Consider the following 250,413-nt stretch of genomic DNA (forward strand, 5'->3'; position numbering starts at 1 on the left):
CCCCTTTCTCAGGGGATGGATTCTTCTTGATATTCTTTTTTTTATTTTTATTTTTATTTTTTATTTATTTATTTTTTTTTTTGAGACGGAGTCTCGCTCTGCCACCCAGGCTGGAGTGCAGTGGCCGGATCTCAGCTCACTGCAAGCTCCGCCTCCCGGGTTCACGCCATTCTCCTGCCTCAGCCTCCCGAGTAGCTGGGATTACAGGCGCCCGCCACCTCGCCCGGCTAGTTTTTTGTATTTTTTAGTAGAGACGGGGTTTCACCGTGTCAGCCAGGATGGTCTCGATCTCCTGACCTTGTGATCCGCCCGTCTCGGCCTCCCAAAGTGCTGGGATTACAGGCTTGAGCCACCGCGCCTGGCCTGGATTCTTGATATTCAGTATGTGGGGTGTGGCTGACCTACATTCAGATGAGCCTGATTGGCCCTCCCTTCCCCATCCTGTTGTGCTTCCCCAAGCCCTCATCCCTCCGGGCCATTCCGCGGTGGGCCAGGGCAAGGATGAGGATATAGGATCCCTCCCTGCCATCTCGGCATCTCTATCTCAGCGCCCCGGCAGGTCCGCAGCCACTGAGCCTAAGGAAGCGGCCCTAGCAATCTGGTCTGTGGGGAGCAGCGCCCTCGTGTGGCCTCCAGGAGAAGCGCGGCTCTTTTCTCAGCTCCGCCCTTTGTACGCTCTCTGATTGAATAAATATTTATTGAGAGCCACTACGTGCCAGGCGCCGCTCTAGGCTCCGCAGCCAAGACAGATACCTGCTCCACGGACTGTGCATTCCAGCGTGCGTGTGCGTGGACAGTCAGGCAATAAATGATAAACAAATACATAAATGAGGCAGTTACTAGTAGTGGTAACTGCTAGGAGCAAAATAAAACAGAGAAATGTGATGGAGAGTGACCCAAGAGAGAAACTTAGGATAGGATGGAAAAGGAAGGTTTCCGCGAGTAGCTAACGTCTGAGATGAGACCTAGGTCACAGACTGTCATGTGAGGATATGGGGGAAAGGCTTTCCTTACAGAGAAAATAGATCCTGCAAAGACCCTCAGGCAGGAACAGGTTTTGCAGAACAGACTAAGGCCAGTGTGGTTAGAAAGGAGTGAGCGAGGGGAGGCTGGTGTGAGATGCCGTCAGAGAGGTGGGCTGGGGCCAGGGTGTGAATCTTGCAGGCCATGACAAGGAGCTGCTGCTTCTGCTTCTGCTTCTGCTTCTGCTTCTGCTTCTTCTTCTGCTTCTTCTTCTTCTTCTTCTTCTTCTTCTTCTTCTTCTTCTTCTTCTTCTTCTTCTTCTTCTTCTTCTTCTTCGTCGTCGTCGTCGTCGTCGTCGTCTTCGTCTTCTTCGTCGTCGTCGTCTTCTTCTTCTTCTTCGTCTTCTTCTTCGTCTTCTTCTTCGTCTTCTTCTTCGTCGTCGTTGTCTTCGTCTTCTCCCTCTCCCTCTCCTTCCTCTTCTTCTTCCTTCTTTTTTCCTCTTCCTCTTCCTCCTCATCCTCTTCCTCCCCCTCTTCCTCTTCTTTTCTCCTCTTCTCCTCCTCTTCCTCTTTATCCTCCTCCTCCTCCTTCTCCTCCTTCTCCTTCTTCTTCTTCTTTCTTCTTCTTCTTCCTCCTCCTCTTCCTCTTCTTCTTCTTCACCTTCTTCTTCTTCTTCTTCATCTTCTTTTTCACCTTCTTCTTCCCCTTCCCCTTCCCCTTCCCCCCCCCTTCCTCTTCTTCTTCTTCTTGGAGTAATGGGAATGTGTTGGGTGAGTACTGAACTGAAGAGTAATGTGGCTCAACTGCCTTTTGAAAGGACATGTATGGTGTGGAGGATGGACTTTGGGCAAGGGAGGAAGAGTGGAAGCAGGGGGGTTATTGCAAGAGATTAGAAAGCTACTGAAATAATTCAGGTGAGAAATGATGGTTGTTTGGATCAGGGTAGCAGTGCTGGAGGTGGGGAGATGTGGTTGGATTATGGGTATATTTTGAAGATAGAGTCAACAGGATTTGCTAATAATGGACCACATTTTCCTTTGCTCATTTAGCTCGGGGAACTCCTTCACTCACACCCCCTAGTGGGCTTCTCTCCATCCTCACTGGAAGGCTGAGTTACAAGGGCAGATCCCAGGGACACAGCTAAATTGGGGAATTTCAAGGTGTTGTTGGACAAAAGAATTTAAGACTCATTAGCTGGGCAGCCAGGCACAGTGGCTTACACTTGTAATCCCAGCACTTTGGGAGGCCAAGGCGGGTGCATCACCTGAGGTCAGGAGTGTTTGAGACCAGCCTGGCCAACATGGTGAAACCCTGTCTCTACTAAAAATATAAAAATCAGCCAGGTGTGGTTGCACATGTCTGTAATCCCAGCTACTTGGGAAGCTGAGGCAGGAGAATCACTTGAACCCGAGAGGTGAAGGTTGCAGTGAGCTGAGATCACACCACTGCACTCCAGGCCAGGCGACATAGGGAGACGCCATCTCAAAAATAAAATAAAAGACTTATTAGCTGGGTGTGGTGGCGTGCACCTGTAGCCCCAACTACCTTGGAGGCTGAGGTGGGAGCATCACTTGAGCCTAGGAGGTCAAAGGTGCAGTGAGCTGTGATTGTGCCACTACACTCCAGACTGGGTGAGAGAGAGAGACCCTGTCTCAAAAAAAAAAAAAAAAAAAAAAAAAAAAAAAAAAAAAAGAAAAAAGAAAAGGAAAAAGAAAAAGAAAAGAATTTAAGACTCAGGCACTAGGTCTTCCATTATTATCCCATTTAATGGGCAGGGCCTCTGCCTGCTATCTCCCTTACCCTGTCTGGCTTCCATAGACTCAATTATTTATTAGGTCCCTGTTTGTCCAAATGGGTGTATCTGTGGCCCCAGGGGTGTGTTGGTGACACCCAAAACAGTCCTGGGTGTTTGGTGTTTATATTTGATACAAGTGAGGGGGCAGCAAAATCTGGAGGTACCAAGTCCTCAGGCCCAGGCCAATCATTTACTCCTGTTTCTTTACATAAAACACAGTGGGATCAGACCTGATAACTCAGGAAATGCACATACACATTTTGGCCCCAGGTTGGGCATTTCTGGAGAGTCTGGGAAAGGCCAGGCTGGTCTTACAAATACTCTTATGCCAGCAGGGGGTGGGGGAAGCAAGTAGGAGAGTAGATGACCGGTAGGCTCTAGAGTCAGCAGGCCTTGTTCTGTTTGTGTTGTGTGTGCTGCAGTGGGGGATGCATTATAAATGCAGCCAGTCAGAGGGCCCCTGGCTTCAGAACCTCAGACGGTACTGGTTCCGAGATTCTGTGCAAGCCTCATGGAAATGAAGCTGCCAGGCCAGGAGGAGTTTGAAGCCTCCAGTGCTCCTAGAAATATTCCTTCAGGGGAGCTGGACAGCAACCCTGGCCCTGGCACCAGCCCCAGCCCTGATGGCCCCTCAGACACAGAGAGCAAGGAACTGGGAGTACGCAAAGACCCTCTGCTCTTCATTCAGCTGAATGAGCTGCTGGGCTGGCCCCAGGCACTGGAGTGGAGAGAGACAGGCAGGTAAGTTGGATGCAGGCCAGTTCTGTGGGATCCTTCCCCTTCCCCAGCTGGAGCCTCCTATATGCCCCCCAGTGCTTCCTGTGGGGCTGCCCCAAATTAGGATTTTCCCAGCTGTGTTCCCTTATTTCAGGGTCTTACCTTCCATGATGCCCAGCCTCTTCTGCAGTCTAGTTTTGAGATCCCCAAGACCCAAGATGAAGGGTGACTGCCAGGGGTGGGGGGAACACTTCACACCACTGGGCCCAGGACACCCTCATTGCCTTGCCTTCCCTAGCTCCTCTGCATCTCTGCTCCTGGACATGGGAGAAATGCCCCCAATAACACTGTCTACCTCTACCCACCTTCATCACAGGTGGGTACTGTTTGAGGAGAAGTTGGAGGTGGCTGCAGGCCGGTGGAGTGCCCCTCATGTGCCCACCCTGGCACTGCCCAGCCTCCAGAAGCTCCGCAGCCTGCTGGCCGAGGGCCTTGTACTGCTGGACTGCCCAGCTCAGAGCCTCCTGGAGCTTGTGGGTAGGCTGGGAGCCTTTGCAGGAAGGGCCTGGGTAGCCATGCCTTTTCCCCAGGATTTCCCCTCCAAAGTCTTGGAATCTTCCAGAGCCCACCTCTACCCCTCCTAGGATTGCCTACCCTTGTCACAGGTGGACATGGAAAAGCAGGGTGGAGGAGCAAGTTCATTGGCCCTGGCATTCTGAGACTCCCAGAAGGGAAAGGGGTCTGGGCAGAGGGAGAAGGGGAAGAGTGTGGGGCAGGGAACTCTCAGGAAGGAGATAACCCCCAATCCGTTCTCCAGAGCAGGTGACCAGGGTGGAGTCGCTGAGCCCAGAGCTGAGAGGGCAGCTGCAGGCCTTGCTGCTGCAGAGACCCCAGCATTACAACCAGACCACAGGCACCAGGCCCTGCTGGGGTGAGAGCCCCTCCCTGGGCCCAGGACCAAGACCCTGGTGTGGCAGGGTCTCAGATCTCCCCTGCACCTTCCAGGGCTAGAAGTAGCCCAGGCTTAGTTCAGGCTCCAAGCCAGGACTCATGATCAAGAGGAAACTTGTGGTAATGTTGTGGGGAGAAGATTCAGGGGGCTAGAATCGTAAGAGAGCTCTGTGAAGAGATGTACTTGGCAGGCACTATGCCAAGAGCTTTACACGCAGTATTTCATTTGATCTTCACAACCACCCTGTAAATAGTACCACAATTATCCCCATTTTAGTGATGAAAAAACTGAGGCTCAGAGTGGAGAAGGGTGTACTCTAATTCTTACAGCTTGTCAGTGGCAAAAGTAATTAGGGAATCCTGGTGGATCCACCCCAAAGCCTGTGGTCTTAATCACTGCATAATCCTGTTTTGTAGGCTCTACTCATCCAAGAAAGGCTTCTGACAATGAGGAAGCCCCCCTGAGGGAACAGGTTTGTGGCCCTTCCTTGGGGTCCCTTTCCAGTGGCTGGGAGAGGGGTTAGAAATTAACAAAAGTCTACTCTCCACTGGATTTCTCATCAGTTGAGATCTTATCCTCCCCAAATAACCTTTCATACTCTGTGTCTCCTTGAACCCCCATCCAGTATCAGAACCCCCTGAGACAGAAGCTGCCTCCAGGAGCCGAGGCAGGGACTGTGCTGGCAGGGGAGCTGGGCTTCCTGGCACAGCCACTGGGAGCCTTTGTTCGACTGCGGGATCCTGTGGTACTGGGGTCCCTTACTGAGGTGTCCCTCCCAAGCAGGTAAGGCTACTTGGGAGTGAGTGGGAGTCTGGGATCCCAGAGCCCAGAAGGGTCTTTACTGGGGAGGGGAAGGAGGGTCTCAGTCTGATTCTCTAAGGCTGTGGGGAGGATGGTGCTCAGGGGTCTGGGGAGAGAGTAGGGGTCAGAACTGCATGGTAGGTGTGCAAATGAGTGTGTTTATGGGAGCTGATAGGTCAGAGCTGAGCATCAGAGGCCAGGGCTGCCCTGTGGGAAAGCAGCCTGTGAATCTCTGGGGCCTGGTTCCTTCCTCAGGTTTTTCTGCCTTCTCCTGGGCCCCCCTATGCTGGGAAAGGGCTACCATGAGATGGGACGGGCAGCAGCTGTCCTCCTCAGTGACCCGGTAAGCTAAGCAGGTGTGTGTGTGTGCGCGCGCACGTGCGCACGCACTCACGCGCACATGCCTGTGTGTATGTGCACACATGCATGCATGCATGGGTTTGTGTGAGTATGTGGACTCGGTATGTGTGCCTAAGTACAGCAATGAGGCAGAGTGAGCAATGAGACTGAAGTTTCCTTGTCTCCTAGTGCAGCCCCATTACTGGCTGAGTGCTGGCACACTATAGGCATTCAATAGATACCCACTGAATGAATGAATTAATGCATGCATAAAGGAATGTGTGAATGACTTGTCTGCCTCTGTGACTTGTGTCTAGTTTTGACACTATGAAAATGCATGTAAGAGACCAGATTTGCACTTACCACCCATTCTGTGTCCCCATCCTCAGCAATTCCAGTGGTCAGTTCGTCGGGCCAGCAACCTTCATGACCTTCTGGCAGCCCTGGATGCGTTCCTAGAGGAGGTGACAGTGCTTCCCCGGGGTCGGTGGGACCCAACAGCCCGGATTCCCCCGCCCAAATGTCTGCCATCTCAGCACAAAAGGTACCTGGGAGCTATCATCCCATACAGATTCCTGCCCATAGGCCCTGGGTCTGATTCCATTGTTGACGGGGGTGAGGTCCCAGGAAAGAGATAGGGACCTATCTTTGGTTTTGGAGTCAGGCAGACCTAACTCGGAGTTCTGCTGGACTTCTCTCGCTAAGAGACCTGAACAAAACCTTCCCTGCCCCAGCCTGGCTTTCTACAGGTCGCAATATGACCTGGACCTTCTTGAGGCCCCTGTGTCGCCATGGTCCCCTCGCCAGCAGAGACAAGAGCAGCCGCCAGGGGGCAGGGCGCCACCAGCTCTGGGCCGAGTCCGGACCGGTTGGAGATCCTTAGCCAACCTCGGGTTCCCCTCCTCCTCAGGCTTCCCTCGCAACAGCGGGAGATCAGAGGTCCCTCCGGCCCGCGCCTGACCTCGGCTGAGGACAGGCACCGCCATGGGCTGCACGCACCCAGCCAGGAGTTGCAGCGGACTGGCAGGTGAGGCGAGCTGGGAGGAAGCAAGGGTAGGTGACCTGGGGAGGGGAGGAGTCACAGGGAAACTGAGGTGTGTGCTCACTGTGGGAGGGGCTCACCCGGCCACAGGGAAAGTAGCGGGGATGTGGGTGTGGAGTGTGAAAACCTGGATCACTGACGACCCTCGGACGGGAGGCTGTTTGGGGGCCTTATCCAGGACGTGCGCAGGAAGGCCCCATGGTACCCCAGCGATTTCTTGGACGCGCTGCATCTCCAATGCTTCTCGGCGGTACTCTACATTTACCTGGCCACTGTCACTAACGCCATCACTTTCGGGGGTCTGCTGGGAGATGCCACTGATGGTGCCCAGGTGGGTAGGGCCCAGGGGGCAGGCACAAGCCTTGGTGTCTCCTAGTCCTTCCCTTCCCCTGGGACTATGGGTAAGTTAAGGAGGCTCTCCCAAAGCTTGGGCTCCTGTCCTGAGGACTTCAGGGTCCTCTGCTGAGCCCCTGTTGGCTTTCAGGGAGTGCTGGAAAGTTTCCTGGGCACAGCAGTGGCAGGAGCTGCCTTCTGCCTGATGGCAGGCCAGCCCCTCACCATCCTGAGCAGCACTGGGCCGGTGCTGGTCTTTGAGCGCCTGCTCTTCTCTTTCAGCAGGTAGGAGAGCTACTCCCATCACCAGATCCTCACTAGTGCCATGGTCAGTCTGCTCCTGGCTGGGTGAATAGGAGAGGGTGGGAGCTATCTGTTTGGGTTGAGGGATACCTGACCTGGGTTTAGTGGGAAGCAGACAGCCCTGCTAAGCCTTCCTGTCTCTCATCCCCACAGAGATTACAGCCTGGACTACCTGCCCTTCCGCCTATGGGTGGGCATCTGGGTGGCTACCTTTTGCCTGGTGCTGGTGGCCACAGAGGCCAGTGTTCTGGTGCGCTACTTCACCCGCTTCACTGAGGAAGGTTTCTGTGCCCTCATCAGCCTCATCTTCATCTACGATGCTGTGGGCAAAATGCTGAACTTGACCCATACCTATCCTATCCAGAAGCCTGGGTCCTCTACCTACGGGTGCCTCTGCCAATACCCAGGCCCAGGAGGTGGGTAAGGGAAACAGAGACCTTGGTCAGGTGAAGAAGGATGTAGGGAAGGGGAGGGGTTGCACCCTTACTATCCCCCCTGGTTAAGTTCAGCAAAATGCTGCATACTTCCCAATAACTGGCAGTACTATTTCCACTCTGGTTCTGAATCAATTGAGAAGTAAGACAACAGAAGGCCCAATATCGTCTTCCTTTCTAACAACACTGATAGAGGAACATGGGTTATATCTATGGGTGAATGGGCTTCCTAATAATGAAGCCAAAATTGAATAGACTTACCCACCAGTCATGGAAGCACTGGTTTGAGACTATCTTGCCCCAGGGAAGCAGAGCTAAACACATACATCAAACAGGCAGCTTATACTCGAGTGAGGGGAGAGAAAGGGGCAGGGCCAGGTATGCCCAGCTTCATTTCCTGAAATCACCAATCAAATACATCACTGCTCTTCTGGGTGAGAGTGGCCGGCCAGGTGGAGAGAGGCTTAGAGTATTACACTTGCATATATCCCTCCACATGGAAGGCAACACCAGGACTGGGAAGAAATGGCCTCTCTACATGTTCTTCTATCAGTGCTAGGCATGAACAAGACCAGTTCTAGCCCTGGTGGAAACACACAGATTTGTATACTTCTTTATTCTGTCAACATTTGCCGAGCATTTGCTGTGGCCAGGTCCAGTGCTTGGTACACGGGATGCAGATGGGTAGAGAATTTGAGAGGATGAGGGCATGAGACAATGTCCTGAGCAGTACACACTTGGTAGTGATAGAGTCAGCAGACAGATGAGTCACAATTAAGAACTCTGGTTCAGCTGGACCCATCAGATTAGAATTTTATGGGGCTGGAGAAGGCTCCCAGGGGAGGGAACATACATCTGAATTATTCTCTGCTTCCCAGGAAATGACTCTCAATGGATAAGGACAAGGCCAAAAGACAGAGACGACATCGTAAGCATGGTGAGGGACTGCTCCTGGGAGGTTCTAGGAAGGAAAGGGTGGAGACCAAGGCAGTCGGTGGTTCCTAGCTCTTCCTACCCATAGGTTAAGGAAACCTTCATAGGTGAGTGTGGCTTAGCCATTTCCTACAGCTGGGAACTTCCCATCCTGGGCCTTTGGTATCTCTGTGGGTCCCTCCTCCTTTAAAGTGGGTCTGGGAGAGCAGGACATTTACTCCATTGCCTGTAACCCCACCTCGACCCTCCTGTGTACAGGACCTAGGCCTGATCAATGCATCCTTGCTGCCGCCACCTGAGTGTACCCAGCAGGGAGGCCAGCCTCGTGGCCCTGGCTGTCATACAGTCCCAGACATTGCCTTCTTCTCCCTTCTCCTCTTCCTTACTTCTTTCTTCTTTGCTATGGCCCTCAAGTGTGTAAAGACCAGCCGCTTCTTCCCCTCTGTGGTGAGTGTCACCTTTCTTTTTGTGGGAGAGGCCTGACTCTAAGCTTTGGGTCCTATCTGTAAGTGGGAAGTGGTATGGAAAAAGAGGGATGGCAGGTCTGGACCTGACTGAGTGTCCACTGTGTGCCAGGTGCGCAAAGGGCTCAGCGACTTCTCCTCAGTCCTGGCCATCCTGCTGGGCTGTGGCCTTGATGCTTTCCTGGGCCTAGCCACACCAAAGCTCATGGTGCCCAGAGAGTTCAAGGTGAGAGCCAGAGAATAGGGTTGGGGGGCCATAGGGGAAAGCAGGGCCAGCAGACCATGGGAAAGGAAAATGCATAATTCCCACACTTCTCTTCTCTAAGCTTCTTTCTTCACTCATAAACTAGAGATAGTAATAATAATGGCCTCACAGTGTTGTCGTGAGGATTCAGTGAAGTACTGCAGCAGACACGTGAGTACAGAGAATACACGGTAGCTATTATTATAGGGTATGGGTTAAGAGAATGGGTTCTGATCAGCCAGCCCTGGGTTTGAGTTCCAGTTCTTCCACTTCCCAGCTATGCATCAGGCAAGTTAATGCACATTTCTAAGCCTCAATTTCTTCATCTATAAAATGGAAATAATAAAATGACAATAGTTCCTATTCCGTAGATTGTTTTGAGTTTACAGAAGATCACAATGGAAAGCACTTACCACATGCCTGGCACACACCAAGTCCTCAATAAATGTTAGCTATTATTGTTATGGGATTGCCCCACCCTTGGCATGGCCCTGCCCACCCCACTACTCCTCACTCTCTTCTTTGCACCCCTTATTGCCTACTCTGATCCAGGAAAGCTGGAACTCCCTTTCCAGGGCATGACAGTGTGTAGACAAGGCTTAGCACTGATTTCTAGACTTTGCCTGTGCATTTGGAGACCTCCTCTCCGAATTCCTCCAAGACAGGAGAGCAGGGAGGACTCCAACTGGGGCAGCAACTGGGGCCCCCTCCCCTACACATATGCTTGTAATCAGAGCTGACGCAGACACACCCAGCTCTGTCCCTGCCTCAGATCAAGGCAGGTCTGAGCCTGAGTTGCCCCACCCAGGATAGGGGAAGAGGGATCTCTAGGGAGCAGGGCTCTGTACATCAAGAAGTATGTGCAGGCCACATCTGCCACCTCCTTCTCTTCCAGGGAGGGAGGGACCCTGAACCAAAGTCCAGAGCCCCTGGTTCCAGCCTGACCTCAGGGCTGGTCTCCTTCCATCTGCTGTCTTTTAAGGCACTGGGATGCTTTGAACCAGCTGTGCACACACACCCCACTAGCATCTAGTGTCTTGGGGTGGGAGCAGGTTGTGGAAGAATGCCAAGGTTGAGGTGTGCAGGTGAGATGCTCTTGGGAGACCCTCTCCAACCTGTCCATGAAATGCCCTCCCCCAGCCCACACTCCCTGGGCGTGGCTGGCTGGTGTCACCTTTTGGAACCAACCCGTGGTGGTGGAGTGTGGCAGCTGCCCTGCCTGCCCTGCTGCTGTCTATCCTCATCTTCATGGACCAACAGATCACAGCGGTCATCCTCAACCGCGTGGAATACAGACTGCAGGTAAGGACTGCTGGGCAAGGCCCTAGACCAAGGGACAGAAGCTCCAGGGTAGTCTACGCTCCCCCATCCTACCTCAGAGGACAGAGGGCCAGGGCCTGGGCTAGCTTCATCCTCATTGCCCCCACCACTACCTGCAGAAGGGAGCTGGCTTCCACCTGGACCTCTTCTGTGTGGCTGTGCTGATGCTACTCACATCAGTGCTTGGACTGCCTTGGTATGTCTCAGCCACTGTCATCTCCCTGGCTCACATGGACAGTCTTCGGAGAGAGAGCAGAGCCTGTGCCCCTGGGGAGCTCCCCAACTTCCTGGGTATCAGGTAAGGGCAGTATTTAGGAAGCGGAGTAAGAGGTGGGCTGCAAGGTAGGGCAATGGGGAACATGGCAGAGTTATTTGGGCAGCTTTAATTCTAAACTGGTGTCCTACAAGCACTACAGTGGCACAATGAGTGAGTTCTGGGGTCTGAGATGGGTAAGTCAGATCTTCCCCTCTCTTCTCTCAGCCATGGGGACTGGGAGGGCCCTCAAGAGGAGCATCATCAATGCAAAGGTAGAGGCAGCCAGGGCTGAAGTGGAGGGTCAGGTGCCACCTAATAATCCTCACTCAATGTAGAAGTTACAAAGGAATCCATCATAAAAACAATTTTGGAACCGTTGGAAACACAGTCTAAGTATCTAAAGTATATGAAATCAACTTTATAAATTGTGAAATGTAAGTCTTTTTTTTTTTTTTTTTTTTTTTTGAGACGGAGTCTGGCTCTGTTGCCCAGGCTGGTGTGCAGTGGCCGGATCTCAGCTCACTGCAAGCCCCGCCTCCCGGGTTCACGCCATTCTCCTGCCTCAGCCTCCCGAGTAGCTGGGAGTACAGGCGCCCGCCACCTCGCCCGGCTAATATTTTTTGTATTTTAGTAGAGACGGGGTTTCACCGTGTTAGACAGGATGGTCTTGATCTCCTGAACTCGTGATCCGCCCGTCTCGGCCTCCCAAAGTGCTGGGATTACAGGCTTGAGCCACCATGCCCGGCCTGAAATGTAAGTCTTTATGGCAGTGTAAACATTGCTAATTTTCCATCAAAATAAAAATGAAGAGCAACTGTGAACTTGAATTGATGGAGAGGTCTGGGACTCTTACCTTGAAGTGCTCTGCCCCTTCCTCTCCACCAATTTTTCACATCAAGCTAAGGGCTCATCCCTCCAGGTGACCTACTGGGGTATTCCTCTAGTTTCCTCTTGCTGCTAGGGTCTGTACTGGTGTTCAGCCAGGATCTCCAGTCTGGGTACCCCAGGGACTCTCCCAGACCTCACCTAACTCTTCCCTCTCCCCACAGGGAGCAGAGGCTGACAGGCCTGGTGGTGTTCATCCTTACAGGAGCCTCCATCTTCCTGGCACCTGTGCTCAAGGTACCTTTGTTATACAAGCCAGGATCAGGGTCAGTGCAGTAATAATAGGAGCACAGCAAGAACTGACACTAGTTGAACACTTACAGTGCGCCAGGTGCTCTGTTAAGTATTCTCCATACATGGTCTCATTTAATCCTCACATTAACCCTGAAAGGAATATGTACCTTACAAATGAGGCAGCCGAAGGTTAAAGAGGCAAAGTAACTTGCAAGAGCCCATCAAAAGAGCCAGTTTTTCAGATCTGTCTGAGAACCCAAACTCTTATCCAATGGGCTTTTTACCCAGTGGAGCAAGGTGTGGGTGTGCCACCACCATCCCCTAGGGTCTAAGTGCTACCCTTGCTGTAGCCTCCCAACAAACCTGAGACTAAGAGTATGATCAGGTAAGATCATACAAATATCAACAAACCTGAGACTAAGAGTATGATCAGGTAAGACTAAGAGTAAGATCAGACTAAGAGTATGATCAGGCCAGGTGCGGTGGCTCATGCCTGTAATTCCAGCACTTTGGGAGGCTGAGGTGGGAGGATCACTTGAGTGCAGAAGTTTGACACCTACTTGGGCAACATAAGGAGACCCTGTCTCTACAAAAAATAAAAAAGGTAGCTGGGCATGGTGGTGTGTGCCTGAGGTGGAAGGATCACTTGAGCCCAGGCATTTGAGAGTGCAGTGAGTGGTGATCACTGGATGACAAGAGCAAGACTGTCTCAAAAAAAAAAAAAAAAAAAAAGGGACCCCAGAAAAACTCTGAGGCAAAAAGCCTTCACTTCTCCTTCACCAGAGATATATAGAATATTTGCCATATGCGAGACTGCTAGGCATGTGGGAGAAGTAGGGGTCGGGGGAATATTGAAAAGAAATATGGAACTAAGCCCCTACCAGCAACACACACACGAGCAAAAATTAAGTAACAAGTAATAGCAGAAAGGCTTAACAAGCCAAGACAGCAAAGCAGTCAAGGAGGGTGTGGAGAATGTCAGACAAGAGTCACTGGCAGGATGACAAGAGGTTAGGGAAGGGAAAGGTCATGGAAGCTGGGTGAGAGTAGAGTACGGAAAGAGCCAGATGGACTGGATCAGCCACTTACTAACTGGGTGACTCTCATTCACAGACATTTACAGAGCATAAACCATATGCTAGGCTGGGTGTGGTGGCTCACACCTGTAATCCCAGTACTTTGGGAGGCCGAGGTGGGCGGATTGCTTGAGCTCAGGAGTTTGAGACCAGCCTGTGCAACATGGCGAAATCCCATCTCTACAAAAAACACAAAAGTTAGCTGGGCGTGGTGGTGTGCACCTGTAGTCCCAGCTACTTGGGAGGCTAAGGTGGGAGCATCACTGAGCCCAGGAGGTCTAGACTGCAATGAGCCAGGTTTGTGACACTGTACTCCAGCCTGGGCAGAGTGAGATCTTGTCTCAAAAAACAAAAGAAAACAAACAAACAAAAAAACCCAAAAAACAGAAAACCCGAAACAAAAAACAAACAAAAACCCATATACCAAGCACTGTTCTAGGTACTGGGGATATAATGGTAGTCAAAAGAAATCATTTTTCCAACCTTGCAATCTGGTGAAAGGAGAAAGGTTTGTTTTTTTTTTTGAGACGGAGTCTCGCTCTGTCGCCCAGGCTGGAGTGCAGTGGCACGATCTCGGCTCACTGCAAGCTCCGCCGCCTCCCAGGTTCACGCCATTCTCCTGCCTCAGCCTCCCTAGAAGCTGGGACTACAGGCGCCCACCACCACACCCGGCTAATTTTTTTGTATTTTTAGTAGAGATGGGGTTTCACCGTGTTCGCCAGGATGGTTTTGATCTCCTGACCTCGTGATCCGCCCACCTCGGCCTCCCAAAGTACTGGGATTACAGGCGTGAGCCACCGCACCCGGCCAGAGAAAGATTTTTAAAAGTTAAAACAGGAGGCCAGGCATGGTGGCTCACGCCTATAATCCCAGCACTTTGGGAGGCCGAGGCGGGTGGATCACCTGAGGTCAGGAGTTCGAGACTAGCCTGGCCAACATGGCAAAACCCTGTCTCTACTAAAAATATAAAAGTTAACCGGGCGTGGTGGCAGGTGCCTATAATCCCAGCTACGTGGGAGGCTGAGGTATGAGAATCACTTGAGCCTGGTGGGTAGAGGTTGCAGTGAGCTGAGATCAAGCCACTTCACTTCAGCCTGGGTGAAAGAGCAAAACTCCATCTCAAAAAAAAAAAAAAAGAAAGAAAGAAAAAAAATTAAAACAAGAAAATAGGATAACTTTAGATAGTGATAACTTCTATGAAAAATAGAAGAAGATAAGATGATTAAGAGTGCCAGGGGCTACTTTAGATTGGGCCTGAAGTTAAAAAGTCAATGAAGACCTTTCAGGGTGTCATGAGATGAGGCATGAGTAATAAGAATAAACTGGTCATGAGAAAGTCTGGAGGAAGAGCATTTTAGGTGGAGGGAATAGCAAAGTAAAAGGCTTTGCAAGGGGTAGGCACAAACTTGGGCATGTTGAGGGAAGGAAAAGCAGTTAGTATAGTGGGTGCATAAAGAACAGAGGGAAATGTGATAGATAAGATTGGAGTGGTAGGTCAAGTAATGGACAAAGTTACTTAGTTCCTCTGAAATTCAATTTCCCAATCTGTAAAATGAGGCAATAATAACATTTACTTCATCTGATTGATTTGAGGATTCAATCAGATCAGGCATGAAAAGTGTGAAAGGGGCCGGGCGCGGTGGCTCAAGCCTGTAATCCCAGCAATTTGGGAGGCCGAGACGGGTGGATCACAAGGTCAGGAGATCGAGACCATCCTGGCTAATACGGTGAAACCCCGTCTCTACTAAAAAATACAAAAAACTAGCTGGGCGAGGTGGTGGGCGCCTATAGTCCCAGCCACTCGGGAGGCTGAGGCAGGAGAATGGCGTAAACCCTGGAGGCGGAGTTTGCAGTGAGCTGAGATCCCGCCACTGCACTCCAGCCTGGGCGACAGAGGGAGACTCCGTCTCAAAAAAAAAAAAAAAAGAAAAGTGTGAAAGGAAAGGCAAGGCCTGGGCAGACCTAGATGCTAGATGCTAGAGGGATCTAGGACATCTAGGCATCCTGGGGCATCTGGGAGGTCGGCAGAGGTAAGCTTTGCTAACTCTCTGCTTCTTTCTACCAGTTCATCCCAATGCCTGTGCTCTATGGCATCTTCCTGTATATGGGGGTGGCAGCACTTAGCAGCATTCAGGTGAGCCCATTAAAATCACCTAACAAAAGAAAAAAAAAGAATAAAAAGAGAAACAAAAAAGAACAAAATTACCTAGCAACCCCACTCCTTTTTTCTTTTCTGCTGGCATCTCCTGTCTACACTTGAGAATTCCCCTCTTACTCTCTTTTTTCTGTCTCTCCTGGGCTCAGGGACTCAGCTGCCATGCTTCCCGCCTGCTCCCAGTGCTGGGCTACGATAGCTATCAGTAACACCCTCCTGTCAGGCTACCTGAGTGCCCTGCTTTTCTCTTCCTCTCGTTCCCCTAGTTCACTAAGAGAGTGAAGCTGTTGTTGATGCCAGCAAAACACCAGCCAGACCTGCTACTCTTGAGGCATGTGCCTCTGACCAGGGTCCATCTCTTCACAGCCATCCAGCTTGTCTGTCTGGGGCTACTTTGGATAATCAAGTCTACCCCTGCAGCCATCATCTTCCCCCTCATGGTAACCTGAGGCAGGGTTGGGCTGTGTCCTGGAGGGTCTTGGGAGACTCTGAGCCTGGAAGGGTGGCCAAGGCCTCCACGAGAGGAAGAATCTCCCCTCTCACTCGCTGTGGCTCTCCCTGGTTGGGAATCCTAAGACAAAGAAAAAGATGGCAGAGTGATACCTATGTATGGGCTAGTCCTGGGATACCTGATTCACCTCTTTTCCCAACCTCTTTGGAGTGATCAGCCACAGGTAAGAACATAAAACCCAGAAGAAATCTAAGGTCTTGGTAGAGGAAATGGTGACACTTTTATTACTCAGTGAGGTGATAACATAGGTGGCTTCTGGCCTTGTTCTTATTGAGGAAGTTAAGAGTCATAGGCTTTGCAGTAGAACCAATCTGCTTACTATATCCCAGATGTGTGACCTCTGGGAAGTAACTAATCACTCGGGGTCTCAGTTTCCTTCTCTGTACGATGGGAATAATTATTCTACCTCATAGGAATGTGCTAGCATTCAGTGAAACTGATATACAATGCCTAGCACATAGGAAGTGCTCAAGAAGTGTTATTATTAATGTTCCTACTGATGTTGCTGACAGGCCTGGGCCATGTTTCTGTTCCTGCAGTTGTTGGGCCTTGTGGGGGTCCGAAAGGCCCTGGAGAGGGTCTTCTCACCACAGGAACTCCTCTGGCTGGATGAGCTGATGCCAGAGGAGGAGAGAAGCATCCCTGAGAAGGGGCTGGAGCCAGAACACTCGTTCAGTGGAAGTGACAGTGAAGATGTGAGCTCCAGGCTGGGTCCTCTCAGGAGAATGTGTCGGGGTTTGGGAGAGCGTTCTTGTCCAGGAGCTGTCCCTAAATAATATCTCCATTAAGCCTGCAGATCTGATCAACAGTCATTTCCCTTAGCTGTGTATGGACACATAGGCAGACCGAAGGGGTGAAGGAAATCTTTCTTCACAGGACAGGGGCCCTTGATGTGGGTGGAAAGGGCTGAGGCTTCAGCTCAAGTGGGCTGTCTTTCTCAACTCTGATCTTTGTTTTGTCTCACTGTGGGTTTATATCCGGTCAGTGGGTCCCTTCCTCTATGTTGTCTCTCACTATCTGTCTTTCTATCTATTCTCAATCCATCTTGGGATCTGTCTTCCACAGTCAGAGCTGATGTATCAGCCAAAGGCTCCAGAAATCAACATTTCTGTGAATTAGCTGGAGTAGGAGTCTGGGAGTGGAGACCCCAGGAAACAGCATGAGGTGAGGATGTGAGGGAAGTGCTCCTGATGTTGAGGATGGGAGGTGTGGGCTTAGAACTTGGAACTCTCCAGTGTGTTGACCAGCCCTGTTTTCTCCTTACTCCAGTCCCTTACGAATCCTAGACTGGGGGTGCTGGGGTATAGAAGGGTCTCTTCCTAGCGAAGAATAACTGGCAAGGGTGCCTAGGCTTGGCTCCCTGTGGTTCTGAAGTTTGGTCAGTAGAGAGAGTTCAATCTCACACCAAATGAGAAGTGGAGATGGATGTTGTGAGGGGCGGTGCCCTGGCAAAAGAATGGGAAGGAGTGGGAAGGAGAGGAAGGGAGGAGAAAGCCTAGTGTTCCTTTCCCTTGCTTGGAAGGCTCCTCTCTTAGGCTGCTGAGACCCACACTCTAGACTTGTGGAGGAAATCTCTATCACTTGTCCTCTCTGCCATTCCTTTATTTTATTCATCCATATATCAAGCATTTTCTGAGTACCTGTCATGTAGTATCTTGGTGGTAGAAATAGTAAGACAGTCATGGTCCCTGACCTCAGGAAACTTAAATCCCAGTGGGAAAGTAGACAAATAAACAGACAACTGTTAGAGTGGGATAGTGCTGATAAGGGAAGAACAGGGCATGGCATGGGAGCAGGGCTTCTAACCTCTTCTTAGAGAACAGTAAGGTGGAGTGGTGAGAGTTGGTGAAGGTGGGGTGGTGGTGGTTGGGTGGTGGGTGTTCCATTTCTACGAGGAAATGGTCCATAATTTGAAATCCAAATAATGAATAGAAGCTAGCCAGGCAGCTAGGCACAGCAGCACACAATTGTAGTCCCAGCTACTAGGGAGGCTGAGTCAAGAGTCCAGGACTTTAAGCTGTAGTGTGCAATAATCACGACTGTGAATAGCCACTGCACTCCAGCCTGGGCAACATAGTGAGATCCTGTCTCTAAAAAAAAAACGTTTTAAAGGAGCAAGCCAGGACTAGATGGAAGGAAAATATTCTAAGCAAGGCCACAGCATGTACAAAAGCCTGGAACTGGTTACCCTTAAAAAGCTGAACTCTCTTTTGGGGCCGAGTACAGTGGTTCACGCCTGTAATCCCAGCACTTTGGGAGGCAGAGGTGGGTAGATCACCTGAGTTCAGGAGTTTGAGACCAGCCTGGCCAACATAGTGAAACTCCGTCTTTACTAAAAATACTAAAATTAGCTGGGTGTGGTGGTGCATGCCCGTAAGAGGCTGAGGCAGGAGAATCACTTGAACCCGGGAGGTGGAGTTTCAGAGGTTGCAGTGAGCCAAGATTGTGCCACTGCACTCCAGCCTGGGCGACAGAGTGAGACTCCGTCTCAAAAAAAAAAAAAAAAAAAAAAAAAAAATCAAAACCAAAAATCTCTCTTTTGGGCCATAGAACACCCTCATCTTCATGCTTCTCCAAGCCCAAGAGCCTAAGAGCCAGGCCGGATGCGGTGGCTCACGCCTGTAATTCTGGCACTTTGGGAGGCCGAGGCAGATGAATCAGTTGAGGTCAGGAGTTCGAGATCAGCCTGGCCAACATGGTGAAACCCTGTCTCTACTAAAAATACAAAAATTAGGCGGGCGTGGTGGCGGACACCTGTAATCTCAGCTACTGGAGACGAGGATTGCCTGAACCCGGGAGGCAGAGGTTGCAGTGAGCCGAGATTGCACCATTGCACTCAGGCCTGGGCAACATGAGCGAAACTCCATCTCAAACAAAAAGAAGCACCTAAGAGCCTCTGACACTTGCAATGGGAAATTTGGGGGACTGGAGAGAGAAAGGGGAATTCACTGGCTGGCCCTGAACAAGATCTCCTGGGCGCTCCTTATCTCTTATCATTCTTTTTGCTCTGTTCTTTGCAGTAGTATGTCCCCTGAGCACTTGCTTTGGCCTCACCATGTCTTCTCTTAGTTCACAGGTGCTTATTCAGGAAGTCAGGACACTTTTGGCCTTTGGCTTAACTTCCAGATGCTCAGTCGGCTTGGGGAAGGACTGAAGGGCAGCTGCCAATACCTCAGTTACCTCCTGACCTGAGGGTGGAAAGTGGCAGGAAGCAAGCATGTTTGCTGTGCATTTAGGAAAGGCTGGTGAGCCAGAGGGACGGATCAGGCCCCATTCACTCTCTACTCATTAAAAGGTCCTGAGCCATGAAGTGCTTCACATTTTGAACTTTCTGTCCTCCCAGATTCTCTTTTACAGAATCTAAGGGCCATCAGGGAACTCTTTTCAGCTTGCAAAAAGAAAAAAACCAGTCTTTCCAGAATAAATATTTGTCAGTTTGAAATAGCTTTTTACACATATAAAAATAATTTTTGGCTGGGTGTGGTGGCACATGCCTGTAGTCCTAGCACTTTGGGAGGCTGAGGTGGGAGGATTGCTTGAGCCCAGGAGTTCCAGAGCAGCTTGAACAACAGAGTGAAACCTTGTTTCCACACACACACAAAACAAAAAAAATTAGCTAGGTGTGGTGGTGCATGCCTGTGGTCCCAGCTACTCAGGAGGTTGAGGCAGGAGGATCGATCACTTGAGCCTGGAGGATCACTTGAGCCCAGGAGGTCGAGGCTGCAGTGAGCCATGATCATGCCACTGCACTCCAGACTTGGGAACAGAGCAAGAACCTGTCTCAAATTAAAAAAAAAAAAAAGAAAAAAAAAAGAAACAAGAAAAGCCGGGCGCAGTGGCTCACTCCTGGATCACGAGATCAGGAGTTCAAGACCAGCCTGACCAACACAGTAACACCCCATCTCTACTAAAAATACAAAAATTAACTAGGTGTGGTGGCGCGCACCTGTAATCTCAGCTACTGAGGAAGCTGAGGCAGAAGAATCACTTGAACCGGGGAGGCATAGGTTGCAGTGAGCCAAGATTGCACCACTGCATTCCAGCCTGGGCAACATAGTGAGACTCTATCTCAAAAAAAAAGCAAGAAAAAAAAAAATCTTGGGCTGGGCATGGTGGCTCACACCTGTAATCCCAGCACTTTGGGAGGCCGAGGTGGGTGGATCACTTGAGGTCAGGAGTTTCAGACCAGCCTGGCCAACATGGCAAAACCTCGTCTCTACTAAAAATATAAAAATTAGCCTGGCATGGTGGCACATGTCTGTGATCCCAGCTACTTGGGAGGCTGAGGCAGGAGAATAGCTTGAACCGGGAGACAGAGGTTGCAGTGAGCCAAGATCACGCCACTGCACACTCTAGCCTGGGCAACAGAACAAGACTGTCTCAAAAACAAACAAACAAACAAACAAACAAAAATCATGTTGATGCATGTAGCTGTAGTTTGTTTTCATTGCTAGGTAGCACTCCAGTGTATAACTCTACCACAATTCAATTATCCAGTTTTCTATTGACTCAAAGAATTCACTGGTGAAGCCATTGGGGCCTAGAGGTTGCTTTGTGGAAAGTTTAAGTTGATTAAAATTTTTAAATTTTCAGGCTCTTTATTTCTTCTTCAGCCATCTTTGGTGAATTGTATTTTTCTGGGAATCTATTGATTTTATCTAATTTTTCATATTTATTGACATAAAGTTATTATAACTCTTACCTGCTTAATATCTGTAGCATATTTAGTTATGGTTTTCTTATTTCTCTCTGTTTTTGATTCTTGGTTACTCTTGCAAGTTAGGCTATTTTATTTTTAAAATTTTTATTATTTATTATTTATTTATTTATTTATTTTTGAGACGGAGTCTCACTCTGTCGCTCAGGCTGGAGTGCAGTGATGCTATCACGGCTCACTGCAAGCTCTGTCTCCCCGGTTCACACCATTCTCCTCCCTCAGCCTCCCAAGTAGCTGGGACTACAGGCGCCCACCACTACGCTTGGCTAATTTTTGTATTTTTTAGTAGAGACAGGGTTTCACTATGTTGGCCAGGCTGGTCTTGAACTCCTGACCTCATGATCCACCCGCCTCGGCCTCCCAAAGTGCTGGGATTACGGGCGTGAGCCACTGCGCCCGGCAAGGCTATTTTATTAGTCTTTTTAAATAACTAACTTTTGGCTTTGTTGATCTTCTCTACTGAATGTTTCTCTACTTCATTAATTTCTGCTCTTTATTTTCTTCCTTCTGTTTTCTTTATGTTTATTGCTGTTTTTCTAATCTCTTTTTTTTTTTTTTTTTTGAGATGGAGTCTTGCTCAGTCGCCCAGGCTGGAGTGCAGTGGCACAATCTCGGCTCACTGCAAGCTTCGCCTCCCGGGTTCATGCCATTCTCCTCCCTCAGCCTCCCAAGTAGCTGGGACTACAGGCGCCCGCCACTACGCCCGGCTATGTTTTTTTTTTTTTTTTTGTATTTTTAGTAGAGACGGGGTTTCACCTTGTTAGCCAGAATGGTCTTGATCTCCTGACCTCGTGATCCGCCCATCTCGGCCTCCCAAAGTGCTGGGATTACAGGCGTGAGCCACCGCGCCCGGCCTGTTTTTCTAATTTCTTATTTCCTTATTTTCAGCCTTATTTGTTTCCTAATGTAAACACTACTGTTACGAATTTCCTCCTAAGTACTACTTGTATCTTACAGGTTTTGATATATAATATTCTCATTACCATTTATTTATTCTAAGAATTTTCTAATTTCTACTGATTTCTCCTCTGATTCACAAGTTGTTGAAAAGTGCATTTAAAAATTTTCCAAACTTTTTTTTCCTTTATCTTTTTGTAACTGATTTCTAACTTAATTTCATTTAGATATGAGGAGGCCGGGCACGGTGGCTCACGCCTGTAATCCCAGCACTTTGAGAGGCCAAGGCAGGCAGATCACGAGGTCAGGAGATCAAGACTATCCTGGCTACTAAAAATACAAAAAATTAGCTGGGCGTGGTAATGGGCGCCTGTAGTCCTAGCTACTCGGAAGGCTGAGGCAGGAGAATGGTGTGAACCCGGGAGGCAGAGCTTGCAGTGAGCAGAGATCACGCCACTGCACTCCAGCCTGGGGGACAGAGCAAGAGTCCGTCTCAAAAACAAAAAAAAAACAAAACAAAAAAAAACAAAAACAAAAAAACTATCGGTTAGATACTTATGAGGCTAACTTTATGGCCTGGAATGTTATTAATTTTTGTAAATGTTCCATGTATACTTGAAAATAATGCTTATTCTCCAATTTTCTCTTTTCTTTTGAGATGAAGTCTCACTCTTGTCCCCTAGGCTGGAGTGCAATGGAGCGATCTCGGCTCACTGCAACCTCCACCTCCTGGGTTCAAGCGATTCTCCTGCCTCAGCCTCTGGAGTAGCTGAGATTACAGGTGCCTGCCATCATGCCTGGCTAATTTTTGTATTTTTACTACAGACAGGATTTCACCGTGTTGGCCAGGCTGCTCTTGAACTCCTGACCTCAGGTCATCTGCCTGCCTTGGCCTCCCAAAGTGCTGGAATTATAGGTGTGAGCCACCGTGCCCGGCCCTCCAATTTTCTATTTCTATTAGGCCAGCCTACCAATTGTGCTGTTCAAGATGTTCTATATATGGCATGGCTTTCTTTGGCCTGTTTGAACTAGTAAGTACTGGGGAAGGTATTTTAATAAACCTATTATGATAATGAATTTGTCACTATCTCTTTGAAGAATTGTCAATTTTTGTTTTTATGTATTTTTAAATGCTGTGTTTTGAGTGCTTTCTAGTTTAGAATTGTTATATCTTCCTGGTTAATTGATCCTTTTATTATTTTGTAAAGATTTTATTTTGTAGTGATTAGTAATTCTTTCTGCTTAAAAATTATTTTGTCTGCTAGAAATATAGTTAAATTAGCTTTCCTGTGATTAGAATTTTCCTATATTATGTATTCACATTCTTTGAATTTTAGTCTTTCTGTGTTCTTATATTTTACTTGTATCTTTTGTAATCATGATGTGGTCAGATTTAGTTTTTTTTGTATTTATTTTTATTTTATATAAAAATTTCTTTAGAGGCAAGGTCTCTCTGTCACCCAGGCTGGAGCACAGTGGCACAATCTTGGGCTCACTGCAGCCTCAACCTCCTGAGCTGAAGAGATCCCCCTGCCTCAGCCTCCTGAGTAGCTTGGACTACAAGCACACACCTCCATGCCCTGCTTATTTATTTATTTATTTATTTATTTATTTATTTATTTGAGACAGAGTCTCACTCTGTCACCCAAGCTGGCGTGGAGTGCAGTGGTGCATTCTTGGCTCACTGCAATCTCCAACTCCTGGGTTCAAGCGATTCTCCCGCCTCAGCCTCCTGAGTAGCTGGGATTACAGGTGCGCACCACCATGCCCATCTAATTTTTTTGCATTTTAGTAGAGATGGGGTTTCACCATGTTGCCCAGGGTGGTTTCAAACTCCTGAGCTCAGGTAATCCGGCCGCCTCGGCCTCCCACAGTGCTGAGATTACAGGCGTAAGCTATCGTGCCTGGCCACTCTGCTTATTTATTTTTTCTTTTTTTTTTTTTTTTTTTTTTTTTTTTTTTTTTTTTTTTTTTTTTGAGACGGAGTCTCGCTCTGCCACCCAGGCTGGAGTGCAGTGGCCAGATCTCGGCTCACTGCAAGCTCTGCCTCCCGGGTTCACGCCATTCTCCTGCCTCAGCCTCCTGAGTAGCTGGGACTACAGGCGCCCGCCACCTCGCCCGGCTAGTTTTTTTTGTATTTTTTAGTAGAGATGGGGTTTCACCGTGTCAGCCAGGATGGTCTCGATCTCCTGACCTCGTGATCCGCCCGTCTCGGCCTCCCAAAGTGCTGGGATTACAGGCTTGAGCCACCGCGCCCGGCCTATTTATTTTTTCTTAATTTTTGTAGAGACAGGGTCTCACTATGTTGAGACCAGTTTGAGTCTGGTCTCAAACTCCTGACCTCAAGTGATCCTCCTGCCTTGGCCTCCCAAAGTGCTGAGATTATAGGTGTGAACCACTGCAATGGCCCATGATTTTTTTTAATTAATCAATTAATTTGAGACAAAGTTTTGCTCTTGTTGTCCAGGCTGGAGTGCAATGGCGCAATCTCAGCTCACTGTAACCTCCGCCTCCTGGGTTCAAGTGATTCTCAAGTGATTCTCCTGCTTCAGCCTCCCAAGTAGCTGGTATTACAGGCATGCACCACCATGCCAAGCTAATTTTTTTTTTTTTTTTTTTTTTTGAGATAGGATCTCACCTGTCACACAGCCTGAAGTGCAGTAGCACAAATATGGCTCACTGCAGCCTCAAACTCCTCAGCTCAAGTGATCCTCCCACCTCAGCCTCCTGAGTAACTGGGAGCACAGGTGCATGCCACCATGCTTGACTACTTTTTAAAAATTTTTGTAGAGATGGGGTCTCACTATGTTGCCCAGGTTGGTCACAAACTCCTGGGCTCAAGCAATCCTCCTGCCTTGGCCTATAAAAGTGCTGGGATTACAGGCACCAGCCACCATGCCTGGCCAGGTTTTTTGTTTTTAAATCCAATTTGACAATCCATCTTTTAGCTAGAAAATTTAGTAAATTTACATTTAGAGTAATTACTAATATATTTGATTTTGTTTTATTTGCTTTTTTATTTCCTATTTTTCTGTTCCTCTTTTCTCCTTTTCTTACCTTATTTTAGATGGATCGAGCTATTTTTGTCCTTTTTCTTTTTCTTTTCCACTTTCCTCCCTTTACTTGATTGGGATATAAGAAAAAGGGAGGTTAAAGATGACTCCAGTGTTTTGGGTCTCAGCAACAGGAAGAATGGAATTGCCATTGACTTGAGTTTATATTTGGGCATTATGATGCCATTTATTTATTTATTTAGTAGAGACAGGGCTTCACCATGTTGGCCAGGCTGGTCTCGAACTCCTGACCTCAAAGAGATCCACTCATCTCAGCCTCCCAAAGTGTTGGGATTACAGGCATGAGCCACTGTGCCTGGCCGTATGATGCCTTTTAGACAATCAAGTAAAGATGTCAAATAGGCAGCTGGACATGCAAATCTGAAGTACACAAGGAAATCTGAGTCAGAGATAAAATTTATAATTTAATTAGAGTACAAATTATATTGAAAACACAGACTATATAAGATTGCCAAGGAAGTACAATCAGAGAAGAGATCCAAGGACCAAGCCTTAGAACTCTTCACTGTTAAAAGGTTAAGAGGTAGAGGAGCAACCAGGAAAGGAGAAGACTGAGGAGTGGCCAGTGATATGGAATCAAAACCAGGACTTAAGAAAATGTTTCAAGGAGAATTGTTTTTGGTTAGTTTGTCTTGGGGTCATTCTAACTTTCTGTGTCATCTCATTATGAATTTTAAAGTTAAAAATTGGCCGGGCGCGGTGGCTCAAGCCTGTAATCCCAGCACTTTGGGAGGCCGAGACGGGCGGATCACGAGGTCAGGAGATCGAGACCATCCTGGCTAACACGGTGAAACCCCGTCTCTACTAAAAAAATACAAAAAACTAGCCGGGCGAGGTGGCGGGCGCCTGTAGTCCCAGCTACTCGGGAGGCTGAGGCAGGAGAATGGCGTGAACCCGGGAGGTGGAGCTTGCAGTGAGCTGAGATCCGGCCACTGCACTCCAGCCTGGGCGACAGAGCGAGACTCCGTCTCAAAAAAAAAAAAAATAAATAAAGTTAAAAATTATATTTAACCTATCATTTTAGTTGTTTTTTTGGGGAAGATTGTTCAGAAATTATAATCCATACGATGTCAGAAATGGAAATTGTGCCAACCCTTTTTTCAATATTATAAAGAAAAACCCTGGCTGGACACAGTGCCTCATGTGTATAATCCCAGCATTTTGGGTAGCTGAGTGGGGAGGATCACTTGAGCCCTCAGGAGTTCAAGACCAGCCTGAGCAATATAGTGAGACCCTGTCACTAAAAAAAAAAAACATAAAAAATTAGCTGGATGTGGTGGCACATACTGTAGTCCCAGCTACTTGGGGCGGGGGTGGGGATGGGGGAAGGGGTGCTCTAAGGTGGGAGGATCACTTGAGCCCAGGAGTTTGAAGCTATAGTGAGCTATGATTGCACCACTGCACTCCAGCCTGAGTGACATAGATCCTGTCTCAAAATAGTCTAAATTTAAATTATACTTTTAAAAAAATTACTGGAGTTTCACTCTTGCTGCCCAGGCTGGAGTGCAGTGGCATGATCTCGGCTAACTGCAGCCTCCACCTCTGGGGTTCAAGTGATTATCCTGCCTCAGCCTCCCGAGTAGCTGGGACTATAGGCACCCATCATCATGCCCATCTAATTTGTTTTGTAGTTTTAGTAGAGACGGGGTTTCACCATGTTAGCCAGGCTGGTCTCCAACTCCTGACCTCGGGTGATCCACCCGCCTCGGCTTCCCAAAGTGCTGGGATTACAGGCGTGAGCCACCATGCCCAGCCAAGACTTTTTTTTTAAGAGAGAACTTCTTGCTATGTTGCCCAGACTGGTCTCAAGCTCCTGGGCTCAAGCAATCCCCCTGCCTCGGCCTCCTAAAGTGCTGGGATTATGGCATGAGCTACTGCACCCAGCCAAGTGATACTTTAGGCATGTATTTCTCTCAATCAATAGATACTTAGACTATCACATCAGGGTTTTTCTTTTTATTTATTTATTTAATTTATTTTTGAGACAGGGTCTTGCTCTGTTGCCCAGACTGGAGTGCAGTGGTGCAATCATAGCTCACTACAGCCTTGATCTCATAGGCTCTAGCAATCCTCTTGCTTCAGCCTGCCAAGGCTGAGAGGCTACAGGACTACAGGGACTGAGGGGCTACAGTGCAGCTGAACTACAAGTGCATACCACCATACCTGGTTAATTTTTTAAATTATTTGTAGAGATGGGGTCTCGCTATATTGCCCAGGCTGGTCTCGAACTCCTGAACTCAAGCAATCCTCCCGCGTTGGCCTTTCAAACTGCTGGGATTACAGGCATGAGCCATTGCGCCCAGCCTAAATTTAGACTTTAAAAATAAATGTATATTTTACTCATTTCAACAGCATCTACATATTGTTGAAAACATCTTCATTTAGACTTGCTTATTTAAGCATTCAACAAACACTTGTTGAACATCAACAATGTGCTGTCAGATAGGTTTCTCATTTCATGGAGTTTACCTTATAGTGAAGGAGGGGCAAAGAAAGGGTAAGATAATCTCAGATAATGACAAGTACTCTGAAGAAATTAAAATAGGATATGATAGAAAACATTACTTAAGATGGGTGTTCAGGGAAGACCTCTCTGAGGGGATTGCCTTTAAGCTGAGATTTGAGCGACAAGGAGTAAGTGAAAGTATCATCTGCCTAAAGTCAAGGAGTGACACATATACACATAAATTTAAGTGCACTACAGTCCCCAGATTAAGAACCACTGTCAGCCAGGAGCAGTGACTCATGCCTGCAGTCTCAGCACCTTGGGAAGCTAAGGTGGGAGGACTGCTTGAACCCAAGAGTTTGAGACCAGCCTGCATAAGATGGTGAGACTCTATCTCTACAAAAATAATAAAAAATAAGCTAGGTGTGGTGATGCATACCTGTCGTCTCTTTAGCTTGTTCAGTTCAGGTCACGTGAGCCAAGATATTCCTTTCTTGGCTCTAAACCGTAGGTTTGAGTTTTTGTCAGTAAAATAGGGTCAAGAGCCTGGATTTTCAGTCTAGGGTGCTGGAAAGGTTAATTGATGCCTGTAACATTCTTTAAGATCTTTAGTGAAAGACTTGGGGCTGTATATAGGATTACCAAGGGATTGGAAACTCTTCCCTTCCAAGCTCCAGGGAAAATCCCTTCATATCAGTAACCCAGGCCTTTCCTCTCCAGTCTGTAGCTATGGGACAATGGTTCTCAAACTTTTGCAGGCATTAGAATCAAAGGTTGTGATGTGAATTCCCAAGCTCTCTGCCTGAGATTCTGATTCTCCCTGAGGTTCTGAATTCTTACCTTCTTAGTTCTGTATTCTTCTATACCCTTGTCTGGTGTCTCATGCTTCCCAATACTCTAGATTTTTATCTCTGCAAATGAATCTGAGGGTGTACTTGTCCATATACACTATTGTCAGAGACATCTTTGGCTTTTTTTTCCCTGAAGGCAATCCAGAGCAGAGATTGGGGAAGGCAGGAATGTGTCTGTATCTACTTCTCAAAGGTACATAGATATTCATTAGGAGGAGAGTTTGGGGTAATTATTTGAATGAAAGGAGGGAGGAATTGCTGACTGGCACAAAATGAGAGGTGAGTACAAGGAAAGCAACCCTGGTTTGAGGGCCAAGTTCATTGCCTCCTTCCTCTTTTCCTGATGCTAATCCTACTAAAGGGCTGTCCAGGGATTGACTGGTCTTTCATTCATTCATCCATTAAACAAATGCATATTACATAACTATTATATGCCAGGCAGTAGGAATTCATTGTTAACTAAGACATTATCTTTCCTCTCCTGTATTTTTCTGTCTCCCCTACTAGAACGGAGACATTCTAGTAGAAAAATACATATAAGCTGGGTGTAGTGGTACCTGCCTGTAGTCCCAGCTATGAGGGAGGGTGAGATGGAAGCATTGCTCAAGCCCAGGAATTTGAGGCTGCATAGAGCCATGATTAGACTGCTGTACTTTCCTCCAGCCTGGGCAACAGAAAGTCAGTCTTGATAAAAGGAAGGAGGAAGTGGAGGGTGGAGGGAAACATTCTTAGCAAAGGGAACAGGGGTTCAAAGGCCATCAGGCAGGAAAGACTTTGGAATGTTTGAGAAACTGAAAGAAGGACTATCTCGCTAGAGTGGAGTGAGAGAGAGAATATTGCAGGATGAGGTTGGAGAGGATGAGGATTAGGGTTTATAGGTCACCATAATTAATGCCTTGGAAAAAGTAGTGTGGGCAAGGGAGTCTTGCCACTTGGGGTAAGAATAGTAGGGGCCAACCTAGAATAACCAAAACAATCTTGAAAATGAAGAACCAAGTTGGAGGACTCACATTTTCTGATTTCAGAACTTACTACAAAGCTATAATAATCAAGACAGTGTGTGGTACTGTCATAAGGATAGACATACAGATAAGTAGAATTGATAGTCCAGGAAAAACCCCTCACATTTATGGTCAATTAATTTTTGATAAGGTTGCCAAGACAATTCAATGGTGAAACAATAGTCTTTTTTCTTTTTCTTTTTTTTCTTTTTCTTTCTTTCTTTTTTTTTGAGATGTAGTCTCACTCTGTTGCCCAGGCTGGAGTGCAGTGGCATGATCTTGGCTCACTGCAGCCTCCCAGGTTCAAGCAATCCTCCCATCTCAGCCTCCCAAGTAGCTGGGACTACAGGTGTGCACCACCACACCAGCTAATTTTTATATTTTTAGTAGAGTCAGGTTTCACCATGTTGGCCAGGCTAGTCTCGAACTCCTCACCTCAGGTGATCCACCCGCCTCAGCCTCCCAAAGTGCTGGGATTACAGGCATGAGCCACTGTGCCTGACTGAAAGGATCATCTTTTTGATACATGGTGCTGAGAAAATTAGATATCCATATGCAAAAGAATGAAGATGAACACCTACTTCACATCATATGTAAAAATTAACTCAAAATGGATCAATAACCTAAACATGAGAGCTAAAATACTTCTTAGAAGAAAACATAGGTATAAATCTTTATGACCTTGGATTTGGCAATGGTTTCTTAGATATGATACCAAAAGCACAAGGAACAAAAGAAAAAAAAATTGGACATCATCAAAATAAAAAACTTCTGTGCACCAAATGACACTGCCTAGAAAGTGAAAAGACAACCCACAGAATGGGATAAAATATTTGCAAATATAAAACTGATAAGGGACCCAAGAGAATTTAAAACTTATATCCACATAAAGATATACATGAATGTTCATAGCAGCATTATTTATGATAGCCAAAAAGTAGAAATAACCCAAATGAGTCACCAACCCAAAATGATGAATGGATAAGTAAAATGTGTTATATCCATACAGTGAAATATTATTTGGCCATAAAATGGAATGAAGCACCCATACATGCTACAGCAAGAATAAACCTTGAAAACATCATTCTAAGTGAATGAAGCCAGTTACAAGGGATCACATATTATATTATTCCATTTATATGAAATATCCGTAATAGGCAAATCTATAAAGTCATAAGGTAAACTAGTGGTTGCCTAGGGCTGGGGGCCTAGGGATAATGGCTATGGGGTGCAGGAATTCTTTTTAGGAGTGATGAAAATGTTCTAAAATAGATGTGATAAGCACAGCATGGTGGCACACACCTGTAGTTCCTGCTACTCAGGAGGCTAAGGCTAGGAGTTAGAGGCCACAGTGTGCTATGATCTTGTATGTGAATAGCCACTGTACTCCAGCCTGGGCAACATAGCAAGATGCCATCTCTAAAAGTTAAAAAAAAACAAAAAACAAAAAAACAGATGTGATGGTTCCACAGCTCTGCATATAATAAAAGTTATTGACTTGAACATTTTGAGTGAATTGTGTGATATGTGAATGATATTTTAAGAAAGCTGTTAAGGTGGGGGTGCAGTAGCTCATGCCTGTGATCCCAGCACTTTGGGAGGCCAAGGTAAGAGGACTGCTTGAGTCCAGGAGTTTCAGGCTGCAGTGAGCTATGGTTGCACCACTGTACTCCATCCTGGGCAACAGAGCAAGACTCTGTCTCTAAAAAAATAGATAATAAAAAATAAAGCTGTTAAAAAATAAAAAGAATGGTAGGGGCCAGAACCTAACAGGAAGGTCAAAATGGGGAGGTTGAAAACCTCTAGGGCCTCTAAGACCAAAGGAATTAGCACTTCTGGACAAGAACTGGGGAATTTTCCAGTACCAATTCCAGGAACCTACTAGCTAAGTGAACCCAAGGGAAGAATCATGGCCTTGGGAGGTTTCTCCAGGTTGTTTTCAGACATGTTTGTTCACCTTCCATTAATATATCCACTTACAAAGGGGATTATAATGTGCAGTGATGCAAACTAGACCATGTTCCTTCACTAGATCCTCTGCTATTTTCTCTATTTATTTTTGAGACAGAGTCTTGCTGTGTCACCCAGTCTGGAGTGCAGTGGTGGGATCTCAGCTCACTGCAACCTCTGCTTCCTGGGTTTAAGCGATCCTCCCACTTTAGCCTCCCAAGTAGCTGGGACTACAGGCGCCTGCCACCATGCTTGTTCAATTTTTGTATCTTTTGTAGAGATGGAGTTTCACCATGTTGGCCAAGCTGGTCTCAAACTCCTGAGCTCAAGTAATCTGCTTGCCTCAGCCTCCCAAAGTGCTGGGGTTACAGGTGTGAGCCACTGTGCCTGGCTTCCTCTGCTATTTTCTTTTCTTTTCTTTTCTTTTCTTTTGAGACAGGGTTCTGCTCTTGTTGCCTAGGCTGGACTGCAATGACATGATCTCAGCTCACCGCAACCTCCACCTCCCAGATTCAAGCGATTCTCCAGCCTCAGCCTGCCGAGTAGCTGGTATTATAGGAATGTGCCACCACGCCCGGCTAATTTTTGTATTTTTAGCAGAGATGGGGTTTCTCTGTGTTGGTCAGGCTGGTCTCGAACTCTTGACCTCAGGTGATCAGCCTGTCTCGGCCTCCCAAAGTACTTGGATTACAGACGTGAGCCACCACGCCCCGCCTCCTCTGGTATTTTCTTTTCTTTCTCTTTTTTTTAATTGAGACGGAGTCTCGCTCTGTCGCCCAGACTGGAGTACAGTGGTGTGATCTTGGCTCACTGCAAGCTCCACCTCCTGGGTTCACGCCATTCTCCAGCCTTAGCCTCCCAAGTAGCTGGGACTACAGGTGCCCGCCACCACGCCTGGCTAAGTTTTTGTATTTTTAATAGAGATGGCGTTTCACCGTGTTAGCCAGGATGGTCTCGATCTCCTGACCTCGTGATCTGCCTGCCTTGGCCTCCCAAAGTGCTGGGATTACAGGTGTGAGCCACCGCGCCCGGCCTCCTCTGGTATTTTCAATGACACTACATTTATTTCTGAGACCTTAGTTCCAACCTAGACTTATCTCCTGTTTATTGATAACCATAGGATCACAGAGCTGAAAGGTAATCTCATTTTAAAAATACAGAAACTGAAAAAAAAATTTTTTTAAATACAAAAACTGTGCCCAGGCGCGGTGACTCATGCCTGTAACCCAGCACTTTGGGATGCCGAGGTGGGAGGATCACCTAAGGTTTGGAGTTTGAGACCAGCCTGATCAACATGGAGAAACCCCATCTCTACTAAAAAAATACAGAATTAGCCGGGCGTGGTAGCATGCAACTAATTGGGAGGCTGAGGCAGGAGAATCACTTGTACCCAGGAGGCGGACGTTGTGGTGAGCTGAGGTCATACCACTGCACTCCCGCCTGGGCAACAAGGGCGAAACTCCTTCTCAAAAACAAAACAAAACAAAACAACAACAACAACAAAAAACATAAACTGAGGGTCTAGAGGAGAGAGGGGAGTTGCTTGCTAAAGATCATACTAGATCATCATAGCCAGAGGGTATGATGGCATAGAGGAGACTCAAATCATGGTGAAAAATGGCATAGAGGGGACGCAAATCGTGGTGAAATGCCTTACTCCTAAATTCTCTATCCAAATGACAACATTCTCAATCAATCAGTAATAGCCTATGGAAAGATAGGGCTCAGGCCACGGAGAAGGGATGGATGGTAAGAGGGAAAGGAATAGGTGGATGTGGAGGTGGAAGAAGAGGTAAATGGTAAAGTAGAGGCTGTTACTATGTGTTTACATTTTTTTTTTCTTTAAGCTTGATTTCTTTCCATGTTGGCTTATTCTAATGAACCATGTTGCACTGTGGCCTAGAAGAATTGGTTGGTTTTTTTAAGGTCACTGAAGGGTTTTGGTCATTTCCCTGGCCCACCCCAGTTCCTGAGCCAGAGTGGACAGGCTTTGCTTCTAATAGCTTGTCCTAACCATCTAACTTCAGTTTCTGAATAAAATCCTTATGGCTGGGAAGGTCCTTCACTCCCACTTGCCCTATCCTAGTTTCTCTCTCTTTGCCCTGTGCATCCCCAAATCCTACCTGGATATATAGAGAGGGAGGAAGAAGAAAAGAAGTAAATTTTCCCTTTCATAGATTCACATCAGAAACATCCAGAGCACAGTACAAAGCTCTAGCTCCTAAGCTTTGACTGCTGGGCTAAAAGATGAGAGTTGACTAAGTGGAAAAAGACAGCAAACCCAGCAGAGTCTCCATACCTCACCTCCTCCATTCTTCTGCCTCCAATGCAACTGCTATATAGTGCTGCAGCAGCTCTGAAGCCTTTTTGTCTCAGAACTCCTTTATACCCTTAAAAATTATTAAACACCCAAAGAGCTCTTGTTTATGTATGTGGGTTATATGTATCAATATTTACTGTGTCAGAAGTTAAAACTGGGAATTAAAAAATATCTTCTGCCTGCTGAGGTGGCTCATGCCTGTAATCCCAGCACTTTGGGAGGCTAGGGTGGGCAGATCACCTGAGCTCAGGAGTTCAAGAACAGCCTAGCCAACATGGTGAAACCCTGTCTCTACTAAAAATATAAAAATAAGCCAGGTGTGATGGTGCACACCTGTAGTCCCAGCTATTGGAGGAGGCTAAGGCACGAGAATCGATTCAACCTGTAAGGTGGAGGTTGTAGTGAGCCAAGACTGCACCACTGCACTCCAGCCTAGGTGACGAAGTGACACTGTGTCACCAAAAAATAAAAATAAAAATAAAAAAGAAAAGAAAATCTTACTTTGACACAGTAGGCACATGAAAAAAAATCTTCCAATGAAGGATTTAAAAAATATATATATTCATTTAATAAATGTGAACATAACTTTTTTATAAATATGTATACGTGTGTGTGTGTGTATATATATATATATATATATATATGCACACATAAAAAAAATTTTTTTTTTTTGAGATGGAGTCTCGCTCAGTCACCCAGCCTAGAGTGCAGTGGCGCGATCTCGGCTCACTGCAAGCTCCGCCTCCCGGGTTCACGCCATTCTCCTGCCTCAGCCTCCCAAGTAGCTGGGACTACAGGCGCCCGCTGCCACGCCTGGCTAATTTTTTGCATTTTTAGTAGAGACGGGGTTTCACCATGTTAGCCAGGATGGTCTCGATCTCCTGACCTCGTGATCCGCCCGCCTCAGTCTCCCAAAGTGCTGGGATTACAGGCGTGAGCCACTGCGCCCGGCTTTTTTTTTTTAGACAGAGTCTTGTTCTGTCACCCAGGCTGGAGTACACTGATGCCATCTTGGCTCACTGCAACTTCGGCTGCTGGGGTTCAAGCAATTCTTCTGCCTCAGCCTTCCAAGTAGTTGGGATTACAGGTGCATGCCACCACGCCAGGCTAATTTTTGTTTTTTTAGTAGAGACGGGGTTTCACCATGTTGACCAGGCTGGTCTTGAACTCCTGACCTCAGGTGAATCTGCCTGCCTTGGCCTCCTAAAGTGCTGGGATTACAGGCATGAGCCACCACTCCTGGCTAAATAAATATTTTTCAAAACAAAAATATTTAATGAGAAAAGTGGCATCTTCAATGTCTGGCTTTATAAAAGCTGGATTCTCATATCTGCTTCTGTATTCAGTCAAATGCAAGAGTGTTTTGGTTGAAGAATATGAAGAAAATCTGGCTCAACACAGCTATGTAGTTGGAAAAGGAAGAAATACTTCAATAGATTTTTCAGATAACTGGATATTCCCTTCAATACACCAAAATCCAACAACTGTTAGTTTCTTAAAGGTTGAGACCATAACTACAAAATGTCCATACTCTGTTATATTAAAATCCATTGGTCTATCACACACTTTCATTTTGTGGTGTTGTTTTGAGACAGGGTCTTGCTCAGTTACCCGGGGTGGAGTGCAGTGTCTGCAATCACTGCTCATTTCAGCCTTGACTTCCCAGGCTCAGGTGATCCTCCCCCCTCAGACTATAGGCATGCGCCACCACACCCAGCTAATTTTTTTGCATTTTTAGTAGAGACAGGGTTTTGCCATGTTGCCTAGGCTGATCTTGAGCTTCTGGACTCAAGTGATCCTCCAGCTTTGGCCTCCCAAAGTGCTGGGATTATAGGCATGAGCCACGGTGCCCAGCCCTAATTTAAAAAAATTATGTGTAGAGACAGGGTCTCCCTATGTTGCCCAGGCTGGTCTGGAACTCATGGGCTCAAGCGATCCTCCTGCCTCAGCCTCCCAAAGTGCTGGGATTACAGGTGTGGGCTACCACACCCGGCCTATTATTACTTACTTTTTTTTTTTTTTCCAGATGGACTCTCGCTCTGTTGCCCAGGCTGGAGTGTAGTGGTGCCATCTCGGCTCACTGCAACCTCTGCCTCCCGGGTTCAAACAATTCTCATGCCTCAGCCTCCTGAGTAGCTGGGACTACAGGTGCTCACCACCATGCCCAGCTAATTTTTGTATTGTTAATAGAGATGGGGTTTCACCATGTTGGCCAGTCTGGTCTCGAACTCCTGACCTCAAGTGATCCACTTGCCTTGGCCTCCCAAAGTGTTGGGATTACAGGTGTGAGCCACCACGCCTGGCCTAATATACTTTCAATGGATCTTTTACACATGTATGATTTTGTAACATCATGATTGGTCATTTGGAAAACATTGGTTCACTGAACTGTGCAGATCTTTCAAACATTGACACATTTTTATTATATAATATAAAAAATATTTATTAATACCATGATTTATCTCATCAAAAAAGTCTTTAAAACTTTTAGAAAACTGTCAACCAGTAATATGTACAATTTTCCAAAATTCTCATTTTTGCTCAAAGATTTGAATTTTATCATTGGAAATAAATATTGTCAGGTGTTTTCCTTCAAGTGACAGGCTCCAGAGAATGTCTGCCAAATATCCACATCTGAATTACCAACATTTGCCTGTCAGTGCTATTTTCAAGTAAAAATGGTGTTCTATGAAAAAAAAAAAGGCCAATGCAGCTTGCAACCAAATAGCTATGCTCCTTGAGATAACCAATGTACTTTGATAAATAGCAGAAGTGCTCTGTGTATCCTTCTCATTTCCTAACATAGAATATTAAAAACACTTGTACTCAAGAGTCAAGTTTTAATAAAATTAATTTTTACTGCTTCATCAAGGATTCTTAATAAAATTGGCCTTTTCCTGCTTTGAGTGCCCAATGGGGAAGAATATATTTACTGCTAGTACAGTTTGATGCCATTGCCTAATACTGTGCTGAAGTACCAGCGATCTTTGTTTTTTAGAAACAGGAGCTCACTCTGTTGCCCAGGCTGGATTGTAGTGGTGAGATCATAGCTCACTGTAGCCTTAAACTCCTGGGCTCAAGCAATCCTCCTGCCTCGGCCTCTTGAGTAGCAGGGACTACAGGCATGCATCATCATACCCAGCAGTACCAGCAAATTTTTACCCCCCATTGCTTTTGTACCATCACTACGAAAGTCAATATAGTGAAAAATAATACATTAGAATTATAATGAAAATAGTTTTGACTTCATGGATTCCCCTGAAAAGGTCTTGAGGGCTGCAGGAATCTATAGACCATACTCTGAGAATTGTGGGAATATGGCCGGGCGCGGTGGCTCCTGTCTGTAATCTCAGCACTTTGGGAGGCAAAGGCGGGTGGATCATCTGAGGTCAGGAGCTCAAGACCAATCTGGCCAACATGGTGAAACCCCATCTCTACTAAAAATACAAAATGAGTCGTGCGTGGTGGCGGGCGCCTGTAGTCCCAGCTACTTGGGAGGTTGAGGCAGAAGAATTGCTTGAACCTGGGAGGTGAATGTTGCAGTAAGCCGAGATCAAGCCACTGCACTCCAGGCTGGGTGAGAGAGCGAGACTCCGTCATAAAATAAAATAGGATAGAATAGAATAGAGTAGAGTAGAGTAGAACGGAGTAGAGTAGAGTAGAATAGAGTGGAGGAGAGTAGAATAGAATAGAATAGAGTAGAGTAGAACAGAGTAGAATAGGGTAGAATAGCATAGAGTAGGGTAGAATAGAGTAGAATAGAATAGAGTAGAGTAGAATACAGTAGAGTAGAATAGAATAGAATAGAATAGAATAGAATAGAGTAGAGTAGAGTAGAGTAGAGTAGAATAGAATAGAATAGAATAGAATAGAATAGAATAGAATAGAATAGAATAGAATAAAGTAAAAGTAAAGTAAAATAAAATAAAATATTAGCTGGGTGTGGTAGTGCATGCCTATAATCCCAGCTACTTGAGAAGCTGAGGCACAAGAATCACTTGAACCTGGGAGGCGGAGGTTGCAGTGAGCTGAGACCGCTGCACTGTACTCCAGCCTGGGTGATAAAGTGAGACTCCGTCTAGCTGGGTGGGGCTAAGAATTGGCTGGGTGTGGTGGCTCACACCTGTAATCCTAGCACTTTGGGAAACCAAGGCAGGTGGATTACTTGAGGTTGGGAGTTTGAGACCAGCCTGGCCAATATGGCAAAACCCCATCTCTACTAAAAATATATATTAAAAAAAAAAAAAAAAAAAAAGGCCAGGTGTGGTGGTGCATGCCTGTAATCCCAGCTACTCTTGAGGCTGAGGCAGGAGAATTGCTTGAACCCAGGAATTGGAGGTTGCAGTCAGCCGAGATTGCTCCATTGCATTCCAGCCTGGGTGTCACAGCAAGACTTTGTCTCAAAAACAACAACAAAATTGTGGTAATATACCCGTGTATGTGTGTGTATATCAAAGTATAAGTGAAATATTTCTTCCCTAACTTCACATTTCTCTGAGTTAAATGCAGCTCCCTAGATTTTGCACAAAAAAGTGCATTCTAAATTTTTAAAATTTTATTTTTCTTCTTAATTTGTTAAACACAATAATAACAATAAAGATTTTTAAAAACAAAAAATCTACCAACTATCTAAAGTTTGGTTTTAAGGTAATAACTGGGGTGGTTTTGGAAAATAGTTGTTTGTTACAAAGGCATTACATACTCATTGTAAACAAATTCAAACAATATATGCAGAAATAAAATGATATATTTCTAGTAAAAAACTGAAATAATTTCATTTTTCCCCCACTTGGCAGTGTACCATGCACAATCAGCCTTCTGATTTTCTTCGTTCTTTTATTTATTTACTTACTTATGTATTTATTTATTTAGTTTTTGAGATGGAGTCTTGCTCTATCGCCAGGCTGGAGTACAGTGGCATGATTTTGGCTCACTGCATCCTCCGCCTCCTGGGTTCAAGCTATTCCCCCCTGCCTGAGCCTCCCGAGTAGTTGGGACTACAGGCGTGAGCCACCACAGCCAACTAAATTTTTGTATTTTAGTAGAGACGAGGTTTCACCATGTTGGTCGGGATGGTCTCAATCTCCTGACCTCATGATCTGCCTGCCTCAGCCTCTCAAAGTGCTGGGATTACAGGCATGAGCCACTCTGCCTGGCCTCTTCATTCTTTTTAACAAGTATATTGTAGGTCATGTTATAACTGTATCGCAGCTAACTTAACCACTTACTTATTGATGGACAAGTAAGGTTTGCTGGCTTGTTTGTATTGAGACGGAGTCCCACTCTTTTGTCCATGCTGGAGTGCAGTGGCATGATCTTGCGCACTGCAACCTCCATTTCCCACCTTCAAGTGATTCTCATGCCTCAGTCTCCCTAGTAGCTGGGACTACAGGTGTGCACCACCACCCCTGGCTAATTTTTTTTTTTTTTTTTTTGAGACAGAGTCTCGCTTTGTCACCGAGGTTAGAGTGCAGTGGTGTGATCTCGGCTCACTGCAACCTTTGCTCCAAGGTTCAAGTGATTCTCCTGCCTCAGCCTCCCAAGTAGCTGGGATTACAGGCATCTGCCACCATGCCTGGCTAATTTTTGTATGTTTTAGTATAGATGAAGTTTTGCCACGTTGGTCAGGCTGGTCTCAAACTCCTGACCTCAAGTGATCCACCCGCCTTGGCCTCCCAAAGTGCTAGGATTACAGGTATGAGCCACCCTGTCCTTTTTTTTTTTTTTAGAGATGGGGTTTCACCATGTTGGCCAGGCTGGTCTTGAACTCCTGACCTCAAGTGATCCATCCACCTCAGTCTCCCAAAGTGCTGGGATTATAGGAGTGAGCCACCGTGCCTGGCCCTGACAAGTAAGGTTTTAATGAATGTCCTTGTACACAATTTTTTTTTTTTTTGGGTTAATGTGTGAGGGTTTCTGTGCCACATTTTCCCCAGAGTTGGAAATGGATTTGCTAAATCAAAGGGTAGGTGCACTAAAAAAAAAAAAAAGAAGAAGAAGAAGAAGGACTGGGCACAGTGGTTCATGCCTATAATCCCAGCACTTTGGGAGGCCAAGGTGGATGGATCACTTGAGGTCAGAAGTTCCAGGCCAGACTGGCAAACATGGTGAAACCCGGTCTCTACTAAAAATACAAAAATTAGCCAAGCGTGGTGGCATATTTCTGTAATCCCAGCTACTTGGGAGGCCGAGGCAGGAGAATTGCTTGAACCCAGGAGATGGAGGTTGCAGTGAGTTGAGATCACGCCACTGTACTCCAGCCTGGGCGACAGAGACTCTGTTTCAAAAAAATAAAATGAAGGCACCTCCAAACTTATTTCCCTAAAGATTGTATCAATTACACTACTGCTAATGGTATACAGGGAGTGCAACAGGGAACTTGTGAGAGTAACTGTTGGGCATGAGGATTACCAGGCTCTGAATAGTGGTCAACCAGTGCTTTGAAGGGTTTTTAAGTATTTCTGAGCCCTTCAGTCACTCTCCAGGAATTCTAATATTCATTTGAAATCCCTGGTATACAGAAAAGTATTGCTGTTTTCTTTGGACTCTCTAGTATGGCTCAATCTTGATTTAAAATGTTGCCAGCTTATGGGTGGAGCCATTGGGACAGTTTAGGGCTTTAACCAAACTCCAGAGGCCACAGACAGGCCTGCCCGTATGTCCTACATAACTCTGTAACAGTGATGCAATTCTTTTCAACTGATGAACCTTTTGTGTTGACTAAATCTCTGCTGGAGAAGTCCAATTTTGGCTGTTTTTCTTTTCTTTTTTTTCCCTTGACACCAGAGGTGTAAATGCCAGGGTCTAAGAAGGGCTTCTAGGTGAAAAGTTTAAGAGTAGAGTCCTGACCAGTATATATCTTAATAGCTTCTGTGAGCTTATATCAGACTCATGTCTGGCCTAGACTTTCTACAAGTGTCCTTTTGGGGCCATAGCCACTTCCTTGGGAAAGAACACCTGGTAGGTGGCACTGTTACCTGCCCTGCAGGTGAACACCATGCTGTATCTCCTGATTTAGGGTGTGGCAAACTGAGTTGAGTTCAAACACTCCACAAGAGTCTCCAAGACTGAACTGACTGGGTCACTTCAGAGTGACCCAGTCCTCACTTATAAGCCCAAATTGCTCTTTGAGTTGGAGTCCTGGATCTGCTCCTTTCTCATTGTGGTAAGCAAGGATGTACTTCAGGTTCTCACAGGAAAAATCAGAGGGTAATGATTGGGTCATGTAAAATCACTTCAGAGATTTTATTGGGAGATACTGATTCTAATATTCACTCCTCAAGTTACTCCTCTATTTTAAAAAAATTGTAAGGCCAGGTGTGGTGGCTCACACCTGTAATCCCAGCACTTTGGGAGGCCGAGGTGGGTGGATCACCCTGGGTCAGGAGTTCGAGACCAGCCTGGCCAACATGGTGAAACCCCATCTCTACTAAAAATACAAAATTAGCTGGGCATGGTGACACACGCCTATAATCCCAGCTACTTGGGAGGCTGAGGCAGGAGAATCGCTTGAACTTGGGAGGTGGAGGTTGCAGTGAGTCGAGATCATGCCATTGGACTCCAGCCTGGGCAAGAAGAGTGAAACTCCGTCTAAAAAAAAAAAAAAATGGTGGGGGGGGATTGTGAAAAACTAAAACAACCCTCAAGGGTTCTTCTGACTCGAAAGTGCTGATTCACTAAATGCCAGGCCACCATAACTTGTAAAATAAGAGGATTCTTGCTGCTAGGGTTGCTATCTAGCTGTTCTCTCATCAGAAAAAGTGCTCAGACCATAAGATTCAAAATTTTCACCAATTCTGGGATCTTCTAAAGTCTGTGGCAGAAAGACATGGTACCAGCCAAGGAGAGCTTCTACAAAAGGTAGGTGTGGCTGCCTAAGTTGCAGTGGTAAGAGGACATGTGAAAAAGGATATTTGGGGTCACTAGCTTCAGGTTTACCAAGTGTGGGATAGAAGAGGCAGGGGATTCACTGTAATGCATAAGGTAGGGTTCTGGATTTCTCCAAGTAACCTATTGATTGTCAGTTCTTTTTTTTTTTTTTTTTTTTTTTTTTTTTTTTGAGACGGAGTCTCGCTCTGTCGCCCAGGCTGGAGTGCAGTGGCCGGATCTCAGCTCACTGCAAGCTTTGCCTCCTGGGTTCATGCCATTCTCCTGCCTCAGCCTCCCGAGTAGCTGGGACTACAGGCACCCGCCACCTCGCCTGGCTAGTTTTTTGTATTTTTTAGTAGAGATGGGGTTTCACCGTGTTAGCCAGGATGGTCTCAATCTCCTGACCTCGTGATCCGCCCACCTCGGCCTCCCAAAGTGCTGGGATTACAGGCTTGAGCCACCGCGCCCGGCCTTGATTGTCAGTTCTTAGAACCCTATTCTTGTCAAAGAGCTTGTACAACTGTAGACCAGAACATCTGGGCTGAACTACACACTTAATGGTATTTATTTCTCAAAGTGACTCTTGGTTTTTCCTTTTTTTTTTAGATGGAGTCTCACTCCATCACCCAGGCTGGAATGCACTGGCGCAATCTCGGCTCACTGCAACCTCTGCCTCCCGGGTTCAAGCGAGTCTCCTGCCTCCCAGGTTCAAGCGATTCTCCTGCCTCAGCCTCCCAAGTAGCTGGAACTATGGGCACCCATCACCATGCCTGGCTAATTTTTGTATTTTTAGTAGAGACGGGTCTTCACCATATTGGCCAGGGTGGTCTAGAACTCCTGACCTTGTGATACGCCCACCTCGGCCTCCCAAAGTGTTGGGATTATAGGTGTAAGCCACTGTGCTGGGGGGCTTTTCCTTTTAATTAGTACTGAAGTGAGAAAGCTCATAGAATTACTGCTAGCACTCATATTTTCAGTACAATCCTTCCAATGGAAGCAATACACAAAAGTACTCACCAAGGACTCACCTGGGGGAAGAGTGGATTAATCTTCATTGTCATCCAATATGACCTTTCTGCAGAGAGATGTTTAACTTTTGCAAAAAGCAAAGCTACAACTTGATGTCTTTTAAAAATGTGGGCCAGGTGTGGTGGCTCACACCTATAATCCCAGCACTTTGGGAGACTGAGGCAGGTGGATCGCTTGAGCCCAGGATTTTGAGAGCAGCCTGGGTAACATGGCAAAAACCCTGTCTCTACAAAAAATACAAAAAAAAAAAACCAAAAAAACCACAACACAACAAAACAAAACTAGCTTGGCATGGTGGTGTGCACCCGTAGTTCCAGCTACTTGGGAGGTTGAGGTGGGAGGATGGCTTGAGCCTGGGAGGTTGAGGCTGTAGTGAGACTGCACCACTGCACTACTCACTAACAGAGCAAGACCCTGTCAAAAAAAAAAAAAGTTTTCAGTTACAGAGTTACAGTAAATCTGTGTTTCTGTCCAGTTGAAAGTTTGGGGGTTTCTGGCTGACTCAGCAATTAATGTTCTACCTTGGCTAAGTTCTTCTCATTGCTCTCTGAAACCAAACACATAAGGTAAATCCATCATGTTTAACTTTGTTGTTGTTTGGATTTTTTTTTTTTTTTTTTTTGAGATGGAGTCTCACTCTGTCACCCAGGCTGCAGTGCAGTGGTGTGATCTCGGGTCTCGGCTCACTGCAATCTCTTGCCTCCCAGGTTCAAGCGATTCTCCTGCCTTAGCCTCCCAAGTAGCTGGGATTATAGCACCCACCACCATGCCTGGCTAAATTTTGTATTATTAGTAGTAGTAGTAGTAGCAGTAGAGGCAGGGTTTCACCATGTTGGCCAGGCTGGTTTTGAACTTCTGACCTCAAGTGATCCACCTGCCTCAGCCTCGCAAAGTGCTGGGATTACAGGTGTGAGCCACTGCGCCTGGCCTAAGACACGTTTAGCTTGGAAGAAACTTTCAAACTCTCTCCCAAAGTGGCTGTACTGTTTTGCATTCTCACCAGAATGAGAATTCTTGCTGCTCTGCCTTCTTGCCAGTAATTGGTATTGCCACTTATTTGAACTTTAGCCATTCTAATAGGTGGAAATAAAAATTTAAAGAAAGGATCATGATGCATAATGCCACATTTATTTTCAGAAAGTTTGTATAGCTCTGGAGTAACTTTTGTTTCTATACTCTTTTGTTTCCCACATTTCATCAGGTGCAAAGGTTATACTGATTTTGTTGTTGTTGTTGTTGAGACAAGGTCTCACTCTGTCACCCAGGCTGGTGAATAGTGGTGTGATCATAGCTCACTGTAGCCTTGATCTCCTGGGCTCAAGCAATCCTCCCACCTCAGTCTCCCAAGTAGTTGGGACTACAGGTACATATCTCCACACTTGGCTACCTTTTATTATTATTATTATTATTATTATTATTTTGTAGTGATAGGGAGTCTTGCTTTGTTGCCCAGGCTGATCTCAAACTCCTGGGCTCAAGTGATCTTCTTGCCTTGGCCTCCCAAAGTGCTGGGATTACAGGCATGAGCAACTGTGCCTGACCTTCATGCTGATTACACTTATTGACAGTTTTTCTCCATTCTGATAGCCACTTCCCTAATCCAGGTGTTCATTATGTCATACCTGGGCAAAAAGCTGCAGCCAGATTGCTTGTTTCCTACACTCCAGTATCTCCTTGTTCTAACCCAATTTACTCAATTCAGCTAAAATGAAAAAATTTTGTACTCTTCCTTTAACAATTTTTATTGTTTATCGAAAACTATGGTGGGTGGCTTATTGAACCAAAGTTATGTATTTATTTTTAGTTTTATAGAGATGGGGGTCTTGTTATTTTGCCCAGGCTGGTCTCAAACTCCTGGGCTCAAGCAATAATCCTATGTTGGCGTCCCAATATGCTGGGATTACAAGTGTGAGCCACTGCTCCTGGCCTGAGAAGGATATCTAAAAACCTAATAACATGGTTTGTGTACGAGAGGAGGTCTAGGTATTTAGTGGGGAAAGTAAAAAGACTCTTTTCCTCATTTTATATTCATTTTATTCTTTTTTCCACATGCCTGTTGTGTCAAATTGTTTTGTTCTTTTTGAAATTTGAACCATGTGAATGTATTAACTATTAGATTTTTTTTTTTTTTTTTTTTTTTGAGACAGAGTCTCACTCTGTTGCCCAGGCTGGAGTGCAGTGGCATGATCTTGGCTAACTGCAATCTCCACCTCCTGGGCTCAAGCAATTCTCCTGCCTCAGCCTCCTGAGTAGCTGGGATTACAGGGGCCCACCACCACACCTGGCTAATTTGTGTAAACTATTAGATTTTTTTAGTGTGAAATTACATGGTCTAAGAAACTAACAATATAGTTGGAGAAACCAGAAGACAAGTTTTAAATGTTTCTGTTATAAGGGAGGAAGATATATTTGATGGTAGTCAGGGATAACTTCACCTAGGGTGCTGATTAGCAGATTTATAAGAAGGATAAAATGGTTGAAGCATGTTTACCTGACTGATGAATTTCCTCTGCTTTTGAGGTTGCCATGGAATTGATGTGATATAGTGGGAAGAGCATGGGTTTTGGGACCAAGCAGAAATAAATTCAAATCCCGGCTTTTCTATACACTGGCCTTATAACCTTGGGCAAGTTATTTAACAATTTTGAAGTTTCAACTTCCTCATCTACAAAATGGGTAAAATCTGAATAGGATCATTATAAAGGTTAAATGACCTCCAAGTGCAACAAATATGTTGGTTTACTTCTTATACAGATGGGCTGAACTGAGATGGATTGGCATATAGGAATTAAATGTCTAGAGAAAATGCAGGATGCATGTGAAAGAACTTCATGTAGCTAAAGTCCCTGTATCTATAATTTAGTTTGTCAATCTCATATTATGGGATTTGAAACCTCTTATTGTCTCAGAAGTTTTAGAAACCCTTGGGCTAGCTGGGCACAGTGGCTCACACCTATAATCTCAGCACTTTGGGAGGCTGAGGCGGGAGGACTGCTTGAGCCCAGAGGTTAGAGGCCAGCAGCCTGAGTAACATAGGGAGACCCCCGTCTCCACAAATAATAATAATAAAAAAAAAAGCCAGGCATGGTGGTCCAATCCTGTGGTCCCAGCTATTTGGGAAGCTAAGGTGGGAGAATCGCTTGAGCCTGAGAGGTCGAGGCTGCAGTGAGCAGGTGATTGTACCACTGCACTTCAGCCCCAGTGACAGGGTGAGACCCTGTCTCAAAAAACAAAATAACAAAATAAAACTCCTTTGGCTATACAGTTTTTATAAGGGTTTTTTTTTTTTTTTTTGTGATAGAGTCTTGCTCTGTTGTCCAGGCTGGAGTGCAGTGTCACAATCTTGGCTCACTGCAAGCTCCACCTCCCAGGTTCACGCCATTCTCCTGCCTCAGCCTCCCGAATAGCTGGGACTACAGGCGCCTGCCACCACGCCCGGCTAATTTTTTTTGTATTTTTAGTAGAGACGGGGTTTCACCATGTTAGCCAGGATGGCCTCGATCTCCTGACCTCACGATCTGCCCACCTCGGCCTCCCAAAGTGCTGGGATTACAGGCTTGAGCCACCGCGCCCGGCCATGTGTTTTTTATCCTTCTTGATCTGGAAGATGGTCAAAACAGAGTGCTTTGAAACACATTATAAGCAGACTCTAAATATTCCCACTGTCTTTTTTTTTCTTTTCTTCTTTATTCCATAGAGACTCAAAATTGCCAGTGCTGACTATATTTCAAGTCATCATGGCAGGGTATTGGGAAAAGTTTTCAATTAGCAATAATCATTCCTTTGGCTATGATACTACCACTAAGCAAATCTCCACTCCATTTTTTTTCCTGAGACAGAGTCTCGCTCTGTCACCCATGCTGGAGTGTAATGGCGTGATCTCAGCTCACTGCAACCTCCACCTCCCGGATTCAAGTGATTCTCCTGCTTCAGCCTTCTGAGTAGCTGGGATTATGGGTGCGCACCACCACGCCCAGCTAATTTTTGTAGTTTTAGTAGAAACGGGGTTTCACCGTGTTGGTCAGGCTGGTCTTGAACTCCTGACCTTATGATCCACCCGCCTTGGCCTCCCAAGTGCTGGAATTACAGGTGTGAGCTATATCGCACCCGGCCTAATTTTTGTATTTTTAGTAGAGACAGGGTTTCACCATGTTGGCCAGGCTGGTCTTGAACTCCTGACCTCAGGTGATCCACCCACCTCAGCCTCCCAAAGTGCTGGGATTACAGGCATGAGCCACCATACCTGGCCTGAATGTGATTTTATTTATTTATCAAATGTATCACTTGATATTGTGATGATTTATCAATGAGTTTTCAAATTTTAAATCCATAGGAATGTAGTATATATGGAACTATTGAATCACATTTTCTTTTTGAGACAAAGTTTCACCCTTGTTGCTCAGGCTGAAGTGCCGTGGTGTGATCTTGGCTAACTGCAACCTCTGCCTCCCAGGTGCAAGCAATTGTCCTGCCTCAGCCTCCTGAGTAGCTGGGATTATAGGTGCCCACCACCACGCCTGGCTAATTTTTTGTATTTTTAGTAGAGACAGGGTTTCATCATGTTGGCCAGGCTGCTCTTGAACTCCTGACCTCAGGTGATCCACCCGCCTTGGCCTCCCAAAGTGCTGGGATTATAGGCATGAGCCACCATGCCCAGCCGTTAAATCACATTTAATAGAGACTCTATAGAGCAGTCACCAAAATATAGGAGACTGGGAGTTCCTAATTCCCATACTGACTGTCAAACTACTGACAGGTATCTCAAGTAAAGGTCCTGGTGAAACAAAGATTATTGCTGAATCACATTTCTTTAGCTATACTCGGGGTTAGTCGGTAGGCACTGAGTAAAGAGAGTGTTTTCTTCTCTCTCAGATAAATTGAGAAAAATGTATATATATCCATATTTCCTTTCCCTGTGTCCTTGAGAGTCACTGCATTTGTTTAAAGAATTTAATGAGTTTGTTCAGGGAGTTGCCTCAGAAATTATTTTTGTATCAGTAGTAAGCATGACAAGTAGTTCCTTTGTAATGCTGTACCAGTCAATACCTGTTTTTGCCTAAGGATGTATCCATACCAATTCTGGATAATCCAGCTTTGAAGTGGGTTGGGCAGTGCTAGGTTTCTTTTGTTGGTGTTATTAGTTTGGGTTGTGACTTAGTCACACATGCCTTGAAAACTTAACAGCACTGAGGGTATAGGCTAATTAAATTCCACAAATGCTAACTAAAGCCAGTGTACATAGCATTTACATTAAAATAGTTCTGTAGAATAGGTACAAGACTTTTTATTTATTTTCTACAACTTATTATCTAGAAAGAACATTTAACTAACATGTTCTGCTCATAGAAAACACTATCCTTTACATGTGAAATGTCAAAATGAGCAATTACCAAGCCAAAGAAATGTTTATAATCTTCAAAATGTTTTTTAAATAAATGTTTGGCAGAATCAACTTTTAAAGTCATAAAAAAATCATTATATTCTTATAAAAATTTCAGATCCCAGTTTAAGGATGATGAAACATTAAATCTTGCACAGTTGAGATATATAAAGGCCTTTGTTAAAGTTGTAAGAGAGGAGAAAATGACTTTTTTTTTTTTTTTTTTGGAGACTGAGTCTTGCTCTGTGGCCAGGCTGGAGTGCAGTGGTGCGATCTCGGCTCACTGCAACCTCCGCCTCCGGGGTTCAAGCGATTGTCGTGCCTCAGACACCGGAGTAGCTGGGATTACAGGCACGCACCACCACACTTAGCTAATTTTTGTATTTGTAGTAGAGACGGGGTTTCACCATGTTGGCCACGATGATCTCCATCTCCTGACCTCGTGATCCGCTCACCTCTGCCTCCCAAAGTGCTAGGATTACAGGCATGAGCCAATGCGCCCGGCCATTTTTTTTTCAGCCAAATTCTGTTATCCTATGGACATTCTCGGGATCAAAGGATATTTTCCATACAAACCACCAGACTCCTTTTTTGGTGATCTCTGATTAAAGGATTAGATAGAAACAGATTTTTTTTTTTTTTTTTTTTTTTTTTTGGAGACAGGGCACCACTCTATCGCTCAGGCTGGAGTTCAGTGGCAGGATCTCGGCTCACTGCAACCTCCATCTTCCAGGCTCAGGGGATTCCCTCCCGCCTCAGCCTCCTGAGTAGTTAGGATTACAGGCGTGCACCACCATGCTGGTCTAATTATTATTATTATTATTGGTCTAATTATTATTATTATTTATTTATTTTTTTAGACGATGTCTTGCTCTGTCGCCCAACCTGGAGTGCAGTGGCACGATCTTGGCTCACTGCAACCTTCGCCTCCTGGGTTCAAGCGATTCTCCTGCCTCAGCCTCCCCGGTAGCTGGGATTGCAGGCACACACCACCACATCCGGCTAATTTTTGTATTTTTAGTATAGACGGGGTTTCACCATGTTGGTCAGGCTGGTCTCAAACTCCTGACCTCAAATGATCCGCCCACCTAGGCCCCCCAAAGTGCTGGGATTACAGGCGTGAGTCACCGCGCCCAGCCTAATTTTTGTATTTTTTGTAGAGACGGGGTTTCACCATGTTGCCTAGGCAGGTCTCGAACTCCTGGGCTCAAATGATCTGCCCGCCTCAGCATCCCATAGTGTTGGGATTACAGGCGTAAGCCACGGCGCCCGCTATAGAATCTGAGCATTTTTAAACCCCCCTCTTTATTGACAAGATAAAGACAGAGATAGAGAGATGGATACAGGGAGGAAGAGACATCCTTAGAGGAGGGAAGACCAGCACAGCTAGCCTTGTTTTGCACCACACAGATCTGATTATAACTGGAATTAGTTGCGCTGGTAGGACCCAGGGGCGAGCAGAGAGTTCCTGAAGGAAGAGGAGATAATAACTAGCAAAAATGAGTATTTCCTGTAAGTTTGGGACTTTGCTAAGCGCTACGTTATCACCTAATTTATTCGTAACAACCACCCAATGAGGAAGGTACTAATATTACTCCCATTTCACAGAGGAGCGAGTTGAAAGTCACAAAAATGAAACAGCAAAAGCGCCGAAGTCAGGCAGCAAGTAAGTGGCAGCACCAGAACTCGAAACTGCCCCGGAGCACGCACTCTTCACCACCCCGTTCCACCGTGAGGTCGGATTCCGCGCGCGGGTCGCGGCATTCCCACCTTCCTACGTGGGACAGTTCCCGGTACTGAGGCATGGCGCTGTCCAGCCCTCAGGCCCGCCGCCGTCCGCAAACAGGAGAACGCGGCCCCGCTGGGCGATCCCGCCCGAAGGCTGTAGAACTGCGGCGCGCGGCCAGGTCCTGGCACGCGGGCGGGTCGAGTCTCCTCTAGGCGGCCATCCCAAGGAGCTACCCGGGTGTCCCTCAGACCCGCGCGCTGGGCTCAACTCGGAAAGGCGGGAGGCGCGAAGCAGGATCGGCCTTGCCCCTCGACTGTCCCCTCACCGTTCCCTGTCCCCTATTCCCTCCCAAATAGCCCGCGGCAAATAAGTTACGCATCTTCACCTGTCCCAGAGGTGGTGACCGCTCTTAGTGACTGACGCTGCGCTCCTCCAACCAGGCAATGGCAAGAAGGTGGAGCCTCCCTAAGACTGATGGCTTCCTTTCTCCAATCCCAATGCAGCTGTTCTCCGGCCGTAGTCTCGGCGCCCAGCAGAGAGCGACAGGTGGGAGCTGCGTTACTTCGGCGCCTCTTGCATCCTTGACGTACAAGTTTCACCAAGTGCAGGGTGAAGTCTACTCCAGATTTGGCCAATTCTTGCGGGTCATCACTTCAGCAGTCATTTTATTCAGAAGTGGAAATTTCCCGGCCCTTTCCCGTCACCTCAGATGAGGGCGGGATGAATGGTACTCTCACAGGCCAATTGTACCACGCGACGTCCCGCGACAAAGTGACCGACACTTTATGGCGCCAATGAGTTCTCCCATTGTTTGGGGTCACTATGACTGACCACAAGGCCAACTAATCCACTTTAAGGTCGTGATGCGATAGTCAGACGGGTTGGCCAATAGACATAGAAAGAGACCGGAAGTCAGCTCGTGAAGGGTGGGAGGCGGGTGTTCGCAACCGCCCAGGCCTGCGCGGGTCAACGCAGCTTGGCGGCTGCGAGCCAGCAAGCGGCGCGTGACGAAGAGCCTGAGCGACGGGTCACTTTGGCCAATGATCTGCAGCCGCCAGGGTATTGCAGCCAGTGGCGAGTCTCGGGGGCGGGAGGCAGCAGGTTAGGCAGTGAGAAGTTAGTGGCGCTGCTGGGACGGGGGAAAGGAGACGCTTCTTCCTCTTGCTGCTCCTCTCGTTCCCGGGATCAGCGGCGGCGGTGGCCGCAAGTGGGTCGGCACTGTCTCCGGCTCCGCGTGCGAACAATGCTGACTGATGGCGGAGGCGGCGGCACCTCCTTTGAGGAGGACCTGGACTCTGTGGCTCCGCGATCCGCCCCAGCTGGGGCCTCGGAGCCGCCTCCGCCGGGAGGGGTCGGTCTGGGGATCCGCACCGTGAGGCTCTTTGGGGAGGCCGGGCCAGCGCCGGGAGTCGGCGGCGGCGGCGCCAGCGGTGCCGGCGGAGGGGACGCTGCGCTGGATTTCAAATTGGCGGCTGCCGTGCTGAGGACCGGGGGTGGAGGTGGTGCCTCTGGCAGTGACGAGGACGAAGTGTCCGAGGTAAGGCTCCGGGACCCTCGCCTCCCACACAGTGTGAGGCGTGAATTCTCTTTGGGTCGGCTCTGGGCCGGCGCCATCCTCCCGCTTCCCTGACGGAGTCCTGTGACAGCGGTCAGCTCCATGGCGGCGGTGGCTGCGGTGAGGGCCTAGTGAGCCCTCAGTTTACTCTTCAGCTCGAGCGGGACAGGTTCCCGTCACCATCCGTAGACCCACAATAGGGAGTCCTTTGGTCTCTGAGCTTCGCGCGGGAAGAGGGACTCCTCAGGCTGCCTCCCGCCCACCCTGCTTTGGAGTTGGGGGGGGCGGGGTCTTGCCAGAGTCCCTGCCCTTGGTACTGAGAGAGACAAACAGAGACAGAGACAGAGCTGGTGCAAAGATCGTTTCTCTTCTTTGCCTCTCCTCAGTTGAGGGATACGTTTATTTGCCTTCTGCCTTGTGTGTGTCTTACCTGTGTGCTTAAAGAGGGTTCTTATTTTCCCTCTTCAGTTTGAGACAGATTTGAGTGTTAGGGATCTCTCGGCTTTTACCCTGAAAAATCACGTGACTCCTCCTTCTGGGACCTTTTGTGAAGTTAGACAGGAAAAGGAAGTTCCAAGGCATCCCTGAGCTTCGGAATAGCTGGGTAGCTGAACTCGGAGGTTTTAGGCTTGGAGAAGGTGAGGCAACCTATGGAAACCTCTTCTTTTTTTTTGAGATGGAGTTTCGCTCTTGTTGTCCACGCTGGAGTACAATGGCGCGATCTCAGCTCACTGCATCCTCCGCCTCCCCGGTTCAAGCGATTCTCCTGCCTCAGCCTCTCGAGTAGCTGGGATTACAGGCGTGCGCCACCATGCCCATTTAATTTTGTATTTTTAGTAGAGACAGGATTTCACCATGTTGGTCAGGCTGGTCTGGAACTCCTGACCTCAGGTGATCCGCCCGCCTCGGCCTCCCAAAGTGCTGAGATTACAGGCATGAGCCACCGTGCCCGGCTGGACATCTCTGCCTTTGCAGTGAAGTCCTTCATTTCTTTAGCTCTTCTGTGTGTACTCTTATGTGTACACATTTTTAGGTCTGAGCAACCTGGGGTGATAGGCATTAACTTCTTTTGGGCTCTGGGGAAAAAGGGGCGGTTTTTGTTGTTGTTGTTGTTTTATTTTGTTTTGTTTTGAGATGGAGTTTCGCTCTGTCGCCAGGCTGGAGTGCAGTGGCGCGATCTGGGCTCACTGCAACCTCCGCCTCCCGGGTTCAAGCGATTCCCCTGCCTTAGCCTCCCTAGTAGCTGGGACTACAGGCGCGTGCCACCACTCCCGGCCAATATTTTTTTTAGTAGAGACGGGGTTTCACCATGTTGTCCAGGATGGTCTCGATTTCCTGACCTTGTGATCCCAAGGGGCGGTATTTTATGTGTATACTTATTTCTGTTGACTGTGGCTTGCGTAGAGTACTGTACCGTGATTGTTTTAAGTGCTCAGAGTATTTCTTCTATTTTGGTTCTGAGGTGCCTGATTTGTCACCTGTGACCAGGTATTTTTAACCTCTGGTCTTGGCGTTAAAGTACAGAAATTTCTGTGTGTGTACTAACAATCCTGGCTCTTGGATTTGAGAGGAATAAGGAGAAATTATTTGTGGGTTACAGACTGCAGTTAGTATACTGTCTTATTCTAGGTCTGAACAGGATTTTATTTAATATTTAAAACCTTAATACATTCTGACCCTAACATTTTGCTTTGGAAAAAAAAGTGTATATGGGTTATAAGGCGAGTAGTCCCTTGAATGTCCATATCTTTGAATTTCACTGTAAGGGAAATAACTTCTAAGCCAAGGTGAGAGAAATGTTTTATTTGAGTAGGCAGTTATGGGGAGAGACTCTGGAGCATCCCTACTCTTGGTCTTGTGGAAGGCTTTATTTCATCCTTTCAGTGAATTGAGAGATTAAGCTAGCACACAGAACTTTTTAGCTAGGAAATGAAGTGTGGGGGATATCCTTAGACTAAAGTTAGAGCTTTTATTTCTTTGAAACTTGTAAATGAGAATCTGAAAGAGATCGCTTTGGTCTAAATGTTATCACATTTAGCCCTTGATTTTCTTGACCATTTGTATGTAATTGTCCTGAGTGAGATGAAAGGTCACTCATTTGCCTTTTTTAATTTTAATTTTTTTTTTTTTTTGAGACTATGTCTTGCTCTTGTCGCCCAGGCTGGACTGCAGTGGCTTGATCTCGGCTCACTGCAGCCTCCGCCTCCCTGGTTCAAGTGATTCTCCTGCCTCAGCCTCCCTAGTAACTGGGATTCCAGGAACCTGCTACTACGACCGGCTAATTTTTTTTTATTTTTAGTAGAGACGAGGTTTTACCATGTTGGCCAGGTTGGTCTCAAACTCCTGACCTCAGGTGATCGCCCTCCCAGAGTGCTGGGATTACAAGCAGGAGCCACCACGCCTGGCCTTAATTTTTTTTTTTTTTTTTTTTTGAGACAGAGTTTGCTATATTGTCCAGGCTAGCCTCAAACTCCTGGGCTCAAGTGGTCTTCCTGCCTCAGCCTTCGAAGTAGCTGGGACTATAGGCACACGCCACTGTGCCTGGCAACCATTTGCTTTTTTATAAGTAATAGTCTTAAATTTCTAAACAGGTAGAGCACTAGTGTGCCCCCAAAGTCATAAGTTTCTCTGTCTCTCTCTTTCTGTGTGTGTGTGTATAATTGTCTTTGGAGTCCCCATACCATGTGATTAAAGCTATTGGCAGAATCCATGCCTTTTGTGTTTTTGAATCTTATTGTACAAGTCATGTGTTGGTGATTCCTACACCCATTCAGTGGTGGCTAATGTTAGAAGAACCCCATATTCTCCTGTTTACTTATGTTTTCTGTGCCTAAAAGGTTTTGGGGTTAAGAGTACATATAGACCTCATTTTTGGAATGGAAGTTTCTAGGAAACCCACTTTAGCCTAATCTAAGATGATGCTTCGTGAATGTATAGATGTTTTCTTAATCTGTGTAGACAGGAAATTTTTTGGAGTCCTGTTTCTCCCACATCACAAAGAGGAAATTCTTGGAGTATCTAGTCTCTGTAGTATGTGTGGTAGAGTATAGTATATGCCTTTGTGAACAAAATGACCTGTTTTGGCCAAGCAAAAATTTTCCCTTTTTCTGTCTTAACAAGATGAGCTGTCTTCTTTTATTATTATTGCCTTTGAATTTTCAGTGTGAAAAGGTAACAATGTTCTTCAAAAAATACTCATGTAATTGGCATTTGATGAATAATACTAAAATACTCAGTCTCATCTTTCCTAAATATTTTGTTTATTATTTTTATTTTTTGAGACAGGGTCTCACTCTGTCACCCAGGCTGGAGTGCAGTGGCACGATCTTGGCTTACTGCAACCTCCGCCTCCTGGGTTCAAGCGATTCTTCTGCCTCACCCTCCTGAGTAGCTGGGATTACAGGCATCCACCACCACACCCAGGTAATTTTTATATTTTTGGTAGAGATGGCGTTTTGTCACGTTGGCCAGGCTGGTTTCAAATTCCTGGCCTCAAGTGATTCTCCCACCTTGGGCTCCCAAAGTATTGGGATTACAGGCGTGAGCCACCGTGCCCGGCCTTCATTTTTCCTAGATATTTTAAAACCACCAGGCATGGTGGCTCACGCCTGTATTCACAGCACTTTGGGAGGCCGAAGCGGGTGGATCACCTGAGGTCAGGAGTTGGAGACCAGCCTGGCCAACATGGCAAAATTCTGTCTCTATTAAAACAAAAAATTAACCGGGCTTGGTGGAGGGCACCTGTAATCTGAGTTACTCGAGAGGCTGAAGGAGGAGAATCGCTTGAACCCAGGAGACAGAGGTTGCAGTGAGCCGAGATCATGCCACTGCACTCCAGCCAGGGTGACAGAGACTCTGTCTCAAAAAAAAAAAATAAAAATAAAAATAAATAAATATTTTAGAACCAAGTACCTAGACATCCAGAAAGATGATGAATTGGTGTGTAGTTTGGGAGTGGAATTTGTCTGGTTCCTCAAATGGGGCAGGATTAGGTGAGAAATAAGAAATGTGGAGACGTAGTATTTTTGCTCTAGAATTAGTTGGTCTTCTACATTTTGTGTGCAGAGGAGTAGACACTCTAAGGACCTCTTTATATTTAATATCAGAGCCAAGAGCTGAGAAAAAACAAGCTGCTCTTTCTTGCTGCACAAGCAGAAGACCTTTTGGTTAAAGGAATGGACTCACATCTTTCAGTTCTTTTTTTTTTTCTTTTTTTTGAGATGGAGTCTTGTGGCCCAGGCTGGCACCATCTCAGCTCACTGCAACCTCTGCTTCCTAGGTTCAAGTGATTCTCCTGCCTCAGCCTCTGGAGTAGTGAGATTACGGGTGTGTGCCACTATGCCTGGCCAATTTTTCTATTTTTAGTAGAGACAGAGGTTTCACCATATTGGCCAGGCTGGTCTTGAACTCCTGACCTCAGGTGATCTGCTCCCCTAGCTCTCCCAAAGTGCTGGGACTACAGGCGTGAGCCACCTGCCAGGCCCTTTTGTTATTTTAAACATTGGGGTAAATACCTGTTTTGTATTTCTTCAGGCATTCTTAGCATGTTTCTTAGCTCTCTAAGGCCTTGATTAGAAGAGTTAGCACTGCATTGAATCCTATTGAGAAATGTACCCATGTTCAGAATAGAGATCAGGTTAAAAATTTCTTAAAAATCACTTTAGGCCTGGTGCAGTGCCTAACACCTGTAATCCCAGCACTTTGGGAGGCTGAGGTCGAGACCAGCCTGACCAACATGGTGAAACCCCGTTTCTACTAAAAAACAAAAATTAGGTGGGTATGGTGGCGCACTCCTGCAATCTCAGCCTACTCAGGAGGCTGAGGCAGGAGAATTGCTTGAACCTGGGAGGCAGAAGTTGCAGTGAGCTGAGATCGTGCCACTGCACTCCAGCCGGGACGACAGAGTGAGACTCCATCTCAAAAAAAAAAAAAAAAAAAAAAAAACACTTTAAAAAATGGCTTTTATTTTAAATATTTATTTATTTATTTTTTTTTTGAGATTAGGACTACAGGTGTGAGCCACTACACCCAGCCTATTTTTATTTATTTATTTATTTTTAGAGATGGGCTTTTGCTCTGTCACCCAGGCTGGAATGCAGTGGCACGATCATAGCTGACTGCAACCTCGAATTACTGGGCTCAAGCAATCCTGCTGCCTCAGCCTCCCACAAAGCTAGGTCTAACTAGAGGTGTACTCCACCACTCCAGCTACTTAAAAAAAAAAAAAGTGTTGCCCAGGCTAGTCTTGAACTACTGGCCTCAAGGGATCCTTCTGCCTTGGCCTCCAAAAATGCAGAGATTACTTTGTAAGCCGCGGTGCCTGACCAAAAAACCAATTTTTAAATGTTAATTTTAGAATTGTGGTCTTTTAATTTTTTTAGCAAATCGAAAGAAAAATACAATTTCTAAAGAAAAGATTGTGTGAGACATGGTTTTTAATTTTTGTCATAAGAATGAATGTGTGTGTATGCATGTGTGTTTGTGACAGCCTCCTTTAAAATTTATTTACAAAAGTGGCCGGGCGCGGTGGCTCATGCCTATAATCCCACCACTTTGGGAGGCCAAGGCAGATGGATCATCCGATGTCAGGAGTTTGAGAACAGCTTGGCCAACATGGTGAAAGCCTGTCTCTACTAAAAATACAAAAATTAGCCAGACGTGGTGGCAGGCGCCTGTAATACCAGCCACTTGGGAGGCTGAGGCAGGAGAATCGCTTGAACCCAGGAGACGGAGGCTGCAGTCAGCCAAGATCACACCACTGCATTCCAGTCTGGGGGACAGAGCAAGACTCCATCTCAAAAAATTAGAAAATAATAAAATTATTACAAGATAGTCACTTGTTGAAAAACTCAACAATATGGATAGTAGATATAAGGTAAAAAGTAAAAGTGCTTCTTCCCACCCCCATTAATTCTTCAAATTCTACCCTTAAAGGTAACCAATATTAAAATTTTTCGTTCAGTAAATTTTCTAGGCTTATATTTCTATGAATGTGTGTATATATGTTCATACACACATACTTTAAAGGCATATCAAATTTAAAAGTGTAGCTTTATATCACACTGAGGTTTTTTTCTTGAGGAAGGCGTATATAATTTTACAATTATATAAAAGCACACAGATTGTATTTAGCTCTGAAAATACAGCACAAGCTTTGTAGGGATTCCTTTTTCCCTGAAAATTACTTTTTTTTTTTTTTTTTTTTTTTTTTTTGAGACGGAGTCTCGCTCTATCGCCCAGGCTGGAGTGCGGTGGCCAGATCTCAGCTCACTGCAAGCTCCGCCTCCCGGGTTTACGCCATTCTCCTGCCTCAGCCTCCCGGGTAGCTGGGACTACAGGCGCCCGCCACCTCGCCCGGCTAGTTTTTTGTATTTTTTAGTAGAGGCGGGATTTCACCGTGTTAGCCAGGATGGTTTCGATTTCCTGACCTCGTGATCCGCCCTTCTCGGCCTCCCAAAGTGCTGGGATTACAGGCTTGAGCCACCGCGCCCGGCCGAAAATTACTTTTTTTTTTTTTTTTTTTTTAAAACGGAGTCTCGCTCTGTCACCCAGGCTGGAGTGCAGTGGCACGATCCTGGCTCACTGCAAGCTCCGCTCCTGGGTTCACGCCATTCTCCTGCCTCAACCTCCCGAGTAGCTGGGACTACAGGTGCCCGCCATTACGCCCGGCTACATTTTTAGTAGAGACGGGGTTTCACCATGTTGGCCAGGATGGTCTCGATCTTCTGACCTTGGGATCCACCCGCCCCGGCCTCCCAAATTGCTGGGATTACAGGCGTGAGCCACTGCGCCCGGCCTAAAATTTCTTTTAACGTCAAAAGCAAAAACCATACAGAAATCCCATCCTGATTTTCTCCAGTAGGTAAGGAGTTGGGTCATATCCTTTAAGATTGCTTATGATCTATATATAACCTATTTTAAATTTTTAATTAATTTTTTTTTTTTTTTTTTTTACTATTATGTTTTTTGAGAGATGGGAGTCTCACTTTTTTGCCCAGGCTGGCTGTTGCCCTGGCTACACAGTGCAGTGGCATGGTCATAACTCTCTGTGGTCTCCAACCCCTGGGCTCAAGCAATCCTTCTGCTTCAGCCTCCCAAGTAGTCAGGACTACAGGACTACAGGGGACTATAGGTGTGCACCACCATACTTGGCTAATATGATCTATAATCTAGAGCAGGGTTTCTCAAGAGCAACATATAGATATTCTGGGACAGAGAATTCTTTGTTGTGAGGGGCTCTCCTGTGCATTAGAAGCATCCCTGGCCTCTACCCATTAGATGCCAGTAGTAGAACCCGATTATAACCGATTATGATAGCCAAAAATAGTTCAGATGTTGCCAGATGTCTCCTGGGGACAAAATCACTGCTGGTTGAGAGCCACTGGTCTAGAGGCCACTCTTGTCAGGAATGGTAGTTTTGTTATAAATACTCTGTATTCAAACTTAAGGTAAACAAGGTGAGTCACTGCTTTTAATAGCATCTCAGGGCTTACACTTATAACCTGAACAAGGAGAAATAGAAGGTACTGAAAGGTTTAATATAAAACTAGTGTGCACTGCTGTAATTTTCTATGGTAAATGTATCATTTTGGGGAACTTTCACTTAAAATATGTTATTTTTCAAAAAGTTCAGTTGTCCATGAAAATGAATTTTTAAAAAACTTTTATGGGGACTTCCAGTTTGTTCAAGGTAGAAATGCTTTATTCCATAAATTATCATTTGTAGTGATAACATAGGAAATATAACTTTGTATTCTAGTGGGCTAATTTTGGAGACTTTGGAAATGTTTATTGAATAAAAAGTTATATGTTATTACTGTAACTTTTTTTTTTTTTTTTGAGTCGGAGGAGCCTTGCTCTGTCACCTAGGCTGGAGTGCAGTGTGGCATGATCTCAGCTCACTGCAACCTCCACCTCCCAGGTTCAAGCAGTTTTCCTGCCTCAGCCTCCTGAGCAGCTGGGACTACAGGCGCATGCCACCACGCTTGGCTAATTTTTTGTATTTTTAGTAGACACGGTATTTCACTGTGTTAGCCAGGATCGTCTTGATCTCCTGGCCTTGTCATCTGCCCGCCTCGGCCTCCCAAAGTGCTGGGATTACAGGCGTGAGCCACCGTGCCCGGCCACAATTTTTTTGTATATTGCACAAATATCAAGCTTTCACAAGCTTCATTATGTAAAGTCTTAAGACTTTACATATAAAATGATACATTGATAAGTATATTTATGTGAATGGTGGAGTTGATACAGAGTTGAATAGTATGGGTGGAGGAAAACTTTTTGGAAAACTTTTAAGTATGAGAGGTTTATGTTGTTATTATTTAGTATATTTTCAATAGATAATGACATTCATATAGTTCATAAGTCAAAGTGATATAAGGGCAGATACAGTGAAGTCTCCATCTCACCCCTGCTCCCACATATCTTGCTCTTTATACTTTTAATAAAAGTATTATATAGCCTTTCAGAATTTCTTTATGAAAATACAAGTATGTGTATTTTCCCTATTTTTACACAGATGGTAAGATGCTACTCCTGTGAAATTTTTAAATGGTAAATTTGAGAGGGATTTAGAATTTTTTAAAAAATTAAAGTGATAAATTGCGTTATGAGTGAAGGATGGAGGTGAGTTTAAGCACATTCCTTTCTGAGTCTATTTGTTAGTAGAGTGCTGATTGACTAGATGAACTCAAAATCATTTCTGGCCTTCTGATTCGATGATCACTAATACAAATAAAATATGTTACTTTAAAGAAAAGCAAATCAGTTTTAAACAATTTTAGCCTTGAATTGGCAAGTAAGCAAAATAAATGACAAGTTTACCAAAATTTTTTTTGGCTAAATATACTTTCTCAGAACCAAAGTCGTAATGAATAAAATCAATTCTTTTTTTAAACCCACTATAAAGGAACTGTTTCAATGTATCTGTCTTCACAGACCTTATTGATCACATTTCCCTCTCCTATTGCTTGTCTGTAGAGTCATAGAATCTTGGTGATAATCCTATCTCATCTCATTTTTAGGTAACTGCTACCATTTATTGAATGCTTATTATATGCCAGTACCGTACTAGATACTTTCGTTATTTTATTTAATCGTTTCATCACCCCTTTGAGGTAGGTATTATCTACATTTTTATAGATGAATAAGTGTAGGTTCAGAGAGTTTTTAGAGTAATGAATCTAAAAAACAAAAAAAATGGTTAAAATTTTATATGGCTAGTGACTGGTAAAGGTGGGATTTGAATGTGATACTGAGTTCAGAGCCCATACTGTGTTATTTTGCTTCAAATTAGGAAATATGCAGTTTTTGGTTACTAAATGCTGTTTTTTAAATAAATCATTGTTTAGTTCCTATTGAAATTTTCACAGATGTAAAGTAAAATGGAGAAAATAAGCAGGATGTAGTGAATTTCTAATGAAGCTATTTTTTTCCACTTTTTCCTACTTTGACAAATACTCTTCCTACGTTTACAAAATGAAGTTTTAAAAATATCTGTACTTGACACAATATCAACTGGAAAGTTCAGTCGGGACCCTGGATAAAAGCCTTAGAAGTCTAGGAACTGCTGAGCTAAATGACTTGCCCAGGATCACACAGTTAATGTGTAGCAGTCAAGACTAAAAAATAGGCCATCTGATTCCCATTCTAGTTTTCTTATCTTCTAGATTCTCCTTTCTTCTGATGCGTTATATCAATGAGTTTAATTAGTTGCTTAGAAATGCCTCTTTCAAACTAGTATGGTTTATAATCCATAGTTGATCATGTTGGAAAAGTTTTTTTTTTTTTGGCTGTTCTTTTTGGTTTGTTTGAGATGGAGTCTTGCTCTGTTGCCCAGACTGGAGTGCAATGGTGTAATCTCTGCTCACTGCAACCTCCGCCTCCCAGGTTCAAACAATTCTTCTGCCTCAGCCTCCTGAGTAGCTGGGATTATAGGCGCCCGCCACCATACCAGGCTAATTTTTTTTTGTATTTTTAGTAGAGACGGGGTTTCACCATGTTGGCCAGGCTGGTCTCGAACTGACCTCAGACTATCTGCCCACCTTGGCCTCCCAAAGTGCTGGCATTATAGGCTTGAGCCACCGTGCCCCTTTTTTTTAATTTTTATTTTTTTGAGACAGGGTCTCCTTCTGTCACCCAAAGTGGAGTGCAGTGGCGCAGGAGTGCAGTGGCACACGATCACATGGTACAATCACAGCTCAGGCAGCCTTGACCTTCTGGGCTCAAACGATCCTTCCCCTTTGGCCTCCCAAGTGTCTGAGACCACAGGCACACACCACTGTACCCTGCTAATTTTTAAATTAAATTAAGTTAATTAATTTTTTCCCGACACACAGCCTTAGTCGCCCAGGCTGGAGTGAAGTGGCAGATCTCGGCTCACTGCAACCTCCGCCTCCCAGGTTCAGGCAATTCTCCTGCCTTAGCCTCCCAAGTAGCTGGGATTACAGGTGTGTGCCACCATGCCCCACTAATTTCTTGTATTTTTGGTAGAGATGGGGTTTCACCATGTTGACACGGCTGGTCTCAAACTCCTGACCTTGTGATCTGCCCACCTCCCAAAGTGCTACAATTATAGCCGTGAGCCACTGTGCCTCCTCCCAAAGTGCTGTGATTACAGGTGTGAGCCGTGGTGCCCGGCTATTTTTTTTGTGGTGCCCGGCTATTTTTTTTGTAGTTACGAGGTCTCATTATGTTGTCCAGGCTGGTCTTAAACTCCTGGACTCAAGGGATCCTCCTGCAGTGGCCTCCCAAAGGGCCAAGATAACAGGCATGAACTACCACACCCGGCCAGAAAAGTTTTATATTTTTTAATGAAATTACTGTCATGTAGATCAGCATAAGAGAGTATAGGAGGAGCACGATTCTAAAGAAATTTTGTAATGAACTTAATTGGAAAGTTCAGGTCTTTCATTATTCATTTAAAAAGGATTAAGAAATAATTAAAACACTGAAATAGAAAGGCATATGCCTAACTTTGCACCTTTGCCAATATGGGAAACATTTGTTTTACAATATTGTTATATTCTAATTATTTTGTAAAAATTGTAATCTACTTTTCTATTGATAGTTACAGACAGTGCATGGTTCCTGTGAGTAAAGGTCAGTTGACTTATGATGATTGACTAGTTTACCTTTCTTCCTGCCAAGTTTACCTAAACTAGGAAGAAAGTAAGGTTGTGTATAAAAAAATCTGTTGGACTGAAATTTAGCAACTATTTGTGAAAGAGCACATTTTGCTCTTCCTCTGCTGCATAGATTTCTGTTCTCACAAAGTTTTCCCCTTACTGAATAGGTACTGTTTTCAGTAGTAGAAAGGATTTTTTTAAAATGTAGATATCCCACTGTATCCTAGTGATTGATTCACCTGTATTAGTATGCAATTTTGAAAAGAGAAAGTCAAGTATACCCCTAGAAATCACCGCTAAGAACCAACTAAGAACCAAAGAGTTAAACAAGAGAACAGTTTATTAAGTTGCCAAGGTAAGTCTGATGTGTTTAAAAGTTTGCAATGAGGACAATTAGACTGAGAACGAGTTTGTTTTTTAGACTTTGGTAAAATATTCATAACATAAAATCTATCATTTTAACCATTTTTTTGTTTTTGTTTTAAAATTGTGGTAGAATATGTATATATAACATAAATATATAAATGATTTACCATTTTAATCATTTATACTTTAACCACTGTACATGTGTATTAAATGTACAGTTTAGTGGCATTAAGTGTATTTACATTGTTGTGCAACCTTCACCATCAACCATCTCCAGAACTTTTTCATCTTCCAAACTGAAATTCTGTACATGTTAAACAATAATTCTCCCATTCTCCCTTCCCCCAACCCCTAGCAACTACCATTCTGTTTTCTGTCTATGAATTTTACTACTCATATAATTGGAATCATGCAGTATTTGTCCTTCTGTGACTGGCTTTGTTCACTTAGCATAATGTCTTCAGGGTTAATCCAGTTGTTGCTTGTGTCAAAATTTTATTATTTTAAAGTTAAATAAATTCAATTGTGTGTGTATATGTATATGTGGGTGTGTATATATGTACACACACACACTCCCCATATTTTATTTATCTGTTCATTTGGGTTTTTTTGTTTGTTTTGTTTTTTTTTGGAGATGGAGTCTTGCTCTGTCACCCAGGCTGGAGTGCAGTGGCATGATCTCGGCTTACTGCAACCTCCACCTCCCAGGTTCAAGTGATTCTCCTGCCTCAGCCTCCCGAGTAGCTGAGACTATAGGAGTGCGCCACCATGCCTGGCTAATTTTTGTATTTTTAGTAGAGATGGGGTTTTGCTATGTAGGCCAGGCTTGTCTCAAACTCCTGACCTCATGTGATCCACCTGCCTCGACCTCCCAAAGTGCTGGGATTACAGATGTGAGCCACTGTGCACGGTCTCTCTGTTCATCTGTTGATGGACACTTGGATTGCTTCCACCATTGGGCTATTATGAATAACACTGTTATGAACATAGATATGCAAATATCTCTTTGAAGCCTACATTCAATTCTTTTAGGTATATACCCAGAAATGGAATACTGGATCATATGGTAATTCTATTTTTAATTTTTTGAGGAACTGCCATACTGTGTTCTATAGCAGCTATATCATTTGACATTCCTAGCAGCAAAGCACAAGGAAGGGTTTTAATTTCTCCATATTCTAGCCAACAGTTATTTATGTTTGTTTTCTGATAATAGCCATTCTAATGGGTATGAAGTGGTATTTCATTGTGGTTTTGATTTGTATTTCCCTAATTAGTAGTGTTAAGCATCTTTTCGTATGCTTATTGGCCATTTGTGTATCTTTGGTGAAATGTCTATTCAAATCCGTTATACATTTTAAAAAAAATTGTATTGCTGATTAGGCACAGTGGCTCACACCTGTAATCCCAGCACTTTGGGAGGCTGAGGCAGGAGGATCACCTGAGCCCAGGAGTTCAAAACCAGCCTGGGCAATATAGGGAACCCCGTCTCTACAAAAAGTAAAAAAAAATAGCCAGGCGGGGTGGCACATGCCTGTAGTCCTAGCTGCTCAATAAGCTGAGGTGGGAGGATTGCTTGGGCCTGGGTGGTTGAGGCTGCAATGAGCTGTGACTGCCACTGCCATTGCACTCCAGCCTGGGTGACAAGAGTGAGACCCTGTCTCAAAAAAAAAAAATTATATTGCTTGTTTTTTATTGTTTAGTTGTAGGAATTCTTTATATATTCTGGATATTAATCCCTTATCAGATACGTAATTAACAAATATTTGCCATCATTCTGTGGCTTGTCATTTCATTCTGTTGCTGTAGTGTCCTTTCATGAACAAAAGTTTCTAATTTTGATGAACCTAATTTATCTATTTTTAGTTTTGTTGTATGCTTATGGTGTCATGAAATTATTGCCATATCAATGTCATGAAGATTTTAAGGTGTGGTGGCTAATGCCTGTAATTCCAGCACTTTGGGAGGCTGAGGCAGGTGGATCACAAGGTCAGGAGTTTGAGACCAACCTGACCAACATGGTAAAACCCCGTCTCTACTAAAAAATAACAAAAATTAGCCGGGCATGGTGACGCCTACCTGTAATCCCAGCTACTCAGGAGGCTGAGGCAGGAGAATTGCTTGAACCTGGGAGGCACAGGTTGCAGTGAACTGAGATCTCACCACTGCACTCCAGCCTGGGTGACAGAGCAAGACTTCGTCTCAAGAGAAAATAAGAGTTTTATAGTCTAAGCTTTTACATGTACGCCTTTGATACCTTTTTTGTTTGTTTGTTTGTTTGTTTTGAGATGGAGTCTTGCTCTGTCGCCTAGGCTAGAGTGCAGTGGCACAATCTCGGCTCACTGTAACTTCCACCTCCCGAGTTCAAGCGATTCTCCTGCCTCACCTCCCAAGTAACTAGGATTACAGGTGCGCACCACCACGCCCAGCTAATTTTTGTATTTTTAGTAGATGGGGGTTTACCATGTTGGCCAGGCTGGTCTCGAACTCCTGACCTCAAGTGATCTGCCTGCCACTGTGCCCAGCTGCCTTTGATACATTTTAATTTTTTTTAATTTATTTTTATTTATTTTATTATACTTTAAGTTCTAGGGTACATGTGCACAACATGCAGGTTTGTTACATATGTATACATGTGCCATGTTGGTGTGCTGCACCCATTAACTTGTCATTTAGGTATATCTCCTAATGCTATCCCTCGCCCCTCCCCCCACCCCACGACAGGCCCCGGTGTGTGATGTTCCCCACCCTGTGTCCAAGTGTTCTCATTGTTCAGTTCCCACCTGTGAGTGAGAACATGTGGTGTTTCATTTTCTGTTCTTGCAATAGTTTGCTCAGAATGATGGTTTCCAGCTTCATCCATGTCCCTACAAAGGACATGAACTCATCCTTTCTTATGGCTGCGTAGTATTCCATGGCGTACATGTGATACATTTTCTTAATCCAGTCTATCGTTGATGGACATTTGGGTTGGTTCCAAGTCTTTGCTATTGTGAGTAGTGTCACAGTAAACATACAGGTGCATGTGTCTTCATAGCAGCATAATTTATAATCCTTTGGGTATATACCCAGTAATGGGATGGCTGGGTCAAATGGTTTTTCTAGTTCTAGATCCTTGAGGAATCGCCAAGTTAATTTTTTTTATGGTATAAAGTAGAGGTCCAATTTCATGCTTTTGCTTGTGGATATCCAGGTTTTTTAGCACCATTTGTTAAAGACCATTATTTTCCCATTGAATGGTCTTGGCATCCTCGTCAAAAATCAGTTGACCATATATAGGTGGGTTTACTTTCTTGACTCTCTGATCTATTCCATTGGTCTATATGTCTGTCTCTTTGCCACTATCCTCTTTTGATTACTGTAGCTTTGTAATAAGTTGGAATTAGGAAGCATTAGTCTTTCAAATTCGTTCGTTCTCTTAATTTTTACTTTTTGTTGAGATGAGGTCTTACTATGTTGTCCAGGCGGATCTCAAACTCCTGGCCTCAAGTGATCCTCCCATCTTGGCCTCCTGAAATGCTGGGATTACAAGTGTGAGGCACCATGCCTAACCTGCTCTTCTTTTTTAAGATTATTTTGACTATTCTGGGTCTCTTGAGATCCCATATTAATTTTAGGATGTTTTTTTTTTAATTTCTGCAAAAAGTGCCATTGAGATTCAATAGGGATTGCATTGAATCTGTAGATTGCTTTGGATGAGAAAAACTTTTAGTACAAATTTTATGTAATTGTTTTATTATAATAATTATTAGCAAATCAAAGGACTTGATCTTGACAAAATATTAAAAAGCATCTATGATGGAGAGCCTGCCAGAGCAGTCAACTGATGTTCTCCCTGAAGCCATTGAACCCAAAATAACATGGGATGTTTACTTTGAGTATATGTTTTTGAAATATAATCCTTATTTTTTCCTGATTTGTCCTCATATTGACTAATTTGTGAGTATTCAGGATATGTCGTATATTGATTAAATGCTAGAAAGAATATTCTTTATCCTTTATATGATTAGATATGGGCTCAGTCTTGGAAAAATTATCTCAGTATGGTATTAAATTTAGATAAATGAACCTGTAGTTATCATAGTTATAAAGGAGCAAATCCCAAAAGGGACAGTAGTGGATACATTCTCTTTTTTTAAATTATTATTTAATTTAAAATTTTTTTAATTACTAATTTTTAAATTTTTACATTAAATTTTTTTTAATTAAAAATTTAATTTTTTTTTTTTTTAGGTTTGCATGTTTGTTTATTTTGTTTGAATCAACACCCAAATAAGGTCAATATATTGCAGTTGATTTCTGTGTCCCTCAAGTTTCTTTTAACTTGTAGCTTCTTGCCTTCCTTCCTCTCTCTCCTTCCCTTGCAATGTGTATGTTGAGGAAACCATGTCATTTGTCCCATCAGGATTTTGCTGATGGCGTGCCCCTGTGTTGTTATTTAAAATAGTCCTCCATACCCTCTATTTCTTTTTGTTGTTGTTGTTCTCTTCCATGAACCTTTTTCCCTCTTTTTTTTTAATTAAAATTTTTTAAATTAAAAACACTTTTTAATCAAAAATTTAATTTTTAAGTATAGCTGGGACTATAGGTGCATGCCACCATGTCTGGCTAGTTTTTGTATTTTTTGTAGAGATAGGCTTTGCTGTGTTGCCCAGGCTGGTCCTGAACCTCCTGAGCTCAAGCAATCTGCCTGCATCAGCCTCCCAAAATGCTGGGATTACAGGCATGCACCACTGCACCCAACCCAGTTACTTTTTATTTTGATATAATTTCAAACTTACTGGAAAGTTGCAAGAACAGTACAAGGAACTTTTCCCATATATTGTTTTTTTTGGGGGGGACGGAGTCTCGCTCTGTCGTTCAGGCTGGAGTAGAGTGGCGCAATCTTGGCTCACTGCAACCTCTGCCTTCTGGGTTCGAGCAATTCTCCTGCCTTAGCCCCGCGAGCAGCTGGGATTACAGGCGCCTGCCACCATGCCTGGTTAGTTTTTTGTATTTTTAGTAGAGATGGAGTTTCACCATGTTGGCCAGGCCGGTCTCAAACTCGCAACCTCAGGCGATCTGCCCTCCTCAGCCTCCCAAAGTGCTGGGATTACAGGCGTGAGCCACCAGGTCCGGCCTTACTTTATTTTATTTTTTTTTTTGAGATAGGATCTCACTGTCACCTAACCTGGAGTTAAGTGGCACAATCACGGTTCACTGTAGCCTCAAGCTCCCCAGGCTCAGGTGATCCACTTCAGCCTCCTCAGTAGCTGGGACTACAGATATGCACCACTACACTGGCTAATTTGTTTTTTGTATTTTTTGTAGAGTCAGGGTTTTGCCATGTTGCCCAGGCTGGTCTCAAATTGCTGAGCTCAAGCAATCCTCTTGTCTTGGCCTCCCAAAGTGTTGGGATTACTGGTGTGAGCCACTACGCCTGGCCCATTGGTTTTTAATATATTCACAAAGTTGTGCGACCATCAACTAACTATTCTAAAACACTTTAATCACTCCCAAAAGAAGTCCTGTACTTCTTAGCAGTCTTTTCCCCTTCTCACCTTCTCCTAGCTCCTCATAATCACTAATCCACTTTCTGTCTGTATTTGCCTAATGTGGGCATTTCGTATAAACAGAATCATATGATATGTGGTTATTTGTGCCTGATTTCTTTCACTTAATGTATTGTTTTCAAGATTTCTACAATATTGTAGCATGTATCAATACTTTTGTTTTGTTTTTGAGACCCAGTCTTGCTCTGTCACTCAGGCTGCAGTGCAGTGGGGCAATCATATCTCACTGCAGCCTCCAGTTCCTGGGCTCAAGTGATTCTTGTGCCTCAGCCTCGCAAATAGCTGGTATTACAGGAGTGTGCTAATACTCCTGGCTAATTTTTGTATTTTTAGTAGAGGCAGAGTTTCACCATGTTGCCCAGGCTGGTCTCAAACTCCTAGCCTCTAGTGATCCACCTGCCTTGGCCTCCCAAAGTGCTGGAGTTATAGGCATGAGCCATCATACCCGTCCTACTGCCAATTCTCTGGATACTATTTAACATTCCTACCATCAATGTACAAGAGTTCCATTCTTCTCATCTTCACTAACGTTTGTTATTTTTCTTTTTTCTTTTTTTTATTATAGCTATTCTAGTGAGTGTGAGGTGATATCTAATTGTGGTTTTGATTTGCATTTCCCTAATGATTAATGATGTTGAGCATCTTTTCATGTGTTTGTTGGTCATGTGTATATCTTTGAAGAAATATCTATTCAAATGTTTTTCCTATTGATTGGGGATTTTTTTTTTTCCCCATAGCTGTGTGTTTGTTTTTTCTTTTCTCTTTTCTTTTCTTTTTTTTTTTTGTTGTTGTTTTGTTTTGTTTTAGGGAAAAAAATTCTGAATGCTAGTTCCTTAACAGACCTATGATTTGGAAATATTCTTTCTCATTCTGTGAGTTGTCTTCATTTTCTTTGTTTCTTTTTTTTTTTCTTTTTGAAACAGTCTCACTCTGTCACCCAGGCTGGAATGTAGTTGCCCATTCATAGCTCACTGAAGCCTCAAACTCCTGGGCTCAAGTGATCCTCTGACCTCAGCTTCTGGAATAGTTGGGACTATCAGCATGTGCCACTGTGCCTGGCTGATTTTTAATTTTTTGTAGAGATGGAGTATCAGTGTATTGCCCAGACTGGTCTTGAGGTCTTGAACTCCTAATTTCAAGTGATTCTCTTTTCTTTTTCTCTCTCTCTCTCTCTTTCTTTCTTTCTCTCTCTCTCTCTTTCTTTCTTTCTTTCTTTCTTTCTTTCTTTCTTTCTTTCTTTCTTTCTTTCTTTCTTTCTCTTTCTCTCTCTGTCTCTCTCTCTTTTTCTTTCTCTCTCTCTCTCCTCTCTTGTCTTTTTTTTTTTTGACAGCATCTACCTCTGTTGCCCAGGCTGGAATGTAGTTGCTCCATCATGGCTCACTGCAGCCTCAGCCTCTCAGCCTCAAACAGTTCTCCCCTCAGCCTCCCAAGTAGCTGGATTACAGGTGCACACCACCATGCCCAGCTGATTTTTTACTGTTTGTACAGACAATCTCACCATTTTGCCCAGGCTGGTCTCAAACTCCTGGCCTCAGGCAGTCCTTCCGCCTTGGCCTCTCAAAGTGCTGGGATTACAGGCATGAGCCACCAAACCTAGTCTTGTCTTCACTTTCTTGATTGTGTCACGTGAAGTTTAAAATTTTTGATGACACCCAATTTATATATTTGTCTTTTTGCTTGTGCTCTTGTTGTCATGTCTAAGAAAACCGTTATGTAATCCAAGATGACAAAGATTTATGATTTATGCCTGTTTTCTTCTGAGATTTGTATAGTTTTAGCTCTTACATTTAGGTCTTTGATCCAATTTGAGTTAATTTTTATATATAAGGTGTGAGGTAGAGGTCTAACTTGATTCTTTTGAATGTGCATACCCAGTTTTTTCAGCATAATTTTTTGAAAAGACTATTTTTATCCCCCTTGAATTGTCTTGGCACCCTTTTCAAAAATCCGTTGACTACATGTGAGGGTTTATTTCTGGACTGTCTATTCTATTCATTGATCTATATGTCTCCCTATGCCAGTTCCACACTGTCTTGATTACTATAGCTTTTTGCAGTACGATTTGAAATGAGAAAGTGTAAGTCGTACGTCTTCTGACTTTGTTATTTTTCTTTTCTTTTCTTTTCTTTTTTTTTTTTTTTTGAGACGGAGTCTTGCTCTGTCACCCAGGCTGGAGTGCAGTGGCCAGATCTCAGCTCACTGCAAGCTCCGCCTCCTGGGTTCACGCCATTCTCCTGCCTCAGCTTCCCGAGTAGCTGGGACTACAGGCGCCCGCCACCTCGCCCGGCTAGTTTTTTGTATTTTTTAGTAGAGACGGGGTTTCACCGTGTTAGCCAGGATGGTCTTGATCTCCTGACCTCGTGATCCACCCGTCTCGGCCTCCAAAAGTGCTGGGATTACAGGCCTGAGCCACTGCGCCCGGCCGACTTTGTTATTTTTTATGGTTGTTTTGTTTATTCTGGGTTACTGGTTATATTCTTTTTCTCTTGATGTGGTCTTTAGGAGAGGTAGTAGGAGGTGTTTAATATGATGCAGAATTTGTGGTAATAAACAAATGATTCAACCCCCTCCTCCCCGCTTCCATAACATTCTATCTCTTGAAATTTCTGTACCTCTCTATATGCTATAGGTGGGGAGAAATTAATGTAATTTAAACCTGTGTTTTGCCAGACTGCTAGGAGAGCAAGTTATAGTGTTTGTTTTTCTTTTTTTACCCCGTGCATCCCCTCTTTCACAAAGCCTGAGAATACGTTTGAGAAGAAATAAGACCAAAGAGGAAGGAGATGGTTGGTTTGGGTAGTTGTCTTCTGAGTAGACTAGTCTCCAAGAAGAATATGGACAGAATTTCTTTTTCTAGGGCAATAAACAAATGGATAATTGGAATAAACTATAAAACATGGTAATTAGAGTTTTTACTTTTTTTTTTTTTTTTTTTGAGACAGAGTATCGCTCTTTTTGCCCAGGCTGGAGTGCAGTGGCGTGGTCTTGGCTCACTGCAACCTCTGCCTCCTGGGTTCAAGCGATTATCCTGCCTTAGCCTCCTGCGTAGCTGGGATTATAGGGGCCGGCCACCATGCCCAGCTAATTTTTGTATTTTTAGTAGAGATGAGGTTTCACCATGTTAGCTAGACTGGTCTCAAGCTCCTGACCTCAAGTGATCCACCCACCTTGGCCTCCCAAAGTGTTGGAATTACAGGCGTGAGCCATCGTTCCCGGCCGAGTTTTTGCATCTTGTAACACCTTCTTAAGGAGGTATACATTCAATGTTTAAGTAACATACAATTTGACTCCCAAGCCAGTATTGTCACAGTCTTATCGCTTTCTCTAATGCTTCTAGTTTTGTTAGGTTACTAATTATTTCAACTCAATGAACAATAAGAGTCTGTACTATATTTTGGTACCTATTTTACTTGGCACTTGACTGACAGGTTAACAATGAAAAGTTTATTTTCTTTTAGTTTGAAGAGACCATTATTTGAGGCTATACTTAAAATCATGGATTTGACCTATTACCAACCCCTCAACAGAATTTAGAATTATATGATGATATAGTATCATAAGTACTATTTTATATTATCTCCTTGTTGCTGATCTGTTGAAATTATTCACTCATTCTCTACAGAAGAAAATCTTGGTTAATTTGAGGTAGGACTTCTTCATGAACTCACATTTTGCATAACAGAATTATGTCCTTTAAAGGTTAGAGTCCTTAGTAGTTTAAGAATTCTGGTTGGTATTTTAGAGTGGATCGATTGATTGATTGAGATAGAGTTTCACTCTTGTCGCCCAGGCTGGAGTGCAGTGGCACGATCTTGGCTCATTGCAACCTCCGCCTCCTGGGTTCGAGTAATTCTCCTACCTCACCCTCTTGAGTAGCTGGGATTACGGGTGCCCACCACCATGCCTGGCTAATTTTTTGTATTTTTTTTAGCAGAGATGGGGTTTCACCATGTTGGGCAGGCTGGTCTCGAACTCCTGACCTGAGGTGATCTGCCGCCTCTGCCTCCCAAGGTGCTGGGATTACAGGCGTCAGTCACTGCTCCCTGCCTAGAGTGGATTTATTTATTCTCGATTATTTATTTAGAGCCTACTATTTGTTAAGCTTTGTGCTAGGCTTTGGACTATAAAGATGAAAAAATGTGTTCCCAGCCCTTGAAGACATCAGTCTTCTAGCACTTTGGGGGGCCGAGGTACTTTATGTTCTGGGCGGATCATGAGGTCAGGAGTTTGAGACCAGCCTGACCAACATGGTGAAACCCCGTCTCTACTAAAAAAAATTAGCCAGGCATGGTGGTGCGCACCTGTAATCCCAGCTACTCAGGAGGCTGAGGCAGGAGAATCACTTGAACCTGGGAGGTAGAGGTTGCAGTGAGCCAAGATTGCGCCATTGCACTCCAGCCTGAGTGATGGAGCGAGACTCCGTCTTGAGGGGGAAAAAAAAGACATTAGTCTTTTCAGAAATATTAATATTCCTGATAATGAAAAAAGAAGATAAATTATTGTTTATTTTTTGAGACAGGGTCTCACTCTTTCACCCAGGCTGGAGTGCAGTGGTGCGATCATGGCTCACTGCAAACTCTACCTCCTGGGTTCAAGCAATTCTCCCAGCTCAAACCTCCCCTTCCATACCCTATCCCTGCAGCTGGGACTGCAGGCATCCGCTGCCACACTCAGCTAATTTTAAAATATTTTTTTTTTTGTAGAGGTGAGGTCTTGATATCTAGGATGGTTTGGAACTCCTGGCCTTAAGTGGTTCTCCTACCTTGGCCTTCCAAACTGCTGGGATTAGAGGCATGAGCCACCATGCCTAGCCTATTTATTCAAATTATATTTGTCCTTCTAAACTCCTTTTAGATATTAATAAATTGTATTTGAGTGTTCTAGGCATTGTGCACTTTAATTGCATCACCTCATTTAATTTTCTCATGGTTCTGTGACAGTCCAAGATACCAAATTCAATGTGTGGATCATTGCCCTGTGTTAGTTGGATGATCACTCTAAAGACTGATATTTGAGTGTCTTGCTTCAGGAGATTGATAGGCTCTAAGTGGCAGGTTTAAAGGGGCAGTAATTTAAAATGGAAGGATGCATAGTCCATCAGCATAAGATTGTCTTGTGCAATTTTTTGAGCAAAACCACAACTGCTCCTTATTATGTTCTGTAAACTCACCAAGCCTGTCATGCTTCAGGGCCTTTGGCACTTCTAGTTCTCTCTGTCAGGTGCATTCTCCTCTTAGATATCCATGTTCTCTCTGTCAGGTGCATTCTCCTCTTAGATATCCATGTGGCTTCCCTTTCACTTCTATTATGTTTCATTTAAGAGACCTTCCAACTATTAATACCTACTGTATGTATATTGCATAAACATCTCAGGCTCATTAATTCTAAAACTGAACTCTGAACTCATAATTTCCCCTTGCAGTCCACTATGATGAATGTGTCCCCCAAAGTTCATGTGTTAGAAACTTGGTTCCTAGTGCAACAGTGTTAGGAGGGTGGGCCTAATAAGAGGTGACTGAGTCATCAGGGTTTCTCACGGGAACTGGTTAACTGGTTAACTATCCTGAGTGGCTTTATTATAAAACACATTTGGCCGCCTCTTTCATTAGCTCTCTCTCCCTTGCTGTCTTGTCATTCTGTCACTCTTTTGGCCAAAAACCTTCCCATTTTTTAGATAAAGGATCCAAATTCCTTGGTATGGCAGACATAGTTATTTAGGATTTGGCATTGTCTATCTTTCCAACTATATCCTTATACTCTATTTGCTTTTTCTATTTTAGCCATACCAAATTGCTGTAATTCTTTGAACATATCAAGCTCTTACATACCCTGGTATACATACTTCCACTGCTTTGGCATCAAGAATAATAATAATAGCTACTATATTTATATATATATGTAATATATATATAGAGAGAGATGTATCACACACACCTCTATATATACACACACACTCATCTAGACAAGACAAGATCTTGTTCTGTCATCCAGGCTGGAATGCAGAGTCTTGATTGTGGTTCACTGTAGCCTTGAACTCCTGGGTTCAAGTCATCTTCCCGCCCCAGCCCCCCAAGTAGCTCTGACTACCACTGGTGCATGCTAGTATGTCTGGCTATTTTTAATTTTATTTTTTGTAGAGATTATATGTTCAAAGAACTACAGCAATTTGGTATGACTAAAATATAAAAAGCAAATAGTATACAACAAAGATATAGTTGGAAAGATAGTCAAAGCCAAATCCTAAATAACTATATATGCCATACAAAGAAATTTGGATCCTTTACCTTAGAAATGGGAAGGATTTTGGCCAAAGGAGTGACATGATTGAACTGGCATTAGAGTTAGTGGGCTTGATAATCTGTTACATTTAATTTAAATTCCAAAGTTATTTTCTGACAATATGATTGTTAGGACAGCTGTAGATTTTCTGTTCACTACACTGGTTAGTATTTGTTTTAGTTATACTCTGTTGTTTAGAAGATTCACTTCATCCACTTTGGTGTAGTGAAAAGGGTGGAAGCTTTGTTGTCTGAAACACATAGCTTCAGATCCTCACATGGTTATGTGATCTTGGGCAAGTCACTTAACATTAAGTAGTTAAATTGGTTGAATAAAATAATATATGGAAAAGGCTTATACATATGAGACATTTTATTAATAGTAGCCTATTACGTTTTTAAAGGCACTTAATAGTAGATTTTATTTATTTATTTATTTATTTTGAGACGGAGTCTCGCTCTGTCGCCCGGCCAATAGTAGATTTTAAAAAAGAGTTTTCCTTCTCCTGTTTTCAGTTAGAGATTTCAAAAGATGCCGTGCGCGGTGGCTCACGCCTGTAATCCCAGCACTTTGGGAGGCCGAGGCGGGTGGATCACAAGCTCAGGAGATCGACACCATCCTGGCTAACATGGTGAAACCCTGTCTCTACTAAAAATACAAAAAATATTAGCCGGGCATGATGGCGGGCGCCTGTAGTCCCAGCTACTCTGGAGGCTGAGGGAGGAGAATGGCATGAACCCGGGAGGCGGAGCCTGCAGTGAGCTGAGATCAGGCCACTGCACTCCAGCCTGGGTGACAGAGCGAGACTCCCTCTCAAAAAAAAAAAAAAAAAAAGATTTCAAAAGATAATAGATTCTGTGTTAAAGCTATAGTTTAAAAATGAAGTTTTTGTGTTCGAGCAAAGTGGGGATAATTTTCTTCAGCTTTAACTTATATTTAGGAAAAGCATGATGGTTCTTTCCTGTGCTACGTGAAGCTAACCAATTTTGGAAAACCCAAGATATGATTTCTGTTTTTTATTATTTTTTATTAAGACAGGGTCTTGCACTTTTGTCCAGGCTGGAGTGCAGTGGTGTGATCATGGTTCATGCAGTCTCCACCTTCTCCAGCTCAAATGATCTTGCCGCCTCAGCCTCCGAAGTAGCTGGGATTGTAGGTATGCACCACCATGCCCAGCTAATTTTTGTTTCTTTTGTATAGACAGCGTTTCACCCTGTTGCCCAGGCTGGTTTCTGACTCCTGGGCTCAAGCAGTTTGCCCACCTTAGCCTCATTAAGTGCTGGGGTTACAGGCATGAGCCACCGCCCCAGGCCTCTTTTTGTTTTTTGAGAAGGGGAGATTGTGAGTCTGAGATTGGGTGGAAATAAAGTTTTCATTGTAGAAAGAATCTTGAGAAGCTTTTATGTTAATGAATATAGCCTTTTTATTCCAGTATTTCAAGATATTGTTGCTGAGCATATTAGGCCTTTTTATAACAACAAATCTCACTCCTAAGTTTGTCATTATTTGGTGCTAAATTACAACAGTATTACTTTCTTCCTTTGAGTGAATCTTGGGATGGTTATGGTGGTTGCTACTGCTGGAATTTTGGAGTACTCTGTGTTTTGCAAAAAGGAATTGTTATGTCCTTCAGTAAATTACCCTTTGGAACAATGGCCCATCCTTTTTGCTGTTCTGAGTAGAGATCAACAATAGCATTCCAAAATGGTGCTAATCCTGACTTAAAGTGGAGGGCTCACATTGGGTCGGGGAAGGATAAGACATGTTGGCCTATTCAGATATACATGAGAAAAAGAGGACTAGCGAGTACATGTTTTAAAAATGTATATTTTGGATGTTTAAAATACCTTCCCATTTTAAATGATCAAATCTGAATTTCTTAAGGGAGCTTCTTTTTTTGAGACAGAGTCTCTCTCTGACGCCCAGGCTGGAGTGCGGTGGCATGATCTTGGCTCACTGCAACTTCTGCCTCCTAGGCTCAAGCGATCCTCTTGCCTCAGGCCCCCAAGTAGCTGGGACTACAGGCGCACACCACCACCCCTGGCTAATTTTTGTATTTTTGGTAGAGACAGGATTTTGCCATGTTGTCCAGGCTGCTCTCGAACTCCTAACCTCAGGTGATCTGCCCACCTCAGCCTCCCAAAGAGCTGGAGTTATAAGGTATGAACCACTGTGCCCAGCTGGGAGCTTCATTTTTGAAGGTGAGGAGAGATAAAGGTTTAGTCTTTCCTTGAACTTTTTCATAGCTCCAGTTGAAATTCATGAGAGTGATGATGACTACTCTTTGTTTCGTTTTTTTTTTTAATTAACCAGACTAGAATATTCTTTTTATTTTTATTTTTATTGAGACGGAGTCTTGCTCTGTTGCCCAGGTTGGAGTGCAGTGTCGCGATCTTGGCTCACGGCAACCTCCGCTGCCTGGGTTCAAGCGATTCTCGCACGTCAGCCTCCCGAGTAGCTGTTACTACTGGCATGCACCACGACGTCTGGCAAATTTTTTGTATTTTTAGTAGAGACATGCTTTCGCCATGTTGGCCAGGCTGGTCTCGAACTCCTGACCTCAGGTGATCCACTAGCCTCAGCCTCCCAAAGTGCTGGGATTACAGGCATGAGCTGCCATGCCCGGCCTAGAATTTTTTTTTTTTTTTTTTTGAGACAGAGTCTTGCTCTGTTGCCCAGGCTGAAGTGCGGTGGCACGATCTCGGCTCGCTGTAACCTCCACCTCCCGAGTTCAAGCAATTCTCCTGCCTCAGCCTCGCGAGTAGCGGGGACTACAGGTGTCCGCCACCACACCCGGCTAATTTTTGTATTTTTAGTAGAGACGGGGTTTCACTACATTGGCCAGGCTGGTCTCGATTTCCTGACCTTGTGATCTGCCCGCCTTGGCCTCCCAAAGGGCTGGGATTACAGGCGTGAGCCACTGCGCCCGGCCTGGCCTAGAATATTCTTAAAGGATACCAGAAATGAAATTGTGGCTACTAATATTTGACTCTCTAACTCAAAATATAAATTTTTTTAACATGTTAAAAGTAAAAATTTCATAATCCAATTCCAAAGGCTCTGTGGAAAACAATGTATTTTTCATTTATATTTAAGAGCTTGGCTGGTGTTCTTTTTTTGTTCCCTGCATTGTATGACCACAGGACTGGAGAATACATAAACAAATATATGTAATGTACATGTTTTATGATAGAATATTATTTTTTACTATTAATAACTTATTTTCTCTGTTAGCTAGCAATTACTATTTCTAGAAATACAGTCTGAGAGAAGTTAACAGTTATTGACCAGTGTAATATGAGATTTTATTATTTTATTATTATAGTATAAGACTTAAAGCATATTACTATTATTGGAAGTTTTAATTATAGTGCTACATAGAAATTGTTTTAAAGTGGAAGTAAGTTTTGGTTAAATCGTAGCTGGATTAATAAATGATTTTTCAAACTAGACTTTGGCCGGAGTGACTGACTGTTCTTTTAGGTGATAATAGCGGAGTCTGTGGTAATCTCCCTTAGTAACTGTTGCATCCGGGGGTTCATTTCTGAAATGTCAAAATGGAATAAAAATGGGACACAATGCTTCTTCCCCTTCTCCCTACCGATCCCTTTTGTTTGTTTTAGTTGAAGCTAAAAACCACACTCCCACACTCCTTGTTATATTTTATTTTATTTTAAGGCAAGAAGGAAAAATAACCTTTTGAGAAGGAAGACAAAGGTTTTTGCCTTTAGTATTTCAGGAGATATAAGGGAAAAACAGGTAGTTTTTGATGGACCATATTCCTTTACCACTCTTTTTCCTCCACCCTTTATTCTTGTATCTAGTCACAGAGGTAGGAAAAAAGATTCTTCAGTGTTTAGAACTTGCCTTTGGCAAAAAATAATACTGCTATAAGTGGATGTATTTCTTTGCTGCTGAATGTAGCTACTGATTAGAGATGAGCTATGTAACAGTATCATTAGGCAATAGAAACATTGCTGTGATGTTTTAGCTATATGTAAGAAATTATAAGGCTTTTATATTCATTTGCTTGATGAAGACTAATTTCATTAGACATACTATTATTTTGGGCTTATCTGTTATATATAGACATGGTTTCTGTACTCTATCACCAAGCCTTTTGTATTAAGTATACAGAATGTATACAGAATTTGTCATATTTAATATATCTCCATGTAGCTATAAATGGTTTCCTTTTTTTTTTTTTTTTTTTGACAGAGTCTCACTCTGTCGCCCAGGGCCCAGGTTGAAGTGGAATGGCATGATCATGGCATATAGCAGCCTCAACCTCCTGGGCTCAGGCGATCCTCCCACCTCAGTTTCCTGAGTAGCTGGAACCACAGGCACACGGCCACCATGCCTGGCTAATTTTTAAAAATTATTTTTCATAGAGACAAAGGCTCGCTGTGTCGCCCAGGCTGGTCTTGAACTCCTGGGCTCAAGCAGTCCTCCTCCCTCCGTCTCCCAAAGTGTTGGGATTACAGGCATGGGCCACGTGCACCCAGCCAGCTATATTTTGAAGTAATGCGAATACAATCTGAATTGTAAGAGTATGTTTCAGCAGATTTATTAGGTAAGATATTTGTGAACTGCCAAAAGTAATCTGTCAGATATTTCCAAAATAATAAGCATAATGGGATATTTTGTCCTTTTATTGATTCCATATTGAGACAGACATTTTTAAAGTTATAAAGAGGGTGAGACAAAGGAAACAGTAGTGCTTTTTGGGAAATCTGATTGACACAAATGTATTCATATCATTTATCTATATGATTTTGTATTAACTATAACTCATTCTGGGTTTTTTCCCACAAGTATTGTGGCTATTTAAAATTTTATCATATGGGTCAGATCTTAGATGTAAAATGCCTAAAACCACACTCAGAAGTTCAAGTTAGGGTGCTGATAAAATGCATCATATTAGATTCTCAGTATGATTCTTCCACTTTGAAAAGGTAGAGAAAATAGACACTGTGGTGAGGGACAGGACAAAAGAATTGTAATTACACAGAATCATGTTCTAAAAATTATATTTGTATGGTGGTTTATTGTTTCAAAATGCTTTTACTTTCATTACCTCATTTCAGGATTTCAATAGCACTGTAAGGTAGGTGGGACAGATAGCATCTTTGTTTATTGAGGAAGAAATAGAATGTCAGAAAAGTTGAGTATTATGTCTGAATTTACACACAATGCCTGATAGAACTGGCACTTGAACCTAATTCTCTTGATCTCCAGTGTAATGTTCTCTCTGTCTTATTGCCTAATTGAAACTTGAGTTTACATCCACTGTAAGACATAGAATTAACTTAGTAAATTGTCTTATGCATTATATTTTCAGAGAAGTTATAAGCCTCTGAAGCAAGGGACACATCACCATTTTGTGTTTTTCTTCTGAAATTGATTCTTCCCAAGCACTTAGGAATGTGCCATCTTATTTATGTGATACTAACATTATTGTCACCCAAGAAGTCATTGCTACTGGTTCTTTCTCTCTCTGATGGTGGTAATCAGGCAGGCAATGAACAATCTGTCACCTTTTATATGGTCTACTCAAATCTATTCCCAGTTTTTCTTTCTAGCCTAATGCCATAGTTGTATTCTAGGTACCTTATATCTTTTAAAAATTGAGATATAATTCATATGCCATAAGCTACAGCATTTTAAAGTCTACATTTCAGTGATTTTTTAGTATATTTACAAGGTTGTGTAGCAATCACTACTATCTAATGCCAGAACAATTTTCATCAATCCAAAAAGAAACTTCAGACTCATTTACGGTCGCTCCTATTCTTCCCTTCTCCTCTCCCCAGGCAACCTATTATTGTCTTTCTCTATGGATTTGCCTATGCTGGACATTTATATAAAGGGGATCATATACTGGGACCTTTTGTGTCTCCTTTCTTTCACTAAACATAATGTTTTCAAGGTTCATCTATATCATGTACTTGTTCTTTCTGATGGCTGCGTAATATTCAATTGCATGGATATGTATCAGATTTTGTTCATCTACTGATGGATATTTGGGTTGTTTCTACTTTTTGGCTGTTATAAAGAACGCAACTATGAACATTTGTGTTTGAGTTTTTGTATGAACATGTATATTTTTAATTCTCCTAGGTGTATACCTAAGAAGTAGAATTATTGGGTCATATGGTAATTCTATGTTTAACTTTTGAAGAACTATCAAACTGTTTCCACAGTGGCTGCACCACTGTTTCCACCAGCAATGCAGAAAGACCTTATATTAATTTCTTTTTTTTTTTTTTTTTTTTTTTTTTAGAGACAGTGTCTTGCTCTATCATCCATGGGGAATGCAGTGGTACAATCATAGCTCAGTGTAACTTTGAACTTCTGGGCTCAAGTGATCCCCCTCAGCCTCATGAGTAGCTGGGACTACAGTTTTCTGCCACGATGCTAGGTTAATTTAAAATTTTTTGTAGAGACAAGGTCTCACTAGGTTCCCAAGCTGGTCTTAAACTCCTGGCCTCAAATGATCCCACCACCCTGGCTTCCCAAAGTGCTGGGTTTATAGACATGAGCCACTGCTGGGCTCGTACCTTACATTTTTTTAGTGGACCATTCATCTCCAAGCCCCACCCCCTCCTCCCCCCAAAAATACGAGTGCAGTGCCACAATCTCAGCTCACTGCAACCTCTGCCTCCTGGGTTCAAGCGATTCTTGTGCCTTAGCCTCCCATATAGCTGATTACAATCATGTGCCACCACACCCAGCTAATTTTGTACTTTTAGTACAGACAGGGTTTCGCCATGTTGGCCAGGCTAGTCTCAAACTCCTGGCCTCAAGTGATCTGTCCGCCTTGGCTTTCCAAAGTGTGGAATTACAGGTGTGAGCCACCACACCCGGCCTCCAAGCCTATTTTTTATTTCATTTTCTGCCTCTATCTGATAATATACTTCCTCTTCTGCCCACCTCTACCCCTATTAACTACCTATTGAAATTCTGTGCATCCTTCAAAGCCTAATTCAAATGCTGCTTCTTGTGCAAAGCCTTCACAGGTTACTAGGGCTGGAAGTGATTTCTCCCTCATTAATGCATATAGTTGTATCATTTCTTTCTCTTTGAGGCCTTTTGTAATAGTTGTTAGAGTCTTTCTTATTTCTTCTACCACATTTTTGTATTATCATAGTGAGAGAGATATACATATCTAAAATGGGCCTTTAGTAAATATTGGATAAATGAATGAGAGACTACTGGAAATCCTTAACTTGGCTTTTTAAAATGTTACAGGAGACATATAATATTTATAAAATTGGAATATTAATATCTGAATACCATTTTAAATAATTTTATAATTTTTCCACTGGAATGATGTTTTTACCTGTCCTCCCAACTGGCAGGTATGTATATCTACAAATATCTCCTAATTTCTTGGCCTTGCATTAAACTGTTGTATGAGCAGTTGCCTTTCAAGGTCATTTGACAACTGGTTGCCTGCATTTATCTATTGGATCTGGCATCTTTGTCTGTAGTTACATGTTAAAGAAGCTGTGTTACAGTACAGCTCAATGTTTTTAGGTCTGAAGTTAAAGATTCATTTTGTAAAATTATAGTACATCATTAGATAATAAAATAAATCTAAAGTATTTTAACTTTACTGTCTTTATTAGGCTATATTTATTTGGTGTCCATTGTGAAAATTGATGACCAACTAGCCAGATATGCCAAATAATGTAGTCCAGATACTGTGATCCTTTGTTTATAAATGTGTGATATCCTAGTGGTTAAAAGCATGGACTCTGTAGGTATGTGGCCTGAGTTTGAAACCTTACTTTTTTTATTTGTTAGCTGTGTGACTTTGAAGAAGTACTTAATCTTTCTGTTCCTGATGTTTTTCTCTATCTACAAATATGTTAACTTTCCCTGGCTATACATATTTACATATTATAGTAATATATATGTAGTGTATATATTATACAAATTATATATGCCATACATGTTATATGTTTATATGTATATTATATATATTACATATAATATGTAAATAATATACATATTACATATTATTCATGAGTACTCATGTTCATATTTACATATATACACATATATACATTTAGCAAAATAAGAATCATACTATTTTGAATCTTGTGCATTTTACTTAATTTTATTAATACTCTCATATGCCATTAAATATGCTTCAAAAACATTTTTTTTTAATTTTTTATTTCTTTTCACAGCTGAACCAGTGGTCACAAAAACATTGTTTTTAATGACTGCATAGTAGTCCATCATGTAAATGTATAACATGTATTTACCAAATTCTATATTATAGTTTTTCCTCATTTTTGGAATTTCAGTTAATGCTGCAGTGAACATCCTTGCACATTAATTTTTGTCTGGCTTTCAGATAATTTTTTAGTGAGTTTTTAAAGGTATTTGATACACATTTCCAAATTGCTTCCCAGAAGGATTGTATATTAATTTTATTTAAGAAAATTCATTTTGAATTAATTTTATTTGAAATTGGAGCGTTACATGTTTATTTTTGTAAGTTGATTTTTGCTCATACATTCATTCATTTCGACAAATATGTATTAAATTCATACTATGTGCCAGGTATTCATAGGCCCAAAGTATAGCACTGTAAACAAAGTACAGTTTTTAATCTCATGGAGTGTTCCTGTCTAAAGGACTCCAGGTATCAGTGGGTTAGTTTTTGTTTTCCCATATTTCAGAGTCAGAATTGAATAAATTATTTAGAAAAGAGGAAAACTTTTCTCTTAATGACCTATCTATGCTATCAAGTTTTTTTTTGTTGTTGTTTTTTGTTGTTGTTGTTGTTGTTTATATTCTATCTAGTCTATATAGATTTTCTCAGGATTACGTTCGTGTACTTGTTTCAATAAAAAGTAAATGCTTTTATTTTTATTTTTTGAGATGAAGTTTTTGCTCTATTGCCCAGTCTGGAGTGCAATGGCATGATCTCGGCTCACAGCAACCTGCATCTTCTCCTGGGTTCAAGCAATTCTTCTGCCTCAGCCTCCTGAGTAGCTGGGATTACAGGCATCCCCCACCACGCCTGGCTAATTTTTGTATTTTTAGTAGAGATGAGGTTTCACCATGTTGGCCAGGATGGTCTCAAACTCTTGACCTCATTACAGGTGTAAGCCACCGTGCCCAGCCCCTGCTGTTTTTTGGTATTATTATTATTATTGTTATTTTTTAATAGATACGGGGTTTCACCTTGTTGCCCAGGCTGGTCTCAAACTCATGAGCTCAAGCGATCTGCCCATCTGGCCCTCCCAAAGTGCTAGGATCACAGGCGTGGGCCACTGTGACTGGCCTTAATATTGCTTTTCATGCTCTGTATTAGTCACAGAAGATACAATGCTCTTGAGGAAACTTTAGTGTATGTGTGTTATACCTGTAGTCATGTCTGAAGGTAAACAGTCACAATGTCCTTTGAAGTCCATTCCCATACTCCCTTGTTTCTATAATAATTTTTCTGCTTATATTTAAGTTCTAATTAAGTCATATTACCTTAAATTGTAGTTATTCTAATCATATTGATATCAGTTTCATGGATATTGCATCTTTATTTCATTAATAGGTTGAATCATTTATTTTGGACCAAGAAGATCTGGATAACCCAGTGCTTAAAACAACATCAGAGATATTCTTATCAAGTACTGCAGAAGGAGCAGACTTACGCACTGTGGATCCAGAGACACAGGCACGACTAGAAGCATTGCTAGAGGCAGCAGGTACTTTATTTTTTGTTTTATCTTTTTCATCTCTTTAAAAGTCTAGATCTCTTTACAGAGTTACGTGAGATTACCCCAAAATTCTATGACATTATACAAAATTTAAAATCTCTAAAATTTATTTTTCTTTTTATCTCCCGAAGAAAATGTTCACATTTTGTATTTCTGGGCTCAACTCTTATATTTTTAAGGTATTAAGATAATCAGCATCCTGGCGCAGTGGCTCATGCCTGTAATCCCAGCACTTTGGGAGGCCGAGGCAGGCGGATTGCCTGAGCCTCAGGAGTTTGAGACCAACCTGGGGAACGTGGTGAAACCCTGTCTCTACTAAAATAGAAAAAAATTAGCCGAGTGTGTTGGTGTGCGCCTGTAGTCCCAGCTACTCGGGCGACTGAAGCAGGAGAATTGCTTGAACCCTGGAGGTGGAGGTTGCAGTGAGCTGAGATCACTCCATTGCACTCCATCCTGGGCAACAGAGCGAGACTCTGTTTGGAAAAAAAAAAAGAAAAAAAAGATAATCGACTAGTTATCAAAGAAAACTTACCTATTAGCCATTATAAAATAAAAATGTGGGAGATAAATTTAGTTAATCATTTATGATTTCTTTATCTGTACTGATTTAGGGAGCTGCATATTGATTACTTGTGTATTCGCTTTATGTTTAACTTGATTTTAAATAGCTAATTTTTTATATGTAATACACATTATAAAACAGCTAAAGTGATATGAAATATATTAAGTAGATAAAAAAACCTTCCCATTTTCTGTCAAGGTTTACATCTACTTCTAGACTTTTCTCCTTGTGGTGATATAAATACATGTATATGTTTGAATATATATGATTGTTAAAAACGAAGTAGGATCATAATACACAAAATACAACTTTTTTTCCCCATATGATTTATTGTGGGCATCCTTCCATGACAGTTTATATTGATCTTTCTCTTTTTATTGAAGGGTACCATAATATTCTGTTGCTTGGATGAATCATAATTAATTTTACCAATTTTAGCTTATATCCAGTTTTTTAATATCACAAATAATGCTATAGTTTATAGCCTTATATATCGGTAACGTTTCTTATTTGTGCAAGTATCTCTTTAGGACAGAATTTTAGAAAGTGTTATCAATGGGTAAGAATATATTTGCATTTAAAATTTTGGCAGCTGACTGGGCGCCATGGCTCATGCCTGTAATCCCAGCACTTTGGGAGGCTGAGGCAGGCGGGTCACTTGAGGTCAGGAGTTTGAGACCAGCCTGGCCAACATGGTAAAACCTCGTCTTTACTTAAAAAACACAAAAATTAACTGGCTGTGGGGGCACACACCTGTAATCCCAGCTACTGGAGAGACCGAGGCAGGAGAATCGCTTGAACCCAGGAGGCGGAGGTTGCAGTGAGCCGGGATCGTGTCACTGCACTTCAGTCTGGGTGACAGAGCAAGACTCCGTCTCAAAAAATAAATAAGTAAAATAAAAATTTGACAACCATTATTAAATTAGTCCCTCAGGTTTGTGCCTGTATTTATTTCTTTATTCACTGAAAAATCAACAGTTTTTGAGAGGGCCTCACACCTCAGACATTGTTTTGTCAGTTTCATAAATGAAAAATACATCACCATTTTAGTTTGCATTTATTTTATATTATTAGTAAATTGTGTGGTAGCTCTTTATAAATGGTGATATAAATTCATTGAGTGTTGTGTATATAATTTTTTAATTTTAATTTTATTTGTAAGAATGAATTTAATTTAAAATGTGGCCCCGGAAGATGGTTGTGACCAAACGAAGAAACAATTGAATTGTTTGTTATAATATTAGAGACTATCCCCCCTCTGAAGATACTACTGAAAATAGTACAATCAGATATTCTGTACTAGAGATCTTATGGTGTGACTATGTATTTTGAGAGAAATCTCATTTATTTGATACAGTTAGCATCATGTGAAGTTACATATGGATTAGGTAGAGGACAAATTAATATGTGCATTGTAAAGGTAGAAAGACTAAAACATAGGTGGTTATGCCATGGCCTTTTGACATTAGTGGCAGAATTGAAATGATGAACCTTATCTTCTGTCACCCTAACCTATGGATTCTATACCATTTCTTTTTCCTAGATAATAGTGTTTAGAAATGTAATTACAATTTGCACTTTTATACTTTTTTTTTTTTTTCCTGCACTACCTGATTGATTGATGCACACTGAAGGAATTGGAAAATTGTCAACTGCTGATGGTAAAGCTTTTGCAGATCCTGAAGTACTCCGGAGACTGACATCCTCAGTTAGTTGTGCACTGGATGAAGCTGCTGCTGCACTGACACGGATGAAAGCAGAAAACAGCCACAATGCAGGACAAGTGGACACGTATGTGTTTAATGACTTTTGGGAATTAGACATTTTCTTGAGTAGATTTTGGGAAAGTAGCGAATTTTGGTTGAATATATCTTTTGGTGGAACTTATAAACTTTATTTAGCTGGATGGATATTACATTTTAAGTGGATATATAAATGTATATGTATTATGTAGCTATAAAAATGGATATTTTTGTTTCTTCATTCAGCTCTTATTCATTGAGCATTCTTGTGGAATGTATTACACTAGAATCTATGAGAAATCCAAACTGAATAAGATCTGTTTTCCAGTTATAAGGAAGTTACTTATTCTAAAAGTTATTATAGTAAACTCTAAACTGATTGCTTGAGTACTAATACATGAAATGAGTTACTAATGCAGTAGTCTAGTTGCTGCTTGCTACTCAAATATGGTCCATGGGCTAGCAGTATCAGCATCACCTCAGAGCTTGTGAGAAATGCAGAATCCCAGACCCTACTCCATGTCTACTGAATCAGAATCCGCATTTTAACAAGAAATAGGAGTAACTCGTACACATTAAAGTTTGAGACTCAGTGGTCTAGTTAGTCATTCTGTGGTAAAATAGTTTTCTTAGGTGTTCGCCTTCACTGTTACTAAGTAAAAATTTCAGCCATAGGATTATATCCCAAAATATCTTTGGGAATCGTTATATAAGTAGAGTTTAAAAACTTGTGCATCTAATACAGGGGTGTCCAAATTTTGGGTTCCCTGGGCTACATTGGAAGAAGAAGAATTGTCTTGGGCCACACATAAAATACAACTACTAGAGGCTGGGCTTGGTGGCTCATGTCTGTAACCAGGCACTTTGGGAGGCTAAGGTGGGTGGATCACTTGAAGCCAGGAGTTCAAAACCAGCCTGGACAACATGGTGAAAACTCATCTCTCCTAAAAATACAAAAATTAGCCAGGTATGGTGGCACACATCTGTAATCCCAGCTACTTGAGAGGCTAAGACACAAGAATCACTTGAACCTGGGAGGTGGAGGTTGCAGTGAGCCAAGATTGTGCCACTGCATTCTATCCTGGTCAACAGAGTGAGACTCTGTCTCAAAAACAAAACAAAACAAAATGCAAACACTAATGATAGCTGATGAGCGAAAAGAAAAAAAAAATTGCAAAAAATTTTCATAATGTTTAAAGAAAGTTTACAATTTTGTGTTGGGTTGCTTTCAAAGCTGTCCTGGGCCATGGGTTGGACATGCTTGGTCTAATGCTTTAAAAAACTTTATTTAAAATTTGTTATAATATGTTAGGAGATTTTAAAAGATAAAAATGACAGCTGATTTCAAATTCACTCACTGGCTTTCTGGCTTGGTTGATAAACATGAATAATTGAAGTTCCAAACAAGATGCTCAGCAAGTAATATGTTCATATAATTTTTTTCTCTTACTGTATTAACATTTTTCTTTGTGTGATTATTTATATTTAATATAATTTATCATAGGACCCCTGAGTCTTTTTGTTTCAGTTAATTGTTGAATGGTTTTGTTTCCAGTCGCAGTCTAGCAGAAGCTTGTTCAGATGGGGATGTTAATGCTGTTCGTAAATTGCTAGATGAAGGCAGAAGTGTAAATGAACATACAGAAGAAGGAGAAAGCCTGCTGTGTTTGGCTTGTTCAGCAGGGTATTATGAATTAGCACAAGTAAGCAGAAATAATATTTAGTGATTAAAATTGTGGAAGGGTTTTGATGTTTTATTTATTTTTGTCACTTATAAGATAGATTATAATTAGAGGCCAGAGTCTTCTCTTCCCCCATCCCTCTTCCCTTTTTGGTAATAGGTAAAGTAGAAACAGATACACAGTTTATTTTGTTGCCTGTACATGCAACTGAGAATGGTCCATTTTTCTGCCACTTACTCAAAGCTAATCCTAATGATTAAGAAACAAATAGATATAATAATAATTTTAAATTTGTCCTTTGAAATAATATACAACTGTAATGGAAAGTAGTCATTATTTTCATCACATTCAGGTTACCCCAATTCTTTTAATTTTTTTTCCTTCTATGTTAGAACAGTACTGGGAATTAACCATGTTTTTACCAGTTTCTGTCTTGTGAGTATAGTTGAGTATAGTGTTCTTTAGCTAGATAACCTCAAGCATAACATTCTTTGACAAGAACCATCACATTTTATAATAGGATGGCTAATATGATTGTGTACTTTATTTAAATATTAATATGTAATGATGTTGTAAAATACAGCATGTAACCTGGCATGTTGAGCAGTGAAAATTGGCATAATTTTTTCAAAAGGTCATATTGATTTTTCCTCACCCCTATTCTAGAAGAATATCTTCAGAGATTCAGTATATTCTCTAGAAATACTATTGAATAGTAAGAATTAACAATTTCTCTGTGTGTATATGTGTTTTAAAGGTATTGCTTGCTATGCATGCTAATGTTGAAGATCGAGGGAATAAAGGAGACATAACTCCCCTGATGGCAGCTTCCAGTGGAGGTTACTTAGATATTGTGAAATTATTACTTCTTCATGATGCTGATGTCAACTCCCAGTCTGCAACAGGTATGTAGAAAATGATGTCTTAATTGGGAGAAAAAATCGACATAATTGTTACCTGAGAGAGAGAAAAATTAGATTTCTGAGGAAAACCAGTATAAACCTACAGAAAAATCTTAGCCCTTATGTAGAATCTTTGAGTAAAATACAAAGTAATTTGATATCCTCAAAAGTCTTTAAAAACACACTTAGATTCCCCTTTAGTCAAGATTGGGTTTTTGTGGTATGAACATAATGGAATATTATTCAGACTTTAAAAAAGGAGGAGATCCTGCCATTTGCCACAGCATGGATGGACTTGAAGGACATTATGCTAAGTGAAATAAGCCAGACACAGAAAGAAAAGTATTGCATGATCTCACTTTTTTTTCCCCACATTCTTATGGACATATGTATGCATGATCTCATTTACATGTGGAATATTGAAAATTTACGAAAAGAGTTAAATATATAGAGATAAGACATTGTTTACCAAGTCAGGGGTGGGGAGAAGAAAGGGGAGAAGAAATGGGAGAAGTAGGTAAAAGGATACAAAGTAGCAAATATGTGGAATGAACAAGTCAAAAAGTCTGTACAACATGAGGACTATAATTAATAATAGTGTATTATATTCAGGATTTTTTGCTAAATGAGTAGATTATGTTGCTCTTGCCACAGGGGGCAAAATTGGGTAACTATGTGAGAAAAATGTTAATTTGTTCTTTTTTTTTTTTTTTTTTTTTTGAGACGGTGTCTCGCTCTGTCGCCCAGGCTGGAGTGCAGTAGCCGGATCTCAGCTCACTGCAAGCTCCGCCTCCTGGGTTTAGGCCATTCTCCTGCCTCAGCCTCCCGAGTAGCTGGGACTACAGGCGCCCGCCAACTCACCCGGCTAGTTTTTTGTATTTTTTTTAGTAGAGACAGGGTTTTACCATGTTAGCCAGGATGGTCTCGATCTCCTGACCTCGTGATCCACCCGTCTTGGCCTCCCAAAGTGCTGGGATTACAGGCTTGAGCCACTGCGCCCGGCCAATTTGTTCTATAGTAACCATTTTATTATGTATGTGTCTTACAACAACATGTCACGTACCTTATGTATGTAATATATATGGAGGCAAAACTTATAAACTGTATTTCTTATAATTCTTTATCTTCAATACAAAACCCTTTAGATTATAGATAAACCTGAGTGTTTACCCTATAGGGTTTTACATGTTGAGTTTGTGGAATACATTTACTAATAAGATTTTAGAATTTATTTATTTATTTATTTATTTATTTTTGAGTCTCACTCTGTCACCCAGGCTGGAGTGCAGTAGCACGATCTCGGCTAACTGCAACCTCCGCCTCCCGGGTTCAAGAGATTCTCCCACCTTAGCTTCCCAGGTAGCTGGGATTGCAGGCACGTACCTCTACTCCTGGCTAATTTTTTGTACTTTTTTAGTAGAGACGGGGTTTCACCATGTTGGCCAGGCTGGTCTTAAATTCCTGATCTCATGTGATCTGCCCACCTCGGCCTCCCAAAGTGCTGGGATTACAGACGTGAGCCACCAAGCCTGGCTGAGATATTCTTGTATAGCAAGAGTCCCCAACCTTTTTGACACCAGAGACAATTGGAAGACAATTTTTCCACGCATGGGGGAAGGAGAGGGGGATGTTTTCGGGATGAAACTGTTTCACCTTAGATAGTCAATTGTCTCATAGGAGTGTGCCACCTAAATCCCTCGCCCATCATTCATTTGAACTGAGCAGCTTTGTGCATACTATAGTTGGAACCTTTGAAAGTGGCTCCCTGTATTAATTAAATACAGAAAATATCTCTTACATTTACATAAAAGAAAACAGTTAATTTTAGAGCATGTTGGTGAACCACCAGATTGATTTACTTAATTTTTTATCTGATTATGAAAATAATATATGCTAACTATAAGAACATTTGAGAAATGCAGAGAAGTAGGAAGAATAAAAGATAACGCTCCCATAAACTCTGTGGCACAGAAGTCACTGCTATTACTATATTAGTTTAGTTCCTTCCAGTATTTTTGATGTATAAAATTATGTAGTTGAAATTATACCCTATGTGCAATTTTGTTTGACTTCACTTATTTTCTATTTTATTAACTTTTTTTTTTTTTTTGGAGTCTTGCACTGTTGCCCAGGCTGGAGTGCAGTGGCGCAATCTCGGCTCACTGCAAGCTCCGCCTCCCGGGTTCATGCCATTCTCCTGCCTCAGCCTCCCTAGTAGCTGGGACTACAGGCGCCCGCCACTACACCTGGCTAATTTTTTTGTATTTTTAGTAGAGACGGGGTTTCACCATGTTAGCCAGGATGGTCTCGATCTCCCGATCTCGTGATCCGCCTACCTCGGCCTCCCAAAGTGCTGGAATTACAGGCATGAGCCACTGTGCCAAGCCTATTTTATTAACTTTTTAACAAACTTTTTTAAAGGTTACATAATATTTCCTTAAATTGATATACCACCAATTTTAGGGGCAGAGGGCATTAACTGGTTGTGAACAACAGCAAAATATGTTAAATTAAGATGATAAAATAAATTGCTTTGTTCTGGTTAACAGTATTATGCTATATACACACTCCTTTGAAAAATACTCTAAAAAGAGGATGCCGCCATCAAGGAAGTTTTAAATTTCTCCTTGAGGATTCTTGGTGATCATCAAATTCAGTTGTTTTTAAGGTTGTTTTCTGTCAAATAACGCTAACTTCAAGCCAAACAGTTTATGGAAGCACAGATATAATATTACACAGATAAAAGAGGAGTTGATCTAAAGTAGAGATAGTTGGGGGCTTTAATTTCTGGAACCTAGGTCTCCCCATCTTCTGTGCTGAGGAACTTTTTGGAAGCGGGGATTTCTAAAGTTCTTTGGAAGACATTTTGAAAACCACCATATTGTTATCAGTACCTTTATTTTTAAAAAGTAGGTGAACATTTTGAGAGAGAAAAGGGCTTGACTGAGATGAAGTCCCCCTGTCTTTTTTTTTTTTTTTCCTTAGGTGAAATAGATACACTATGTAGAAGGAAGGGATTATTATATACAATGCAGTAAGCACATGTTCTTTGATGGGCTGCTCTGTACACTCTCCATGTGGCCATTTAAGACGTTCTTCTCAAATCCCACACATACCCCTCCTCACTTCCACTGATTGCCTTAACTCATACTTCATACTTCATTGGGAAAATAGAAATTTCCGGAAGGAAATTGCATCATCTTCTCACCAATAATTTCTAGTCAATGAACATATTTTAATTAGTTCATTCATTTTGTTCAGTAGGTTGCACCTACTGCCTGCATGTCAGAATCGCTTAAGAGAGCTGGTTAAAAATACAGGTTCTCAGGAGTCTTCCTTCTGTACTGCAAAGCAGTCAGTCTCAGGAGAGACCAGGGGTGATAAACCATAGCTCTGTATTGCAGCTCTCTGAGGGGATGTGGTCACTATTCTAGTCACCTGCTTTTACTTAATGCATTTTGTTTGATGTCAGATGTCCTTTCTGCCTTTAGGAATCCTACTTAACTTTTGAGGTCCAGTCCAAATGTAGCTGCTGATGCTTTTTTAAAAAACAAACAAAAAATTCCAGTTTTTTGAGATATAATTCATATAGCATAAAATTCACTTGATTTAAGTATACAATAATGATTTTTAGTAAATTTATAGTTGTACAATCATCAGTACAATCTAATTGTAGAATATTCCCATCACCACAGAAAGATCTCTATGCCCATTTGGAGTCACCTCAATTATTCAGACAACTATTAATCTACTTTCTGTCTCTACAGATTTACTTTTCTGGATATTTTATATTGTCCAGATCTTTATAATATATAGTCTTTTGTACTGGGCTTTCCGGAAAGTCTTTGTATTGGGCTCAAGTGATCCTCCCACCACCTGCCTCTAGAGTAGCAGGGACTACAGGGGTATGCCACCATGCCTGGCTCAGTTTTTTTTAGTATAGATACTGTGTTGCTCAGGCTGGTCTCAGACTCCCTGGGTTCAAGCAATCCTTCCACCTTGGCCTCCCAAAGTGCTGGGATTACAGGTGTGAGCCATCGTACCTGGCCAGAAAATCATTTAATTAGTAAGAAAATTGGCCGGGCACAGTGTAATTGGCATAATTGGCAGATTATGCCTGTAATCCCAGCACTTTGGGAGGCTGAGGCAGGTGGATTGCCTGATGTCAGGAATTTGAGACCAGCCTGCCAACATGGTGAAACCCTATCTCTACTAAAAATATAAAAATTAGTGGGGCATGGTGGTGGGCACCTGTAATCCCAGCTACTTGGGAGGCTGAGGCAGGAGAATCACTTGAAGCTGGGAAGCGGAGGTTGCAGAGAGCCAAGATCGTGCCATTGCACTCCAGCCTGGGCAACAGAACGAGACACTATCTCAAAAAAAAAAAAAAAAAAAATTAAAGTGATGCTTCTAACCAATGATAATGAAAAAAAGTTGAGATAGTAGTTGTAGTGATTTGTGTAAGGGAATTGAAGAGGTATACGTAGAGTATTAGCATAATCATAATTGTATCTGTTCTGTCATAATTTTATATTTCTTTTTATTATGTTTTTTAAAATCTTTTATTTATTTTTATTTTTTAAATATGTATTCTGCTCATGTATTATATTTCTTTTTCTTCTTTTTAGGAAACACCGCACTAACTTATGCCTGTGCTGGAGGATTTGTTGACATTGTTAAAGTGCTCCTTAATGAAGGTGCAAATATAGAAGATCATAATGAAAATGGACATACTCCCTTAATGGAAGCAGCCAGTGCAGGTCATGTGGAAGTTGCAAGAGTTCTTTTAGATCATGGTGCAGGCATCAACACTCATTCTAATGAATTCAAAGAAAGTGCTCTTACACTTGCATGCTACAAAGGTACTTAATATATGTATGAATATTTATAATGTTTTTCATAACCACTTTGATTATTTGAGTATTGAGTATTTGAGTTACTTTATGTTGCTTATGTTTTCCCTGTGCTATAAAATTATCTAGTTTATAAGAAATTATATAGAAGATCTATTTTAGTCTGTATCGCCTATAATATAGTTTTCTAGTGTATGTTTATTATTTTAATTCATATTACTACTTAGCTTAGATTTAGAGGGTTTCCATTATTTGCTAAGTTTTATTTTATATGATTTTTCCATGTTTATTTAAAAAATAGTACATGCCGGCCGGGCGCGGTGGCTCAAGCCTGTAATCCCTGCACTTTGGGAGGCCAAGATGGGCAGATCACGAGGTCAGAAGATCGAGACTCTCCTGGCTAACATGGTGAAACCCTGTCTCTACTAAAAAATACGAAAAACTAGCCGGGCGCGGTGGTGGGTGCCTGTAGTCCTGGCTACTCAGGAGGCTGAGGCAGGAGAATGGTGTAAACCTGGGAGGCGGAGCTTGCAGTGAGCTGAGATCTGGCCACTGCACTCCAGCCTGGGCGACAGAGCGAGACTCCGTCTCAAAAAAAAAAAAAAAAAAAAAAGTACATGCCAAAGTAATAATACACACAATACTGAAAACCTGAAAAACACAGAGTAACACAAAGAAAAGAAATTTTTTTTTTTTTGAGACAGAATGTCGCTCTGTTACCCAAGCTGGAGTGCAGTGGCGCGATCTCAGCCCACTGCAACCTCTGCCTCCCGGACTCAAGTGATTCTCGTGCCTCGGCCTCCCAAGTAGCTGGGACTACAGGCATGCACCACCATACCTGGCTAATTTTTGTATTTTTAGTAGAGACAGAGTTTCACTATGTTGGCCAGGCTGGTCTTGAACAGTAATCCTCCTGCCTTAGCCTCCCAAAGTGCTGGGATTACAGCCGTGAGCCACCACACCCAGCTAAAGAAAATAAATTTTAAAATGACATGTGATGCTACCATCTAAAGATAAAAAAGCATGTAAACAATACTTTAGTGTATACATTTCCAATTTGTTTTTAAGTATGTTTATAAACAAACATATATATATATTTTAAACAAAACAGTTATACGCTAACAGTTTTATAATCTACTTATTTTATTTAGCACTACATCATGGACATTTTTCATCTCAATAAATATTCTTTATTTTTTATTTTTCATTTATTATTATTTTTTTTTTGAGACGGAGTTTGACTCTTGTTGCCCAGGCTGGAGTGCAATGGTGCGATCTTGGCTCACTGCAACTTCCACCTCCTGGGTTCAAGTGATTCTTCTATCTCAGCCTCCCGAGTAGCTGGTATTACAGGTGCATGCCACCATGTCTGGCTAATTTTTGTATTTTTAGTAGAGACAGGGTTTCATCATATTGGTCAGTCTGGTCTCCTGGCCTCAAATGATCCACCTGCCTTGGCCTCCTAAAGTGCCAGGGTTATAGGCGTGAACCACCATGCCTGGCTTATTTTTTATTATTTATAGAGACAGAGTTTTCCTCTGTCACACAGGATGGAGTGCAGTGTCACTGTCATAACTCACTGCAGCCTCAAACTCCTGGGTTCTAGCTATCCTCCTGCCTCAGCCTCCTGAATAGCTAGGATTACAGACTCACACCACCATACCCAGCTAATTTTATTTTTATTTTTTTGTAGAGATGGAAGTCTCACTATGTTGCCCAGGCTGGTCTCAACCTCCAGGCCTCAAGTGATCTTCCTACCTCAGACTCCCAAAATGTTAGGATTACAGGTGTAAGCCACCATGCCTGGGCTCAATAGATATTCTTACAATGTAACTTTTGATGGTTATATACTATTTCACTATTTCATTTAGGATTAAAATTGGTTGCATATGTCACAAAATCTAAATTAATGATTTGAGCGAAAGAGAAATCCAAGGGTAAGCCATTTAGGGCTAGTATGGCAGTTCTATTGTCATCAAGAGCTCATAATTCTATTTTTCTGCTCTACTATCCTAGTATGTGGTTTGTATCCTCATGGTTACAATAAACCTATAAACCAAGATGATAGCTAGGACCCCAGCAGTTCACATTCTAGGAAAGACGTTAAGGGCAAAATAAGGAGTGCCTCTCAATTTAGTAACTCCCTTTAAAGAGTATTCCTAGGTGTGCAGCCTTGTAACTACCACTTACATCTCATTGGCTACACATAGCTGCAAGAGGGGCGGAGAAATATAGTCTTCTAGTCAGGTATGTTGCTCCCCAGATGAAATTGGAGTTCTGTTACTAAAAAAGAATAAGAGAACGCTGGGTGCAGTAGCTCACACCTATAATCCCAGCACTTTGGGAGACTGAGGCAGGAGGATCTCTTGAGGCCTAGATCAGTCCTAGCTACTCGTGTAGCTGAGGTGGACGGATCCCTTAAGCTTTGGAGTTCAAGGCTGCAGTGAGCTATGATCATGCCACTGCACTATAGCCTGGGCAACAGAGACCTCATTTCTAAAAGTGAGAAAGAATAAGAGAATGGAGATTACATAGGGAACTAGCAGTCTGCCAAATACATCAAATAGATGTACCATAATTGCCTATTTTTGGACACTTAAATTGTTCCCAGGTTTTCACTATTATTAAAAATACTGATAACATCCTTGTACAGACATTTTTGTGTAATCTCTGATTATTTCCTTAGGATAAATTCCTGGAAGTGGAATTTCTGGGTCAAAGGGTATGGATATTTTTAAGGGTTTTGCTACATATTGCCAAATTGCCTTCTAGAAAGGTTCAAGCAATTTATACTCCCTCTGACAATGTTTGAGTGTGCCCTGGTCGGGCGCGGTGGCTCACGCCTGTAATCCCAGCACTTTGGGAGGCTGAGGTGGGCGGATCACAAGGTCAGGAGATCGAGACCATGGTGAAACCCCGTCTCTACTAAAAATAGAAAAAATTAGCAGGGCGCAGTGGCAGGCGCCTGTAGTCCCAGCTACTCGGGAGGCTGAGGCAGGAGAATGGCGTGAACCCGGGAGGCGGAGCTTGCAGTGAGCCGAGATTGCGCCACTGCACTCCAGCCTGGGCGACAGAGTGAGACTCCGTCTCAAAAAAAAAAAAAAAGAGAGTGCCTTTTGCCCCACCCTACACCCTCACCAACACTGGGTATTATCATTCTTTTTAATATTTGCCATTTTGATAGTAAAAAAATGGTGTCTTGTTTTAATTTGCATTTCTTTAATAGGAAGGTTTAATATTGTTTTCATCGGTTTAATATTCACCTGCATTTCTTTGCTGAATTATCATTTCATATCCATCACCCATTCTTCTGGAGTGTTTGTCATTTTCTTATTGACTATCAAGGCTTTTTATATATTCACTGTATCAAGAGGATTGGAATTATTTTAAATGGAGTTTTCTGTGCCTGCTTATTGCTACAGTGGGTTTATGGTTATTTTAAAGCTGTTTTTCTGGAATATATGATCCAAAGATACTTTACTTGGCTTTCTATTTGATCTCAATGTTTTGATTAGATAAATAATTTATGTATATTCAACCAAGGTAAAAGCATTATTGCTTTACTTAACTTGAATTATGTGCCTTGGACTAATTCAGTCTTTAAAGCCTAGATAATAAGACCATGAAAAAAGCCTATATATTGCTTTGAATGGGCTTTGTAAAACTGTTACTGATTTATTTATTGAATGCAAAATAAGTTCTCAAATTCCTGTATAGACATCTGAAGAAAAAGATTCCATACATTAATATTTAAATATTAAACTGATAGTTCTTTTAAAATTTTTGTTCCGTTTTTCAAGGCCATTTGGATATGGTTCGCTTTCTGCTTGAAGCTGGTGCAGATCAAGAGCACAAAACAGATGAGATGCACACTGCCTTGATGGAGGCCTGCATGGTAATTTTAAATTATAGTCACTTGAGATTTTATGGGAAGAAAAGGTCGTGTTTAAGCCTTTAAGAGTTATTAATTGGGCCGGGCGCGGTGGCTCAAGCCTGTAATCCCAGCACTTTGGGAGGCCGAGACGGGCGGATCACAAGGTCAGGAGACCATCCTGGCTAACACGGTGAAACCCCGTCTCTACTAAAAAATACAAAAAACTAGCCGGGCGAGGTGGTGGGCGCCTGTAGTCCCAGCTACTCGGGAGGCTGAGGTAGGAGAATTGCGTGAACCCGGGAGGCGGAGCTTGCAGTGAGCTGAGATCCGGCCACTGCACCACACCAGCCTGGGCGACAGAGTGAGACTCCGTCTCAAAAAAAAAAAAAAAAAAAAAAAAGAAGAGTTACTAATTGCCGAGTGCGGTGGCTCACGCCTGTAATCGCAGCACTTTGGGAGGCCGAGTCAGGCAGATCACATGGTCAGGAGTTCGAGACCAGTCTGGCCAATATGGTGAAACCCCATCTCTACTAAAACTACAAAAATTAGCCAGGCATGGGGCAGGCGCCTGTAGTCCTGACTACTCGGGAGGCTGAGGCAGGAGTATTGCTTGAACCCGAGAGATGAAGGTTGTAGTGAGCAGAGATTGTGCCGCTGCACTCCAGCCTGGGCGGCAGAGTGAGACTCCGTCTCAAAAAAAAAAAAAAAAGTTATTAATTGGTGTTGGGTTTATATAATTTCTTGATGCTAAATTAAACACACTTAATGCTTGAATGGCTCTGCTTTTGGAATGCTTTTGGAATATAACAAAGTATTTGACCTTAGGGATATTATTGATAAAACTCTAATTCTGGAGATAGTAGACATAGTTCTAGTGTTTTTACAGTTTCATATTAAAATCTTAAATAGCAAATTGACCTCAAAATATATTGACTCAAACTGTATGGATAGCCTATAAAACATTTAACTGTGTTTTTTAAAGGATAATCGAGAATCATATTTTTAATACACAATTCTCTGTGTCACAGAGAATAATCACCTTTAATGCTGTCAATCCAGAAATCCTTTTTCTACTTCTGTAAGCACATACATATATCATGCATATATGCATATCTAAAAGAGAATGCAAATACAAAGAAACTCAAAGCATTCTGATAAGTATTTAAGACAGATTTAATGGCAAGAAAATTACCTGGAAGTACAAATGCGTTTTTCAGATGTGATTAAATAAGCTCATCATTACACATGTTAATTTCTATTTTGTTGACTATTGCTGTTTAACAAATCACTTAAAACACAATGGCTTAATGCAGCAGCCACATATTACCTCTATCTTTTTTTTTTTTTTTTTTTGAGACAGAGTCTTGCTCTGTTGCTCAGGTTGGAGTGCAATGGTGTAATCTTAGCTCACTGCAACCTGCCTCCCAGGTTCAAGTGATTCTCGTGCCTCAGCCTTCCAAGTAGGTTCAAGTGATTCTCATGCCTCAGCTTTCCAAGCCTCCCACCTGTATCTTACACTATTTCATGTATCATATGATTCTATGGGTTGATTAGGTGGTTTTTCTGTTGGTCTCTCCCTCTCTCTGTCTTTTTTTTGAAGCCAGTCTTTCACTCTGTTGCCCAGGCTAGAGTGCAGTGGCACCGTCATGGCTCATTACAGCCTGTACCTCCTGTACTCAAGCAGTCCTCTCGCCTCAGCTTCCCAAGTACCTGAGACTAGAGGGGCACATCACCATGCCCAGCTAACTTTTACATTTTTTGTAGAGATAGCGTCTCACTATGTTGCCTAGACTTCAAGAAAAAAGTTTTATTTATTTATTTATTTTTTACAATTCCCCTCTTAATATATGTACACAATATATGTTAGCAGAATCTATCAAAAAAATATTCAAAAATTTGGCTGGATGTGGTGGCTCATGCCTGTATTCCTAGCACCTTGAGAGGGTGAGGCGGATGGATCACTTGAAGCCAGGACTTCAAGACCAGCCTGGCCAACATGGTGAAACCCCATCTCTACTAAAAATACAAAAATTAGCCAGGCGTGGTAGTGTGCACCTGTAATTCCAGCTATTTAGGAGGCTGAGACACAAGAATCACTTGAACCTGAGAGGTGGAGGTTGCAGTGAGCTGAGATCACACCACTGCACTCCAACCTGGGTGACAGAGTGAGACTCTGTCTCAAAAAAAAAAAAAAAAAAAAAATCAAGTAAATTCAAGTAAAATAATTTATTGAGAGCTTAGAGGAGATAGGCACAATAGCAGTTCCTTGATCTGTAGACATTTATAAATCCTTATTTTCTTTTCAATTAGAAATGCATTTCAACTACCAGATAACTCAGTATAGTAATTTGGTTAAAATATTTTATTTTACATGTATTCGAAGTATTAGTAAAACTAAAATTTTAATGTGAGGTCATCTGTTTTTGGCATTATATCAAAAGTGGTTAAGGCTGGGCTAGTCATTTAGTTAAGTATAATAAAAGTCTTGATGGATATTGAAATTTAACAATCAAGGTTTATTTATTTATTTATTTCTAAGACGGAGTCTCGCTTTGTCGCCCAGGCTGGAGTGCAGTGGCCGGATCTCAACTCACTGCAAGCTCCGCCTCCCGGGTTTACGCCATTCTCCTGCCTCAGCCTCCGGAGTAGCTGGGACTACAGGCGCCCACCACCTCGCCCGGCTAGTTTTTTGTATTTTTTTTAGTAGAGACGGGGTTTCACCGTGTTAGCCAGGATGGTCTCGGCCTCCCAAAGTGCTGGGATTACAGGCTTGAGCCACCGCGCCCGGCCTAAGGTTTCTTTATTTAATTCTTTTTTGTTTTTGAGACAGGGTCTCTGTCATTCAGGCTGGAGTGCGGTGGCGTGATCTTGGCTCACTGCAACCTCTGCCTCCTATGCTCGAGTAGTCCTCCTGCCTCAGCCTCCCAAGTAGCAGGGACTACCGGCGCATACCACTATGCTTGGCTGATTTTTGTATTTTTTGTAGGAACATGGTTTCACCCTGTTGCCCAGGGTGGTCTCGCACATCTGGGCTCAAGCTAGGTGTGAGCCACCATACCCAGCCTTATTTCTTTAATAAAAGAACTACTAAACCTTATTTTTCTTTTTCTTTCTTTTTCTTTTTTTCTTTTTTTTTTTTTTTTTTGAGACGGAGTTTTGCTCTTGTTGCCCAGGCTGGAGTGCAGTGGTGCTATCTGGACTCACCACAACCTCTGCCTCCTGAGTTCAAGTGATTCTCTGTTTTGGCCTCCCGAGTAGCTGGGATTACAGGCATGTACCACCACACCCGGCTAATTTTTTATTTTTAATAGAGACAGGGTTTCTCCATGTTAGTCAGACTGGTCTCACATTCCCGACCTCAGGTGATCCACCCGCCTCGGCCTCCCAAAGTGCTGGGATTACAGGCGTGAGCCACCATGCCCAGCCTAAACCTTATTTTTCTACTCAGTATTTATTTTTCATTAGCAACATTATGGTCATTTTTGAAATATAGTACAATATAGCCTCTGACTTTATGTGTCACAACAAGCTTTAAGACCTACATAAATTTTGCCATTAAAATTTTGAAATTAAAGAAGGGTATTTATGGTGATAGGTAGAATTGATACCCACCATAAGAGTATTTTATTGTTAATTGCCTTATTATCTATGCAGATAGGCCATGGTAAAAATTTTTACAAATGAGTATCTTTATTTTTACATCATTGCAAAATCTTTGCCTCATTGCAACAAGGTGTTGTGATTAGGAAAAATATAGGATAGTATCAATCCAGAGACATTTATGTTGGTGACATAATCCCAAGTGGTAATGACTTCACATAATTTGTTGTGTTATTTTTTGGCATACTTTTGTTTCTGAAATAGATGTAATACAGTTTCTACATTTGAATATGACACCTGAGTTTGAGGGTATGACTATATTTGACCTGGCAGTGGTATAACCTAGTTATAGTTATTTTGAGGTAGCATTGACTATAGATTTCACAGTTTTTTGAACTTCAAAAAATGGAAATTTACAATTATTTGGATTTGTGACTGTTATGTCACCAACTCTCATTCTTTTGGAGAATTTTGGGCTTGCTCAAAAGTTGGTTAAAATAATTTGAAAATTACTTAAAAACAATATTGATGAACTTTTGATAAGGCTCAGATGAGCATGATATTATATAGGCTGTCTATGCTGAATCTTCTAATCTTGTCTTTTTTCTTCGTATCTTTTCCCAATCTCTTGCTTTCTTCTCTCCCACTTAAAAAAATCTCAAAACAAAAAATTTATCTTCTTTCTTTACATCTGAAAATCTGTAGGATGGACATGTAGAGGTGGCACGTTTGCTTTTGGATAGTGGTGCTCAAGTGAACATGCCTGCAGATTCATTTGAATCTCCATTGACGCTAGCCGCCTGTGGAGGACATGTTGAATTGGCAGCTCTACTTATTGAAAGGGGAGCAAATCTTGAAGAAGTTAATGATGAAGGATACACTCCCTTGATGGAAGCTGCCCGGGAAGGACATGAAGAAATGGTGGCACTACTTTTAGCACAAGGTAAAGCAATTTTACTTTTTTGTTTTTGTTTTTTTTTTTTGAGACGGAATCTCCCTCGGTCGCCCGGGCTGGAGTGCAGGGCTGGAGTGCAGTGGCGGGATCTCAGCTCACTGCAAGCTCCGCCTCCCGGGTTTACGCCATTCTCCTACCTCAGCCTCCCGAGTAGCTGGGACTACAGGCGCCCGCCACCTCGCTGGGCTAGTTTTTTGTATTTTTTAGTAGAGACGGGGTTTCACCGTGTTAGCCAGGATGGTCTGGATCTCCTGACCTCGTGATCCGCCCGTCTCGGCCTCCCAAAGTGCTGGGACTACAGGCTTGAGCCACCTCGCCTGGCCGCAGTTTTACTTCTTTTAGAAAAATCAGTTTTCTTTGGATGTTTTGTGTTAGTACTGGTGAAGTTTACTACAACTAGCATGCATATATATATATATTGCATTGATGATAAATTCTGAACACCCTGGAGGAAACCACAGAAGCAGAGAAAACAGATGATTATCACAATTCAGAAAAATAATATCTTTATTGTAAGTCTCTTACAACTAGTTTTATCTGTTTTTATACTTTCTTAGGAGCAAATATAAATGCCCAGACAGAAGAAACTCAAGAAACTGCTCTTACTTTGGCTTGCTGTGGAGGATTTTCTGAAGTTGCAGACTTTCTTATTAAGGCAGGGGCTGATATAGAGCTTGGCTGCTCCACACCTCTGATGGAGGCATCTCAGGAGGGACACCTGGAATTGGTTAAATATTTGCTGGCTTCTGGTATGTGGCTTTAAAATGCCTTATTGCACAGAAAGACAAATACAAATAATAGTTTATTTATATGTGGAATCTAAAAACATTGAGCTCATAGTAGATAACAGAATGGTGGTTACCAGAGTGTGGGGATGAAGGTGGGAGGAGGGTACACAAGGAGAGGGGAAATGTTGATCAAAGGGTGCAAAGTTTCACTTAGATAGGTGGAATAAGTTTTAATGATATATTGCATAGCAAGGTGACTATAGTTAACAATAATGTATATCTCAAAATTGCTAAGAGATTTAAATGTTCTCACCACAAGTATGTGAGGTGATGAATATGTTAATCATGCTTGATCTAATCATTCCACAACATATACATATAACATCACATTGTACCCCATAAATATATACAATTATTATTTGTCAATTAAAAATAAAATAAAATTAAATAATTAAAAATACCATTTAGAAAAAGACTTATATTGCTTTGTTAACTTTAACAATTAACTGTTAACTTTTTCATTTCTATAAAAGTTGAAAGACAGCTCCATAATTTAATTGATCTTAGACTCCTAAATCTCTAAAACTCATTTTTAAAAAGATTTCATACTGTTATTAATGTTTGTGTAGTGACCATAATGTATCTCATTCACCTTCTTTCTCCCTCTAATTGTTTGTGGCTTGTTGAAGGGAGATGTTAGTTTCTCCTAGTCTCTGTTAAGAAGAGGTGAGGATGATGACATATTGAGGGTATAATTTGGTACCTTTAAGTCTGTTCATTTCTTGACATTTCTAAGTCATCTGAAAAAAGTGGGAATTAATTTGTTTTTGCAGAGTACTAATTTTAAAAATATTTGTGCTTTATTGTTAAGCTGTGGTAAGCAATAAGTACTTTTACATAGAATATTTGTAGTTTTATATAACATACTAAAAAAAATTAGTCCCAACAGATGTAAATATATTATTTGAAAATAATATCAGATTTTTCTTTTTTTCCAGGTCTGATACATTATTTGATACAAATTTGATATATAGAAAAGTTAATATGTAAAAGAAAATATTTAGCAAAATTTTATTCATCCTTTTGGGCTTTCATTGTTAACATTAATTTTAATATAGCTGAACCTCAAGTTTTCCTTTGAATTATTATTGAAATAATTTATTAAACCAGAATTTTTTTTTTTTTTTTTTTTTTTGAGACAGAGTCGTGCTTTGTCACCCAGGCTGGAGTGTAGCGGTGTGAGTATGTTCCACTGCAACCTCAACCTTCTGGGCTCAAGTGATCCTTCAGCCTCAGCCTCCCAAGTAGCTGGGACTATAGGTGTATACCACTATGCCTGGCTAGTTTTTGTATTTTTTATTTTGCTATGTTCCTGAGGCTGGTCTCAAACTCCTGGGTTCAAGCAATCCTTCTGCCCCAGCCTCTCAAAGTGCTGGGATTACAGATGTGTACTACCACACCTGGCCTTTAACCAGATTATGAATGGTTTGGATGATTTATGGTTTGGACAAACCGACCATAAAAGCTGACTTTTTTCCTGAATCAAATACTGCTAATGACTCTAGTTATTGTATGTATTCAGTCATTTTCCCCCTGTCATTTTTAGTAACTGTGTCCTATTCAAGAGTCTTTCTCTGCTGGAATGTAGTGGTGTGATTGTGGCTCACTGCAACTTCGAACTCCTGGGCTCAAGGGATCCTCTTGCCATAGCCTTCCAAGTAGCTGGGACTACAGGCATGCACCACTATGCCCTGCTAATTTATTTTTTTATTTTTTGTAGAGATGGTGTCTTGCTTGTTGCCTAGGCTGATCTTGAAGTCTTGGCCTCAAGCAGTCCTCTCACTTTGGCCTCCCAAAGCACTGGGATTACAGGCATAAGCCACTGTGCCTGGCCCTGTTTTTTTGTTTTTTATTTGAACATCATTTTGAACTTTTGGATTTGAATATATAAGATGGCCTTTACTTCATCGTGGTCATTATTCTTTTTGATGTAAAAATTGTCGGAAGATGCGACAGTTTGAGTATCTTTGATCAATAAGGTTAGCTCCTAAATCGTTTTGACATGACCACATTGCAGTCTCTGATAGTTTCCTTGCTTTCTCATATGGCAAGGTGTTCTGGGTTCGTCTTATACAGTTCCTGCTCCAGCCTTGGGATCACTCATTTTTCTAAGAAGCCCTAATTTCATTTAGTAGTAAATGGTAGAGACCACGATCCAAGCTAGAGATGCTATTTATGCTTAGTCTACAACCATTGTCTCTAGGCTTTAGTTGATCAGGGCTGGGAAATATATATTTTTCTTATAGATTAAATATATCAGGAATTCATTGGTCACCTTCGAAGGATGCTAAGGGACCACCTCAGTACTTCCAATTCAGAACCACAAGCGTTTTTTTTTTTGTTTTGTTTCGTTTTTGAGACAGAGTCTTGCTCTGTTGCCCAGGCTGGAGTGCAGTGGCATGATCTGAGCTCACTGTAACCTCCGCCTACCTGGCTCAAGCAATTCTCCCATCTCAGCCTTCCAAGTAGCTGGGACTACAGGCATGTGCCATCATGCCTGGCTAATTTTTTGTTTGTTTGTTTGTTTTGGTAGAGACAGGGTTTCACCATATTGTCCAGGCTGGTCTCATACTCTTGGGCTCAAGTGATCTGCCCGCCTCAGCCTCAGCCTCAGCCTCCCAAAGTGCAAGGGTTGCAGGTTTGAGCCACCATATCTGGCCAGAACCACAAGATTTTTACTCAAGTTCAACAATCTTATATCTCACCTAAGATTGGGAGTTCAAGACCAGCCTGGCCAACATGGTGAAACCCCATCTCTACTAAAAATACAAAAATTAGCCAAGCGTGGTGGCATGTGCCTGTGATCCCACCTACTTGAGAGGCTCAGCCATGAGACTTGCCTGAACCCAGAAGGCAGAGGTTGCAGCTGCGTTATGCCATTGCACTCCAGCCTGAGTGACAGAGTGAGACTATCTCTCAAAAAAAAAAAAAAAACTTATATCTGTGTTTTCCCTTAACCATGCCCAAAATTTCTGTTCTCACGAAATAATTGCTCATTTGATTTTTACCACAATATCCATAGAACTGTCTCTGAACACAAACCAAAAGTACCACCAATATGATTTCTGAAAAATGCTTAATATTTTTTGGTTTGGCAGCTCTTTTATTCTTTTGGGTGTATCTTACTAGTGATGTAAGGGCAAATTACTGTGTTTTAAAATCATTTGGTTTAGTTCTTTTTGGTATGACTCAAATTATTTTTATAAAGCATATTTAAAGGAAAACTAGTATACTTAAAATGCATTTTGATATTTTCACATTTTGAATTCTTCAGTTTCACCAGATTGCAAAATTGTGCTATCTAATATAATTTTACAGTTCACAAAGTAAATGTATGCTTTTTTGTTTGCTAGGCGCTAATGTGCATGCTACAACAGCAACAGGAGACACAGCCTTAACCTATGCTTGTGAAAATGGACATACGGATGTTGCAGATGTTTTACTTCAAGCAGGGGCTGATTTAGTAAGATATTTTTAATTTCAAATATTTTTGCATGAATGTTAATATCCATTTATACTTAACATTTAGAAAACACTAAGATCAGTGGTTTGCATACTTTGTATACAGTAACTTAAAAAAAAAAAGCTTGGCTACCTGCTCTAGTTGTTGTATGTATTACATGTATTTGAAAATACTTAATGTTGAACAGGGCATACTGTTTCTTTTCCTAGTAAAACTGCTAGTTTGTTTCTTCCTTTCACTTCACCCGCATTTGACATTTCTGTGCTTTTTAAACTGCCCTCTGTTAGATATATCATAAATTCGATGATGTGTTCACAGAATAGAGTAACAAGTCAAGTCACTTTGAGTGATTTCTTATTATTATTTTAATTGACACATGATAATTGAACATATTAATGGGGTACAGAGCGATATTTCAATACATGTATATAATGTGTAATGATCAAATCAGAGTAATTAGTACATCCATCATCCTTTTGAATGATTTCTGTTGTTTCTCTGATTAGACATTTAAAAACAAAGTTACTGTTGTTAATCATGCTCCTAGTACATTCCTACAAATTCTGTTCTTTTTGTGTTTTCTGTTTTGGCTTTCCAAAATTTCAAATTAGTTGGCAGGTTCATATGTGTAATAATCTATATAAAAATAATATTCCATTTAAGTGTTCATGCCTCTTGCTGAAATGTGTGCTTTGCCTTTTATTTTGTGAGAGTGCTTTAAACCACTTTCTAGAGTTTTTCCCAGAATTCTCTGATATATTTCTTCAAAACCTATGTGTGACGTACATAGCTGTAAATGTTATAGAGAATTAGATTTCTTAGTTTTTCTTACTTAGAAAAAACTATGAAAGTATTGCCTTAAATCATCCAAGTAGATACCTGAGAACATTGTTGGAAAATAATTATTAACCAAAATAAATGTATGCTATGATTGTTATTTATTATCATTTCTACTAATACTAAATATTGTAATGAAAATGCTATCATTCATTCTTATTAATTAGGACTTTCCCTATCAGTTATAATTTCTGGGAGGTATGCTTTTTTGTCTGAGAATTGTGACAGCAATATATGTTAAGTACATCTTAGTCTTTTGACTTCTTTCTATATCTTTTTCCTTTAATAGAGTTACTTTGGGTCATCTGTAAAAATTAGGAATTGAAGTTCTTCATTCAAAATAAAGAAATAGAGTAGAACTTAAAAACTTATATAATATAAACAAAATTTAATACTCTTATCCTCTAAATTCTTACCTGGATTCTCTCTTCCTTGTATTTTCTATGACGAAGTCACTCTCTTAACCTGTTGGGAGTTCTAAAAAATTAAATAGGGCTAGGTGCAGTGGCTCATACCTGTAATCTCAGCACTTTGGGACGCCAAGGCGGGTGGATCACCTGAGGTCAGGCGTTCAAGACCAGCCTGACTAACATAGTGAAACCCTATCTCTACTAAATACAAAAAGTCAGCTGGGTGTGGTGGCACGTGCCTGTAATCCCAGCTACTTGGGAGGCTGAGGCAGAAGAATCACTTGACCCAGGAGGTGGAGGTTGCAGTGAGCCTAGATTGTGCCATTGCACTCTAGCCTGGGCAACAAGAGCAAAAATGCCATCTCAAAAAAATAAATAAATAAATAAATAAATAAATAAATAAATAAATAGGATAAAAGAGGAACTATCTGGTAAAAATATACTCTAATGTATAACAAAACCATACTGATTGTGACCAAGTTAAAAATCTCTTACATTTTTAAATATTTTATTTTTACCATCTTCTGGAATTAGAGTGTTTATTATTTAGTTCCTTAGAAGAACTACTTTAATTGAACAGATAGAACTATTTGAACTTACCATATTTACTTACATTCAAAATGTAAGATTAAAAATGGCTCAGATAGGCCGGGCGCAGTGGCTCACGCATGTAATCCCAGCACTTTGGGAGGCCGAGGCGGGCAGATCACCTGAGGTTAGGAATTTGAGACCAGCCTGGCCAGCATGGTGGCACCCTGTTTCTACTAACAATACAAAATTTAGCCGGGCATGGTGGTGGGCCCCTGTAATCCCAGATACTTGGGAAACTGAGGCAGGAGAATCACTTGGACTCAGGAGGCTTAGGTTGCAGTGAGCTGAGATCGTGCCATTGCACTCCAGCCAGGGCAACAAGAGTGAAACTCGATCTGGAAAAAAAAAAAAAAGGCTCAGATAAATACATATCTTAATTATTCAATACAGAAGTAATGCCATTGTTCTGACATAATTATTCATTTTTTATCTTGCAATCTGTTTTTACATTCATATTTACATGAAATTATAGACACAATATATAATACAGTTGTTTTCTATTTTTTCACTGCGTGTTCTTGTGTTCTGTCATAATCTTTACCATACTGCTATATAGTCTCTATATTTATAACTCTTGCATCATATTCCATCAAGTTGATGAACCATACTCGTTCATTAATTATGGAACTTTTGCTTTTCATTTTTCACTATTACAAATACTGTTAGATTTAATAACTTCGTATGTGTAACTTTTTATCTTTTCTTATTTTGAATTTTTTATATATTGATTGTAAGTTTTAAAAATATATAGGCTCTTCCATGCTTTTGCTATCTATGGACTGATATCTTAATTTTAATATTATTTCTTTTCCTCATTATAAAAAGCAATACTGTTCTTCATATAAAATGTGGAAATGCTGGGCATGTAGTCCTAGCTACCAAGGAGGCAGAGGTGGGAGGATTGCATGAGCCCAGGAGTTAAAGGCTGCAGTGCACAATGATCTTGCCTGTGAATAGCCATTGTATGCCAGCCTGGGCAACATAGTGAGCCCCTTCTCTTAAAAAAATTTTTTAGGAGAAAAGAAAATGTGGAAAGTATGGGAAAGTATAATAATTTTTATATTTAACACCTGTGAATATTTGTGAGTAAAATTTGTGACAGTGAAAAAAATATAAAACCTATGAATAAATTTTATTTCAGGCTTTATTGTAGGCCAGAGGAAAGAAAAGTTCTAGTCAAAAATAGGGAAACCTCAGAGAGTAAAGCAGGCAGATTAGTCCCTGAGTCCTGGGAAAAAGTGACTGGTAATTCTTATTAACTTTATCTTACAAGGCAGTACCATCTTACTTATCCTTCATTCTTTGTTGCTGTCTTCTAACATGTGTTTTGGGCTATAATAATTTCCTCCAGCAGTTGGCAGATAGAGGACTATCCATCCCCCATTGCATGCAGTGGAGATGTATTTCATTCCTGGCATCTCATAGATAATGTTCTCAGTTTAAGTGTACTAATTCTTTTTTTTTTTTTTTTTTCTGATGCGGAGTCTGGCTGTGTTGGCCAGGCTGGAGTGCAGTGGCACTATCTCAGCTCACTGCAACCTTCTCCTCCTGGGTTCAAATGATTCTGCTGCCTTAGCCTCCTGAGTAGCTAGAATTAACAGGTGTGCGCCAAAATTCAACCTAGGCGACAGGGCAAGACTCCGTCTCAAAAACAAAAGCCAAAACAAAAAAAAATGTAGTTTATCACTGACTTTACTCCCTAACCATAAAGTAAGGTCTCTGACCTTTGTTGCTTTTTTTGGACTGTATTCTGCTGACTGAGTGAACTATATTGGGCATTTTCCGAAAATAGTTGAGCAATTGGAAACTAGGTAATTTAGACATGGATACATTAGTACTCTGTAGTTCTTCTTCCTGGAATTTATTTCCTTTTAAATGAGATTTGATATAGACCTCACTTAACAGAAAGAAAAATATCTTAAGGATCAGTTTATTATCTATATTAAATCTTATAAATAGAAAACATAGACCAAGTCCTCTTTTATAAGGTTTTCTTTAAAAAATTTAAACAATATATTGTGTATCTAGACATTTCTGTGTATCCAAAATACATATATATAATATATGTGATATAACATCTTTCCGTGTTCCAGTAGATTTCCCGTTCTTTTTCACAGGTACTCAGTGTTCTGTATAATTTATTAACCATTTATCTACTCATAAACACCTGAATTAACAGTTTTTAAATATTATAAATGGTGCTGCAGTAAATATTGCTAGGCATATTTATGTATCTTTGCTACTTTTGTGAATATATATAATAGGGATACATTCCTAGAAGTGAAATTGCTGGTTATAGGGAAATGTTTGACTAAAATTTTATTGTTTTGGGAGGTCCACATCTGAAATTTTGATAACTATTGTCAAACTGTTCAAAAACGCTGAACCAGTGTACATCTCTGTTAACAGTTGAGCCCTCCTGACTCTCCCACATTCTGACAAACATAAACAGATTTCTTCTTTTTCCCCTCCTTTCTTCCCTCCCTTCTCCCCTCCCACCCTTCTTCCTTCTTCTTCCTTTTTTAAACAGTTTAATTTCCTAATTTCTGATCACAGCCCCTATGTGTGCATTATCTACAAAAATCTTCTTGCCTAGCGCAGTAGCTCAAGTCTGTAATCCCAGCTCTTTGGGAGGCCAAGGTGGGCAGATTGCTTGAGCCCAGGAGTTAAAACCAGCCTGGGCAGCATGGTGAAAACCCATCTCTACCAAAAAACAAAAAAACAAAAATTAGCAGGGTGTGGTTGTGCGTGCCTGTAGTCCCAGCTACTCAGGTGGCTGAGGTGGATTGCTTGAGCCCAGGAAGCGGAGGTTGTAGTAAGCCGAGATTGCATCACTGCGCTCCAGCCGGGGCAATAGAGGGAGACCCTATCTCAAAAAACAAACAAACAAACAAAAAAAACTTACTGTGCTACAACTGGCCCTATTAATTGCTCCCAAAGCTTTGGTGAACTATAGAAAACACAAGAATAAAATTACTTTCTGACAGTATGTGAAGACACCTTTTACAAATAGATTTTTAAAAATCAAATATTTAGTCAGTATCTATTGACTTCATTCTGAAAGACAAGGAGAGTAATATATCTTCCACCATAGAATTTTCATGAGTTATTTAAGTGGATTCAGTTTGTACATTACTAGTCTGTCTTATTATATAGCTTCATGATTCCTGAATTCGTCAACTTGACTTATCTGTTGGCTGGCTAGTATTGGTATTTTGATTTGAATTTATTCTCCCCGCTCAAAAAGGAGGTAATAGGTACTTGCATACTTTAGAATACCATATGTTGTATTTATAAATGAATGTAGCCATGTATGAAATTATTGAATCACTTGTTCTTTCCCCTCAAAATTTTAAACCCACTATATTAGTGTCTTCTGGTACTGAATATTGCCAAAGCCTGCTAGACTATTCTCCATTATATGTAAGTGACTCCTTTTTCTGTCTGGATTATTATCATAAAATTCTTTCATTATACTTAAACATCTATGATTTCATCAGGATGTATCTAGTGTTAATTAGTCTATATTAATTTTTCCTGGGAAACTGAATGTTTTCTGCCTGAAGATTTTTGTAAGTCATAGTCTTTAATAAGTTGTCATAGTGTTTTATTTTTTAAATTTTTATTTTTTTTTAGTGGTGACTGTGGGGTGATATTTTCTTTTTTTTAAAGGAAGATTTCTTTCTGCTGTGTTTTTGACTATTTATTTTTCTATTCTGTTAACATCCTTTAAGATATTTACCATCCATATGTATGGTCTCCCTGATCTCCCTTATTTGTATTATCTTTATGTCTAATACATTTCTTTGTCCTTTTCTTCTGCATTGTGTCTTAAGCCTGTCATCCAGGTCACTATTTTTTTCTGTATACTTGTTTCTGCTTTTTTTTTTCTTAAAAGGGACAGGGTCTTGCTTTATCCCCGAGGCTGGAGTACAGTAGCATGATCACAGCTCACTACAGCCTTAACCTCTTAGTCTCAAGCAATCCTCCCACTTCAGCCTCCTGAGTAGTTGGAACTACAGGCGCACACTGCCACACCAGCTAATTTTTTATTTTTATTTTTTGTAGAGACGGGGTTTCGCCATGTTGCCCAGGCTAGTCCCGAACCCCTGGGCTCAGGCGATCTACCCACCTTGGCTTCCCAAGTTACTGGGATTACAGGTGTGAGCCACCATGACTGACCTGTTTCTACTTCTAAATGTGGTTTTCATGGCTTCACTGTTACTGCTCCCTTATCTGCAAAGCTTGGGACCAAAAGTGTTTTGGATATATTTTTTTTTGATTTTGGAATATTTGCAGAATATATATCCATTGAGCATCCCTAATCTGGAAATCCAAAATCTGAAATGCTCCATGAGCATTTCTTTTGAGTGTCATGTCAGTACTCAAGAAGTTTCAGATTTTGGAGCATTTCAGATTTCAGGTTTTTAGATTAGTGATGCTCAGTCTGTATTTAGTTTCTTCTATTCTTCCAACTCACTTTCCAATCTTTTGTTATATAACTTTGTTCAACTATTTAAGTAAATATTCCCTGTTCTCTTTAATTTATTTGAAGGTAATGGGGAATATTTGACTAAAATTTTATTGTTTGTTTTGTAGGAACTTCTTGATAGGTTCCATGTTGGATACTCTGTGCTTATTATTCGTATTTTAATGGGACTTGCTATTTATTGAAATATGGGGTAGGGTAGCAGGGAAGAGGAAGTGAGCCTTAACAGTTAGCTTCTTAAAATCATATAGTTGTCTCAGGATACTGTCGTGCTGAATCTATACCATAAGAGCACGCACTTTCTTAGGGTAAGCACATCACGTAGGTAGGAAATTGGAGTGACAGAGTGAAGTCTTCTCTAGGCCACATTTCTTTTATTTGGAGATTTAGTTGACTCCGGTCAATGACTGAAAAGCTTATTGTGGTTTCCTAAGTTGTATCCCTGTCTCACCTTTAGATAGTTTATCTCAGTTAAGAGTCTATATCTAGAGAAAATACAAATATTCCATTTCTCGAGTTCTTTGAAGGTTCTTGTTTTAGTTGAAAAGTGTAAGCCCTAAGTACTTTTATAATGAGGGGAAAAACTATGTAACTATTTATCTTACAGTATTTTCCTCCATCCTCCCAACTTCTGATATGCCCAAATCTCTTGATTTCATTATTTTCTTTGGTTAGATGTTTTTAAATGTTGCTCTGTTTTTGTGGCTTTAGTTGTATTTTGAGACAGAGGCATGAATTTAAATAATTGTGCAGAAATGTTTCTACATATATTAAGGTTTATATTGAAGTTTTATTGGTAAAAAACCGTAATAACACCCCCTTAAAAATTTATACTCTGCTCCTCACATTACAGTCTCTACAGATGAGAATCTTTTTAGTTGAAGATCCTGAGTTAACAAAGCCCAGCATCTGAAGTATCGGTCACAAGGTCTTCATGGCCAAATGTGATTTTCGTTTTTGGAATAAGATCCGTGAGTTCTTCTTTTTCCTTTCGCAGGACAAGCAGGAGGACATGAAGACTATTTTGGAGGGCATAGATCCGGCCAAGCATCAGGTGAGGGTGGCCTTTGATGCTTGTAAGCTACTACGTAAAGAATAGATGTTGTAGGTAACCAGAACTCTGGATATCTGAATTCCAGCCAAGAAGTTCCAGGACCCTGCTGGGTGACAAAGGAAATCCTCTTCAATTGAAAAAGATTATGAAGTCCCAATAAAAAGAGATTTGCATTACTGGTAGTTTGTTTCCTTAGTCTTCTTTCTCAGTGATATTCCTAAAAAAATCTCTTAGGCGAAAATAGATTTTCTTATTCAGATAGTTCTTGTACATTCTCCTTTATTGGGAGAGTTAGTATACTACGGAGAGAAAGTCTCAGTAATAAAGTCCTTTGCATTCAACTTTGTTTATCAAAAATCTGAAACTCAGAGTGATATTAATACATTGGATTGTTTTAAAAATAATCCTCAAATAAACAATTAGTTTAGCAAAACATTTACTATATAGTTTATGCCCTAATTTCTGTAAACTAGAAGTTTAAAATTTTCTTCTTAAAATTGTCTCTTATTATTCTGAAATTGGTTTTTAAGGTGAATATTTTTTCATAAGAAATATTTCTTTTGAAAAAATGTGTGAATTTGTGCCCAGTGGTTTTAAAAGTCAAATAAATTTAATATCCATTATAATCCAAAGAAATTTATTTAAAATCAGGAGTAGGTTTTAATTTTAAAATTAGGAATGAATTGTGATTAGATCACAAATAACTTAGGCCATCTAACTTTCTTTTTTTTTTTTTTTTTGAGACAGTCTTGCCCTGTTGCCCGGGCTGGAGTGCAATAGCACCACGATCTTGGCTCACTGCAGCCTCTTCCTCCCAGGTTCAAGTGATTATCCTGCCCCAGCCTCCCGAGTAGCTGGGGTTACAGGTGCGCACCACCACGACCACCTAATTTTTTGTATCTTTAGTAGAGACAGGGTTTCACCATGTTGGCCAGGCTGGTCTCGAACTCTTGACCTCGTGATCTACCTGCCTTGGCCCCCTAAAGTGCTGGGGTTATAGGCATGAGTCACTGTGCCTGGCCTAAGTTTCTTAATTCTAAACCTCTCTTAATCATGATGCTTATTAGGTGTCTTCATCATTGGCTTGTTAAATGAGAAGCTGTTTTATTTATTCTGTTTAGATTTTTTTTAATTTCTTTTTTTTTTTTTTTTTTTTTTTTTTTTGAGACAGGGTCTCACTGTGTTGGAATGCAGTGGCATGCTCTCGGCTCACTGCAACCTTCCCATCCCAGGCTCAAGTGATCTTCCTGCCTCACCCTCCCGAGTAGCTGGGACTAGAGGCGTGCGCCACCATGCCCAACTAATTTTTTTTATTTTTATAGAGATGAGGTCTCACTGTACTGTCCAGGCTGGGTATATTTATTCTGTTTTGAAGTAAGTAAGTTTATTTCACAAAATGTGGTGTGAACATGTGAGCTTCTACTCAGTTTGTATGATATTGCAGGCTCCTATCAAGAATGTAAAGCTGAGTGTTATTTCAGATCAAAGTAATTCTTTTTCCCTGGATTTGTTAGAGGAAATGTAATTGTAAACCTTTCTCTCTAGTTGCAAGTCTCAAAACTTAGGATTTTTTTTAAAAATGAGTTTTGCAGCCCCACATTTACAGGTTCAGATTCCATAGATCTGAAATGGTGGGGTCTGCATTTGTACTAATATCTCAGGAGATTCTGATGACAAGTTCTCCATATCTTACACTTTGAGACATTGGTAGAGGCCATACAGATTATTCTGCATCATTGTTGAGTTCTTTACTTTTTCCATCTTTGCTTTATAAGCGATCATTTTTCTTCCATCCAAATTGAATAAACTTGGTTTTTCTCTCTGTTACTTGTGATTTTTAGAAAATGTGTGCTAAACACAAGCCTTAGGACCAGTGCCTCTTTTTGCCATATCAGTTCTCCTGAGGGATATGAATCCAATCAGTAATAGTAGATCACTAGTAATGATTAATATACAGTGGTGGGTTGAAAGAACATACTCCCCATGGAAGAATGTTGGAATCCTCTAGTACATACAGTATCAAACAGTCTCCCTCCCTTTCTCTGTGATTTTGGTCTTTCTCCTTAGAGAATGTCCTGCCTCCAACTCCAAAAGACATTGCCTCTGTGGTATAGTTACAATCCTTAAATATGTCTTGGGTGCCCTGTAGCTGTGATTTTTTTTTTAAGGGAAATTAACTTATTTTAAATAAAATAAACTTAATTTAAAATAAAATTTTGTTATCTAAAGCCAAATAGAAAAAAAATTCCACATTTTTTTCTTATAGTGCTCATTCATCAGAACCAATTTTTTTTTTTTTTGTGGAGATGGTCTTACTTTGTCGCTCAATATAGAGTACAATAGTGTGATTATAGCTCACTGCAGCTCTGAACTCCTGGGCTCATGGCATCCCCCTGCCTCAGCCTCCTGAGTAGCTAGGACTCCAGGTATGCACCACAATGCCTGGCTAATTTTTAAATTTTTTTCAGAGACAAAGTCTTGCTATCTTGCCCAGACTTGTAGTGTATTTTTTATGAATATATTTTTAGGGAGCTTATGAGCTCTAGTAATCCATTTATCAATGCATTTCAACTGTTAGTAATGACCTTACCTTAATAAACTTTAAATGTGACCTTACCTTCCACTTTTTAACTTTTTTATTAAGGAATAGCAGATAAACTTTTTTTTTTTTTTTTTGAGACGGAATCTCTCACTGTCGCCCAGGCTGGAGTGCAGTGGCACAATCTCAGCTCACTGCAAGCTCTGCCTCCCGGGTTCACACCATTCTCCTGCCTCAGCCTCCTGAGTAGCTGGGACTACAGGCACCCGCCACCACGCCCGGCTAATTTTTTGTATTTTTAGTAGAGACGGGGTTTCACCATTTTAGCCAGGATGTTCTCCATCTCCTGACCTTGTGATGCGCCTGCCTTGGCCCACCACAGTGCTGGGATTACAGGCGTGAGCCACCGAACCCGGCCATATATACATATTTTTAACTTTACTACTTAAAACTAGGAAACTTTTGTCAATTTCTTAAAAATCTAAAACTACCTATGGAATACACAAAACTCCTAATACATTTCTTTTAAAGCCAAGTTCTCTCTTTCTATGTTACTGTGTATTGAATGAGTTCTTTTCAGCTCTCTCCAGCTTGTTTAAATATAAGTACAAATGACTTACAGTCAAGAAGGTAGTCATTATTAGTATATAGAAAAATGAATCTAAAAATATGTAGTTGTGCCCCAAAACAACAAGTTTAAAGATCTCCATGGACTAGAAATGAAGCATGGATCCACAGTTTAAGCTATAGTTCCCAAGGAGAATTAAGGGCTAAAAAAATACACAATAGGGGCTGAGATTTCAGCATGTACAGAGGAATAGGGAGTGAATGCATTTCACATGTAGTACATCAGTAGATCTAGTCTACTTGAATAAAGCAAGGAACTGGGATCTTATTGCCCTACCTGTGAACCAAAATGGATTAAAAAAAACTTGGAGCAACTATCTAGGGTTATGGTTAGAAATTAGCAAATTGTCACATCCAGGTTATATGTAAAAAAAAAACGCAAAAAAACTACAAAAAAAAAGGCCAGGGGGAAGAAATTAGCAAATTGTCATTAGGAGAGGGAAGAAGCAGAGACAACCGTGTGACTAAAAACTTGGAGGACAACATTCTTGATTTAGGGAACAGAAGTGAAATACCTCTATGAGACAAGAACCTTAGGTGTCCAGCAAAATATCTACTTCTGAAACGAACTCCAAGAGCCAGACTGAGGCAACTTCCAAAACATCTGATAAGAAGGAGTACATCTGTGGATGGAAAAGAAACTAAAACAAAACACCTCCCATCAAAATGAGTTTCCTCAAATAAAAAAATTATAAAGCTGGAGAGCAAATCTTTATCAAGAAAGATAGTCAAAATGTAAACAAACAAAAAGCAAATTATAATACACTCAAGGAAATTGAAATAAACTTTAATCTTGAGAATTTTAAACATGTTTATTTTAAACTATGACCAGTAACCATAAAACAATGTGAGGTAATAAAGCAAAAGCTGATAATTACGTATTAAGAACAGCTGTATATAAAATAAAACAAAGTAAAAGTTTTGGAGGGTAACCTCAATATATAGGGTAAGACAGCATATTAGACACAGTTGAATACATTAGTGAATAAATGAAGGATAAAACAAGAAATAATACAATAAAATATATAATTAAATATAATAAAGATAGAAAATATGAAAAAGAAATTGAGAGCAAGAGAATAGATTAGAAGCTCCACCATGTATCTACTGGAAGTTCCTGAAGGAGAGGATAGAAATGGAGGGGAGAGGAAATGTTTGAAGAGAGTGGTGGAGAATTTTCTAGCATTGTAGCTAGACATGAATCTTTGACTGAAGAATCATATCCATCACTAAGCAGAACAGTGAAACTGTGGAACTTTAAGGATAATGAAAAATGTCTTAAAAGCTATCAGAGGAAAAAAACACATTACCTACAAAAGAACAACCATCAAAGTTTTGACATTCTCATCAGCAATAATAATTACAGAAGATGATGGGAAGTAATATCCTCAAAATGCCAAGATAAAATAATACAATACAGAATTCTGTACTTACGTGCCATTCTAGAGAAGGAAAATAAACATATTTTCAAATCTACAAAGAATAAACGAGTTTACCATCATTAGACCCTTGTCAAAAGAACTACTAAAGATACATACATCAATGAGAAGAAACAAGTGAGTCTTGGAGGAAGGCGTGGAATACAAGAAACTATGGTAAGCAAAGAAATTGATAAAACATATTATAAATACAAATGTTTGAGTTTAAAAACCTAAATTTTAATGTTTAAAACCAAAGTAGTACTAAAATTCTAGAAAACAATAGCAGGAAATTCAGAAGGATGTGTTAGAGAGTTTAAAAGCCACGCTAGAGTCTTTTGTTGTTGTTCAGGAGGAGAACGTACTGAATGAAGCTTTTTTTTAAATAAAAATAGAATAGTAATCAGAACAAATATAAAGCTATTAAACTCGACTGTTAAAGGGCAGAGACTTCTGAATTAGAGTCAGAATCAAAATGTAGCAAATGCTGTTTGCAGGAGACAAACCTTAAAGCAAAGTAATGAGGAAAGCTTGACAGTGATGGGAAAAAATTATGTAAAGCAATATTAATATCAGACAAAATGGAATTTTAAGCCAAAAGCATTTTTAGAAATGAATACTCCTCCAACTGAGAAAATAATTACCAATCAGTAACTAACAATCTACCATCTAAATAAAATATAAAACTGCAAAATTGCAAGAGAAATGGTCAGATCTGCATTTGTAGTGGTAGGATTTTTTTTCACACACTTCTCAATGAAACTGATGAATCAAACAGATAAAATGATTGTTAAAAATCAAATAATTTTTTATCTTACAGAAAGCTAGCATTCTGTTTCCAGTAAATATACTTTGTATTCTCTTGTAATACATGGAATATTTCTAGAAATTGTCCATGTTTTAGGCCACAGAGAAGTCCGAAGAAACTCCTGAATCTTCATCATGTGGACTATATTCTCTGATCCCTCTTGCCTGGAAATTACACATCAACAATAAAATCTTATTTAATTCCATACATTTAGAAATTGAAGGAAAATACTTTTTTTTTTTTTTTTTTTTTTTTTTTTGAGACAGAGTCTCGCTCTGTCACCCAGGCTGGAGTACAGTGGCGTGATCTTAGCTCACTGCAACCTCCACCCGCCGGGTTCAAGCAATTCTGCCTCAGCCTCCCAAGTAGCTGGGACTACAGGTGCCTGTCACCACGCCTGGGTAATTTTTGTATTTTTAGTAGAGATGGGGTTTCACCACGTTGGCCAGGCTGGTCTTGAACTCCTGACCTTGTGATCCACCCACCTCGGCCTCCCAAAGTGCTGGGATTACAGGCGTGAGCCACCATGCCCAGCCAGGAAAATACTTTTACAAAATTCATGGGGTTAAGAGGCAATACCAGTAAAAATTACACGGTAGAAACTGAGTTACCAGTGCACACCAAAACTTGAGAAGGGAGAACATACCTGAAGTTGTCCTTAGAAGGAAAATTGTAGTTCTGTATATCAGTATATTAAAGATGAAAATAAATTTTAAAACAACAGCACAAAGGAAGAAGAAAATAATAAAAGCAGGAGAACACCTCATTCTATCATATATGGTATTCTATGGTACATGATATTCTATGGTATAGAATGAGGTGTTGCCCAAATCTAGGGAAAAAAATATAAAAGCAAAAGTTAACACAATAGAAAATAATTTTAGAAAGAGATACAGAACAAAATATAGGGATGAAGAGTGAAATTAAAAGCTGGTTTTTAAAAAAAGATTACCAAAACAGATAAAACAAGCCAGGCTTTTTATTTATTTATTTATTTATTTATTTATTTATTTATTTATTTATATTTATTTAATTTTTTTAGGGGAAAAGGCACAGATAACAAACTTAAAAGTGAATTATAAGAGATCTTTAAAATTCAGTCAATAAATGTGAATGCTCAGATGAAATGAATACTAATTTTTGCTAGAAATATATAAATTATCAAAATTGACTCTAGAATAGGAAACCATGTATTACAAATTGAATCAGTAGTTTAAAATTACTCATCTATAGAAGGTAAGAGGTTCAAATGGATTTATGGGTGAATTTTACCAAATGTTCAGGGTTTTTGTTTTTTGTTTGTTTGTTTTGTTTTTGAGACAGAGTTCCACTCTTGTTGCCCAGGCTGGAGTGTAATGGCGCAATTTTTGCTCACCGCAACATTCACCTCCGAGGTTCAAACGATTCTCCTGCCTCAGCCTCCCGAGTAGCTGGGATTACAGGCATGCACACCTTGCCCAGCTAATTTCGTATTTTTAGTAGAGATGGGGTTTCTCCACGTTGGTCAGGCTGGTCTCGAACTCCCGACCTCAGGTGATCCACCTGCCTCAGCCTCCTAAAGTGCTGGGATTAAAGGCATGAGCCACCATGCCAGGCTGGACACCTCTCCCTCTCCTCTCCTTCTTCCTCTCCCCCTCCCCCTCCTCCTCCCCCTCCCCCTTTGTTTTCTTTCTTTTTGAGGGAGTCTCCCTCTGTCGCCCAGGCCAGAGTGCAGTGGTGAGATCTTGGCTCACTGCAAGCTCTGCCTCCTGGGTTCACGCCAGTCTCCCGCCTCAGCCTCCCGATTAGTTGGGACTAGAGGCACCTGCCACCACACCCGACTAATTTTGTTTTTGTTTTTGTTTTGTATTTTTAATAGAGATGGGGTTTCACCATGTTAGCCAGGATGGTCTCGATCTTCTGACCTCGTGATCCGCCTGCCTCGGCCTCCCAAAGTGCTGGGATTACAGGCATGAGCCACCGTGCCCAGCTGAAATAGATACTTTCTATATTATTCTAGCTGTTCTCAAGAACAGAAAAAGAAACGTTAAATTGCACGATATTTAAGTTTGTAGCCTTGGAAAATAATTTTCTGTGTTTATAAAGGGAAAAAAATCAGAAACAATTTGTATCCTGAAATTTTATTAGTATTGAACAAATAGTGGCTATATGAATGACTAAATCCAATGTTCATAAATAGTACGATGTATACAAATTTGATTCCCATTATATACATGTATACATTGTTTCCCATGATATACACACATATATGTATATACATACATTGTACATATATATTCCCATTATTGATTCCCATTATATACATATATGTGTTCCCATTATATACCTGCATTCCTATTATACATGTATATTCCCCTTATATACATACATATGTATATATGTATATATACTTGTATGTATGTGCATATGTGTATGTATATAATGGGAATCAATGGGAATATATATTATATATATGTATGTGTATAATGGGGACCAATGGGAATATGTATGTATAATGTATGTATATAACGGGAATCAATGTATTCCTATACATATACATATATATAATGGGGATATTCCATATATACATATATTATTATTTTTTTCTTTTTTCTGCTTCTTGCAGAGCAGGGCTAACCCATAGGGAGTGTGCCCAGAGTAACCTGATTCCCATTTTAAAAGAAGGATTTAGTAGTCAGATATTTTGGGGCAAATATTGTGTGTTGTGGGATATACATTATTCATTTTAAGACACAAAATGTTGTAAATATAGAGTAGTGGCATTGTTTTATCAACTTTTTTCAAATGTGATTATGTTATTCAAAACTAAAAGAATGAATGTATATTTATAGAGAGGAAAATAAAATAGGTAGCTTTTCACCCCTTTTATTTCAGGAATTATATTAATATGTTGAATTTTGAAACTTGACTTGGTGTGAGGATATTGGGACTGTACTTTCTGATTTCATGTCTTTTAACAACTATGGTAATATTTTAAATATACAAAATTAACAGTTATTTTTTATTTATGTATTTATGTATTTATTTTTGAGAAGGAGTCTCGCTCTGTCACCCAGGTTAGAGTGCAGTGGCTCGATCTTGGCTCACTGCAAGCTCCGCCTCCCAGCTTTACGCCATTCTCCTGCCTCAGCCTCCCAAGTAGCTGGGACTACAGGCGCCCGCCACCTCGCCTGGCTAGTTTTTTGTATTTTTTAATAGAGACGGGGTTTCACCGTGTTAGCCAGGATGGTCTCAATCTCGTGACCTCGTGATCTGCCCGTCTCAGCCTCCCAAAGTGCTGGGATTACAGGCTTGAGCCACTGCGCCCGGCCAAACAGTTATTTTTTAAAGTTTACTCTAAATCAGGGCTGAAAGCTTTGAAATCATTTGTCTTTGCCATTACTTACGGGACCTAATTATGTTGATGTGACCTAATTATGTTGATCACCGCCAGGCTTAAGAAATAAGAAAGAGAAAAGGATAAAGAAAGGATAAGAGACATTAATATTACCCGACTATGTTCTAGTAATAACATATCAGTTGCAGATAATCAGTGTCTTACTCTCAGGTTTAACTACTACTCTTAATTTCTTGTTTAGTTGACTTTCCTTTGTCTTATTTACCTAGTAGAAAACAATAAAAACTTCAAACCTCAATGCTATGAGAGGGAAGATTTGAGAGTTCAGTTATGCTTAGTTTCCTGCATGATTAAACAATTTTTAATCACTCAATCGTTTAAGCATATGTGTACAGTGACTAGCAAAAAAAGACAAGATCATTGCTCTCATGGAGCTTACCGTTTAGTGGAGGAGACAGGTTAGCTAAATAAAATACTTACACAGACTAAAATATGATTGTAATTTATGAAGGAGAGGTTCATAGAGATGTATGTCCATAATAGGAAGAGTGATTTAGTCGGGAAGTTCAGGGAAGTCTTCCTTGAGGAAATAACACTTTACTTAAGATGTAAAGGATGAAAATGAGTTAGTGGAGGGAAAGCATTAAAGAGAAAGACCAGTATGTGCGAAAAAGTTGTGAGGCAGGAAGGGAAAAAATAAGTTGCTAAATGGGCAATTTATTTCCAGGATGTGGTTGATTGTAATGATATTTCAGAAATAAGTTGGATAGAAAACCTGGACAAACAACTTTCTAGGCCTTTCCGAGTAAGGTCTTTGTGATATGTATTCAGTTTTATTTGAAGTAAATTGCCAGAATGTTAGATTTACCTAAGTTTGAATGTGAGTTCAAGATCTATTCTAAAGCCAAATTATTTTGGCATTATCTGTAGTTATTCATTTTTCCATAAACTAGAATTAAAATATTCTTATTTAATTAACATGTATAACAATTAAAAAGCCAAAACATAAAGTAGTTTTTTTAGTAGGTTGAGTGATACTACACTATCAAGATTTTTTTTAAACCTATTTAAGGGAGGAATTCCTATCATTTTCTGTGAGGTCTCCATTGGGTTGACAGTCTACTCATTTCTTATTGTTATTTTGTCTGAGTTGTAGATCAGGATAGTTAAAATGTAAATAGACTAAATTGTATTCTGTTGGGAGAGCACATATTTTAAATTGATCATGTGGTAATTATAGGATTTTCAGAGTTAATTAGAAGAATATAGCTGAAATAAAGCTTTAATCACCATTCTTTATCAGTTTTTTCATAGTAACAAAAGAGAACCAGAACAACAGAAAATCATGTTTGCATACATAGTGAAAGAGGGGATAGGTAAGAGAACTTTTCAAAGAAGCAGTATATACGCTACATTTTAATACTTACATGAATTTAATGAGTTCATAATTCTCCCAACAGACAGTATTACCATATAAGCAAGCTCCTTTTAGTGGCATTTGATGTGAGGCATGCCTAGTTAAAAACTGTTTATCATTCATTCCTCTTGCTGGCGAACTTCCTAGAAAGAACAATCTTTCTGCTATTAGGAGTTGTATCTTTTGCCTTTGACTATTCAAGTATTTAATATCTACTTAAAAAATCTACCCATTGGTATATTTTTCTTCTTCATTTTTCCGTTACTCCTAAAATACCATAGTGTTTTTCTTCAAGGAATCATTTGCATCCTTTGATAGAGCTTTTATTGGCTTTGCTATAAGATCAAGATTCTTCTAATCGTTTCACAGGACTGAGGTTCGTTTTTCACAGTCCAGATAAATAGTTAGGAAACATTTTTTAAAACTTAGAATTAGAAAAATGCAGTGATTTCTCTTTGGGAACCAAACAAAACATTAATATTATCTTTAGTGGTTATTACTTGGTATGCAAAACTGAACTTGCCCTTAGAAAGTTACATTATCTAGTGTGGACTGAAAAATCCGGTATATTGGGGGAATTGAAGTAGGTGGTATAAGTATCTACATTGAGTAAGTATATTAAATCCTCATTGTTTCTCATTTCATCAGTACTGTTTTTAAAATAGATGGTTAGACCGTTGGCATTGATGGATTATTTTTTCCATTTCTTTAACAGGAACATGAATCTGAAGGTGGAAGAACACCTTTGATGAAAGCTGCAAGAGCTGGTCATTTGTGCACTGTGCAGTTTCTTATTAGCAAAGGTAAAGAAAGGGCAAGTGATCATTTCCAAGAGGCTACAGTTTATGGGAAAAAAAAATCCTAAACTGTTGCAATTTATGTTATGGCTACTTTACCTACAGTAAAGTATTGTATTCTTGCCTTTTGTTGTTGTATTTTATTTAGTAAGCGTAGAGTTTGTGAGTTATTTACCGGGAATTTTCTTTATTAGTTTTGAATTTTAAGTTTTCATTAACCAAACAACATGTGGTTGCTCCCAACTTAGAAAAGCCAAATGTAAAATGTCCCACTATGATTAGGTGGATATTCAACAGCTAATGATAAGTCTGTTCTGCTGGAGATGTGGGTGGGGGACAGAGAGGAAGTCTGCTACTGTGGTACTTGTTTGTGGTTCAGTTGCACTAACTGAGTTTGTAAGGGTCTTATTTATTATAATTTTTATATTTCTTTAGAAATTCTATTATTAGAATTATATTTAGGCAAAAAATACAACTGATGGATGAAGAATTAGCTTAAGACTGTTTACTGCAGAGAAATAAAATGCTGTGGAACCAATGTTAGGTTCAACCGTATATAATTGTCATGTTATGAATCAAAAATGGTAACGTCAGCAGTTTGATTTGGTTCAGCCTAACTCTTTGTATAGAGTCAGAAATACTGTGGCATCTAATGAAACATCTTAGGATAGGATGATAAAAATACAGGGAAGATTCACTCAGGTGGTGTTATGTTGTTAAGATAAAAATTATATTTATATTTTAATAGATTTCTGACATGTAGTAACATTAAAAATGCAGGGTAAGATTTTATCATTTTGTTTTATTTTTTTTTGAGAAGGAGTTTCACTGTTTTTGCCCAGGCTGGAGTGCAATGGCGCAAACATAGCTCACTGCAACCTCCACCTCCCGGGTTCAAGTGATTCTCTTGCCTCAGCCTCCCGACTAGCTGGGATTACAGGCATGCATGATATTTTGTATTTTTAGTAGAGACAGCGTTTTACCATGGTTGGCCAGGGTGGTCTCAAACTCCTGACCTCAGGTGATCCGCCAGCCTCGGCCTCCCAAAGTGCTGGGATTGTAGGCATGAGCCACCGCACCTGGCCAGATTTTATCATTTTAAATGTACTTGTTTTCTTCTGAATTGGATAAAACTAGGTTTATTTTCTTCATATTGCATTTTTGCTGCCAAGTAACGCGTATCTTTACGTAATATAGCCTGTAAAAGCTGCTTACCTCAACCACACAGAAATAAATAGACAGATAACCTCTGGAGTTCTCTTATGCTTCTTTACTAAAGAGGATACCTAATCATACCCAACAACAACCTGCTAAGAATATAATCAGGCTTGTCAGGAATAGGAACACATTGATTATATCGTTTCAGCTAAAATAATCCTGTCATCTAAAATAATTTCATGTTGCTAATCTCAGGATGTTTATTGCTGTATTTTACCTTTCCCAAAAGGTACTTCTATGCAAGTTAGGATTAGATTCAGCTGAATATTTTCTGAAAATTAGACAAACTGTTAGTAGTAGTTTTACCCACCGACTTATTTTTCTCTTAAATAAGATAGGTAGAATTAAGAAGGAAGAATGAATATTTCTATAGTCTTAACTTTCTAGTTGAGATCTTTTGGAATTGTTAAAGGTAACTGAACTAAAGTTATTTTTTCCAGGGATCAAAAATAACTTATCAAAAAAGAAGCTAAGAAAAGACTTTTCATTTAGACATTTTTCAGGTCATGTTATACACAGCTATTGAACAACCTGCCTTTCAAATAACATATCTGGATATATTCTGTCTTCTCTCCATATCCAGGTCCCCCGACTCTTAAAATACACAATATGAAGAATTATATATCTCTTAAACATTGCTTAAAAAAATCTGTTTTCTCTACTTTGAGACCTGGCTATATTGCCACTTTCTAGTAGATCAAAAATGTCTTTGAAACATTTTGAGTTATATACAGTGGTGTTATTTGATGCTTACATTAACCTGTATATATTTATTAATCTTAGTCTTCTAGATTTTCCATTTTAAAAGTGATATTGAATGAACGAACTACAGCTTCATGCAACATTGTGGATGAATCTCACAAATATAATATTGAGTGAAAGAAGCCAGACGCAAAAGAGTACATTGTATGATTCCGTTCATATAAAGTTCAAAAACTAAAACCAGTTTGGAAGTCAGGGTAGTGGTTACCGTTGGGAGGCTGGGTAGTGACTGAAAGGGAACACAAGGTGGGGCTTTTGGTATGTGGATAATGTTCTGTTTCTTGGTCTGGGTGCTGGTTACACAGGCATGTATTCATTTTGTGAAAAAAATTCAAACTATATACTTATAATTTGTATACTTTTTTGTATCTACATTATACTTCACAAAAAATTTTTAAATGATATTAACTGTGAACTCGCTTGATTTCAACCTTTGCTAAGATTGCTATTTATTTTTCTTCAAAGGTGCCAATGTTAATAGGGCTACAGCCAATAATGATCATACAGTAGTGTCACTGGCATGTGCAGGAGGCCACTTGGCAGTTGTTGAGCTACTCTTGGCTCATGGGGCTGACCCTACTCATCGACTCAAGGTAGTCTACTTTAAAATAAGTAAACAGGCCGTATGTGATGGCTTATGCCTATAGTCCCAGCACTTTGGAAGACTGTGGCGGGTGGATCACTTGAGCCCAGGAGTTTGAGACTAGTCTGGGCAACATAAGGAGACTCCATGTCTATTAAAAACACACACACACACACATATATGTGTATATATATGTATGTGTGTGTGTTTTATAACTATACATATATTATATATACATGTATATATATTTTATATATATATACATGTATTATATATATGTGTTTTATAACTACATGTATTATTTACATATATGTATATAATAAATACATGTATAGTTATAAAATATGTTTGATCTTAGTGCTTAATATTTAATACTGTTTAAATGAGTTTTGATTTTATATGAGCTGCTAAGAAACTATAAAGAATTAATTACCGTGGCAATTCTTTTTCAGGATGGTTCAACAATGCTCATTGAGGCTGCAAAGGGTGGCCATACTAATGTAGTTTCTTATCTGTTGGATTATCCAAATAATGTTCTGTCAGTTCCCACCACAGATGTATCTCAGCTCACCCCACCTTCTCAAGATCAGTCTCAGGTAAAGTAAAATGGAGCTTATTTGTTAACATAAATATTCTTCAATGTGATTAGAAGTTTTTGTTTAAAGTCAGTTTTAAGCAAAATGGACTTGTTTTTATTTTCTGTTACATATTGAAAAAAATCATGATTCTAAATTCTTTAGGATTTATTTTCTTTAAAGGTACACTGAAATTTGTTACTGCCTTATTTATTGAAAATAGTGGTTTTTAAAAACCACTTAATATCAAATATAAACGTAAGTATTCTAAGTTGTTATCTTATTACAACTAGGTTTTTCAGGGTTTTTTATTTGTTTTTTAAGAAGAGAATCAAGAGAAAGCTTTTTCTTTTTTTTTCTTTTTTCTTTTTTTTTTTTTTGAGATGGAGTCTTGCTCTGTTGCCCAGGCTGGAGTGCAGTGGCACGATCTCGGCTCACTGCAACCTCCGCCTCCCAGGCTCAAGCGATTCTCTTGCCTCAGTCTCCCAAGTAGCTGGGACTATAGGCGTGCGTCACCATGCCTGGCTAATTTTTTGTGTTTTAGTGGAGATAGAGTTTCACCATGTTGCCCAAGTGGTCTCAAACTCCTGAGCTCAGGTGATCCACCTGCCTCAGCCTTCCAAAGTGTTGGAATTACAGGCATGAGCCACATGCCCGGCCGAAAAAGCGTTTTCTTAATACCACCCAAGGTAGTATTAATTATCCTAGAGATAGTGACTTTTGTCAACCATGAAAGTATAGGTAACATAAGTGCTAAAAGTTCATTAGAGTAACTTGTAAACCTACTTTAAATTATGGAGAAAATATAGATATTTTACTAGTATATTAAGTTGCTGAGATCCTAAATTCTTTTCCACAAAGTCATCCTGAAAACTGCTAGCATACCCCAATTCAAGAAATATATTAGATTTTTGTTTTCTTTTGATCCATGTAGAATTCAAGCAAGGGTAAATTGGCTAGTGGGTAGTGAATATGTGACTTGTACCCCTAGCTATAATTGGAACCAGCAAGGTGTTCCATTCAGCAAGGGAGTAATGTTATTTCCATTTAGCTTAAAATCATTGACTACTTGTAGATTACCTGACTGTCTAATCAGTAGTCTCAAAAATTATAGTTTGGTGAAAGCTTTTTTAAAAAAAGCTTTAGGAAACAAAAGTGCATTTGGTGGTATATGAAGATAACCTAAAACAGGATGTCTGTTTTATTTATGGGACTTTCTTTTATTCTTTGGTCTGAGATGATTTTTTTCTGAGTTGACTTTTTAGGTTCCACGTGTGCCAATGCATACACTTGCCATGGTTGTACCTCCCCAGGAACCTGACAGAACTTCACAGGAGAACTCTCCTGCCCTTTTAGGAGGGCAAAAAGGTTAGTTACTGAATTATTTTTCTTAAAAAGGGGATTTTTTCACCTAATCAATAAATGCAGAAATGTACCTTAATGGTACAGAGTTACTGTGTACCCATGGCTAATTGAGGTAGATAATTCTGACAAATGCAAATAGTCTTACTATCTAAAACCGAAAAGACATAAGTGTTAGGAAAAATGACTTCTTATTATTTTCCTGTTAACATACTGAAGATGTGGCTTTCATCTGGCACAGATGAAAATACTTAAGAAACAAGCCAAGTTCTTAATTATATTAAAGTAACCATAGTTTATCAGACATTCATTTTTCATTTGATAATTCTTTAGCTAACCAATAGTATATGAAGAATGAAAATGCATATTTGCTATCTAGTTAAGTTTTTGTAACATTGATTCAGTTAATGAGTGAGAAGTTTAAGAATTACATTCAGTTGCATTTATGCAATGCTGAATATAGTAGATTATCTGTCACTATGTGAACCTGGACAAAAAAACTATCAAAATAAAATGTATACAAGTAATATCCAAATGACTATTAAGAAGGAGGGTAAACTACTTAAAAAACTCAAGTTTATGAGCTCTGATATGTTTCTGCTGTCTTTATATTTGTAAATGAAAAGTACCTTCATGTATAAATGTACCTTCACTTGATAATTATGTATAGCTGTAATATCTGAGTTCCCTGGAATAAAGAAAATAGTTAATATGTAGGATGTTTAAAACTATATAAAAACAAACTTACGAACATAGTTCATTTAGTGTTTGATAATCAAGTGTAGTAACTTTGGCTTTGGAAATTCAGTACTAAATAAGAATCACTGGCCGGGCATGGTGTCTCCCACCTGTAATCCCAGCACTTTGAGAGGCTGAGGCGGATGGATCACCTGAGGTCAGGAGTTCAAGACCAGCCTGGCCAATATGGTGAAACCCCATCTCTACTAAAAATACAAAAACTTAGCCAGGTGTGGTGGCAGGTGCCTGTAATCCCAGCTAGTCGGGAGGCTGAGGCAGGAGAATCGCTTGAAGCCAGGAGGTGGAGGTTGCAGTGAGCTGAGTTCAGGCTATTGCATTCCAGCCTGGGCAACAAGAGCAAAACTCCGTCTAAAAAAAAAAAATCATTTAAAAAAATATAGGCCACGTGTGTTGGCTCACGCTTGTAATCCCAACACTTTGGAAGGCTGAAGCAAGCCAGTCACTTGAGTTTGAGACCAGCCTGGCCAACATGGTGAAACCCCATCTCTACTAAAAATACAAAAATTAGCTGGGCATGGTAGTGCGCGCCTGTAATTCCAGCTACTAGGGAGGCTGAGGCATGAGAATCACTTGAACCCAGGAGGCAGAGGTTGCAATGAGCCAAGATCTTGCCACTGCACTCCCGCCAGGGTGATGGAGTGAGACTCTCAGAAAAAAATTAGGGCCAGGCGCAGGCGCTCAACACCTATAATCTCCGCACTTTGGCAGGACAGGTGGGTGGATTGCTTGAGCCCAGGAGTTTGGGATCAGCCTGGGCAACATGGCGAAACCCTGTCTCTACAAAAAAATACAGAAGTTAGCCAGGAGTGGTGGCACAAGCCTGTAGTCCTTGCTACTAGGGAGTCTGTAGTGAGAGGATCACTTGAGCCTGGGAGACCGAGGCCGCAGTGAGCAAGACCCTGTCTCCAAAAAAAAAAAAAAAAAAACTGGAAAAAGAATAAAAGTAGGCTATGTGTCATGGCTCATACCTGTAATCCCAATGCTTTGGGAAGCCGAGGCAGAATGATCGACCAGCCTGCCCAGCATAGGAGAACCTGTCTCTATTTAAAAAATTTAAAAATTAACCAGGCATGGTTGCCTGTGCCTGTAGTCCCAGCTACTCAGGAAACTGAGGCAGAAAGCTCACTTGCACCCAGGAGATCCAGGCAGCAGTGAGCTATGATTGTACCACTGCACCCCAGCCTGGGCGACAGTCCAGAAAAATAAATAAATAAAAATAAATAAATAACGCAGATCCACAAAATAATCAAGAAATAAGCTAGATACAACGTATGCCAAGAGGAAATAAAAACATTTTAAATTTAGATTTAATATGTAAATAATCTGAGATGTTTAGGTAGTGATTTTTTAAGTTTCTTTTTTTTTTTTTTTTTTTTTTTTGAGACGGAGTCTCGCTCTGTCGCCCAGGCTGGAGTGCAGTGGCCGGATCTCAGCTCACTGCAAGCTCCGCCTCCCGGGTTTACGCCATTCTCCTGCCTCAGCCTCCCGGGTAGCTGGGACTACAGGCGCCCACCACCTCACCCGGCTAGTTTTTTGTATTTTTTAGTAGAGACGGGGTTTCACCGTGTTAGCCAGGATTGTCTCGATCTCCTGACCTCGTGATCCGCCCGTCTGGGCCTCCCAAAGTGCTGGGATTACAGGCTTGAGCCACCACGCCCGGCCGATGTTTTAAGTTTATACTCTAGTGAGTAACCATATTTTTGCTTACTGAAATATCTTGGACTATTTATTTATTTTCTGCATTTTGATGTTTTCTTACTAAATAGGATAAACATGAGCTACCTTTCTAAGGAATCTTTCATTTTACTAAATTATTAGGGTTATCCCTAATTAACGTTTGTATTTAGACACTTGGGCACTTGCTATTGCTATCAACCAAATGGCATTGGCAATCTAACAGTTATTTATGCGGGATCAAACTGCGATAATGCATTGTGTTAAAATGTCATGTTAGTATAAATCACACATATCATAGAATATTATGTTGCTATGAATTAGGAAGAATTAAAATTAAACTCCATTTAATTATGGAAAAGAACACACTGAATTACCGGGATAGGAAAACCTATCTTAAATAATTAAAGACATAACTTTTTTTTTTTTATACTTAAAGCTCCTTTTTCTTCTTCAAGCTTCTCTTTTATGTCTCTGGAAGAGCTCCCTTGAGTGGTGAAATTGCTGTTTGACCCTTTTGTTTTTGTTTCCTCTAAGTCCATATATTACTTCTGTGTCGTGTATGTGATTAGGGATGGACAAAGGGTTCTTATTCTCTAGGACTCTCTTCTTCTCCTCTTCCAGCAATCATCTTTTCAGATTCTTATAACATTTTACTCCTGTCTGTTTTCAATAAATCTTTTTATTATTAATATCCTCATCCTTTTAAAAATGTATTAATGCCCATAAATCTTACCCAGGTGTTTGATATATGTTCTACTCAGATATTCTTTTCTTTTATGCCCCATGTGTACCAGTTGTACAGGCTCTGTCCATCTTGATTCATATCCTCCCGATTTAGGCAACTTGATCTCACTTGTCTGTTGTTGGTTTTCAAGGATTCAAGATTCTAGGTGGCATCTAACAGAGGCCTCAGAATCACGTCCATAAACAAAATATGAAACTCAGAGTAATGTGCTCAGTTTTCTAGCATTATTTATTACCTGCAGTTACAAACATTCAGATGGGAAAGGATACATAAGTAATGTAAATCCGTTGTGTTGTTATAACTGGTTCTACAGAGGTTTTAAGAGAAGATTCATTTTGATCTTTTGCAAGTTGTGTAACTTAGAGTTAATCTGCTGCAGAGCATTTAAAGTTATGTCAGGATAAACAAAACACATCTTTTGTGTATACCTCAAGCCCTCCTGAGGAGTAATTTCCTCTTGTCTGAACTTCTAGAGTACTTCATTGGATCTTTCTTCCAGTTCTTGTCACTTTTGCTTCCTCCCCTCCACTTGGGACCTCAAGTGTAGAGGGTTGAGTTAATCATACTCAATTTCTGGTGCTTTATCACCATAACTTCTACGTTTCATTTATTCCCTTTTATTTCTCTTTCCATTCCCCTGCTTCCCCCATAGATAATCATTTCAGTATTTGATGTGTATATTCTTTTGTTCTTATAAAATCTTATAAAATATTTATTATATATGTGTGTGTGTGTGTGTGTGTGTATATATATATATATATATTTTTTTTTTTTTTTTGAGACAGTGTCTCACTTTGTCACCCAGGCTGGAGTACAGTGGCGCAGTCTCAGCTCACTGCAGCCCCAACCTCCGAGGTTCAAGCAATCCTCCTGCCTCAGCCCTGCAAGTAGCTGGGACTACAGGCGCCCTGCCACTACACTTGGCTAATTTTTTGTGTTTTTGGTAGAGATGGGGTTTTGCCATGTTGCCCAGGCTGGTCTTGAAGTCCTGAGCTCAAGCGATCTGCCTGCCTCGGCCTCCCAAAGTGCTAGGATTACAGGTGTGAGTCACCACACCTGGTGATTACCTTGTATTTTTAATTTACATAAATTGTATTGTGCTACAGATTCCATTTTGTTTTTTCCCTTTGTTTACTCAATACTGTTTTTAAGATTTATCCACCTGTCTCTAGATTGTGTCTACCTGTAGCATAGTGCTTCACACCCTGTATATCCTCCATGCTTTTACTTGTCCTTTCTCCCAGTGACAAATATCCCGATTGCCTCTATTTTCTCACCCCCACTAACAATGCTTTGATGAAAATATTTGTACAGTCCCTTTATGGATCTACATAAGAATTTCTTTGGAGCATCATCTCCCCACTTAGACTGTAAGCTCCTTAAGGGCAGGGTTTATGTTGCTCATCTTTATATGATCTACCATGCCTTGCTTGTATTAGATGTTTAAGTACTTATTGAATAAATTAATGAGTGCTAGGCTAAGAATATAGATTATTTTGAAGGCAGAAGAAAATTCTTAAGCATTTTTAAGAAAGACATTATGATTAAAGAGATGTTTTTAAAAAGTAATCAAGTAGCATTCTAGAATGGTGGGAAAGAGATTGAAAACAGAAGTGTAAATGTAAAGTAAGAAATTAGCATGCTGCTTTTATATGTTAGAGTTGCTTTTTGGAGTAAGTGACATGAAAAGTTCTCACATTTTTATATCAAATCATTAAAATTATATAGAAAAATTGTATATACAGTGAATGGTATTGAGTATTCCTCTGGAAACTTGACTGCTAATATTCTTTAGTCACTTTCCATTATGTAATCATTCTTACGTGGATTTACACATGCCCAAATTTGATAATATCTTTTAACATATAACTACTTGTAGTAATAGGAAGAAGACTGAATTAATCTGTTAACATGTAACACAGATGTTTATTTGGACACAGTTAAGTGATTGCTATGTTAAAGATGTATAATATGTCCTGTTAGTGTGGGAAATTTTCAGATGAATATTTAGACATAAAGGAAAAATAAGTCAGTTCTAGGTTAGTGGCTTTCATTTTTTACTATGACCACAATAAGAAACATTTTATATTGAAGCCCAGGACACATCATACATCTGTTTATCAAAACAGAAATTCCAGTGGATAATAAACACTCTACTACATTTGATGCACTGTGTTATTTTTAGTTATACTTTCTCAACCTGATTTTCTATTTGAGACCCAGTTGGGAATGCTGTTTAAAAATCATTCTAGTAGGGTACTGTGTGATAATGTAAGCAAGGGAATTGCAGAACAAGGTTTAAATTTTATAGACAAAACCAAGTAAGGAAATATGAAATCTAGTCTAGATCCTTCTGTGTATCATGTTTTTTTCCCATTGACCATTATTTTTCCATTGTACAATGCACTAATTATTTTAGATAGAAAAATGATTGATAGGATTAAGCTCAATCCAATAAAAAACAAAATATTTGGCTAATATATGTCCACCTCATTCCTTCAGGCCAATAAAAAAATAAAGGCCATGTTTAAGCTGTCACTAGATCATGGCTTCTACTACAGACTTTTTCTAGTTTTGTTAATGGAGGGAAAGTGAGAGGCAAAGGAATAGGATAGAAACCAAACCAAAAAGATGAAATGGCGACTTTACCTATATTTCTTTCTTTCTTTTTTTTTTTTTGAGACGGAGTTTCGCTCTTGTTGCCCAGGCTGGAGTGCATTGGCACAATCTCAGCTCACTGCAACTTCTGCCTCCCGGGTTCAAGCAGTTCTCTTGCTTCAGCCTCCTGAGTAACTGGGATTACAAGCATGCACCACCACACCAGGCTAACTAATTTTACATTTTTTAGAAAAGACGAGGTTCTTTCATGTTGGTCAGGCTGGTCTACAACTCCTGATGTCATGTGATCCACCCATCTCGGCCTCCCAAAATGCTGGGATTATAGGCGTGAGCCACCGCACCCGGCCACCTATATTTCTAAATAGTACTTTATGATATCATTCACTGATACCAGTGAATAGATTTCTTTGTATCTGACGCTGTAAGCTGTTTGAAGGAGATAGAACCCTTTTATTTTCTGGTGTCTTATAATACTAATTATTACCTATTGAAAATTTTGTTGCTAAAAGAATACTTGTCATAATCTCTACCCAGAAAGTGTAGATGTTGCTTTAGCTTCTAGGACTAATCATTATCTGTTTTTCACCAATCTGTTTTATTCTTGATGTTAGAGCTTGTGTTAGTGCTTTGATGTGTATCTAGGCAATTCCACTAACTCCATGGCTATTTTGAGATGAACCACTTTTTATGCATCACTTTTGCCATCTTCCATTTTTAATGCTACATATGTTCTGGGCTTATAGTTTGTATATTGAGTTAAATAAGTTACTCTTAGTAATCTTGTGTTCCACGCTTCTTGCATATTATTTGTTAACAAGATAGACAGGGCCATTCCTATCTGTTACTTCCTCCAAATTCTACTCTTATTTTGGATTATACTATTTATAAAGATTTTAAATATGTGAATGTCCAGTGGGGTCATAACATAATTACTAACCAGTCTGGTTAGTGTTGAACTCTTAGCTAGTTTTCCTAAATCTTAAATACAAATTAGTAACTATACAAGGGTGTTTTGAAACTAATGGATGTTTAAAGGACCATTCAGTCTTTGTAGAACTTCTAAATGTACTCGAGTGATGTCATTGAATTTATCACATGACTGAATATTTCCTTGTTATCGTTGTGGATTTGTACATTGCTATTTGTGACCATTTACCTTCCTTTTCTTGTTGATTGTCATTAGGCACTTTAAACAAATGCCATAAATCAAAACAGGGACTCCTATGTGGTCTTAGGAAAGTAATAATAAAATTAACTCACAAATCTAATGGCTTTTACTCTGAAAGAACAAAGTCTTTTTCCATCATTTTGCTCAGATAGAAATATAAATTGAGGAAGGCTGAGGCTGGAGAATTACTTGAGATCAGGAGTTAAAGACCAGGCTGAGCAACATAGCAAGACCCCATCTCTTAAAACTATATATATATATATAAATTGAATATAGACAATGTACTTTGCAATTTAAGGAATAACTAAGCCTCTGGAAGTGATTGCAGTGATATTGAAATTGTGGTCATCTTACCTTATTAAAGACAGTATGTAGGGGAAAAACTTAGACTTTTTTAGTGATGACACATGTTGCATATGTTTGAGCTACCTGCAGTTTTGAGATCTCTATTCTAGCAAAAAAGTAGATGAATCTCTAATTTTTTTTTCTTTAGTAGTTTTGTCACCCCTTTGAAATTCAGAACACTTTTTGTCTCTGACCTTTTTTCCTTTGGACTTGAGAATCATTTTTAATACAATGGATGATTTTATTTTAAAAATTCCCAAATTACCTATGTTATTCATATATGTTGACTGCAATTCAAAATAATAGATAACTTTTTTACCCGGCTTTTTTTTCAAACAGCTTTATTGTTTAATTTACATACCATAAAGTTCCCTTGTTTTAAATGTGCAATACAATGAATTTTAGTAAATTTACTGAGCTGTGTAACCATCATCACTATCTAGTTTTAGACCATTTCCATCTCCCCAAAAAGATCTCTTATACCTGTTTTCAACTGATCCTCATATTCACTGCTATAACCTCAGGCAGCCACTACTGTCCCTGTCTCTATAGATTTGCCTTGTCTCTGTAGATTTGATATGAGTAGAATTACACCACGTGTGGTCTTTTGATATGAGTGGAATTACACCATGTGTGGTCTTTTGTGTCTAGCTTCTTTCACTTAGTATAATGTTTTTGAGGTTCACTCATGTTGTAGCATGAATCAGTAGTTTGTTCCTTTTTGTTGCTGAATAGTCCTACTTCTTTTTTTTTGTTTGTTTGTTTGTTTGAGATGGTCTCGCTCTGTTGCCCAGGTGTGATCTTGGCTCACTGCAAGCTCTGCCTCCCGGGTTCACACCATTTTCCTGCCTCAGCCTCCTGAGTAGCTGGGAGTACAGGCACCCGCCACCATGCCTGGCTAATTTTTTGTATTTTTAGTAGAGACGGGGTTTCACCATGTTAGCCAGGATGGTCTCGATCTCCTGACCTCGTGATCCGCCTGCCTTTGCCTCCCAAAGTGCTAGGATTACAGGCATGAGCCACTGTGCCCAGCCTAGTCCTACTTCTTCTAAATAAGATTAAGACTTAGATTTGCCTCAGAGTAGGTATTGTATGTAAAAAAATTTATGTCCTTCATTTCATGTCCAGATGTTAGGATTAATATTGATAATTATTTTTCAGCTGATTTGTTATAAAGGAAGTAACTTAAGTGTAATTTGAAACCTTAAAATAATATACATTGCCACTGTTTGTTAACATATACTGTCAGTATGAGTAACCCTAAATGGAAAGTGTGATTTTCTCCTAGGATCACTTATTGTTTCTCTCATAGACAGAATTTACTTGAAGGTTCATTTAAATGCAAGTTGTCCATTGTGTAGTAAGTTTAACAGTGTTCCGGTACAGATGTGTTAAAGGTATATTTAATGGAGAATTTTAGAAAGACATGTCTTGAAAAAACTGATTCACATATTTCAATATAAGAAGAAAAATATTTTGACTGAAAAACACTTTCCCCTACTTTGATCTGTAAGTTTTGGTCTTTTGCGTTAACTCTGCATTGCTCGCAGAGTTAATATTGCTAAAAGAATGATTGTTCTAAATGGGCAGTTAACATTTCTGGTATTTTCAGCGCTATTTTGATACTGCTTTAGATTTGGTGTTCTTTAAAAAGTCCAATCTAATCAGCAGAATTTTGAGATTCTCGCCTCTTTGTTTTCCTTTTCCCTGCCCCTGACTTAATTTCCAAAATCCTCCTGTCCTAAAGAGTAGATTTTTAAAACTTCACAGTTTTTGAATTAGCAACATCCTAGTTTGTGCTGCGTGAAGTAGATGAGTATAGGCTTTAACCTGCCTAACACTGGTGTGACTCTGGTGTGACTCTGAACATTCATTCTATAACATTAGTTATAAGGGTTTTGGGAGGGAGGTCCGTGTGTGTGGGAGGGGAGGCTGGTTTTCTTTTCTTTTCTTTTCTTTTTTTTTCTTTTTTTTTTTTCTTTTTTTTTTTTTTTTTTTTTTAGCATGGCACTTTTTCAAACATTTTTCATGTGCTTAGGTACATCCAAGCAGAAGTCCAGTTCCCTCCAGGTAGCAGATCAGGACCTACTGCCATCTTTTCACCCATACCAGCCTTTGGAGTGCATAGTTGAGGAGACTGAAGGCAAGCTGAATGAACTGGGACAAAGAATTAGTGCTATTGAAAAAGCACAGCTTAAGTCACTGGAGTTAATTCAAGGTGAACCTCTGAACAAAGATAAGATAGAAGAACTTAAAAAGAACAGAGAAGAGCAAGTCCAGAAGAAGAAGAAAATATTGAAAGAACTGCAGAAAGTGGAAAGGCAGTTGCAGATGAAAACACAGCAGCAATTTACCAAAGAATACTTGGAAACCAAAGGTCAGAAAGACACAGTGTCTCTACACCAGCAGTGCTCTCATAGAGGAGTCTTCCCGGAAGGGGAAGGAGATGGTAGTCTCCCAGAGGATCACTTTTCAGAGTTACCTCAGGTTGACACAATCTTATTTAAAGATAATGATGTTGATGATGAGCAACAGTCTCCACCATCGGCAGAACAGATTGATTTTGTCCCAGTCCAGCCTTTATCATCTCCACAGTGTAACTTTTCCAGTGACTTAGGTTCTAATGGGACAAATTCTCTTGAACTTCAGAAAGTATCAGGTAATCAGCAGATAGTAGGACAGCCTCAGATTGCTATTACTGGACATGATCAGGGGCTGTTAGTTCAAGAACCAGATGGACTAATGGTTGCAACTCCAGCTCAGACGCTTACCGACACTCTTGATGACCTGATAGCAGGTGGGTTAAGAAATATATCTGTAATAATTTCTCTTTAATCTGTGTGCTCAACTTCTTTATATACCCCTCCAAAAACATAGACTTTGTACTTTTCCATTTTAGAACTATGTTTGTAAAATTACCCATTTCTTGAGGTCTTTTCGAAGTGAATTAACTAAGCCCAATAGCACTAACACACAAAAGTGTGTTTCCCCCTCTTCTTTTTTGTCATATTGCAAAGGCAAAGAAATAAAGTTGCCACAATCCTTTATTTTAAACCTTTGGTATCAAAACCACCGTGTGTTGTGACTTGGGTAGGGGATCTCAAAGTGGAATTTCTTTGTAGGCTTTAGAATTATTCATATAAGATTGTACTTAAAATTTTCCTGCTGGTGATTTTCATGTCTGGAAATTTTAAATCACACTGCTTTTTTAATTTATAATTTTATGAGATCAACTTAAGTATTTCCAATTAAATGGGATTTTCAGAGAAAACTAAGTATTCCATATTATAATATTTGTGGTAAGAAGATTAAGGTGCATTAAAATTATTGTGACTTGATGATTTGAAGATTGGAATTTTTGCATTAACTTTCTTAATGAAAGCACACAGCCACACCACCCACCCACACACACACACACACACACAGAGAAAAAAAGGCCTGATAACCTTGAAGTATATGTTTCTGTTTATTGTTGTGTGGAAAATTACAACTAGATATGAAATGAGGTGCACAAGTTTACTTTCCCTTTCATTGTCCTTGCAGCAGTGGGAAAACAGTGCAATTAATCATTTACCTTCCTAAAGATGGCTGGTGAATGTATCACCTCCATGAGAGCCCAGTTCAGAAATGCAGCCAGAATGGCTGTTGACAGTGGATGAAGACCAAGAACTAAGATGTAGCTGGAGTGATATTCAAAGGCAGGCCAGTCCTCTGTCTCTTGATTGCAACATTTTTTTCCTTACTGTTGTCTGTTGCCTCTTGTCATATTCTCCTCCCCTTCTCCCATCCCAATTATGCTATCTCAGTTTCCTTTCTTCTTTTGTGAGCCTTTAGTCTTCCTGATCTTTACTGAATCTTTTTAAATGTGGAATAAGATTACTGAAATCAGGAATTTTATTGGGCATGTGTATGACTTCGAATGGTTATAGAATTGTCATATTGCCTTCGAGGCTCCTCTGATATGTATATAGGTATCATTGTGCAGAGGAGGAATGCCTTAGTTTTCTTAAAGAAAATTAAAATTCTGGGAAATATTTTAAGGAGTTAGGCTCTTTGTTCTTTAATTTGGGTTTTTATGTCTTCAGTTGGTAGGCACAAATTAATTTTGTATTATTAGCATTGAAAGTTGTTATAAATTATGAATAAATTCTTGTAGTTCATTTGGAATTCTAATTTATAATCTGGGTAAAAACAGATTTTAGAATGTGAAGTATGATTATGAATAATAATGATGAAACTGGTGAACTGGGAATAACATTTTTAAGATGTAGGGTTCTGTAACTAGCATTATAATGTTCCTAATTAAGTGCATAGTTTGCAGTTATGAAATCTGTGTTACTGATCAGTTCAGTTATGTTAGAACTTTTTTTTTTTTTTAAAGAATGTAGAAACAGCTCTAAAAGGAACTTGTAGGTGTTAAGGGACATCAAATTTTATTTCACTGAAGTATTTGTTAAATTAGTCTTTTACAAAGTTTGCATGAAACTTAGAAAATTGGCTTAGAAATTATCTTTTAATATATAATATGAATGTAAACAAATAAAATTTAATTTGTGTTAGGCATTAATACCTACCACATTGTACAATATTCTTTTATTAATAAGTTTTAACTTTTAAATCAGCCAACAAGTACAAAAATTATCTTCATGTAAAAATTTCCATTTTTATGAAGGTTATGTGTTTTGAACTATATGGCAGTAATTATATTTTCTTTATTCAAGATGATGTACCCATCTTAAATTTAAATATTATATTTTCCTAAGTCAAAGTTTGTCTTAATTTTCTTATGTTGAAGGTAAAATAAATAAGGCAAGGGTGAATTAGGTTAATACTTAATTCTGCAATGTAAAATATATTAACATATTGGTAAGATTATAGAGTAGGACAAAGATATAATTAATTTTACTTAACTCTAGTTCTTACCCCTCATATTAGTAAAGGAGAGAATACTGTACATCTTAAAATTCTACTTTAGAATTTTACTTTAGAAGTAAATTTTACTTTAGAAGAATTTTAGATGTATGATAACAAAACATTTTACTTTTTAAATATAGTATTTTTTCCTTATTGCTATTCTTTCAAAGTATTTGTTGTGATAAGTTGTTTATATAATTTATTAATGTTGCAACTTGATTAGCTGATTAACTTAGCCCTTTAGTGTGTTGTTTGATATGTGTCATACATGATATAGTTCCAAACAGACTATATAAACTCTTGATTAGGAACATGGTTCCTCAAGTCCTTCTGAAAGTGAGCATTGGGTTTTTAGCAGTTACCATAACAGCAAGTCATTCTCAAAGTTCAAATGTCTAGGAATATAAAGTAATTTAAAGAAATTCAAAATAGCTTTTACCATTGAGCAGCTCTAGAAATATTTAGTCAAATTTTCTTTTTTTTTGAGAGAGAGAATCTCACTCAGTCGTCCAGGCTGGAGTGCAGTGGCTTGATCTCGGCTCACTGCAACTTCCACCTCCCAGGTTCAAGCGATTCTCCTGCCTCAGCCTTCTGAGTAACTGGGATTACAGGCACCTGCCACCACACCCAGCTAATTTTTGTATTTTTAGTAGAGATGGGGTTTCACCATGTTGACCAGGCTGCTCTTGAACTCCTGACCTCAAGTGATCCACCTGCATCGGCCTCTCAAAGTGTTGGTTTTACAGGCATGAGCCACTGCGCCTGACCAAAATTTTCAATTCTAATGTAGAACGAAGATTGGTGAGAAATCAACTAATATCAATTTATTTACATTTATTGAGCTTTTACCATGCACCAACTTCTATAATAAATGGTAAATATACTTTATCTCATGGGCTAATTATAATTATACTTTAAATAAGTCCTTTTCCCACCTCTATTTTTCTGTTGAAAAACAAACTGTCCGGGAGCTGTGGCTCACGCCTGTAATCCCAGCACTTTGGCAGGCAGAGGCGGGCGGCGGATCACTTGAAATCAGAGTTCGAGACCAGCCTGGCCAACATGGTCAAACCCATCTCTACTAAAGTACAAAAATTAGCCGGGTATGGTGGTGCATGCCTGTAATCCCAGCTACTCGGGAGGCTGAGGCAAGAGAATCGCTTGAACCCAGCAGGCGGAGTTTGCAGTCAGCCAAGATCACACCACTGCACTCCAGCATAGGCAACAGAGTGAGACTGTGTCTCAAAAAAAAAAAAAAAAAAAAAGAAAAACTGAAGCTTAGGGAAATTAAGTTGCTAGTAAGTACCAAGATTCAAACTCAGTTCAGCCAAGTTTAAGAACCTTAGATGTAATATGCATGCATATGTGTCAACTTAAAGTTCTGATTTATCTTTAAGTATTGTTATTTCCTTAGACTTTGAAATTCTATTAATCATTTCCCTTATCTTTATATTAAGATTTGATGTACATGTAAGTTTTAATACAGTTTTTGGTTTTTTACTATGTTGTTACTATCATTGGCATCTTAATAGGCTCTTAAATTGTTAAAGTATCTTTAAATAACTGTAGTAGTGAATATAGGTTTAAGAATTAAAAAGTAATTAAGAAATCCTCTTAAGGGGATTTGCAATAAAATCTTTAAATAGGCCGGGTGCGGTGGCTCACGCCTGTAATCCCAGCACTTTGGGAGGCCAAGGCGGGCAGATCACAAGGTCAGGAGATCGAGACCACAATGAAACCCCGTCTCTACTAAAAATACAAAAAATTAGCCGGGCGAGGTGGCGGGCGCCTGTAGTCCCAGCTACTCCGGAGGCTGAGACAGGAGAATGGCGTGAACTCGGGAGGCAGAGCTTGCAGTGAGCCAAGATCACGCCAGTGTACTCCAGCCTGGGGGACAGAGCGAGACTCTGTCTCAAAAATAAAAATAAAAATAAATAAATAAAATAAAATCTTTAAATATTTTTTTCTGATTAACCTTAATATTTTATAGAGTTTTTTGTTTGTTTGTTTGTTTGTTTGAGACTGAGTCTCACACTGTCACGCATCTCAGCTCGCTGCAACCTCTGCCTCCCAGGTTCAAGCGATTCTCCTTGCCTCAGCCTCCCAAGTAGCTGGGATTACAGGCGCCCACCACCACGCCCAGCTAATTTTTTTGTATTTTTAGTAGAGACGGGGTTTCACTATGTTAGCCAGGCTGATCTCGAACTCCTGATCTTGTGATCTGCCTGCCTTGGCCTCCCAAAATGCTGGGATTACAGGCGTGAGCCACCACACCCGGCCATAGGTTTTTATTTACATAGAACTATTTAATAAAGTTACCAATACATAAAACAGATTATAGCAATTAAATTTCTTAAAAACTAACAACAGCCGGGCACTGTGGCTCACACCTTTAATCTAACCAGCACTTTGGGAGGCCAAGGCAAGCAGATCATGAGGTTAGGAGATCGAGACCATCCTGGCTAACACAGTGGAACCTCATCTCTACTAAAAATACAAAAAAATTAGCCGGGCATGGTGGCACGTGCCTTTGGAGGCAGAGGTTGCAGTGAGCTGAGATCGTGCCACTGCACTCCAGCCTGGGCGACAGAGCGAGACTTCATCTCAAAAAAAAACTCACAACATATTTTATGTACACCTAGTATCAGTGAGATTTTTAAATAATATTTATTGTCTTCCATATTGCCTACAAAACTTTCTTCAACTTCATAAAAAGTCCGGTAGAATATTGTATTTACTTCTTCTCTCACCTCATTTTAAAATAGTGGATAAATAGTCAGACACAGTGACTCTGCGCCTGTAATCCTTGCTACTTGGGAGGCTAAGGTGGGAGGATTGCATGAGGCCAAGAGTTCAAGACCAGCCTGAGCAACACATAGAGACCCTATCTCTTTAAAAAAAAAAAAAAAAAGCATGCCGTATAAGTTTAATTTGAATTATATATATAGACGTTTGTGGTAGCAGTCTGTCGTGGTCACTTTCAGAGATACTTCATTCAGAGGTAGGAAGTATTTTAGAATTTATGAAAATGTCATATTCTTGGTGTAATTATCTCTTAATACAACCTTTATTCCACATGCACTTTTTAAATCTCTTGCTATTTTCTAGTTTTATAACTTTTCATTTGTGATTAGTCCTATTAAAGGCACTTGCTATGGAATGTTTCTGACTGTCATTATTACATGGAGTGAAAAAATGCTTCTAGGATAATGTAGTACAAAAATGTATAGTAATTATTGTAACAACACATTTTTGTTAACAAAGCTGTTAAATGCACAGAAGTACTTTTTAAAAGCCAACTCTGTGAAGAAGTTTCTTATAACATCACATTCTGGCATGGCACTCTAATCAACTATTCAAGAAAATTTTTATATACCTGTTTTTCATAATAAAAAAGAGAGATGAGATAACATAAATAAAATACTGATAGAAAAGTAGTTCTTTACTAAAGTATATGTTAATAATTGTGGGACCACTGTTGAAGTCTTACTGTTAGAATGGTTCTGTAACATATTAATCTTCAGTGTCTTGTTTTTTCAAGCAGTTTTCCAAACATATCAGCTATTTCCAGGAGGTGTAACAAAATAGTATCTGTTTTTAACTCATTGAATGACAACAATTTTCCATTATTACTATTATTTTTTCTTGACCACTTCTTCCAGGAAAAAAATGACAAAAAATTTTAAGGCTTTGTTTCCATTTTGCATATTCTTATAAGTGAAACAAACATATGTAATAATTCTTCCTATTTGTAACTAACTAGTTATCTATGTGATGACAGAAGCTGGAGAAATTTGTATTGCCAAGATCGTTATGTATGTTGGTGGGGATGAGCTGGGTAGCTCATGTAGAAACATATCTGGGCATCTTAAACTTTGCTCACTTATTTAAACTAGTAATCTGCTAAACTGAGTCATTCACACCTGTGAATAGTATCTTTGAATGTGATCTAGTCATATCAAAAATTCTAGACAGAAAATATTTTCCAGCACTTAAAATGCTTACATTTTTCTTTAAGTCTTGTGTGTTTTTGACTGACTTTTAATCTGGGTGCAAATGTAAGGTTATTGCCATCACTGATGCTTTGTTGATTTTTTTGTATATTATTACTGATTATATGTTTTTTTCTGAGTTTTTCCTTTCTTGAGTGAATAGTAATGTTTTTATTTTTCAATACAATGAATAATAGTATTGACAATTCTATAAAATATCTGATAGTTACATCTATTGATCACACACCATTTGCCAAAAACACTGTGTTAAATGCTTTATATACAGTATCTCTTAGACTACTCACAACATCCCTGAGATAGGTCCTGTTTCCCTCTGTGGTCAAACTCCATCTCTTATGAAACATAAGAAATATTCAGAGATATAAAATACATAATTTCTTTTAACTCAGTTTTCTTTTCTTTTTTTTTTTTTTTTTTTTTTTGAGATGGAGTCTCTGTTGCCCAGGCTGGAGTGCAGTGGCGCGATCCTGGCTCACTGCAACCTCCACCTCCCTAGTTAAAGCGATTCTCCTGGCTCAGCCTCCTGAGTAGCTGGCGTTATAGGCGCATTCCACCATGCCCAGCTAATTTTGTATTTTTAGTAGAGATGGGGTTTTGCCATGTTAGCCAGGCTGGTCCTGAACTCCCAACCCTCCTGACCTGAGGTGATGTGCCCACCTCAGCCTCCCAAAGTGCCAGGATTATAGGTGTGAGCCATCACGCCCAGCCTTAACTCAGTTTTCAAACCACATTTTGAGATCTCAAATAGAACTTCAATGTTCTTTTTAAAAATAGTTGGACTTTCAGATATTGATTTTTTAACAAATTTTCAAAATAAATATTGAATTTTGAAAACACATACTCCCTGCTATTTATGTGAGAAATACTTGAACTTGTCTCCCTTCCCCTCCCCCCCCCTTTTTTTAGATGGAGTCTAGCTCTGTCACCCAGGCTGGAGTGCAGTGACATGATCTCAGCTCACTGCAGCCTCCACCTCCTGGGTTCAAGCAGTTCTTCTGCCTCAGCCTCCCAAGTAGCTGGGATTAGGGGCATGTAAACCACCACACCCGGCTAGCTTTTTGTTTTTTTAGTAGAGATGGGGTTTCACCATGTTGGCCAGGCTGGTCTCAAACTCCTGACCTCAGGTGATGCCCACCTTAGTCTCCCAAAGTGCTGGGATTACAGGTGTGGGCCATTACAGACACACCCCAGGCCCCTTTTTTTGAATTGTACACAGGATATTTTTATCTAATTGACTTTTACAAACTAAAATCTAGAATTCCTTTTATTTACTTTTATTTTTGGAAATTTTTTTTCCTCCCTATTGGCAATGTAAAAAACTACTATTTAATATATATGCACTAAATATCAGGTGCTGTGTTAAGTATTTTATCTGCATTGTCTCACGTGGTCTTTCCAATAACCTTCCAAGGCAGGTACCATTATTATCCCCATTCTACATATAGGGAAAATTGAAGCTCAGAGAAGTTAAATTACTTGCCCAAGATCAGAAAGTCAGTGTTGGAACTAATATTTAAATGTAGGTCTGTTTGATTCCAAAGCTTGTGATTTTACTATTACTATATATTACTGCTATGGAAATTTCTGTTTTTGTGTTTTTCTGTGTGTAAATAACCTTACTCTTTTAAGTGGAATTTAGCAATATGAATATTGTTTTTCAGCTGTGAGTACCAGACTGCCCACTGGTTCCAACAGTTCTTCTCAGACCACAGAGTGTCTTACACCTGAATCCTGTTCACAGACTACAAGCAATGTGGCTTCCCAATCAATGCCTCCTGTGTATCCTTCAGTTGACATTGATGCACATGTGAGTAGATTGCTTTATTTAAACTTATACTGCACATTCTGATTTTCTTTGGAAAGGAAAATTATCATTCTACACTTATTGTGAAAAGAAGTATTATTTGCTCTTAAATTGGTAACTTCTGTTAAAAAATTTTTAACTTATTTTTTTTCTTCTCCTAGACTGAGAGCAATCATGACACAGCATTAACACTAGCTTGTGCAGGTGGTCATGAAGAACTTGTATCTGTGCTCATTGCACGGGATGCCAAAATTGAACATAGAGACAAAAAAGGTAAATATCAGTCAGAAATAAAATCCAAGTGTAGTTACATCAGAAAATAATTTTTAACTTTTTTATTATTGATAAATAGTTCCTAGACTATCTCAGTGATAAGATGGATAAGCCTATTTCAGTTAGAAATATCCAGATTCATTTTTCTGCAGAGCCAAATAATTCTCCAAAAATTCAAAAACTAGACTGTAGATCGTTAGTGAAATAGAGCAAGTTGTGGTTGCCCTTCTTAATCCAAAGGTAGTTCATACAGAGGCATCAGAGTTCATTATGAGTGTAAACTTTAATAATTTTTACTTAGTTTTTTAATTAGGTGTTTATGGGTTTTTTTGTCACTAACAAATAAGGGTTTAGAGCAGTTTTATGTTAAATTGTTATCAGTGTCTGCCCTGAAGGGTTTATTTTGCTAAAATGCTAGAGAATTGTAAACAGTGGCTTTAAAAAAATTTAAAAACATAAATTTGTTTTAAGATTTTCATTTTCTGATTTAGGTTTTACACCACTAATCCTGGCAGCAACAGCAGGGCATGTTGGAGTTGTTGAAATCCTTTTGGATAAAGGTGGAGATATAGAAGCACAGTCCGAACGAACTAAGGATACTCCACTCTCATTGGCATGTTCTGGTGGACGTCAGGAGGTATGTTAATGTTAATTTTCATTTTGTAAATATTTTGCTTGTATTTTAAAATATGCATATGATTCGTATTTTAGTTACATGAATAAAATTTGCATGTATTTTGTGTGTTTTTCTGAGGCAGGGTCTTGGTCTGTCTCCCAGGCTAGAGTGGTGGCGCAATTATAGCTTACTATAACGTTGAAATCTGGGGCTCAAGCAATCCTCAACCACCCAAGTAGCTAGGGCTGTTTTATAGAGATGGGGTCATGTGTTGTTGCCCAGGCCAGTTTCAAACTCCTGGACTCAAGCAATCCTCTCTCCTCGGCCTCCCAAAGTACAGGGATTATAGTTATGGGCCAGAATGTCTGGCCCTGCACGTATTTTGACATGCTCCATATACTTTCTGAGGAATGGGTACTTCTCTTAAGTTTTATGGGAATGTAAATGCCCTTTTTTTGGTGGGGGGTTGTGGAGGGAACAGGAGGGTGGAGATGAGGTCTCATTATGTTGCCCAAGCTGGCCTTGAACTCCTGGCCTCAAGGGATCCTCCTGCCTCGGCCTCCCAAAGTTCTGGGATTATAGGCATGAGTCACCATGCCTGGCCATAAATCCCCTTTTAAAAAATCTGTTTCTTGCCGTTAAAGCCAAATAAAAATTATCTTAATCCTTACATTTATTCAAATTAAATGAATCACAATTATAACACATATGAAATGCAAATTTATTGCCCAATAAATGACAAATAGAAAGGGTAACATCTTGTTATTGCAGTATACTTGGGATTTCAAAGCTCTAAATTCCTGAAATTGAATCCATTTCTCTAGTGCTGATATTTCAATATTTAAGGTCTAATGAAATGTAATTAAAATATCAGATATTTATATATCTTATAAGTCCTGTTTCTTTGTGTTTCCTTCGTTGTAAGTTGAGCCGTTGGTGTAAACTCTCTTCTCCATATTTTACTTTGTAGGTGGTAGACTTGCTGCTGGCTCGAGGTGCAAATAAAGAACATAGGAACGTATCTGATTATACACCACTGAGTCTAGCTGCGTCTGGAGGATATGTTAATATCATTAAGATTCTGCTTAATGCTGGGGCAGAAATTAATTCAAGGTATTACCTGTTCATTTTATTGTTCATGTTTAGTAGTTACTACTTTGGAGTTAAATGTCTACCTCTAAACATTTTGACAGATACCATTTTAAATTAAGATAGTACTAAAGTTGCAAAGCCAATTATTACAGCTATAATGTGTTTATAAATAATCTCAGCTTATTTCGGTAATGTGGCTGCTTATAAAGAGGTCTCATTTCAAAAAGTATTTTGTTCTATGGCCTACCACCCTAAACATGCCCAATCTCATCTGATCTCAGAAATAGTATTTTATTATATATAGTTGGAAATTTATAATCCCTAAATAGGAATTATATTTTATTTTTTTAAGTTACTTATTTTTTGAGACAGAGTCTTGCTCTTGTTGCCCAGGCTGGAGTGCAATGGCGTGATCTCGGCTTACCACAACCTCTGCCTCCTGGGTTCAAGCGATTCTTCTGCCTCAGCCTCCCAGGTAGCTGGGATTACAGGCATGCACCACCACGCCCAGCTAATTTTGTAGTTTTAGTAGAGATGGTGTTTCTCCATGTTGGTCAGGCTGATCTCAAACTCCCGACCTCAGGTGATCTGCCCGCCTTGGCCTCCCAAAGTGCTGGGATTACAGGCATGAGCCACCACGCCCAGCCAGAAATTATGTTTTAAATTGTGACATTTTCTTATTCTTTATTATTGGTCGAAACAAGTAAAATCTATTCATTGATGTTAGAAACCTCTCTTTTTAGTGAAACCTTTTCATTTTTAATGCTTTTCTAAAATAATAGGCAATATATTATTTTAATTTTCTAAGCACGTTTCCCCCCTTAGGACTGGGAGTAAACTAGGTATTTCTCCCCTGATGTTGGCTGCAATGAATGGACATGTTCCTGCAGTAAAATTGCTGCTTGATATGGGTTCAGACATTAATGCCCAGATAGAGACCAATCGGAACACGGCTCTCACCCTGGCCTGTTTCCAGGGCCGAGCAGAAGTAGTGAGTTTGCTTCTGGACCGAAAAGCCAATGTTGAACATAGGGCAAAGGTAAGCATTTTTTACTTGTCAACTGTTTCAGATACGTTTCTGTAGAAAGAACATGATATTTTAACACAAATTGAATGTAATATTTTAAATTATCATAAATTAAAACTGATACCCCAATGCAGAATTGAGGGATTATGCTGTATAGTAGTGAGTGACATACTGTCACCATCATGACTTTTATTAAGGACAATGAAGAAAACAGAATTAGTACTTTTCCCAACCTCAGCCTTGAGTAGCTTTCTATTAATACTGCAGCTTACAACTTTTGAATGTAGTAAGATTATTTTGTATTAATTCTTACACTGTAGACTTTTAAAGAACTCTTTTAATGAGGCATGTGCTTATCATTGTAAAAATCCCAAGCAAAAATTTAGTTCATAAGTTAAAAATTTAGGGCAACTAACATCTAATTTGACCATGGCAGATTTTGACAGTTTCATGACTATTTGGTATTAAGAAAATAGGAGTTAGTGGAGGCTGGGCGCGATGGCTCACGCCTGTAATTCCAGCACTTCAGGAGGCCGAGGCAGGTGAATCACATGAGGTCAGGAGTTCAAGACCAGCCTGGCCAACATGGTGAAACCCCGTCTCTACTAAAAATACAAAAAATGAGCTGGATGTGGTGGCGGGTGCCTTTAATCCCAGCTACTAAGGAGGCTGAGGCAGGACAATCACCTGAACTTGGGAGGTGGAGGTTGCACTGAGCAGAGATCACGCCATTGCACTCCAGCCTAGGCAACAAGAGAGAAACTCTGTCCCCCCTGGTCCCCCAACAAAAGAATAAAGGAGAAGAGTCATCAAATAATCTCCATAGATGCAGGAAACACACACAGAGAAAAGAAAATAGGAGTTAGTATGTCATTGGCTTTAATTTCTTTGCTTAGAACTGCAAGGTTCTTAGAACTCTGGAAAGACATAGGTTGGGTGGAATTTTTAATAGTCAACAGTGAATCTAGTGCTCATTTCAAATTGGAAAGATTTGACTGGAAATCTTGTATTTTTTCCCTGAAATTCCTCTCACTTCTTAAAGTTTAGTGCAACATTTACATTCTTTTAATCTAAGTAATGAGGAAGTGTAGTTTTTCCATAGCTTTTTACTACACAAAGAGAAATGAGTCTTTCCTGTCATTCAGTTTGTCTTTTTCTATTACAAGTATTCATTGTGTGTCACTTATCCATTAAAAGTCTTAGAGAAATCTGTGTTATTTTGGATAGTACCAGTAGGAAATGTCCTTTGAAAAAATGTTGGAGACTAATGTACCAAAGGCACATATGCAAAAAATTTATAAAGTGATTTTAATCTACTTATTTTTAATATCTCTATTCATTGTGCAGAGAAATTATCTGAGTAAATTCATAAAAGTATAGAAGTTACGGAATTTTTTTTAGCGTGACATAACATGTTTTAAGTTCATTCTAGCATGTCTAACTGAGTAACAATTTTTACTGCTGTTTAGTAAAATTCAAGGCAGAATATTGCTTAGCTCTTTTATGAGAGTTAATCAGAACTAGAATTGTTTTAAAAGTTAATTGCTTCAGTTTTTTAAAGAAATTATGTAGCTTAGTTTTGGTCCATGGAATAGTTTAAAAAAGGAATTATGTGACTTAATTGCATAATTTATTGGTTTAAACAGACTGGTCTTACCCCCTTGATGGAAGCAGCTTCTGGAGGGTATGCAGAGGTTGGAAGAGTTCTTCTTGATAAAGGAGCGGATGTTAATGCTCCCCCTGTGCCTTCCTCAAGAGATACTGCTTTAACAATAGCAGCAGACAAAGGTCACTACAAATTTTGTGAACTCCTGATTCATAGGTGAGTACTTTTCTATTATATGTAGAACTTTTTCAGAGCTTTTAAAGTTAATAACATTGTTTTACTTTATTGACATCGTTAAGAAAAGATTATTTGTAAGTTATTTTGTAAAAGAAGATGATAAAGAAAAACTAGAAAAAGCCAGCCTCTTCTTATAGGAAACAAACTGTATTAATATGCTTTTGTTTATAGAGGAGCCCACATTGACGTTCGTAACAAAAAGGGAAATACACCACTTTGGCTGGCATCCAATGGAGGTCATTTTGATGTTGTGCAGTTGCTAGTGCAAGCAGGTGCTGATGTGGATGCAGCAGATAACCGGAAAATCACACCCCTTATGTCAGCATTTCGCAAGGTAATTTGATATGGGGGAAGAAAGGTCAAATGTAGTAATTTTAAGCCAATTCCAAGTTAAAAAATGTGTGAGAAAGGTAAGTTTATCTTGGAGAATTGAGTATATTTCCATAGAAAAATCACTGCTATCATTCCGTTCATTTCTTTTTTTTTGAGACAGAGTTTCACTCTGTTACTTAGGCTAGAGTACAATGGCACGATTGCAGCTCACTGCAAACTCTGCCTCCCAGGTTCAAGCGATTCTCCTGCCTCAGCCTCCTGAGTAGCTGGGATTACAGGCGTGCGCCACCATGCCCGGCTAATTTTTGTATTTTTAGTAGAGACGGGGTGTCACCACATTGGTCAGGCTGGTCTCGAACTCCTGACTTTGTGATCTGCCCGCCTCGGCCTCCCAAAGTGCTGGGATTACAGGCTCCCGACCTTATCTTTCCATTCTTTTGTGGCCAAATCTAAGAGCTATGTGGTAGTTCACTATAAGCAACTTGGTTGTTAAATCACTTGGTGTCTTGACTATTCTATTTGTGATATATTGTTCATAAAATAGAAGATTTAAGAAAAACTTTTATATGCAGATGGATTTTTTTCTACCTAAAGAGGAACAAAAAGGAGTAGACTTTCATAAAAACTTACTGTATCTTCTGTGTGCATGCGTGTGTGTGTATGTTTGTGTATGAAACAGGGTCTCAATCTATCAACCAGGCTGGAGTGCAGTGGCATGATCATAGCTCACTATAGCCTCATCCTCCCAGGCTTGAGTGATCCTCCCGCCTCAGCCTCCTGAGTAGCTGGGAGGGACCACAGGTGTGCACTACCATGCTCAGATTTTTTTTTATTTTTATTTTTTGTAGAGACGAGGTCTTGCTATATTGCCCAGGCTGGTCTCAAACTCCTGGGCTCAAGCAATACTACCACCTCTGCCTCCCAAAGTGCTAAGATATGGGCATGAGCTATGCCTCTCATATATATTAAAGTTCATGCCCAGCCTCTCATATATATTAAAGTTCACTTATCTGCTGTATTTTCAAAGCCTTTCCATTGCTATAGCTTCCCAAACTATAAACTACTTATTAGGGCCTGTAAAGACCTGCATAATAAGCTTCATGTCAACCTCCCCAGACAAATCATTTATGCTAGTATCCCCTTTTGCCCACTGTGTTTTCTAGTTACTGGCATAGAATGCACTTAATTTTTTTTTTTTTTTTTTTTTTTTTGAGACAGTCTCGCTCTGTCGCCCAGGCTGGAGTGGTGCAGTGGTGCAATCTCGGCTCACTGCAAGCTCCATCTCCCGGGTTCACGCCATTCTCCTGCCTCAGCCTGCCAGGTAGCTGGGACTACAGGCGCCCGCCACCACGCTCGGCTAATTTTTTGTATTTTCAGTAGAGACGGGGTTTCACCATGTTAGCCAGGATGGCCTCAATCTCCTGACCTTGTGATCTGCCCGCCTCGGCCCCCCAAAGTGCTGAGATTACAGGCGTGAGCCACCACGCCCGGCCAAATGCACTAAATTTTCAATGGCCTCAGGGCCTTTGCTCACTGGTTTTCTTTTCCTGAAATGTTTTCCCTTGCTGTTCACCTAACTCACTTCTCTACTTATCTGTTAGCTCCAATTTTACATGTCGCTTCTCAAAGAGTATGTCACTAACACCTAATCTGAAAAAGGTTCCTCTGCTTCTCTTTTATAGATGAGTTTTGATTTTCCTTATCCCAATTTGTAAATATATCTTCAAACATGTACTTACCATTTTAATGCCTGTCTCGCCAACTAGACTGGTAGGTCCATGAGGACAAAAGTCATGACCATCTTTTTCAGCACTGTTTATATACCCAGTTGTTTAGCACAGTGCAATTTACATATAGTGAAATACATGAATCTTAAGGTACGTGGTTTAGTTTTGATAAATGTATACATACATGTAACCCATACCCCATAAACATATAAATTATTTCCGTAACCCTAGAAGGTTCCCTCTTGCCCACTTTTAATCACTTCCCTGCCCCAGAGGCAAGCATTTCTCTGATTTTTATCTCCATCACACTAATTCTTGAGGATGTTTTAGAACCTTAGTAGGAAGGGAAACTATGCAAGCTTGGTTAGATTAAAATAGACGTGCTTGCAGGGCGCGGTGGCTCACCCCTGTAATCCCAGCACTTTGTGAGGCCGAGGCAGGTGGATTGCCTGAGGTCAGGAGTTCAAGACCAGCCTGGCCAACATGGTAAATCCCTGTCTCTAGTAAAAATACAAAAATTAGCCAGTTATGGTGGTGGGCGCCTGTAACCTCAGCTACTCCGGAGGTTGAGGCAGGAGAATTGCTAGAACCTGGGAGGTGGAGGTTGCAGTGAGATGAGAGCGCGCCATGGCACTCCAGCCTGGGCGACAACAGCGAGACTCCGTCTCCAAAAAAAAAAAGAAAAAGATATGCTTAGAATTGATTATAGATCTTCCAACCCTTGATAATGGCATTTAGAAAGTGTTTTATTTAGATTCAAGTCCTAAGGCTCAGAAAGTTGTGATAGTACACCTTGTTTAGTTAGTGAAGTAGAAGCAAAGTAAGACTTTGAAATTTTAAAAAATTATTTGTTTTAGGATTCATTTCTCTTTTACACTGAGGTTCATTTTATATCACCAATGTTTGTCTAATAGATTTATTCTAGGAGATAACTGTTTTTCTACAAAAGCCTTTTCTACTTTTCAGTGGGATTAACTTCAGGAGAAATGTTGTCTAGTCCACCGTCCACTCCTGAGCATACATTCTTGTTTTTATGCTTTTCTGTTTATAAGCTGAATGCTTATTTTATTTTCATAATTTTCATTTTAAACTTAATATTCTATTTGAAAGTATTTGCCTTTTTATTCTTAAATTGGTAAGCATATATGCAAAATCAAGGGATTCCCTTGTAATTTTTTTTGTTTTACTTTATTTTTATTCTTAAGAATAATACTTTTTCTTTTCATGCTATCTTGTCTAAGATTGTTCTACTTCTTATAGGGTCATGTAAAAGTTGTTCAATATTTGGTAAAGGAAGTGAATCAGTTCCCTTCTGATATAGAATGCATGAGATACATAGCAACAATTACAGATAAGGTAAGTTTAATATGCTACTGAAGCACATTTTTGTTCTTTGTGGAATGATATGCCAAAGTATGCAGTTAGGAACTTGTTCTTTTTATATTCTGAAAGGTTGGTTACCTGATCTCTTTATGCTTTTGTTTCTCCATTTGTAAAATAGAGGGGTATAATAGTTTTGATAAACTATTTTGAGATTTCTACTGTGGACCATAGTCACAGTGACTACACTAAGGTACTAAACCATTAGCCTAATGAGAAGGCTTCCTAAGGACATGCAGGTTTTTAGGGAAATGGTGTCTTATTTTTGTGGAAGATTGATACATGACTGGACTCAAAGGATAACTTCATTTGGTTTAGTGACTTTTCAGTTTGAGCTTTAACCTCTGGACTTTAATGTGCTCATCAGCTTAAGTTTTATTTGGCCTCTTTATATTATGTTTCATTATATATTTACATAATTCTATTTCCTGCTGTAGGAACTGTTGAAAAAATGTCATCAATGTGTTGAAACCATTGTGAAGGCTAAAGACCAGCAAGCTGCAGAAGCAAATAAGAATGCAAGTATTCTTTTAAAGGAACTTGATCTGGAAAAGGTGAGTGGGAAAAATAATTTTCCTTTTTAGAAATTATTGAGGCTGGGCGTGGTGGCTCACACATGTAATCCCAACACTTTGAGGGGCTGAGCCCAGGAGTTCGAGATCAGTTTGGTCAACATAGAGAGGATGGCCTGAGCCCAGGAGGCAGAGGTTGCAGTGAGCTGTGATTGTGCCACTGCACTCTAGCCTGGGTGACAGAGTGAGACCCCATCGCTACAAAAATATTAAAAAAACAGCTGGGCATGGTGGTGCATGCCTGCAGTCCTAGCTATTCAGGAGGCTGAAATGGAAGGATCACTTGAGTCCAGGAGGTCGAGTGAGCCATGATTACACACTGCAGTCCAGCCTAGGCAACAGATCAAGACTCTGTCTCTAAAAATAAGAAAAAAAAAAAATTGCCAGATGTCATGGCTCATGCCTGTAATCCCAGCACTTTGGGAGGCTAAGGAGAGTGGACTGCTTGAGCCCCAGAGTTTGAGACCAGCCTAGGCAACATGGCAAAACCCCATCTCTACAAAAAAAACCCAAAAAATTAGCCAGGCATGGTGGCAGGTGCCTGTAGTCCCAGCAACTTGGGAGGGTGAGGTGGAAGGATAGCCTGAGCCCAGGAGGCAGAGGTTGCAGTGACCTGTGACTGTGCCACTGCACTCTAGCCTGGGTGACAGAGTGAGACCCCATCTCAGACAAAAAGAAAATCTGCTAGAATAAACTTGTCACCTGTATGACCAATATTCTTAACAATATATGATTCAAAGGAAATAACAGATTTCCTTTGATTCTTGAACCACAATCAATTTTTTGATTCTGACCTGTCATTCAAAATAATATATTTTGAGCCCAAATATAAGGGAAGGACTAGATTTTGAGCAAGATCCCAATTTACGGCTGGGTGCAGTAGCTCATACCTGTAATCCCAGCATTTTGGGAGGCCTAGGCGAGAGGATGGCTTGAGCTCAGGAGTTCGAGACCAGGCCGGGCAACATAGTGAGACCTTGCCTCTACTAAAAGTTTAAAAAATTCACCTGGCTTGGTGGTGCACACCTATAGTCCCAGCTACTCGGGCGGCTGAGGCGAGAGGATCACTTGGGCCTGGGAGGTTGAGGCTGCAATGAGCTATGATTGTGCCACTGTACTCCAGCATGGGTGACAGAGCAAGACCCTGTCTCAAAAAAAAAGAAAAAAAAATCCTGTCTGGGCATAGTAGCTCATGCCTGTAATCCCGGCACTTTGGGAGGCCAAGGCGGGCAGATCACCTGAGGTTAGGAGTTTGAGACAAGCCTGGCCAACAATGGAGAAACCCCATCTCTGCTGAAAATACAAATATTAGCCGGGCGTGGTGGCGCATGCCTGTAGTCCCAGCTACTTAGGAGCCTGAGGCAGGAGAATTGTTTGAACCCGGTAGGCAGAGGTTGCAGTGAGCCGAGATCACAGCATTACACTCTAGCCTGGGTGACAGAGCTAGATTCTGTCTCAAAAAGAAAAAAAAATCCCATTTCACCAAATGACATCATTACTGCCTAAGTGGTTTTAACATTGGTGTGTGAAGAGATTTAGTAAAGCATTGGAAATCATTTGTTTATCATAAAATCTGGGTTACAAGTGGTTTATTAGATTCCCAATTAAAGACTATCTAGTATCCTAGGATGTGTGCTATAATGGAAAAATTAAAACAAACAAACTAAAACGTTGCCTTTCTGAGGCTCAGTCTGCTTACCTGGAAAATGAGAGTGTTGATACTGAGTTCAGAAATTATATTAAAAGAAAAAACATCATGATTAAGTAGAGTTATTCTAGGAATGCAAGAGATAGCTTAACATGAAAATATTTTGTTGCTAATTAAAGGAAGAAACAAAGTATGATTATTGAGAGATGCTAAAATTTTGATAGCAAATTTTGATTTAAAAAAAGTAAGCTAAAGAGAAAAGAAAAGTTTGCTTACAATCATTAGGAGAAAAAAGATAATAAAAAATGATCATGTGAATAGGCAATTCACAGAAAAAGAAATACAGGCTGGGCATGTGTGGTGGCTCACGCCTGTAATCCCAGCACTTTGGGAGGCTGAGGCAGGAGGATCACTTGAGACTAGCAGTTTAAGACCAGCCTGGGCAACAAAGTAGGACCCTGTCTCTACTTAAAAAAAAAATTAAAATAAATTCTATAAAGTAGCAAAGAATCATTTTTGTAATAGCTTCTTGTCAGGATTTTTACAGTGAAATTTATCAGTCATTTGTAAAGATCATGATAGCTGCATTTTAGGCACATAAATAGATGCCACATAAATATTTTTTTTTAAGAGCACTAGTGAAATTCACTCCACAAACCGTACAATTTACCTATGTAAAGTTACGTAATTCGCAGCTGGGCACAATGGCTCACACCTGTAATCCTAGCACTTTCGGAGGCTGAGGTGGGCAGATCACCTGAGCTCAGGAGTTCGAGACCAGCCTGGCTAACATGGTGAAACCCCGTCTCTACTAAAAATACAGAAATTAGTCAGGCATGGTGGCACATGCCTGTAATCCCAGCTGCCTGGGAGGCTGAGGCAGGAGAATTGCAGGAACCCGACAGGCGGAGGCTGCAGTAAGCCAACATCTTGCCACTGCACTCCAGCCTGGGTGACAGAGCAAGACTCTGTCTCAAAATAAAATAAATAAAGTTATGTAATTCAGTGTTGTTTAGTATATTCACAGAATTGTACGTTTATCAGCAGTCAATTTTGGAACATTATGACTATCATAAAAAGAAACCCTGCACTCTATAGCTATCATATTCCCATTCCCCCACTGCAATCCCTGTGTCCTAGGTAACTGCTAATCTACTTTCTGTCTCTATAGATTTGTCAATTCTGGACTTTTCACATAAATGGAATCATACCATATTTGGTCTTTTGTGACTGGCTTTTTCACTTAGTGAAATGTTTTCAAAATTCTTCCATGTTAGAGATGAAATCAGTACTTTATTTCTTTTTATTGCCAAATACAAAAACAATTCTATCCTTAGATAGACCACATTTTGTTTATCTGCTTATCAGTTAATGGACATTGGGTTGCTTCCATTTTTTGGCAATTATAAGTAATGCTCAATGATTGTAAGCAATTTTCTTCTCTCTTCAGCTTACTAAGTTTTTTTAAACTAAAATTTTTTATCAAAATTTTAGCATCTTTCAATAATCATACTTTTTCTCTTCCTTTATCAACAAAATATTAAGCTATCTCTTGCATTCCTAGAATAACTCTACTTGATCATGATACTTTTTCTTTTAATAATGCAATTATAAATAAGTATACAGGTTTTTGTATGAAAATGTTTTTATTTCTCTGGAGCATGTCCTTATGAATAGAATTACTGAATCATACACTAGTTCTCTGTTTAACTATTTGAAGGAGTGCCAGATTATTTTCCAAAATGGCTGTACCATTTTACATTCCTACCTGCAGTGTATGAAGGTTTCAATTTCTCCACATCCTCACCAATATTATTATCTGTCTTTTGATTGTAGCCATCCTAGTGGGTATGAAGTGGATATCTTGTGACTTGGATTTGGTTTTCCCTGATGGCTAATGATATTGAACATGTATCTTTCTCTGTGCTTATTGGTCATTTGTATATTTTCTTTGGAGAAATGTCTATTCAGATCCTTTTTCTATTTTTTTTTTTTTTTTGAGACAGAGTCTGGCTCTGTTGCCCAGGCTGGAGTGCAGTGGCCAGATCTCCGCTCACTGCAAGCTCCGCCTCCCAGGTTCACGGCATTCTCCTGCCTCAGCCTCCTGGGTAGAGTAGCTGGGACTACAGGCGCCCGCCACCACGCCCGGCTAATTTTTTGTATTTTTGGTAGAGACAGGGTTTCACCGTGTTAGCCAGGATGGTCTCGATCTCCTGACCTCGTGATCCGCCCACCTCGGCCTCCCAAAGTGCTGGGATTACAGGCGTGAGCCACCGCGCCCGGCCCTCCTTTTTCTATTTTTAAAAAATAGTTTTATTGAGGTATATTTGACAAATAAAAATTTGTGTATATTTAAAATGTATAATTTGGAATTTTTTTAAATTAATTTTTTTCTTTTCTTTTTTTTTAGAGACAGGGTCTTACTCTGTTGCCAAGGCTGAGTGCAGTGGCATGATGATAGCTCACTAGAGCCTCAAACTCCTGGGCACATGCAATCCTCCTGCCTCCCAAGTAGCTGGAACTACAGGCATAGGTCACCATGCCTGGCTAATTTTCTTATTTTTTTACAGAGATGGGATCTTGCTATATTGCCCAGGCTGGTCTCAAACTCCTGGGCTCAAGCAGTCTTTCCTCCTCAGTCTCCCAAAGTGCTTATATTACAGGCATGAACTACCATGCCCAGCCTGCATATAACTTGATGTTTTCATAATCTGTTTTTTAAATGGACTGTCTTCATTCATGAGTTGTAAGATTTTTTTTATATATTATAGATACAAGTCCCTTACCAGTTGTATGATTTGCAAAAATATTTGTCCCATTTTATAGGTTGACTTTTTACCTTTTTTTTTTTTTTGAGACAGTCTCACTCTGTCGCCCAGGTTAGAGTGCGGTGGTGGCATGATCTTGGCTCATTGCAACCTCTGCCTCCCAGGTTCAAGTGATTGTCCTGCCTCAGCCTCTCGAGTAGCTGAGACTACAAGTCCGTGCTAGCACACCCAGCTAATTTTTGTATTTTTAGTAGAGATGGGGTTTCACCATGTTGGCTACATTAGTCTCGAACTCCTGACCTCAGGTGATCCACCAACCTTGGCCTCTCAAAGTGCTGGGATTACAGGTGTGAGCCACCACACCCAGCTGATTTTTTACTTTCTTGATGATTCCTCTGAAGTACAAAAGTTTTTAATTTTGATAGCGTCCAGTTTATTTTTTCTTGATGGCATTTATAAATGTGTTTTGAGAATAACATCCATGAAGATCCCTGTGTATCATAAACAAAAATATCATTTCATTCTTTATTTTACATTACTGCCTTATTGGTAAAATTATATACCTGCTTTATTTGCAGTCAAGAGAAGAGAGCAGAAAGCAGGCTCTTGCCGCTAAAAGAGAAAAAAGAAAAGAAAAGAGAAAAAAGAAAAAAGAGGAACAGAAAAGGAAACAGGAGGAAGATGAAGAAAACAAACCTAAGGAGAATTCAGAACTACCAGAGGATGAAGATGAAGAGGAGAATGATGAAGATGGTGAGAAACAAACCATCTGAATTAATGAGAAAATTCTCCTTTGTTTATCAACTTCATTTTGAGTGCTCTTTGCTCTAGTTAACTCTAGTTAAACATTTGATTACTTTATTAATCTGAAATAGACAATGACTTTTTAGTAAGTATTTCTAAGTGTTTTGCATTGCAAATTAATACAGAGAAACAAGGAGAAAGCAAGCACATAATTTGAAGAAATTCAGTTGTAATTTAAGTCACCTTGTAAAACATAGCATATATACTAAAAGCAATATAGTAAGAGGTTTGCAACCATTTTTTGAGATTCTTCTGTAACTCTTCCTCTACTGATTAGAAGTACAGTTTCTCAGTTTATTTTTAGCTGAGATTCAGGCTCAAGGATATAGAGGCCTGAAATGTCAGTAAAGATGGGTTTAGTACTCTCAAAGAGTTATTTATTGTACTGTCTGGCAGTGCTTGTAGTAGGGAAATAATTTTGTTCTACTTGAATTCTAATTCTAAAATACAATTTGAAAAGTGTCCTAAATTCAAACTATATTGTGGTTTGGGTTCATGAGACTAGAATTAAGAATATTAAGAATATTGGGCCGGGTGTGGTGGCTCATGCCTGTAATCCCAGCACTTTGGGAGGCCAAGAGCGGATCACAAGGTCAGGAGTGTGAGACCACCCTGACCAATATTGTGAAACCCCGTCTCTACTAAAAAAAAAAAAAATACAAAATTAGCCTGGCATTGCAGGCATGGTGGCACATGCCTGTAATCCCAGCTACTCAGGAGGCTAAGGCAGGAGAATTGCTTGAACCCGGGAGGCGGAAGTGGTAAGCCAAGTTCACACCATTGCACTCCAGCCTGGGTGACAGGAGCCAAAAAAAAAAAAAAAAAAGAATATTAAGAATATTGCTAATATATGTGTCCTATACTACCTTAGACAAGAAAATATATTGTATATTTGTTCTAACAACAAATAATAGTAAATTATTAGGCCGGGCGCGGTGGCTCAAGCCTGTAATCCCAGCACTTTGGGAGGCCGAGACGGGTGGATCACGAGGTCAGGAGATCGAGACTATCCTGGCTAACACGGTGAAACCCCGTCTCTACTAAAAAATACAAAAAAAACTAGCCGGGCGAGGTGGCGGGCGCCTGTAGTCCCAGCTACTCGGGAGGCTGAGGCAGGAGAATGGCGTGAACCCGGGAGGCGGAGCTTGCAGTGAGCTGAGATCCGGCCACTGCACTCCAGCCTGGGCGACAGAACGAGACTCCGTCTCAAAAAAAAAAAAAAAAAAAAAAAAAAAAAAAAAAAAAAAAAATAGTAAATTATTTATTAGGCTAACAACAGTGAAGATTTTTTTTGTGTGTTTTTTTGAGATGAGGTCTCCCTCTGCCACCCAGACTGGAGTGCAGTGGCGCAATCTCGGCTCACTGCAACCTCTGCTCCCCAGGTTCAGGTGATCCTCCCACCTCAGCCTCCCAAGTAGCGGAGACGACAGGTGTGCACCACCACCCCCAGCTAATTTTTGTAGAGACAAGATTTCATTATGTTGCCCAGGCTGGTCTTGAACTCCTGAGCTCAAGTAATCAATCCACCTGCCTTGGCCTCCCAAAGTGCTGGAATTACAGGCATGAGCCACTGCGCCTGGCCACAGTAAAAGATTGCTTTATTTCACCTGGGTGCAGTGGCTCACGCCTGTAATCCCAGCACTTTGAGAGGCCAAGCCGGGTGGATCACAAGGTCAGGAGTTTGAGACTGGCCTGGCCAACATGGTGAAACCCCATCTCTACTAAAAGTACAAAAATTAGCCGGGCATGGTGGCGTGTGCCTGTAGTCCCAGCTACCCGGGAGGCAGAGGTTGCAGTGAGCCGATATCGCACCACTCCATTCTAGCCTGGGCGACACAGCAAGACTCCATCTCAAAAAAATGAATAAATAAAGATTTTTTTATTTCTTAGTGAATACTGGTGAAAGGAAAATATGATGTAAAAGTCTGAATTATTATGAATTATCAAATATATTCTGTCAGAATTTGTTTTGAGATCTGTGACTCTCAGTATGATTTTTATTCTTTTTAACCATTTCAGTGGAGCAAGAAGTTCCCATAGAACCTCCTAGTGCAACCACCACCACCACAATTGGAATCTCTGCAACATCTGCAACATTCACAAATGTGTTTGGGAAAAAACGGGCCAACGTGGTGACAACTCCCAGCGCCAATCGGAAAAATAAGAAGAACAAAACAAAAGAAACCCCTCCTACAGCACATTTAATTTTACCAGAACAACATATGTCTTTAGCCCAACAAAAGGCAGATAAAAATAAAATAAATGGAGAACCTAGAGGTGGTGGTGCAGGTGGGAATAGTGATTCAGATAACTTGGACAGCACAGACTGCAACAGTGAGAGTAGCAGTGGTGGTAAAAGCCAAGAGTTAAATTTTGTGATGGATGTGAATTCCTCTAAATACCCCTCACTGCTCCTTCATTCCCAAGAAGAAAAGACAAGTACTGCTACTTCCAAAACTCAGACAAGGTAAATGTTTCTGATTTGTTAACTCTACCTGCACCTTTCCTTCTTCATGCCTGGCACAAGAATTTGAAGTATATTATCCAAGTACAAGTTGTGTTAAACAATTGAATTCTACCACATTATCTGTCTTCAATATTCAAAACTGAAATTCACCCATGTCCTCTTGATCATGTGCTAGTTGGGAAATGAGATTATTAGAAATATTTATAGGATTCATAGTCTGAAGTTGAAAGTATTTGTATGCTTTGATTTTATCTAACTATGTCATTTTTATTGATTTTGGTCTAATTTTTGGCATCTGAATCCATTTTAATACTAAAATAAATGATGGGCTCTTTGCTCTATTTCTGTTTTTCTGACTCATTGATTATTTGATGTGCCAAAGTTTAATACGAATATTTCAGCATAACTCTGGCTATAAAGGAATATTCCCTTGAGTTTCTATCTTAAAACTTATCTTTTATTGTACTTGCTATTTGTCTCTTCTTAGACTTGAAGGTGAAGTGAATCCTAATTCCTTGTCAACCAGCTATAAGACAGTGTCATTGCCATTAAGCTCTCCAAACATAAAGCTGAATCTCACTAGCCCTAAAAGGGGTCAGAAAAGAGAAGAAGGGTGGAAAGAAGTTGTACGAAGGTAAATAGAATTAGTTCCGTCTTTTTAACTTTCTTTTTTCTTTTTTTTTTTTTTGAGACGGAGTCTCGCTCTGTCGCCCAGGCTGGAGTGCAGTGGCCGGATCTCCGCTCACTGCAAGCTCCGCCTACCAGGTTCACGCCATTCTCCTGCCTCAGCCTCCCGAGTAGCCAGGACTACAGGCACGCGCCACCTCGCCCAGCTAGTTTTTTGTATTTTTTAGTAGAGACGGGGTTTCATCGTGTTAGCCAGGATGGTCTCGATCTCCTGACCTCGTGATCCACCCGTCTCGGCCTCCCAAAGTGCTGGGATTACAGGCTTGAACCACCGCACCCGGCCATCTTTTTAACTTGCATGTATTTTCCCTTTCTCATGTGAGATGGCTACCTAGTTAATTAATGAATAATTTGAATGTAGTCATTATTTTAAACTGCATTGCCACACTAAATCCAGAATATGCTAAAGTAAAATTAGAAGCAGTGTATAAATTTTGCATGCATATTTTATATGACACAAGAAATTTTGGGCCGGGCGCAGTGGCTCAAGCCTGTAATCCCAGCACTTTGGGAGGCCGAGGCGGGTGGATCACGAGGTCAGGAGATCGAGACCATCCTGGCTAACATGGTGAAACCCCGTCTCTACTAAAAATACAAAAAACTAGCCGGGCGTGGTGGCGGGCGCCTGTAGTCCCAGCTACTCGGAGGCTGAGGCGGGAGAATGGCGTGAACCTGGGAGGCGGAGCTTGCAGTGAGCCGAGATCGTGCCACTGCACTCCAGCCTGGGTGACACAGCGCGAGACTCCGTCTCAAAAAAAAAAAAAAAAAAAAAAAAGAAATTTTGGCTTTTTGGGTAACCTGAGTTGCTTTTTATGTAGTTCAAATGTAAAGCCTTTCTCTTTCTTTTTTTCTTTCTCATGTCTCAGTAATTCTAGAACTAAAGTACTAATAATCAACTTTAGATTCAGAATACATGTCAGCTCATCATTGACCTGAGGCTTTATTTTTTGTTGCTAAGTATGAGCTGTTGATACTGGTTTAAAATGAATAAGCTAGCATGGTTATTCTGTGTGGATTTTAATAATACGGTATTCACTATTTTAACAGGGTCATTGTAGTTTAGTTGATGTGTATTATTTTGGGCAGATTTGAATGCTTATATTGTGAGTGATTTAAATATAATTTTTGTTTTAAATGGCAGTGTAATTTTTAAAGTTAGGTTCTCTGAAACTGCAGAGGCAATGTAATTTTTAACTTTACTAAATTCAATTCAATATTACAAGAGATCAGTTTCTAAAATAAAAACTTTTAATAATTTCCTCTTTAGCATTTGAGAAATGTTATTCTACAAAATGTCCATGAACATACTTACTGAGACATCTTTTTTAATAAAGAGACATTTAATTTCATAAGTTCATGTGTATTCTTCATTTTATAGGTCAAAGAAATTGTCTGTTCCAGCCTCAGTGGTGTCCAGGATAATGGGAAGAGGAGGATGCAACATCACTGCAATACAAGATGTTACTGGTGCCCATATTGATGTGGATAAACAAAAAGATAAGAATGGCGAGAGAATGATCACAATAAGGTAATTGTGCAAAATGTATACTGCTAGTTCTGAGTAGAAATTATAAGAAGCATACCTTTGTTAGGTATGGTATAATTAAGAACTTTATTTGATGGTTAAGATTACCTGTTTGTTTTCTTTTTTTAATGTTTTTGGTCTTGTTTCTGTTTTTTTTTCCCCCAGGGGTGGCACAGAATCAACAAGATATGCAGTTCAACTAATCAATGCACTCATTCAAGATCCTGCTAAGGAACTGGAAGACTTGATTCCTAAAAATCATATCAGAACACCTGCCAGCACCAAATCAATTCATGCTAACTTCTCATCTGGAGTAGGTACCACAGCAGCTTCCAGTAAAAATGCATTTCCTTTGGGTGCTCCAACTCTTGTAACTTCACAGGCAACAACATTATCTACGTTCCAGCCCGCTAATAAACTTAATAAGAATGTTCCAACAAATGTACGTTCTTCTTTCCCAGTTTCTCTACCCTTAGCTTATCCTCACCCTCATTTTGCCCTGCTGGCTGCTCAAACTATGCAGCAGATTCGGCATCCTCGCTTACCCATGGCCCAGTTTGGAGGAACCTTCTCACCTTCTCCTAACACGTGGGGACCATTCCCAGTGAGACCTGTGAATCCTGGCAACACAAATAGCTCTCCAAAGCATAATAACACAAGCCGTCTACCTAACCAGAACGGGACTGTTTTACCCTCAGAGTCTGCTGGACTAGCTACTGCCAGTTGTCCTATCACTGTCTCTTCTGTAGTTGCTGCCAATCAGCAACTGTGTGTGACTAATACCCGGACTCCTTCATCAGTCAGAAAGCAGTTGTTTGCCTGTGTGCCTAAGACGAGTCCTCCAGCAACAGTGATTTCTTCTGTGACAAGCACTTGTAGTTCCCTGCCGTCTGTCTCCTCTGCACCTATCACTAGCGGGCAAGCTCCTACCACATTTCTACCTGCAAGTACTTCTCAAGCACAGCTTTCTTCACAAAAGATGGAGTCTTTCTCTGCTGTGCCACCCACCAAAGAGAAAGTGTCCACACAGGACCAGCCCATGGCAAACCTATGTACCCCATCTTCAGCTGCAAACAGTTGCAGTAGCTCTGCCAGCAACACCCCGGGAGCTCCAGAAACTCACCCATCCAGTAGTCCCACTCCTACTTCCGGTAACACACAAGAGGAGGCACAGCCATCCAGTGTGTGTGATTTAAGTCCTATGTCAATGCCTTTTGCATCTAACTCAGAACCTGCTCCATTGACTTTGACATCACCCAGAATGGTTGCTGCTGATAATCAGGACACCAGTAATTTACCTCAGTTAGCTGTACCAGCACCTCGAGTTTCTCATCGAATGCAGCCCAGAGGTTCTTTTTACTCCATGGTACCAAATGCAACTATTCACCAGGATCCCCAGTCTATTTTTGTTACAAATCCAGTTACTTTAACACCACCTCAAGGCCCACCAGCTACAGTGCAGCTTTCTTCAGCTGTGAACATTATGAATGGTTCTCAGATGCACATAAACCCAGCAAATAAATCTTTGCCACCTACATTTGGCCCAGCCACACTTTTCAATCACTTCAGCAGTCTTTTTGATAGTAGTCAGGTGCCATCTAACCAGGGCTGGGGAGATGGTCCACTGTCCTCACGAGTGGCTGCAGATGCCTCTTTCACTGTTCAGTCAGCGTTCCTGGGTAACTCAGTGCTTGGACACTTGGAAAACATGCATCCTGATAACTCAAAGGCACCTGGCTTCAGACCACCTTCCCAGCGAGTTTCTACTAGTCCAGTTGGTAAGTTATTAACTATTGCTGCAGTTCAGTTTGGAGCGCCTATGGCCTAATCTCACCTTAAGTGGACAAAAAAAGTAGCAAGAGGTAAATCACTCACATATAATGAGCTGCTTTAGATTCTCTCTATGATCTTTCTGTCCCTCATAGTAAGGGAGTTACACCATGGTGTAAGTCCATTTTCTTGGTGTCTATTCGTATTAATAAAATTGGTGTCTATTCATGTTAATAAAAAAAAATTCCAGGGATGTTTCAAGGATTCCAAATTTACAGACTTTAAAAAAAATCATAGTGATTGTTTGCATTTCTTAGATTTAAAAAATTGAAGTTGCAAAGGTGTTTAGGCACCAGTTCATAATTTACATTGTTTACTAGTACTCTGTGTTGTTTATTTTAGGTGTAGCTATTCGTTTTTTATGTATTTTATTTTTTATTTTTATTATTTTGTTTTATTTTTTTGAGACAGGGTCTCACTCTGTCACCCAGGCTGGAGTGCAGTGGCTCAGTCTCAGCTCACTTCTACCTCCACCTCCTAGGCTCAAGCATTTCTCGTGCCTCAGCCTCTCAAGTAGCTGGGACTACAGGCATGCGCCACCATGCCCGGCTAATTTTTTGTATTTTAATAGACAGGGTTTCGCCATGTTGCCCAGGCTGGTCTCGAACTCCTGAGGTCAGGCAATATCCGCCTGCCTTGGCCTCCCAAAGTGCTAGGATTACAGGCATGAGCCACTGCGCCCAGCCTAGATACAGCTATTTGAAGAGACCCAGTCATTTATAGGCTCTTACTTTTGAAAGACCAACATAGATTTAGCTATTGCTTCTTTGAAATTATAAATTAGCTGCTGAGGCATTATGAGAAATATATAGACAGATTTGAGGTCAGTTTTGGCTTGGAGATATTTGGAGAACCAGAATCTATTTTCTGTAGTTTAAGAGCCAAATTTTAGTCTAATCTGCAGTGTTCTGAAAAACAAATTAAAAATATGACTGACCCAGAATGTGGCACTATTGCCTCTTAGCATTTCTCTTCCAGTTGGAAAACTGCCCCATATCCCATGCTACCTTGTTGCTAATTATAAACTGATCAATGTTGTTTAAAATTATTTGTGAGTTATGAATATGGCATAGCCTTAGCTTTCATTTCAGATATGTTTCCATTTACTTGTCTATTCAGGAAAATATAGTTGTTATATTGTATTTCAAATAGAAATAGAAGGCTGCATATGGCTATCTGTGGTCCAAAATATTCTCTAAATTTTTTTCCCTTCCTCTCTGTAAATAGGCATATATTATGACTTTTCATTTGGGGAAAGTAGTATAGAATTTGAGAAGCCTCAGGGTGAAAGAAGAGCTCATTGCCAGTACCCAGGATGTGATAGAAAGCATTAATCCTTGACCTTCCTTCTAGGTCCTGGGATTAATAAGCTTGGCCCCATTTCTTAACTGCTTGTATGGTTTCTTTTGTTGATGCTCTTTTCATGGATATAGTTTACTTTCCTAGTTTTCAGGTAAGAGGTAGTAATACTGACTGAGCTTGGTGGTTCATGCCTGCAATCCCAGCACTTTGGGAAGCTGAGGCGAGGGGTTTACATGAGGTCAGGAGTTTGAGAACAGCCTGGCCAATATGGTGAAACCCCGTCTCTACTAAAAATATAAAAAATAGCCGGGCATGATGGTGCAGGTCTGTAGTCCCAGCTACTTGCAAGGCTGAGGCACAAGAATCACTTGAACCCAGAAGACGGAGGTTGCAGTAAGCTGAAATCATGCCACAGCACTCTAGCCGGAACAAAAGAGACTGTCAGAAAAAAAAAAAAAAATAGTAATACTTAAGAAGATGGGGAAAGATATAGAGACAATTGAAACCATCACACACGGTAGGTAGGAATGTAAAATGGTACATCTGCTTTGGAAAAACAGTTTCACAGTTCCTCAGAAAGTTAGACATGAATGATCATATGATCCCATTATTCTACTCCTAGGGAAGATATATGTCTATAGAAAAACCAATGTTCATAGCAACATTATTCATAATAGCCAAAATGTAGAAACAACCGAATGTTCATTAACTGACAAGCAGATAAACAAAATGTGGTATATCTATAGAACGTAATATTTTGTATTTGGTATAAAAAGAAATAAAGGGCCGGGTGTGGTGGCTCACGCCTATAATCCCAGCACTTTGGGAGGCCAAGGTGGACGGATCATGAGGTCAGGAGTTCGAGACCAGCCTGGCCAACATGGTAAAACCCTGTCTCTACTAAAATACAAAACATTAGCTGGGTGTGGTGGTGCGCTCCTGTAGTCCCAGCTACTCAGGAGGCTGAGGCAGGGGAATCACTTGAACATGGGAGGTGGAGTTTGCAGTGAGCTGAGATTGCGCCACTGCACTCCAGCCTGGCGACGGAGCAAGACTCAGTCTCCAAAAAAAAAAAAAAAAAAGAAGTACTGATTCATGCTATAATATGGATGAACTTTGAAAACATTTTACTAAATGAAAGAAGCCAGTCACAAAAGACCAGATGTTTATTTTATGATTCTATTTATGTGAAACATCCAGATTAGCAAATCCATAGAGACAGAAAGTAGATTAGTGGTTACCTAGAATGAAGGGATGATTGGAGGGTAGGTGATAGCTTAGGAGTGCAGAATTTCCTTTTCTTTCTTTTCTTTTCTTTTCTTTTTTTTTTTTTTTAAAGACAGGGCCTCACTCTGTTGCCCAGGCTCGAGTGCAGTGGCGTGATCATGGCTCATTGAAGCCTCAACCTCCTGGGCTTCAAGCACTTATTCTACCTTGGCATGCCAAAGAGATATGATTGCGGGTGTGAGCCACCATGCTCAGCTTCAGAGTTTCTTTTTAGGATAACAGAAATGTTCTAAAATTGATGTGGTCATGAATGCACAATTCTGTGAATATACAAAAAGCTACTGAATAGTATAACTTCAAATGAGTAAATTATATGGTTTGTGAATTAAATCTCAGTAAAGCTAATAAAAAGTATATTTATGTGGCATCTACATTTATGTCCCTAAAATGCACATCATGATCTTTAAAAGCTGTCATTATCAGCTGGGTATGGTGGCTCACACCTGTAATCCCAGCACTTTGGGAGGCTGAATGGAGTGGATCACTTGAAGTCAGGAGGTCAAGACCAGCCTGGCCAACATGGGGAAACCCCCGTCTCTACCAAACATACTGAATTTAGCCAGGCATGGTGGTGGGTGCCTGTAATCCCAGCTACTCGGTAGGCTGAGGCAGGAGAATTGCTTGAACCTGGGAGGCAGAGGTTTCAGTGAGCCGAGATTGTGCCACTGTACTCAGCCTGGGCAACAGAGCGAGATTCTGTCTCCAAAAAAAAAAAGGCTATCATGATCTTTACAAAAGACTGACAGATTTCACTGTAAAAATATTGACAGTGGCCAGGTGTAGTGGCTCACATCTGTAATTTGAGTACTTTGGAAGGCCAAGTCAGGAGGATCACTTGAACCCAGGAGTTCGAGACCACCCTGGGCAGCATAGTGGGACCCTATCTCGATAAAAAATAAATTTAAAACTTAGCTCAGAGTGGGGCCAGGTGCGGTGGCTCACGCCTGTAATCCCAACACTTTGGGAGGCTGAGGCGGGCGGATCATGAGGTCAGGAGATCGAGACCATCCTGGCTAACACGGTGAAACCCTGTCTCTACTTAAAATACAAAAAAATTAGCCGGGCGTGGTGGCGGTCACCTGTAGTCCCAGCTACTCGGGAGGCTGAGGCAGGGGAATGGCGTGAACCCAGGAGGCAGAGCTTGCAGTGAGCCAAGATCACGCCACTGGACTCCAGCCTGGGTGACAGAGCAAGACTCCATCTAAAAAAAAAAAAAAAATTAGCTCAGTGTGGTGGCACACGTTTGTAGTCCCAGCTACTCAGTGGGGCTAGGCAAGAGGATTGCTTGAGCCCAGCAGTTGAGGCTGCAGTGAGCTGTGATCACACCACTGCACTCTAGCCTGAGTGACAGAGCAAGACCCTGTCTCAAAACAAAAACAAACAAACAAACAAAATGAGGTTATTATAAAAATTATTCATTTCAGTAAAAAACAAAAGAAATGATTCATTTCCTACTTACAGACTTTTTAAAGCCACATTCAGTATTCTCACTACCTCTAGATTTTGCTAACATCTACTTTGGTTAGCACTAGAAAATTTAATTTTTTTTGTCCAGGAAAGCACAAAGTAATAATTGCCTACTGTTGCCTACCACGATAATGAAAGTCTGAAATAAGTAGGAAATGCATTAAGTTACCCACATGTCCAGAGTAGGCAAATCTATAGAGACAAAAGATTAGTGATTGCTTAGAAATGGAAATATGAGGCCAGGCACAGTGGCTTATGCCTGTAATCCCAGCACTTTGGGAGGTCAAGGTGGGCGGATCATAAGGTCAGGAGATCGAGCTCATCCTAGCCAACATGGGGAAACCCCGTCTCTACTAAAAATACAAAAAATTAGCCGGGTGTGGTGGTGGATGCCTGTAGTCCCAGCTACTCGGGAGGCTGAGGCAGGAGAATGGCATGAACCCAGGAGGCGGAGCTTGCAGTGAGCCGAGATCGCGCCACTGCACTCCAGCTTGGTTGACAGAGCGAGACTCTGTCTCAAAAAAAAAAAAAAAGAAAGAAATGGAAATATGAGGGTGAGGACCCAGTGAATGACAGGTAATGCGTATGGAGTTTCTTTTAAGGGAGACAAAAATGTTCTAACATTGATTGTGGTGATGGTTGCATAATCCTGTGAATATACTAAAATCCAGTGAATTATATACTTTAAATGGGTGAATTATATAGTATGTGAATTACATCTCAAAGTCATTTTTTTTAATGATGGGGAAATCAAACTGAAAATGAGACCTGCTTAAAAGAAATTTTGACAATCAATGTTGATATTAACTATCTTTTTCCTGAAATAAGAAACCATAATCCTTTTCCAGACCTTCATCCTCTTTTCCTAATACATTCTTCAGAGAAAGTAATGGAGTTTAAGAAGATGGCTAAGTTCAGATTTATACAAGCTAGATAGAAACTTTGATATATTTTGCAACTGTTGATATTTTCTATCAGATAGAATGCTGAAATTATCCTTAGTAGTATGCTTTTCCTCCTTGTGAGGAAGGAAACATTGGTAGATTTTGTTACTTATCTTCTGTAGGAAATGACTATAGTTATATAGATGAAAAGCTGTACTTTGAGATTGACTACAAAAGGGAATGCAGAAGTTACTGTTGGGCGCTACTTAGTTACAGCATAGTCTCATTTCATATCCCTTCCATTTAAAAGCTTTGAGATTCATCTAGAACATTACTCCAGGTGACTGACACTCTTAAACATTGAGCCCATTTTTCTGTATATAGTGCTGTTTGGCAATATTCTTCTGGACTGTAAGAAAAAAAATGGATTTGGCCATACAGTATCACATAGATGGATTATTTTTGCTGTGGTCTATGAAAATGAGCCACATGCTATCTTTTATTTATTTGTTTGGTTATTTTTACAGCTTATCTCACCTTGGTGGAAGTCTTCTTGAGCTTTCAGTTTTAAAGTTTTAGCTAATTGGATGTCTTGGACCTGTTTTATTTCAGGGTTACCATCCATTGACCCATCAGGCAGCTCCCCATCTTCCTCTTCTGCTCCTCTGACAAGTTTTTCCGGCATACCAGGAACAAGGGTTTTCCTGCAAGGGCCAGCTCCTGTTGGGACTCCTAGTTTCAACAGACAACATTTTTCTCCCCATCCTTGGACAAGCGCCTCAAACTCATGTAGGAATCCTGGCGGAACTCTTCCCAAAGAGTTTTGAATAAGTTATTAAATCATTTATTTCAGCTATAACACCATGTTGTAACTTTAGTAAACTAAATGGTATACAGATGCCCAAGGTTTGTTCTGTGGTCATGTGAAAAAATTGTCAGTCATTTGTAGCATAGAAAACTTGAGAATTATTCTTTCAAGCCAAAAATGTTTTACCCTAGAACTTGGATCAAGAAAAGAGGTACTAGACTGGGTGCAGTGGCTGACACCTATAATCCCAGCACTTTGGGAGGCCTAGGCAAGAGGATCGCTTGAGCCCAGCAGTTGGTGACCAGCCTGGGCAACAGCAAGACCCTGTCCCTATTTAAAAAAAAAAAAAAAAAAAGTACTGCAAGTAGTTTTGCAAAAGGACCCTTTGGAAGCAGTGTTATAAAATTATTTCTTAAATCTGGAAAGAAGTTGAATTTATGTATATGGTCAGTTTGGTGTGATTTCTCATGTATTTTTACATTTTATGAAACTGTATTGCCTTTAATAAGTTAAAATATTCCTTTGTTCTATTGATTGATTGATTGATTGATTGATTGAGACAGTGTCTTGCTCTGTTGCTCTGGGTGGAGTGCGGTAGCGTGATCTTGGCTCACTCCACCTTCTGCCTCCCAGGCTCAAGCGATTCTCCTGCCTCAGCCTCCCGAGCAGCTGGGATTACAGGTGCCTGCCACTATGCCTGGCTAATTTTTATATTTTTAGTAGAGACAGGGTTTCACTATATTGGCCAGGCTGGTCTCAAACTCCTAACCTTGGGTGATCCGCCTGCCTCAGCCTCCCAAAGTGCTGAGATTACAGGCGTGAGCCACCTGCCTGGCCCCTTCGTTCTGTTTATTTCAATGTTTAGAACAGATGAAGTATGTGGAATTGAACAGAATTGGATTTTTTTTTTTTTTAATGAGCATCATGAGGTAGTCAGTATTGACTTTTTTGACAAGGAAAATTACCCAAATCACCCAAGGGTTCCATTAAGAAGCAAAGCTGTGAATCAAAATCATATAATGCTTTGCTAACATTTGACCTTATTTCCTTAAAGAAAAAAAAAAGGGCTGTAGAAAGGGAACAAAGAAAGACTAACAGGTATAAAGGGTCACCAGATGTTTTCTAGAAAATATGCTAGGTACTGTGCAAATATTGCCACATTTAAGTTAATTTTAAAATGTGGCCGGGCGCGGTGGCACACATCTGTAATCCCAGCACTTTGGGAGGCTGAGACGGGCAGATTACCTGAGGTCAGGAGTTCGAGACCAGCCTGACCAACATGGAGAAACCCCGTCTCTACTGAAAATACAAAATTAGCTGGGTGAGGTGGTGCATGCCTGTAATCCTAGCTACTCGGGAGGCTGAGGCAGGAGAATCGCTTGAACCCAGGAGGCAGAGGTTGTGGTGAGCCGAGATCACACCATTGCACTCCAGCCTGGGCAACAAGAGCGAAACTCTGTCTCAAAAAAGAAAAAGTGACAATAATGTTTTGAGAAGATTATTTAGAGCTAGAATAAAAGCAAATGTGTCCTGCTTCCTTTCTAGCATTGTTTAGTTCAGTTGGGAAAACATTTTTTAGACTATTGTATACTTATTATAGGCAGAAGTAGCATAGGATAATGTTTATAAAATTATATTTTATTTGAATGTTCTTTTAAAATGAAAATTTCTTTACAGAACCTATGTTGTGGAATAGATCTTTCCGACAAGGTTTCTCATATTCTTATAGTTTTTATATGTAATAAAACAATAGAGAAATATTTTGCCACCAGGTGACTCTCCTATTCCATCTGTTTCTTCGGAATCATCTTCACCTCTTTCAGCCACTTCTGCCCCACCAACATTGGGCCAACCAAAAGGAGTCAGTGCCAGTCAGGATCGAAAGATACCTCCCCCAATTGGAACAGAGAGACTGGCCCGAATTCGGCAAGGAGGGTCTGTTGCACAAGCCCCGGTGGGGACCAGTTTTGTCGCTCCCGTTGGACACAGTGGAATCTGGTCATTTGGTGTCAATGCTGTGTCAGGTACAATTGCCTTGCTCTCTCTCTGGAGGGATATCTTAAGTAAGTTGTAGGTTTGCCAGTAAAACTTAGTTCCTTAGAAAAACAAAAAAAAACTTAGTTCCTTTGTTTAACACTCAATTAGGGAAGGGTGTTTATGTCTTTGAGGAGTTAATTCAATTTCAGAGTCTGGAATATTGGTTGAGGTAATACATAGAGTTGATCAGAAACAAAAGATTCAAAGTGTGTGTCCTTTCTCTCTTAAGTAATCATTTGAGTTCTTTCAGACAGCACTTAATCTTTTGAAAGACAGGGTAAAGTGGAGTATTCAGAGGACTTTACCTAGTTTTTCAGGAACTGGTTTCTTTGGCTAGCAAGACTGTGATAAATATGCTTTGAGCTCTTCAGAGGAAAGATTTCAATAACATTTGGTAACGTTTGGTAATAACAGTAGTAATGTTTTGTTGTTTTATCCAAATAAATATAAAACTTTGTTTTCAATTATCCTTTCCAGAAGGCTTATCAGGTTGGTCGCAATCTGTGATGGGGAACCATCCAATGCATCAGCAATTATCAGACCCAAGCACATTCTCCCAACATCAACCAATGGAGAGAGATGATTCTGGAATGGTAGCCCCCTCTAACATTTTTCATCAGCCTATGGCAAGCGGTTTTGTGGATTTTTCTAAAGTGAGTTGACAAACATCACTGTAACTTGTTTGACACTTTGTCAGCCAGTGTAGTCACGTTAAGGAATACTTTGTATTGAAATAATGCTCTCTTTTGTTTCTGTGGCTTTGCTAGATCTTTTGCTCAATTTCAAGAGTGCATAGCATTGTCCACAGTAGTTCATCCTGAAGATATCCCCATCCCCCGAAAACATCTGAGGGATTTGGGTTTTGCCAGTTTGTGTTCTGCTGCTACAGCTTTGGGAGAGGCCTCTACCCATCTTAAAAGCTGGCCATGAGTTCACTAATGCTTTCTTGTCTGCTCTGACAGCTTTATGTTGGCAAGCAATCATGTGGAGTTCCCATTTTCTTCTTAGCTTAAGCTTATTCATGAAACTAAAATATGGGAAAGTTAGTTGAGGTTATTTTTATCAAATATGAGAAATGTCCTGATGATTTCATGTTGGATTTAGTTTTTTTCTCTCTCTTCTTTTTTGTTGAAAAGCCTTGCAGATGCAGATAAACATTTTGTTTTCTCAACACTGCCATACTGTACTTATAGGATCTTTTGGAGTTCTTTAAATGAGGAAAATTAGAGAAGTCTAAGCTGCTATTATGGGATTTATAGTAATTTTAGGATTAAATCTTTTTTCCTGCTGTTTTAGGGTCTGCCAATTTCCATGTATGGAGGCACCATAATACCCTCTCATCCTCAGCTTGCTGATGTTCCAGGAGGCCCTCTGTTTAATGGACTTCACAACCCAGATCCTGCTTGGAACCCTATGATAAAAGTTATCCAAAATTCAACTGAATGCACTGATGCCCAGCAGGTAAAATGGGCTTAATGCTCTTTTATTTTTTAGATTTATCACATCATTCTTTTTGTTTTGTGAGAAGTATAAGTATTGAATATCAAAAGTCATAATTGACCATTTCGATCTGGATTGCTTTTTCAATATCAAGATGATGCTACTGAACACTTTATTTCATATATGTGTATTCTTCCTAGGCAGAAACAGTGAATTGCCATTGCATTTATATATTCATTTTGTAACTGTCTAAAGATTCCTAATTAGAAATTCCAATTTTTCCTCCCCCTTTTCAGATTTGGCCTGGCACGTGGGCACCTCATATTGGAAACATGCATCTCAAATATGTCAACTAAGTTAGAAGGTCTTTACTCTTTAGCCTTGTTTAAGAAACCTATGACCTTGGAAGAACCATGGGGATTTTTTTTTAATGTGCCTAAGAAATTTTCTCTGAGGCTTTAGCAATGGAAATTTGATTGCCCATTGTATAAGAACAAATTGATTTCCTATCCACCTGGTTATGTTCTCTGGTTAGTTTAGCCATTTTGAACTTAAGATCATATGACCTTAGTGCTTTTGGCTAAACATACTGAATACTACTTGTATGCAGAAGAGAATTAGTTGATTACATGTTTCAACCTTTTAGGGTGATAAATACATGTATAATTGTTTACATACTTAAAAGGAAAAAGTTGAGTAAATTTCTTGTCATATAGTGGCTCTACGTAATGTAGCCTGTATTAATGTGAAATATTTACCAGAATATTCAATAAAAAGATGAACAGTCTTTAGAAGTGGGGTGTGATCCTTTCAGTGGTCATGCAGGTACCACCCAATCCACATTATATTGAACCAGATGGTTAATACTATATTTGTAACAGGCTTCTCACATTTAACACTTGAGTCCCTTCTTAGACTGCCTTGAAAAAGCACTTTTAAGACTATTTACCTATTTATTCTGTGTTAAACATTCCTTGTTCCCTTGTTGTCTTCTGTATCCTTTAACATATGAGAAAGTTTCAAGCTCTGGCAATGTGTCTTATCTGACTTTAGCTAGCAGATAGGCCACTGATAGGTTTTTTCTCTGTAGATCTTGAGAATGTCAATAAGAACAATTGGATTTAAATCAGATGACACTAAACAAATGTAGGGACACCCAAATTATCAACTTCAGGTTCCTTCTGTGCTTCCTGACCTTTTTTAGCTGAAAGATTTATCCGGTTATAGATATTTTAAGCTTTATATGAGTTGGGACATAAGAGGGAGGTGACTCCCATCGTTCTGTTGTATTATTGAATTAGACGAGTAATGTTTATAATGTATATATATTATACTATATACATTATATATAATATATAATATATAATATATGTTATATAACATATATATTATATACATTATTATGTATATACATTATAATGTATATAATGTATATAATATGTTTATAAATGTGTAATTCTGTAAGTTTTACATGTAGTTACATGTAACTAAGTTACATGTTACATTTTATTATATATATTATATATTACATATTATATAATTATATATTATATATTATATATAATATTATCTACATTATAATGTATATAATGTATATAATGTAGATAATATAAAGTAATGTTTATAAATATGTGAGTAATTCTGTAAGTTTTACATGTAGTTACATACATTTTACTTAGTTCCATGTAACTAAGTAATACTTAGTTCCATGGCCCTAAGCATGGAATCAATATGTTTAACAAGCTAAACAGAGGAACCCTGGAATGGGCTGCTTTGGCCAAACCATAGGCTATGCCGAGAAGGAAAAGTTATCCCACTGAAAAGTATAGTCATCAACTTACTTGTGTTTTAATAAAGCTGAATTTTTCAGCATAGGCAATACAGAAAAGAAAACAAGAAAATGTTTGGAGCTGATAGAGAAGCCAAAACTCATATCAAGGCAAAGACGGATGCACAGAAAAAAAGTAGTAACTAGGGACAGAACTATGTTAGCAGCACCTTTCTACACTCATGCCAACAGGAATTCTTAATTTTCTCTGCCCAGGTCCTAAAGCTAGGACCACATCAGGCACACTATGTTTGATCTGTGTCAGATATACCTGCTTCTTTTATCTTCTATATCACCTTACATATGAGAAAACCTTCCTTAATTAAGCTTATGTCTTATTTTGTGTTTTGAATGGATTTTGAAAGTTTTGTTTATATTGAAGCTACTACTCTGTAGTGATTGATAACCACATCAAGTATCATTAAGGGGCCCCTTGACCTTTGTGGGGGCAGTTGGGTGGGGCACAAAAGACTCATTGGATCACTTGTATATCTTGCTGTTTCCACTTAACATTAACAGCAACAAGAAAAATCACCTAAAATTGGTGAAATGAATGAAACTACTCTTGATGAAATATATACTAGTGAGAAATAATACTAAATAAATTATTCAGTGAGACAAAAAGGTGAGTTTTATTCTATCTTAACTGTCTACTATACATTTGAATTGTCTGGAGGAGCCCTTAAGTCCATATTCCGCACCTTGAGGACAACCAAATGAGAAATTTTATTTCAGGTCAGTAACTAGAATTTATGAAGAGAAAGGAGATAATTATGAGGAATCCCTAGGAAAATTGGGAGGAAAACAACAGTTGTGCAGTTGGGAGTAGTTCTTTAGGATACGCTCCTCCCTTCCCTCTTACCAGCACTTCCTTCCTTTCTTTCTGACTATTTGGATCCCAGTAGCCTGCTCCCAACCTCATTTCGCCTGCTAAATCTCTTCTTCCTCTGCCTGCCTCTTCCTGGCACTACTTTACTGCTATTTTACCAACCTGAACATTTGGATAAAACCTAGCTCAGGTAAGAACTTAATTACTTTCAAAATATATAAGGGATATGGGAGGAGACAGCATGGGTACAGTGGAACAGTAGTCAGAGCCTAAATTCTATTTTCATTTCTGCCACTTGAAGCTTTATGGCCTTAGGCAAATCATCTCACCTTTCTGGGCTTCACTTTTCTCATCTGAAATTGAACTCAAGAGTCTTCTAGTTCTAACACAGGATTTCTTCTTGTGAATAAGAATATAAGATATGGAAATATTAGAAGCCATTAGATTGTTTACAGTGCTGAAGTTAGAGAGCCCCTAGCATTGGTTCTGATAAGGAATCGAAATAAATCCTGCCATTATTATGGGGGCCAGTATTGAGATTTTAGTGGAGGTAGAAGACCTTGCACATCTTTAGTGAGCCTTCAAGTCACGAAGAAACATCCTGCTAAGGTATAGATCAAACCCAGTGAAATGAAACTATAGGAATGAAACTATATCATCAAGGTTTCTGGACCCACTTATTTCAGCTTGTGTTCAATGTAATAAAATTCCGCTACCAATAAAATTATTGATGTTTTAAGACCCTTTAAACCTATTGTGGCTACAGTGTGCTGACTTGCCCTTTTATAGGCCAGTCTGCTTCCTTCAGTCCCTGCTCTCAAAGGGGAAATCCCATCACCTCAGCTAACCAGACCGAAGAAGAGAATTGGACGGCCGATGGTGGCCTCTCCTAATCAGAGGTAAGACATTTTAGGACTTGGAACTATGGTTTCCCTCTCTTCACGTAGATTCTGGCCAAGTCCTCCTCCCAATCCCAAAACTATGCAAGAGAGAACCATCCTCAGTTTTAGTTAACTTATAGAAGGGGAGGCTGGGCATGGTGGCTCACGCTTGTAATCCCAGCACTTTGGGAGGCCGAGGTGGGTGGATCACCTGAAGTCAGCAGTTTGAGACCATCTTGGGCAACATGGTGAAACCCTGTCTCTACTAAAAATACAAAAGTTGGCCGGGCATGGTGGCTTACGCCTATAATCCCAGCACTCTGGGAGGCTGAGGCAGGCGGATCACAAGGTCAGGAGATCGAGACAATCCTGGCTAACACAGTGAAACCCCATCTCTACTAACAATATAAAAAATTAGCCAGGTGTGGTGGCGGGTGCCAGCTACTCGGGAAGCTGAGGCAGGAGAATGGTGTGAACCCGGGAGGCAGAGCTTGCAGTGAGCCGAGATCACACCACTGCACTCCAGCCTAGGCGACAGAGCCAGACTCCATCTCAAAAAAAAAGTTAGCCAGGTGTGGTGGCACGTGCCTGTAATTTCAGCTACTCAGAAAGCTGACGCAGGAGAATCGCTAGAACCCAGGAGGTGGAAGCTGCAGTGAGCCAAGATCACACTACTGCAGTCCAGCCTGGGCGACAGAGCAAGACTCTGTCTCAAAAAAAAAAAAAAAAAAAAAAGGGGGGAAAGGCTTGCTACATTATAATTTCAAGCCAGAGAGAGAAGTACTTAGTATATGTGGTTCTGTCCCACTGTTTAAGACCTTTGGGGCTGGGCGCGGTGGCTCATGCCTGTAATCCCAGCACTTTGGGAGGCCGAGGCGGGTGGATCACCTGAGGTCAGGAGTTCGAGACCAGCTTGGCCAACATGGTGAAACCCTGTCTCTACTAAAAATACAAAAATTGGCCGGGTGTGGTGGTATGCGCCTGTAATCCCAGCTACTCGGGAGGCTGAGGCAGGAGAATCACTTGAACCGAGGAGGCAGAGGTTGCAGTGAGCCAAGATCGTGCCATCGCACTCCAGCCTGGGTGATAAGAGCGAGACTTCATCTAATGAAAAACAAAAACAAAAAGGCCTTAGACCACATTGTAAATCCAAGAAAAGGCAAGCAAGCCTGTAGGAAAACAGCTTCTGAATGAACATCTTGTTCTCTAACAAGAAGCATTTCTACCAAGACATACAACTGGTTATGATGTCTTCCCAGTGGACCCTGCCCCCTATAGTGAGGGGCTCTGGTAATACTGCATTTTCCATTTATCCTCAGTGATTTGTCATTTGCAAACAGGCAGGTTCATGTGCCTCCATCCTCTCCTTTAGGCAATGGGTGAGAGAAAGGTGGTTTTAAGTATCAAAAACTTAAGTGTGTTAAGACCACCTCCAATAAAAGGCATGACCCTGGGCTTCAACCCCTAATTTGGAAAAGAAGATCATGAATCAAACGCTTAAATGTGAATCCAGAGTAATTTGCCTGATAACAGAGGCCTGGTATTTCCTTATAGGTTTAATCAGATATCTGGGGGTGGGGCCTGGGCATAGGTATTTTTAAACACTTCCATATTCTAATAGGTAATTAGTTGGTTTTTATTTTTTGATGAGACGGAGTCTCACTCTGTTGCTTAGGCTGGAGTGCAGTGGTGCCATCTTGCCTCACTGCAACCTCTGCCTCCTGAGTTCAAGCAATTCTCCTATCTCAGCCTCCCAAGTAGCTGGGATTACAGGCGCACACCACCACTTGGCTAATTTTTGTATTTTTAGTAGAGATGGGGTTTCTCCATGTTTGCCAGGCTGGTCTTGAACTCCTGACCTCAAATGATTCGCCTGCCTCAGCCTCCCAGAGTGCTGTGATTACAGGCATGAACCACCTTGCCCAGCCAGTAATTAGTATTGACCCTCTGATTTAAATTCTTGTTTCTTCATCCAGATTGCATGGATGATGAATCTGGCTTTCTCTCTAAAGCCAGCTACGTATTCCCCAGCTCTTACAGCACACAGTGACTCCAGAAGAGTTAGCTGCAAGCAGTAGTCATTATAGTAGTAGTAACTGCGACTGTTATTTTGTGGTAGAGATTAATAGAAGGAAGACCTCACTTCCACAATGACCGTTCTTGAAAATCTTTGATACTTTTCTCCTGATTCTCCTATTTCCGACTCATCTTTCTCAGTCTCTTTTGGTGAATTATTTTTCTCTACTACCTTTTAAATAAATAAATGTTGATATGCCCAGGTTTCTATACTGTATCTTCTCCCCAGATGATCTCATCCCACATTTATTTAGTTATAAATGGAGATAGGGTCTTGCTGTATTGCCCAGGTCTTGAACTCCTGGGCTCAAGCAGTCCTCCCACCTCAGCCTCCCAAAATGCTGGAATTAACAGGTGTGAGCCACCGATCCTAGCCCATCCCCACACTCTTGAATTTCACAACACCCAAATTTGAGCCACTAACTCAGAGTTCTCCCCATGGCTTCAGTATATCTAGCTTCCTACTGTGCTCCATCTGGACACATATTATTCATTCTCTCACATAAGATATGCTGCTCTTCTTGTTTTCCCTATCATATTAGTTGGTGCTACTAGCCACCAAGACTCTCAAGCCAAAAGACTGAAAATTATCCTAGTTTACACTTTCTCTCACCCCACTCTTAATCAGTCACTTAATTCTTCCTCTGTGTATCTGAATCTCATCCACTTCTCTCCATCCTCACAGCCACCACCCATTTCCCCACCTGGTTTCACTAGGCTAGACTCTCCACCCTCAAATCTCACCATCCTCCATGCTATTCTCACATTCCCCGTCAGACACTTTCTCACCTTGTATAAAAGGTGAGTTATCATAAATGATTCTCTGCAATCTGTTCCCAAGCTTTACCCTCCAGCACTGCTAAGACACTTCATTTTGGCATGCACCATTTTGTAAGACACCCAAAATCCTTTTCGGGACAATAAAATATGCAAACCCTTGCTACCTGAAGTGTGTTTCTGAGGCCCTGAAGCATTTGCATTACTGTATTAAAAATTCACAATTGCAGCCAGGCCTGGTGGCTCATACCTGTAACTCTAGCACTTTGGGAGGCCAAAGCAGGCAGATCACTGGAGATCAGGAGTTCGAGAGCAGCTTGGCTAACATAGTGAAACCCGGTCTCTACTAAAAATACAAAAAATTAGCCAGGTGTGGTGGTGGGTGCCTGTAATTCCAGCTACTCGGGAGGCTGAGGCAGGAGAATTGCTTGAAGCCAGGAGGCAGAGGTTGCAGTGAGCCGAGATCATGCCACTGCACTCTAGCTTGGGTGACAGAGCAAGACTCCATCTTAAAAAGAAAAATATCAGCCAGGTGTGGTGGCTCACACCTGTAATCCTAGCACTTTGGGAGGCCGAGGCAGGTGGATCACCTGAGGTCGGGAGTTCAAGACCAGCCTGACCAACATGGAGAAACCCTGTCTCTACTAAAAATACAAAATTAGCTGGGTGTGGTGGTACATACCTATAATCCCAGCTACTCTGGAGGCTGAGGCAGGAGAATCGCTTAAACCTGGGAAGCGGAGGTTGTGGTGAGCCAAGATCATGCCATTACACTCCAGCCTGAGCGACAATAGTGAAACTCCATCTCAAAAAAAAAAAAAAATCCACAATTGGCTGGGCTCAGTGGCTCATGCCTGTAATCTCAACACTTTGGGAGGCCAAGGTGGGAGGATCACTTGAGCCCACGAGTTTGAGACCAGCCTGGGCAACATAGTGCGACCCCGCCTTTACAAAAAATTTAAAAATTAGCCAGGTACAGTGGCATGCACCTGTGGTCCCAGATATTCAGGACACTGAAGTGGGAGGGTCACCTGAGCCCGGGAGGTTGAGACTGCAGTGAGCCATGATTGTACCACTACACTCCAGCTTGGGTGACAGTGAGACCCTGTTTCAAAAAAAAAAAATCCAAAATCTCACCCCAGACCAATACTGTGTCAGAATTCTCATTTTAACAATATCTCGGCCGGGCGTGGTGGCTCAAGCCTGTAATCCCAGCACTTTGGGAGGCCGAGACGGGTGGATCACGAGGTCGGGAGATCGAGACCATCCTGGCTAACACGGTGAAACCCCGTCTCTACTAAAAAATACAAAAAACTAGCCAGGCGAGGTGGTGGGCATTACTCGGGAAGCTGAGGCAGGAGAATGGTGTAAACCCGGGAGGCGGAGCTTGCAGTGAGCTGAGATCCGGCCACTGCACTCCAGCCTGGGCAACAGAGCGAGACTCCGTCTCAAAAAAAAAACCAAAAAAAACAAAACAAAACAGTATCTCCAGATGATTTATATGCACATTAAAGTTTGAGAAGCTGGCCAGGTGTGGTGGCTCACACTTATAATACCAGCACTTTGGGAGGCCAAGGCAGGTAGGTTACTTGAGCTCAGGAGTTTGAGACCAGCCTGGGCAACATGGTGAAACCTTGTCTCTACAAAAAATACCAAAATTAGCCCACTGTGGTGGCAGGTTCCTGTGGTCCCAGCTACTCAGGAGGCTGAGGTGGGATGATGCCCTGAGCCCAGGAGGCAGAGTTTGCAGTGAGCTGAGATTACACCACTGCATTCCAGCCTGGGCAGCAGAGCAAAACCCTATCTCAGAAAATAAATAGTTTGAGAAGCAATATTTTTTTAAATGAGTGAAGAAATCAGACCTAAGGAGAAATCTGATGAAACCAGAGCTGAGGGAATATTGATAAATGGGTACAGTCAGGTGGTCTATACTTAATTTTTGGTGAGGGGAAGGGACAGTGGAGGCAGTACTGATTTTGAGGAAGCCAAACAGAGGACAGCTGGATGAATTCAAGATTTCCAGTGTATATACATCTTCACCAATCCCACCAACTCGCTCCAGCCTGTCTTATCACTATATCTACATAAAAAAAACTTACCTCCAAGGTCAAACTCTTTGACCTTTCTTTCCTGCTAACTAAAGACCAAGCCCTCCTCACTAGCCCCCTGCCCTTCCTTAGTTAACTGGTAGAGAGATCAAAGGGCAGGCCTCCTGACTGGTGATGCCTCAGCTGTAGCCCCCAAACTTGACTCATCCTTTTATTAGTCCAGGTACCACTTCTTCAGAAAGATGACCAGCCCTTCCTGACCTTCCCTTTCCTGCTGTGCTCCAGGCCATCAAGGCATGTTTCACCCCGTACTGTTTTTGTTTTGAGACAGGGTCTCGCTCTGTCACCCAGGCTGGAGTGCAGTGACGCGATCTCCGCTCACTGCAACCTCCACCCCCTGGGTTCAACCCATCCTTCTACCTCAGCTTCCTGAGTAGCTGGGTCCACAGGCATATGCTGCCACACCCAGCTAACTTTTGTATTTTTAGTAGCTAACTTTTGTATTTTAGTTTCACCATGTTGCCCAGGCTGGTCTCAGACTCCTGGGCTCAAGCAATCCACCCGCCTTAGCCTCCCAAAGTGCTGGGATTACAGGCATGAGCACCCGGCCTTGTACTGTTACTGTTTATGGGAGGCAGTACACTGCTGGGTTTAAGGGCACAGTCCTGGAATCAGATGCAGTCAGATTTGAATCCCAGCTTCCCTTCCTGCAAGATGTGTGACTTTGGCTAATCATAGTGCTTTACTATCCAAAAGCTGGCGAGGAATGGGTGAACTAGTACAGGATAAAAATGCTTGCCCTACTTCGCCTGCCCCCAGCTCCCAGCTATGAACAGTAAATAGCTGAGCTGCTGCAGCACTCAGAGGCAGGTTGGCCAGCTCTGGGCCAGCAGGAACTGGAAGCCGGTGCGGGGCCTGGGACTTTGGACGCATTTCCAGCTTTCTCTGAACCAGGCAGGTTTCCTATCGGATAGGGCGGGACTGTCAGGTTGAGTGACCCCGGGTGGCCCACCCTGGGCATGATGTTGTTCTAGTGTTACCAGCAGCTGCACGTGGTCGGTTGAGTCCGCCTCAGACTCAGAGCTGCGCCCCTCGACCTCAATGCCAGGCGGTTACTTTGCTGCCCCTCCCGCTCGCTATGTCAACGTCCACTAGCTGCCCGATTCCCTTGGGCCGGGACCAGCTGCCCGACTGCTACAGCACCACGCCGGGGGGCACGCTATACGCCACTACCCCGGGAGGTCAGCGGGCCGGGCAGGGGTCCACAGGCTGTGGGCATATTAGCGTGTGCTTGTTGTTGCGGGTCGGGGGTAGGGGAGGGACAGGCCTAGGACTTGTCTGCAGGCCCCTCTACAGGTAGCTTTGGGGGAGAATGTTTGGAGCGGAAGCTCAGTTCCCAAAAACTTCTAAGTGATGCAACGAGGCCATGAGCCTAACTTCCGTGTGTTTGGGCCATAATCCTTCATTGTGGCCTGGGTTCTTGGCGCCTTACACGTGCTCCTTACCCCTCACGACTTTGCTTCCTAGGAATAGGGGCCAGGGTCCCCTACTGAGCGTGACCTCAGCCGGAAACACTGGGTCTTGAGAAGTGCAATGGCTAGAACAGTTGGGGCAGTTGCTCCGTTTATGTGTTGCTGGCTGGCATCTGTTTGGTTGGGCGAGCAGCCTGGGATCACGAGCTGCTGGGCTCCCGACCCAGGGATTCCTGCCACGCGGAAGTGGAGGGGAGGAACAGGGCAGGGCCCTTTGAGGACATTATGTGGCCAAGTTCCTCTGAGCTAGTATGAACCTTATAGGACCTGGGAGGGGTCAGGATTAGAACAGTACTGTTTCTCCTCCCGGCAGGAGATAGCCCAGGTGACAGCACTGGGTGGAACCCTTCACAACTATTTCATTTCTTGAATCACCTGAGGCTGTTAGTCTAGGTCTCACCTTCACTGGTGAGACCAAAGCAAGGTTTCAGAGTGGTAGAGGAGCAGCATGAAGTACCTGAACTCCAAGTTTGGTGTTCCTCTTACAGCCAAGATCTGAAGCTCCCCCAAACATAAAGCCCCTGCCTATACCAGCTGGGATGCCCCACTTGCTTTATACCCACATCTTGGTTAGGTCTGGAAGATTTTAAGCACTATGAAAGCTTATCTGCTGAGAACCTAGCTGGGCTTCAGAGCAGATGTCCTTTCATACACAGGGAAATTCAACACCACCCTCACGTCCAGGCCCCAAAAGGCCTGAGTCTGGGACTCCAGTCACCTCTGTACCCAAGCTCCTGACTCTTACCTCAGTCCCAACCCCTTGACAGGCACCAGGATCATCTACGACCGAAACTTCCTGCTGGAGTGCAAGAACTCACCCATTGCCCGGACACCCCCCTGCTGCCTCCCTCAGATTCCCGGGGTCACAACTCCTCCAACAGCCCCACTCTCCAAGCTGGAGGAGCTGAAGGAGCAGGAGACAGAGGAAGAGATACCCGGTAAGGAAAGCAGGAATTAAGAATTGTCCCAGCCTTTGAGTTCAAATGCCACTGTGACACAGTGTGGGGGTTCAATTCCAAGAGGGGTTTCTGCACTGCCTGCAGATCCTCAGACCAGCAACCTGTCCTCCTGCCTTTTCTCTCTCCAGATGACGCTCAATTTGAAATGGACATCTCATCCAGTTGCAGATGACCCGGCATGTGGAGTTACAGAGGGATCCCTCATGCCACTGCTGCCACCACCTCTTCCTGGGGCATCCAAAGGCCAGCTTGGCCTCATCTAATCTGGAAGGGAGTGACTTGTTAGTTCCAGGCCTCCTTTAGTTCTGAGGCAGCTAGACCAGGGATAGGAGTGGGCAACTTGCCAAGCCCTTAACTCTACTTCCTCTTCGGTCTGTGGTACTCCTCCTAACCCTAAACCCTCTATGCTCAGGGGCTGGAACTGGGGAATGGAGTAAGTCACCTTCTGGCTGCTTAGTAAACATTCAAAGAAATGCCTTGGCTCCAGTGTTCTCAATGCTTATTTTCTCATCTCAGCCACACAGCTGAGGGCCCCGGCAGGCCTGGTTAAGCTCAGAGGCCTCAGATCCATTCCCAGTTCCCACTAGGCCCACTTCCAGCAGCAATTAGAACCTGAGGCATACTACAGTGGCAGGTTACATGAGCCTCCAAACCATAAACAGCAATAGCTTGGCCGCTGCCAAGGGCTGTTCTTGTCTTTCCAGGAAGCAGCCTTCCTGGAACCAGGACCCTGCCCAGCAACCCCTCCCCTATCCATTCCAAAGCAGGACTCTTGGAAAACAGGGGCTGTCCCAGCCTATAGCCATCCCCAGTCTCCCCCCATGCCTTTTCTGCTTACCACCTCTAAGTACCAGTTCCTCTATTCCAACACCAAAAACCTTGTACCCTCCCTTCTCACAGCATGATAATCCACCAAGTACCTCTCTCAAAGGGTTATAAGAGACCTTAGAGTTCACACCAAAACCCAAAATGAGGCAGCAGCTTGTTTGGCATGTCAGTTAAAATCCTAAATCTCAGTAATCTGGTCTTTTTCTCCTTTGATTTATACAGCAAAAACCCCACTCAGTGTGGTTCTAATCTCTGTAACACCTGTATCTCAAGGGTGATACAGTGCAAATAGGACTGTCTTTCTTTTTGTTGAGGGAAAAGTCTCCCCGTTCTATTTGAGTCTGTTCTCATGCTGAAATGAAACCATCCAAACACAGAGCTGCTCCACCCAGCACAGGATGTGCTTTCAGTCTAATTTGGGAAAAAGAGGTAGGCAGTAGTCTGAATGTACCCAGCAGATCCCTTCCTGATGAATGGAGAAGGCAGAACAGACGTTTGCAGATGCACAGGGGGCACGGCAGTCGAGGACACCAGAGGGGACTAGCTTGGCACAGGAAGGGTTCATCTCTCCTACCCAAGGCCCACCACAGAGATGTTTTTATTGAAATGCATGTTACGAGTAACACATGAACTCCCTCTGGCCCAGGTGGGACCTCTTCCCTTATAGGTGGGTCAGGCCCAGTGGGACAGTCTTGTTGGTGGTAAGAAGGGAGCCAAGTGAGAGAAGGCCTCCAAGGCATAGGAGATGGTGTCCGGTGAGTCTGCGGAACCGAGGATTATGGAGCCTGCTGGAAGCCTGGTATGGTGTGGTTCTCAGCTGTGGCTGCAGATTTCTCTTCATTGGCTGCCTCCTCTGAAAACAGACTCCTCTTTTCTGCAATTAATCTTTTAACTCCTACCATCCACTGACTGACCTCAGTCACATAGTCAACCATGAGTGAGCGGTGGATGTCATCTGCTGCGTCCCACCGATGGCTTGAAAGCTCTGAAGAGAGATGGGGATTGAGCAAGCAGCCTGTGGTACAAGAGCTTCCATGCCTCCCCTCCCAGTCAATCAAAATCTCAGCACTTGCTCCAGCACAGCCAACCACAGCAGGACAAGGGATTTAGGCTATATCAAAGAACCCACCCATACCTTGCACCAGTACAGCCATTCTCTTCTTTACAGGTATTGACAACTTTCCTCCAGCCCACTGTTCCTGCAGCAGTGCCAGGCGTCGGCTGATGTCATCACATACCTGCTTCTAAGAGACAGAAGCCCCCCTCCAATTCAGTGCTGCCAGCCCAATGAGGGGAAGAGAGAGGAGGGCAGCACCACATAGGAAGCACCTGCTTTCTCTAGCCCACACTTTAGAGTTCTGGTTCTTTACCCAAAGATTAGAGGCCCCACTGAGAACCTGATGAAGCCTGCCTTCCCCTGCTGTCGTCTTCTGACACTGCCTGATGTTTCATTGAAAAGTAGAGGCCATTAAATGGAACTCTCTCATCTTCCCACCACCAGTCCTCCTAACCCACCTCCTCCTATGACTAGAATTTTAAAATTTCAGGGGCTTCTCAGACTCTCAGAAGCTCATCCTGTAGCATTACTTCACAAAAAGAAAACTAAGAGCCAAAGAGGTGAAATTACCCATGCTACTTTCCCTTTAACACATTCTTCAGATCTCTTTTTCTAAGAACTAAGAAAACACTATAGCTAGAAGAGGTTTCTTTCTTCCTAACTGGGCACAATATAAATTTCCTGAGAATAAAATCAGCCGGGTCTACTCTGAATGGCATGGAGGTACAGAAAATCAGGCTGTTCACTAATAGGAGCTGAATTCAACTCTTGTTCTCACAGCATCTTCTACTGATTGGTCTTCAAAAGTCTGTTAATGCTCCTGAAATCCTGTGTTCATTTCTCTGGGAAGGCCTTAGCAGATTCTGAAGGAGTCCATAACTCTAAAAGGACTAAGAGCCATTGTCCATTGGGTCAGAGGGTCTATCTCTGGGAGCCATTCCTGCATTTGGCTGTGGATGGAAGCCCTCTCTAACCTCTGATGTGCCAGGGCTTACCCTTGTGTGGCCACGGCAGTCTTCCAATGCCTGTTCCAAAGGTCTCAGCACATCCTCCATCAGAGCCTCAGACTCGACTGGGAAACTTGTGGGCTCCATACCAGAGGCAGGACCACTCCCCACAGGTGGGGACCTGGGAGCCTTACTTGAAGGAGGTGGAGGCCCCATTGGGGGAGGCCCAGGAGAAGTCTCTGATGCGGGAACTGAAAAGGTATAGCAGGATCAAGCAACATGGCTTAAATGGGTAAGAAGTTTAACTCTAAATTCACCCCTTCTAAGAAGGGCTACTCTCTGAGACAACTTATTCATTCAAAAATATGCATTTATGAAGTCCCCACTCTATGCAAGGCAATATGCTAGGCACTAAAGATTAGAAAAGTAAACTAGGTGGCCGGGTGTGGTGGACAGGCCTGTAATCCCAGCACTTTGGGAGGCTGAGGTGGGCAGATCACCTGAGGTCGGGAGTTCAAGACCAGCCTGGCCAACAAGGCGAAACCCCGAGTCTACTAAAAATACAAAAATTAGCCGGGCATGGTGGCGCATGCCTGTAATCCCAGCTACTCAGGAGGCTGAGGCAGGAGAATCGCTTGAACCCAGGAGGCAGAGGTTGTGGTAAGCCAAGATGGTGCCATTGCACTCCAGCCTGGGCAATAAGAGCGAAACTGTCTCAAAAAAAAAAAAGAAAAGAGAAGAAAGGTAAACCAGGCCTGGGCACAGTGGCTCACGCCTGTAATACTAACACTTTGAGAGGCCCAGGTAGGAGGACCACCTGAGCTCAGGAGTTCAAAACCAGCCTGGGCAATATAGTGACACCTCATCTCTACAAAAAAAATTTTTTAATTAGTCGAGTGTGGTGGCACACACCTATAGTCCTGGCTACTCAAGAGGAAGTAAACCAGACAGATTAAGTTCCTGACCTCAGAAAGCTTAATTCTAGAGGGATGGAAAAAAACACAAAATTACTAAATTATGCTACATGCTATCAAGAAATAAAATGGTTTATGCAATAAAGAGAAATGGGAGAACCTATCTAGACTAAGTGTTCAGGAAGGCCTTCTGAGGTACATTTAAGTTTATCTGAGCTCACTCACTATGTAACTTTCAGCAAGTTACTTTCAACCAGAGCTTAGGTTCCTCTTCTGTAAAATGGGGATGTATATAATGCCACTTATTTCACAAGGTTGCAATGAAGATTAGGAATATAGGTACAGGCTGAGTGTGGTGACACATGCCTCCAATCCCAGCACACTGGGAGGCTGAGACAGGAAGATCACTTGAGCCCAGGAGTTTGAGAGCAGCCTAAGCAGCATAGTAAGACCCTCTTTGAAAAAAAAAAAAAAGGCCCAGCGCGGTGGCTCAAGCCTGTAATCCCAGCACTTTGGGAGGCCGAGACAGGTGGATCACGAGGTCAGGAGATCGAGACCATCCTGGCTAACACAGTGAAACCCTGTCTCTACTAAAAAAATACAAAAAACTAGCCGGGCGAGGTGGTGGGCGCCTGTAGTCCCAGCTACTCGGGAGGCTGAGGCAGGAGAATGACGTAGACCCAGGAGGCGGAGCTTGCAGTGAGCTGAGATCCGGCCACTGCACTCCAGCCTGGGCGACAGAGCGAAACTCCGTCTCAACAACAACAACAAAAAATACAGTTGCTAGTGTGTAGCAAAAAGTACAAATTGAGCTGTTTTTATTAAATTGAGAACTAATGGATGAGACAGATGCAGCTATGAAGAGTTGAAAGAACATGTACTAGGTAGAGGTGAGAGCAGTGCCCAAGAAGCAGGAAAACTTTTGACTTGTTCAAGAGACAAAAATGAGGCCTGTAGGGCTAAAAACTATTATCACTGAAGAAAGTAGTATGAGCTATCATTAGAGAGGTAAGCAGAGGGTCCAGACCCTGTGGGGTTTTGGAAGAGTTTGGTCTTGAGTCAATGGTACTGGGAAGCCACTGCAGGTTTATAAAAGCAAGGGGTGATGTGATCAGACTTATTCTTAAACATGTATGCTCTGTGAAAAACTGATGAAAACAGGTCAACAATGGTGGCAGGAACACCAGTTGAGAGGTTGAATAGTTCAGGAAAGAGATAATGCTGGCATGGACTAGGGTAAAAGAGTAGATGAGGGGAATGGAGTAGTCTGAGATTTACTTAAGAGGAAGTAGCAACAGGAGTGGATTGGGAGTGAGGAAGAGAGAAGTCAAGGTGACTCTTAGTTTCTGACTTTAGTAATGGGAACCACTAACAGAAAGACTGGAAAAGTCAAAAGTTTATTTTTAGGTACCAACATCCACAACGATGATTGATTCATTTAATAATTTGGCGTTACAGTTGACCTCTTCACCTCCAGTGATCATTTTTTCCCACCCTACATCAGCCTCTCATCCCCCTGCCTTGTTCACAACACTATCACCTCCAAAATCTGATCACCCCCTTACCCCTTCCAGCTCAGCTACTTTGATTTCCATGTATATTAACGTGGTCACCCCCTTATAAATATTTTTACCTCCTTTATCTCCTCCCATTGTCCCACTTTCCTGGTTAAACCCAACTTGCTTGCACTTGGGAGGGAAAATAGAGCCATGCTGACACTTTAAATTCATGGCCACAGATTTTAAAAGGTACCAAACACTGCCCGGACATTTTGGCTCATTTTTTCCACTCTTCAGAACTTCTCTTTCTTTCCCTGCTATCTTCTTCTGACACTGCCTGATGTTTCATTGAAAAGTAGAAGTCATTAAACGGGAACTGTCTCATCTTCCCACCACTAGTCCTCCTAACCCACCTGCATCTGTGGCCACTTTTCTTCCTCTTGTAATAGATGAAAACGTTCCTGCTCCTATCAAAAGCCATCTTTCCAGCTGTACTCTGCATCCTAGCCTCTCTTGTCTTCTCTAGACTTCCCTACTGTAAGTATCTTCTCTTGCATCATCAGTTCTCCCTCTCTACTGAATCATCCCATTAGCGTACAAACATGCTCTAGTATATTACTATCAAAACACTCCCTTCACGTTCCATTTTCAGATACTGTCTCATTTCTTATCTCCACAGAATTTGAGTGAACTGTTTATAGTCACTCTCCCTACTTTTCACATTCTCTCCTCAGCCCATTCCAGCTGAGTTTCTGTTCTCACTAATGCAGGCTGCTTTTGTTATGATCACTAGTGACTGCTATGCTTGTCAAATCTAGTGGTTCCTTTTTTTCTTTTTTTTTTTTTTTTTTTTTTGAGATGGAGTCCCAGGCTGGAGTGCAATGGTGTGATCTCAGCTCACTGCAGCCTCCACCTCCCAGGTTCAAATGATTCTCCTGCCTCAGCCTCCTGAGTAGCTGGGATTACAGGTACCCGCCACTATACCTGGCTACTTTTTGTATTTTTAGTAGAGAGGGGGTTTTACCATGTTGGCCAGGCTGGTCTTGAACTCCTGACCTCGTGATCCACCTGCCTCAGCCTCCAAAGTGCTGGGATTACAGGTGTGAGCCACTGCACCTGGCCCCTTGTCTCTATCTTGATGTCTCAGTAGCATTCATCACTACTGATTCATGTCTTTACACTCTCCTATTTTTTTATTTTGGTTTTGGTTTTGTCACAGAATCTCGCTCTGTCGCCCAGGCTGGAGTGCAGTGGCGTGATGTCGGCTGACCGCAACCTCCACCTCCCAGGTTCAAGCGTTTCTCCTGCCTCACCCTCCCAAGTAGCTGGTATTACAGGCCCCGCTAATTTTTATATTTTTAGTAGAGACAGGGTTTCGCCATGTTGGCCAGGCTGGTCTTGAACTTCTTATCTCAGGTGATCTGCCCGCCCGCCTTGGCCTCCCAAAGTGCTGGGATTACAGGCGTGACTCACTGCGCCTGGCCTCTTCTATTTTCTTCTTTGGCCACTTCCCAATCTCCTTTGATGATTCCTTCTCAACCTTGAAATGCTAGAGTGCCCTACGGCTCTGTCCCTGGCCTCATTCAAGTGCATAACATCAAATACCATCCTTGTAATGGTGACTTATTTCTCTAATTCTGGCTTAGACTTTTCCCGAAAAATAACAGCCTAAATTTCACATGGGCCCCCCAAAAAAACTCCCCCTCCCCAAAACCACTATCCCCCAGTCTTCCTATATCAAGCAAAAAATTTTAGTTATATGGATTCCTCCTAATCTACTCATTCCTACTGAACTTCTCCATCTCATATCCATCTAACTCCTAGTACCCTTATGCAAATCATTAAATCTTGCCTATATTACCATAATAGCTGTAATTTGTCTTTCCACTCCCCTAAAATCTTGTTTTCACACAGCAGACCATGATCTTTTCAAAATGTCAATCAGTCCCTGGTTCTCAAGCTAGGAAGATAGTGCCCACAGGGCAAATGTCTGGAAACACTTTTGGCTATCACAACTGGGTGGATGCTACTGGCATCTATTGGATAGAAGTCAGAGTTGCTGATAAACACACAGGAAAGTCCCTCACAAAGAATTATCTGGCCACAACCTATCAATACTGCTGAGTTTAAGAAACCAAGCCTTGTATCATTCTTCTTCTACAGCAAAAAGGGTGTGGAGAATGGAGGGCCACTGAAAGAACCAAACCTGAGCCCCTTTATGGAGGCCACAGCACAGCCCATTTAATGGCCTGGAAAATTCTCAGGGGGAAAGTTGGCTCTCCTCTACTTTAAACTTTTCAATGGCTTCCAACTTTATGTAGACTAAAATACAAACTCCTTATCCTGGTTTACAAAGCCCACTATCCTGGTTTACAAAGTGGCTGTAGCCAGTCACTCTGTATTTCATCAGTCTCTGAATTGGCCAAACTTATTCCTTTTGCAGCTGTTTCTTTTGCTTGGAATGCTTTTTGTGTGGCTTAAATATCAGCCCCTCAGACACCTCGTTACCCAGTCATATTACATCACCGCTTATTTTTCTGTAGCACCCTCACCACTATTTAATCTTTCAGCCCATCTCCAGCGCTGCAACATGGACTCCCTGAAAGCAGAGATCTTTTTTCTCACTGCTGTCTAGTTGGCCCTTAAACAGTGCCTGACTTATAGTAAGTGCTCAGTAAATAATAGTGATTAAATGAATGAAAAACTGTGAAGTCTGATGATTATCATATACCTAAGTGAAGACAGAATGGACAAATGAATATGCCACTATGAGGTTCTGGGAAGAGGTATAGGTTAACAAAGATAGATAACTTGAGGATTAAAACTATATTAAAAGCCACGGGTCTGGATGAGATCACCTAGGATGAAAAAATAGAGTCTTTTTAAATCAATACACCATTTATTAACCTGAGCAGCAGAGAAGGGGCTCGGAAAAGCACCTGCCCTGAGACCTTTACTGGAGCCCCATAACCTCTCTCCATAAGGAGCCCTCGGGGAAGAGAAAAAAGCCTTCCAGACAGGCTTATCTCTTACACCCCCCTCCCCATTCCCCGTCGGTCTCCGAGCACAGGGGCCCCACGCACCTCTGGGGGATCCATCCTGGGGTGCGGCGACCCTCTTGGTGAGCAGCGAGCGCCTGTGTCCGCTGGCCTGGGTCTGCAGCCCGTATGAGAACTGCGGCGGGTCGTTCCAGCCGCGCTCCTTGTTGCCTGCGGAGGCGAGGGATGTGTGAAGCGAGCCCGGAACTCCACTGATAGTTCATATTGGGGCTGGGGGAGACAGAGGGTCCAGACTCCGCGCCGCAACCGCCCCCAGCCTAGGCCGGGGCGAGGACCTAGTGCCCTAGCCAGTCGGCCGCGCTCACCCGGCTTCACGTACAGCTCAGCCATCTCCACTTCCGCTTGGCCAGCGGGGCAGCGCGTCATTTCCGGGACGGCCGCTCACAGTTGAGCCGCGTCCCAGGCCAGGCGGGTTGCCGGGAACCCTGGAGGATGGATGCTCGTTCACAGCCGTCGGGAGCTGCTGTGGGGACCCTGCGGCAACTCCCTAAGACTCGAAGGCTCCATCTAATGAACCATCAGGGCCCGGTCACAAGGCACCAAAGGAGGTTGTTGTCCAGGAGCCAGCGCCCTAGGAGCCCTCATCCTCTCAGGAGCAAGTTCGAACAACCAGAAGCTCCTGCCCCACATACGCCCCGCTGCGATCTAGCCAGGTTGACTTCTACAGCCTCCTCTTGCATTGCCCTGCACAATCTCCACATTCACCTCAGGTAGCCTCACTAACTAGTACTCATCTTCCTTCAGTTCTCAGCTCAGATGTCAGTTCTTCAGGAGGCCTTCTGGAATGTCTCAGGCCAGGTTAAGTGTCTTACTTGAGCTCCCACAACCCTACAACCCTCTAAGATTTCCTAATTATATTACATCACATCTTCTGTCTTATTTGACTCTTGTTCATTTCCCTGACAGTCTCAGAAGGTGGGACCTTGCCTATTTTATTACATCCCCGGTGCCCAGCTTAGTGCGTGGCACAGGGAACTCCTTAGAAAATATGTTTGTTGAATGAATGAAGTCAGATCTCCATCACACCCATGCTGTCATGTGACTACAGAGAGCCACCAACATCAAGCACAGACACAAAGACGCTCATCTCACACAGGCTGTTAGCCCCCAGCCCTGTCCCAGGCCCAATATACTCACATCCAGTGAGGTCACTGAGGGATTTTTATTTGCACTGATTTTGCTATAAAGTGTTACTGAGGTAGAGCCAACTGTCCAGGGTTGGACAGGGGCAAGGAACACAAGGACCCAAGGAAAGGGAAGTCAGGGTCCTACATTGTGGTGCAGTGCCTTCCAGTCATCCATATAAACAATAAATTGGGCAATAAACAGACAGTGGACAAGGATCAGAGGGACAGGCAGAGAAGGCTTCAAGGGGTGACAGGCTATAGGCCTTGAGGAATAAAAGGGTACAGAGTTAGGCATGGACCCAGAGCCTCCTTCCCCAGCCTTCCCAGATAAGTTTAGGGCATGTGGAGCAGAGAGGGTTTCAGCCGGAAGGCATCAAGAAAAGAGAAGACACCCCGCTTTCGAGGGGTTGCCCCTGCACCGCCAACCCCTCCTTTGAGCAGGGGGAGGGGCAGGGGACCTCCTGGGGAATCCATGGAGCTGGTCCGCTTGAGCCGCAGGCGGGCACGGGCCTGGGCACCCCAGGCCTTGCCTCGAGCTGCAGAGGCCACAAGACACTTCTGGTACTGAACCTAGGGAGAAGGGGAATGTGAGGATCCAGCTACTTTCTGCCCCTAGACTCCCTGAAAGCTTCTGCTGGACAGGGAACTGGCCAAAGCTTCTGTCTGATAACAAGGTTGGTAGTCGGCCACATGTGGAGTTTCTAGAGCATTCCCAGGTAGCTCAATAACAAAATCATAAAACTGTATCAGACACTTAAGGAGGGCGAGCTGGACACTGCTAAGTGCTTTGTATAATTCAGTTATTTATGAGGGGTTATTATCCCTGTTTTGCAAATGAGGAAATTGAGATTCAGAGAGTATATGACTTGCCCAAGGTCACAGAGCCAGAGAAAGGCAGAAATGGCATTCAAACCTAGTTCTCTGATTGCAGAGCCTGAACTCTTCATTACATGTACCACTATGTTGGCTCTTTTCCATCTCTCACTGGTGGGGACTAGTCCCTGCAAAGCAGATTCCCTAGTTGAGGGTAAGGGTGTACAACTCAAACTCCAGCCCCAATGCAACTCCTCCCAGTCATCTCATCTGAATGGCTCAAAGGCATCCTAATTGGCCTTCCTACCTCCTCTCATGTCCTCCAAATCTTTACCCATACTATAGCTTAAGTGATCATCCTAATACATAACCCTGACTTCACTGTGGGGCTTCAGTGATTCCTAGTGCCTCCAGATAAACTCATCACCCTGACCTATGAGGTCCCCCATAACCTGGCTTCTGTCATTCTCTCTGATCTCATCTCTTACTACATCCCCCTTGCATGCCAGATACACTAGATTCTTTCAGATACTCTCATCCACTAATATCTCTCACCTTCACAGCTAAGGTTCCCTGTGCTTGGTACACCTGCCCACTCCCCTTCACCTGGCTAACTTCCCTCTTGGACTGTCAGTTTTCTATCACCTCTTACAGGTAGCCTTCCTGACCCCTAAAGGGGCCACCTCTTCCATTAACCAGCGGTGTACAACTTATTTCTGGTCTATCTTGGCACTATCCTAAGTGTTTTGCGAAGGCAAGGGCTGTGCCCTCTATAACACTAAATTCTCAGGGTCAACTATGGTGCCTGGGACCCTGTAGGCACTCATATTTGTTGAATGAATGAGCAAACTGAACTAACAAAGTGTAAGCAACCCACAGTCAAATGCCCACAGATGCCAGGAAATAAACCTAAATGGGACAAACAGGAACAATGCCAACTCTTTAGGGCACAGCTTCTGCACAACTCTGGCTGCATGTTGACATTTACACGTGTGAACTGAGTGCCAGAGCTCTTGATATTTTAAGAAAAACAAGAATAGCGATTATTATGTGAAATGTCCTGGCCTTTAAGTATTGGCAACTAATTAAAACTTACTAAAAACATCATGAGGGCCAAAACATTAATGATGCAGAATCAGCCCAGGTTTGTGATCTCTAAAGAGGCTGCCGACCCTGAGCCCCAGTAAACAGCGGAGAGCAGCTGCAGGGCAATCCCACCCACCCATTCCCACCCATGACTCACCATACAGGCAGCCTGCACAGCTTCGGAGAGTCCCCCTGCATGGGGCTGGCACCAGAAGGCTGCGCACTGGAAGCTCTGACGGCCCAGGTCAGCGATGAGGCCAAAGGTGTGTGGGTCGCGGCCAACACCAATAAATGTCACAAGGCGCACAGGGCACTGCCACAATGGCTCCTCCTCTGTACTGGCCTCTGCCTGCCCACACCAGGCCTAGTCACTAGGGGGCCAAGCACTGGCCAGACCCACTGAACTTTTCCAGCAGCAAGCAGTGACCCCTCAGCATCCCTGCTCACCCCTCCAAAGCCCCCAACTTCACCCTCTTCTGATACCTGAATGGGGTGTGCAGTCATGAGAGAGTCAGACACACTGAGCATGGTTGGGACCCAGGCATTCCGGTCCCCCCTGGTGGTGAGGGTACCAATGGCCTCGTTCAGCACATCCATGCCTGGGGGAACATGCCCAGCGTGTCTCCCAGTTGTAAAAGAAAGAGTCTGCAGGGAGTGTCTAGCCCCCTCTCACTGACTTGGGATTCAGAGATAGGGAATAGGATAGTTGGGGCAAGGCTTAGAATTCTGAGTTGGGAAGGCTGGTAGATCCCAGGCGCCATAACAAGGCCATGGGAGGACTCTGAGAAATGGTAGTGGGCCCCACCTCACTCACCTTCCCCTTGCCTCACACAGCCCACCATATGCAGCCCCCTCAGTCCTCACCCATGGCTTTGGTGACTGGCAGTGTCCCCATGTACAGTGCTTCATACTTCTGAGCAGCTTGGCTTACTGCATCCAGCAGCTCGACTGAAATATACACACCAAGTCGGCCTAGCAGCTCTCTCAATTACCATTTTCCCCACCCTTCTGAATGGCCAGGACTCAGGTCAGAGCTGGTGCTGATAGAAGAAAAGGCTCATAGATGCTCCTCCAACTCGTGGCTTGGGATCCCTGAGACCAGACCCTCAGAAATTTATCCACAGAAGTACTAAATAACCAGAAATTGCCCACCCACAAAGCGGCACCAAAGCAGCCCAATGCAGCAATGCGGCACTCCCCTTCCCATACCTTGCCGTGGCAGGTCTTCAGGGGAGATGGGGTCTGGAGAGCAGCAAGAGGCATCAACACTGACCCCTACTCGCTCTGACAAGATCTAAAACACAATGAAGCCAGCATGAGCCACAGGGAGAGAGGGGAATTAGGGTAAAAGGGCCAATACCACCCCAACTACCTTGGAAGCTTCAGACCCAACCCCTTACCCACATTCCCTGCCCCACCCCTGACCCTTACCTGGGCACAAAGCCCATGTAGGGCACTGGCAATGACCTTGGCAGGGACATCACAGCGAAACACATGGCACTTGAGCATACAGCTATCTTTGTCACTTGCCACAAAAGCGAAGTCCCTAGCAGGGGCAGAGATGGGGCTGGGGTAGAGGCTGGTTAGAGGCAGGAGCCTGCAGGAGGCTGGAAAGTCAGGCTAGGGATATGGCAGGGATGGAGTAGGAAGGTCAGGAATGGGGCTCAGGATACCTGGTTTTCACTCACCTGTCACTGTTCCGGAAGCATGTGGGAGCACAGAAGGGAATCAGCCCAGCCTCTTGGACTCTCCCCCATTTGTCCCTGCTGAGCTGGGCCCACCCTCCCCAACCAGGGCTGGACCAGGCAGGGGAAGCAGTCCTGGGTCCACATCAGAGGATCTGTGTCCAGGGTTCAAGTACTGGTGATCAGCATCAGTGGGGATCACAGCTTGCAGCAGGGAGGGAGACGAGCTCTCGCTTGGGGGATGTAGGCATCCTCACCGGCCCTTGGAGCTCCCCACGCCCCACACACGGATGTGCACCAGAGGCTGGCAGTGGATCAGACTGTGGTCCAGGGGATTCACTAGGCTCATGGCATCCTTCTTCAGGATCATCAGCATGTTCTGGCCCTGCCAAGGACAGAGGTCAGCTCAGAGCTCAGATAAAGGTCACTGCCATGAGAAATAGGCAATTCAGGGATAGCTACCTCTGCTGGGCCCTGGGCCCAACCCATTGAGGGGCCGAGCCAACTCACCTCACCCCAGGCACCATCTAGAGGCTGGCTCCGGCTGCGGGTCTGGGCCAGCTGCTGGATGCAGTTATTGACTGCAATACTGCTCTTCCCCGGTGCCAGGTCCTCTTCAGGTACCTCTACCCAGCCCAGAGAGCGTACTGCAAAGCACTGACAAGTTGGGGAAAGGGACAGGAATGAATAAGGATGGAGCAGGGTGGCAGGTGCCACAATACAAACTCCTTATCTTCACCCTTGATCACCTCTGCTCAGTCCAATCCCACCCTTGTCTTTCCCTTGGGACCTCCCAATGCCCTCAGGTCCAAGTCACTACCTTAGCCCCTGGCTCCATGTTCTGGATGTAGGATTCCTCACCACACCAGGACAGAGAGTTACTGAAACAGAGCAGAGGTGTTAAGAGGACCACATTTCCTACAGTAGGGACACTGGTGAGGCCTAGACTAATTGATAAGCACAGGATGAGGAACAAGACCCAGAATATAGCACCAGAAATATAAAAACAGAGCAGGGTAGAGCCCAGGACATATTAACATAACATAAAGTGTGACTTAGAATTTGAGGGAAAATTCAGGACACAACCCAGACACAGGACATAGAATAAAAGTCACAAGGCTGGGTGCAGTGGCTCACGCCTGTAACCCCAGCACTTTGGGAGGCTGAGATGGGTGGATCACGAGGTCAGGATATCGAGACCATCCTGGCCAACATGGTGAAACCCCATCTCTACTAAAAATACAAAAATTAGCTGGGCATGGTGGCATGTGCCTGTAGTTTCAGCTACTCAGGAGGCTAAGGGAGGAGAATCACTTGAACCTGGGAAGCGGAGGTTGCAGTGAGCCAAGATCGCACCACTGCACTCCAACCTGGGCGACAGAGTGAGACTCCATCTCAAAAAATAAAAAAATAGAAGTCACAAAATGGAGCAGGGTTCAATATGTGGACCAGAACCCCAAAGTGGGACAAGAGATCCTAGAACAGAGGACCTAATGGCCAGGGTCTAGAACATGATAAGTTAGGACCAAGAATATGAAAAACATGTAGCTACAAACAAGAGTTTAGAACAAGGGATAAAACTCAAAATACTGACAGTTAAGAACTTGGGACAGAGCCAAGAACACAACAGAACCCAAAACATGTGACAGAATCCAAAACCTGGGGTGGAAAGCAGACCATGGGTCCAGCTGCGTTTTTGAACACCATGGAACCCCAAGCCTTTCATTTTGCCTGGGCCACTCGTTACCTCCGGTCCAGTGAGCTCTCCAGGCTGGAGAAGGATCTCCCTTTGAGGGGCCGCAGTCCCCAAATCCCCTCCGTTCCCTGTAGAGTGGGGGTTAGTCAGTGTAACAGCAGACCTGGGTCCACACACGGGCTCAGACCTCCTCCTCACACTCCACCTACCGTGCCTGGGTCCTCCGCATCTCCTAGTTCCCAGGCTGGGCGCTGCCACTGGGTGCTACCGCTGGGTACATGCCAATAGTAAGTACCTGCAGCATCGTGGATCTTCCTCCAGCCAGGAGGCAAGCCAGGCTCCCCCTCCAGACTCTGGTCCCCCCACAAGTCATCTACAGGAACACCGGATTAGAGAGGAGGGAGCATATTATTTGTGAGTTCAGAATAACATGCTGTCATAATCCTCTCTCCATCCCCAAAATGGGTCAGTTCTTAGGCTGAAGATCCAAGCTCCTCAATCTTGAAGACATCACATGTAAAGATCGGGTTCATTCGCCCCCTGTCCCTACACAGAGAGGTATCCCCCACCCTGTCTTTGAGCCCCAGACTAGTCTTTCGGATTCCCTCGTCCCCCCTAAGCTCCTGGTCTTCCCACCGGGCCCCTCCGTGCACACCATCGCAGTTGACCAGAATGATGGCCAGCATGTAATCCTTGCCCAGCATAACCCCGGCCGCTCCCCGCCAGCTTCTGCCGGCCCGCACTCTCAGTCCAGCGCGACCTCCGGAGCTACTGCGCCTGCAAGCCCAGCCTCTCTGCGCCGCAGGCTGCCGGGCCAGCTGGCGCCGCACAAATACGGGGCGGGACACGGGGCGGGACACTGGCCGGTCCCGGAGGAGGGCCTGAGCCTCACAGCCCGCCCAGGTGTGGTGCGTGTAAACGGTCGTCTGGATCCCCGAATGGGTGCGTATTTCCGTGTGTGGGTCTGGGGGTGACCCAAGAACGCCACCGAAACCGCTGACACCACCGCACGACTATGAACTCATCAGGCGCCCGAAGACCGACACACCGGACATGCGCCGCGCGCACTCGCGCACGAGTGAGATCATCGCTCCCGGGTAGTGAGTGCGCTCACACTCAGCCTGAGACTCGACCGGAGGGGGTCACGTGGAAGTATCTGGGAGAGGCGGGCTCGGCCACTAGGAAAGCGCCTCACCCGTTCCAAAAATGCTCCGGAAGTGCCTTCGCCCTCAGTAAAGATGGCCGGGGCAGTCGGCATGAGGGAGGCGGGGATGCGCCTGCGCAACAAGTTCGGCTGGGAAGATGGCGGATGACAAGGTGAGTGGCCGTGGGTGATCTGCAGCCGGGCGTGGTCTTCTCCTTGACCTTTTTAGTTCCGGGGAGAAGCGACTCTGGAGCGGCTCAGGAGTGAGGATGTCCCTTGTTTCTTCTGAGGCTGCTGTGAGCTGCCTCAACAGTGTGGAGTGGTGTGGGGAGAGCATTCGGCGAGGTGGGAGGAGCCGTGGATCCCCCAGATGTACCCTCCTGGGAACCATCACGAACCCCACTTACTAGCACAGACTCAAAAACATTCACCCTTAAACACTCCTCACTTTACCCTATTCCCTACTTCCCGAAATTTTCTTCCCAGTGACACGATGTTTCCAATTACACGGACACTCACACCACCCTCATTCAAACACTCCCTTGCATACACTCTGAATTTCATACTTACATGAGATCAAAATCACTCAGTCCATTTACTTACGCACTTGCCGACAGTCTTTTTTGTCATTCTCACTCACATCCAGTCACTCATATTCAGTTTGGGATGGCCTTGGGAAGAAAGAGGTAAAGCCCATCCAGGAACCAAGACAATCAAATTGTCCAGGAAACTGCCTCCGTCCATTACTCACCATTGGTCTATAAGCTCAGCATTACCCACACATTTACTAAATGTCAGGCACTAGAACATAGTAGCCAAGACAGACTGGTCACGACTTTCGAGCTCATAATGGAGTCAGTAGTGCTTTCCTGATGGACCGGTCCCTAGCTGTCCCTCCTGCCTTTCCTACATACTGCTTGCTATGTAAAATTCTTGTTGAGGTTGATGTAAGTTACTGGTTCAGATTCCATCTGTCAGTCCCTTCCTGGCCCTCATTTGAATTCTGTGCTTTTCAATGCTTTTCTTCCATTGCCACTGCCATCTCAGGAAGCTTTTATAGGAAAAGGTCTTTCTGGCTCACCCCATCCCCTCCCAATTCCCAGCTTCTGATGGAATTGAGCAAGGGGTGGGGCTGAGTCAGACTGCTGGAGTCTCGCTTGTCCTAGGATTCTCTGCCTAAGCTTAAGGACCTGGCATTTCTCAAGAACCAGCTGGAACGCCTGCAGCGGCGTGTGGAAGACGAAGTCAACAGTGGAGTGGGCCAGGTAAGGACTGTCCCACCCCACCCCTGCCTTAGGCTTTATTGCCCAACATGCTCTTGAGAGTGTTAAATGAATGGTAGAGATTTATTCAGCAAATGATTATTGAGGGCCTGTTCTCAGGCATCCTAAGGACAATTTTTCTGAATGGCACATGAACTAATACCTTAAGTAGAGGTTAAGTAGGTGAAGAGGGAAGGAAAGAACATTCCAGGCAGATAGAACAGCATATGTAAAAGCCTTGTGATAGGAAGTAGCATTATAAACATGAGGGGTGAAAGGAGGTCCATTTGGCTACAGTAGTTGGGGAGCATGCTAGGAAATGAAGCTGGAGAAACCTGCAGGGCTAGGAGCATCTCTGACCTTGTGTGGCAGTGGAGTTCTATGGTTGGAGCTTTCTGACCCCAGGGTTCTGAGATTGTGTGATCAGAACTGCTAGGTTCTTTTTCTGGCCCCAGAACCTTGGGAAAAATCTGGAGAAAATACCACAGTTGTCCAGGGTGAGGAGGAGTTGGTGGTGGAATGCTCTAATCACAGCTTGAGTAGCCCCTGGACAGAGTCAGGGAAGAGCCTAGCTAAGTTTCGTTCTGCATTTTTCTCTGCAGGATGGCTCGCTGTTGTCTTCTCCGTTCCTCAAGGGATTCCTGGCTGGCTATGTGGTGGCCAAACTGAGGGCATCAGCAGTATTGGGCTTTGCTGTGGGCACCTGCACTGGTATCTATGCGGCTCAGGCATATGCTGTACCCAACGTGGAGAAGACATTAAGGGACTATTTGCAGTCGCTACGCAAGGGGCCGGACTAGCTCTAGGTGCCATGGAAGAGGCAGGATGAGCAGCTCAGCCTTCAGGTGGAGACACTTTATCTGAATTCCCCAGCTGTCATCCATTTGCTATCTCCAACTTTCCTGCCACCTTCATCCTTGCCTCCCTTCCTGCAGATTGTGAACAGTAGTTCCTCAGCCTGCACCCTGGATTCCTTCTTCCCCTTCCTAACTCCATGGGACTGGCCCCAAGATTGTGACTTCAAGGACTACCAGCCCCTTATTCTTCAAGCCCCGACTGTGGGGTTGGTAGATGCCTCTGATCCTCAGTATTCTCTCTGGCAATGTTCCACAGCTCCTCCTTCCTGGTAGCTGGCTCCGTAACTTGATTTTCCCCAAACGTGTTGCAATCCCTGCTGCCCCTTAGTCACCCAGGGTCTGGTGTGGGTATGAGTGTAGAGGATGGGGGTATGCCGGGCCTGGGCCATCCCAGGCAGGCCCGCTGGACCCTGATGCTACTCCTATCCACTGCCATGTATGGTGCCCACGCCCCATTGCTGGCACTGTGCCATGTGGACGGCCGAGTGCCCTTCCGACCCTCCTCAGCCGTGCTGCTGACTGAGCTGACCAAGCTACTGTTATGCGCCTTCTCCCTTCTGGTAGGCTGGCAAGCATGGCCCCAGGGGGCCCCACCCTGGCGCCAGGCTGCTCCCTTCGCAGTATCAGCCTTGCTGTATGGCGCTAACAACAACCTAGTGATCTATCTTCAGCGTTACATGGACCCCAGCACCTACCAAGTGCTGAGCAATCTCAAGATTGGAAGCACGGCTGTGCTCTACTGCCTCTGCCTCCGGCACCGCCTCTCTGTGCGTCAGGTGTTAGCGCTGCTGCTGCTGATGGCTGCGGGGGCCTGCTGTGCAGCAGGCGGCCTTCAAGTTCCTGGGAACACCGTTCCCAGTCCCTCTCCAGCAGCTGCTGCAAGCCCCATGCCCCTGCATATCACTCCGCTGGGCCTCCTGCTCCTCATCCTGTACTGCCTCATCTCAGGCTTGTCTTCAGTGTACACAGAGCTGCTCATGAAGCGACAGCGGCTGCCCCTGGCACTTCAGAACCTCTTCCTCTACACTTTTGGTGTGCTCCTGAATCTAGGTCTGCATGCTGGCGGCGGCCCCGGCCCAGGCCTTCTAGAAGGTTTCTCAGGATGGGCAGCACTCGTGGTGCTGAGCCAGGCACTAAATGGACTGCTCATGTCCGCTGTCATGAAGCACGGCAGCAGCATCACACGCCTCTTTGTGGTGTCCTGCTCACTGGTGGTCAACGCCGTGCTCTCAGCAGTCATGCTACGGCTGCAGCTCACAGCCGCCTTCTTCCTGGCCACATTACTCATTGGCCTGGCCGTGCGCCTGTACTATGGTAGCCGCTAGTCCCTGACAACTTCCACCCTGATTCCGGACCCTGTAGATTGGGCGCCTCCACCAGACCCCTCTCCCAGCCTTCCTCCCCCTCCCATCAGCAGCCCTGTAACAAGTGCCTTGTGAGAAAAGCTGGAGAAGTGAGAGCAGCCAGGTTATTCTCTGGAGATCAGTGGATGAAGGGGTACCCCTAGGAGATGTGAAGAGTGAGTTTGGTTAAGGAAATGCTTACCATCCCCCACCCCAACCAAGTTCTTCCAGACTAAAGAATTAAGGTAACATCAATACCTAGGCCTGAGAAGTGACCCCATCCTTGATGGGCAACTCCCTGCCTTGTCCTGCATGAACAGAGTTGATGAAAGTGGGGTGTGGGCAACAAGTGACTTTCCTTGCCTACTTTAGTCACCCAACAGTGGCTACTGCCTACAGTAGCCACTGGAGCTGGCCGCTCCAGCCCAGCCATGGTGCATGACTCTTCCATAAGAGATACCTACTTTCATGCAAGAAGGCCCTGTTGCCACAGATTATACAACCATTACCCCAGCCACTTTGACAATTTCCCCCAGTTCCAGCAATGCCTAGAGACATGCTCCCTGCCCTTTCCACAGTGCTGCTCCCCACACCTAGCCTTTGTTCTGGAAACCCCAGAGAGGGCTGGGCTTGACTCATCTCAGGGAATGTAGCCCCTGGGCCCTGGCTTAAGCCAACACCCCTGACCTCTCTGTTCACTCTGAGGGCTGTCTTGAAGCCTGCTACCCACTCTGAGGCTCCTGGGAGGTACCATGCTTCCCACTCTGGGTCCTGCCCCTGCCTAGCAGTCTCCCAGCTCCCAACAGCCTGGGGAAGCTCTGCACAGAGTGACCTGAGACCAGGTACAGGAAACCTGTAGCTCAATCAGTGTCTCTTTAACCGCATAAGCAATAAAGTCTTAATAAAGTTTTCTAGGCTGTAGGGTGGTTCCTACAACCACAGCCACGATTGTCTTGTGTCTTCTGTCTAACAATTTTGTTCTTCTGGGGTCCTGAGTATTTTAATTCTGGGGTAACTTTTATTTTATTTATTTATTTATTTTTTGAGACGGAAGTCTCACTCGTTCACAGGCCAGACTGCAGTGGTGCGATCTCTGCTCACTGCAAACTCCACCTCCCGGGTTCACGCTATTCTCCTGCCTCAGCCTCCTGAGTGGCTGGGACTACAGGCGCCCACCACTGCGCCTGTCTGATTTTTTTATATTTTTAGTAGAGACGGGGTTTCACCGTGTTAGCCAGGATGGTCTCGATCTCCTGACCTTGTGATCCGCCCGCCTCAGCCTCCCAAAGTGCTGGGATTACAGGCGTGAGCCACTGCGCTTGGCCTGGGGTAACTTTTAGACTAAGAAAAAATTGTTTTCTCCAAGCTGTTGCCAGTGGCATTATTTCCTGTGAGAGCTCCATGGAACTGAGACATTTCCCTGTCACAGAGCTTTTGAAATTTCCCTGGAGCACAAAACTTGGGCCCAGGGGAATGCAGAAGGAGTCTTGGGTACAGCAGGTTCGGGGCTCAGCAGGACAAATTAGACTCTAGGCCAAAAAACTCTAAGAAATACGATGTGGTTTTGGTTTTCATTTCCTCTGGTTCCCTCACAGACAATTCCTGCCTGTCATCTGTCTTAAAATCATGGCCAGGGGAATGTCAGGCCCTGATTCTATGATAGAATATATGGTGAGTTTCTAAAAAAAGCAAAGGTGGGTGGGGATGGGGGGCACCTAGGCTTATCTCAGACCTATTAAAGCAGAATCTTAGGGAGTAGTGTCTGGGAATCTTTTTCTTCTTTCTCTTAAGCTTCCTAGGTGGTTCTGATGCACCCAGAAGCTTGTAAGCCACTACTGTGCAGTGTAGAACTATGGACAGACTTGAATTTGAATTCTGGCTCTTCCACTTAGCTGACTGTTCTTGGGCAGTTATTGAACCTCTTCTGGCTTTAGTTGCCTTACCCCTGAAATGAGGATCAAATGGTACCTACTATATGTGGTAGCTGGAGAGGCTAAATAAAATAATATTAGGCACTTAGTAAGGACTGGAACAATGAGACATGGTTCGTGTTATTAATTATCCATGTTGAGGATCAGCTTGGTTTTATCTCACCTTTCTCTCCCTTCTAGGACCCTCCAGAATGAGGAGACAGGAAACTTCCTCTAAAGGGTTCCTGATCAGGTTTCTCCCCAGGACGGTCCAGCATGACTGCCCCCAGCCTAGTCTGCACCCTGCCGAAGTTGCTGGTTCTGAGCTAGGAGCTCCTGATTCTGTGTGGCCAGGTTGATGGCTTCTTCCAGGATGCCCGCCAGCAGGCTGCAGTGACGATGCTCTGTGGTCATGGCCCGTTCCTCCCACTGGCCCTGCCAGGCTCGGAATACCTGTACCCAGATTCAGAGATACCTGTCACTCAGCCAGCCTTGGAGCCAGGTCAAGGCCTGCCCTCCATCCCCACTAACCCGCAGCACATGGTGTGTCTGAGCTCGAGTGGCCTGCACATGCAGGTCATAGAGGGCTGCCAGGTCCTGCTCTGCCGTGTCCCGCTCTTCCTGAAGGGCCTCCAGCTGGAATCTCAGCACCATCTGTTCCTGCTGCCATCTCTGCCTCTCCTTGCAGGCCTTCAGTGATAACACATACTCTTTGTTGAGCGCCACCTGTGTGCCAGGCTCTGTGCTAAATACTTCAAGTGTATTATTTTATCCAATAACAATCATATGTGGCATTGTCGTCTTACAGATTTGACAACAGTGAATCAGAGAAGTGACCTAACTTGCCCAAATTCTCATGGCTAGTGAAGGTCAGAGCTGACATGGCACATGCCTTTCAATGGTTTGCAACTCTCCTTGGGGTAAAATCCAAAGCCAGAGCTGTGGCACACACTTGTCTCTTTAGCCTTGCTTCTGACTACGCACGTGTTCAGCTCCAGCCAGATTGGAGAATTTGCAGTTTACAGGACCCACTTTGCCATTGCTTCCCTCTGAACCTTTGCTCTGTCTTGTCTTCTCTGAGAACATGTCACCACTCCAACCACCCCCACCACATACACGTTATGTTTCTTAATTTGTTCAAATAAGTTGTATCTATGAGTGCCTTGATGTGATGAGCAGTAACTGCCCTTGTGAAGCTCAGTGTCCAGTGAATTCCCCTGGCTGATTTCTGCCTGCCCTTTAAGGCTCAACTTAGATGCCACCTCCTCTGATCCACTCCAGCCTGGATCAGATATGCCTTTTTGGTCCCACATGCCCCTAACTCCCCAGACCCATCACTTAGCACTGAGAATTGCCTCATCTATCCCTGACAAGTCTGTGAGGGCCATGAGAGAGAGTATGAACCAGTCGGTTGTGACTGATGATGGATCCCAGCCCTAGCACAGTACCTGGACCAATTAGAGCCTCAAGTCCTCTATTTGACTCTCCTTACCTCCTCTTCAGTCACCAGGTCTTTGATCTGGTCATCTGCCACCTCCTCCTTCTGTTCCAAATGCTTCAGCTTCTCTCGAATCCAAATTTGGTGCTGCTCCCTCAGTCTCTGCCTCCGGGCCTGGGCCAAGAAGAACTGCAGGGCCACATCTGGTACCTGCTGGGCTCAGTCAGAAGTCCATGTGTGTGCGCAGATTTAGGACCAGAGCCCAACTTTTCCAATACCTCATCACCAGGGCTGCTGCCAGAATAACATCCAGGACCTAACTGGCCTGGAAGAGCTTGTAGCATGGGCAGAGACTCAGGAGGCCATGGTGGGAAGAGGAAGGTAGTGGCTCTGCCAAGAGGTGCCATAGTGCCCCTAAGGATCCTATACCCTTAATCCAATAAGTAGGAAAACAGTCCCTCCCCATGGCCCTCCCTTACGGGTCTAGTCACCCTCAGGTCCTTTATTTGTCAAAAACTTCACATTTCTCCTTGATAGTGGGGCAGGGTAAGCAGAGGCACATTAGCTGGGCTCTGCAGCTCTTCACTCCCCCTATGGCTTCCAGTCATTCCTGGGGTACATGAGGTATTACCTGTTCCTTAGGGTGCCTGAGAGGATTCTTTTGGTGGAGCCCACACCTTAGAGTTGCCGTTCTTCCTGCCACTAGAGGAAAATGTAATGAATCACACCAAAGGCAGAGAATACCTCCCACTCCCAGCTCATCCCCAAGTCCCAGACCCACCTTGGGGCTCTCCCTCGAGGCATGGGCTCTGGCTTACTGGTGACTCTATCACCTGCTGAGAAGATATTAGAAGTGACCATTCCACACCTTTTCTCCCAGGACAGTGTAGGTTAAGATCAGGGCTTGGAAATCAGACAGATCAGGGTCCCAGCCCCTCCTCTTCTTAGCTGAATGACCTCGAGCAGGTGACTGGCCTAGTCTCCATGTGCTTCTCTATCAAATCAAGCTGATAAAAGTTGTAGAGAGAATGAAGTGAAGTACTGCACCGAAAGCATTGAGCAGTAAGCCTCTTGCTCAATAAATAGGAGCTACCATGCCTGATTCCCAAGCCCCAAGGCTGTAAAAACAAGTTGTAAGCAATTATGAAAAAAGACGAGAAAGGCCAGAAGAGGCTGGACAGGGGCAGGATTTCAACCACCCTGTGATAAATCATGGAAGACCAGAAAGGCCATGCAGCCTAAGGAGATGAAAGAGCACTAGATTAGGAGTCTAAGGACTTGAGTGTGATTATACTTTTGCTGCTCCCGATTACACCTGTGACCCCAGGCTCACAGGTCTCACATCTTTTCTTTTCTTTTTCTTTTTTATGACAGAGTCTCGCTGTGTCACCCAGGGTGGAGTACAGTGGTGCAATCTCAGCTCACTTCAACCTGAGCCTCCCGGGTTCAGGTGGCTCTCCCACCTCAGCCTCCTGAGTAACTGGGACTACAAGCATGCGCCACCATGCATGGCTAATTTTTGTATTTTTGAGTAGAGATGGGGTTTCACCTTGAGAGGGCTCCCAGCCCTCTCACATCTTTTCTTTTCTTTTCTCTTTTTTCTTTCTTTCCTTCTTTCTTTCTTTTTTTTTTTTTTTTTTTTGAGATGGAGTTTCACTCTTGATGCCCAGGTTGGAGTCCAATGGCATGATCTCGGCTCACTGCAACCTCTGCTTCGTGGGTTCAAGTGATCCTCCTGCCTCAGACTCCCAAGTAGCTGAGACTACAGGCATGCACCACCACACCAGGCTAATTTTCGTATTTTCAGTAGAGACAGGATTTCTCCAAGTTGGCCAGGCTGGTCTCGAACTCCTGACCTCAGGTGATCCACCCACCTCGGCCTCCCAAAGTGCTGGGATTATAGGCATGAGCCACCATGCTCAGCCTCACATCTTTTCTTTAAGCCTCAGTTTGCTCACCTGAAAAGGACACAGTATTCTTTCCTGCTTAAAATACTTCTGTGGCTCACCTGTGACCTTTAAGACAAAATCCAAACATCTCTGTTTTACAAAGCCCTGTGTGACCTGGCCCCTGCTGTCCTCTCCAGTCCTTCTCTCCTGACTCTCCCTCAAGTTCTATTCTCCAACAAATTGAGCTGCTTGCACTACCTCAAGGGGACCAAGCACTTTCTTGCCTCTGAGTCTTTGCCTGTCATTCTCTCTGCCTTCAGGTTGTTCACTCATCTTTGTTGACCTCCTTCAGGAATCACTTCCTCCATGAAGTCTTCCATCCCTCTCTTGCCAAGGCTAATTTAGATGCCCCACAGAACTCTGTTTATAAGCCTTTCAGAGCACCGATGATGGTGGTGTAATTGTTTCTTCCCAGGAGATTATAAACTCCATGAGGGCAGGGAATTCCCAGGGCCTATGTGGCACTGGGCCCAGCACACAGTGGGTGGTCAGTAAGTGTTTGGGAATCAATAAGTCAATGAGTGAATGGAGGTCTTCCTCAAAGTGCTTTGGAAAGAAGACAAGAAGGCAGACACAAATGTGGCTCCCAAAAGGGTGAATGCGAAGACATACCTGTGGCTCTGGAAGCCTCATCGCCTCAGTTCTGGCTCCTTGGAGCATCTTTCTTCTTGGGTGCTGGCTCCACGCTTTTACCACCTATGGAGAAAGGGTTCAAGGTGGGTACTGGCCATGGCTGGCCCAGATGCCCTCCGGCTTCACCTTGCTCACCTCTAACTCCTGCAGTGCTCTTCCCAGCTGGCTTAGCCCACTGTATGTCAGGGTGTCCTCAAGGAGGCCTAAACGCAGGGGCCTCAGGCCAGCCCGGCGGGCCCGAGCCTCTTCTACTGCATCCCACAGGGTGGGCCTCACCTGTTTCACCTGCATCCTCCTTCTTGAGGCCCCCAACAGAGCAGCCTGGAGCAAACTGAGGGAGCTACCTAGTAAAGGGACACTCCAAGTGAATTACTCCTTCCTGTGGACTCCAAAGCACGCGGCCTGTAATACTTTTACTTTTTGTTAGTAGTACTATTCATAAAAATATCTAACCCCCTCTAGGCTTTTACATGTGCTTGATGACACTTCACTAAGGCTGTTCATGGATTGCCTCTTTTTATCCACACAACACTCCAATCAGGCAGAAGCTCTAATCTATCCTGCCTCCCCCGACATTTTCCAGATGAGGCAATAGAAGCTCAAAGAGGTCAAGCAACTTCTTGGCAAGTGGCAGAGCCAAAACTCAAGCCCATGCCCTTCATCATGATACCAAACTGGCCTGAAGGTAAACACGTCTGGCCCTCACTGCTTTATCCTTGTGGGTGTGAACTGCTCTAACTTATCTTCCTCATTCCAAGGGACCTTGCACAGGGGAGGTCTGGGAACTTGCTAGCCAAATGAATGTGTGTTTGTTGATTTTGGAGACGAGGGCCAGACATTTTTTACTCTTTTATTATGGAAAATTTCAAACATACACAAAGTATAGGAAATCCTGTGTACCTGTCACCTAGCTTTGACAGTTATAAACTCATGCCATTTCTGTTTGATCAATACCCCCACCTCGACCTCCCCCAAATCCCTGACATCATAACATTTCAGAGGCTTGATTTTTTTTCTTTTTTTCTGCCAGCATCTACATTAAGGACACAGAGGGTTTTTTTTTTTTTTTTTTTTTTTTTTTTTTGAGATGGAGTCCCGCTCTATCGCCCAGGCTAGAGTGCAGTAGCACGATCTTGGCTCACTGCAACCTCTGCCTCCCAGGTTCAAGCAGCTCTTCTGCCTCAGCCTCCCAAGTAGCTGGGACTACAGGCGCCCGCCACCATGCCCAGCTAATTTTTGTATATTTAGTAGAGATGGAGTTTCACCATGTTGGCCAGGCTAGTGGCCTGGCCAACGAACTCCTGACCTCAGGTGATCTGCCCATGTCAGCCTCCCAAAATACTGGGATTGCAGGCATGAGCCGCCGCACTCAGCTGAGGCTTGATTTTTAACGGGTGTATGAAAATAAGAGACTCCCTTCTCTTCTCTTATCTCCCTCTCTTCATCTATAAATTAGGCCTGCCTCTCTTTCCTTATTTGTAAATTATATCTGCCTCATGGGGTTTTGGTAAGAATCAAAGGCATTTGTGCAAAAATGCTTGGTAAGTGGTTTAAGGCCTCTGAAGGGTGAGGGGTTACTTTCACTGTTGACCTTGCTTTGCCTCTCCAGTCTCTGTCAGTCTAGGCATTCTGGGGCCCTCTTGGAGAGTCAGGCTCTCTCTCTGGGCTGGAGTTGGGGCTGAGGTTGGTTGGGTGATGGGTGAGGCAGGCCTAAGGACAGATCTCAGAGCTTCCCAAAGAACCCCACACTCTCCCCCTGGCCACCTTGGGGGTCCAGGCGAAGAAGCAGGCCACTGTAGTTGTTTCCTCCCAAAAGCTGTGAGACAATCCATGGTAAAGAGCCCTCCGCCTCCTCACCAACAACTTCACCAGCCAACACCCGCAGCAGGGGGCAGTCTCTGCAAGAGGGAGAGGAAGAAAGGCGATGTCCACTGGTGGATGGGGAAAGAAACTGGACAGAGTTACACTCTGATGGAAAGGGCAACTATTTCCAGAAACTTTTGTGCATTACCAGACAGATTTGAAACATCATACAGATCTCTATTTTATTAGTATTACTTTTTGAGTTACAAAAGTAATACATTCTCCATGGGCATGGTGGCTCACACCTATAATCCCAGCACTTTGGGAGGCCGAGGCTGGCAGATCACTTGAGGTCAGGAGTTCGAGACCAGCCTGGCTGACATAGTGAAACCTTGTCTCTACTAAAAACACAAAAATTAGCCAGATGTAGTAGCACACACCTGTAATCCCAGCTACTAGAGAGGCTGAGGCAGGAGAATTGCTTGAACCCAGAGAGCAGAGGTTTCAGTGAGCCAAGATCACACCACTGCCTGCCCTCCAGCCTGGGCAATAAAGTGAGAGTCTGTCTCAAAAATACAAACAAATTTTTAAAAAAGAAGTAATAGATTCTCACGGTAAAAAATTTAAATTGTGTACCTGACAAGTGACTTGTACCCAGAATATATAAAGAGCTCTTACAACTCAATAATAGAAAGACAAATAACCCAATTTTAAAATGGGCAAAAGAAGATGACATCAGTGAAAATCACAGAGTAGGGAACTCCAGGAGTCCATCCATCCCCAGAAATACCTAGCAAAAATTGCCAGAAACAACCTTATTTTAACTCTGAAAGATAGAGGTTTACAGCAACAAATGCTTAACCAGGAGAGGCAATTTAAACATCGTAGGAGATCTCTGTGGTGTTTTAACTTACCCTCGCTTCAACCCCTCCCCAGCACAGGGCTAATCTTGAAGACAGTAGCCCAAATTTCTGGTGGGGGTTCCTGGTTAGGAAGGGAGCAGAGAAGATGTTGTTCCCAATGAATCGTGTTTATCTTTTTTGATTTTCTGGAGTTTCCCCCCAAGAACTGATGAAAGGGAAATCTCTTTGCTTCACCTGTCTCAGAACTCTCTCAAGGCAGAGCAGCTACACAGAGGATGTTCCCTGGAAACTGTTGAAGAACAAAAGAACAAGGCACTGCTGCCTGAAGCAAAAATAACAGTTGAGGCAAACAATTGACACCCTGAAAGACTGGGAAAAGTTTGGAAGTGATATTTTTGGGAGAATAAGGGCTTCAAAAAGTTCCCATGTGAACCAGAGAGTGTAGAAAGCACACCCAGGGTAGGACTCATGTGCAGAAAAGGCCCAATAAGACAATAAGCTTTCATCTCTGTCTGGTCTTTGGGCTCAGCACAAGCAGGAAGTGAAGGCTAAAACAGAGCTGTAAATTGCCTGGCTAAGCTTAGGAGTGACTCCACACAGCCAATCTGCAAAGACCTGGAAAAGTTTTTCTTTTTCTTTTTTCCTTCCTTCCTTCCTTTGTTTTCTTTTTCATATTCTTCTTTATTCTTTTCGTTTCTTTTTTATTTGTTTCTTTCTTCTTCCTTTTTAAAAAACAAAACAAAACTTTTTTTTTGGTCGCAGGCATTTAAGGAATTCTATGTTAGGTCACTGGCTAACAACTAAAATAACAAAATGAAGGCTTCAGTGAATACAAAGAATACAGTCTTCGGAAAAAAAAAAAAAAAACCCACAAAGATAAAGAGAGAATCTTGAAAACAGCAAGAGAGAAGCAGTTTATTATGTGCAATGGATCTTCAATAAGACTAAAAACAGATTTATCCCCAGAAACCATGGAGATAACATAAAGTTGGCCCTTTATATCCATAGGCTCTGCATCTGTGGATTCAAGCAAGCACGAATCAAAAATATTTGGGAGAAAAATGGTTTTGTCTGTACTGAGCATGTACAGACTCTTTCTTGTCATGATTCCCTAGACAATACAGTATAACAATTTACATAACATTTACATTGTATTAGGAATTATAAGTAATCTAGAGATGACTTAAAGTATGTGGGAGGATGTACGTAGGTTATGTGCAAATACTATAACATTTTATTTTTTATTTTTATTAGTTTTTTTGTGTGTGTTGTTGTTGTTGTTTTCCTTTTTAGATAGAGTCTCGCTCTGTCACCCAGGCTGGAGTGCAGTGGTGTGATCTCAGCTCACTGCAACCTCCACCTCCCGGGTTCAAGCAATTTTCCTGCCTTGACCTCCCCAGTAGCTGGGATTACAGGCACCCACCACCACACCCAGCTTATTTTTATATTTTTGGTAGATACGGGGTTTCACCATGATGGCCAGGCTGGTCTCAAATTCCTGACCTCAGGTGATCCACCTGCCTTGGCCTCCCAAGGTGCTGGGATTATAGGCGGGAGCCATGGTGCCCACCTAATTTTTGTGTTTTTAGTAGAGACAGGGTTTCACCATGTTGGCCAGACTGGTCTCAAATTCCTGACCTCAAGTGATCCACCCACATTGGCCTCCCAAAGTGCTGGGATTACAGGTGTGAGCGCCACACCCAGTTATTTTTATCAGTATTTTTTTAGATAGGGTCTTGCTCTGTCACCCAGGCTGGAGTGCAGTGGTGTGATCATGGCTCCCTGAAGCCTTGACCTCCTGGACTCAAGCTATCGCTTCAGCCCCTCAAGTAGCTATTATTACTGTTTTTTACAGTCTTTTTTATTTTTATTTTTTGTAGTGACAAGATCTCACTATGTTGCCCAGCCTGGTCTCAAACTCCTGGGCTCAAGCAGTCCTTCTGCTTTGGCATCCCAAAGGCTGGAATTACAGGCATGAGCCACTGTGCCTAGCCCACACCATTTTATATAAGACACTTGAACATCTGTGAATGTTGATACCTGCGGGGGGATCCTGGAGTGAATCCCCAAAGAGATACAAAGAGACAACGGTATTTAAAGTGCTTAAAAAAAATCCTGCCAATCAAGAATTATATATCTGGCAAAACTATCCTTCAAAAATGAAGGCAAAATTATGACACTCCCAGATAAATCAAAGCTGAAGTAATTCATCAATAGTAGACTTGCCTTAACAAAAATGCTGAAGAGAGTCCATCAACCCAAAATGAAAGGACACTAGACAGTAACTTGAAGCCATATAAATAAATAAGGAACAATAATAAGGTAACTACATGTGTAAATATAAAAGCCCATAATATTGCATTTTTTGTTTGTAACTCCTCTTTTTTGCCCATAGGATTTAAAAAACAAATGCATAAAACAATAATTGTAAACCTATGATAATGGGCACACAATGTATAAAGATGTAATTTGTGACATTAGCAACATAATGGGAAAAGATGCAGATGTATAGGGGTAAAATCTTTATAGATATTGAAGCTAAGTTGGTATTAATTCAAGCTGGATTGCTATATGGTTTTTGTTTGTTTGTTTGTTTGTTTGTTTTAGATGAGGTCTCACTATGTTGCCCAAGCTGGTTTCAAACTTCTGGGTTCAAAAGATCCTCCTGCCTCAGCCTCCCGAGTAGCTGGGATTACAGGTGCATACCATTGTGCCTGGTGAGACTGTTTTAAATTTAAGATATTAGCCGGACATGGTGGCTCACGACTGTAATCCCAGCACTTTGGGAGGCTGTGGGCAGATCACGAGGTCAAGAGATCAGGACCATCCTGGCCAACATGGTGAAACCCCATCTCTACTAAAAAATACAAAAATTAGCTGCACCTGTAGTCCCAGCTACTCGGGAGGCTGAGGCAGGAGACTCGCTTGAACCCGGGAGGCGGAGGTTGCAGTGAGCTGAGATCACGCCACTGCACTCCAGCCTGGAGACAGAGCGAGACTCTGTCTCTAAATAAATAAATAAATAAATGAAATTTAAGATATTAATTGTAATCTCCAAAATGGCCACAAGGAAAATAAGTGGGTTTTTTTTGTTTGTTTGTTTTGTTTTTTTAGACAGGGTATCACTCTGTCAGCCAGGCTAGAGTGTAGTGGCACGATCACGGCTCACTGCAGCCTCAACTTTCCAGGCTCCAGTGATCCTCCCACTTCAGCTTCCTGAGTAGCTAGGACCACAGGCCTGCACCACCATGCCTGTCCAATAGAAAAATAACCTTTAAAAATATGGAAAAACCCCCTGTTCACTTTTTAAAATGGATTTATGTCTTTATTGCTCATTAATTGGGGCAAAGGAAATATCCTTTTAAAACTCAGGCAAACTGAGTGTTTGTCTTGTATCCTGTCAGAGGAAAGAAATTGAAAAAGAAAAAAAAAGGAAAAAATATCAAAAAGGTAACGTGAAAAAAAATCAACACAGCACATTGCAAAAAATCAATTAAATACAAAAGGCAATATTAGAGGAATTAAGAAACAAAAATATATAGCCAAATAGCAAGATGGCAGGGGTAAGTATTTGTTATCAGTGATCACTTTAAAGGTAAATGGAATAAACTCCCCAATTAAATAACAAAGTTTGGAAGAATAGGTCTTTTTTTTTTTGGTTGGAAGAATAGATTGAAAAAAAAAAAAAACCATAATTTATCTATGTGTTGTCTACAAGAGACTCACTTTATTTTCTTTATTTTTTTAAGAGACAGGGTCTCACCCTGTTGCCTAGGCTGGAGTACAGTGCTGTGATCAAGGCTCACTGCAGCCTCAACCTCCCGGGCTCTAATGATCCTCCTGCCTCAGCCTCCAAGTAGCTGGAGCTACAGGTATGTGCCACTATACCTAGTTATTTTTATTTTTTGTAGATATGGGATCTTATTATGTTGCCTAGTCTGGTTTCAAACTTCTGAACTCAAGTGATTCTTCTACCTTGGCCTCCAAAAGTGTTGGGATTACAGGCATGAGCTGCCATGCCCAGCCAAGACCCACTTTAGATCCAAAGACACAAATAGGTTAAAAGTAAGAAGATGGAAAAAGATATAAAAGAGTCTGTAGTGGCTATATAAATATCACACCAAATAGACTGTAAGTCAAAAATTGTTACAAGAGACAAAGAAGTACATTATATATTCATAAAAGGTTCAACTCATCAAAAAGATAAAACAAATATAAACATGTATGCACTTGACAAAAGACCAAATATGCGAAGCAAAAGTGGACAGAAATGAAGGGAGAAATAGATAGTTCTACAGTAATAGTTGGAGACTTCAATACTCTACTTTCTTTTCTTTTCTTTTTCTTTTTTTGAGAAAAGGTCTCACTATTATTGCCCAGGCTGGTCTTGAATTCCTAGGCTCAAGCGATCCTCCTGCCTCAGCCTCCTGAGTAGCTGGGATTACAGGTGCATGCCACTGCACCCAGCTTCCCCAGTTTCAGTACTAAGTAGAACAAGTAGACAAATGATCAAAAAGGAAGTAAAGGACTTAAGTAACACTAAACAATTCAGACCTAAGAGACATGTTTAGAACACTCAATCCCAAAATAACAGAATACACATTCTTCTGAAGTGCGTGGAACATTCTCCAAAGCAGACCATATGCTAGGCCACAAAGCAAGTGTCAATCATATTTAAAAATTAAAATCACACAAAGTATCTTCTCTAGCCATAGTGGAATAAACTAGAAATGAGTAACAGAAGAGAAACTGGAAAATTCACAACTATGTAGAAATTAAACAACCAATGGGTCAGAAGAGAAATCACACAGAGAGTTAGAAAATACTTTCAGAAGAATGAAAACAAAAACACAACATATCAATACTTACGTGATGAAGCAAAAGTAGTGCTCAGAGCGAAATTTGTAAGTATAAACACCTACATGAAAAAGGAAGCTCTGAAACCAGTAATTTAACTGGACACCTCAAGGAACTAGAAAAAGAGAAAAATAAACCCAAAGCTAACAGAAGAAAGAAAAGAATAGAGATCCAAACAGAGATAAGTGAAAAAGAGAATATAAAATAATAGAAAATCAATGAAACCAAAGTTGACTCCTTGAAAAAAAAGTTTTAAATGAGCAGGAGTGGTAGCTATGGAGCCCCTGGAGGAGAAAGAAACGCAGGTTGCTGCATGGTTAAAATAAATATTTGGAGATCATCGCATTCCACAGTATGATGTGAACCCACGGACCACAGAGATTTTACATCACCTTTCAGAACCCAACAGGGTCCGGGACAGGGATGACTACCTGGTAATAGAGGACTTGAAGCAGAAAGCAAGTGAATACAAGTCAGAAGCCTAGTATCTTCAAGACCTTCTCATGGATAGTGTGAATTTTTCCCCTGCCAATTTCTCTAGCACTGGTTCCAGGTATCTGAATGCTTTGGTTGACAGTGTAGTGGCCCTTGAAACAAAGGATGACTTACCAGCTAGTTTTATCCTTGCAGTGAATGATTTGACCTCTGATCTCTTTCGCACCAAATCCGAAGGTGAAGAAATCAAGATTGAACTGGAAAAACTTGAAAAAAATCTAACTGCAACTTAATGTTTGAAAAATGTCTACAAGAGGATCTCAAGAAAGCAGAGTTGCATCTGTCCACAGAAAGGGCCAAAGTTGATACTCGTAGTCAGAACATGAACTTTCTAAAAGCAAAGTCAGAGGAATTCAGATTTGGAATCAAGGCTACAGAGGAGCAACTTTCAGCCAGAGGCATGGATGCTTCTCTGTCTCATCAGTCCTTAGTAGCACTGTCAGAGAAACTGGCCAAATTAAAGCAACAGACTATATCTTTGAAGAAAAAGTTTGAGTCCTATTTAGACTTAATGCTGAATTCCCCTCTTGCTCAAATGAAAATTGAAGAAGCAAAGCAAGAATTAGACAGCAATGAAGCTGAACTTACAAGGAGAGTAGACATGATGGAACTGTGACAATAGCCAAATTAACATCCTTTTCCCTAACAAAATAAAATGAATAGGACTTTATAGAGTTTTTTTTTCCTGTTGGCATTTCTTAATAACGAAATTTTCTGTGTTTGTAGATTACAGAATGTCATAATTAATAGAATATGGTTTCTTACTGTGTATTGCATTTTTGTTCCCATATACATAGGTTTCATATTAAAAAGGCTTTTCTCTCTCTCTCTTTTTTTTTTTTTTTTTTTTTGAGTCAGAGTCTCGCTGTGTCGCCAGGCTGGACTGCAGTGGTGTGATTTTGGCTCACTGCAACATCCGAATCCCTGGTTCAAGCAATTCTCCTTCCTCAGCCTCCCTAGTGGCTAGAATTTCCACCATGCCAACATGCCCAGCTAATTTTTGTATTTTTAGTAGAGATGGGGTTTCACCATGTTGACCAGGCTGGTCTCGATCTCCTGACCTTGTTATCCACACACCTCAGCCTCCCAAAGTGCTGGGATTACAGACACGAGCCACACTGTCTGGCCAAAAAGGCTTTTCTCTTTTAAAAAAAAACTTAAAAATGGACAAACTTTTAGCTAGATTGACTAAGAAAGACAGAAGACTCATATTACTAACATTAGAAGTGAAAGTGAAGACATTGCTACCAACCTTACAGAAATAAAAATGATTATAAGAGAATGCCACAATTATACACCAACAAATTAGAGAACTTAGATGAAATGAACAAATTCCTAGAAACACACAAATGACCAAAACTGACTCCAGAAGAAATAGAAATTCTGAATAGACCTATACCAGGTAAAGACACTGAATCAGGCAGGGCACAGTGGCTCACACCTGTAATCACAGCACTTTGGGAGACCGAGGCAGGTGGATCATGAGGTCAGGAGTTTGAGACCAGCCTGACCAATATGGTGAAATCCCAACTCTACTAAAAAAATACAAAAATTAGATGGTCGTGGTGGTGCGTGCCTGTAATCCGAGATCCTCGGGAGGTTAAGGCAGGAGAATCACTTGAACAAGGGAGGCAGAGGTTGCAGTGAGCTGAGATCATGCCACTTTATTCCAGCCTGGGCAACAGAGCAAGACTCCGTCTCAAAATTAAAAAAAAAAAAAAAAAAAAAAGGCGAGATTGAATCAGTAATCAAAAACCTCCCAACAAAGAAAAACCCAGGACCAAATGACTTCACTGGTGAATTCTAGCAAACAGTTGAAGAATAAGTAACACCAATTCTTCTTACACTGCTCCAAAAAATAGAATAAAAAGGAAGACTTTCTAACTCATCCTATGAGGCCAACATTGCCCCAATACCAAAACCAAAGACAACACAAGAAAATAAAATTACACACTAATATCCTGTTGAATGTAGACACAAAAGCTCTCAATAAAATACTAGCCAATGGAATCCACTGAGTATTAGAAGACTTATACATCATGACCAACTGAGATTTATCCCAGGAATGCAAGGGTAGTTCAACATGAAAATAAATCAATATATAATATACCACATTAATAGAATGTAGAAAAAATCTGAGGATCATTTCAACTGATGCAGAAAAGCCTTTGACAATATCCAACATCCTTTCATGAGAAAAATACTCAACAAAATAGGAATAAAAGGGAAATTTCATAACATGATTAAGGGCATATATAGAAAAACCGACAGCCAATATCACAAGCAATGGTGAAAGACTAAAATCTTTCCCCTCAGATCAAGAATGTAAGTATGACTACTATCACCACTGCCATTCAACCTTGTATTAGAAGTTCTAGCCAGAACAATCAGGCAAGAAAAAGAAACAAAATTATTGAAATAGGAAAGGAAGAAATAAAACTATCTCAAGTTGCAAATGATATAATTTTATATACAGAACATCCTAAAAAATCCATATCCAAAAAGAACTATTAGAACTAATAATCAAATTCAGTAAAGTTGCAGAATACAAAATCAACGCGCAAAAATCAGTTGTCTAGCCAGGTGTGGTGACTCACACCTGTAATCCCAGCACTTTGGGAGGCCGAGGCAGGTGGATCACAAAGTCTGGAGTTCAATACCAGCCTGGCCAAGATGGTGAAACCCCGTCTCTACTAAAAATACAAAAAAAAATTAGCTGGGCATGGTGGCAGGCGCCTGTAATCCCACCTACTCAGGAGGCTGAGGCAGAGAATTGCTTGAACTCAGAAGGCAGAGGTTGCAGTGAGCCGAGATCATGCCACTGCACTCCAGCCTGGGCGACAGAGCAAGACTCCGTCTAAAAAAAAAAAAAAAAGGAATCAGTTATGTTTCTTTTTTCTGTTTTTTGATAGGGTCTAGCTATGTCACCCAGGCTTGTATGCAGTGATGCAGTCAAGGTTCACTGCAGTCTAGACCTCCCATGTCAGCCTATTGAGTAGATGGGAGTGCAGGCATGCATCATCATGCCCAGCTAATTTTTTAATTTTTTTGTAGAGACGAGGTCTCACTATATTGCCCAGGTTGGTCTCAAACTCCTGGGCTCAAGCAATCCTCCTGGCATGGCCTCCCAAAGTGCTGGAATTGCAGGCATGAGTCACAGTGCCCAGCCTAAAATACTTACTTTCCATACACTAGAAATGAACAGTCCAAAAAGGAATTTTTTTTTTTTGAGATGGAGTCTCACTCTGTTGCCCAGGCTGGAGTGCAGTGGTGTGATCTCAGATCACTGCAACCTCCACCTCCTGGGTTCAAGTGATTCTCTTGCCTCAGCCTCCCAAGTAGCTGGGACTACAGGCACCCACCACCACACCCAGCTAATTTTTTATTTTTAGTTTGAGACAGGGTTTCACCATGTTGGCTAGGCTGGTCTCGAACTCCTGACCCTAGGTGATCCACCCACCTCGGCCTCCCAAAGTGCTGGGATTACAGGTGTGAGCCACTGCGCCCGGCCCGGTAATTTTTAAAATTCCACTTCTGATAACATCAAAAATAATAAAAATACTAAGAAATAAATTTAACCAAGGAGGTGTAAACCTTATACCCTGAAAACTGCAAAACACTGCTGAAATAAAGAGAACTTAAATATATGAAAAAACAGCCTTGTGCTCATTGTTCATGAATTGGAAGACTTAATATCATGAAGATGATAGTATTCCCAACAAATCTAGAGATTCAATACAATGCCTATCAAAATCCCAATGGCTTTTTTTTTTTTTTTTAGAAATGGAAAAGCCAAATCCTAAAATTCCTATGGAATTGCAAGGAGCCCTGAATAGCCAAAACAATGTTGAAAAGAAGAACGAAGTTGAGGGCTGGGCGTGGTGGCTCATGCCTGTGATCCCAGCATTTTGGGAGGCCAAGGCGGGCAGATCACGAGGTCAGAAGTTCAAGACCAGCCTGACCAACATGGTGAAACCCTGTCTCTACTAAAAATACAAAAATTAGCTGGGCATGGTAGCATGCACTTGTAATCCCAGCTACTCAGGAGGCTGAGGCAGGAGAATCACTTGAACCCAGGAGGCAGAGGTTGCAGTGAGCCAAGATCACGCCACTGCACCCCAGCCTGGGCAGCAGAGCGAAACTCCATCTCAAAAAAAAAAAGAATAAAGTTGAAGGACTTACACTTTTCCGTTTCAAAGCTTACTACGAAGCTACAGTAAATAATATAGTGTCAGGCTGGGCCCAGTGGCTCACCCCTGTAATCCCAGCACCTTGGAAGGCCAAGATGGGAGGACAGCTTGAGCCCAGGAATTTGAGACCAGCCTGGGCAAAATAATGATCCCCTTATTTCCACAAAAAAAATTTTTTTTTTTAATTAGCTAGATGTGGAGGTGTGCACCTGTAGTCCCAGCTACTTGGGAGGCTGAGGCAGGAGGGTCACTTGAGCCTGAGAGGTCAAGGCTGCAGTAAGCCTTGACTGCATCACTGCATTCCAGCCTGGGTGACAGAGGGAGACCCTGTATGTTAAACAAAATTAAATTAAGTTAAATTAAATCAAAACAGTGTGGTATTGCCATGAGGATAGCCTTTGACGAGAACTGACACGTTTTCATGATTAAAAAACATTCAAGAACGTAGAAATAAAAGAAAAGTTTCACAATATGATAAAGGCTATATAAATCAATGTAATATAATTGAGAGTCTTGACATAAATCCATATATATGTGACCAACTGATTTTTGACAAGGGTGCCAGGACCAGTCAATTGGGAATAGTAGTCTCTTTAGCAAATGGTGCTGGGAGAACTGGATAGAATGAAGTTGGACGATTACTCCATACTAATACAAAAAATTAACTCAAAATGGACCAATGACCTAAGTGTAAGAGATAAAGCTATAAAACTATTAGAAGAAAACGTAGGGGTGAATCTTCCTGACTTTGGATTTTGCAATGGTTGCTTAGGTATAACACCAAAAGCATGAGCAACAAAAGATAAATTGGGCTTCATAAAAATTTTAAAGTTTGGTGTATTGAAGGACACTATCAAAAAAGTAAAAAGATAGCCAGGCGTGGTGGCAGGCACCTGTAATCCCAGCTACTTGGGAGGCTGAGGCAGGAGAATTTCTTGAACCCAAGAGGCAGAGGTTGTCAATCACGCCATTGCACTGCAGCCTGGGCAACAAGAGCAAAACTCTGTCTTTAAAAAAAAAAAAAGAAAGAAAAAAAGAAAGAAAGTGAAAAGATGACCTATGAAACAGAAGAAAATGTTTGCAAATCACATAACTGATAAGGGTCTAGTATACAGAATATATAAAGAACTCTTAACACAACAAGAAAGACACAAATAACCCAATTTAAAAATAGGTGAAGGATTTGAATAGACGTTTCCACAAAGAAGATCTAGAGATGGCCAACAAGCACATGAATAGCTGCTCAATATAATTAGTCATTAGGGAAATGCAAATCAAATAAAAATAAGATACCACTTCAAAACCACTAGGTTGGCCATAATCGAAAACACGGAAGATAACAAATGTTGGTAATTGTGGAGAAGTTGGAACCATCGTACATTGCTGGAGGAAATACAAAATGGTGCAGTGCTGTAGAAAGCAGTGTGGTAGTGCCTCAAAAGTTAAACATAGACTTACCATATCTATATGACCCAGCTATTCCACTCCTAGGTAAATACCCAAAATAATTGAAAAGAGGTATTCAAACAAATACTTGTACATGAATGTTCACAGCAGCACTATTCACAATAGCCAAATGATGGAACTAGATAGTTCCACAACATTGCGAATGTACCAGGAGTCACTAAATTGTACATTATAAAATGGGTAATAGTTAATTTTATATTATGTGAACTTTACCTCGATAAAGACAAACATACAAACAACTTTTAAGACAGGTACGATATGACCCAGCAATACCACTTCTTGGTTTATGTCTGGGATAATTGAAAACACATGTCCAAATAAAAACTTATATGTGAATGTTCACAGCAACATTATTTAAAATAGCCAAAAGAGTAGCTAGGCATAGTGGCTCATGCCTGTAATCCCAGTGGCTGGGGAATCTGAGATGGGAGGATTGCTTGAGGCCACGAGTTTGAGACCAGTCTGGGCAACAAAGTGAGACTACATCTCTAACAAAAGGAGAGAGAAAGAAAAGAAAAGATGTCTGGGTGCGGTGGCTCATGCCTGTAATCCCAGCACTTTGGGAGGCCGAGGCAGGTGGATCATTTGAGGTCAGGAGTTTGAGACCAGCCTGGCCAACAATGAAACCCCATCTCTACTAAAAATACAAAAATTAGCTGGGTATGATGGTGGGCGCCTGTAATCCCAGCTACTCAGGAGACTGAGGCAGGAAAATCACTTGAACCCGGGAGGCAGAGTTTGCAGTGAGCCGAGATCATGCCATTGCACTCCAGCTTGGGGGACAGAGCGAGACTCCATCTCAAAAAAAAAAAAGAAAGAAAGAAAAGAAAAAAATATATATAGTAGCCAAAAGTGGAAACAATCCAAATGCCCATCAATGGATGAATGGATAAACAAAATATGGTATATCCATACAATGGAATATTATTTGTCAATAAAAAAGAACAAAGAATAAAGTTCTGATTCACACAAGTGGATAAACCTTGAAAACATTATCCTAAGTGAAAGAAGCCAGACAGGAAGACCACATATTGTATGGTTCCATTCACATGAAAAGCCCAGAGTAGCAAATCTACAGAGACAGAAAATAGATTCGTGATTGCCCTGGGCTGGGAGTGGGTGGCAGAATGAGGAATGCTTGCAGATGGAAAAGGGTTTCCTTTCTGGGGTGACTTAATGTTCTAAAATTAGATAGTGCTGATCAATGCACAACGTTGTGAATGTACTAAAAAACCACTGAATTGTACATTTCAAAAGAGTGAACTTCAGTGTGTGTAAATTATATGTTAATAAATCTGTTTTTTTTAATAAGTATACATGATAAAAGAAAGAAAATACTTTAAAGTAGTTTGGAATTTAGGGTACATTTTCCTCTTCTTTTTTGTTTTACTGCAATTTGTTTTCAGGCACTTCTGAACTTGGCAACATTTCCGTGACATTACAAATATGCAAGCTGGTTTGAAATAACTACTTCCTGTCATTACTTCATATTTTCATAACTTTAGAGCACTTGAGTAAAGGATGTAAAGTAGGACCTGAAGATAAGACTTTTTGGGAATTTCCCAGTCTTGGCTTTGAACATTTAGGTTCTTTCCAAGTTTTCAATCTGATAGATCAGAAGAGATATAAGTAGCTGAAAAGGAATTAGTAATGTAAAAATTTAAAAAGTGGTAAAAAAAAGTCTGAAAAATTAGACAAAAATGCTTGAGGATGCTATTTGCAAAACTGTCCCTGGTGTATCAATCTGCGATTTCTTAACCCCAAAGTAAGGTTTTTCTTTGCTATTATTTTACTATCATTTATTGGCGTCTTGAAGGGCCTAAAATGTATACCTTATTCCTTCTAACAGCAGCATCTCCTTCTAATTTGTGAGTGTGTTGTCCAGGCTTTAATTAGAGAGGAAGAACCAGTGTTTTTCATATATAAACAAATTTGTTAAAGGAAATGGCTTACAAGATTGTGAATGCTGGCTAAGTAAGTCCAGAATCAGGGAGGTCATGGGCACAGACCACAAGTGTTGTCTATGAGCAGTCAGGAGGGAAAAGAGTGAGCAGAATGGAACTCCACAGGCACAAGTATAGCAGATGCCACTGCCCATGAATGGAATTTCTTTTCTTTTTCCGGGAAGCTTCAGCTTTTAAGGCCTTTTTAGGCTTCTGCTTTTAAAGCTTTTCAACTGATTGAATCGGGCTCACCCAGATCTTTCAGGATACTCTTAACATCCATCACATCTGCAAAATACCTTCACAGCAGCACCTAGCTTAAATAACTAGGGACTGTCACTGAAGCCAAGTTGACACACACACACACACACACACACACACCCCACACACACACACACCATCACAGTGGGTTTATCAGTAAATTTCTTCACCAGTTTCCCATAACTGGGCATTTGGTTTATATTCTTGTTGTTGCTGTTGTGTTTATAGACCTATTTAACATTATACTTACAGAAGCTTCTCTGGGGAGTTTTCAGTTTATGAATAAGGACATCAGGACCATCAGTTACAGTGAACTGCCTAAGCTGTTCTCTTATGCTGTGTACCATTAAGAATAAAAGAAAGTTTGCTCTTTTTCTGAATTGCTGTCACAGATGCGACGTGCTCTGCGGAAGCTTAGGAACATCTAAGCTACTTTAATGTACTCTCACTTAAGTCATTTAAAGATGGACAGAGGTACTGAGAACTAAGTAAATATGACAATAAGAAGTGGGAATGGCAGGGCCTTAGGTGCTCACCTGCAGACCAGAATGCTCTGTAGGGCCAGGCTGTGCCCCGAGCACATCTAGGGTGTGTGGCCGGTGTCTGATACACATCTCAGAACACAGAGTAGAACAGAACAGAATCAAAAAGCTGCTTCACCTTCAGCAACAATACATGCCAGTGTTGCTTTTCCATAGAAATAAAAAGTGATCAATTTAAAATTACATGATATTTTGTTGTAAATAATAGCTATTTTTATTAAGGTTATCTGCTAATAATAGAACAAAGATAAAATACATTTAACTTTTGCATTAAAAAAAAAAAAAAAGCTGTCCCTGGTGCATTTATCAACATATGAAAAAAAAAAAACCCAGTGGCTAGAGATATTTATTTATTTACGTATTTATTTCTATTTTTTGAGACTCACTCTCTCACCCAGGCTGTAGTGCTGTGGTGTGATCATGGCTCATTGCAGCCTCAACCTCCTGGGCTCAAGCCGTCCTCCCACCTCAGCCTCCTGAGTAGCTGGGACTACAGATGTTGCGCCACCATGCCTGGCTGATTTTTTTGGGTATTTTTTATAGAGATGGGGTTTTGGCCGGTTGCCCAGGCTGGAAAATATTTATTTTTATTTATTGGTTTCACTAATTCTCTATCCAGTTGCTTTTGACCACGTCATCTGCCGACAACGGGGCTTAACTTGTGTTCTGGGATGCTCTTATTATGGGGTTGAGGACAGGAGAGACTTTGATGCTATCCTGGGCCTTTCCCTCTGTAATTCAGCTCCCCACCTCACCCTTCAATGCAGTCAGAAGGCCCCTTCAGACTTACGGGCTCCTGGGAGCTGCAGGATCCGTAGAGCCCCTCGCCACACACCTTGGGTCCCGGGCCCCTCAGGAGGGTCAGGCCCTGGGCAGGACACGATGAGAGTGAGCAGACAGCAGGTCCTGTGGAGAAAAGGGTGGACTCAGGCCCAATGCCTAGCGGGGATAGGGTGACAGATACTCTCTTGTCCTCACCTGCCTTCACCCGCGGTGGCCTGCAAGTACAGCTCTGAGGCAGCTTTTGAGTCAGACACCTCCACTTCAGTGGCATCTTCTACCACCCTGGAGGAAGCAGAGGCTGAGCTCAGCTCCAAAGGACCAGGTTCTGTCCAGCCCCCGAGAACCTCTATGTGGGGAGCCCTTGGAGGTCCCCATAGCCTGTAACCTCCCTAAATGTTTCTCATCCTCATGATTTTATTTTCCCTCCTGTGAACAGGGTAGTTGGGATCACTGCCATTTTACAGATGGAGAAACTGAAGTCCTGCTCAGTGAGATGCTCAAAATCACCCAGTGTGACAATGACTGAGTCGGGACATGGGGCTGGGGAATAGAGTTGAGGTGGTGTAAGCTGAAGAGGTGTAAGTGGGGTGAGGGGAGTGAGAGGGATGAGCACATGAGATGAAGGAAGAGGGTAGGAGGGGATCCTGAGAGCAGCCCTTGACCCTGTAAGCATGATCCCAAGCTCAGAGCTTTCTTCCCCTGGGGTGGCAGTGGGTGGAGACCCCAAAAGCTCAACTTCCGTGAGGCAGCCCTACCTTAAGATAAGCACCCTCAGACTCCACTGGGCCCTGAACACTCACAAGCCCAGAGGGGCCACGTCCAGCACTGACAGGTTCTCCATCCCTGAAGAGAGCAGGTCCTGGGTCCTTCCAGTGGGGCTGAACTGGGTTCACACAAGCACACTTGTTATAAACTGAGCCTTTCCCTACTTTCAGCTCATATGACCCTCCTGGGGTCTAAACATGGCACCATGAGTTCAGCCTTTTTGCAGTCAGAGGAGAGGAGAACTCAGAGAGGCACACCCATGCCGATGAGCAGCAGAGTGAGGCTGGACCCACGCTCTCTGGCTCCCCATAAACCTCGGGCTCCTTCTGCATCATCGCCCTGGCCCTGGTTCCCAAGTCCCACTCTCTCCCCTCCCACAAGGGTCTCACCTGCACCAGGCTAAGAGTGCTAAGCACAGGATCAGAGCAGCTGAGGGGCAGAGCTTCCTCAAACACTATCTGCAGCAGCTAAAGTAGAGAAGCATTCAATAAGGATTAAGAAAGCATGAATCTGTCCTTCAACATTTCCTGAGAGTGAAGTCTGTGTCAATGCCCCATACTACTGGGGACATGGTATCCAGGACAGAAATAGCACCAATCTTCATGTTCACAGCAAGTCAGAAAGTGAGCAGACATTCTCAGTGGGACCTGCTGTTTGCTGCACAGGGATCCACGACAAGTTCTGAGGCAGCTATTTTAGTTTGGGGGCATTTTAATGAATCCCCCACTATAAAGCTCCCAAGTTTATAATTAGTATCACCAGGAACTGTGAAAATCAGATCTCCTTGAATATTTGATCTTTTCATGCCACCCCTCTCTAACCGTCACCCTATCAGCCCCAGCCTCCCATCTTCCTTTATTTTAATTTTTATTAAAAATTTTTTTGTTGTTTTTGTCTTTTTTTTTTTTTTTTTTGATGGAGTTTTGTTCTTGTCGCCCAGGCTGTAGTTCAGTGGCATGATCTCGGCTCACTGCAACCTCTGCCTCACAGATTCAAGTGATTCTGCTGCCTCAGCTGCCCAAGAAGCTGGGATTACAGGTGCCCACCACCACACCCAGCTAATTTTTATATTTTTAGTAGAGATAGGATTTTGCCATGTTGGCCAGACTGGTCTCGAACTCCTGACCTCAGGTGACCCACCCACCTCAGCCTCCCGAAGTGTTGGGATTACAGGTGTGAACCACCGCACCCAGCCCCTTCCCACCTTCCATGACCTCCCAGTAGCTGCATAAATTGACCCTGGCAAAACATCCTGCGTGGACCAACAGGGTGCTTGCTGTAGGAGCCCCAGTGAGGGCTCGTGTGGGCAGGGAAGATTCTCAGAAGTCTCAGGGGGAGGCAAACCCTGAGCCGCATGAGGCCTGTGCCCTGGTGGCTCCTCTGGGACTCACCTGAGGCACAAGTCGGGGTGCCTCTGTTTCCCTCCCCCGGAGCAACAGGGCCACACTGTACCCTCGGCCCACAGAACCCAATGTGGACTGGACACGTGCCAGCAGCTCCTGCTCTGCCTCCTGCAGGGAGACACAGGCACAATCCACTGACTCAGGTGCCCTGAGCAAAGGAGCTCTAGAGGCAGCTGGCACCCCAGGATCCAGGGGCCTGAGGGCTCCTACCCTCCTCTCATCACCCTCCCAGACCTCCTTACCTGAGCAGCATCAGGGCCCAGGACTCTGTCAAAGGTGAAGCTTTGTTCCTGTGGGCAGGGCTGGGGTCGATCGTGATATTCCCATCTTCCCCTGCACTCCCTGCCCCACTCCCCTTCCCCTCACCTGTCCCCTTCCCGCCGCCACACACACAACGCCCATCCACCTGAGTGTCTAGAGTTCCAGGCTGAAGCAAACGGAGGTTTGTGGGCCCCACCAGGAGTGTGGGGCTACTGCTGTCCTCAGGGCCTGAGAAAGGTAGACTGCATATCAGCTTTCATGAGGAAAACTGGCTCTGGGATTCCTGAGTCCTGCCCTCAAGCTTTGCCTCAGTTTTCCAACCTAAGCTGGCCTAACCCTCCCCCTCTTCCAAGAGACTCTCCTGGACTACACTTCCTCTGAAATGTGGAGGGCTTCTTACCTGATCGCCTCCCCGACTCCACTTCTACCACCACGGTCAGCATGGCATGTAGGTTGGGAGAGACCATGAGGGCCCCTCAAGGAGGCTGAGTTGCCTGGGCCAAACCAGCCCCTGCGCTCACCACCTCTCCACAGTCCACGGCCTCTATGCCTCTCAGCTTTCCCTCAATAATTCATGAATCTCATCTGAGGGCTAGGGAGGGGTGGTTCTGGACCTTGTAAACTACTAAGGGAAGTGACATTCCCTTCTCTTGTGAGAGAACACTGCCTAAGATTCTTTTATTTTTTTCCTTTTTTCCTTTTATGAAAACTTTCAAACACTGGAGAGAATAGTATAATGAACCCCCAGGTACCCAGCTTCAGAAATTACAAAATTCTGGCCAGTCTTACTTCTTTTGTTCTCCTCCCATCCCCAGCAGATTATTTGGAAGCAAATCTCAGACATCCTGGTATTTTATCCATAACTAGTTCAGTATACCACAGTTAATTTTAGAACATTTCCATCACTTCATAAGGAAATGTGGTTCCCTTTAGCTATTACCTCCCTAACCCAAACCCACTGCACCCCTAAATCCTAAGTAACCACTTATCTATTTTCTGCCTTTACAGATTAGCCAATTCTGGACATTTCATAGAAATAGAATTATATACTGTGTGGTCTTTTGTGTCTGTTTTTTTCCATTTAGCATTATATTTTCAGTGTTCATCTATGTTGTAGAATGTCTCAGTACTTCTTCCCTTTCTACCGTGGATAATGTTTCATAATAGAGTGCGGTCACCAACCGCCTGGCATTCGGCCAAGTTTCCCCATGAAGGGCATTGTCCTCCATGAGACTGCACTCACTTCTGAGATCAGTCTCAAGTTAAGGGGTCCCCAGGACTTCCTTACTCCAGCAGTCTACAGGTTTTGGTGTTCCACTGCTCCTTCAGGCTTGACAATTCACTAGAACAGCTCGCAGAACTCAAGTAAGTGCTACACTTACTGTGTCTGACACTAATTCTCTGACACCAGCGGAGTGTCCTATGATTCAATTCAACTCTGACACTAACTACTTGGAGTTAGTGTCAAGTCCCATGAGTTAAAATACAAGGTCCCCAACAAGACTGCCCTTAATTCAAATGCCAGCTGCAAGTGGGATCGCCAGGCTACTCACACGATTGTCTGACTTGGCTACAAATTCAGGGGTTTCCCATGACGCCACCCCAGATTCAGTAATTCACTTGAATGACTCACAGAACTAAAAAAAGTGCTTACTTACTATTACCTTTTTATTATAAAGGACACAAATCAATAGTCATATGAAGAAGAATAAAGGGAAAGGTTTGGAAAGGTCTTAGGTGCAGGCGCTTCTGTCCCTGTGGAGTCAGGGTTCATCACCCTCTTGGTATATCAGTGTCTTCACTAATCGGAAAACTCCCTGAGATTCATTGTCCAGAGTTTTCATTAAGGTTTCATTATGCAGGCATAATAGAGTAAATCACTGGCCACATGATTGAACTCAACTCCAGCCCCATTCCCCTCCCTGAAGTCAGAGAGAGAGACTAAGAATTCCAACCCTCTAGTCACATGGATGGTCTTCTCCATCTCATAGTCATCTAGAGGCCCTACCAAGAATCACCTTGCAGAACAGTTATTCTGGTGGCCTTGAACTGACCCAGTTCTCTCTTTTTTGCTTATAGTTCTCAAAAATAACTAGAATATTCTGTGAATGCAACATCCAATGATAAGGAGTGACTGACTGGAACAGCCTGGGCTCTGTTCCATTCCCTCCTAGAAACAGGATGTCCTTCAACACTTTAGCCCAGCATGTCATGTTACCCCTGGGGTATAAAGCCTAGGGTGGGCTGCTATCCAGGGTCCCTCAGCTGTGGTGCAATTGAAGTATGTGCAGACAAGGCTTCATCCACCTTGGTAACTTTCCTGAGCCTTGGAAGACCAGCTCAACATGAATCTTAGGCTTCTGCTGTTCTTTGCTGCCTTTCTGTAAGTAATAAATCTACTTCACGTAATTTGTGTGGGGGTGTTCTGTCTCAGCAGCCTCAGATAAGTTGGTAACCAGTGCATAATAAACCTGCCTTGCACAACTCATTAGCATAACAGGCTCCTATAATTCTAAAGATTTTTGAAGCTCTGTGCCAGGAACTGGGGATGAAGACCAGACATATTATTTATTATATCACAGGCCACCCCTAGCCTTTTCTGCAAAAGGATCATACCTGTCTGATCATCCACATTTGGTGTAGCATTTATATAACAGATACAGCAATAGCACCAACATGAATATGCCTAATATTTGGAGAAGTCAGTGTGGGGTAGGGATAGAAGGTCTTAAATCCAATTTTGCAATACATTTGGCTATCAGTTTCAGTACAGTATTATAATATTACCAACAATGACTGTATTATATCAAGTTGAGTAGATGTAATATGAAATATAAGAGTAATCAGTTTGTTATCATATTCTATGACCAAAATGTCTCCCACGGAAAGGCCATCCAGGTGTGCAGGCTTCCATTCAATCTTGTTAAGTTCCAAAAGCAGGTGTGGTCTCAGCAAAATATGGCTTCATCCTTTCAGACATCTGGTATAACCATATCATCCCTTGTTCTTGGCCTCTTTCAAAGTGTTAGCATAATATTGGATTTCCCTAATTGGGTTATTCATTCCATACCCTCCGCTATTATTCTTCCTTCTTTCATTTATACCCAAACTTTTCCACCTTTGGAAGGGAAATTAGGAGAGGCCATTGTGCTAGTCCACATTGTTGGCAACAACAGTAGTTTAGTAAGTGCCTCCCCTTCAGCCCACTCCAATTTATATAGGTTAGGGCTATATAGATACAGGACTAATGGGCTATTTTAGCCACTGGACAATACAGCAGCATTTACTGTCAACTCAAATTTTTCCAGATGGGTTGAGGGCACAACTTAACCTATAGGGTCCTTAGAAATACTGAAATAAAGATTTAAAGGTATAGTTACAATGTCTTGCCTAGGAATTAACTATGCTTCTGGCACCTGCAGATGTATCTCTAACCCTGGAACCTCTGCATCAGATGACAAAAAAGAAAGTTGAGGTGATGTGGGTAAGAATCATATAGTCATACCAGCACTCTCCCTCAACCCCTCTTCCCTAGATTGCTGAGAAAAATGGAGGAATCTCTCCACTGGGGATTCTCCCTTGGCCCCTCATGGTGCATGTGGGCATACCCTCATGAAAACATTTAAACAAGAGCTTCATAAATTTATCCCCTCCCCCATTTTATTTGATTTTTAAGTCTTATTTTCTTATTTTATTTGTTTTTTTAGAGACAGGGTCTTGTTTTGCTGCCCAGGCTGGAGTGCAGTGACATGATACCTCACTGCAGCTTTGAACTCTTGTGCTAAAGTGATCCTCCCGCCTCATCCTCCCAAAGTGCTGGGATTATAGGCATAAGCCACTGCACCCTCACCCACCTCATTTTAGACAATGAATGTTTCAATTGCTCACTCCAATTCTCTATTAAATTGCTACTCTGAGGATGACAATGCAATGTGATATGTCTGTTTGATGTGATATCTCTTTGTCCACTGTTGGACACCATGGACTGTAAAGTGTGACTCCTGGTTTGAAGAAATGTAACTTGGTGGCCCAAATTAGCACAGTATCTTTTGTTCCAATAATTTAATAGTATTTTCAGCATTTGTATCTACCACTGGGTGTGCAAAACCCAGTCCAAAGTAAGTGTCTATTCCTGGCCGGGTGCAGTGGCTCACGCCCGTAATCCCAGCACTTTGGGAGGCCGAGGCAGACGGATCACCTGAGGTCAAAAGTTTGGTACCAGCCTGGTCAACATGGTGAAACCCAGTCTCTATTAAAACTACAAAAGAATTAGTCAGGTGTGGTGGCGGGTGACTGTAACCCCAGTTACTCAGGAGGCTGAGACAGGAGAATCGCTTGAACCCAGGAGGAGGAGGTAGCAGTGAGCTGAGATCACACCACTGCACTCCAGCCTGGGTGACAGACCAAGACTCCATCTCAAAAACAAAAAACAAAAAAAACCCCAAAAAAGCCAAAGTAAGTGTCTATTCCTGTCAGAACCCATTTGTAGCCCCCCAGGGCTGCCAGCATTGGTTCAATGTAATCTATCTACCAGCTATTGTGAGGCCTTCCAACTGGGGAATGTGCCCCAGGACCACCTGCATTCTCTGTCTCTCTTGCTGGCAGACAAAACAGTTCTTGTTGGCATTTTGTACTTCAGAGGGTGCAAGAGGAATATGTCTAGATCTCTACATTGCCACAGTATTCGTAGGTCCACTCATTTCATGGACCCAGGTGGCCACCTCAAGTGAGCACACTGGGAAATTCACTCACTGGTGCCAATCACCTTCCAATCCACGCAAGTGGTTCTTCTATTAGGCATCAGTATGTCCTACTTTAATCTATCCCTCAAATTTCCACAGTGATTTTCCTAGGGGATCCCTTTAAGAAGCCAGTTTTCTATTGCTCTTCAGCCTGACCATATGACCACATCGGTATCCACCACCCATGAGTCAGTAAAAACCCAAATGTAGTGGCAAACGGAATGCAATTTAGCCTATAAGCAAAGTTGTTTTTACCTTCTTAGCCTTCCAAACAAGATGCTATACATTCACCTTGGAACTGTGATTATGAACCAAGAAGCTCTTTGCTGTTTATAGGACACTCTCCAGGTGGCAATAGAATCTGACAGCTCCAGCCAGGCGCGGTGGCTGAAACCTGTAATCCCAGCACTTCGGGAGGCCGAAGAGGGCAGATCACCTGAGGTCAGTAGTTTGAGACCAACCTGGTCAACATGGGGAAACCCCATCTCTACTAAAAATACAAAAATTAGCCGGGCATGGTGGTGCACACATGTAATCCCAGCTACTCGGGAGGCTGAGGCAGGAGAATCGCTGGAACCTGGGAGGCGGAGGTTACAGTGAGCTGAGATTGCACCACTGCACTCCAGCCTGGGTGACAGAGCTAGGCTCCATCTCAAATAAAATAAAATAAAATAAAATAAAATAAAATAATCTGGCAGCTCCTCAGGTGGTTCAAAAGTCAATTCTAGGGAGAAAAGTCTATCTGCTTGGACATATGGTGAGTATCTCCTGGCATTCCCCCAGTAGTATGTTCTGTCACAAACAACTTCCATTTTGTTGTGGAGCTCTTCTGGGCACTTCTCTCCCCATTGAATGGTTTCTCCAACATCATCCAAAATGTTATGGGTATTGTATGTTTAAGATTATTTTGTATCTTTCAGTTATAGTGGAAGTTTTACTTAATGTCTGATAGCAAATAAGTAATTTCCCTGCAAATGGGAATTCTCTGGTCCAAAGTCCCAGCAGTTATTGCTAGGTGGCACTCACAGACTTTTGCCATATGCTCCAGCCTATATTTCACACAGGGCTATTGTACAGAGAATTTGTCCCTACTGGCACTTCAGCTTCTATTTTATACTGTTTGAAATTAACAATCTGTGTGACTTGGGCCATCTTATTTGTTCCCATTTTAGCACATTCAATTAATATTGCCCATAGAGTGAATTTTTTTTTTTTAAGATGAAGTCTCACTCTGCCACCCAGGCTGAAGTGCAGTGGCGTGATCTTGGCTCACTGCAACCTCTGCCTCCCGGATTCAAGTGATTCTCCTGCCTCAGACTCCTGAGTAGAGCCCGCCACTGTGCCCGGCTAATTTTTGTATTTTTAGTAGAGACGGGGTTTCACAGTTTTGGCCAGCCTGGTCTCAAGCTCCTGACCTCATGATCCACCTGCCTCGGCCTCCCAAAGTGCTGGGATTACAGGCGTGAACCACTGGGCCCAGCCCCAAAGGGCGAATTTATGTGCCTTCTGTTTACAATACTAGGGAGGGGAAATGTTCCCCAGTCAGATACAATACCCCCATATACATTCAATATCACAATATCCCCATACTACATTCAACGAAAAGAAATGCTATACACATAAAAACTGTTCCAACATACGAATTTTAATCCAAACTTTTTTTCAACTTAGTTTCAGCCTTGCAGCCCTGACTGAAGTTTCCACTAGGACTTCACCAACAGATTTTCATTTTATAAATACTAGGTAGAGAAAGTGTGCCCCATTAAGACATAATGTTCATTCTCTTAAAACATCCATGCATAGGAGCTACAGCCACTTCACATTATCCCTTAATCCCATCCACCCTTGATTTCTATACACTTTTGTTCTAATTGTGGTCTTAGTGAGGACTCACTAGCAGGGTACTATAGTGTATGTGGCTCCTATGTTAAGGAGTCCTAGAAATGTCCCTTTTCCACCCTGACAGTTTTTCTCACTGATGTGCATAAGGCCTTGCGTCTGCAATGGTGGTGGGGGTGTGAGTAGGTGGTGGTTGTGAACCAAAGGATCCTGACCCATTTGTCATCAATCCTTGTACTGATTTGGTTTTGGACTATTGCCCCAGGTGATTCAAGGTAAAGTTTCTTGAATTCCTTCAAACAAGGTTAGATAAATCATATTTGTCCACGGCCCTTCGTGTTGGTACAACAGCAAGGCTCCCTTTGGTCCACCTCAACCTCTCAGAGTACTGCTCTAAGACCATTGTTTTGACCCCATTCATGTCAGCTTTATTCCATTTCTTTTTTTGAGACAGAGTCTCATTCTGTCACCCAGGCTGGAGTGCAGTGGCACAATCTTGGATCTATGGTAAAATAATGCTGCCTTCCATATAAGGATGACATAAAGCAGTGTTTCTCAAAGTGTATTCCCTGTGCCAACAGTCTCAGCATCTTCTGATAATTGAATTAAAAGGCAAATTCCAGGCCTCACCATACCTGTTGAATCAGAAACTGGTTTCTGTGTTTTAAGACTTCTAGGAGATTCCAATGGAGTCTAGACTTTGAGAATAGCTGTTGATGAGATTAAGTGAGTTAATAATAAGCATTAGGACAGTGCCTGGCACATGCTAAGCAGTATATTCATGAATATTTTTAAGTGAATACAGTAAAATATGGTCAACATATAGAAAGTTTAATTTAGTCAACAAGATGTTGCCCATGTATTCCCCCGATAAATAAATTCTGCTTAATTACTTGTCCAAAGGCATCAACATGGACTGCCAAACACATCATCATGTGGTTTCTGCCTTCCTTTCCTACTATTTCTATTATCCAAATACACTAGGTCTCCAACTTTTCTAGTACTCAATATGAGAATTGCTTACGCACGACTCCAAGGCATTGCCTATTCTGTTCCCTCTGCATGGAAACGTCACTCATTCCTTTTCTTCCTTTTTATAAAGAACCTCTTTTCTCTCACTTCCTGCACTTGCAATCTCCTGAATTCCTACATATCCCTCAAAAACCAGCTCCTGTGTCACTTCTGTGATGACCTCACTGCTGTCCAGTAGAGCCAGGCATTTGCTAGGCCTCAACACCTCCCTGTACATCCCACTTATAGTACTTAGAGCAGTTTATAACTGTTTACAGTTTCATTTCCTCTGTTTGAATTTATTAATTGAGGTGATATTCATGTTACATATAATTAGTCATTTTAAAGTGTAGCCGGGAGTGGTGGCTCACACCTGTAATCCCAGCACTTTCAGAGGCTGAGGCAGGTGGATCACCTGAGGTCAGGAGCTTGACACCAGTCTAACCAACATGGCCAAACCCTGTCTCTACAAAAATACAAAAAATTAGCCAGGCGTGGTGGCACACACCTGTAATCCCAGCTACTTGGGAGGCTGAGGCAGGAGAATCACTTGAACCTGGGAGGTGGAGGTTACAGCGAGCCAACATCGTACCACTGCACTCCAGCCTCTGCGATAGAGCAAAACTGTCTCTCTCTCTCACACACACACCGCACCCCCCCCAGAAAAAAAAAAAAGAAAGAAAAGAAAAAAGAAAAGAAAAATGGCCATGCATGATGGCTCATGCCTGTAATCCCAGCACTTTGAGAGGCCAAGGAGGGCAGATCACCTGAGGTCAGGAATTCAAGACTAACTTGGCCACATGGTGAAACTCCGTCTCTACTAATAATACAAAAATTAGCCAGGTGTGGTGGTGCATGCCTATAATCCAGTTACTTGGGAGACTGAGGCAGAAGAATCACTTAAACCCGGGAGGCAGAGGTTGCAGTGAGCTGAGATATTGCCATTGCACTCCAGCCTGGGCAACAGGAGTGAAATTCTGTTTCAAAAAAAAAAAAAAGGTATGATTCAGTGATATTTACTGTATTCACACTGTTGTGCAACCATCACTTCTTTCTAGTTTCAAAACTTTTCCATCATGCTCAAAACACATGCTGTACCCATTAAGTAATCACTTCCCATTCCTCCCTCTCCCCTCTCCAGGTGACCACTAAGCAGCTTTCTGTCTTTATGAATTTGCCTATTCTGGATATATTATATAAAAGAAAGCAAACAATAACAACATGTGACTTTTAGCGTTTGGTTTATTTTATTTTATTTTTATTTTTTTTGAGACAGAGCCTCACTCTATCGCCCAGGCTGGAGTGCAGTGATGTGATCTCGGCTCACTGCAACCTCCACCTGACGGGTTCAAGCGATTTTCCTGCCTCAGCCTTCCAAGTAGTTGGGATTACAGGTGCCCATCACCACACTCAGCTAATTTTTGTATTTTTAGTAGAGACAGGATTATACAATGTTGGCCAGTCTGGTCTCAAACTCTTGACCTCAGGTGATCTGCCCTCCTCGGCCTCCCAAAGTGCTGGGATTGCAAGTGTGAGCCACTGTGCCCGGCCAGTGTCTGACTTCTTTTTTTTTTTTTTTTTTTTTTGAGACGGAGTCTCACTCTGTCGCCCAGGCTGGAGTGCAGTGGCCAGATCTCAGCTCACTACAAGCTCCGCCTCCCGGGTTTACACCATTCTCCTGCCTCAGCCTCCCTCTCGAACCCAAATGTTCATCAACAGACGATGGATAAATAAATTGTGAAATGTACATTTAATGGAATATTATTCAGCAAAGAAAAAAAAAACCCGAATACTGATATATGCCACAACTTGGATGAACCTTAAACTAATGCTAAGTAAAAGAAGTCAGGGCCGGGCGCATTGGCTCAAGCCTGTAATCCCAGCACTTTGGGAGGTCGAGGCGGGTGGATCACGAGGTCAGGAGATCGAGACCATCCTGGCTAACATGGTGAAACCCCATCTCTACTAAAAATACAAAAAACTAGCCGGGCATGGTGGCGGGCGCCTATAGTCCCAGCTACTCGGAGGCTGAGGCGGGAGAATGGTGTGAACCTGGGAGGCGGAGCTTGCAGTGAGCCGAGATTGTGCCACTGCACCCCAGCCTGGGCGACACAGCAAGACTCTGTCTCAAAAAAAAAAAAAAAAAAAAGTAACAATGGTTGCACAATATTGTGAATGCAATTAATACCACTGTATTTATTATACACTTAAAAATGGCCAAAATAGCAACTTCTATTTTAAACAGTAGTCTATAAGGTTTTTTCTATTAATTTTTTTTTTTAACGTTTTTGTTAAAAACTAAGACACAAACACACACATTAGCCTCGGCCTACACAGAGTCAAGCTCATCAACATCGTTGTGTACCACCTCCACATCTTGTCCCACTAGAAGGTCTTCAGGGGCCATTAACAAGCATGGAGCTGTCATCTTCATGATAACAATGCCATCTTCTGGAATATACCCTGAAGGACATACCTGAGGCTGTTTTATGGTTAACATTTTTTTCTGTGTAAATGAAAGGAATACACTCTAAAATAACAATAAAAAGTATAGTAGGCTGGACTGGGTGGCTCACACCTATAATCCCAGCAGTTTGGGAGGCCAAGGAGGGTGGATCCCTTGAGTCCAGGAGCCCAAGACCAGTCTGGGTTACAAGGTGAAATCCCATCTCTAAAAAAATACAAAAATTAGCTGGGCATGGTGGCATGCACCTGTAGTCTCAGCTACTTGGGAGGCTGAGGTGGGAGGATCATTGGGCCTGGGAGGCAGAGGTTGCAGTGAGCTGAGATTATGCCACTGCACTCTAGCCTGGGCAACAGAGTGTGACCCTGTCTCAAAAAAATAGAGTAAATGCATAAACCGGTAACATAGTCATGTATTACCATTGTCGGGTATTATGTACAGTACATAACTGCATGTGCTGTGCTGTACTTTTATACAACTTGCAGAGCAGTAGGTTTGTTTACACCAGCATCACCACAAACACTGAGTAATGCATGCACTATGATGTTACAACAGCTACGATGTCACTGGGCATTAGGGAATTTTTTTTGTTTGTTTTTTTGAGATGGAGTTTCACTCTGTTGCCCAGGCTGGAGTGCAGTGGCAAAATCTCGGCTCACTGTAACCTCCACCTTCCGGGTTCAAGCAATTCTCCTGCCTCAGCCTCCCGAGTAGCTGGGACTACAGGCGCACGCCACCACGCCCAGTTAATTTATTTTGTATTTTAGTAGAAACAGAGTTTCACCATGTTGCCCAGGTTGGTCTCAAACTCCTGAGCTCGAGCAATCTGCCTGCCTCGGCCTCCCAAAGTGCTAGGACTACAGGCATGAGGCACCACACCTGGCTGGGCAATAGGGATTTTTCTGCTCCATTATAATCTAGTAGAACCACCCTTGTTTATACTGCTTAAGTTTAACCGAAACATTATTATGTGATGCATAACTGTGTATATATTGCCAGAATTAAAATTAAGGCAAAAGATCACAAATCAATAACTTTGCTACACCTTAAGGAACTAGAGAAAGAAGAGCAAACTAAACCACAGTGAGCAGAAGTTAGGAAATAAAAATTAGAGCATAGATAAATAAAATAAGGAATGGAAAAAATAGAAAATCCGTAAAACCAAGAGTTGGTTCTTTAAAAAGATCAACAAAATTGACAAACTTTTAGTCTGAGAAAAAAAAGAAAGTACAAATAACTAAAATCAGAAATGAAAGTACCAGCCTGGGCAACATAGACCCCATCTCTACAATTTTTTTTTGTTTATTTAGCCAGGCCTGGTGGCACACATCTGTGGTCCTAACTACTTGGGAGGCTATGGCTGGAGGAATGCTTGAGCCCAGGAGTTCAAGGCTGCACACCACTGCACTCCAGCCTGGGTGACAGAATGAGACCCTGGAAAACAACAAAAAGAGGAAAGAAAGAGAGAGAGAGAGAGAGAGAAGAAGGAAGGGAAGGAAAGGAAGGAAAGGAAGGAAGGGAAGGAGGGAGGGAGGGAAGGAAGGAACGGAAGGAAGGGAAGGAGGGAGGCAGGAAGGGAGGGAAGGAAGGGAAGGAAAGGAAGGAAGGGAAGGAGGGAGGGAGGGAGGAAGGGAAGGAGAGAAGGAGGGAAGGGGGGAAGGAGGGAAGGAGGGAAGAAGGAAGGTTAAAGTGTAACATTACTACTGACCTTACAGAAATTAAAATGATTGAAAGAAACTATTTTGAACACTGTATGCCAAAAAATTAGATAATCTAGATGAAATAGACAAATTCCTAGGACACACTTATTGCCAAAACTGCCTCAACAACATATTTATAACAAGAGATTGAATCAATAATCAAAAATCTCACAACAAAAAAAAGTTCAAGACCAGATAGCTTCACTGGTGAATTCTACCAAATATTAAAAAGACTTAACACTAATCTTACTTCAACTCTTTCAAAAAATAGAAGAGGAGGAAACTCTTTGTGTTTGTGTGTGTGTATGTGTGTTTTTTTTTTTTTTTTTTTTTTTTTTTGAGACAGAGTCTTGCTCTGTCACACAGGCTGGAGTGCAATGGCACGATCTCAGCTCACTGCAACCTCCGCCTCCTGGGTTCAAGCGATTCTCCTGCCTCAGCCTCCCAAGTAGCTGGGATTACAGGCACCCAGCACCATGCCCAGCTAATTTTTGTATTTTTAGTAGAGATGGGGTTTCACTGTGTTGGTCAGGCTGGTCTCAAACTCCTGACCTCAGGTGATCCATCCTCCTCGGCCTCCCAAAGTGCTGGGATTACAGGCATGAGCCACCACACCTGGCCTAAGGACGCCACTTTTACCACTTCTATTTACTACTGTACCAGACGTTTTAGCCAGAGAAACTCAGCAAGAAAAATAAATAAAGGCATCCAATTTGGAAAGGAAGAAGTAAAACTGTATTTGCATATGATATGATTCTATAAATAGAAAATCTCATAGAATTCACAAAAAAAAACTATTAGGGATAATAAGCAAATTAAGCAGTTTCAGACTACAAGATCAACACACAAAAATTAGTTGTTTCTATGCAATAGCAATTTAAAATCCAGAAAGGAAATTAAGAAAATAATTGCATTTACATGTTTTCAAAAAGAATAAAATCCCTTGGAATACAATTACCAAAGAGGTTAAAGCCTTATAAAATGAAAACTAGAAAACATTGCTGAAATAAATTAAAGAAGACTGAAATAAATGGAAAGACATCCCTTCAATGTTTATGCATTGGAAGACTTAATATTGACACAGAACAACTGTAAAGGATTAGAGCCCAGAAATAACTCAAACATCTATAACCAATTGATTTTTGATAAGGAAGCCAAGATTATTCAATGGAAAAAAAGAAATCTCTTCAAAAATAATGCTGAGACAACTGGATAGCTAATGTGCAAAAAAAAGAAATGACATTGGACCCTTACCTCTCTCCATATACAAAAATTAACTCAGAATAGATTAACAACCTAAATAATAGAGCTAAAGCTATGAAACTGTTAGAAGAAAACCAAGGGATTAATCTTCATGACCTCTGATTTGGCAATGAATTCTTAGATGTGACACGAAAAGCATGAGCAACAAAATTGATAAATTGGACTTCATAAAAATTTAAAACTTCAGTGCATGAAAGGACACTATCAAGAAAGTGAAAAGACAGCCTTTGAATAGGAGAAAATTATGAAAATTATATATCTAATAAAGGTCTAGTATACAGCATATATAAAGAAATTTTACAACTCAACAACAAAAAAGACAATCCAATTTTGTTTTGTTTTGTTTTATTTTATTTTATTTTATTATTATTATTTTTTGAGACGGAGGCTCGCTCTGTCGCCCAGGCTGGAGTGCTCCACTCACGGCAAGCTCTGCCTCCCAGGTTCACGCCATTCTCCTGCCTCAGCCTCCCGTGTAGCTGGGACTACAGGCGCCCGCCACCGTGCCCAGCTAATTTTGGTATTTTTAGTAGAGACGGGGTTTCACCATGTTAGCCAGGATGGTCTCGATCTCCTGACCTCGTGATCCACCCGCCTCGACCTCCCAAAGTGCTGGGATTACAGGCTTGAGCCACTGCGCCCAGCCCCATTGTTACTATTTACAATGTTGTTCATCATCCTAAACAGAAACTCTGTACCCATTATGCAATAACTCCCTATCTCCTCTCCCCCTAAAGCCTATTCACCTTTAATCTACTTACTGTCTCACTGAATTTGCCTGTTATAGATATTCAGCATAAGCGGAATCATACAATATGTGTCCTTTTGTGTCTGGCTTATTTCACTTAGCATAATGCTGTCAAGGTTTATCTATGTTGTAACATGTATCAGATGTCATTACTTTCTGTGACTAAATAATATTCCGTTGTATGTGTATACCACATTTTGTGTATTCATTTATCCACTAGTGGACACTTGAATCGTTTCCATGTTTTAGCTATAGTGTATAGTGTTGATATGAACATTTTGGTACAAAATTTTGTTTGGATATGCCTTTCCTATTATTTTGGGTATATAATGAGGAGTACAATTATTGGATTATATGATAAAATTAATTATATATTTAACTTTTTGACAAACTGCCAAACTGTTTTCCACAGTGGCTGTACCATATCACATCCCCACCAACAATTTATGAGGGATACTCCTTCTCCATCTTCTTGCCAGCACTTGTTTACATTTTGTTGTTATTGTTGTTGTTGATTAGCACTATACTCGTGAATGTGAAGTGGTAAGTGGTATCTCATTGTGGCTTTTCTTTTTTTCTTTGTTTCTTTTTTTTTTTTTTTTTTTAGACAGCTACCTGTTTCAAACATTGCCACAATGTTTGAAAATGTTTCAAACATTGCCACAGTGTTTGAAAATGTCTCGCTTTGTTGCCCAGGCTGGAGTACAGTGGCACAATTTCTCAATCTTGGTTCACTGCAATCCCTGCTTCCCATGTTCAAGCAATTCTCCTGCCTCAGCCTCCCAAGTAGCTGGGATTACAGGCACCCACCAACAGGCCCGACTAATTTTTGTATTTTTAGTAAATACAGGGTTTCGCTATGTTGGCCAGGTTGGTCTCGAACTCCTGACCTCAAATGATCTGCCCGCCTCAGCCTCCCAAAGTGCTGGGATTACATACGTGAGCCACTGCCCCCAGGCTGTTGTTGTATTTTGGTTTGCATTACCTTAATGGCCAATGATTTTGACCATCTTTTCTTATGTTTGCTAGCCATTTCTATAATTTCTTTGTGGCAATGTTTAGTCAAGTTCTTTGCCCAGGTTTTAATTTGGCTGTTTGTTTTTGGCATTTTACTAGTGAATAATAATATTAAGCATCTTTTCGTGTACTTTCAGGTATTTGTGTACCTTTTCCCTTTTTTTTACTTGATTTGGTTGCCTTTTTGTTGCTGAGTTGTAAGAATCCTATATATACTCTGGGTAGTAAACCATTACCAGGCATATACTTTGCAACACTTTCTCCCATTTTGTAGGTTGTCTTTTCACTTTATTTGGTAATGCCTTTTGATGCACAAAAGCTTTTAATTTTGTTGAAGTCCAGTTTATTATTATTTTATTATTTATTTTGTTGCTCAGGCTTTTGGAGTCATATCTAATAATCCACTGCTAAATCAGAGGCCACAAAGATTAATTCCTGTGTTTTCTTCTAAGAGCTTTATGGTTTTGGTTCTTACACTTAGGTAATCAATTAATGTGGAATTAATTTTTGTATATGATTTGAGGTAAGGGTCCAACTTCATGCATCTGCATATGGATATCCAGGTGTCCCTTTGCCATTAGTTGAAACTAGTGTTTCCTTGTTGGATGTTCTTGACACCCTTGTCAAAATCAGTTTCCCATAGACACATGAGTTTATTTCTGAACTCTCACTTCTATTCCATTGATCTCTCTGCTTATCCTTATGCTACTACCACACTGTCTTAGTTACTGTTGCTTTGCAATAATGTTTTGAAATCAGGAAAAGCGAATCCTCCAACTTTGCCCTTCTTTTACAAAGTTGTTTTGTCTATTCTGCACCCACTGAACTTCTATATAAACTTTACAATTAGCTTGTCAATTTCTATAAAGAAACCAGCTAGGATTCTTATAAGACTTTCATCGAGATTTTAAAGTAGCAGCCACGGTTCTGTGCCACCCCATGACTAGGGTCTCAGCAAGGGCCCAGGTAATGACAGGGTAAGGAGAAAGCCCAGGCTCAGTCGCCACCACAATGGGCACCTCATCAAGCACACTGAATTTGTGTGGACCTGGCCTGAGAGGGGTATGGCTTTGCCCCAAACAAGTGGCATGCCATGGAGTTGCTTGAGGTTTCTAAAGACAAATAGGCCCTCAAGTTCATCAGGAAAAGGGTAGGGACACACATCTGTGCCAACAGGAAGCAAAAGAAGCTAAGCAACATCCTGGCCGCCATGAGGAAAGCACCCGCCCACAAGGAATGAGCCACCCTCCCCTTTGAGCATAATAAAAGCTTTATTTTTTTTATGGAACCTGTGGTCCTCCTCAGCAGCCTCCCTGGCATTGGGAGGGAGGGGACGTCCAGTCTGTCCATCTGTTTGGGACCCACCCCCAGGCAGCACCACACCCTGTCCTGCATCCAAGCCCCTACCTGGGGCATGGGGCAACAGGCATAGAAGCAAGTACTGGAAATGATTTCTAATCACAATCAAATATCTCATACACACCAGAAAAAAAAAAGAATTTCATTGAATCTGTAATTAGTGAATTAGGGGAGAATTGTCATCTTGACAATCATAAGATCTATGAGCATGGGATATTATTCCATTTACTTAAATCTTCAATTCCTTTCAACATTTTGTAGTTTTAAGAGTGTAAGTCAGCTCTGCTCTTGTTTTGTTATGTTTATTCCTAAACATTTTATTATTTTTGCTGCTATTGCAAGTGAAATTTTTTTCTTTTTTCTGTTTTTGAGACAGGGTCTCACTGTCACCCAGGCTGGAATGCAGTAGTAATATCATAGCTCACTGCAACCTCAAGCCCCAGGGCTCAAGTGAGCCTCCCACCTCAGCCTCCCAAGTAACTGGGACTACAGGTGCAAGCTACCACGCCTGGCTAATTTTTTTTTCAAGTTTTGGTAGGAACAGGTGGGAGTGGTGGCTCACACCTGTAATCCTAGCACTTTGGGAGGCCGAGGTGGGCGGATTGCCTGAGCTCAGGAGTTTGAGACCAACCTGGGGAACATGGTGAAATCCCGTTTCTACTAAAATCCAAAAAAAAAAAAAAAAAGCCAGGTGTGGCAGCTTGTGCCTGTAGTCCTAGCTACTCAGGAGGCTGAGGCAGGAGAATTGCTTGAACCCAGGAGGTGGAGGTTGCAGTGAGCTGAGATCACGCTACTCCCCTCCAGCCTGGTGATAGAGTGAGACTCTGTCTCAAACAAGCAAACAAAAAGTTTTAGTAGGAACAATGGTCTCCTTATGTTGCCTAGGCTGGTCATGAACTTCAAGGCTCAAGCACTTCTCCTGCCTCAGCCACCCAAAATGTGGGATTACAGGCATGAGCTACCACACCTGCCCAGAATTGTTTACTTAATTTAATTTTCAGAATGTGCATTCTGAGTGTATTGACATACAATAGATTTTTGTATATGGATTTTGTATTTTGCAATCTTGCTGAACTTGCTGATTAGTTTTCATGTATTTTAGTGAATCACTAGGAGTTTTTAATATATGTGATTATATAATCTGTGAATTGACATAATTTTACTTCCTACTTTTCAACCTGGATGCCATTTATTTCTTTTACTTGGCTAATTTTCATGGCAAGAACTTCTAGTACAATGTTGAATAGAGGTGGTGAGAATATACATCCTTGTTGCTGATCTTAAGGCAAAAGCAGTCTTTTACTATTAAGTATGAAATAAACTGATTTTTTTTTTTTTTTGCAGATGTCCTTTACCATGCAAGAAAGTTCCCTTCCTTCCTTTTGTTGAGTGTTTTTTCGTGAGAGGTGTTGAATTTTGTCAAATGCTTCTTCTGCATTTATTTAAATAATCACGTGGTTTTTTTATTTCTAATTCTATTTTTCTGATGTATTACATTAATTTTCAGACATTAAACCTGTAAGAATTAAAGAAAGAGGAAAGAAACACGAAAGTCAGCTCAACAAAGACAGGTTTATTTTAGAGAATAAACCTGAGAGGGGCTTCTGACCAAGTTAGGTCAGAGTCACTCTCTCTTACAGACTTAGAGCTTTTAAGGGTTTGAGGCAGGAGAGTTTATCACAGGCTCAGAATGTTTCTGTGTCTCTTTGTCTTGCTTAT

At 42.0% G+C, this 250,413-nt stretch overlaps 8 protein-coding genes, 5 long non-coding RNA genes, 2 other non-coding genes and 2 pseudogenes across 51 annotated transcripts; 8 read left to right on the forward strand and 9 right to left on the reverse strand.

Annotated features, from left to right (window-relative positions):
- Window positions 1-3,072: 3,072 nt before the first annotated feature.
- SLC4A9 (solute carrier family 4 member 9) lies at window positions 3,073-19,199 on the forward strand. Of its 21 annotated transcripts, none has more exons than XM_077937114.1 (22): window positions 3,073-3,499; window positions 3,774-4,012; window positions 4,293-4,406; window positions 4,844-4,899; window positions 5,053-5,210; window positions 5,484-5,571; window positions 5,957-6,111; window positions 6,478-6,594; window positions 6,766-6,940; window positions 7,094-7,227; window positions 7,399-7,661; window positions 8,558-8,616; window positions 8,871-9,059; window positions 9,189-9,302; window positions 10,461-10,622; window positions 10,760-10,938; window positions 11,946-12,018; window positions 15,157-15,225; window positions 15,513-15,686; window positions 16,297-16,452; window positions 16,823-16,921; window positions 18,827-19,199. In XM_077937114.1, exons 1-21 carry the CDS (start codon window positions 3,198-3,200, stop codon window positions 16,874-16,876), a joined length of 3,030 nt encoding a protein of 1,009 aa, XP_077793240.1. In that variant the 5' UTR covers window positions 3,073-3,197; the 3' UTR covers window positions 16,877-16,921; window positions 18,827-19,199. The 21 variants fall into 21 exon arrangements, with proteins under 21 accessions (XP_077793240.1, XP_014996509.3, XP_077793243.1 ...); XM_015141023.3 differs by having other exon boundaries at window positions 3,852-4,012; XM_077937117.1 differs by having other exon boundaries at window positions 3,852-4,012; window positions 18,884-19,199.
- Window positions 15,684-49,697, reverse strand: LOC106998966 (uncharacterized). The gene is made up of 3 exons (XR_013394889.1): window positions 49,406-49,697; window positions 41,911-42,325; window positions 15,684-15,817 (listed from the first exon to the last, which is right to left on the reverse strand). It is a non-coding gene; the product is annotated as an uncharacterized LOC106998966 (long non-coding RNA).
- Window positions 45,601-45,724, reverse strand: LOC114679219 (U4 spliceosomal RNA; annotated as a pseudogene).
- A 431-nt stretch (window positions 49,698-50,128) lies between the features above and the next one.
- Window positions 50,129-180,223, forward strand: ANKHD1 (ankyrin repeat and KH domain containing 1). 11 transcript variants are annotated; one of them, XM_077937106.1, is made up of 36 exons: window positions 50,129-50,557; window positions 83,470-83,623; window positions 85,832-85,988; window positions 87,495-87,642; window positions 88,379-88,526; window positions 93,152-93,385; window positions 97,177-97,271; window positions 101,556-101,793; window positions 102,363-102,554; window positions 105,947-106,056; window positions 113,381-113,437; window positions 124,299-124,386; window positions 126,826-126,953; window positions 127,396-127,539; window positions 128,784-128,886; window positions 138,232-138,990; window positions 146,782-146,927; window positions 147,086-147,197; window positions 147,689-147,834; window positions 148,784-148,926; window positions 149,731-149,944; window positions 151,579-151,754; window positions 151,947-152,109; window positions 155,096-155,191; window positions 155,653-155,769; window positions 160,782-160,956; window positions 163,027-163,474; window positions 163,962-164,108; window positions 165,540-165,689; window positions 165,852-167,464; window positions 173,069-173,245; window positions 175,037-175,288; window positions 175,779-175,954; window positions 176,598-176,762; window positions 177,038-177,105; window positions 180,188-180,223. In XM_077937106.1, the coding sequence occupies exons 1-35, from the start codon at window positions 50,264-50,266 to the stop codon at window positions 177,095-177,097; spliced, it is 7,725 nt and encodes a 2,574-aa protein (XP_077793232.1). In that variant the 5' UTR covers window positions 50,129-50,263; the 3' UTR covers window positions 177,098-177,105; window positions 180,188-180,223. The 11 variants fall into 11 exon arrangements, 10 of the variants coding, with proteins under 10 accessions (XP_077793232.1, XP_077793233.1, XP_014996513.3 ...); XM_077937107.1 differs by having other exon boundaries at window positions 175,088-175,288; XR_013394881.1 differs by lacking the exon at window positions 180,188-180,223 and having other exon boundaries at window positions 173,069-173,287; window positions 177,038-177,528.
- On the reverse strand, window positions 52,982-60,327 carry LOC144329543 (uncharacterized). The gene is made up of 3 exons (XR_013394897.1): window positions 58,690-60,327; window positions 54,404-55,048; window positions 52,982-53,869 (listed from the first exon to the last, which is right to left on the reverse strand). It is a non-coding gene; the product is annotated as an uncharacterized LOC144329543 (long non-coding RNA).
- Window positions 114,577-117,593, forward strand: LOC144329544 (uncharacterized). Its single transcript, XR_013394898.1, has 2 exons — window positions 114,577-115,863; window positions 116,239-117,593. It is a non-coding gene; the product is annotated as an uncharacterized LOC144329544 (long non-coding RNA).
- LOC114679153 (small nucleolar RNA SNORD45) lies at window positions 165,018-165,094 on the reverse strand. Its single transcript, XR_003730831.1, has one exon. It is a non-coding gene; the product is annotated as a small nucleolar RNA SNORD45 (small nucleolar RNA).
- On the reverse strand, window positions 169,629-174,328 carry LOC144329540 (uncharacterized). The gene is made up of 2 exons (XR_013394894.1): window positions 173,884-174,328; window positions 169,629-169,798 (listed from the first exon to the last, which is right to left on the reverse strand). It is a non-coding gene; the product is annotated as an uncharacterized LOC144329540 (long non-coding RNA).
- On the reverse strand, window positions 179,178-186,997 carry LOC144329537 (uncharacterized). Its single transcript, XR_013394890.1, has 3 exons — window positions 184,039-186,997; window positions 182,224-182,679; window positions 179,178-180,599 (listed from the first exon to the last, which is right to left on the reverse strand). It is a non-coding gene; the product is annotated as an uncharacterized LOC144329537 (long non-coding RNA).
- EIF4EBP3 (eukaryotic translation initiation factor 4E binding protein 3) lies at window positions 186,247-188,146 on the forward strand. The gene is given in 3 exon segments (NM_001204096.2): window positions 186,247-186,421; window positions 187,480-187,650; window positions 187,800-188,146. Coding segments are annotated over 3 exon segments (318 nt in total). The 5' UTR covers window positions 186,247-186,318; the 3' UTR covers window positions 187,844-188,146.
- A 921-nt stretch (window positions 188,147-189,067) lies between these two features.
- Window positions 189,068-196,315, reverse strand: SRA1 (steroid receptor RNA activator 1). Of its 2 annotated transcripts, XM_001086694.5 has the most exons (5): window positions 196,281-196,315; window positions 196,000-196,125; window positions 190,552-190,754; window positions 189,635-189,743; window positions 189,068-189,484 (listed from the first exon to the last, which is right to left on the reverse strand). In XM_001086694.5, the coding sequence occupies exons 1-5, from the start codon at window positions 196,303-196,305 to the stop codon at window positions 189,276-189,278; spliced, it is 672 nt and encodes a 223-aa protein (XP_001086694.3). In that variant the 5' UTR covers window positions 196,306-196,315; the 3' UTR covers window positions 189,068-189,275. The 2 variants fall into 2 exon arrangements, with proteins under 2 accessions (XP_001086694.3, XP_077793305.1); XM_077937179.1 differs by lacking the exon at window positions 190,552-190,754 and having other exon boundaries at window positions 196,000-196,315.
- Window positions 196,316-197,118: 803 nt separating this feature from the next.
- On the reverse strand, window positions 197,119-203,420 carry APBB3 (amyloid beta precursor protein binding family B member 3). 6 transcript variants are annotated; one of them, XM_015140832.3, is made up of 13 exons: window positions 203,038-203,420; window positions 202,592-202,755; window positions 202,434-202,510; window positions 201,507-201,567; window positions 201,197-201,343; window positions 200,944-201,071; window positions 200,690-200,695; window positions 200,433-200,547; window positions 200,211-200,295; window positions 199,866-199,949; window positions 199,485-199,600; window positions 199,159-199,350; window positions 197,119-197,672 (listed from the first exon to the last, which is right to left on the reverse strand). In XM_015140832.3, exons 1-13 carry the CDS (start codon window positions 203,084-203,086, stop codon window positions 197,436-197,438), a joined length of 1,461 nt encoding a protein of 486 aa, XP_014996318.1. In that variant the 5' UTR covers window positions 203,087-203,420; the 3' UTR covers window positions 197,119-197,435.
- Window positions 203,421-203,665: 245 nt separating this feature from the next.
- On the forward strand, window positions 203,666-207,933 carry SLC35A4 (solute carrier family 35 member A4). The gene is made up of 3 exons (XM_001086178.5): window positions 203,666-203,699; window positions 204,693-204,791; window positions 205,391-207,933. Exons 1-3 carry the CDS (start codon window positions 203,685-203,687, stop codon window positions 205,586-205,588), a joined length of 312 nt encoding a protein of 103 aa, XP_001086178.3. The 5' UTR covers window positions 203,666-203,684; the 3' UTR covers window positions 205,589-207,933.
- Window positions 205,996-207,933, forward strand: LOC144329378 (solute carrier family 35 member A4). Its single transcript, XM_077937178.1, has one exon. The coding sequence runs from the start codon at window positions 205,996-205,998 to the stop codon at window positions 206,968-206,970; it is 975 nt and encodes a 324-aa protein (XP_077793304.1). The 3' UTR covers window positions 206,971-207,933.
- Window positions 207,934-209,033: 1,100 nt separating this feature from the next.
- On the reverse strand, window positions 209,034-233,576 carry LOC100429177 (uncharacterized). The gene is made up of 15 exons (XM_077937153.1): window positions 232,952-233,576; window positions 232,697-232,779; window positions 232,533-232,580; window positions 232,279-232,398; window positions 231,277-231,354; window positions 230,923-231,005; window positions 230,318-230,404; window positions 230,130-230,245; window positions 214,683-214,816; window positions 212,898-212,981; window positions 211,118-211,172; window positions 210,968-211,038; window positions 210,391-210,549; window positions 209,430-209,624; window positions 209,034-209,351 (listed from the first exon to the last, which is right to left on the reverse strand). Exons 1-15 carry the CDS (start codon window positions 233,016-233,018, stop codon window positions 209,190-209,192), a joined length of 1,542 nt encoding a protein of 513 aa, XP_077793279.1. The 5' UTR covers window positions 233,019-233,576; the 3' UTR covers window positions 209,034-209,189.
- Window positions 218,874-218,999, forward strand: LOC114679161 (small nucleolar RNA SNORA27). The gene has a single exon (XR_003730839.1). It is a non-coding gene; the product is annotated as a small nucleolar RNA SNORA27 (small nucleolar RNA).
- On the forward strand, window positions 220,577-221,613 carry LOC696766 (HAUS augmin-like complex subunit 1 pseudogene; annotated as a pseudogene).
- Window positions 233,577-250,413: the final 16,837 nt, after the last annotated feature.

This window comes from Macaca mulatta, chromosome 6 (assembly GCF_049350105.2).
Source record: "Macaca mulatta isolate MMU2019108-1 chromosome 6, T2T-MMU8v2.0, whole genome shotgun sequence".
Classification (NCBI taxonomy): domain Eukaryota; kingdom Metazoa; phylum Chordata; class Mammalia; order Primates; family Cercopithecidae; genus Macaca; species Macaca mulatta.

Coding starts and splice junctions, on each gene's coding strand:
- SLC4A9 (XM_077937111.1), top strand. CDS start 3,451: ATGAGCTGCTGGGCTGGCCCCAGGCACTGGAGTGGAGAGAGACAGGCA. Junction 7,228..7,398: donor CTGCTCTTCTCTTTCAGCAG/GTAGGAGAGCTA, acceptor TCATCCCCACAG/AGATTACAGCCTGGACTACC. Junction 7,662..8,557: donor CCAATACCCAGGCCCAGGAG/GTGGGTAAGGGA, acceptor TCTGCTTCCCAG/GAAATGACTCTCAATGGATA.
- ANKHD1 (XM_077937106.1), top strand. CDS start 50,264: ATGCTGACTGATGGCGGAGGCGGCGGCACCTCCTTTGAGGAGGACCTG. Junction 146,928..147,085: donor CAGTTGACATTGATGCACAT/GTGAGTAGATTG, acceptor TTCTTCTCCTAG/ACTGAGAGCAATCATGACAC. Junction 148,927..149,730: donor GGGGCAGAAATTAATTCAAG/GTATTACCTGTT, acceptor TTCCCCCCTTAG/GACTGGGAGTAAACTAGGTA.
- SRA1 (XM_001086694.5), bottom strand. CDS start 196,305: ATGGCTGAGCTGTACGTGAAGCCGG. Junction 189,744..190,551: donor ACTGCCGTGGCCACACAAGG/GTAAGCCCTGGC, acceptor TCTGTCTCTTAG/AAGCAGGTATGTGATGACAT. Junction 189,485..189,634: donor AATGGCTGTACTGGTGCAAG/GTATGGGTGGGT, acceptor ATCTCTCTTCAG/AGCTTTCAAGCCATCGGTGG.
- APBB3 (XM_078003852.1), bottom strand. CDS start 203,086: ATGCTGGGCAAGGATTACATGCTGGCCATCATTCTGGTCAACTGCGAT. Junction 200,296..200,432: donor TACATGGGCTTTGTGCCCAG/GTAAGGGTCAGG, acceptor ATTGTGTTTTAG/ATCTTGTCAGAGCGAGTAGG. Junction 197,673..199,158: donor CTGTGCAGGCTGCCTGTATG/GTGAGTCATGGG, acceptor CCTTCTCCCTAG/GTTCAGTACCAGAAGTGTCT.
- SLC35A4 (XM_001086178.5), top strand. Junction 204,792..205,390: donor TCAACAGTGGAGTGGGCCAG/GTAAGGACTGTC, acceptor TTTTCTCTGCAG/GATGGCTCGCTGTTGTCTTC.
- LOC144329378 (XM_077937178.1), top strand. CDS start 205,996: ATGAGTGTAGAGGATGGGGGTATGCCGGGCCTGGGCCATCCCAGGCAG.
- LOC100429177 (XM_077937153.1), bottom strand. CDS start 233,018: ATGGTCTCTCCCAACCTACATGCCATGCTGACCGTGGTGGTAGAAGTG. Junction 231,355..232,278: donor CACCCCGACTTGTGCCTCAG/GTGAGTCCCAGA, acceptor TCTCTACTTTAG/CTGCTGCAGATAGTGTTTGA. Junction 212,982..214,682: donor TCTTCGCCTGGACCCCCAAG/GTGGCCAGGGGG, acceptor CTTTCTCCATAG/GTGGTAAAAGCGTGGAGCCA.